Source organism: Barbus barbus (genome assembly GCF_936440315.1).
Source record: "Barbus barbus genome assembly, chromosome: 1".
NCBI lineage: Eukaryota > Metazoa > Chordata > Actinopteri > Cypriniformes > Cyprinidae > Barbus > Barbus barbus.
Window position 1 is genome coordinate 23644049 of NC_136729.1, and position 288358 is coordinate 23932406.

The 288358-nt window shown below is 38.6% G+C and overlaps 16 protein-coding genes across 39 annotated transcripts in view; 10 read left to right on the forward strand and 6 right to left on the reverse strand.

Annotated features, from left to right (window-relative positions):
* Positions 1 to 699: 699 nt before the first annotated feature.
* LOC306869239 (mitochondrial carrier homolog 2-like) lies at positions 700 to 9016 on the forward strand. 2 transcript variants are annotated; one of them, XM_079415919.1, is made up of 13 exons: positions 700 to 1115; positions 1933 to 2017; positions 2153 to 2259; positions 2611 to 2634; positions 2807 to 2863; positions 3077 to 3134; positions 3266 to 3317; positions 3389 to 3448; positions 3710 to 3803; positions 4020 to 4067; positions 7291 to 7358; positions 7619 to 7694; positions 8161 to 9016. In XM_079415919.1, exons 1-13 carry the CDS (start codon positions 1029 to 1031, stop codon positions 8245 to 8247), a joined length of 903 nt encoding a protein of 300 aa, XP_079272045.1. In that variant the 5' UTR covers positions 700 to 1028; the 3' UTR covers positions 8248 to 9016. The 2 variants fall into 2 exon arrangements, with proteins under 2 accessions (XP_079272045.1, XP_079272044.1); XM_079415918.1 differs by having other exon boundaries at positions 986 to 1115; positions 2611 to 2658; positions 8161 to 9014.
* A 1172-nt stretch (positions 9017 to 10188) lies between these two features.
* Positions 10189 to 14461, forward strand: psmc3 (proteasome 26S subunit, ATPase 3). The gene is made up of 11 exons (XM_079420055.1): positions 10189 to 10338; positions 10843 to 10923; positions 11017 to 11142; positions 11273 to 11377; positions 11505 to 11567; positions 11690 to 11827; positions 11911 to 12054; positions 12824 to 13069; positions 13155 to 13300; positions 13662 to 13743; positions 14117 to 14461. Exons 1-11 carry the CDS (start codon positions 10297 to 10299, stop codon positions 14225 to 14227), a joined length of 1284 nt encoding a protein of 427 aa, XP_079276181.1. The 5' UTR covers positions 10189 to 10296; the 3' UTR covers positions 14228 to 14461.
* A 669-nt stretch (positions 14462 to 15130) lies between these two features.
* Positions 15131 to 18141, reverse strand: LOC306871860 (apelin receptor B-like). Of its 2 annotated transcripts, XM_079420067.1 has the most exons (3): positions 17995 to 18141; positions 17803 to 17893; positions 15131 to 17028 (listed from the first exon to the last, which is right to left on the reverse strand). In XM_079420067.1, the coding sequence occupies exon 3, from the start codon at positions 16807 to 16809 to the stop codon at positions 15583 to 15585; it is 1227 nt and encodes a 408-aa protein (XP_079276193.1). In that variant the 5' UTR covers positions 16810 to 17028; positions 17803 to 17893; positions 17995 to 18141; the 3' UTR covers positions 15131 to 15582. The 2 variants fall into 2 exon arrangements, 1 of the variants encoding a protein (XP_079276193.1); XR_013784380.1 differs by lacking the exon at positions 17995 to 18141 and having other exon boundaries at positions 16887 to 17019; positions 17803 to 17903.
* Positions 18142 to 20148: 2007 nt separating this feature from the next.
* Positions 20149 to 23781, reverse strand: LOC306846835 (CD59 glycoprotein-like). Its single transcript, XM_079380467.1, has 4 exons — positions 23735 to 23781; positions 22414 to 22494; positions 22198 to 22299; positions 20149 to 22088 (listed from the first exon to the last, which is right to left on the reverse strand). Exons 2-4 carry the CDS (start codon positions 22466 to 22468, stop codon positions 21889 to 21891), a joined length of 357 nt encoding a protein of 118 aa, XP_079236593.1. The 5' UTR covers positions 22469 to 22494; positions 23735 to 23781; the 3' UTR covers positions 20149 to 21888.
* A 1338-nt stretch (positions 23782 to 25119) lies between these two features.
* On the reverse strand, positions 25120 to 35081 carry LOC306868951 (F-box only protein 3-like). 2 transcript variants are annotated; one of them, XM_079415438.1, is made up of 11 exons: positions 34954 to 35081; positions 32720 to 32809; positions 32420 to 32583; positions 32197 to 32311; positions 31327 to 31531; positions 30367 to 30412; positions 30187 to 30271; positions 29003 to 29125; positions 27325 to 27440; positions 26961 to 27151; positions 25120 to 26864 (listed from the first exon to the last, which is right to left on the reverse strand). In XM_079415438.1, the coding sequence occupies exons 1-11, from the start codon at positions 35043 to 35045 to the stop codon at positions 26736 to 26738; spliced, it is 1356 nt and encodes a 451-aa protein (XP_079271564.1). In that variant the 5' UTR covers positions 35046 to 35081; the 3' UTR covers positions 25120 to 26735. The 2 variants fall into 2 exon arrangements, with proteins under 2 accessions (XP_079271564.1, XP_079271565.1); XM_079415439.1 differs by having other exon boundaries at positions 32720 to 32803; positions 34954 to 35060.
* A 2913-nt stretch (positions 35082 to 37994) lies between these two features.
* On the forward strand, positions 37995 to 50361 carry LOC306846364 (synaptotagmin-13-like). Its single transcript, XM_079379689.1, has 6 exons — positions 37995 to 38410; positions 41121 to 41325; positions 42098 to 42235; positions 45452 to 45768; positions 48625 to 48748; positions 49375 to 50361. Exons 1-6 carry the CDS (start codon positions 38237 to 38239, stop codon positions 49677 to 49679), a joined length of 1263 nt encoding a protein of 420 aa, XP_079235815.1. The 5' UTR covers positions 37995 to 38236; the 3' UTR covers positions 49680 to 50361.
* Positions 50362 to 69366: 19005 nt separating this feature from the next.
* znf408 (zinc finger protein 408) lies at positions 69367 to 73493 on the forward strand. Of its 2 annotated transcripts, none has more exons than XM_079426778.1 (5): positions 69367 to 69493; positions 70235 to 70446; positions 70674 to 70738; positions 70839 to 71092; positions 71183 to 73493. In XM_079426778.1, exons 1-5 carry the CDS (start codon positions 69469 to 69471, stop codon positions 72988 to 72990), a joined length of 2364 nt encoding a protein of 787 aa, XP_079282904.1. In that variant the 5' UTR covers positions 69367 to 69468; the 3' UTR covers positions 72991 to 73493. The 2 variants fall into 2 exon arrangements, with proteins under 2 accessions (XP_079282904.1, XP_079282905.1); XM_079426779.1 differs by having other exon boundaries at positions 69432 to 70100.
* A 306-nt stretch (positions 73494 to 73799) lies between these two features.
* Positions 73800 to 78703, forward strand: LOC306875963 (prothrombin-like). Of its 2 annotated transcripts, none has more exons than XM_079426797.1 (14): positions 73800 to 73960; positions 74086 to 74243; positions 74412 to 74436; positions 74831 to 74902; positions 75023 to 75128; positions 75312 to 75442; positions 75775 to 76089; positions 76579 to 76689; positions 76797 to 76923; positions 77039 to 77206; positions 77331 to 77504; positions 77998 to 78176; positions 78296 to 78366; positions 78491 to 78703. In XM_079426797.1, exons 1-14 carry the CDS (start codon positions 73840 to 73842, stop codon positions 78644 to 78646), a joined length of 1914 nt encoding a protein of 637 aa, XP_079282923.1. In that variant the 5' UTR covers positions 73800 to 73839; the 3' UTR covers positions 78647 to 78703. The 2 variants fall into 2 exon arrangements, with proteins under 2 accessions (XP_079282923.1, XP_079282924.1); XM_079426798.1 differs by having other exon boundaries at positions 74415 to 74436.
* Positions 78704 to 79518: 815 nt separating this feature from the next.
* On the forward strand, positions 79519 to 93761 carry LOC306853716 (rho GTPase-activating protein 1-like). Of its 3 annotated transcripts, none has more exons than XM_079391338.1 (14): positions 79519 to 79623; positions 83635 to 83779; positions 85167 to 85259; positions 85344 to 85431; positions 87798 to 87929; positions 88036 to 88122; positions 88264 to 88362; positions 88470 to 88580; positions 88794 to 88870; positions 89487 to 89564; positions 89667 to 89795; positions 90027 to 90130; positions 91989 to 92155; positions 92792 to 93761. In XM_079391338.1, the coding sequence occupies exons 2-14, from the start codon at positions 83644 to 83646 to the stop codon at positions 92916 to 92918; spliced, it is 1428 nt and encodes a 475-aa protein (XP_079247464.1). In that variant the 5' UTR covers positions 79519 to 79623; positions 83635 to 83643; the 3' UTR covers positions 92919 to 93761. The 3 variants fall into 3 exon arrangements, with proteins under 3 accessions (XP_079247464.1, XP_079247466.1, XP_079247465.1); XM_079391340.1 differs by having other exon boundaries at positions 91989 to 92144; XM_079391339.1 differs by lacking the exon at positions 92792 to 93761 and having other exon boundaries at positions 91989 to 92279.
* Positions 93762 to 93842: 81 nt separating this feature from the next.
* On the reverse strand, positions 93843 to 102973 carry LOC306853907 (SPRY domain-containing SOCS box protein 3-like). Of its 4 annotated transcripts, none has more exons than XR_013782784.1 (6): positions 102772 to 102959; positions 102318 to 102484; positions 101903 to 102034; positions 101167 to 101299; positions 94492 to 94682; positions 93851 to 94399 (listed from the first exon to the last, which is right to left on the reverse strand). XR_013782784.1 is itself a non-coding variant. In XM_079391597.1 (5 exons), exons 2-5 carry the CDS (start codon positions 102475 to 102477, stop codon positions 94169 to 94171), a joined length of 723 nt encoding a protein of 240 aa, XP_079247723.1. In that variant the 5' UTR covers positions 102478 to 102484; positions 102772 to 102973; the 3' UTR covers positions 93843 to 94168. The 4 variants fall into 4 exon arrangements, 2 of the variants coding, with proteins under 2 accessions (XP_079247723.1, XP_079247724.1); XR_013782785.1 differs by having other exon boundaries at positions 93860 to 94399; positions 102309 to 102484; XM_079391597.1 differs by lacking the exon at positions 101167 to 101299 and having other exon boundaries at positions 93843 to 94399; positions 102309 to 102484; positions 102772 to 102973.
* Positions 102974 to 103161: 188 nt separating this feature from the next.
* Positions 103162 to 116226, reverse strand: LOC306854084 (autophagy-related protein 13-like). 6 transcript variants are annotated; one of them, XM_079391888.1, is made up of 19 exons: positions 116004 to 116226; positions 114912 to 114992; positions 114725 to 114805; positions 114503 to 114622; positions 114342 to 114388; positions 114065 to 114205; positions 113911 to 113951; positions 113728 to 113824; positions 111093 to 111191; positions 109850 to 109943; positions 109098 to 109196; positions 108607 to 108702; positions 108286 to 108425; positions 108100 to 108187; positions 105750 to 105806; positions 105342 to 105419; positions 105104 to 105217; positions 104373 to 104501; positions 103162 to 103989 (listed from the first exon to the last, which is right to left on the reverse strand). In XM_079391888.1, the coding sequence occupies exons 2-19, from the start codon at positions 114978 to 114980 to the stop codon at positions 103912 to 103914; spliced, it is 1668 nt and encodes a 555-aa protein (XP_079248014.1). In that variant the 5' UTR covers positions 114981 to 114992; positions 116004 to 116226; the 3' UTR covers positions 103162 to 103911. The 6 variants fall into 6 exon arrangements, with proteins under 6 accessions (XP_079248014.1, XP_079248017.1, XP_079248015.1 ...); XM_079391891.1 differs by lacking the exon at positions 109098 to 109196; XM_079391889.1 differs by lacking the exon at positions 105750 to 105806.
* Positions 116227 to 116403: 177 nt separating this feature from the next.
* LOC306876551 (putative nuclease HARBI1) lies at positions 116404 to 121859 on the forward strand. Its single transcript, XM_079427834.1, has 3 exons — positions 116404 to 116495; positions 117920 to 118609; positions 118706 to 121859. The coding sequence occupies exons 1-3, from the start codon at positions 116426 to 116428 to the stop codon at positions 119080 to 119082; spliced, it is 1137 nt and encodes a 378-aa protein (XP_079283960.1). The 5' UTR covers positions 116404 to 116425; the 3' UTR covers positions 119083 to 121859.
* Positions 121860 to 122496: 637 nt separating this feature from the next.
* LOC306869708 (ras-related and estrogen-regulated growth inhibitor-like) lies at positions 122497 to 127044 on the forward strand. Of its 2 annotated transcripts, none has more exons than XM_079416586.1 (7): positions 122497 to 122640; positions 122889 to 122966; positions 123060 to 123116; positions 123246 to 123319; positions 123959 to 124106; positions 124425 to 124518; positions 125860 to 127044. In XM_079416586.1, coding segments are annotated over exons 1-7 (642 nt in total). In that variant the 5' UTR covers positions 122497 to 122639; the 3' UTR covers positions 126050 to 127044. The 2 variants fall into 2 exon arrangements, with proteins under 2 accessions (XP_079272712.1, XP_079272711.1); XM_079416585.1 differs by having other exon boundaries at positions 122509 to 122640; positions 122871 to 122966; positions 125860 to 126982.
* On the reverse strand, positions 126807 to 169352 carry LOC306869696 (PHD finger protein 21A-like). Of its 2 annotated transcripts, XM_079416566.1 has the most exons (16): positions 169078 to 169352; positions 157412 to 157466; positions 156777 to 156866; positions 156595 to 156627; positions 156422 to 156487; positions 149373 to 149522; positions 147810 to 148055; positions 138657 to 138914; positions 138314 to 138472; positions 138162 to 138213; positions 138000 to 138079; positions 137841 to 137898; positions 133019 to 133041; positions 131893 to 131968; positions 130357 to 130460; positions 126808 to 130169 (listed from the first exon to the last, which is right to left on the reverse strand). In XM_079416566.1, the coding sequence occupies exons 2-16, from the start codon at positions 157439 to 157441 to the stop codon at positions 129591 to 129593; spliced, it is 2004 nt and encodes a 667-aa protein (XP_079272692.1). In that variant the 5' UTR covers positions 157442 to 157466; positions 169078 to 169352; the 3' UTR covers positions 126808 to 129590. The 2 variants fall into 2 exon arrangements, with proteins under 2 accessions (XP_079272693.1, XP_079272692.1); XM_079416567.1 differs by lacking the exon at positions 156422 to 156487 and having other exon boundaries at positions 126807 to 130169.
* Positions 169353 to 192097: 22745 nt separating this feature from the next.
* Positions 192098 to 225321, forward strand: LOC306861778 (cyclic AMP-responsive element-binding protein 3-like protein 1; the record flags this gene model as incomplete). 2 transcript variants are annotated; one of them, XM_079404251.1, is made up of 12 exons in its annotated part: positions 192098 to 192477; positions 205693 to 205897; positions 209152 to 209327; positions 212747 to 212831; positions 214463 to 214662; positions 214788 to 214937; positions 215070 to 215128; positions 215627 to 215695; positions 219392 to 219491; positions 220789 to 220939; positions 221795 to 222038; positions 223094 to 225321. In XM_079404251.1, the coding sequence occupies exons 1-12, from the start codon at positions 192376 to 192378 to the stop codon at positions 223128 to 223130; spliced, it is 1578 nt and encodes a 525-aa protein (XP_079260377.1). In that variant the 5' UTR covers positions 192098 to 192375. The 2 variants fall into 2 exon arrangements, with proteins under 2 accessions (XP_079260377.1, XP_079260378.1); XM_079404252.1 differs by lacking the exon at positions 223094 to 225321 and having other exon boundaries at positions 221795 to 222042.
* Positions 225322 to 229028: 3707 nt separating this feature from the next.
* Positions 229029 to 288358, forward strand: part of LOC306846292 (diacylglycerol kinase zeta-like) — a 131699-nt gene continuing 72369 nt past the window's right edge. Inside the window, exon 1 of one of the 6 annotated variants that reach the window (XM_079379558.1) lies at positions 229029 to 229532. In XM_079379558.1, the coding sequence (XP_079235684.1) occupies positions 229252 to 229532 (281 nt within the window). In that variant the 5' untranslated portion in view covers positions 229029 to 229251. Of the gene's footprint in view, positions 229533 to 259239; positions 259428 to 286833; positions 287550 to 288358 lie in introns of those variants that run through there. The other 5 variants (XM_079379557.1, XM_079379561.1, XM_079379559.1 and 2 more) reach the window with 5 other exon arrangements.

A 288358-nucleotide genomic window follows, 5' to 3' on the forward strand; every position in this document is an offset into this window, starting at 1 on the left:
TTGGACACAGCCGAGGTACCTCATCAATCACGTGACCTGTGTAGACGAGATACCTCATCAATCACGTGACCTGTGTAGACGAGATACCTCATCAATCAGGTGACCTGTGTAGACGAGGTACCTCATCAATCACGTGACCTGTGTAGGCGAGGTACCTCATCAATCACGTGACCTGTGTAGACGAGGTACCTCATCAATCACGTGACCTGTGTAGACGAGGTACCTCATCAAATGATGAGCCCATGTTGCCATGTCCGCTTTTCTGTAATCAAGTCAAGTCAAGTCACCTTTACTTATATAGCGCTTTTTACAATGCAAATTGTGTCAAAGCACTGCATATATCAAAAAAAAAAAAAAAAAAAAAAAAAAAAAAAAAAATATATATATATATATATATATATATATATATATATATATATATATATATAAATAGTGTCTTTGCAATAAGGTCGGCGATATCGCTGGAAATGAAGCGATATCGCCTTCATATCATAATCAACATTGTTCTTGGTTTTTATCAATTAGCTTATAAAGACAGTCATGGGTGGCAATTTTTATCCATTGTTTTTATTATTCTTTCTAGAATAAAGTCACTTATTATTAGGGCTTAGTTTGCCCATGTAATACAAGAAAGCATAATAACATTTGTTAATTATCCCCACCTGCGGTTCGAGTTCATTTCTGTTTCTATCTATCTTTACCCATTAGGTGTGTGTGATTTAGATGGTTGTATCTAGTAATGTTAAGCGAGTTGTAGGCTGTTTGTGAAACATTTGAATTTGTTTGTAAAATGAAATGCTCTAATTCTGGAATCAGACAAACGAAATCAAGCAAATATCGGCAGCACTAAACTAATATCCTATTGTTCGTGAGGGTAATGGGTTATTTTAGGCTTAGATTAGTTAGGCTAATTTTATTATGGAGTTTTTAGCGGGATCTGGCAACACTGTTTTGCGTGTTTTACCGACGGACCTTCTCTGTCAAGGAGGGGGACGTTTCGTTTCGTTTCGTATCGTATCGTCTTGGTAATGGCGGACACATGTGGCCAAGTCCTCCTTGGGTCTGGATTAACAATCCTTTCCCACCCTCTTATGTACATCAAGGTTTTAGTTCAGGTAGGATTTACACAATACACGCAAATATTAGAGCAGTAGCTAGTCGACGCCTGCACACGAGCTGCTGTCGAGTACTTTTGATAGCATGTTGATAAACGTTAGCCAGTTCGTTTATGAACAGTAACTGAGTTAATACATATTGCAGTGTGTCCTTTTGAGACATGAGCATCGTTGTGTGGAGTACATTTGTTTACAGGGATAAAGGCGTCTATGCTCATCATCATGGGGTAGTTAGCTGTACTAGCAGGGTTGTTGACCGCTGTCTATCTGGTCTGTGTGTGTTAATGGTCTATAAGGTCAGCCTGATAGGTCTGTCAGGTGTAGTTTTTATGGCAGTTTTTGTCAATATACTTACAAGTCGTACTATGTTAATGCATTATAAGCCCACTGAAAACAGTACAAACTGCATTTTTACACCAGCGTCTTTCGGGCTATTGATTAAGATTACTGCAGGTTATTGTGATGTGTACACACACACACACACCCATACATGCATACATCTATATGCATAAAACATTGATTTGTGTAGAAAGTAAATTGAATCAGCTTTACTTCTGTAAGCTAAATGAGGTTTATACTCAGGATTTTCACAGTGTTTACCTCTGATATATTACCACACAGGTTTTCACTGTATAGTAATATAAAATGTATTATTTTGTTATTTTCTTCCAAGTCAGATATTGTATATAACAGATATTAATATAACGTGTTTTTTTTGTTTTTGTTTATAGGCACAATAAAATATATTGTGTATCAATTTGTCACGTTCACCTGTTTTTATTGGTGAACTAACATATTTGTATCTTTGCAAATACAGGTTGGACATGAACCTCTTCCTCCTACGCTAGGAAGAAATATGTTTGGTCGACAGGTGTACCAGCTTCCAGGGCTTTTTGCATACGGTAAGATCAAGGAACCGATTGCTTCATTTTTTGTGTCAATAGCCATTAATTTAAGTCTTCATTTGATATTTAATTTGATTTTTAAGAATTCTGGAAAATGCATGCAGTTCTTAGACTTACATTTGTTTCATTTAGCCAAACACATCGTCAAGATCGATGGGAAATCAGGCCTGTTTAAAGGTCTCACCCCTAGGCTATTTGCTGGGACCATTGGCACCATTGTTCACAGTAGAGTCTTGCAGGTACAGTATGCACGCCAGGTTCTTCAGAGATTTATTTGTTTTGATAAGAAATGTGTATGTTTCTGAGTGAGTTTGTCTTGTTCTGAAAGTCTGGTAGTGTGTAATCCTTAGTTGTTTGGTGTATGACGCCCAGTTTTTAGTCTATGTCCATTTGCAGTCAGTAAAGTACATGTTTTCCAGCCTTTAGATAGGCCTCTGTAACTGTGATTTGTGCAGGGTGTTGCTTGGCTGCATGTGGCAGTGTTCAGACTGTTGCAATGTGACTTTTGTGTTTATCTGGCTGGGCACAGCTAAGCAGAGGTTATTTATACTCCGTTTTAAATGGCTCTAATGTTTTCTTATAACCCACAGAAATGCCAGGAGGAAAAAATTGAGGTAGGAACACGTGTGTTTTCAGAGGTATTATTTTAGTGCTTGAATCCATTTAATTTTGCCTTTTTTTTTTTTTTTTTTTTTTTTTTTTTTTTTTTACTTTGAGTGGAATTGCTGCAGTTAGTTACACGTGAGATGATATAATAGCACGTATCTCATCTCTTCACCTTCTCAGGTGGTGGGAAGCAGTCAGAAAGCAGAGGATGGTTCTCTGCAACATGTAGTAAATGAGGTGAGACACTTAAAGCAGAATTTTGGACTAGTTTCCATACCTTGTATGTCAGTCAAAGCCTGTTTGTTTACATAGTCATGATTCTGATGTGACTGAATGACACGAGTAGAAAATATGTGCAAACAGACTTTCATGTTTGCACCAGTTATTGTTTACTGAAATGTTTTGCGTCTTGTTTTTTTTTTCCCCCTCTTTTTTGTATTGTCCTCTCAGACCACTAAAGAGATGATTGCACGCTCATGTGCTACAATTGTCACACACCCTTTTCATGGTAAATGTACAAGCAAATATACAAATATACAAATGTATAAGTTAGTACAATAAAAGAACAGGTTTTATGATTTGAATCTCACTTTTCTCTCAGTCTGTGAATGTCATCTGTTTTTTTCCCCCCCATCCCAGTGATCACACTCCGATGCATGGTCCAGTTTATTGGTAGAGAAGCCAAATACAGGTCAGTTGTTTTCTTTTCAGTTGTTTTTCCTTTTCCGTTTTGCACATTTAATAATTGTTTGTTCTTTCCAGTGGTGTCTTTGACTCCATAGTTACCATCTACAGAGAAGATGGAATCCTGGGTTTTTTTGCGTAAGTGCAAAATTACATATTTTCAAATGAGGTAATCTATAGTTTGCCTCATGATGCATTTTTAAAAGTTGTACTGTTTTTAATGTATGGCACCTTGTTAAAAGTGCATATATATGTGTGAAAAAAAAATCTGTCAACCTTACTAGTCTACCAGTCATTTTAAGTGCTAAATAAATAATAAATACTTTCATGAATGCTGTCAGGCCATTATACAACTCTGTGTCTTTACCTTCAGCATTTATGTTTTTTGTCAACCCACAGTGGCCTCATTCCTCGTCTACTGGGTGATGTTCTTTCCCTGTGGATCTGCAACATGCTTGCTCACTTCATAAACGCATATGCTATAGACGACTCGGTATGTAAACACACACAAACTTGTGTACAAACAACAAAACATTTTGACCCTAAATTTGTACAAAATTTCATTCATTGTATGTGAGATACTTTTAATCTTTCAGTATTTACAGATTCATCATTGTATACTGTTTTGCTAGAACAACAATTCTACATTTGTGTCAGTTGTAGTTGCATGTTATGTACTGATTGATTTTTCCTGTTGTACCTGACTCAGACGAGTCATACAGGAGAGATCAAAAACTGCTCTCACGCTGTGACTGGGGTAAGTCACTTTTTACAAAAACATTAAATGACGAATAGCATCTAAAGTAGGGCTGTGAGATTTGGGGAAAATATCTAATTGCGATTTTTTTTTTTTTTTTTTTTTTTTAATTTTTTTTAAATTTGCAAAGTCAAGCTTCAGCTCAATATTGTCAATAATGTGCAGCACAGTATGAGTATCATTAACATGCTGAAAAAAAACAAAACAAGAGAAACCATCACAGAAATTTTTATAGTTTCCATAAAAACCATTACAAAATTCCTTTTTGTTTTGGGCATTATTCCAATAGGAATTACTGTTGTTCTATTGGTTGCCATCTGCTAGATTACATCCCACCAATAGAATGCATCAAATACCAGTAGACACCATTATAGTTTACATTAAAACCAATACAATTCCCATCATAACCCTTAAATCCATTACATTTTCCATTGTGTTTTGGGAGGGGTTCTACCGTTTTTCTTTTTCTGCGGGGAAGATTATAATGGTATTACTACTTTTACAGAATTACAGAATTTCACAGGAAAGATTTGTTTATTTTTTATAAATCTAGAACTGTATTTCTGTAGTCAATTATTAAAGTATTACATGTTACATGGGCTGATTTATTCATTTTTGTGAATCCCAAGTATTTGGGATTTTAAGAACAAGTGGGAAATGTACTGAATGTTTCATTTCATCCAAGTGAAATTGGCAAGCAGTTAGACTTAATTTACATTCGTTTTAAACGCGGAGCCAGGCGCGAGTTGACACAGGTTGCTCGCGTGCGTCAGGCCTCGTCCATATTGCCAGACTTGCGGAGCAGAACCTGGCGCGAGACCGTGAGTATAAAAGAGCGTTACGAGACAGGCTGCGTCTAAACAGCTCGTCTGTGAGATGCGGTAGACGCGCAGCGTGGGGCAGAGCGTGGCGAGTATGAGAAGCATTCAGAGACACAAGCCGTGTTTGCGGTCTTCTGAATTAGCGAACATGCATTATAACCTTATTTCAAATTAATCTTTTGGGGAGATAAAATATGTAAGATAACATTTATGTAGCCTACAAATAAAAACACCCTATAGGTTAGTAAGACTGCCACTCAAGGGTGGCAGTCATGCATATGCTCTGGAACAGAGTAATATCGCGTCCACATCGCAAGCTTTGCGATTCGATTTCGATTAATCGCACAGCCTTAGTCTCAAGCACTCACCACCAGCCTGTAATTTCTGTTTAAATATACTTTATAAAGTGTTATTAAAACATTGTTGCCACGTTTCAGTTCTAATTATTAATGTTCTATAATAATAATAAAAAACTTTACTGGCTCATGCTTTCAGATGATATTACAAATGTATGTATATTCTTATATACATAAGAGATCAGGATTTTTCAGATAGTTTCTACATAATAAAAATAGTAATAATTGTAACACAAAATAACATGTCTAAGTTAAAAAATATATACTGTATCTCACAGAAGTGAGTACACCCTTCACATTTTTGTAAATATTTGATTATATCTTTTCATGTGACAACACTGAAGAAATGACACTTTGCTACAATGTAGTGTGTGTACAGCTTGTATAACAGTGTAAATTTGCTGTCCCCTCAAAACAACTCAACATCCAGCCATTGTCTAAACCGCTGGCCACAAAAGTGAGTACACCCCTGAGTGAAATTGCCCAAAGTGTCTATTTTGTGTGGCCACCATTATTTTCCAGCACTGCCTTAAACCTCTTGGGCATGGAGTTCACCAGAGCTTCACAGGTTGCCACTGGAGTCCTCTTCCACTCCTCCATGACGACATCACGGAGCTGGTGTATGCTAGAGACCTTGCGCTCCTCCACCTTCCGTTTGAGGATGCCCCACAGATGCTCAATAGGGTTTAGGTCTGGAGACATGCTTGGCCAGTCCATCACCTTTACCCTCAGCTTCTTTAGCAAGGCAGTGGTCATTTTGGAGGTGTGTTTGGGATCGTTATCATGTTGGAATGCAGCCCAGTCCCTGCTTCAGTAGGTCAAAGTACATGTTGGCATTCATGGTTCCCTCAATGAACTGTAGCTCCCCAGTGCCGGCAGCACTCATGCAGCCCCAGACCACAATGCTTGACTGTAGACAAGACACACTTGTCTTTGTACTCCTCACCTGGGTGCCGCCACACACGCTTGACGCCATCTGAACCAAATAAATTTATCTTGGTCTCATCAGACCACAGGACATGGTTCCAGTAATCCATGTCCTTAGTCTGCTTGTCTTCAGCAAACTGTTTGCGGGCTTTCTTGTGCATCATCTTTAGGAGAGGCTTCCTTCTGGGACGACAGCCAGGCAGACCAATTTGATGCAGTGTGCGGCGTATGGTCTGAGCACTGACAGGCTGACCCCCCACCCCTTCGACCTCTGCAGCAATGCTGGCAGCACTCATACGTCTATTTCCTCTGGATATGACACTGAGAAGGTGCACTCAGCTTCTTTGGTTGACCATGGCGAGGCCTGTTCTGAGTGGAACCTGTCCTGTTAAACCGCTGTATGGTCTTGGCCACGGTGCTGCAGCTCAGTTTCAGGGTCTTGGCAATCTTCTTATAGCCTACACCATCTTTATGTAGAGCAACATTCTTTTTTTCAGATCCTCAGAGAGTTCTTTGCCATGAGGTGCCATGTTGAACTTCCAGTGACCAGTATCAGTGAGTGAGAGCGATAACACCAAATTTAACACACCTGCTCCCCATTCACACCTGAGACCTTGTAACACTAACGAGTCACATGACACCGGGGAGAGAAAATGGCTAATTGGGCCCAATTTGAACATTTTCACTTAGGGGTGTACTCACTTTTGTGGCCAGCGGTTTAGACATTAATGGCTGTGTGTTGAGTTATTTTGAGGGGACAGCAAATTTACACTGTTATACAAGCTGTACACTCACTACTTTACATTGTAGCAAAGTGTCATTTCTTCAGTGTTGTCACATGAAAAGATATAATAAAATATTTACAAAAATGTGAGGGGTGTACTCACTTCTGTGAGATACTGTACATAGAAGGAAAAAATCAAGACAGATCTTGGTTTAGAAAAAAGCCAGAGAGATATGTTTTGATTTATGTGTATTTGAGTGTGTGTCTGACAAGTACAATAAAAAAATGTATCAGTTAGTGGCAATTCTATTGTAAATATGTCTGTAAGTTGTGCTATTGTTCTCTTTCTAATGTATTTACCTTTTTGTTTTTGTATCTTTTTCATCTTTGCTCAGTTTTTTGCAAGTATGCTGACGTATCCATTTGTATTGGTGTCCAATCTGATGGCAGTAAATAACTGTGGGTAAGGGATGTTGTGTGACTCTAGTGGAAGCATTTGTGAATGGCATTACATGAAAGCTGGTTTCTTAACTTCATAAGAAGCTTGTAATCTTAAACTTGTTCATCCCTTTCAAATGATCAAGTTCTATGACTGTAGTTCATTTATTCACCTTGTTCCCCTTTCCCAAAAATGACCTGGCTTGTAGGATACCTGTATGTCCTAAAATATTTAAAACTAATGGAGGTATTGTTGTAAGTAATGTTTCTCCTGATCTGACCCAGGCTGGCTGGAGGTCTGCCACCTTATGCTGCCGTTTATCCCAACTGGCTCCACTGCTGGAGTCACCTGAGCCGAGAGGTGAGCAATTTTTCTTGATATAAGTTACTGGGATTGGGGATTTGAATTTTGTTAACGTTTCTTGAATGTCTTAGTTCTTCCGCTGATGATCTTCTAATGTTAATTGGAATTTGAATAGACTAATTGAATTAAAGGGCTAATAGAATTAAAGCAGCACACTACTGTAATAATGAGTTTACATACGTGACTGCATAAAACAACGGGAAAGTATTTTATTCTAGTCATCTGGATATGTTTTATTTTCTTTTGTTGAGTATCAAGGTGTTTCTCTAGATGTATCCAAACAAGTTAATGTGTTAAACTGGATAATTGACAGAACATCTTGAGCAACAGAAAAAAACTAATTTGTCAGTGACTTACTAAGACATTTCATTATTAGGGATGACTTCTTTAGCAATGGGTAACATTTGAAGAAACTGTCAGAAAATATCATTCTGATTCCCTCTTCTCTTCTTGTGTCTCTCAGGGCAACATGAGCAGAGGCAACAGTCTGTTCTTCAGAAAGTTGCCTGCAGGGAAGACGTATGCCATTGAGCAGAAGAGATTTTTTTGAATGGGAAGCAATCAGCATAGTCTAAAATTATAATAATGTAACTGAGCTGGCCCACAAAGTTGGACTCCTAATTCTTCGTATGCACTTGTTTAAGATGACAAACGTTTTTTGATAATCAGTCTGCATCAGCCTCCAGGATTATTACTGTTCATTTTATCAGTACATTGTTTTCACTACATTATGATTTTTGATTTGAAATTATGAAACATAAAGAGCTTTATTTTAATACCCAGGGATTTGTATACGTAACCAAGTTAAACAAACCGCAGTATAATTTCAATGGAGCACTCGGGGTGCCCTAGACCATCTGTGCCTGAGTCCAGTACAGGCCCCTTACATCTGTTTTTCGTGCTTGACCATAATGATTGTCAGTAAAACAGTAATAATACACCTGCTGTTGTCTCTACTGGTTCATGCACTGACTGACTGACAAACATGAATTTCTCTACCCTGTTAAAAGTAGACTGCGTTGTGTGTGTTCATGTGAGAGGAAGGTTATGCAGCACTTTATACCACTGCATTGTCTGCCTATCTGATGTCTACCAGATGTGTTTTGCATAACTTTAAGCTTTACCTCCACCCTGGTGATTTTGACAGATAAAGGCCTCTGTGGCTTCTTATCAGTGTAGGGGTTAGAATAGTTTTGTTGTGGAGGGCAATTTCCAGCTGCATCTCCATCAGAACTCCGGTCCAGTCACAATCAGTTGAGATTTTTTATTTTTAATGATGTTCTAATTGACCCAAATAAATGTGAGAATGCTTTTTTTGGTCTTTGTGTCTTAGTCGTCCATCATCTACACAACAGACGGATGCTATACATCAAGAATAATTTCAGGAACTAGCTGTAACATTGTATTTGTCATTGTCTGGAGAACAAAGTATACGAAATACAGTTTAACAAGAACTGTGAATAGTGTTTATATTATTGACATATGGTGCAAGCAAGAAAGTATGAAAATTGATTTATTGAATAGGGTTGTATGAACCACTATGGATTTATAAACCAGGGGTCTGTCAGTTTTGTTTGATGATATAAAATGTTTCCGAAAAGATGCAGATATGCATTACAATTATTAGTATCAATCAAAGCTAAGCTAAATATTTAAGTGGCCTAGCTGTCTAAAGACACACTTAGTATTTTTATTAATTTTTTTACATCTCAGTAGAGTAACTTCAGATTTTATACAGTACTATTTGTACTAAATACTATTAGAGTATGGAGAGTACGGAAAGGTGATTTTCATCCTCTCCTGCAGCATTTCTAGCATATAATTTAATAATGAACATAATGCAATGTTGGTCAGGTCATACAGCTTCATCAATATGTATCCCAAAATTCAAAGTCAGCTTAAAGAAGAGGACATATAATTAGTTTTTACAAGTTTTTATAACAAGCTATAACAGAATTAGGTATCTTTAGCCCTTGAATGGTCAGAGGAAGGTCAGTCATTGAATGTAGACATATACTCAGATTAAAAAGTGAGTAGTCTACATCACAACCAAATATAGTTTATGAAATCATTCTACATTTGCTTAAATTACAGGATATGGAAACACTGCATATGTGGGAGTCCAAAGCTGATGATCCAGCAAAACAAGCAACTCAACCTCCTGAAGTTGATACTCATGTCATGTGGGCTAGGCCTACTAAGCAAGACAGGGGTTAAAGGGAAAAACAACACAATAATAACTGGTTTAAATTGTTCTTTATCCAGAATAGGAAAGCATGAAACAGTATAACAACTATTGAACGTGCTTCTATGTGAAGAAGAAAACCACCTCACATTACAAAATGTCCTTCGTAGTGTCCAGGGATTAACAAAAATGCACAATACTTTTTTTATATCTCAAAACCACAGATTTAGATTACATAATTGTAATATAAACACACACTGTTAAGTAACTGGAGGATTTGATTGTTGTTGTTTTTTACTTTAATTTGGCACTCAACACTCCTGTCCGATTGGTGGCGGTAATGCACAATGAGCAGGTTTGCCAATCGACAAAAGCCTACAAGAAAAAGAGAAAGAAGAAAAACAGCGTTTCAAGATGTCGTCGCTGAATGATAGATCAGTTTGGGATGAAGTGGAGGTCTGTTATATGTTTTTCTATACTGTTTTCCAAAACTAGTAAATATTGTACACGTGCAGAAATATGTATCAGGAGTGGTGTGTTTAAATGATGTTTGAGCGCTGGGTTTGGGTCTGATGGCTTTCTGAGGGAAGAGCATAGCATGACACAGTGAATTTCACTGTGTTTCATTCATTCTTTATAAGTGTGAGCATTCACCCATACATCATTCATCGTGGTAGATAATGACAGAACAACTCCACATTTTAATTCGGTCTAAAATTACAAAAAGATCGCAATACATCTTTAGTAAACGTGTGATTGTGGCTTGCTAGGATAACGTTAGCAGGGTGAGCTAATGGTGAACATGGTAACTGAGGTTTCCTGCTGCTCACATTAAGTTTAATCAGATGTTGTTTGAGTATAGGAAGTATATACAGGAAACCTGATGTTTATGAGGTTTGTGGCTGAAAGACTTGAAAACAGACAACTTGTATTCAAACATGACTCCGTCATATTTTATAGGATGGCATCGGCGAAGAAGTCCTCAAGATGTCCACTGAAGAGATTGTTCAGAGGACTCGTCTTTTGGACAGTGAGATTAAGGTAGCTGTTGTATAATTCACATTGAGTGTGCAGATGATTGTTTTCAGTGTCTTCATGCAGTTCTGTGCCTCATTATGGTGTTTATGATTGCAGATCATGAAGAGTGAGGTTCTGCGTGTCACTCATGAGCTGCAAGCCATGAAAGACAAGATCAAGGAAAACACAGAGAAAATAAAAGTGAACAAGACTCTGCCCTACCTCGTCTCCAACGTCATAGAGGTAAAATGTCTCCTTTCCTCTAGACATCTCATTTAAAGTGTCAGAATGGGACATAAGGAGCTTTTTTTTGACTGCATCTAGTTTGTGTATGGGATTTAAAGTTTGTATGTGTTGTGTGTTTGTATGGAAGCTGCTAGATGTAGATCCTAATGACCAAGAGGAGGATGGAGCCAATATTGATCTGGACTCGCAGAGGAAGGGCAAGTGTGCCGTCATCAAAACCTCCACCCGGCAGGTGAGTCAATTATGCAGCATTGTTTTTGTGTGACCATGAATTTCCATGATGCTTTTCGTTCAGATACTGATTCATGGAACTTTATCTTAATGGTTTTATAGTGTATGACATAGTGCTATAATTGCAGACCTATTTCCTGCCTGTGATTGGTTTGGTGGATGCTGAGAAACTGAAACCTGGTGATCTTGTGGTTAGTGAGAATTAATTTCCCTTGACAAACTAGTTCAATATATTCACAACCTTAAATAATGTTGTTTGAAATGTGTCTTTTGCTTTGAAATGTGTTAAATTTGCATCTGCTACTGTTCACAGGGTGTGAATAAAGACTCTTACCTGATTTTGGAGACTCTACCCACTGAGTATGACTCTAGAGTTAAGGCCATGGAAGTGGATGAGAGGCCTACAGAGCAGTACAGTGACATTGGTGGTCTTGACAAACAGATTCAAGAGGTATTGAAGTTTCTCACAATGACAGTATTGTAGACAGAATGTTAGTTGACTTATTTCTGAGCTCACTGCTTTGCTCTTTGCAGCTGGTGGAGGCAATTGTTCTGCCCATGAACCACAAAGAGAAGTTTGAGAATCTGGGGATCCAACCACCAAAGGGAGTTCTGATGTACGGACCACCAGGCACAGGAAAGACCCTGCTGGCCAGAGCCTGTGCAGCCCAAACCAAGGTGCAGTGTGGGGGGGAGGGGGGTCACATTCTGATGTTTTATTATTATTATTATTACTTTTTTCTGTTATAACTGTGATTTGTTATTGCATACTGTTGTAATATTTCACTGAAAAACACACAACATTTTTTTTGTTAGTTATTAGAAACAAAAATAACAGTATAATTATCAGTTCAAAATTGACTAATTTTTCGTTTTCAAACATTAAACCATCAAACTTTTATTTTGATGCAAAACTGCAGGGACCCTTAAAGCTTTTCATTTATTTACAATAGCCGATTTATAACTATTTCTCATTACAAGTATGGGTTGCATATTAATTCCCAAATGCAAGTTACAAGAGACCCAAAGTCAGAGCAGATGCTGCTCCACACAAAATCCATCTCTGCATTTACGAGATACGAGCCGCCCCGAGATACTGTAAACATCTAAGAACACAGTGCTTCACTCTGAAACACGCAACACATATTTTGATTTATTTTAATTGCATCCTTTGCAATTTGCAGTTATTAACCCTTTGACATATACAATCAGTGAATCTGGTGCTGTTTTTGAAAAAAAGAAGGAAAAAAAAGTTAGAAGTAGCTTTCAAACTCTAAAAGCTACCCCTTATTATGAGGATTTAAATTTTTATTATATTTTATTATATTATATTTAAATAATTTCTACTCGGGCAAAATGTACATTGAGTTTGACACTCCTGCACAACATTTTTTGTGTTGATGCATTAAACTTTATCTTGAATTATTCTTTTACTGTCCTTTCTCAGGCAACATTTTTGAAGTTGGCTGGCCCTCAGCTGGTACAGATGTTTATTGGTGATGGTGCCAAACTGGTACGTGATGCATTTGCTCTTGCCAAGGAGAAAGCTCCCTCCATCATCTTCATTGATGAGCTGGACGCTATCGGCACCAAACGCTTTGACAGTGAGAAGGCTGGAGACAGAGAGGTGCAGAGGACCATGCTGGAGCTACTCAATCAGTTAGACGGCTTCCAGCCCAACATGCAAGTGAAGGTACACACTTGAGCCCATATGCTTGTGTCATAATTGTGGACCTGTCAGCCCTGTCAAGGTATTTTTTCTTCTTTTTCCCCCCAAGGTGATTGCTGCCACTAACAGGGTGGACATCCTTGACCCGGCTCTGCTTCGTTCAGGTCGTCTGGATCGTAAGATTGAGTTCCCCATGCCCAACGAGGAAGCTCGTGCTCGCATTATGCAGATCCACTCACGCAAAATGAATGTCTGGTATGTAACATTTGTTCGTTTGTGTCTCAACTGGTCCTGGGTGTTGTTCGGAGTTGATGTTTTACTATTAGGTTGGGCATTTGCTTTTAAATGGTCATTTTGTATTTTTGCACATCAACTGATGAGACATTTGCAGTAGTAGAGCACAGTTTTTGTGGGCAAGACGTGAAGTTAAAGCAGCAAAACAACAGCTTTCATAGCTTATTTAATGTTTTATTGGATTGCATGAGTCATTTGTCTATTGTATCTGTAAAACTGAAGTTCAACTGCTATACAAATTTGAATAATTCTCTAACACACAAATTAGCATTGTTCTCTCCCACCATTTATTTCATTCATCTTTGACTTTTGTGTGTTATAGTCCTGATGTGAACTATGAAGAATTGGCACGCTGTACTGATGACTTCAATGGAGCTCAATGTAAAGCAGTTTGTGTTGAAGCTGTAAGTATGATCTTTGCAACCTTAAATTAATTTACCTTTACTGCTAGTATCTCTTTTTTTGAGGTGGTATTAACATTGTGGTTAAGGCCCTTGAATGTCATTTGTGACAAGTTTGATTCCAAAAAGGGGCACATGTGTACTAAAAAAAAAAAAGTACTTCAGTCATTCACATGCTTTAATGCAAGATGCAACCTGTCTGACGATATTTGACAAAGAGATTTTTTTTTTATTTGCAAAACAGAATCTGAATCAAAATTACACACTTTAATGGTCCACTTGAATACTTGGGTTTTTTTCTTATGGGAATATCATTGCTCCTGATTGTTGTTATTGCATGTTACCTAAATGTGTATTGTTCGCTTTTGTGTGTTAGGGCATGATTGCTCTGCGCCGTGGGGCCACTGAACTTAACCATGAGGACTATATGGAGGGCATTCTGGAGGTGCAGGCAAAGAAGAAAGCCAATCTGCAGTACTATGCTTAACCCAGTAGAGGTGTGTGTAAGTGTGTGTGTGGGAGCGTGAAAGTGTTCCAACTGCAGGATCAGGTACACCTGTAAACCTGTGCTACTGGGATCCATTACTGTTCTGAGTAATTACCTGATTGTGTTGGAGACAGATAAACCGAAAGCAGATTGGACTGTCTCGCAGTGATGACTTGCAGAATATTTTTAATTTAACCTTATGTTTGTCTTTCAGTTCATTAAAACACAAACCTATTTACCATTGTTTGTGTTTTTTTTCTATGAAGGTGTCAAGTGTTGTTTCTGCATGTTCCTGTTTTATTAATAGTGATGGGAAAACTAGTAGAATAATCATAGTTTTGTAATCAAGCTCTTCCATTTGTGTAATTTTGCACCACAAGGGTCAAATGTAACTGCAAAAGTGACAACCTCTTCAAGTTTACAAACCACTTAAAGTTACCACTTGTAGTACACTTGAACCCATCTTTCATACACTAGTACACTCAAGTGTACAAGTGGTGACTCAATACATTTTTGTTTTTTAATACACCGAGTATGTTAAAAGCACATTTCAATGAAGTTCCAAACATTGGTTCGGGAGGAGCCTAATCATTCAGTCCTGTCAATCATCATTACGAGCCTATATAAGCAGATCTCATTGCACCGTCCCAACGTCAATTCTCCCCATCTCCTCCTATTTCTGTTTTTCTCCCTCTAGGTAATATTGTAATGGGGGGTTGAACTCAGCACTCAATTTGAGCCTCGGTTTCAAGCCTCCATTAAGGACAGCTAGCCAAGTTTGTTTACCATTAACCGTCAGGGCTGGATGGGCAAAGGCTAGGCTAGTAGAAATCCTCAGACAAACATTTTGATGTGTTTAAACTTTTTGAAGGAATCAATCTACGTTGTTGGGTTTGAATAAAGTTTTTCTAATTTTATTTTATAAATGTACATTCATAAATCCAAAAATACATGCCTGCTTATCCTGAAATCACTGTAGGGCTAAACAGACTCAAAGTTTGGTTACAAAAAATTATTGCACATGATGTCTAATATCATACTTAAGCGGTTCATAATTCAACAACATGCCCACACTGCGCAAACTGTCTGAATCACATCATAATATTGGGAGATGCAGCTCTATTTCATCTAGAACTTGTAAACTACTCTTCAGGCATAACATCATGGGAAAACCTTCACTGGATCCTGTCCGTTTATCAGTTCCCACACTATGTTGGCATCTTTTTTTCTTGAGAGTGTGAAGTTCATGCTAAATCTCACAGATGAGTGGAAAGAATAATCTGATTCTCACAGTCCTCTAAGATTTTCCACAGAAACAGTTCAGCAGTCACAGAGTCTGCCAAATGAATCTCTCTTCATTGCTCTTCTTTACTAACTGTCATTTCATGTGTCCCAGATGGTATTGGTGAACTTTTGTGGTGTTCATTCTCCTCTCCTCCCTTCTGACCTCTGCATTTGACCCATACGCACCCAAGCAGACCACTGCAGTGCTTCCGGAAAGCCGGATCACAGCAAGCATACAGCAGAGGGTTTAAACAGCTGTTTACGTAGCCCAGACAGATGGAGTACGGATGGGCCGCCACCAACCACTGGTCGAAACTGCAGGAAAAGGGAAGAATGCCCAATTCCACCATAGCGGAGAGTGTCTTGTTGGTGTGGAAGGGAAGCCAGCAGAGGAAGAAGGCCAACACAAGGGTGATGATGATACGGAGGAGCCTGCGTTGGCGCGTATGATCAGGACGCGGGCCAAGGCTGAAGTGTCGGGAAAGAAGCCGCCCTAGCCAGCCATAGCAGAGCAGCAGCACTACAAGAGGTAACAGGAAGCCAAGCAGAGTTGATTTTAACCCCAAAGCTGCTGACCACATCAGCTCTGCCTGCTCCGAAGCTGCTGGGTCCAGCTCACTTGAGATCAAGTTGGAGTAGTCCATGTCACACAAGCAGGATGACACATGTCCGTCCTCCCCATCACCATAATCTCCAGCTTCCAAATCCACCTCCCTTACAGTCCGCAGAAGCAGAGCAGGAAGTGCCAGCATTCCAGCCGCCAGCCACACGCTACCCACAATCCACTTGGCGCGGGTGGTTGACCGTCCCTGCTTTGAGCCATTGCCATGCTTTCGTGTGATGACGCAGTAACGCTCCACGCTGAGCCCAGTCAGAGAAAACACGCTCGCATACATGTTCAGTGCCACAATGTAACTGCTCACCTGACACAGAACATGCCCAAAGGGCCAGTGGTAGCCCAGCGCTGTGTATGCCGCCCACAACGGCAGGGTCATGACAAAGGCCAGGTCAGCCAATGCTAGACTGGCTATTAAAGACTCTGTTACTGTCCGAGAAGATGTAGGGGAGGGACAAGGGGGTGGATTGGTGGTCTGGGAAGATTTGGAACCGCTTCCAACCCTCCTGCGGCCTCTCGCTCGGCGGTCCAGGTACACCCATAGCACCAAGCCGTTACCCAGGGAGCCCACGACAAACACCAGGAGGTACACGCTTGGAATCAGCACCCAGGTTGCAGACCATTCTCTGTAGTCACACGAGGGAAAGGGTGAGGGTGAAGGGAAGGGCAGAGACCCAGACATCTGAGAGACACTCACTTGCACCTAGTGCAGAGAGAAAGTGGATGACATGAACAGGAAAGAGAACTGAGTTTCTTTTTAAGGGCTTGAGAGGGGAAGAATGGTTTGGAAAAAGAACGATGATGGAGCACTTGTCTTTCCCCTGGATTCTATATTTGTGAATTTCCCATGATAGTTGGAAGAGTCAGTGACACTTCCTTCCTCCTCTGTCCTCTAAACTTTCTGGGAAATCACAGACAAAAGAAAAAAAGGTTATTGGAAGCTGTGCATTAAAAACAGATGAGAAAGAACTTCTCATATAATTTCTGGTTGCATCATATACATTCTCAACCCCTAAATAACCAGCTTATACACTGCCTGGCCAAAAACACGTGCTAATATTTTGCTGGATCGCCTTCAGCTTTGATTACGCTCTGCATTAGTTGTGGGATTGTTTCAACAATTGTTTCCATCAAAGGCTTCATTAATTTTTGCCTGAGATCTTGTATCGACAGTGGGAGAATCAAACCAGTCTGTGAAGTCTATTTCAGCATATCTCAGAGACTTTCAGTAGGGTTAAAGTCTCTTCTCAAGTCTCTTCACAATTTGAGCCTGATGGATCTTGGCATTGTTGTCTTGAAATATGGCTATGGGATATTTCTGATGTGTTTGTTTAACAAATAAGCTACACACTGCATCAAAAGAACTTTTGTCAAACATATAACGTGCCAGAATTAGAAGTATTTGCTTATTTAAATACAAACAGTGATTTTTGTTTGTTTTGCCAGGCAGAGTATGTTATACTTGGACATAACTAATCCATATCAGTAAATACATGCACTTCCAGTAATAATTCTGCAATAAAAAAATAAAATAAAATAATTACATTTCATTCTCTTTTTTGTGTATTAATCTAGTGATGTACATACTACATATATAAGAAAACCTAATCAAATCTATCCCACAAAAGCAATGCTTCTCTATCACACATCCACCATGAACCAAATAATCTCATACCTGTTTTTCCTTAAGAGCTTCCCTCTGCTTCTGTTAATGATTGTGCCCAGTGTTCTCTTCTCTGTGGTAGGTCTCACTGTTTTTTGATGATCTTTTTAAAAGAAGGACACAAATTACTATGTATCGATGGGTTTCTCTTGATGTCCCTCTCAGCTCACCTCTCCCAGAAACGAATGCTTCTTTCTGTCTCACCTCCTGGGAAGTGTCTGCTCTTTTAAAGACCATCTCCTCTTTGAGTCCATTCCCTTTTCTGTTCTGTCCTCCTCTCTGGACCACCCCGTAGCAGTTTTGTGAGATCTCCAAACAGTCCCTCTTCTCTTAAACAGACTGAGTAAACTCAAAACACCTCAGGCTTGAAAGAAGCTTTATATACATGACAATGTCTTTCACTGAAGCAAACAGCGTACCTCTGGCCAACACTACCACTAGGTTGTATTAGCAAATATAGTATGCATTCTTACAAATAACGGGTTACTTAAAGCATTGGGAGATCAGGAAACCAGAGACAGTATGTGTGGCCCATTGTTGTACAGACTGTTCATTGAATCACACTAGAGGGTGATTTTGTGTACCAGGAAAAGTAAGAGTTTGACCTGTACATTTGCATACATTTCTATAACACATGCCTGAAGAGTTTGAAACACTTTTACCTAAAAAAAGTGGCCCGCCAGCAATCATATCTGGGCTGCACCCATGGGCCATAGCCAGATTATTTTAATAGCGGCTGGTTCTGAAATAGATCTTTCATGACAGCAGCAGTTACTCACAATCAGAGTATGTTACTCACAATCAGAGTGATTTTGAATGGAGGAGCGGATTTTTTTAAAAGGAGGAGCGTTGTGGTGTTCACTCGCTCCATCACTGCTCCATCAATTACATGCCAACGACCCGTAATATAACTGCATATTTAGCAAGAATTCACATGTTAAATAGCCTATATTTAGCTAGCTAGATAGAAAAGGATCACTCAAATCAGAAAGAATGTGAAGGCTATGATGACTGCAGTGGACATGAGCGGGAAGTTATATTTCTCAAGGAATTTATTTGTTCCTTCTGAATGTTTTCAGCTGACAGCTGACTTTTTTTCAGAATTGCGTGATTTAAATTCTGAGATATAAACTCGCAATTCTGAGAACATATCAGTCTTTCCCCTCCTCAAAACTGGACTTTAACAATTCTGACTTTATAACTCGCAATTACAAGTTTATATCTCAAAATTCTGTGGGGAAAAAAAGTCAGAATTGTGAGATAAAAAGTGGCAATAAGCTTTTTTATTACTATTAGTCAGTGGCAGAAACGGGCTTCCATAGAAGTGTGATATTTCAAACATACTGAAATACTTTAGACGCGGAGCGGTGTTTCTGACATCAGTGAGCGCGGAGCGGAGCGATTATTAATAAATGCTCGGAGCGCGGAGGGAAATGGTTGACGCTCCACTCCGCTCACATACTCTGATTGAGATCAAATGTGGCTTTTTGTTAATGACTGTAGCAGGATTTACAGAGTAACAGCTCACTACCAGTTACAAAATACACTGTAACAGTCAGTCACAGGCAATTCTGGTTGCACTTTTCATCCATTAATATCTTAAATTATCCTTTGTCTATGTTCTGGTCCACCATCTAGTGGTGAATTTTTTTTTTTTTTTGGCCCGATGCCAAACTTACTTGCAGACCCCTGCTCTAAAGTAACAATTTCTCATCAGTGTTATGCTGCTAAATTCAATACAATCACAGAGGAACTTCCTATAGGAGCTAACCAGACGTTTATAATTTTCTAAGTCTTATTTTTCTTGAAAAATTGGTCTGGACAAGAGACTATGGTATCGTGGGTTGCAGAAAATAAACAATAAACTTGCCATATCAAACATGGCAAAATTCATGTGAAATGTGATGTTCATATGTTTGGAAACATTTCTTAGATTATAATCGATTATCTTATAAATAGTCAGTCTCACATTAGCTAATGTACAATTATGTGACCCGTTCACCTGCCTCTGTTCAACTAATAAATTCATTGTGTTGGTTCTATTTGAGCTCAGCTGCATGTCTGAGGTCCTGTTTGAACTATTTGAGCAGTCTGAGTCTTGTGTTGTTTGAACACTTCTAAAACTCAAGGATTCCCTATTATGGGCTTTGTGTGTTTTTGCATGTTGACACTCTCAATAAGAATGAAAAAGGGAAAGTCTTTTGTCTTGAAGAAAATCTTGACAGAGTCTACAGGACAGCTATTTATGATGCAACACAATGACACACAGCAAATATTTAAACATGCAACTGAGTACCTTGTTTCTCAAGCTAATAGTAATGAATATGTGCAGAGTACAATAGTCAGAGATGAGATGTTGCTCACAGAGACTTTTATTAGAAGTGGTAGAAGCAGATGAAATTTCCTGTTTGCATCTCTATTTGAACTAGTCTAGACCACTTATTCAATAAAACAAAAAAACACTGACCCAGTGGGAGCGCACCCTAAAGATTTTGCCCTGTGATGGTCCTGGTTACTGCATAGCATATATATGTAGAATATACACTTCACACTAGATTTTTCTCTCCTGTTCCCAATTGATCTCAGCTGTACAAATAGTGAGGGTCTATAAAAGGGTTGTAAGGTCATATGCATGCATGAGTTAAACACACTCTGTTTGCATAGCACTGGGTCAAACTATAAATTACAGTAACCTACCTTATATTTGCATGCCTTTAATTCTATATGTATGAGAAAATATTCAGCTTTCCCCAAAATGAATTTGATATTTGAAATGCCCTCAGCATGAATTCAGATCTTTTATGTTTAATCATTTTTTCACCATCAAGATGCAACAACCCATGGTAAAATGAAACATGCCCATAAAAAGTGTTATTAGAAAATGGAAATATTTGAAATTGCAGTATATTCTGTGAGTTGACTCTAGAGTTTGATGAAATGTTTTAAGAAATTTGCTTAAATCTCAATGTAACAAAAGTTGCCAATAATGATACCCAAGACACACGTGCAATACCCAACAGACTATTCCTATTTAACATACAGTATCCCTTTTCTTATTGACATTCATTTGCATTACTGCATCTGTAGCTGAATAAATATACATATTTATTCACTTATTTTACTTTGTATTACCTTTTATTATCAGTCTGGGTAGACATTCCACAAATAAGGAATAGTTTATGTCACTTTTAAAGCAATAAAGGGAATGGCCAAAAAACATTTATTGACGTTATTTTGAACACAGAACTAATAATTATATTAATTAACGTCTAGAAAAAAAAAAGAAAAAAAAATCCTGAAATGAATCGCATAAATAATGGTTATAAATAATGGGGTGCTGCAGTGATACTTGTTAGTCATGGCTGTTAAAGACCCTATATCTGAATCTTTTTTCCTATGGGTTTTTTCTAATGGTTAGTTAATGTGGTTAACATTAGCTGAAGAGACATCACATTTTGTTTTACAACATAAGTTGCTAATATACAGCTATAGGCCTATATGAGGAATCGTTTAACAGAATTCTCAAACTCTCAATTTGCATAAAACTGCATGTTCCTTTTATTGGTCACATAAAGGTTCAGTATGTTTCGCTGGCTATAGTGGTAACAAGAAGCTAATCAGCACACTGAAAATACTACATGTCTACATATTGCATGCAATGTTTTTCAAGAGATTTTAAGTTTTAAAAGAGACATTCGTAAACAAGGCAGAGGTAAAGCAGGCGTAAAGGGTTTTTATGAAAATGACGATGATATGATACATTAACCCTTAAAATGTCAGCATCCCTCATAACCCACTCAGTCGTACCACTTTTCTGGGTAACAAGATTAGCCGCGAAAGAGTACACATACATAAAGCAGCACTGAATGCAATAAATTATAATCAGATGGTTTCCCTTTCACTATTAAGTGCAAAACTAAAACTAAAATACAAGCTTTAGCTTACAAGCTTTAGCAATGAGCACACACAGTTTTAACATACAGCTGAGATTTAAGCTGTGAATGCTTCTTTGACCACTTTACACAAGATATAGAAGATCTCTGCATTCTCACTGCATGATACCACTACCAGCTTTACAAGGAACAATGCAGAAGCGTTTTAGAGAACACCCCACCAGAAGAGTGCTAGTGAGAGCAGTATTCCCACAACAGAGCGGCTGGACACGGACACGGGTGCTGTGTTACATAGGTCAGTGGTACAGCAGGAGAACTTGAAGCTGGAAAGTTTGGGAAATTTCTCGCCGATTGCGTTGTAGTTACAATCAGAGTACTGTATACACTGCCTGCGTGTATCACCACCTAGAAGAAAAGGGGGTGAGCAGATATGTCATGCAAAGTCAAAGGGTCATGGAAATGGTTTGTTAGAATACAGAAAGACACTATTTTCTAAGAATGAGTGAGCTGGCACCTCTCTCGTAGACGGTCACGCAGGCATCATCATAGTAGCAGTTTCGAATTTTAGAGCATGTGCCAGTGTAGTCCTTACAACTGTAACACTGAATGGCAGAGCCTTGAAAGACAAAGAGACAGACACTTTTTTTTTTTTGTTGCAGAAATAGTAATGCAAAATATGACAAAAACACATCTTATGCATGGTGTAAACAGGCTTAATGACAATACATACCAAGCCCCACCAGAGCCAGAACGAACACCACACACACTCCAACAGAAGCTTTCATAATGCCTTCGGTTTACCAGTCTAATCCTGATAAAGAGAGAGAGAGGAATCTGAGTAAAGTACAATTTGAATTTGTCTGAATGTGACTGCATGATATGTTAATTCCAAATTTAGATTTTAAAATCAAATTCATTCTAAATTTCATTCATGAATTTGTAGACTGATCTCAAACCCTCACATTCAGAATGTTTAGACTTATAACAGGTTAATGCATGAACACCAAGCCTGTAGTTGCTTCTTACTAACATTTTGTTCCAAAACTGTGTGACTTTCTTTCTTCTGTGGAGTCAACATCACCAAAACTGTTTGGTTACCATTATTCTTCAAAAATTGTGTATATATGTATTTATTTATGTTTGTTCTGCAGAAGTAACAGAATCATACCGGTTTGGAACCACATGATGATGAGCATATGATGACAATTTAGATTTTTAAAAGATTTACTAACATAATTATTAGAGAAAGAATTGTCGGTCATCTAAGGAGTACATAGTTTTGTTGAGATGCGTCCCGTTTTGACCGATTATCTGGCCTGTATTATAGCTATACTATTATTACTGCAACTACGACCACAACTATTATTGTTATTGGCTTGTTATTTTGCATTGTAATCATTAAGCTTTAGACATTATCGAATCTATTCTGTTGTATAATTTGTCTTTTGAACTTGATTCTGAACATGTCAGCCTTTTATCAACATCCTGGATCTTGAACAATATATATTATACATAACATATGTTTAATGTATGGCATAACACTTGCCACAATATGACATTTATAAAAAAAATAATAATTAAATAACAATAAAAAAAAGAATAAATATGCTTGTTCTGAGAACACAATTCAACCTTTAAGTTCAAATGTACCTTTATAATATACTTGATATACTACACCAGTGTATATAATAAATAATAATAATAAAAAAATAAAAATGTTTGGCGAGATCATTTATTTGACTCTCTGACACCGTGACAGCTCATCTCCCTTTCATGAAATTATGGATTGATTGATTTTCTTTTCAGAATTTATAGTATTTGTAAAACTGAAACCAATGACTACCTTAAATCAAATGTCACATTTTATCATAATTTTCTAACATAACCTCAGAAGAAAAAAAACATAGTGTCCCTGGAAAAGTCAACATATTTAATGCTTTATAGTTTTTAAAAGTTGTAAAAATGCAATCTAAATCAGCCTGGTTCACAAGTACAGAATAGAATATACTAAGCAGTATGCCATAATGCCAGTTACTCTTCTGTAGTCTTACCCCAGTGTGAAGAAGGTATCCAACCACAGACGCATCCAAACCAGTCTGAAAACTGGAGAGCTTGAGCCACTTACGCGTTCCTAAACACGCCCACAATGCTCTTCAAGGAATCTTTTGTGCTTTTTATTGTTTACCATTCTACTGTCCTAAAATATTTAAATAAAATATATTATAGGGTATGTTGATTTTACTTTGAGATAAAAAGAAATAATATTGCTAAAACAATTCATCATTAAAAGAAATAATCACAGGGAATGTACTGTACATTAGAGTCAGGGACGGTCACCCTAACGGAGCTATTCTGTAGTACAATATTGATAGTGTAGCATTGTGATTTCTGTAACCGTTGAATTCCATTGCTATTCTGTTCGTGAATGAACCTGCAACCTTCTCTACAATACTTATTCAATATCCTGTGGTTGAAAGCTGAATATTAAAGTTTTCTATTCTCAGTTTAATCAAAATGCTAAGAACGAAAATCCCACCATTAAACATGTACAATGTGTATATTCTTACTTGCATAAACAAGACATTAATTTCATGTTATTCGTCTCTTTACAATTCTTGTTTTTAACGTTTTCTGACTGTTGTCCCATTTCTGTTGTTCAGCACTCCTGACTTATGCTATATGCACATACGCTCAGTTCCTCTAATGCTGAAGCAGTATAAGATTTACATTTTTATCTATATGCAATTTTTAAAAAACACAATTAATTTGACCATATGTCTTGGTCAGGCTTCAGCAGACAGTGGCTTAGTGAATGGCCCATTATTGGACACGGGGTCACATAAGGATTCATTCTGCTGTAGCACAACAACAGCTGAAATATGTGAGGCTGTAAGCAATGAACATGATCAAAATCACTCACATGTAGGCATAAAGGACCATTAAACATACACTGGTGTGCAACGAAAGGTGATTTGAAGTGATCTGGCATGAAAAGCCTACATGTCAGATGTATTGGCCCTAGTGTGGGCACTTCAAAATTAATTGTTTGTCAAAATACTTGGGATAGGTTACAGAAATTTAGCATTTTCTCTCTTTCAGAATAGTTGAAATTAATGAGTAAAGAGATGGGAGATGATGTGTGCCAAAAAACAAAACGGCTCAACAAAGAAACATCAGTCTGACTACAACAAGGCCTCTTCAACATGTTGCCATGACAACTGATACTATTGGGGAGGGTTAGGGATTGGGTCGGAGTGACAGAAATGACAAAGATTTGTGTTGTGAGAACAATAAGTGTTTTCAGAGATATTCCAGAGCATGAGACAATAGCACTGAGACTGGCTGGTGAAAAATAGATCAACGGCCTCTTTGTGCTGAGAGAAAGCATCCTGATCACAAGAATGTAAAAAAAAAAAAAAAGTAGTCAAACAGGGGATTGATACACCATTACCTTTTTATTTACTCCAAATGAAAAAACAAAACAAAAAAAAAAACAAAAAAAAACCACACACATACAAAATAAGAGACGGGAGTTATTAACTAATCTGAGGGGTTCAAAAGGGCTTAACAGAACATAATAGCAAACAGTTGAAAAATCTCACCGCACAGCATTATTTTACAAAGATGATAACATAATTGCAGTCATAAACATGAAAATCTAAATCGTACATATCTCTAGGCAAGATTAGCTCACATTCCCATTAGGAAGGGAAAGGGAAGAAAACAGAGAAATTCCTAAAGTCTGCCTAGATTTCATTCTGGAAAAAGAAGAATTGTACACCAAAGACATTTTTCTGATCATTTACCTCTTGCACAGGATTTAAAGAAGAAAAAATATGGAAAGTCACAATAATGCCATAAACGTCTCATAAAATTATCTTAATTTGTTATTCACACCAGTCTGTGTAACCTCCAGCCCTTAAAATAATCAGAGCTAAAAAGATCCTTTACACTACATCAATGTATTCTGGCTGACCTTCAGTTTACATCCATCCAGCATTCCTGAGAACAGGCCAAAAGCACCTCTGAACAAGTAGAGAACTAGAGCAAGTAACTAAAAAAGTTAAATGATTGCTTGCACCGGTTAGCTGATGTTTGCGTGAACTGGATGGTTTGGGTCTATGTGCTTTTTGCTCCTCTTTAAATAAATCAGTTTCACTTCACAAGATCTGGACCTCAACCTGTCCCCAAAACCCTTAGTACAGATGACAAGAACAAACATATATACACAAGCACATACCTGAGGCCTTGTGGAGGAAATTAATGGGATCGATTTATTTTCACGCATTCAATCTATATATCATAGATATGATATGATATATGATATATAAATAAACACACACAGTGATACAGTGCGTGTGTACTTTTCTACTAATAGTAGTGTCATAATTTCTCCTCGTGCTCTGTAATTGTGAGGATTTAAAGGGATATTTCAAGCAAAAATAACAATTTGTCACCATGTCGTCCCAAACCTGTATGATTGTCTTACTTCTGTTGAATATGTCTTTTGTCTGTTTTTGAACAATATTTTTTGTAGCCCATAAAATTAAAGTCAGTGGGTCCAAAACAACACTGGACTCCACTTTCACTGCATGGACAAACTATATTAAAATATTATTTTGTGTTACACAGGAGACAGAAAGACATACAGGTTTGGAACGACATAAAGGTGAGTACATTTCAATTTTTGGCTGAACTATTCCTTAAGTGGCAGGTCATTGTGAAACCCAGGCAAGAAGAGCCAATCTCACAGAATCTCACACGCATTCAATAAACTCCCTCACTCTCAATCGCAAAACACACTTGCAGACTCAAACACACGTACAATGATCTCACACGTCCACAGACGTGCACAGACACAGATATGCCACAACCAGACACATGCCCTCAGAAACGGGATAAAACGTTCAAGAGGTGACAGGCACAAGAGCGCTGCACAATAAACAATGGATGCCTAAAAGCTCCGTTTGTCCTCCTGCTCTCCTGTTTGTGCGAGTGTGTCTGTGCGTCAGTATCTGTGGGCGGGTGTTGGCCGGGGGAAGTAAAAGTGCATCAGACATGCCGTGGGCAGCGTCCTCCTGGGTCAGCCATGTTCATGCCACGCATTTCTCCTCCATTGTAGTCGTCTGTGTCCGATGAGTTCTCATCATCATAAGGAGCAGACACCTCACTGACTGAGCTCTAAATGAGAGAGACAAACACAGAAATGTGCACACATTAGCATCCTGGATATTCGTTTTTCTTGGACATAACAGAAAGACATAAATAGCGACTTACCGACCGCACCATTGACTCACGGAATGGTGGGCACACCATGTGGAAGCGTGGGATTGAAACGTCAAACACTTCCTCTTTGTTCTTGAGCCGGTGGAATGTGTAGTGGCCTTCCATGTACTCGGAGATGGTGGAAAACGTGGTGCAGCTGGCGTACTCGTGAACTTTACCAGGTGTCATCACTGGAAACTCACCTGCATGTACATCATACGCAAAAACAGATGCAGGACATTCTTTAGACCGTAGGGTAACTGTCACTGTGAATTATATGGACAGGCAGACACTGTCAGAATGTCCTATCTTGATCATTCTGTTACCAGTGCTAACTGTTCTGATTTACTCTTAACTTACAGGGATGTGCTCTTACCCACAACACCAGGGCCACGGACCTCCTCCACATTTCCGTTTGCATTTGTGATCTTCCAGTACCGACTGTCTAGCTGGCATGCATTCTCTGGCAGGGCCGACTTTGCCATCTCAATCCTGATGCATAAGATGGTACAGCTCATTGTATCATCCCATCTTAAGACTTAGTACAGCTGTGTTGCATTATAGCAAGTTACAGCAGAAAGCATCTCGATCATTTTATTAAGAACTACTGTATGTGTACAAATGAAGCACCGAGATCACTACTTTTTGGTAAGACACTGGGAGAATAAACAGAGGAAGAGTGCCACATGTGTGATATGTATAGTCTATGATAATAACGAAATTATTGATTTAGCAACGTCACTTGTTTTGGAAAAAAATCAAACAAAATCTTGCCTTTCACAATGTGATATTTAACGCCAGTAGAATGCCTGAGTTTTTGTCTTATATTTAAACCAAAAGATATAGTTAAACAATCTAACATGAACAAAAGTGCTGTTCTCTACCAAATAAAAGCACAATTGCAAAAGTCAATTTATAAAACAGTTAAATAAACATTGTAATAAACAGAGCTGTTTTGCTTTTCAGAGTAACACATATTCTTTACTGGATGAATCCACATAGAGAATGATCAGTTTAATGAATAATTCACCGACCAAATGAATCGGCTATTTGAACAAATCAGTTTAATGAATGATTCAATGACTGAACTAATTAGCCATTTAAACAAATCATTGAAATGACTTAATGAAACAACTCATTAAAGGAACACTCCACTTTTTTTGTAAATAGGCTCATTTTACAACTCCCCTAGAGTTAAACAGTTGAGTTTTACCGTTTTTGAATCCATTCAGCCGATCTCCGGGTCTGGCGGTAGCACTTTTAGCTTAGCTTAGCATAGATCATTAAATAGGATTAGACCATTAGAATCTCGCTCAAAACTGACCAGAGTTTTGATAATTTTCCTATTTAAAGCTCGATTCTTCTGTAGTTACATTGTATACTAAGACCGATGTAAAATGAAAGTTGCGATTTTCTATGCTGATATGGCTAGGAACTATACTCTCATTCCGGCGTAATAATCAAGGAACTTTGCTGCCATACCATGGGTGCAGCAGGCGCAGTGATATTACGCAGCACCTGAAAGTAGTCCCCAGCTAGGTAACTAGTTATGATATAGCGGATTTGCTGGTAACTGGCGGTTTCATTTAATTTCATGGTTAATTATAAAATTAAAGCTACCTATGAGCTGCATTAAACAGTCTGTGTAAATGCATGTGAATGCCATTTCAGATGCATCTTCTATGCCACTTCTGCAGTGCAAAAATGTATGTTGTTGATGTGGATTTCATTTGAATTTATTGGTTAAATGTAACAGTTTGATAAAAAAACATGCATACATTTACTAAGATTAGAAATTCCCATATAAAAGGTAAAAATTGCTCTGAAATAAGATTAAGGGGACAAATATTGCCTTAGTGGAAAACTTAATTCTGTCATGGCTGTGATCATTAAAATCTCAGAAAATAATCGCATGCTACACAGCCAAAAAAAAACACCTTTCATCACCATCGGCAAAGGCCACTATTATCAGGCCTAGGAAAGCATTCATGCATAGCTCAGCTCTTAAATATTCAAATTACAAAGTCAAATTAGCGTGTGGATTTATGTAGTACCTGATTCTATAGGTGAAGAAAAAGTGTGGCGGATGGACTGAACTGAGCTCTGGCAGGAAGGAGGTAGAGACTGATACTGTGATGTCACCAGTGGTTGCCACACAGCGCTTGTCATGAACATAACTGAACAAACAAAGGGGATAAAATATAATGGGGCACTTGCAATTTGCTTTGTAGTTTTAGATGCTGATATTAGTTACTAAAGCCTTGTTCAGACCGTCAGTCCAAATCAGATTTTTTGCATATCTGACTGTAATCTGATTTGACTGTTTGACTGTCCACACTGTGTATCGCATATATTCAAATACGCTTTGTGTCCCCGTGGCGCTTTTTCATTTTACTGACTATCTGCATTGGTTTCTATGGCAATGACGTTGCATTTGGTATGCATAAGCTAATTCAACCATAACAGCAATACATTTACATTTATTCATTTAGCTGACGCTTTTATCCAAAGCGACTTACAATTGCTATATATGTCAGAGGTCGCACGCCTCTGGAGCAACTAGGGGTTAAGTGTCTTGCTCAGGGACACATTGGTGTCTCACAGTGGATTCGAACCCGGGTCTCTCACACCAAAGGCATGTGTCTTATCCACTGCGCCATCACCACCCTATACAATACAGATGTTGTCTTACATCATGACAGCATACTGCTGTCATGCTGGATCATATGTATCTTATGAGGCAGCGGGAGAAACATAGGAAGCTGGAATGTGCAGATTTATTCCATGCTGCCGTCTTCGCTGGTCTCAAAACTCAAAGAGGTGGGTAGACCAGCAGTACATTGTCATTTTCCACTTGACTTGCACTTCGCAACAACACAGCCTTGTTTCCGCAAAGTCATTAAGCATGTTTTTTTTTTGTTTTGTTTTTTTTACAAACAACGCCTGACATATTTACTTTTTACGTGGTGTGAGAAAGTGGCATAAGCAAAAAAGCTTCACTAAATCTGAGCTGAGCGGTCAGACTAAAATGGATTTCCAGAAAAGCGATTTGAATAGGATTTCAAATGACATATGGAGGGAGCTTGAAACAGATTTACAGAAATTGTATTTCACATGATTTTTTTTTTGTCTTTCAGACTTGCTAAATATGATCAGAGTCCAATTGGATATGTACAAAAATCGGATTTGGACTGACAGTCTGAAAAAGGCTTAAATGTAAGAAAGAAAGATGTACCACCTGAAGATCTGGTCCCGAATGATGGGGTATTCTCCTGTTACAACATTGTCAACATAGTAAGTAAACCACTCAGTAAAGTTAGGACCTGATAAAAAGAAAAGAGGACAGAGATGTGTTCATATAATCTGAGAGGGTATATAAAACTGCAATGCAGTAATGCAGGCTTGTGCACTTTGTTACCCGTAATGAACATGTCAATCGCAGAGGGATCTTGTGCCAGTTGATCCTGTGAAGAAAAGACAAGAGCTAGCAAGAAGGGTTATAATACACAAGAAGACAAGAGCACCTCTTACTGGTCAAAGTGCAATATGCAAGAAAAATACCCCTCTTTTATCTAGTGCTGAAGTCCCCCTCATGCACAAGCAGAGTTATACTTGATGTGGTGAACTGAGTCACCACCTGTCAGCTACAATGCAGGAGGAGTAATTCAGCCAAAAAATTAAAATATGCTGAAATTTACTCTTACCTCCAGGCCATCCAAGTAGATGAATTTTAAGGAATTTATCATTACTCTTTAGCATCACTTCTTCACCAAACCTCTGCAGTGCATGGGTGCCATCAGAATGACACAATAATCAAAGAACTGTTTTAGACTGTTTTCACTTTTAAGTGGTGCTTGGTCTGTACTTATTTCTCTCCTGATTCAGACAAAGGTAACTTTTTTGCTGGAGAACCCAATATTACAAATAAGACTCATACTTTACTGGAGCAATGGTTTAAAGTAAAAACATCTAAATTATGGGTTTGTTTATTACAAACACGCAGCTTTTCAATTCACATGAAATTAATTGATGGATCTCTGTGATTATTGTGATGTTTTTTAATCAGATGTTATTTATTCTGACAGCACCCATTAACTGCAGAGCACTTACTGATCAGCAAGTGATACAATGTTAAATTTCTCTGAATCTGTTCTGATAAGGAAACAAACTCATCTACATCATAGATGACCTGAGAGGGTGAGTAAATGTGGTGCAAAATTTAAATTTTTGGGTAAACCATTCCTGTAACCGGTACCATTTAGTCTCCAGCAACTATATGGTTTGTATCAGAGTTTTATTTTTCATAACTGTTCGCCAGCCCTACATAAATGCATGTTTATGCATGGTAGATTGTTGTGGTCTAGGGTGGTGATCTAACCGGGCACTGATAGAAGATCTCACTGCGTGTTCGTCCCTCTGTGCTCTCCAAGGCCATGTACTGGCTGAGGCCGGTGTGGAAGCAAAATGTGAGTGGAAGACACTGCCGCATTCCCTTCCTCTGCTGAAATCCTCCCGCTGCTGTCTCAATATCCAACAGGTCCTCGGAGCGATAGTGATTGGACAAAGCCATGCTGCCCATCAGCCTGTGGAGGGGAGGTAGTGCAAAGATCAGCTATGATAACGTTAAAGGTTTATTGACATTTTAACACCATGCCAGCTTCCTTGGTTATTTTCAAGGCGAGAAACAAGTTTAAATACTATAAGATTGCAATTTAAAAACTTTAAATGACGTTTTTAAGCTTACTTTAGATTTTAAATAAAGTCAGATTCAGGGTTGGATCTGTTAAGAATTTCTTAAAAAGTGTTTGTTAGTTTCCAAAGAGAACTACCAACACAGTTTAATCAAATATATTTAAGAGATATTGGACTCTGCCTATCGGTGGATCTTCATTTAAACCAACTTGTGTGATTCCGGAATGTCCTATTGAATATTGTGTATATATATGATCTGATCACAGTGATTATTGATCATTTCTTATAGTTAGTTGTTCGTACACTGATCCCATTCATTCTGCCATTTGTTGATAACATAAGATACTATGGCAGTTTTTAAGATCAGAGGCTGATGATGGTAAATGAAGTTCGTCAGCTTGCTTGTGTACAATCAATGTTATTCAAATCAGTTATGATCATTTAAATAATTACTTTACATTTTCTAATCATGTTTTAATGATTGACAAGTAAATTACAAGGGAAAAAAATAAATAGGATTTTGAAATGATCAACATCATATTGTCAGAAGTCTTACCCAGGGACCACCAGTTTCTGTCCATTGTGTATCCTATAGGAGCAACGGTAGTCATTAGGGAGTTTGCAGCCAATCTGGGCCTCAATGGTGTCTAGCTCTTCCTCCCTCACTCCCTCTTCAAGGAAAAGGAAACAAAACATTCAGTGGACAACACTTCTGTTATGAAAAAAAAACACCCACAGGTTTTCAAAATGTGAGTGGATGAGTAATACTGTGGACAGACCTTTAAGTGAAGCTATCATTCGGGGACATTTCTGATTCAGATAATTTTTCAGGTCATCCCAGGCTTTCTTGAGAGAGCTGTAATAGTCAATGTAACGGCCCAGATCAGCATAATATTCCCGAAACAGCTCCTTCCATGCCAGGCCTCTGTGGGTTTTGTCTACCCTGAAAACAAAACAAAAACATCATGTCATCAACACTGCATTTTGATTACAACAAATTTTAAATGCAACAAAAAGACAGAAAAATGCATATGCCATAAATGAATCAAAAGTTCTGAGGACACGAGGAGTGAGCTTACTCTGTAAGGAGCCAGTGATTCTGACAAAGTCTCTTCCATAGGGGGTTATGGCCTGTCAGCTCATTGAGTCGACGACTGACAAAACTGCAGCTGAGAAAGGAACAGTCCAGATCAACAAAAACACTTTCAACTACTTGAACTACTTGAGATGCTGAAAACATAGGCTATTCAGGCAATGCTTCATATATTAAAACATAAATATCTGATCATGGCCTTGATCAACCTTCAAGTGGATTTTTGTATAATGTGGTAAAAGCGTAATTGTGATGGACTTACTATTGTCAAACTATTAAGTTAAAAACCTTAATCTTCGTTAAAGGGATATTTTACCCCAAAATTAAATATCGGTCATTGTTTAAGGTTCCCACTATACTTTAAATTAACGGAAAAAAACGAAAAAGTTAAGGTTTTCAAAGGGGGGGGGGGGGGGGGGGGGGGGGTGCAGATCAAAGTTAAGGTAACGTTAGATTTTTTTTGGACTTAAGTACTTTAAAGGGGTCCTATTATGCTCTTTTACAAAGTCTTGATTTTGTTTTGGGGGTGTACTAGAACATGCTCTCATGCTTGGTGGTTCGAAAAAAAAAAAAAAAACGCATTAATTTTCACATAATTTGCATCCTTTACAATACCTTTCTCCCCAGCCTGACACAAACGGCTCGATTAGTTCCGGGTTTGATGAAGGCCCGCCTTCCAAAAAACAAAGTGTGTTGTGATTGGATAGCCGTCCCAGTGTGTTGTGATTGGCGAACAGCTTAGACGGTGTTTCAGTATTGCCCCGCCCCTTGTCAAAACAGCAAGTTCGTCTATATTGCTATATCGATATTGAGGATCGCGCAAAATCTTTTCACGCACGGATATTGCAAGACATATTAAAGTGGTAACGTTATTGTTGTTTTGTTTTTTTTTGGTCAAATCACGTTTTAGATTGATCATGTTTAGACAGCTTGAAAATAACTGTATTTACTATGTACAGATAAGTGCAACGGTAATATGTATTATGTTTATTGTTCTTTAATTCTAACATTATGACATGAATTGCACTGAAACTGTTATACAGTTTAATTTATTTATACCATAGTCCCACAGGGGCGCATATGCAAATTAATTCTCTGCCAGCGGGAGAGAGCGAGGTTTCGCCGGTAACGCTGAACACAAAGCAGAGCTCCGCTCACAAACACTGCTTTATCAGACATTATATTCAAGATTAAATGAAAATGGCATCCATAATTTTATGAAGACAGTCGATTTCCTTCAGAAATACAGTGATATAAAAACACCAGCCCCGGGTTTCGATTTTGAAACGTGTAGAGCTCAAGCAAGTGTTCTCCCCTTCCCCCAACCATTCAAATTTCCGTAGTCGGGATTTATTCGAATTATATTCTACTTGTCCACTTTGTGACGTCACAAACACCGGAAAACAACTTTGTAGTCCAAACGAGCCGTTCGTTGTAGTTCTTGAAAGGGGATTTTTTAAAAACTAAATATCGCCCTTTGGAGTGGACTTTGAGATTTGTAACTTTGTAGATAATTTTATGCCCAAACATACCCACTACACACTGACTAAAATTCAAAAAGTGAAAAAGCATAATAGGACCCTTTAATATATTTACTATGGGTAGGAGACATCGAGTGCAACGGAAGTCACTTTGGATAAAAGTATCAATCAAATACATAAATGTAAACGTAATAATGTATCCTTTAAAATGATGACAAGATTTAAAGTCTTTAAGGTAGATGTTTTAAACAGCGAGTGAAAACTTAGTGGCAGGGTCACACAAAATACCAGCTGACCAGCGTCACGTGATCACTGCCCATTTCCGAGACCAAAATATTCATCATCGAAGCATAACTGAGTTTATGATCCCCAAAGCGCAAACAGTGCCTTCACCGAACGGCTGCAGCAGAAATAAAGTGTTTGTGTTGCCGCTTATCGCATTACACTGTCAACTCATATGAAGTCATGCACTTCTATCTTCAAACACAAGATGCATGAGATGATCAAGTGTAAGAGCTAACACAGAAGCGTGTCTATTCATAGTGACTGAAAATGAACATTATCGCAGTATTATCGTATTTGTTTATCAACAGGAGCTACCTGACTAATATCATAAGCTATGATGTTAGCATTGCCAGCTAACTGTGAAGCGAATATTATTTTTCAAGCTCATTTAAGAAACAGATAAGCGTGCTTATTATTGCACAGACTGACAGAATGGCTCAAGTTGAATGTGTACCTTATCAGATCTCGGAAGTCCAGAAATGACAGCACCAGCAGTAAGGGATCAGACGGTAAGTTATCCAGGCTGAGCGCTATGGACGTCGCCATCTTTGTAGCGAATGCAGAAGCGGAGCCCCGCCCCTTCAGTGCGATGAGAAGAGGGCGTGTCCGCACGCTGCTCTGTTATCAAATATAGCACATGTCGCCACACAACCATCAGCCAAGGGAAAATGTACGAGGTGAGCAGTAAGGTGTTTAAAGATTTCACTTAACGATCCTGACTTCTTCCTTTTTTCATTTTTGTATGTACACACACACACACACACACACACACACACATATATATATATATATATATATATATATATATAAATTAAATGTACTACAAAATTTGGCCTTACTAAAAATAAGACTAATATTCAATTTATTAATAAGTCTTGTTAATATAGGTCTAAACCAAAGTAATAATCTGTAGCCTATATTTAATTGTCGTATGAAAAACTGTCATCAATTTAATTTAGAGCCAAACATAATGAAAGTAATAAACTTCGGAATATTCCTCAACAGCTCCGACTAATTCATACGTAATACGTGTTATGAATGTAAAATATATATGAAAGTTTCACTTTTTGAGATAAGTTACAAAAAAATTCATTTTTTCACGATATTGTAATTTTTTGAGATGTACCTGTAGTGTAAACGACATCCGCAGAGTACCCAAAAACTGTACTCAAGTAAAAGTACTTCTAGAAATATTTACTCAAGTAAAAGTAAAAGTAATAGTCTGAATAGTTACTTGAGTAAGAGTAAAAAAGTATCGGATAAAAAAACTACTCAAGTAGTTAGTTATAGTTACTTTGGATCATATACTCTATATCTATTCTATTTTTATTTAGATTTTAAATAAATACATAATTATATAATTATAAATTTATGTAATGTGTGTCTGTCTGTCTATACACACACACACACACACACACACAGACAGTCGTTCAAAAGATTTGTAATGTTTTTGTTTAATTTATTTCAGTGATGCAAATCAGAATTTTCATCAGCCTTTAGGCCAGTCTTCAGTGTCACATAATCCTTCAGAAATCGTTCCAATATGTTACTTTCTATTCATCAAAGAATTCCGAACAAAATGTCACAGGTTCCAAAATATATTAAACAGCAAAACTGTTTCAAACACTGGTAATAAATCAATATATTATAATGATTTCTGAAGGATCATATGACTCTGAAAACTGGAGTAACAGCCGATAAAATTTCTGATTTGTATCACTGAATTAAATTATATTTCAAAGTATATTATGTATAATAGCATAATTCAGCGCGTGCGGCAGGGAACTGAACGAATCATTCAAACTGATTTGTGAACCGATTCACTGGTTTGCCAACTGATTTGATAAAGCCTTTAAACAGAATCGACTCAAAAGAATGAATCATTCGCGAACGGGCCTCGCTCATTGCCCAGAGAAAAGTAGACGGCGCGTTTGGAATAAATTAAAGCATTTTTAACTTGTATTGCATTACAATAGAGTAACTAAGTAAAATACCGTTTTTTCACTAAAAATGTACTTGAGTAAGAGTAAAAGTACACATTTTTAAATATACTGTAAAAGTATTAGTTGCCCAAAACATTTCCTCAAGTAAATATAACTCGTTACCCACCTCTGCGTATCCGTAGCAAAATTTATGCGTTTTAAAACGAAAACGCAGTAGTGTAAACGGGGCCTCAGTATTATGTTTCTTACATCTGAAACATTGCCAGAGTGGTTTCAAGCGTTAACAGCACAGTCTATGGTTAACAGAGCCGAACGTAAATCATTCAGTTCTTGTATTTTTAATGGATCCGCTTCTTAATAAGAACCCACAGAATACAGCCGTAGAATACGGCGGCCTTTAATGGGTTGGAACTATTTTATGAAGACAACTTTGGCATTTATTCAGGTAATTTATGAGGCTGAAATAAGGTGTTTACCTTTTATATCACCTGAAGATGGCGTCACAGGTCCATTCTCTCTCTGGCGTTCTCAAGGTCAAAGCGATCAAACACTTCTTGAATCGCAGACAGCTCCATGTTTTCAAAGGAACGAGTTCCAAACCTTAAAAATATTACCAAACCAGTAAAAAAAAAAAAAAAAAAGGTAAAGACCTGACCAAATATTATTGTCTAATTCTTCAGTCATACCATAGTCATTATCAGTAGCCTACATGATGAATGCCGTACTAGCCTGTGGTGCTGTTCCTCTATATAAGAAAACATCTATCCTCTAATCTCACTTTCTTCACTTATGCTTTCATAAATGCCTAGACATCTGTCCAAATATGTTCTTGTAATAAAATCAGTGAAAAGCCATTTTGCGTTATTATTGTAAGTCACAAAATGTGTAGAAGTGTAAAACAAATTAATGTGTCAGTAAGATTGTGGGATTCTTTTATTTATTTATTTATTTTTACCATATGCACTATTGGCACACAAGAAAGTGAGTGAAGTGTGTGACCAAACAGCACAAGCTTGGTGGCACCAAGCAAAATCACAAAAATATAGGCCTAGATATCAGAAATGTAAATGTAATAATCACCATATTTATAAAATCTATTTGTTTTTACCATATTTATCAAAACTTTTAATGTTGTTTAACTTTTTAGCTCAAACAGCAGCGCATATAGTGCTAGCAATGCCAAGGTCATGGATTCCCAGCAAATGCATGAATTGATAAATTGCAATGTAAGTTGCACTGGATAAAAGCATCTGCCAAATGCGTAAATAAAACAGCCTCTCTTCATAATGACACTCCTACACTTCATACCTCATTATTTTAAGAATCTCTCTATACTGTGAATGTATATATGAAGATCTGCTACTGTACAGCACACCCAGTGTGTGAAGGTGAGTTCATGCAGCTCTGACGTAAAGGCTGATGTACAGCCACTTTGCTGATGAAGGGAGTGGGCTGCAGTGACAGACTTCTTCTTATTGAGGAGGGGTTGCCAGCCATCTAAGCCACTCCCCTTTGATTATCTATGTCTGTCTCTCGTTCCTTCTCTCTCTCCCTTTTGCTCTGTCTACCAGGCTGAGTTGGTTTCAGACAGTGCACCACAAACACACACACACACACACACACATACACGTGCCACTCTATGTCTCTCGTAGCTCTCCACTCATCTGCTCTCTCCTCCTCATCCTCTCTCAGCATGGAGTCACATCACTGAAGAGTGGATTGTTCCTCCTGTTTTCTCCTATTCTCTCCTCTGCACTTCATTCGGTGTGTTTGGGTGTCTGTTTCAAGGTGGGAATGCTGGTGTCCGCGACAGCGCTGTTGGGGGCTACGCTGGGTACTGTGTCTGGAGTGTTGACGCTGTGTGGTCTCTCCCTGCTTTGCAAGAGCTGTAAGAAGGGGAAACTTGAAAGAGGGGACGAGACTGACCCAGAGAAAGCCAAACCCAGCATCCTGCATTCTCTGACACAGGTAAGACCGATACTCATGGACCGGCAACCAGATTTGGTTTTAAATACTGACACAGACAAGAGCTTGTGAAAGAACAAACAGAGATGAGAACACAGGCTGGGATATGCAACGAGCGAAATGTTCTGACTCACCTGAGTGGAAGGATGAAAGTGGCACTTACATAACACAGGTTAGCTCACTGAGGCAGAAACAATGATACTGTACTAAAAAGGATTTCTTTGCATGCGTCTGAAAACTCTTTACTGGATGACTGCGTCATCATGCCTGCTCATAATATAACATTATGGTGTAAATGCACTGAAAAATATTTTCTACTCTATGATTAGTACATACATTGTAAATAAAATTTAATGGCTGATGTAGTATATATATATATATGCATATATATCACAAATAATTTTTTTCAAGACATCTTTATTGTAAATATTGTAATATTTTAATCATAATGAGCAAAAGATGTTTAATGGATACAGAGAAAAAGAGCTAGAGAAACCTGACAGGGACATTACAAAAGGAGCCAAAGTGTCTCTTGTTACTGCCCATTTTCATAATTGATCACAATTCTGAATCTTATAATTTCTGTCTCTGTGAGGTATAAATATTGATATCAGTCCTGCAAATCAAAAGAGAATGATCAAAATCAGCCACCTGTGTTCTCAAATCAGATCAGCTCTCTCACAGACCTTAGATTGTTTCAAAGAATATTGAGTTCATCCAGTAACAGGCAAGTTAAGAATGGTGAGGGACAAGTGTGTTATTATTAGAATCTTCTCCAGAGTGCTTTTATAAGAGGCACTCGTGCACACACATACTCACACGCTGGTGTTGTTCAGCATCTGCTGAGCTTTCCCTGAAACAGTCTAGAGTCACGACTCACGTAGCTGCACGCATGCATACACACACACACACACACAATTGTTCTTTTCTCATGACTTTTCTATTGACTTTTATTGTTTATCTTGAGCTAATGATATTTCCCATCCTCTGCCTGTAAATGTAAACCTTACTAAAACATTTACATTTTAACATTTTATGTATTTTTTAATGTTTATTAATCTGTTTTTCTCATAGGAACCATTGGCTGGTGCTCACAATGTACATGATTCAGATTTTACTGTCCTTTTGGGGACACTTTGATTATCATGCTGTTGGCAAAAACTGACCCCTCCGCACACACATTTCCTTTCATAGTCTTTGTATATTTATATATCTGTATATTTATGCAGTCAAGAATAATTACTAACAGACCATAACATGTGTTTGCTGAAGGAAGAGCAATAGGAATATAAAAAAAGAGACGTCACACAAACTACACATCAAAATTTATCAACAGCAGAATGTCTTTTTTAAAAGTGACATGAGATCTACGAGAACATTTGTGAAAACAACTTTTTTCCCAATCATTTATTATCAGAAACTGTAGTAATCAAATGAATGCATAACACATTAATAGTTTATTTAAAATGTAATTCAGATGTATTTGTATAGTGCTTTTAATATACATATAGTTTTAATGCTAAAAACACCGCAAGGGTCACGTGTGCTTGAGTATGTGGGGTAGATGAAACTGTGCTATTCATTCACACAGAGACATGCAGAACATACAGACATATTTAAATATCAGTCTTTTTGTGGTTTATTATTCACAGACACTTGTCCATATCACAATGTGATTAAGTGCACAGCCCTACCATTTGATTTATTCATCCAAATTTTGCCAAATTCTGTGAATTTCCGTGTTACAAAGTACATTTTTATGACTGGAATCTGTGAAATCAACAATCCCACAGTCATTCTCTCCATTTATGAAAGAGATGGCAGTGATTGTGAGAGCATAGATTTCCCTCTAAAATCTTTCAGCCTCTTTTGATATGCCCAATTAAAATGTAATCTGAGGCAGACATGAGCAAAAACTGATTATAGTTCATTTGCTGATTTTGTCTAAAAACACCACAATGAAGACAGAGCAGTGTCTATATCTAGAGAATTATGTGATTGTGTGTGCATGTGAATCAGTATACAGCTTATATTTAGCGTTAAGGTCAATCTCATATTGGATTTTAAAGTAGGTAAGCACTGCCTCACTTCACCAGTATTTATTATTAATAAAGAGGGGGTGGAGGAAGATGAGAGATGTATAAGAATATCCTCTTTCGCTCCTTTCTCTGTGCACTCTATTTCAGCATGATAACTGCCCACCTGAGAGAAATGGAGTGTTCTGGTATTGATTTTTTCATTCATGCTTTCCTGTTTTTTTTTCAGACTTGACTAATCAAAACCTCAACGAAACATACAGCCGTAAGAAAGCCCCTAAGTGAAATGCCCCTGTCTCATGTCAAGATGGTTAAAATGAATGCAGAGTACAGAATATGCATGTGTAATATAAGGTTTGAATATGAAAGAATGAATGGAATTGATTACGTTTTAAGCTTTAGTTCCTCTGTGAAGGGGAATGATTCATTCATGCTGAGCCAATATTACTTTTTTGTTTGTTTGTTTGATTGGACTTAGTCTAATTTTATTTAATATATTCTTTGCTGGATTGGTACTGGAATTATATTACCTGGCATGTTTTCTAAATATTCCATCATAATTTCAAGAAATTTCTGAGCAGGTTGAGCGGTTCGAGGAAATTAACCTGTTTTTTTTTTTTTTTACCTAAGCAGTCATCATGTTTATTTTCTCTTTCTTCCTTATCTACATGTTTTAGTTCAGTGTACAGAAATGCACAGAACCCATCCAGCCTCAAGCATCTTTGAAGTTTCCTAGAATCTACAGCCCCAAACCCTCTGTTACTTCTCAAGAGGTAGTAAACTACAAAGAACACGGAGCTGCCAATGACACGTATGCTGCTGAGCTCGACACCTGTAACCAGGCAACCGAACGTGAGGAGGTCTTCTCCCTCCCGCGGCAAGGTAAGGAAATGACAGCTAAAATCTAATGGAACTTAATGGGGGAGGCTGTGTGTATGCATGTGTGTTTGTGGGACCGGTTGTCCTATGCATTTCAGACTTATTATGCATATAATCTACTATAATCATGACTGTTGGTTGACATACATTGATCTGACTTACAGTTTCTATCATGTCACGTAGAGGTTACATACAATATAATAATTCAAGATCAAGGCCTTTCTTTCTGAGCAAGACTTGACGTTTATCCACCCACTAGCGGATGCAGAAACATAAGAAGTACTACCTTTTTTTGAAAAATTTAACAGCATGTGTAGTTTACTCAATTTTGTGCTGCATTGGCAGACCAACAGCATGATGTCACGTATGATAGCTTACGTAGGAACATTTTAGATGCATTATTGTTGCTTACATTGTCTATGTGTCTTCAAGCAGTGTGTCTTCAAGCAGCACTCACGAATGAATGAATCCTAAATGAATCAATGTTATTGATTGATACGGTTATGTCAATGATTCCATGACTCACTTTAAAAAGATAATCACTTGTCGCCACCTACTGGCTTATCGATGTAAGCTGCAGAAAAAGTCACTGAACAATCCCCACCACTAATGCATACAAACAGTGAAAAGACCCAGGAGGACCAGAACAAACTATAGTCTGTCACGCTTTTCTGGACTAAAGAATCCAAAGGATTTTAATGAGAAAGTATGCCTCTAAAATAGTCTTTATTTACTCAGAGTTGAATCTCACTTATATTCATTTTCTTCATTTTAGCTTCCACAGATGAAACGCCCTGTACATCTGAGCAAACCGGTGCCATGACGACAAGTAGCTCCATCCTATATCCCAAACTGCACTTCTTCATCAGCCTGCACAAAGAAAATGGAGAGCTACACATCAGCATTGTAGAAGGTAATAAACATGAATCTACTCTGATGTGTCTAGAAAGATAGTGAGGCACCTGTGAATTGCAGGTGAAACTTAGACTACACTCTCAAAAATGATTAAAATATGGACAAATCCAGTGACTGGGTTGTTTTGACCCAGCAGTTACTGCCCAGAAGATTGGGCTAAACATTTAACCTAACTGTTGGTTGAAAACAACTCAATCGCTGGGTTTGTCCATATTTAACCCATATATTTAACCCGTATATTGTGTAGCATCCTTTTGGTGATAATTTACCAACAGGTGTTTCAAAGGATACATATAATAAGTGTCAGTATCCTGGATTCCTGTGGAAATGCTGTCATGTTGAATGACTAATTAGCAACACTTCACTCAGACACTGCAATCACAAATTCACAGTTTCATCTTTTCAACTTCAGAAAGGTGATTACAAAAACACAAGAATATGCAACATAACTTTAAAATTCTGAAGAAACATTCACCATTCACTGTGTTACAAGTCAGAAAACATTTCCACAGGAATCAGTGTACCATCAGAATGATTAAAAAAGCAATCGTAAAAATACAGTTAAAATACAAATCTTTGAGTTAAACTTAAAACTAAAGTTTTGTTACCTAAAATTAAGCTGAAGTACTAAAATGACCAGAACCAAAACTGAAATAAAATAAATTATATAATTAAAAATATAAATATATATATATATATATATATATATATATATATATATATATATATAAACCTTTAAATTACTAAAACATAAACTGAGATTAAAACAAAAATCAAACCTAACCCAAAATATGAATACATACATACATACATACAGTCATGGCCAAAAATATCGGCACCCTTGGTAAATATGGTCAAAGAAGGCTGTGAAAATTAATCTGCATTATTAATCCTTTTGATGATTATGAACATGAAATTATCCAGCCATGGATTCCTGTTTCACAGAAATATAAATAGGAGGGAAAACAAACTCCAAATTCCCTTAATCATCCATCACACTGAGAAAAACCAAAGAATATATTTCTGATGTGCAGCAAAAGATAATTGAGCTTCACAAATTAGTGAAGTGGCTTTAAGAAAAGAGCTAGAGCAGTGAAAAGTCCCATTTCCACCATCAGGGCAATAATTAAGAATTTCCAATCAACATAAAATGTTACAAAACTGCCTGGAAGAGGACGTGTCTCTATATCGTCCTAATGCACGGTGAGAAGGAGAGTTTCAGTGGCTAAAGACTCTCCATGGACCACAGCTGGAGAATTGCAGAAAATAGTTGAGTCTCGGGGTCAGAAAACCTTAAAAAAAAATGTCAAACAGCACCTATATCACCACATGTTGTTTGGGAAGGAAAATTCTCCTAGCTCATCCAAAAACAATCTCCAGCATATTCAGTTATCAGACACGACTGGAACGTCAAATGGGACTGGCTTCTATGGTCAGATGAAACTAAAAAATTAGCTTTTTAGCAGCAAACACTCAAGATGGGTGTATAATGAAATATACTGCTGTATATTTGATGTTGTGGGCCTATATTTCTGCTGGAGGTCCTGGACATCTTGTTTAGACACATGACATCATGGATTCTATCAAATACCAACAGATAAAAAATCAACAAGTAACTGACTCTGTTAGAAATATTATAATGGGCCATGTTTGGATCTTCCAACTGTACAATAATCCAAACACAAACCTCAAAAACAACACAAAAATGGGTCACTGAGCACAAAACCAAGCTTCTGCTATGGCCATTCCAGTCCTCTGACCTGAACTCTATAGAAAATGAGTGAGGTGAACTGAAAAGAAGAAGCACCGTCATGGAGCTGGGAATCTGAAGGATCTGGAGAGATTCTGTATGAAGGAATGGTCTCTGATCTCTTGTCAGATGTTCTCTAACCTCATCAGGCATTATAGGAGAAAATTTAGAGCTGTTAAACTGGCAAATGGAGGTTTCAAAAAGTATTGAATAAAAGGGTGCCATTAATTGTGGCCAATGTGTATTAGAGAAAGACATTTATTTCATAATATTTCCCCCCATTTTAAATTCTTATTATCCAATGAAAGGTTAGATTTTTGTGATTTTTTTTTATAAAAGATCAAAAGGATTAACAATGCAGATTAATTTTCACAGCCTTCTTTGATCAAATTTACCAAGGGTGCCGATATTTTTGGCGATGACTGTATATAATAATAAAAATAAGACTAATTTAAGTTGTTATTTACAGATAATTTGGCTGCTGCAGCCAAATGATTGATTCAGTGACAACTGAGTGAAACCTGGCAACTGAATCAGATGGTGTCATAAATGAATCATTCAGACTGGTTTGTGAACTAGAGCAACAGATTTATTAAAATTAACACGCTCGCACAAAAACATGTCTCAAGACATTTGTGGCAATTAAAAACAATATGTGTTTTAAATTCAGCTCCAAAATCCTTTGGATACTGAATGGAATCAAAACTTGGAGTAAAAATGGAGTCTGCGCTCATCATACACTTTACTCTGCAAATCTGTCAACTCTGACTGCCCAAAAACTGCAAACTGGTTCTGACTTTAAGCAACTATACCGCAAATCTGGGCAAAATATCAGTGCAAATGCCTTAACAAATACATCAGATGACAGACACAAGCAATTCTCAACCCCTAGCAATGCTAGGAGTATTTTTCAGTATGTGCATAGGTCATCAGAACTTAAGAAGGTCACACAACATGAGCAGATATCTGTAAAAAGCTGGCTTTGGTGTTGTACATGTAAACCTTTTATGGCTCAGCCAGGTGTGTTGTGTTTGTGGGACAGAGGTGTCATCGTACAGTGGTTTTCTCTGCTTTCAAGGCTGGAACAGAGGGAGGTTTTGATATTCAAACTCTCTGTGATTAAACCAATGTTTGAGAGAAATAAAAGCCTCTTTCAGGCAGCTTAAAGCCTCTTAATCACAGAATTACCATTTCAATAGTAGCAGCCATGATTTATACGCATCATTATCGGTAATGAGCGTAAATCTGATTTAAATTCAAAACCTCTATTCTGCTCACCCAAACAGGAAAAGGGGAGAGGATCAGTCATGCCGGCTGAGATGTAGAAAGGAATGAAAAGTGAGGAGTCTCAAAAAAGAGAATAATTGACGCTTGGTGCCTTGGTGGCTTGGAGCAGCTTCATGTGGCCCAATTTGTCATCCTGCTCCTTGTTATAATATGACTCATATTCTCTTTTTTCCACAGCGGAGAATATATCAGTGGAGGCCGGATGTGAGGGATATATATCAGGGTGTGTGAGCATCTCTGAAGAGCAGAAGCATGCTCACACCGCCGTCCACAAGTTGGCAGTGCATGTGCAGTGGGGAGAGGAGCTGGTGTTTGCTCTCCCCATGGAGAGCACAGATGACACAGTTAGTCTAGATGGAGAGGTGGCCCTCTCACTTCACTGCTGTGATCGATTCTCCCATAATTCCACTCTGGGCACAATGCGCTTTAAGCTGGCTGATATAAGCATGATGTTGGATGCTGATTGCTGGGTTGACTTGCAGCCACCCAAACAGGTGAGGTTGCTTTATACATCCACGATTGCAACATTCAGCACTATTCATTTCAGCTGATAAAACTATTTTCTATTTTATTGTTATTTAAAGTTTTAAAAAACGTTGCAAAACAGAGAGCCACCGCTTGCCACCACAAATGAACAATGACCCAAATATGCACCCACTGAATGCCATTTGACCAATCAGAATAGAGTGTTCCAGTAAGCCATGTATTAAATAGGAATTTAACTTAGTGCATAATAAAACCACGTTGGTGTGGACAATGCCTATGAATGTACTGGTAGATGTAGCGGAATATATCAATGGACTGTTCAAGGGAAATTCATACAGTTTGAACTATATATTTATTGGACTTTAAACAGTGTTCAGCCTGACTGATACCCCGTGTGCATGAGTATGACCTTTAAACATGTATTCCTAGGTTAGAGAGGTGGAAAAGTCAGCTAGTGAATCATACTGGTGTTTTGTCTTGGATTATTACTGATGCAGCCATGCACACACATACATTTTTATGTTTTATGGGGGCTCTCCATATAGGTGTAATGGTTTCTATACTGTACAAAACTGTGTAATTTGTACATTTTATTAAAAAGATTATCATAATGTGTGTTGTAATGCATTATATCTTTTCATAAATAATTATAACCAAAGTTAAAATGCATTATAATATTTTAAGGTTTGTTTGTCATGTGTTTTAATGCATTTTACAGGTGTAGCAGTGCTACAATCTATTATAACTATGATTACAATTATTCATGAGATCATCTAATTGTCACGGTGCACACACGAGGAGGAACAAGAAACACGGAGACGAGGATGTAACTTCAAATAATAGTCTTTACTGAACACATCAAGGCAGGGCAAGGCAGGGCAGGGCAAGACAAGGCTTACAGACAGGAAACACCGGGGGTAACGAGTAGACCAGACCAAATCTAACTGAACAGATAGGACTAATATACAAGGGATAATCATAGACAATTAGACAAATACAGCTGGACAAGAATTAACTAATGATTACATATAACAAGGACAGGAAACAAACCAAATTTGGACACAAGAGGCGGGAACACATGACGCATACGACAGAGGACTGACACTAATGCATTATAACGGGCATTACAAGGCATTATTCATGCATTGAAACTACTTTTATAATGCGTTAAAGTTTTACCAAACATTTTCAGTATATTTTAAAAACTATTTTAATTATGATGACTCAGGAAATGTCCTCATAAAACATGTTTATGTTGTTATACCAGTGTAATACCCATGTGATTATACAAATGTGTGTCCTCATAAATCACATAAGCACACATATACACACACACACACACACACACACACACACACACACACACACATACACACACTAAACATATATTTACTCTCTACCACCTTTGAGGGTTTTGAGTTCTGACATGGTGTTATTATTACTAGTAGAAATGTGAATTACCAAAACAGTAATGAAAACTGCTGTTAATAAATTTAAAAATAAACGAAAGCCAAAAATTAACAATATTACAATATTAGCACTGAAGTAGAGGTAATATTCTTCTGAATTACTTTATCATGACTTTATTATGGGATGCTGACTGTGTGTTTATGTGCTTCTCAGTCTCCACAAGTGCAAAGTGCACATATTCACAGTTTAGAAATAGCTCAGACATTTCTTTTGGACATCCACATATGTGCAAGTCATTACTCATAAGAGGTGGTAGGAGAATGGATCTGAGACTTTATTTTAAGATATTGTACTCCCTCTACACCTTGTTTGCTTCAAATCAATCTCTTGGGTCCCAAACCATACATGTACACACACACACGCACACACAAACACACACACACACACACATACATGCAGTCTACCCCCACTGCTGTGTGATCTGTTGATGATGTCATAGACCTCCAGAGCAGGAGATCTTTATCTGCGTCATCACACCTCCCAGAGGAGATCCGGTTCTAACAGACACACACACAGACATGCCAGGAATTACTAACTACCACTGGACTGCAGAGAGGGAGAGAGAAAGAGAGAAAGAAAGAGAGAGGGAGGGAGGGAGAGAGGGAGGGAGGGAGGGAGGGAGGGAGAGAGGGAGGGAAGGAAGAGAATGAGACAGAAACTTATGTACTAGTATATGGGCAGATATATCTGCATGCATTGAATGTGATTCCAATTTATATCCAGACTTTATCCGTTTGAATATTGCTAATTTGACTCAATGACAAGAATGGCAATCAAAATAATGATTGCATTACTAAAGCTTTCAATATTGTTCATTTGAATTATATTTATCAGTAATGTTTGATACCGTGCTCATCGTCACTGCATTGGATTATCAAACACAACTGTCTGACAAATCCAGTCTAGTCAGAGCTAATTCAAAAGCACCAGATTATATTTCAGTAAATCTGTAAAAGAAAACGTCATGCTCTGCTCATGCAGCTGATTATGGGGCAGACTGAAGGCAGGGGCAGATTAGTATACGGTCATGATGCTAATGAAATCCCATCATTCAATGTGTTTTAACGTGAGGACTGTGCTGACAAAATGACAGTTTTAAATCAGCAACTTTTACCCTGAGGGAGGAGCTGGCCACATTCAGTCTGCCTCACAAATTACCAGAACAATTGCATGAAATGATTCTTTATGCAGTCAAAAGCCAGGTTCATTAACCCTGCAAAAAGATCTTTATGAATATTCAAATTCTAAAAGCCATATTTATGTGAACACACAGTTAAAATGTAAAATATCATGACTCAAAAATATTTTTTTAGGTCAATGCTTTTATTAAAAAACTTTAACTTTAACTATAACTTTAACCCAAAGTTTCTCTGTTGTTGTTTTTTTTCCTGCAGGAAGTGGCATCATCAGCTGGAGAGCTACTGTTGTCACTCAGTTATCTGCCAGCAGCCAACAGACTTGGCGTGGTGGTAATGAAGGCTAGAGGACTTCAGTCAGACAAACTGAAAGACAACATAGGTATTTACCACCAACATATGACAATATCAACACTTAAATTAATGTGTGAACATTAAAAATAAACCAAAGTCAACTATTACATTATCATCTGTCTTATCTGTATTCTAAGATGGAAGCGAACTAGAGATTCAGCAGCTCAATGCAATGCATTTAGCAATTAAATTAAATTAAATTAAATACACAACCAGTCAAAAGTTTGGAATAAAGTTTTTTGTTTTTTAAAGAAGTCTCTTATGCTCACCCAGGCTGCATTTATTTGAAACAATAAATGCAATAAAAACTTTAACATTGTGAAATACAATTACAATTTAAAAGAATGGTTTTCTATTTGAATATATTTTAAAATGTAACTTGTGCCATTGAAAACTGGAAGATCACAGGAATAAATTATATATTCAAATAGAAAGCAGTTCTTTTAAAACTGAAATAATATTTCACAATATTACTATAAATACAGCCTGGGTAAGCATAAAGGATAACTTTCAAAAACATTCAAATGTCTTAAATGTTTTTATCCACCCACTTTCCAAACCACTGGTCCTAAATAAATAAAAACAATATACATACAATATTAATGTCGATAGGTGTAATAAATAGAACACTGTATCCTTTATGTTTTCTGATAGATTTATCAGTGAAGCTGACCTTGAAACACCAAAATGACAAGCTGAAAAAGAAGCAGACACGGCGAGTGAAGCACAAGATGAATCCGGTATGGAACGAGATGATGATGTTGGAGCTGCCCAGTGAGCTATTGGCTAAATCCAGCGTGGAGTTGGAGGTACTGAACCTGGCCAGTCCCGGGACCCTGCTCCCTCTGGGCCGCAGCATGCTGGGGCTCCAAACCTCCGGCACCGGCCTGCAGCACTGGAAACAGATGCTAGATAATCCACGCAAGCAAATTGCAATGTGGCATCCACTTTACACCTAAGAATACAGATTCAAATTCTACAAACCACAACCTACACGCAATGATTGGTTAAACATGTGGTTGGAGTTTTATGATAGTACTCTATACCTGTGTAAACATATATAGTACTCCAATATAATAAATATTTACCTAGATATAATGAGTGATCCCAGTTGTTATCGTTATGTATTATGAAACTATTTTTCTCTGAAGGTTAAAGCTGCAGGAGACAGTCACATACAGTACTAATATTGTTGCACAGTAGTGTAGAGTATTTTAATGTAAGCAGTGCTGAATTAACCTTTGATGTTGTTGTTAATGTGTCTTCAAATTACTCAATGCTATTTTACACTGATCCGACTTGGAGCCATCCTCATCTCCTAACACTTGTCCGATATAAAATATGACTGAACAGCCCACTCAGTCAATATCATAGTGACTGATGGGAGAGAATATCTGATACACCGTAGAGTGTACAGCCGGGCTGGATCAAATCGGGAGAAAGGTTAAACTACTGTATCTAACCAGGTTTGGCAGAACAGATGTCCCTCATAACTCAAATTAACAATCACAACAAATATTAGGGTAAAAAAATCTTTGTCAGATGAAGCCCTTGTATGATCAGTTGTTTCTGTCAGTCTATTGTGGTTGGAAACACTTACAGAGTTAGAAAAACTAATTAATAAATTATTTTTTTAAGTTTAATAGCAAGCAGTTTTGGTTTTCCTGCTATGAAGGCTTATGGATCCTCTTAGTCACACTGTCACAGCTGGAGAGATGGAAGCCTATCTGCAGATTGTGGCTACTACCTTTAAAGAAGTAACACACTAAATAAGGAATAATGGGAAGTTGTGGCCTAATGGTTAGAGCGTCGGACTTGTAGTCCAAAGGTTGCGGGTTCGAGTCTCCGGCCGGCAGGAATTGTAGGTGGGGGGAGTGAATGTCCAGCGCTCTCTCCACCCTCAATACCACGACTGAGGTGCCCTTGAGCAAGGCACCGAACCCCCAACTGCTCCCCGGGCGCCGCAGCATAAATGGCTGCCCACTGCTCCGGGTGTGTGTTCACGGTGTGTGTGTGTGTGTGTGTGTTCACTGCTGTGTGTGTGCACGTTGGATGGGTTAAATGCAGAGCACGAATTTCGAGTATGGGTCACCATACTTGGCTGAATGTCACTTCACTTCACTTATAAATATACAAGGTCTCAATAGGGCAGCTTTACTCTTCACAAGATGCGTGTATACAGAAAAAAATGTAAATCTACCATTGTCTTCTAATTTAAAAAATGCATATATATATATATATATATATATATATTGTGACGAGTCGGCTGCCTCCCCCCTGTCTATCATCACCACCCCGTCCCGTATTCGCCGCCCTTCACCAGGCTCCCGACGGGAGTGGGTGTGTGAGAGAGGAGGGGCGCTGAAACAGCCAGGGCTGGCGGCGTGTGATGAGGCGCACCTGACGTGAATAGAGCCTCATCACCGCCGCCGTTTAAACGCCGAGCGCGCCTCTCCTCGGGAGACCGGTCTCTCCCCCGTGCATGCACGCTGGTGTCCTCGTGGGTCCAGGAAGGGAGCGTCGAGGAGGACTGCCGCACCCGTTAGGCGGCTGACGGGCCAGGATGCCGGGCCGCCGAATCCCCCAGAAGCGCCGGGATTTCCGAAGATGGACGAAGCCGCGCAAGAGACGCCGCCGCCACTCGCTCCCGGCCCCGAGAGGGGAGCGCGTGCGGCCACCGGACTCCGCCCCTTCCCTGGACCCTTCCTTCCTGAACACTGCCCTCCTACACAGCCCTGCAGCACGACGAGGACACCAGATCCCTGTTTATTTTGGACACTTTTCCCCCTTTGGACACTTTATTTTAATATATTGTTTAATAAAAACCTCTCCGAGGCTTCACGCCACGCCCACTGTGTCTGTCGTTGGCTCCTCCCGCCACAATATATATATATATATATATATATATATATATATATATATTCACAGTTCAGACTTTGTTACTTGCAATTCTGATTTTTTTTCCTCATAACTTTGATAAATCAAAATCTGAATTGTGAATAAAACGTATATACACATATACATAATTGTGAGATATAAACTCACAATTATGAGAAAACAATTGCGAGACATTAACTTTGAATTCTGAAATTGTTTCTTTGATTTCCAAATTTTCTTCTCACAATTCTTTATATCTCACAATTCCGAGGTTTTAGTAGATCTCTCTGATAAAAACGTGCAATTCTGAGAACTTGCAATTATAAGTTAACATTTTGCTCTTCTGATTTGTTTTCTTGCTATTCTGTTATAAACTCAGAATTGTGAGAAAAGAAGTCAGAATTGTGAGACCTTTTTTATTTGTTTATTCTGTGGCAAAAATGAGCTTCCATATATCACTTATCAAACTAAAGATCTATAGCTCAATGCTGTAAAATTTTGAAATTTAGTCTCATTAAAGATGTTGGTCCCATGTAAAAAATATGGACTTTTTAACCTAAAAGTATGGACCTCAACCTAAGTTATTATATTCTTCTTTCCATTTCTAAGTCAAATTGTAACCAAACACAACCAGCAATAATTTATTCCAAAAATGTATTAGAATTTCACCAGGAGCCCACGTTCTGAATGTGACATGCCAAGTGCCACTAAAATCAAATATGATGCATCTATCTGGGAAGGAATGCATATTTTGTGCTATAACCAACACAGGTAGTCATTCAACCAAATGGCAAATTAAATCAATCAGCTGTAGGCAAATATTCAGCTAAATCACACAAGATATTTGCTGAAGTATTATGTGTATTTTAGTGTTAATCTGTTTTGTGTGACCTGATTACAATAAAATCTCCAACTAGATCATAAATTATTCTTCAGACTTTTTCATTATTTAGACTTTTTTAATATCATTAAATTAAAAGCAAAGTTTTAATTACGAATAATCCAGTTAATTATTAGATCATAAAAATATATGTTTACGTCACATACAGGTGCATCTCAAAAAATTAGAATATTGTGAAAAAGTTAATTTTTTAATTGTAACATTTCAAAAAGTGAAACTTTCATATATTCTAGATTCATTACATGTAAAGTAAAACATTTCAGAAGTTTTTTTTTGTTGTTTTAATTTTGATGATTAGAGCTTACAGCTCGTGAAAGTCAAAAATCCAATATCTCAAAATATTAGAATATTTCCTAAGATCAATCAAAAAAAGGATTTGCCAAACAGAAAAGTTCAAGTTCTTTAAGGTATGTTTAAAGAACTTGAGGAATGAGGAATGGCATGGAAGCGATCAGCCTGTGGCTCTGCTGAGGCACTGTTGAGCCTTCAGCTCGTCTGTACTGTATTGTTGGATTGACTGTTTCTCATCTTTCTCTTGGAAATATCCCCTAAATTCCATATGGGTTCAGGTCAGGCATGTTGGCTGGCCAATCAAGCACAATAATATAAATATTGTTGATAAAACACAATGGACCAACACCAGCAGATGTCACGGCACCCCAAATCATCACTGACTTCAGAAACTTCACACTGGACTTCAAGCAGCTTTGATTCTGTGCCTCTCCAGTCTTCCTCCAGACTCCAGACTTTGATTTGCAAATTAAATGTAAAATGTACTTTAATCTGAAAAGAGGACTTTGGACCACTGAGCAACAGTCCAGTTCTTTTTCTCCTTAGCCAAGGTTAGATGCTTCTGACGTTGTTTCTGTTTCAGAAGTGGCTTGGTAGCCCTTTTCCTGAAGACGTCTGAGCGTGGTGACTCTTGATGCACTGACTCCAGCTTCAGTCCACTCCTTGTGAAGCTCTCACAAGTGTTTGAATCAGCTTTGCTTGACAGTATTCTCAAGCTTGCGGGCATCCCTGTTGCTTGTGCACCTTTTCCTACCCAATTTATTCATTCCGGTCAACTTTGCATTTAATATGCTTTGATACAGCACTCTGTAAACAGCCACACCTTTCAGTAATGACCCTCTGTGACTTACCCTCTTTGTGGAGGGCGTCAACGATTGTCTTCTGGATCACTGTCAAGTCAGCAGTCTTCCCCATTATTGTGGTTTCAAAGAACAAGAGATACCCGGAATTTATACTGTAGGGATGGTCATTAATTGAAACTCAAATGTAAATATTCTAATATTTTGAGATACTGGATTTTTGACTTTCATCAGCTGTAAGCTCTAATCATCAAAATTAAAACAAAAAAACTTTTGAAATGAAATGAATCTAGAATATATGAAAGTTTCACTTTTTGAAATAAGTTACAATAAAAAAAACATGCACCTTTATGTGTAACTATTTTGATAAATTTAGCTTTAAATATATTTGTAGAGGTTCCTTGGGTTGCAGTTAAATGCAGTGAAATCCCCAGTCTTGTGGGTAAATACATTAGATAACAATCTCAGTTTGTCCTTCAGTCACGTTTGAATATTTACGGTGCAGTGGTTTTGAATTAACATCATTTCTGTGCCTGATACTTTTCCAGAGAGGGATGACCAGTGGAATGTTAATCACTGCAATCTGATCCATCTATAGCCTATATGGCTTACTGCATAACACTCTTGATTTCATACTGACAGAAATGTATTTTTAACCCACAGATATGCTTGAAACAAATAGCCGTGTGTTGGTGTGAAATAAATATTCCTTTCTCAAATGTGCTATTTCTCACTTGTGTTTGTTTGATGTCAGAGATTTTACCACTCTATTTATAGAATTGGTCAGACTTGATTGATGACATGCACATGAGCAGTATCAGGAAGAGACAGATATCTAGACCAACAGCACCTCCCACAATCAGCAGCAAATGAACACACACTGAGAAATATATCAGAGAATGAGAGAGAGCAAGAATGGAGAACAAAATGGATTACCGCATATTAAAGTCATCTTTCTTTTACCTTGTATTTCTCCCTCTCATCTTCAAAATAAATAGTGTCTTGTTGCATAACAAGTGACATTAATGTGTTCTGTGTGGTTTTTGGTGCAGGGCATAACAGGGCACAGTGTGTCTTATTATAGTTTGTATAATCAGAATGAACGAGTCCACTGTCTGTCTGCTTGGTAGCCTTGAAAATGGCACAGGATACCAGTGTTAACTGCAATGCATCACTGATGAGTTTCTTACATAATCCCGCTGATAAAAAAAAAAAAAAAACCTCCCACCTGCCAGAGCTAAAAATTATTTTGCTGGCTCGCTCTTCCCGGAGGAGCTGTGTTTGTGTGTTTGTGTAAATGATTTAGAGAATACACTACACGTCACATGACAAATGTATTTTGTCTGTTTCTGTCCTTATTTCAGGAGGACTGAGTGAAAAATTATAGCTGATCACTGATAACAGGCTTATTGATCAAGGTTAAAGAAGTGGAAAGAATGGATATTCATCACTCTTCGTACACACATTTAAATCTACCGAGAGAGAACTCGTTAAAGCTCTCATTATGGGTTTCTGTGTGAAAACCACAAAATTACACCTCATTACTTTCTTTGCCCAGCATGGACATCATTAAAAACACGGTCCTCATTCACACTGAACAAAACACTGCTTTGAAGAAACCCGTCTGAAATCCCCCGTCACACTGGGAGGAGTTCTTCCCAAAGAAACAACACATGAAATATAGAGGCAAAAGCTGCCCTAGAAAAATGTTTCTTTCTGATGCTGAGCGAAACTGAGCTGAGTGAAATTTTCTTCTCAGACAAAACGAGGGAAAAAGCTCCCGCATGGATCAACCTGTACTGCTTTGTATGATCTCGTCTGTCTCTCTCTCCTCTGCGTGGTCTGTTTAATATTGCTGAATTACTGAGGTATCTGCTGGTATACAAACAGAAACAGAGGAAGAGGAGCATCTTCCCCGGTAGGAGGGGACGTTCTCGCGACCTTGCGTAACGTTCCCTTAAAGTCCTGTAAAGGTGACGAAAGTCCCAAACCTTTACAGAACATTAGGGACGTTCCTAAAACGTCCTCTTTTGGTTTTGAAAGTGCTGCTGTTCAACGTTCCCAATATGACTTAAAGGGGAACGTCCCGTATTGGTTATTCTATGGTCACATTAACAACGTTACAAAGAGAACATTTGGGACTTTAACAGAACGTTCCCACATGGTCCTCTGTTGGTCATATAATAACGTTCCCGATATGACTTTCGGGGGACGTTCTGTATTGGTTATTCTATGGTCATCTAGCAACGTTACAAAGAGAACATTAACGTTAACAGATTGTTCCCATACAGTTCCCCTTTACTTAGATGGGCATTTCATTCGGAACTGCGCTGGATGCAAAATACACCTTGCATAATCTGCAGAATGTTATTTATTTGACCAAAATCAGACGGATCATACAAAATTCATGTTATGTTTTATTTAGTACTGACCTTAATAAGATATTTCACATAAAAGACATTATAGTCCACAACATAAAATAATAGTTGAATTTATAAAAATGACCCGGTTCAAAAGTTTACATATTTGATTCTTAATACTTTGTTACCAGAATGATCCACAGCTGTGCTTTTTTCGTTTTGTTTTTGTTTGTTTAGTGATATTTACTCATGAGTCCCTCCTTGGTCCTGAACAGTTAAACAGCCTGCTGTTCCTCAGAAAAACCCTTCAGGTCCCACAAATTCTTTGGTTTTTCAAAATTTTGTCTTCTGGAAAACTTTTGACAATTTTGTCCAAATTTTGTTTTGTCTTCTGGAAAACATGTAAGTATCTTCTGTAGCTTCTAAAGGGCAGTATGCCTAAATAAAAAAAGATATTAAGGCAAAATAAATTAAAAAACGGACACATCTTCATTTTTTTTACACACCTGGCTCTTAATGTTTTTTCTTCTGGAGCATCAGTGAGAGTTTGAATCTTCTGTAATAGTTTTATATGAGTCCCTCAGTTGTCCTCAGTGTAGAAAGATGGATCTCAAAATCACAGTCATTGTTGGAAAGGGTTCAAATACACAAAAATGCTGGAAAACCAAATAATTTGTGGGACCAGATAGATTTTTTCTGAAGAAAAGCAGGCAGTTTAGTTGTTCAGGACAAATTTGGGATCCATGAACAACTATCACTAAACAAAAAAACAAACAGCTGTGGATCATAACAACATAGTAGGGTATGTAAATGTTTGAACAGGGTCATTTTTATAAATTCAACTATTATTTTCTCTTTTGAACTATATAAACGTCTTTTATGTGAAATATCTTATTCAGGTCAGTACAAAATAAATGCTTTTTGTATGATCCCTCTTATTTTGGAAAAAATAATCAACAGATTGCAGATTCTGAAAGGTGTATAAAGTTTTGACCTCAACTGCATCTTCCTAACCCATTTATAAACATGCAGTTATTTCAGGCAAGTTCTCATGAAAATAAATATTTAAATAATTATCACATTTGCGTGTTCACGGTTTCTTTGATGTTGATTAATGATCACATGGCATGCAGGTAAATAAAAATATTTAATCTTTTTAGTAAGTGTTTTATTTAAAAGAAAGACTATAGAAACACAAAGACTGTTCACTCCTATTTTTATGAATGGGAGAAACTGCAACACGCAATATGGAGGAATAGTCCCACCTTCGAAATGAAAGAGCCAAATTTCCCATAGAAACCTGACTAGACTAACCAATCCAAATGCACAGTATAAGCAGGTTATGATTCAGCATGCACATTGCCTGGTCTAGCCTGAAAAATAAGCTTTTTAAACGTTATTTGAGCATAAGAAACAACATTCATGGGGTAATTAATTTCAGATTTTTGTTGCTGATTTGACATAATGTGAGTTCAGCGAGCAGTTTTTGAGATTTCAGGATTCCCCTGTTCATTAAGATTGTATTGTTTGAGCTGACTGGAGGCCTTGCAAATATGGCCGCCAAGTGAAGAGACTTTCCTCAAAAGGGAGTAAAAAAAAAAAAAAAAAAAAAAAAAGAGGAGTTTGTTTTAAAATGATTTATTTTAATTTTATTTTTTATGATTTAAATAATTTTCAGCTTTTCATTAAACTCACAACCCCCCTGCAGTTACTTTACGAACCCTAGTTTGGGAAACTGTAATATAATGTTTAATGCACTTCATGTTGTAAATTACAATTAATGGAACAAGTTTTTTTACTCTTTGCATTTTTTACATCATTATGGTACAAAATAATGCTATTTAAATCAATGTGATAAACGAGTTAATCTAAAAGTAATCTAAAAGTAATCTGATTATATTACCTAAAATGTGTAATTTAACAGATTACGTTACTGACTACAATTTTTGTCATGTAATCTGGAATCAGTAACAGATTACAATTTGTAAATAATCTACCCAGATCTGGAGACAGATAACAAAACAGATCAGCAAGGCAGGCAGAGTCAGATTAGGCAGGCAGAGTTCTATCATAAACAGGTAAAAAAGTCCAGAAAATCAAACACGAGATAAACGCTCAGAAATGTCTGCATGGCAAGAACAAGACTTCGCAATGAGAGCAAGGGTCGAGCAGATTAAATAGACCAGTCAATGGGGAACACCTGTGCAGGTAATCAGTCTCAGGTACGGGGTGTGATGGGTTAATACTCAGGTGAGGGTTCCCTCTGGTGGTGATTGGAGGCAGCCACAGAGGCTGAGTTCGTGACAGAAATCTTATGTTGTACAATTAACAAAAATATTTAGGATTTTACAACAGTTAGTTGTTAGTGCTGGGAGTTCTCACTGTTTACATCACTCCGCTTGTCTGTATCTGTGTGTTCCTGACAGACTGTCCGTCTGTGGTGGGGATTTTTTCAATGACTCAGTAACATTACATTCTGGCGAAATGTTTTATGAGTGTAGTATGTTGAGTAGGAGTTATTAATAATCAATATCTAACCTGAGGAAAAATGTTTCATTTTATTTATTTGTGACCCTGGACCACAAAACCAGTCATAAGGGTAATTTTTTTAAAAATTGAGATTTATACACCACCTGAAAGCTGAATAAATAAGTTTTCCATTTATGTATGGTTTGTTATGATAGGACAACATTTGGCTGAGATACAACTATTTGAAAATCTGGATACTGAGGGTGCAAGAAAATCAAAATTGTTTTAAGTTTATACAACAAAAGGTTGAGAATCCTACAAAAATAAATTGAGAGAACTCTGAGTAAGCTGGTTGCCTTAAAATTTTAAATTGGCTCAACTTTTTTTTTTTACAGTGTACTGCACAAAGGGGAAGTCGTGGCCTAATGGTTAGAAAGTCGGACTTGTAATCCAAAGGTTGCGGGTTCGAGTCTCGGTCAGGCAGAGATTGTAGGTGGGAGGAGTGAATGTACAGCGCTCTCTCCAGCCTCAATACCATGACTGAGGTGCCCTTGAGTACAGCGCTCTCTCCAGCCTCAATACCATGATTGAGGTGCCCTTGAGCAAGGCACTGAACCCTCAACTGCTCCCCGGGTGCCGCAGCATAAATGGCTGCCCACTGCTCCGTGTGTGTGGGTACACTGCTGTGTGTGTTCACCGTGTGTGTGTGTTCACTGCTGTGTGTGTGCACGTTGGATGGGTTAAATGCAGAGCACGAATTCCGAGTATGGGTCACCATACTTGGCAGTATGTCACTTCACTTCACTTCAAATGAAACTTGGATATTTTTTTGAGTAGTCAATGTGCAGCTTGTATAGAAGTACAAATTTACTGTCCTCTAAATATAACTCAACATATAACCATTATTGTACACCCTAAGTGAACATGTCAAAACTGTGTCCAAAGTGTCAATGTTTTGTAGGAGCACCATTGTTATCTAGCACTGTCTTAACCCTCTTGGGCATGGAGTTCACCAGAGCCGCACAAGTTGTTGCTGGCATCCTCTTCCACTACTCCACAATGACATCACGGAGCTGCTGGATGTTAGACACATGGTGCTTCTCCACCTTTCGCTTGAGGATGCCCCACATGTGCTCAATAGGGTTCAGGTCTGGAGACATACTTGGCCACTCCATCACCTTCAGCAGCTAGGCAGTTGTCATCTTGGCGGTGTGTTTGTGGTGGTTATGTTGGAAAACAGTTTCTGAAGGGCATCATCTTCTGCTTCAGTATGTCACAGTACATGTTGGAATCCATGTTTCCCTCAATGAACCGCAGCACCCCAGTACCAGCAGCACTCATGCAGCCCCAGACTGTACGCAAGGCACAATTTTCTTGGTACTCCTCACCAGGGCGTCGCCACACATGCTGGACACAATATGAGATATGAGATAAAAAAAATGTATATATTAATTTGATTGCCGAAATGTGAGGGGTGTATTCACTTTTGTGAGATATTGTATATATATATATATATACATACATACATACACACACACACACACACTGTTACGACCTGAGTTTCTTGTATTTGCTGTATTGTGTGTGTGTGTGTGTTTTTGTTTCCTCCCCCTCTCTTGTTCTGTCTGATCTCACAGGATGTCCACTGATTGGGGTGTACGATCGCCATTGGTGGTTTAGACGAGGCGTGGTCTTTATAAGGACGCCGCCGGCATTCAACGGGGAGCTCATTGTTGGTTCGGTCACGTTTGGGTTGAGAGCTCCTGGATCCCTCCTCCGGCCGATGGTCAAACTTGTTTCTTTCAAGTGTAAGATCTGTAGATCACGTTAATTCATTCTTAAATGTTGTATTCTAAGAACGTGGAGCAAAGGGGTGTCCTGCCGTTTTATTTTGTCTATTTGGTTTGGGTTCTGTTTATTGTATTTAAATGTATTTTTACTTTTGATGTTCGACTAGGTTATTTATATATCTTCTTTCTTTTCTAGATTTGTTTTGTTTGTTATTTTGGCCTTTGGGACACCTTGAAGAGATGCTCCTGATTCCACTTGTTTGTATCAAATAAATCTAATAATTTTCCAACATTGTGTATTTGTTTGATTATGGACCGGAGCGTATCGTGCTTAGGGATTCCATAACCACAACCCAGCTTTGTTATGCCCTGTTTAGAGGCGATCTTTACTACCACTAGAGTCAGGGCGTAACACACACACACACAAGTTATATACACAGTGGAGATCAAAATTAGAGAACAATCTATAAATACTTGATTTTTCTGAAATATTGTTAATCTTCATAAAGTATAATAATTTATAATATCAGATTCATAAAAGCATATTGCATGCAGTTCAGGGTATATGAAATAGGTGTAATACAATAGTTTGTATGCATGTGTGTGTGTGTGTGTGTGTGCACCTGGTATTCATCACGTCCTGGGGACCAAATGTCCCCACAAGGATAGTAATACCAGTAAATCTTAATCTTGTGGGGACATTTTTTGGTCCCCATGAGGAAACAAGCTTATAAATCATACAGCATAAAGTTTTTTGAAAATCTAAAAATGCAGCATGTTCCCTGTGAGGGCTAAGTTTAGGTGTAGGGTTGGTGTAGGGCAATAGCACATACAGATTGTACAGTATAAAAACCATTACGCCTATGGGATGTCCCCATAAAACATGGAAACCCAACATGTGTGTGTGTGTGTGTGTGTGTGTGTGTGTGTGTGTGTGTGTGTGTGTGTGATAGAGTGAGTATACATACATCCACACATGCACTGGTCCAAGGCCTTTATGTTTGCGAGCACAACATGCTCCTGAACACTACTTGTTTCTCTTAGTTTCATTCTTCCCCATTCACATTCAATGGCCAGCCATTTTTGACAAGTGTGACTTTATGCAATTTTGTACAAAATAAAAGCATTTAAAAGCAAAGTTCCTGAATAAACATTAAAGCACTCCAGTGTGAGAAACAGTGCAAATTTTCATGATTTTCTCATTTCATATTGTGAAAATTATTCATAAAAAATGCTTTTTTCACACAAAAAATGAGGTGCCTACTTTTAGATAAATGAGGCCTACAATTAATCAGATGCAAATAGAAACACAAAACCAGTCCAAAATGAAAGAAAACAAGTTGCCAAAAAGATTGAATCCAATATTTGGATTAATATAGCAAAATGAGAGATTTAAAAGCAATTGTTTGGAGTCCGGTCATTTTTGACCGGGAGCACCAATAAGTGTGACAGGAGTCTGAACACAACCAGAGCGCTAATTTAACTAGGGTCTTTAAAATTTCATCAGCAACAATGTTTTATAAATAAATAAATACCACAGTAGTAAAACAGATACATACATTTGTCCTTTTAACTATTAAATGAATCATTATGCAAAAAAAAAAAAAAAAAAAAAGAGAAGAGAAGAGAAGAGAAGAGATTTTCTGTATGATAGACTCACAACTCCAGTCCATCAATTAACAAATCCACCATTAAGGCATTTTAACATTGATTCATTGCTTCTGGCCAAAATATCCATTGGTGAGCAACTGATGTATTGTTAAATATCTTCAAATTTTGATGAAGAAACACCTGCATCTTAGATGACCTGATGGTGAGAAATTTTTCATTTTGGGCTAAACTATTCCTTTAATAACATGTATGGACATAATCTTGATTCATAACATGATTGCAGCTCCATTCAGACGATAATGAACTTTGATTAAAAAACAAAACAAAAAAACTAATAATAAAAAAAAAATCAGTTGTACACCCTTTTTCTACTTCTCATATGTACAGAAAGAGGTGGTGCTGATTTAAGAGAATGTGTTCTCCATTCATCCAAGCCACCATAAAACCTGTGAATGAAGGTTGCTACATGTTAATCACAGCTTGAAGTGACCGGGTCATGTGTGCGTGTGTGTGTGCATGTGATGCATCCAATCTGCCCTCTGAGCCTCTCCTGGCTTAGACTGATCCATGTTGCCACGGTGATGTGAGAAGGCTGAGTGATCGAGATCCTTTCTGCATTCATCACGAGGGCTGGTTGGTAATTTAGAGAGGAATGACTGCTGAACAACATCATGGTTTAGAAACATCAGTTCAGACCATCTCTTCAACAATCGACTCAGAACTAACATACACAAAATGTGCAAGTCCTTAACAGTAACAATTCAACAATCAGTTTTACCAGAGCAGAGAGATCAATAACTGGGACAAGAAGACAGAGATAAGAGGATAACAGGATATTGGGAAAGTAACAGAACTAATGAGGGGGGTTGAGTGCAGAAACAGATTGATCTTCAAGAAAACAAACTGATAGAATTTCAATGCAGAGACAATCACATAGGAAGCAAGCAGAGAATTAACTGCTTAATACATTCACTGTGACTGGATTTGTTTTCTGACACTATAAGCTGATGGCTTTATAACTTGCACCTCTTTTCAAATGAAAAGAAGTGCTCTTCTTGCTCCTCTTTTTGACTGATGAAAACATGGAATGTAACATCCACTTTTTACAGTTCCACTCATAAATAATTGTTGTGCGATGACATTTCATGTTAACTTTTCCCTAAGAGCAGGTTCCCCAATACGTTTAGAAACTACAAATAGCTTTAGGCATTGGACAGAACTACACTTTTATCAAGAGATCTAATATAGGTCAAATTTTTCTTTATGCCAAAAATGTTTATTTGCACATCAGGCCAATAATCAAGTCTCAAATCCATTTCCATTGTAAGTGCCATATAATTGCCGCTGCTAGCTGCTGTGATTAGAGTCAGCGATTACAGCTAACCTTTATGAATCACACTGCAACATCTGTTTCAGGTAGTATCACAAAATGAAATCTTGCCCTTGGCACAAACTTGCTCAGGGATATTAGACTACTGTAACAAATGAAGATTTCAGATGCAAAAGCCTCCAAGTGCCATCTGAAATTTTCTTCTAAAATTAGCATTTTTAATCACTCTCCTATATTTGTTCAGTTATTTCACTTTAACTGCATAGAAAATGACCCATACATTGCCATTAGAGTATAATTACTGAACCTAAACATAGGAGCCTGATAAAAATGCTCATTTTAGATGAAAATCTCAGATGGCACTTAAAGGCTTTTGCATCTGAACTCTTCAAATATTTCTGCAATATGTGTTTCTTGCATTAGCCTATTTAAAGACTATTACTTTCAGTTCACTTTCTTGAAATCTTTAAAATGCATATGTTCAATACACCCTTTGGAACTTTTGATACAAAAGTAGCAAATAGCAAAATAATCTGAAATTGCCTCTTTGATGTAGCAATATTCTAAACCTACACTATAATCTCAGATGGACTGAAGTACTGGGAAGTAGATGAAGGCTTTTTAGTACGCTTTTTATTAAAATGAAAAAGACTTTACGTACGTACCTATGTATGTATGCACACTACCAGTCAAAAGATCAAAAGAACAGTTCGATTTTTTATGTTTTTTAAAGAATTGTCTTCTGCTCACCAAGCCTGCATTTATTTGATCTAAAATACAGCAAAAGCAGTAATACTGTGAAATATTTTTACTATTTAAAATAACTGCTTTATATTCACATTCACAGTCACATGATCCTTCAAAAATTATTCTAATATTCAGATTTGCTGATAATTATTATGGTGAAAACAGCAGAATTAGAACTTGTAGATTTTTAAAGGTTTTTTTTGATAAATAGAAAGTTCAGAAGAACAACATTTATCTGAAATAGAAATCTGTTGTAACATTATAAATGTCTTTATCATCACTTTTGATCAATTTAATGCATCCTTGCTGAATGAATGTATTCATTTCTATAACCCCCCCCCCAAAAAAAATTAAATAAAACAAATTATAATGACAAGTATATAGGGTATAATGTTACAAAAGCTTTTTATTTCAGATAAATGCTGATCTTTGGATCTTTCTATTCATCAAATAATCCTGAAAAAAAATGGACTCAACTGTTTTACATACTATTGATTATAATAATAACATTAAAGATGTTTCTTGAACAGCAAATTAGCATATTAGAATGATTTCTGAAGAATCATGACACTGAAGAATGGCCTAGTAAAAATATTTCACAATATTAGCTACTGCTTTTGCTGTATTTTGGATCAAATAAATGTAAGCTTGGAGAGCACCAGAGAATAAAAAAAAAAACATAAAAATTTTACCATTCAGAAACTTTTGACTGGCAGTGTATGGATGTGTTTATTATTTCTAAAGGCTATCGACTCTGATGGCATTGAAAAAAGATAGGCCATAGTTCAGTTTCTGATGGCATTGAAAAGTTATTGTGCTGTTATATTGTGCATTTCTAAGGAAATGAATGTTATGCCATTTAGAACTTGTAGAAAGCTGTGAATCGAAGTGATATGATATGTTTTGCATTTGTACTGACAATGTGGGTAATAGTGATGTTACGTTCGTGAACGAATCGTTCTTTTTGAACGAATCTTTTAGGTGAACGAATCATTCTCGTTCACGTAATCCATTGACTCATATTTCTCGTTCACTGAAATTCCTCCCTCCACCGCAGCGCGCCGCTATTGCGCGCATGCGTAGCTCTGGACCGTTTCATCTGTCAAAGAATGACTAAACCTCGAGCCAATAGCCTTCGAGTATGATACGAGGACGGAGCATGTGATTTGTTGAATCTAGTGAACGAATACGCCCTTCATTGAGTTGCTTTGAGTTTGAAAGAGTCAAATGAACTGTTACATACATACATCTCGTCTCATTATTACGTTCGTCGTTCGAACAATGGTTCTTTGTTTTATTTTTTTATATTATTGTTTTATTTTTTTTTATTTATCATTTTGTTTTATTTATTTATATTATTGTTGTTTTATGTTTGAACAGTTACATACTTTTAAATAAAAAAAATATTTCATTATGTTAGTCATGTCATGCACTTTTGTTTGTTTAAAAACTGTGAAACATAAAAAAATATGGCCGTATTGATTATTTGCGTCACGTCATCCCATCTCATTTGCGTCACGTGACTCCCGGTCAACGAACTGGGTATAGCTACCAGTTCGTTCAATTCGTTCACGAACGGGAGATCTCTCTCTCGTTCAGACTAAGAGCCAGAACGAGAGAGAGATCTCCCGTTCATGAACGAATTGAACGAACTGGTAGCTATACCCAGTTCGTTGACCGGGTAGGTCGGCCATTCTGTCAATCTAGTTCATCAATCGGCAGAAAGCGGATGCAAAGCACAGGTATCCGTACTGTGCACGCTTGTTTATATTCATATTTTACATACAGAATAACTCCTCGTTTAACATAATCTCAGATTTGAACGTGTAAATCTCTGCCTAAACAATTAAATGTTAACTAGCCTAGTATGCAAACAAATAAAAAAACACTTGTGCATTGGTCATCCGAAAAGAGTGTAATTTAAAAGATAAAAAGAGTAATGACTTTGATCACTTATTTAGACTTATTTTATTCATTTAATGAGAAGGGCACACTTTTTAATGAAGCCAAATCGGTTTTTATTTTGTAACAAGTAAATACGTTAGTTGAACAACACATTTTGCCGCACATGCTGACGTATTTGTGTAATATGGAAAAATGGTCACTGAACGAGTTAGTGAACGAATCTGAACGAATCATTTTGGTGAACGAACGAAAAATGAACGAGTCTCTGGAAAGAATCAAAATTTCCACCACTAGTGGGTAAATTGTGAATAGTCAGCACGAACACTAAATCAGAATGTGGTGGTGTCTTATACTTTAAAGTATACTTTTACTCATTGTTTTTGTCAAAACGTCCACAAAAACTTTTGTCTACGTATGGCGCTACTGGGCATGCGCACATCAATACAGCATAATTTTTGTCACACTGTACAAGTTACTATTTTTTCATTCCTGTAAGGGGTAGGTTTAGGGTTGGGGTAGGTGTAGACCTTAATAAAACACAATCTAATAGGTATACAATTAAATTCATTGTTAATTTCCGGTCGGAGCTGTATCCCTTCTAGCCACAACCCTCGCTGTGCTCCTCTACCGACTGTAGGCGTGTTAGATTAGACAGGGGTGCCCTATTTCCCCATTTTTATTTTTATTAGTAGCAGAAACGTTCAATCTTTATACTGTACATTGTTCCCAAATTAAAGGTATCGAGATGGAAGACTTCACTTTAACTATTAGTCAACTTGCCGATGACACTTGTTTATTATAAAGATAAAGATCAAGTAAGGAATAATTGACTCCGGACCGTTGAATTATTAGAAAAATAATGCACACCCGAGGTGGTGATTCGCGTCGTGGCCGTTACACCTCGGGTGTGCATTATTTTTCTAATAATTCAACGGTCCGGAGTCAATTATTCCGCTTATACTACGGTTGCCACACCTCAAGACATCGATCAGATTATATATTTCAAGGGATTCGTCCGGTTTTTCTACTTCGCTATTGTGAGTAGGATTATTTCTTCCGCATCTCATCCAACGACTCTTTTGCTAGTTCCAAAACGTCATTTTAAAGCTGGCAATGGAGGCTTGAGCCGTTGATAGCAGACTAATGCAGTTAATAATGAAGTTATTAGAAAGAGAGCGAGAGAGACAGAGACACAGAGAAAGAGAAACAGAGAGAGAGAGAGAGAGAGAGAGAGAGAGAGCTTGTATGAATTAGGCTACCTCTGTGTGTCCCTCAACAGTGTTCTGAAGCACCGTCTCTAAACTGTAAGTCTGCTTTAAGATGCAGCGCTGTTATTACCTCGCTAGTGAGAAATGTCATGTGTAGCCTTTAAGTTGCTACACTAGGCTAACTGATAAAATCGTCAGGGCAGCGCTGACAACGATGCGAAGTGATATGGAACTGTAATGCGGTCAAGAAAGCTGCCTGGAACTACGTTCGCCTTGCGTTTCCCTGAAAATAATTGCACACCTCAGAACGTTCGTCAGCCAATCAGATTCAAGCATTCAACGGCCCCGTAGTATAAGTCCCTGTTATTTTCGAGGCTCTTAAGCTGTTCTCTGATGCCTCAGGTTTATCAGTCAATCACCCTAAAATGGAAGTTATGGCAGTACACCGCTTAGATGACTCGTATATCTGGGATACAGGTTAAATAGGTAGTTAGATACTTGGGTATTGTAATTAGTAAATCAGCCTCAGAGAGAATTACAAAAAAAAAAAAATCACAAAGAGTACAAAAGACAAGTAATATTTTTAATTGTTGGCTTCAGAGAAATGTATCTATTCAAGGTCGAGTGTTGATCTCCAAGGCTGAGATTTCTAGACTTGTATGTAGACTCTATTATGTGTTCCACAATTGACAAGATGTTATTTCATTTCATCTGGAGGGGCAAGAAAAACAATAATTAGAAATGTATCATGCTTTAGATTTTAACACTGTTAACAATGTCTTTAAAATGAACTGGATCAAGCATTGTCTTTGCGAGAATAATTTTCCATGGTTCTCTATCCCCAATGTTATTTTTAAAAAATGTGGTGGCCTTCATTTTCTACTTCCCTGTGACTTTAAATATAATAAGCTCCCCGTTAAGTTGTCTACCTTTTACAAGCAAGCTTTGGATGCATGGAAATAAAGTCTATAAACATAATTTCTGTCCCCATTCATGTGTCATTTGGAACAATCAATATATATGATTCAAATCATTTTTTGGAGTGACTGGTTTAACAAAGGTTTAATTTTTGTCACAGATTTATTAAACCAGTCAGGTGATCTATATAATCACACTGAATTAATTAGTAATAGCAGATTAAATGTATCTTCCAGTGAATATAAAAACTAATTAATTGTATTTCCCCAAAATTACTTCACCTTCTTAAAAATGAAAAAAATGTATACGTCTGTAACTGGTTCTCTTCCAGATCTTACAGTTGGGGGGCCTTTCTATCAGGGATAAAAAATTCAATAAACTTTATATTAGGAAAATTTTAACCAAAGAAAACAGTATTCTTCCTGAGGCAATGAGGAAGTGGAAACAGGTTTATCCCTCGCTTTTACTTCAGAATCCGTGGTCAGATATGAATAAATATGTAATTCCTAATAAAGTCAAAGAAACCCATTTCAAAATAATTGATAGATATTACCCATGCAATGATTTTATCAGTAAGTTCAAAGAAGGGTTCTCGTCCTTATGCTGTTTTTGTAAAGAGGAGTCGGAAACTATTTTTCAGTTGCTATTATACTAAACTATTTTGGTCCCAAATTTCTTTCTTTATTTTTGAATTGTTTTACAAATTTGTTGATATAAATGATATAATGATCTTATTTATTGATTGTGATACTGGTCTAGTAGAAATGGACAATATAAATAAAATTCTTGTTTTATTTGGGAAGTCATATACATAAAGTAAAATGTATGTTAAATAGACTATTTTCCATTGATTTAAAGATGTTTTATGAATCTTTAACTTCAATACAGAACAATCATAAAGCTGTTCAGACATCTCAGCTACTATACTTGATGTAATAGCTTGATCTTTGATGAAAAACGTGTTTTTCTTCTCTTCTTCTTTTTGAAATTGTACTGATTTACAGACTCGTGTATTGTTATGCTGTATTTTATGCTGTATTGTACTGTAGGCGTGTAAAGCAGAGCTGTGCTTCTAGCTCCACCTTCTGCTAGAAAGTTTGTCTGCATTAAGATTGTTTTGAAAGTCTGTTTACATTTTAAAAGATTAAAACGTTAAATTTAATTTAAAATTAAAGATTAAAACGTAGCTCAGGAAAAGACTCTTAAATATCTGAAATAAGGGCTGGCTCTCCTAGTTCAGTAACGTTAGTTAAAAAACATAAACGACAAGCCAAGGAACATCTTTATAACTGCATATATAGACACTTGCTAAAAACATCTGCCAAAAGCCTTTATAATACATCCATTATTTAACATACATTCCAAACAACTGAATGACTTTCAGCTTTATTTGGTGAGGATGAGTGCAGCGGAAGCTGTTTCTAGAGGGAACGGTTTCTGTGTAACAGTGAGCTACCTGACTTCCGGTCGATGCACCGTTGGCTGGAGAACGATAGTTTTCCCGGAGTTTTGGATGGATAAACAAGACCGTCGTGTGGCCAATGCGCAGAGGAAATATAGCCCTGAGTTGGTTGAAAGTGTTTATGCTCATGCTTATGTTTTCAGATTCAACCAGTTACCTATTAGATGACCGCTGGTTTTTAGCACAATCTGTATTTATGAATAAGCTTTAAAGACAACAATATTTGCTAGGGATCTATAGGACATTGTGATTTACTCCATAATGTTTATTTCACTTACGAAAGATGTGGAATGCATTGGACAATGATATTCATCTTCGATTATAATTTGTCTTCATCTGCAGCATAGTGCTGTATAGTATACTAACTGCACATTGCTTTATAAACTTACAAACAGAATTATATACCAAAGTCTTAAATCTACCATATTGTTCTAAAAATTGTGCATTTAAAAATTAAGAACTGCATTAACCCGTATTGCATCTAACCGTGACATTCACAATACAAAAATGACTAGTAGTTATAACCATTGTTGTTATTACTGTAAAACCATAATAAATTAATGCTGACTTTCCTTCAAACAGTAAGAAATGAGAACCCATATAGAAATTAATCTTTCTGACGTGTCTGAGGGGAAAAAAATAAGTTAATTTAAATAAAAATGAGCACAGCCCAATAACAATCATTCATCAAGAATGAGTAGAGTTTGTTTAGTAAGTGCTGTCCATCTGAATTTGCATTTAATTTAATAGTGTCCCATTTTTACTGCTAAATTGTCTGAGCTACAGTTTTCAAGATGAAAGTGTGTGAGTACCACCTTGTCTAATTGTGGTGTGTTTTTATCTAGTGGCTACAGGCGTTGAGAGGGACAAAGGCTCTGGGAACATGAGAGACTCCATCCACTGCGTTCTGAGATCAGTACCACGAGGGCTAACCCTGGGTCCTTCTCTGGCCGAAGATGGAGAGCTGGGTCTGTGGTGTGTTGGGCGAGTGCTAGAGAAAGGCACTCTGCTAGGTCTGGAGGAACCTGACAAAATAAACACGAGGGAAAAGGCTGAGGTATGCATACTAGTGTGTTTCAAATTTCAGTTTGCATCATACAGCTGAGACAAAGCTTGGTTTGTTTAGTACCACTACAGCAAATATGTTTCAAGACAATAACGGCCTTTACATTTACTTCTCACCTAATACTACAAGTACTTTATATGTTCAGAAGCAGTGTTATAGTTTTTTCTAACTGAATAATAGCCCCAAGTAAGAAGTAAAAACATGTTCTTATTATCCAGGGGATTCAACATACATGCCAAAATGTCCTCAAAAATGAAATCTCAGATGAAATTTACTGGATGAGGTAAATTTACCCAGAATTCATTAATTATTATATTTAGTAGAACTATTAAGTTACATATCAAGACATCGCAGAATCAGACTTGTTTTTATTGCCTTCACAGGTTTGCCTGCAGTGCTCAAAGTGAGGAAGAGTGCAATGTCAGTGTGCTCGAGGTGGATGGGAAATTAGGCCTCAGCGTCTGTCGGGACATTCAACCAGGAACAGAACTGCTCCTCTGGAAAGAACAAGAACAAGAAGCCCCTCTTGAAAAAGAAGTAATGCAACTAAAAGTCTGTGAAAATAGTAGTACTCCAAACAGACAAGAAGAAGATGCTTTAGAGGCCATCACTTTAGATCACCTCTCAGGCTGTGCAGGTGAGTTTATACATAACATTTGCACTGTGTAAGAGGTCCATGAGATGATGTTGTTCTTCTGAAAATGTGGAATTGTTTGTATTCTAACAGTTCCTGTTCAAAGTGCCACCCAAGAGGATACAAAATCTCCAGTCAAGGAGAAAAATCGTGTGCAGGAGTCTAGAGCATGTAATTCCAGTGTCCTGGAGCAGAATGGGGTAGATGAGGCATATGGGGAAGGAGAAGCTCAGGAAAGTGATGAACATCCTGCTAGAGATAAGATTCAGAGCATCAGTGATAGTACATCACAAACCCAGAGTTCATCAGAACATCTGAAGCCAGAGAGAAGCCTGAGAGCCAGCTCTCGTCTTGCTGCTAAACCTCGAAAAGTGCACTCGTCAACCATCCGTATCTACAAACAACAAGATCCAAAAAACAGGTCAGACCTCAGCAGGAAGCTCTCAGATAACAAAGATAACACAATACAGACATTGTATACTAATGAGGATTCCAGTGCAGAGCAAAATGAGCAGGATTTTCCTCATTTTGTTATCCGCGAGAGGAAGTACAAATGCGACGAGTGTGACAAGAGCTTCTTTCAGCTGTGCCATCTGAAGAAACACAAATTCACACATCAAAATCAGAAGCCTTACATGTGCACAGAGTGTGGTAAAACATACAGTTCGCAGGAGAGCTTTCAAGCCCACCTGCTGATGCATCGCGGTCAGAGGCCCTTTCAATGCCAGCACTGTGACAAAAGCTACGGCTTGAAGCGGGACCTCAAGGAGCACCAGGTTCTTCACTCAGGCGAGAAACCGTTCGTCTGTGACATCTGTGGAAAAGCTTTCGCTCGCCGGCCCTCACTACGCGTCCACAGGGAAGTCCATCGGACGAAAGAACCAGACTACCAGGCTCCCACAGTCAAGTGTCCAGAGTGCAATAAAGAACTGGCAAATTCTAGTTCTTTGAGGAATCACATGCGTCTGCACACCGGAGAACGGCCGTACGTTTGCCAGCACTGCAACAAGAGCTTTCGCCAACGTGGCAATCTGCTGGGACACATGCGCATCCACACGGGAGAGAAACCCTACAAGTGTGACCATTGCGAACTGCGCTTTTCCCAAGTTCCTGAACTGCGCCGGCATCTGATTTCTCACACAGGTGAGGTGTATTTGTGTCCTGTGTGTGGTAAGGCTCTACGGGACCCTCACACATTGCGGGCCCACGAACGACTGCATACAGGAGACAGGCCCTATAAATGCGAACAATGTGGGAAAGGGTACACGATGGCAACCAAGCTACGGCGCCACATGAAGTCTCACCTAGAGGAGAAGCCACATGTTTGCCAGGTGTGCGGAGCCAAATACACAATGATGCAGAGTCTACAGCGGCATCTGCAGTCTCACAAACATCAGTCAGACTCTGGTCATGCATTGCCGACACGAGGTCGACCCAAAAGGTCAGGCAAGAAGGCAGAGGATGAGCAGGGTAGGACTGAATGCAGTAGTTTGGAGGAGGGACAGGCTGTGGCGTACGTTCAAGCCTCAGAAGATTTCACTATGGTGTCTCACCCAGAAGGTGTCATTTTGGACTCTGCAGTGTACCATCGTGGCACATTTGTTTTGGAAAAAGGAGTGGAGAAGGGGTTCGAATGCATTGAGCTCAGTGAGGATATGATTGAAATTATTGTCTCAGATGAAAATACCAAGTGTATAGTAGTGCAAGAACAGCCTTCTAAGTGTATAGAGCTTCAGGAACAGGAAGCAAATGCTAAATGCCTAGTTGTGCAGGAAAATGATGTCAGCAGTGGCTGTTTTGTAGTTCCAGAACAAGATGCTAATAGTTGTTTGGTAATTTTACAAGGTCCGGATGGTTTAAGTTCAGTGGCACAGACTGTAGAAATAGAGACAGGGCTGTGACACTTAAGTGTTTCCATTTCACATATAGTCTCCTCATATTATGTCTCACACCAAAGGAAAAACAACCTTTGTGAAATAAATGTATAAGCTCTGTTGAATTTAAGTCTCGCTGTTCTTTGATTTTTAGGAGGGTTTGTGGCACATATCAGTAAATATTGACTCCTGTGCGCAGTGGACCTTGTTTCATCACTGTTTATACAGACATTGTACAAGTACATCAGCAAAATACAGCTGTGTTGTAAATGAGCTGATACAAGAGGACATTTTATGATATATCTGTTGCGTTGAAGTTAAAATGATCACATCATTTATGCGTCAACGTTAAAATTGAAATGCCATGTTTGTACTTTTACATAAAGTACATGCTGATTACTGATACGTGAAAGGATAAGTAGAGCGCTAGCAGAGCTCTTCAGCCCCATAGATAAAAGATCATCATTTCTTGATGAAAGCTATTTCTGATAACATGTAACAAATGCATCTACAATTAAATAAATATATTTAAAGAAAAAGCAATGTGGAATATTTAAAAAGTTGTATTAGGATATATTGTAGAGTACTTTTGTTGTAAATATTAGAATTTTTATATGTCCTCACACATGAATTCACATAACTTGGAGATATGAAGCTTATCATCTTGTTTTCATTCAATCTGTGATTCATGTTCCTCAGAAAGCAACGAATGTTAAACATTGATATATGGGTGATCTGATACAGAAGTGGCTTTTTTTTTTGAGTGAAAAGAGTTCAGACACTTTGTTCTCTTTGAACTCTGGTAGTTCAATATTAACTTGATGACTCTAGTAACTCCAGCTGTGGGCTTTCTGTCTGAGTGGGCGATTCGATGAGATGCTCCAAGTTCTTTCAGGATTACAGGCTCAGTCATCCTTAAGAATGGGAGCAAAAGCAGCACCTCTTCTACTATCCCTACTTCTTGGACAAGTTCTCCACCTCACATTGTGTAATGACGGTAAGCATTAACAGAGATTTCTCTGCCTTTTTGGCTAATTAGGTGAAGAACAAAATTATAATGCGATGATTCTACATATGTGAGTCTAGATGTTTTGAGAAGAAATATTGACTTTTGTGCCTCAGTGTTTATCGACAACAAGGAAGCCTCTCAGATCATTCGAGCAAAGAGGGCTAACAGTGTTTTTGATGAGTTAAAACCAGGGAATCTGGAGAGAGAGTGTGTGGAAGAGATTTGTGACCACGAGGAAGCTCGAGAAGTGTTCGAGAGAGTTGATAAAACGGTGAGCAATTGCCTTGTGTACAGATTAGCTGCAGTTGGAAATAAATGGAAATGTTTACATTAATATCATTTTTTTTTTTTTGTTGTATATCTCTATATAAATACAAACATTTGAAGTGCGGTATAATTCATTTTATGTAAATGATTTTTTTCTTCCATTGCTTCACAGAAGATTTTTTGGGCGAAATATTTGGGTAAGAACATATATATATCACGTTACGGAAAGTTTCAGTGTAAACGCCGGTGACAACGTTTTGTGTAAACAGTTTCTATTGAACCGGGGACAAAGTGCATTTTCACTGACCTTTCCCTGCTCAATTTACAAATTAGAAAGATTAGTATCAGGTTAAAACAGTAGCAATTATGAACAAACCTTAAGATTGATATCTTGTGAATAAATATAACTGGTGGGAGTGGTAATCCTTTATTTTTTTATTTTAATTATTCTATTTTATTAGAATTATTTTAATTCTATTTCTAAATATTAACTGTCTGTAACTTTAAGAAATTGTTTGACCTGGCACCTTTGCTCTGTTAGTTTTGTTACAAGTTTTTTTTTTTTTTTTTTTAAATCTTTTGTTTTTACAGGATGTGGGGGAAGAACATTATCCAGGACACCAGCAAATATCAAAAATTTGAGAGTATGTGTGAATACAGAGGGTAAGGGTGATGCATACTTAATACAGAATATGTCTATAAAACTAAAATGAGACATTTTTGGTAAAAGCTTTAGTTTCAATGTTGTAAAATAACCCTATAAGTTGGACGTGTGATTGACAGGAGACTGTTACGTTAATAATGGTGAAAGCTATGCTGGTAGTGTGTCTGTCACCAAGTCTGGAAAGTCGTGTCAGTACTGGAAAAGCAACTTCCCCCACAGGATTCAGTATGTATTTCTGCTCTTTTTGTTCTTGTGTTGAACCACCTTTAATCGGATTATATTGATTGATTATTAAACACAAATGCTTTTAGTAAAGAAAAGGTTTTGTTTTCATGTATTTAGCTTTACAAACCTTCAGTGATGTTGAAGCAGCTCTTCTGTCTTATGACCAACTTGTTTCCCCCCTAGCGAATTTAATGTGACACAGCTGAAGCTACCGGAGAACTTTTGCAGAAACCCAGATGAGAGCAATGAAGGCCCTTGGTGCTTTACAAGAGACCCGACAGTCAGGAGGGAGTCCTGCAGCGTGCCAAAATGCGGTAGAGAAAATACTAAAACATTACAGTAAAACATCCTGTGGTGCAATAACTAAAGCTCTGTGCTGGCAACCAGAAAGTTGAGCCATCATTGTTGTGGCATTGTACTAGGTTGCTGAGAAGAAATTGTCACTGTAATAAGTATACTGGATATTGTTTTGGATCTGCTAAATGACTGCTGACTTACCAAAACATGCATATTACCATATTTGATAGCAACTGACACATGTGCCCTGGGTTTATGGCACATTTTATGCTTCTGTGTAAGTACATGTTTCATTCCAACTATTTATGCTGGCTCACCAGCACTGATCATCTCACACTTTCCTCCTCAGGTGAGGCTGTTGTTCCCCCTCCTCGACCACCTACTGTGAAACCTGAGGAGCGTTACCTGAAGACTAGAGACTGTCTGGATGGAAATGGGGAGACCTACACAGGGGATATGTCTGTGACTCTGGGAGGTCGCTCATGTCTGCAGTGGAGCGCAGCAGAAGTGCAGGCCTTAATAAAGGGGAAAGAGTTGCTGCCTCAAGTTCATCTGGTGAAGAACCACTGCAGAAACCCAGATGGAGATATGGAGGGTCCCTGGTGCTATGTAAAGGCAGCAGGCGGAAACATTACCATTGATTACTGTGACTTGGAGTTATGCGGTGAGTGAACAGTACTGCCTTCTACAAAAACACACATACATTAAAGGGAAAGTTTACCCAAAATTAAAATCTTGTCGTCATTTATTCACTCTCATTTTGTTACAAACTTGTATGAATTTCTTTCTTCTTTTGAACACAAAAGAAGTAACCGGCCCGTTGCTGGTAGCTATTGACTTACAAAGTATGAAAAAAAAAAAAAAAAACTATGGAAGTCAAAATACCTTCTTCTTTGGAACTACGTGACAGAATTACTTTTTTTTTTTTTTTTTTTTTTTTTTTTTTTGTGAACTCTCCCTTTAACAACAAAATATAAATTTCTTCCCCTGAACCTTGGAGCTCCATTAAAAGTGACATCTGGACCAAAGTCTTTAAATTAGGATTAAATGTCACTTTCAAATGTTAAGAAAGCCAAGGTGCATTAGACATAAATCATAAACGCACCACTGAGCCCACACTGTACATCATTCTGTCTTTGTCATTCACTCTCAGATGCCCCTTTGGACAAGTTTGTCGATGAATCAGGTGGTCGAGAGAGAACAACTCTCGAAGACAAAAGGACAGCTTTCTTTAATGCCCATAGCTTTGGGAATGGAGAGCAAGGTAAAAGTCTGATACCTTCACCATCTCTTTTGCGGATGTTATTATTAGAAGTTTGAGTTCTTGTATAATCAACTGATAATTAAGATGATTAAACTGTCTTTCATCAGAGTGTGGAGTGCGCCCCATGTTTGAGAAGGTCAACAAAGATGATAAGAACGAGAAGGACCTACTGATGTCATACTCTGGAAGCAGAATAGTGGGAGGAGATGAGGCTGAAGTGGGCAGTGCTCCATGGTAAATACAGCACAGGCTGTTTTTAAACATCTGATTTCAAATATATTGGCATGATTGATCATGTTGAATGCTGCTAATGCTTTGCTTTTAATGTTGTGTTTGACGTCATTTGCAGGCAGGTGATGCTGTATAAGCGTAGTCCTCAGGAGCTGCTGTGTGGAGCCAGTCTGATCAGTGATGAATGGATTCTCACTGCCGCCCACTGCATTCTCTACCCACCGTGGAACAAAAACTTCACAATCAATGATATCATCGTCCGCATTGGAAAACACTCTCGTACCAAGTGTGCCCTTTAAAAAATTATTGAAAACGGCATAGTTCTTTTCACTAATACGTTCTTTATTTATGCTAAGTAATTTGGAAATATCAGTTTACAGCTGTTTTAAACCCTTTCCTGTTTCTCTCAGGTATGAGAGGGGCACTGAGAAGATTGTGGCCATTGATGAAATCATTGTCCACCCGAAATATAACTGGAAGGAAAACCTGAACCGAGACATTGCTCTTTTGCACATGAAGAAGCCTGTTGTCTTTACGAATGAGATCCACCCTGTTTGTCTGCCCACCAAGAACATCGCAAAGAAGTAAGAAAATACAGTAGATGAATATAGGCATATTTAATCGCAATGAGATGGATGTAGAGTCAGATATTTTCTTCCATATTTTATATCCGAGTGAACCGATTATTGGAAAAGAAAATCATGTAGGGCAGGGACTTGGTTCTATTCATCAGTTGTTAATTGAATGGAGGTATAGGCCTATCTGAATGTGAGTTTGCAATCAGCTGTAAGAAACCGGTGGAGTTTCAGCAGACTAAATGATTCAAGAAGTCTGATGAATCATGGATGAATCATTCACAATACGATTAATTACATGCATTTAGAAAATAGACTTTCCTTTCATGCCGATTTTGAAACGTACCTAACCTCTTGAATTGTTTACCTTTAGTTATGGGGAAACTTACTAAGAACACATTTTCTTGGGGAACAATGATGTATGGAAAATGCATTTTAGCATAACTTTAGAACAAACTGACGGTATACATTTACTTGTAATTGACAGACTTTCTCTCTGAAGTTTGATGTTTGCAGGTTACAAGGGCCGTGTAACTGGCTGGGGGAACCTCAGGGAATCGTGGACCTCAAACCCAACCAATCTTCCATCAGTGCTGCAACAGATTCACTTGCCTATTGTGGATCAGAGCATCTGTCGCAATTCCACCTCAGTCATCATCACCGATAACATGTTCTGTGCCGGTAATATACTTCATATTTTTCATGGTCTTTAGACCCTAGGCCTAGACTATTCAGTTGCTGAGAGTTTGTGTGGTGCTTTGCACTCAGGTGTCACAACAAGGTCATCGTTTGTTTTGTAGGTTACCAGCCAGATGATGCAAAAAGAGGTGATGCTTGTGAAGGAGACAGTGGCGGACCTTTTGTGATGAAGGTATAATAATGTTCATGCCTTTCTCTCCTCAAAGAAGTTAGACTTATCAGTGACCTATAAAGCTCTGATTGTTGTACTCCACTTATAAACATCTTGTTCTTTTAAAACCCATTACTGCCCACAGAGTCCTACAGATAAACGCTGGTATCAGATTGGCATTGTGTCGTGGGGTGAGGGCTGTGACCGCGATGGCAAATATGGATTCTACACACACTTATTCCGTATGCGCCGCTGGATGAAAAAAGTCATTGAAAAAACAGGCTCAGCAGATGAGGAGTGATTTTCCAAGCTGCCACACAATAAATGAACACTGATCAAATGTGATCAAACCTGCAAATGGATAAATCTGAATTCTTTGTATGTTGATACCAGTGTGTGAGCATGGAGTTTCTTTCTGTGTACTGAGAGTGAGAATGGGCATGCTTCTTGTTTATAATGAAACGGATGTAATTCTGGTTGAATTCTAACGTTAAATAGCAGGTTTTTGCCATACAGAGCTATAGAAAGAACAGTGACGTGACTGATATACAAATTGCAAGGGTGATTACAACAAATACCAAAGATGTGCTTTTTTTTTCATAGTTGTCAAAAACTACTGCATTTTTTGTTGAGATGCTTTGCAAGAAGAAAAATTTTCAGGACATTTTAAAGGTCATAAAGTTTCCTATTAATAAATTTACATAAATGGGAAGACAGATAAAATAAACGATTATTTGAGTAAGTTTATTTTCATCTTCCAAGAGAATTTGTGAAGCTGTGCAATGATCACTAAATGCTGTCATCAATGCATTTCTGTAGGCTATTTCACATCAAAATGTCTTACAATAAGATTAATGTAAAGTAGTTTCAGTGCAGCCGCCTCATTTGAACAGACTTAATATAATACCCACAACTCAAACTCGTGTAAACTAAAGGTTATAATGTAATTGTAATTCAATAGTGGTGTTGCTCAGATTTAATGGTACCTAATGAATAGGTGTTGAAACAGCGGGAGACTCGTGACATTTATGGCTCTTGACTGAACACACAAAGAGCAGAACACACAAATGTGTAAGTTAGTTTTATATCATTTATTTTTATGTGGTGCATTTTATGCAATCGTTATGACAACAGCACATTCTCGGGGGCGTGGTCATACGTTCTCCTGCATCCGGGCTGTTTACACCGAACCAAACGGATCGCAAACCGGAAGTGCTGCGTGAAATTTGCAAGATTGGCAGAGTTGTGAAGACTTCAATAAGGAGTGCTGAAAATTAGGTAAATTAATTTCTCCGTATTTGATTCACAACATCTGTAGTTTATTTTATTTTTGCTGAGCATTTTGCTCTCTGATCCGTAAGCCTCTATTCATACGGCAGGGCAACTCTTGTTAGAATTCAAGATGAAACAGATTTGCAGCTAGTTAGCTTAACGTTAGCTGACTATCGACTGATCATAACGAGCAAATATGTACGGTATCTGGCTGTTTGCATTAACACTATTGCGTCTTATTTAAATCACATCCAGATGTCATCGTCTCCAGATGTTGCGTTTCCCTAGAAACGCTGGGGAATCCGTCACTGTCTGTCCTGAGCTGGAGACTAGACGTGTAAATACATACGACAATGAAAAAGGCGTTTGCCATTTTACTAAAATACTCTAAAAGTTGGAAGAACATGAGCGATATTGCTGCCTCGCAGATGATTACTGCCCTGCCACAGATAAACTACCACATGTATGGGCAGAAATCAAACTCTGAACACTGATCCTAATGTCGATAGTTTTTTCCTGTAGTTTTGTTAATGAAATAAGTATAACAAAATCTTGGCTGTACCATGTTTTTTTTTAAAGTAGATGGGAGTTTTACAGTTTAACAAAAATGGGGGTTTGTGTTGTTGACATGTACTGCACGGTATACTTCATCTAAAACCATTCGTTTTTTATTATTATTAATATTGTGCATGCAGTTTTTATGACCTCGTAATTGAGAGACTTACATAGGATATTTATATTAAAACAACACCAACATGTGTTTCACCACAGGGCCATGTAGAATGATCCCTCATATCCATCCTACCCTCACAGTTTAAGTACCTTAATACATTTCTGCAAATGACCTTATCACAGTTAACCTACCCATTTGCGAATGTGCTCATCTGAGGCTTGCAGAGATCATTTGTTAGTTTTTCTCTCCCTTGGATCCATGTGGATGGCACCACTGCAAAGCGATTAGCAGAATCACATGACACCATTGAGCTCTAGAGACCACCGCACACTCAGTTTTACTTTCATCTGCTTCATTCTGCAGATGATTCTATGGCATCTCGCTGTGTTTGTCAGCTGAACCATCTGGCTCTACTTGAAACAGAACTGATAATTATCATATTCACATTTTTTTTAGCAGACGTTTAGTAACTTTTGAATGAGGAATGTTACAGCTGATATGAGCGATGTCTGGCACTCAGAATTACTGACCAGCCACAGATAAACTACCATGTGCATGGACACAAATCAAGCTATGAGCACAGATCCCAATATTTGTTTGCTGTAGTATTGTAAATGATAGTGAAATCTTAATTGTACCTTTTTTGTTAATAATTATAAGCCCTTTAGTACATGAGAAAAGCACTAGTTATTGATTTTATTCCGGCGATTATATCTTTTTATTGTGGTCTTTATATTTTAGAAAGCGTATAGTTGATTTTGTAGGTGTTATGGTTTCTTTAGGGTCTTTGTTTCTGTCTGAAGTGCTGGTTGATTCACTGAGTGCAGCCTTGAAACACAACTGTGAATGAGGTGCATTGTTTTTGCTGATGATCTTTTGAACTGGTTAATGAATTAAACAGCACTGTAGAGTGGAAGAGGACTGATTTTAGATGGGTACTGTTTGGTTAGAAGAACCAAAAGATGTATTATCAAGTATTGACATTAATTATAGTCCAACTAGCTACCTACAATTATGAAAGCTTCTTTATATGATTTCTTAGAGTGTAAGCAATCTATAGCAAGATTGCTGTCAGCAACAAGGCTAGATAACTGAGATGTTTTTAATCAGAGCGACAGAATAATGACCCGGATTACATCACCTGAAGCCTATTATCACATTATTTAGAGAGCGATATGGGTGTGGATGTCATAGCAGAATAAAGGCTGTCACAGATTAGTAAATGTGAAACTGGGGATCTTCTAGGGTTGAGGATATAAATAAGAGCAAAGGGTAAAACCAAGAATTCTTGTCAGGGTACGGCTGGATGGCCACATTGCTGTGCGGCACCAAAGCGAGGGACTGTCACTGCAGATCACTGTCTGAGCCCTACTGACGCCTGCACTAGTGACCCTGTGGCTACACACACACACACACACACAGATTAAAAAATATGGCACATTCACGATGCCACAATAGTTTAATACTAAAAGGTTAATTACTGAGTAACATAAAAATTAATATTATTAAGAATTTAGTTCCACAAAGCTTGACCCTTCTGACACAACATCTAAAAGTTTTTGCTGAGAGAATTGATATTGTGATCATTTTGGTTATGCAGATTTAATTTAGACTTTATGTACATATACCAAATGATTGACACACATACACAAAGCTCATCACATGACCACGGAAGCTCAAACATTCTGGGTGAACTATGCCTTTAATGCAGCGAGGCTGTGTTTTAGTCCACTACATGATTTTCTCAATGAATTCTACTGACAAGCTTTCAAATGAATGCATTATGTACTGTTTTAGAAAGAATAAATGGTCATTAACTGTTGGTGGTAGTTTGTTTACAATGGAGTGCACATGGAAGAGCAGCTAGAGATTATGTGATCTGGAAATTAATCATTTTTAATCGTTTTTTTTTTTTTTTAATGGACCCAATTTACTAATTTAAAACAAATTTCATGCAACAATTAACCTGATCTTTTGAATGTGAAATTGTTGCAATGAAGAAATGAATAATGTTTTTGAGTCAGCACAAAAGCAAAAAGTTTTTTCCCCTTAATTCTGCAGTTGGTTTCTAGTCTATTAGCTGTGTCATTTATGAATACAAATTTATCCTGAAAAATACAAATATTATTCATTTATATAATGCTGGTTTCCCTATAACAAAAGAATTAAATAATTTTGTGCACATATATTTGCATTATTGTAAATTATATATTTATATCTCATTAAGTGGTATCTAAGCCAGAAAATAAAGCTAATATTTGCCAGTTTCTAGTGATGAGTTATGTCAGTACTGTGCTGTAAACTTGTGTTAAACAGTTCTCATGGGGGTCAGATTCATCCGTCTCATCCGTCTTTCGGATGAGACGTTAAACCGAGGTCCTGACTCTCTGTGGTCATTAAAAATCCCATGGCACTTCTCGTAAAGAGTAGGGGTGTCGTCGTCGTCGTGACGTATTGTCAAGTATGGTGACCCATACTCGAAATTGGTGCTCTGCCTTTAACCCATCCAAGTGCACACACACAGCAGTGAGTAGTGAACAAATCCACACACACACACACACACACCGTGAACACACACCCGGAGCAGTGGGCAGCCATGCTGCGGCGCCCGGGGAGCAGTTGGGGGTTCGGTGCCTTGCTCAAGGGCACCTCAGTCGTGGTATTGAGGGTGGAGAGAGCGCTGGACGTTCCCTCCCCCCACCTACAATTCCTGCCGGCCGGGGGCTCGAACTCGCAACCTTTCGATTACGAGTCCGACTCTCTAACCATTAGGCCACGACTTCCCCCCAGTGTAACCCCGGTGTCATGGCCAAATTCCCTCTACTGGCCCTTGTCTATCATGGCCTCCTAATAATCCCCATACACTTGATTGGCTCAATGACTCTCTCTCCTCTCCACCTGTGTGTGGTGAGCGCACTGGCGCCGTTGTACTGTGGCTGCCGTCGCATCATCCAAGTGGATGCTGCACACTGGTGGTGGTTGAGGAGAGACCCCCCCCCCCCCCCCCCCCCACATGATTGTAAAGCGCTTTGGGTGTACAGCAATACACAATAAAGCGCTATATAAATGCATCATTCATTCATTCATTCATTCATTCATAGTTAGCAAGATTGAGTTAGGAAACAAACTGAAATGACCTGTTCAGCATTTGCCATTGTGGTCACTCATGTGAGTCAGTCATTCACTGAACATGCAAATGTGAAAATGCTGCATTTACCCAGACTTATGCTGGACAGACCCAATGCGAAGGCAGCTGAGCTTTCACAGATCTCAGCATAAAATTGTGTGGTATTGTAATGTGCAGTTCTGTGTCTAACCGTTATGTGTGAATTGTGTTGTCTTAGAGGACCATCATGTCCTCTGACCTGCTGGTGGACCTTCACGATGATCTGGGAGGAGACGACTCTCCTAGCGCTGCCCTAGACCAGCTCAAACTGGTACAGGACAAACAGTGGCCACCAGATGACCCTGTTAGCTTGAGCAAATCCGGTGAGTGCATGGTGGTGGGAATTGTGCGTGTTTGTCATACAGGATAATAAGAATTTTAAAATCTAGTTTCATTTTGCAGAATTATACTGATCTTTTCAAAGAAAAAAAGCAGTGTAAGAAAAAGGAAGTAATTGCCAAGAACTCTACCATTTTATCATGAATACCAATCATATGCTTGCTGTATTTTTAGAGGCAAGTGAAACCGAAAACTTCCAGTTGACATAATTGTCATGGCCTATTAAGAGGCCGCAGAGAACTCAAGGAGCCATACAGCATTACTCATACAGTACACACACACACACACACACACACACACTTACCACTCTTACAGAGGATGACTATGACTGGGTGGGTGTGGGTGATGTACAGTGTAATTGATTCATCATCTGCAGAGTTTGAAATTCACTTTTTTTTTTTTTATACTTACTGGACAGTTTGGCTACTAAATGAAGTTACTGGTCATTCAGAATTTCTGCTAGTTGAAACAAAAATATCAGAAATAAACCTGATGATCAAAATCACTGCTTAGATTTGAAAACAATCAAAACATTTAATAATTAAGCCTGATTCTGATACATTGAATAGCTTTCATGACAGTCACTTTTTGAATGGTATTTTTACGACAGTCAGTCATTGTTTGCAAATACCATGAATATGTATTTGTTAAAAAAAAAAAAGAATTAAAAAAATATAAATTAGGAATAAAAACCGTATTCTCTGTGACTTCTCTTATAAAACGGCATTTATTTATTCACTCCAAAATGAATGTTTAGAGGTAAATTTGCCAGTTTATATCACAAAAAGTCAGCTTAATGAATTTATTGAGATCTATAAAAAAAGAAAAGTGAGAATCGTTCAGAAAAAGTGCCTTGGTCTCCTGGGGGTTCAGTCGCACACTGGACGAGAAGCAGGTATCCCACAATGGATACGTCATTCTGTACTCTTGCTCTCAGGTCTATCGCAGCAGTCCAAACAGTGAACACAATCACTAGTATACAGGCAAAAGTTCACTTTAAGAATAACAAAGTGGCATCAATGACTTTGAATTCAGGTGAAAGAGAAAGGATAAATCCATACTATTATATTTCATATGTGCTCCCAGTGTATGTACATGGTTCTTTTCCAGTGTGCAGCCCTTTTTATTCTTTGTTTTGTTTTGATGTTGAAGGCTTCTGGTTGGAGGGCATGATATGTGTTACCTGCATTTGTTGGGTTGGTGGGTATTCATTTCAAAACCTGATCATCTGGTTGAGCTAGTGCTGAGAGGGATCTGAGAGGATGACTTCGTCTATCTATAGCCATATACTCTATAGCTTGTGTTTGGGATGTTTACATGTTTTTTTTATTTTTGTTTGAAATGTAGCATTCATTATAGTCTTTCCTGCAGCTTCAGACATTAAAAGCCTTGGTGGCACTTCACATCTGCCCTGGGACGACCCCTTCTATGACATTGCCAGACATCAGATTGTGGAGGTGGCAGGTGAGGTGTTGTGAAATGCATAAGCATCACCAGCTAGTGTTAATTTTAGTTCTAAAGTCTTCTGATTTTTCTCTTTCTTTGTAGGTGATGATAACTTTGGTCGGAAGGTCATTGTTTTTAATGCTTGCCGCATGCCTCCCCAACATCAGCTGGACCATCATAAACTTCTCATGTAGGCATCTGCTCTTACTTCATTTATGTTGTTCATTAATAGATACATTAAGCTGGGCTCAATACACTGTATCAGCTATGTTTTTAATAATTCTGCATTCTTTTTCCTGAATATGGGTGGTTTACTTGATGTGGGTTATTATTTGTTGAGACTAACATACGTAGATGAGCACAAGACACTTAAAGAACAAGGTCAAGTGCAGCGAAAAAAAAACATTGATAACGATATAAGGAGAGAAGTTGTCCCTAGAGACACAAAAAGAAGATCTAAGCAGCTGATGCTGATGAAAATTTATGTTTTCTGTATTTGTGCAGTTTATTTGGTTTAGATTTGAACTGATATGTTGTAAATATATTAATTACATTCTTACATCCTGTTTTTTTTTCAGTTTAATGTTAAAATATACAAGCTTATGTCGATTTTAAAATACTATGTTTTTTTAATACATATATATATATATACACACTCTGCTGCTCAAAAGTTTGGGATCAGTAAGATTTTTAATGTTTTTTAAGGGAGTCTCTTCTGCTCATCAAGGCTGTATTTATTCGATCAAAAATATACAAGAAAAAACAGTAATATTGTGAAATATAATTGCTATTTCTAATATTGGTTTCCTATTTAAATATACTTTAATATATAATTTATTTCTGTGACACAGCTCTGAATTTTCTGCATCATTACTCCGGACTTCAGTGTCACATGATCCTTCAGAAATCATTCTATGCTGATTTATTATCAGTGTTGAAACTCTTGTGCTGCTTCATATTGTTTTTTGGAACATGTGATACTTTTTTCTTCGATTATTTGATGAATACAAAGTTAAAAAGAGCAGCATTTGTTCAAAATAGAAATAATTTCTAACAATATAAGTCTTTACTGTGACTTTTTATTCATTTAACACATGAATTCTTGAATAAAAGTATTAATTTCTTTAAAAAAAAAGAAATAATTTACTGACCCCAAACTTTTGAATAGCATTGTATATTGTAATACAAAATTTATTTTTTAAATAAATGCTGTTCTTTTTAACTTTTTATTAATCAGTGAATCCCAAAAAAATATCACAGGTCCCAAAAAAATTATGAAGCAGCACAATGGTTTCCAACATTGATTATAAATCAGCATATTAGAATGAGCTCTGAAGGATCATGTGACACTGAAGACTGGAGTAATGATGCAGAAAATTCAGCTTTGATCACAGAAAAAAAGTATATTTTAAAGTATATTAAAATAGAAAATTGTTATTTTAAATTGCAATAATATTTCACAAAATAAGTTTTTTCTGTATTTCTGATGGGCAGAAGAAACTTCTTTAAAAAAAACATAAAAAATCTTACTGATCCCAAACTTTTGAGCGGCAGTGTGTGTGTATATATATATATATATATATATATTCATATATATATGAAGAGTTAATTTGCAAAACAGATAACTCCGTTTTTAACAATTTTCAAAATTCAAGTTTTTTTCATTGTGCTTTCCATTTAATCTCAGTCAAACTGCAGCTGGGTTATTTTGACTAGGTTAAAAAATAACAGAAAAATACAGCTAACACACACAATAAAACACAATAAAAACATAACATAATAAAAAACACGATTTTAACAGATAACGAGAGTTATCTGGTTTTGCAAATAAACTCTTCATATATTTATCCTATAGGGTGACAGAGGAATTTGGTGTGACATTCAAAATAATAATAAAATGTTTAGAGTTTGATTGCTGGAAATGGTGTCAGTAAAAAAGTTTATTAAATTATTATAACTTGATTTTTTTTCAGCACATTTATCAGAAACTTTATTTCAGTAGAGTAATTATTGAAAAAAAATGATTTTACCTTTTTATATAAATGTATAATATTTCACATTATTTGACACGTTTAGGGATCTAGACTTAGTTTAAAATTCCAAAAAAGCATATCCTGTGAGAAATATATTTAGGACAACTGTATTAATTTCTTTTCATTTTCTCGAGGTTTTCCTTCCTCAGATGTTTTGCTTGAATGTCAACCACTGATATGCTGAGTTCTAAATGAATCTTGTGTTCAGTGAGTCAAAGCACCATAAGACAATGAAGTTTTTAATGAAGTGAAATCAAGACTTAGTTTAGTTCCCTATTGTGAACTTCAGGAGGTTTCTGAGAAGAGTATGGCTTGTGTTATGAAATCTTGAACAATGTCTAGACTGAATGGCTAAATGAATCTGAAGTGAATAAATAAAACCTGAAGTTTCAGTAATTGACAGCTGATTAAATGAAGATGTTCATTCTGTTTGTTTTAGTGTCTAATGTGAACTCAAACTGTTGTTAAAAAAGAAAAAAAGAAAAGTTTTGATTTGGTGTGCATTTATTGAATTTGTGTGCAGGTATTTGAAGCAGACTCTTGATAAGTATGTGGAGAGTGATTATACCCTCATCTACTTCCATCATGGTCTGACCAGCGAGAACAAGCCCTCTCTAAGTTGGCTTCGAGACGCCTATCGAGAGTTTGACAGGAAGTGAGTGATGCTGTTGTTAGTGAGAGGCTCATGAGTGCTTTAACAGCAGTACACAAGAGCAAACCTCATTGGTTCTGTCAAGCGTCAGTATCGCTGTCTGTTGCAGGTATAAGAAAAATATCAAGGCGCTGTACATTGTCCATCCCACCATGTTTATCAGAACCATCCTTATTCTCTTCAAACCCATCATCAGGTCAGTGCCACACTATACTCAATATTATTGTATTCTCACACTGATTGTATTGTGTGATCTGTACTGTAATCTGAATCTTACAGCCTGTATTCTATACTTCATAATACAGTACAGACCGATGTGCTTATGTTCTGTTTTCAGCTTTAAGTTCGGCCGCAAGATAAACTACATAAATTATTTGAGTGAGCTGGAGGAGATTTTGAAATGTGATCAGCTGGTGATCCCCAACAGAGTCCGAGAGTAAGAAATTCTATATATGCAGTTATACATGTGCTCAGATCACACTGTTATTTCTTAGCCCAGATAAACAGTTCTTTTGAGGCGCATTCAAGAGTTTCTTTGTGTAGGTATGATGATAAGATCCGTCTGTCCCTGAAGCCGTCTGTCGTCCCTGGACCGATCTCTCCCCCTCGTAGTCCTCCTCTTCCTTTCCAGCAGTTTGGGGTCCCACTGCCAGCGTAAGTTTCGCTAACAATTCCTCTCATATCTCAAACAGCTACAGTCTGTTACTGACTGAAGCATGAAATTAATATTTGGACTTGATGTAGTTGAAGATGAAGACGGTCTCATTTATACTTTATAGCTTATAGAAAAACTTGTACATTTTGATTGTGCACTATGAGAAAGTCATATTTAGATATGAGTTGTTTTGTATTGTTGTTTGTAATCAGATTGAGACACAGGGCAGCAGACTCCGAGGGAATACCACTAGTCATGCGTGATACTATTGGATACCTGCAAGAGAGTGGTAGGTTTGTTTTTGTCAAGTCAGATTTATGGCTCAATCAAACTTTTACACACCTCTTAACGTGAATGTATTGTATGTATCCACGTAAGGTTGGATATACTAATAGTAGTCTTTTTGTTGAGCCTCAGGGCAGGGGTGGGTTGTAGAGTAATGGGCCAATTTTATTATAGAATAGTGTAAACTTGTGAATTTTTTAGTGCTGTCAAATGATTAATCGCGATTAATCGCATCCAAAATAAACGTTTTTGTGTATAATATATATGTGTGTACTGTGTATATTTATTATGTATATATAAATGCACACACATGCATGTATATATTTCAGGAAAATATATTATGTTTCATATTAAATATATATATATATATATATATATATATATATACACACATGAATATAATGTAAACACGTGTACATATCTTCAAAATATATACTGTATGTGTGTATATTTATAGATACATAATAAATATACAAAGTACACACACACTATATGTATGTATATGTAAACAAAAACTTTTATTTTGGATGCGATTAATCGCAATTAATCGTTTGACAGCACTAGTATTTATTTACTTTTTTAAATTGGGAATGTGAATTTTATTTCCTTCTTTATTTTAGGTCTTAAGACAGAGGGAATATTCCGGCGTTCTGCTAATGTTTCTTTGGTTAAGGAAGTTAAGCAGAAATATAACTCAGGTAAAGTCATGTGATGCTCTGTATGCAGAAGAATTCTCACACATTTCCTGTTCACAAGAATGATTGGCATCAGTCCTTAGCATGTTGCGCGTGTATGTGTAGGAGAGGCAGTGAGTTTCTCTCAGCTGGACGATGTCCACTTGGCAGCTGTGATCTTAAAGATGTTCCTCAGAGAACTGCCAGAGCCGCTGCTCACCTATCAGCTCTACAACGACATTGTCAACTTCCACAGTGAGAACACAAAACACAACGCTCTCGCATAGCAATACCAGCAGCTTCCAGAAAGCTCACATAAGCGCACACACACACACGTCTGTCCGCCTACTATACTGGCATTTGTTAATCGATTGTTAAAACCACATTTTTTGCATGTAGACTGTTTACAATGAGCCTTGAAAGTAACATGACCCCACAGACATTTACACAAACTTAGTTTGCATTCCTTGTGTGTTGTGTTATCAGATGTTGACACAGAGTCTCAGGCAGAAAGGATTCGGAACATGCTGACGTCACTTCCTGAGGAGAACTATGCATCACTGCGCTTCCTCGTACAGTTTCTTGCTCAGGTAATACTTTCTTTAATACTTTCTATTTTTTCTTTAAAATAAATTTGAACTTTTTTTATATACACATATGTATTATATATTTATACTCCCATTCAAAAGTTTGGGATCAGTATGATTTTTTATGTTTTTAATGGAGTCTATTATGCTCAAGTATTTATTTGATCAAAAATACTTAAAAAACTGTAATATTGTGAAATATAATTGCAATTTCTAATATTGGTTTCCTATTTAAATATACTTTAAAATATCATTTATTTCTTTGACGCAGCGCTGAATTTTCTGCATCATTACTCCGGACTTCAGTGTCACATGATCCTTCAGAAATCATTCTAATATGCTGATTTATTATCAGTGTTGAAACTCTTGTGCTGCTTCATATTTTTTTGGAAACTGTGATACCTTTTTCTTTGATAAATAAAAAGTTAAAAAGAATAGCATTTATTCAAAATAGAAATAATTACTAACAATATGTCTTTACTGTCACTTCTTATCATTGAACACACCCTTGCTGAATAAAAGTATTAATTTCTTTAAATTACCCTAACCCAAACTTTTGATTAGTAGTGTATATTTTAACACAAAAATTATATTTTAAATAAATACTGTTCTTTTGAACTTTTTATTTATCAAAGAATCCAGAAAAAGGTATCACAGTTCTCAAAAAATATTAAGCAAAACAACTGTTTCCAACACTGATAATAAATCTGCATATTAGAATGATTTCTGCAGGATCATGTGACACTGAAGACTGGAGTAATGGCTGATGAAAATTCAGCTTTGCTTCACAGGAATAAATTATATTTTCAAGTATATTAAAATAGAAAACTGTTATTTTAAATTGCAATAATATTTCACAAAATAATTTTTTTTCTGCATTTTTGATCAAATAAATGCAGCCTTGATGAGCAGAAGAACCTTCTTTAAAAAACATTTAAAATCTTACTGATCCCAAACTTTTGAGTGGCATTGTATCTACATTTACATATATTTATGTATCTATGTTTACATTTTAATTTTGAATGTAACTTATTGTTTAACATACATTTTTATAGTTTATGCAAAAAGAAAAGAAACACATTTCTCACACATATTTTATTTCATAAATTTGTTCTTTAAAAAGAAAGCAAGAATAGCTGATAATTATTCAGGAAACCCAAAGGCTGCCATAAATAGCCCTTCTAATGGCTGAGTTGCTGCTGTTCCTAAATGCTTCCACTTTCCAGTAATACCATTTACAGTTAACTGTGGAATATTTAGCAGGGATGACATTTCCTGAACTGACTTGCTGCAAAGGAAGCATCCTATAACAGTATATTTGAGTTCACTGAGCTCTTCAGAACATCCCATTTTTTCCCCACAAATGTTTGTAAATGCAGACTGCATGGCTAGGTACTTGATTTTATCCACACGTGGCAATGGGTTTGATTGAAACACCTGAATTTAATAATCAAGAGGTGTGTCCAAATAATTTTGTCCATAAACACGCGCAGGCACACATATTGTCACGGTTGGTGGTTGTAGAAATCGGCGCCCACAACGAGGAATAACAAAAGATATATTTATTTGCATCAACTCACACTTAACCAATATTAACTTAAGATCCGACAAAGATGGAGACAAAACTGAATGCTTATAAAGAAACAGGAAACAAAGGAGCAAACTAGATAATTAATCAAACACAGGTGACAGGACTAAATTATGATTACTAATTAACTAAATCAGAACAGGAACTACCAAATAAGGTCAAAACAGAACTGAAAGGAAAACCGACATGTGACAGATATCGCTGAGTATTGCTTTCCTACTTTCTCGTTCAGGCCCTAAAGTATTTCTGATCTTTATTGTTATTGATGTGCAGGTGTCTGCTGAGAGTGAAGTCAATAAGATGACCAATGCCAACCTAGCTGTGGTGTTTGGGCCCAACTTGCTGTGGGGGCAGGATGCTTCCATGACACTCAGTGCGATTGGACCAATCAACAACTTCACCCGCATCCTGCTTGACCTACACCAGGAGGTCTTTATCCAGTGAGGAGCAGGAGAACTTTTCACGTTGACTCCTCTCCGGTTATTGTTCCATAGCTTTGCTCCTCTGTTGCTGTGTCCTGTCCTTCGTGTCTCCCTCAGTATTGCCAAATGCATTAGTATTTTAACTGGGTGAAGCTATGAAAAAAAGGGTACTGGAGGGCACAGAGCGGTCAAGCTGTCAAAAACGTTTAGGCTGTGATCAAATTCTGACAATCGTCTCCTTTTCTCTCCTGCAGAAGTCATGTAGCAGTCAGACATAATGGTACTGCACAGGCACAAGAGTTTTTATATGGTCTGTTAGCAGAGGTGAACAGTTAGCTGCTTTTGTTTGTATGTTTTAGTAGCTTATCAGCTATAGTTCGGATATTGTTTGTTCGACTTGACCGAATTCATTTACTATTTCTTCCAAGAGGTAAAATTAGACTAAATGCACAGTCCTCATTTTTATAAGCCTCATTTTAAAAGTATAAAGCACTACTACTCAAACTTGAAACACTTATTTTACACATGCTTATTTCTTATTACTTAAAATATATATTATGTATTGTCTCAAAGAGCTTTCATTAAGTCTTCATTTATATTATCATATTATATTATTTTTCTCTATAATCTTTTCGTCTTTTTTTGGTGTCTCAGTGATTCCAGGAACAGGGCAGATGCTTATGGCCAGCACAAATATCCTGATGCTGAAACGGAAAAGAAAAGTTATTTTTCTGATCAAAACCTCCGCTTCTTCTATTTGTATGTGTGTAGTTGTGTGTAATTTGTGTGTGTGGTCTGTTCAGTAATTCCGTTGTATTATTCTACCCCAGACATATTTATTTTGGCCAAAGATTATATGGTTAAAATGTGTATGTGATCAATTTTATTTGTGCCATTACACGTGAACGCATTTGAAACAAATCAAGATAGAAATAGCAAAGAACAATTTGATGTCATTTTGTCCTCTAAGTAAAATTGTGGTTTTATCTATGAGGAAACATATCATAGTGCAATGAGTTATTAGTGGAGTGCATAAAGTCCAAGTACAGCAACATTTTAGTTGTATCACAGAGCTCTGTACGTGTTCGCTTTAATTTTATGATTAATGGATTTGAATCGTACGGATTTCACACAATTGAGTCTGGTTTCATGGGTCTGAATTCCAAAAGAACCATAAAGCAGGTACTTGGCCACTAATTATTTAGCACTAATGAGTTAAGTGTCATATGCCTTGATATTGAATTGTAACCGTTTAATGTGTCATGTTAACGTCCTATTCATGTCAATCCATCTGAGCATTGACATGTGGACCAGTGGCTTAAATAGTTTTAGACAAGCGCCCTCAAACCCAAGTGTCTGTGTGCCTTAATGGAGTGAACTGGCGATGATATTAGCTGTTAATTTCCCTTTCTCTGGACAGATCTGTGAACTTTGTGCCATTTTGTTGTACCTGTATCCAAACATCTACCTGTTTACCTGTACTGTAGACAATGTATTGCATTACTACTTTTGTGAAGGTTCTTTTCTTCCATTTTGGCTGTTAAAATGTATTCTGTGCTTTTGAAATCTTTACTTTTGTATATCATGTTGTGATTTCAGAGTAATAAATTGTTAGAGATGGTGTAATATTTTGTCCCTCTGTGGGTTTGTTTTATAAGCTTTAGAACATCCCCTGGTTGTGGTGAGCAAATAAAAACACTTTTAACCCAGTTTCCTTATATTAGCAGGAAGATATATTTAATTAGCTTTTACATATTAGTCCCAAAAATAACTACCCCGTGAGTATAAAAAAATTATTAAAAATACAGGTAGTTATATCTTATCTTGGAACATAATCATTGCCAACAACATCATCTAGAAAGTGCAGAAATTACATAAGAATACAAATGGCAACGTGATTACATAGTTAAAGGTCACACATACTGTTTTTGTTCAATTTAAGTAATAAAAATATGAATTTTTGAGGTAGGCTTCATATAAAATGGATCTGTTGCACTGGACAGAATTGTGTTATTTTGAAGTTGGAGTGTTCTAAAACTCAGAAGCAGGTCGTGCCCCGCTTATAAATGCGCATGTGTGTATTTGACAGAGCAGAGGTGTGGGTAATGGTAATTTGTGTGCGTGTCTATAATGTGAGAGGGACTTTGTGATGATGTGTATGCACTGTTCCTGAAGGGAGGAGATTCTCTGGCTTCTCACACCCAGCTGAAGCTCAGTTTCAGGGGCCGTAGAGCTCACCAGAGGATACAGAGCTTTGCTGACCTGCAGGGAACACAAAAGTTCCAGGAGCATTTTAAATTCCCACATTTAACTTATGTCCAATACTTCGACACACTCAATGCAGTGATATTTACCTGCTCCAGGCCAGTGAAGGCCACCCCAAGGTTCACTCCATTTCGGAAGAACGTCAGTGTTCCAGCACTCAAGTCCAGCAAAACCCCGATGACTGTATTTATTTCATAAAAAGGCTCTGTGTATTTTCTACTTCTCCCATTATGCCAGATGAAGCCTTTGTATGATAGACCCCAACTCTCACTGTCGATGCCTTAGAAGAAAGATTTAGGACTATTAGAACAATAATAAAAACAGTTTCTATGATTCAAAGAAAAACATCAGAGTCAGAATGAGCTTTATTGCCAGGTATGTTTACACAAACAAGGAATTTGTTGTAGTGACAGAAGCTCCACAGTGCAACAGAAAGACAGCAACAGGACAGGACACCGATAATAAAGAATAATATACAAATATAAAAATAGGCAATGTACAAAATAGAAAAAACACAATATATAAATAGACAATTATGTGTGTACAGGACTGATATGTGCAAATTTGAAATGAATAAGTATGTGTGGTGAATAGGGATGCATGATATTGGATTCTTGCCAATATCCGATATGTTTCATCTAATTTTGCCCGATACCAATATATTTCCTTTTGTTTGGAAACAACACCAAGTCTCTCCTGTGCAGAACTTATATATATGTTTAACTTAAAATATTTTTCAATTTTGGTTAGTTTTTAACAAGAACTTATTTACTAGAATTAAATAAAAGATAATGAAGGTTTTTTGACAGTACATTGAAGCTTTGAAAATAACTATAAATAAACTATATCAATCGCTGCATTTTCTCCCCCAGAAAGATGCAGTGTTAAGGTCACTGCACACTGAATCTGAAATTTTTGCACGTTAAAAAATAAATACGACCTCACGTTGTGTCAATCACGTTTGCACACTACCTCCGAAACTTTCGTCCGTCAAAAACAAAATCGGATCAGGTTCGATTTTCTGTGTTTTCGCATCTGCAGCATGCATTTTGATAGGAAAGGCTGGGGAATATGAAAAAACGGAAAAACGAACGCGAACATTTCAGACTCAGTGTGCAATGACCTTTTATGTGCTTTTACAGATTAAGTGCAGCGATCTAAATTAGTGAATCTAATCGTCATTCAGACAAAACTTTGCTTGAAGAATGAGCCACACTGCTGACATGATCTAATCACTAGTACACCCTGAGCATATGTGAGTTAACTCATTCCTGTTTTCGGCAAGACATATCGGCATAATTTTTCATATAAGGCAGATGCCGATATTTACATTTACAGCCATTGTCGGCTGATTCCGATATCAGTCCGATAATATCGTGCATCCCTAGTGGTGAATAAATAATGTATAATAGTGTTGTGTGTTCCACATTTAATGTCAAGTGTTCATGAGATGGATTGCTTGAGGGAAGAAACTGTTCCTGTGTCTGGTCGTTCTGGTGCTCAGAGCTCTGTAGCATCGACCAGCGTTGACAATTCAAAGAGGGAGTGTGCTGGATGTGAGGGGTCCAGAGTGATTTTGCCAGCCCTTTCACTCAGCAGTCCGGACTACCTTCTGTAGTCTTCTGAGATCAGACTTGGTAGCTGAGCTGAACCAGACAGTTATTGAAGTGCAGAGGATGGATTCAATGATGGCGGAGTAGAATTGATTCAGCAGCTCCTGTGGCAGGTGGAACTTCCTCCGCTGGCGAAGAAAGTACAACCTCTGCTGGGCCTTTTTCACAATAGAGTCAATGTGATTGTCCCACTTCAGGTCCTGAGAAATTGTGGTGCCCAGGAATCTGAATGACTCCACTGCAGTCACAGTGCTGTTCATGATGGTGAGTGGGGGGAGAGCAGGGGGGTTTCTCCTGAAGTCCACGATCATCGCCACAGTTTTGAGCGTGTTGAGCTCCAGGTTGTTAAGAGTGCACCAGACAGCCAGCTCCTTAACCTCCTGTCTGTAAGCAGACTCGTCACCGTCCTGGATGAGGCCGATCAGTGTGGTGTCGTCTGCAAACTTCAGGAGCTTGACAGAGGGGTCTTTAGAGGTGCAGTCGTTGGTGTAGAGGGAGAAGAGCAGTGGGGAGAGAACGCAGTCCTGAGGAGCTCCAGTGCTGATGGTGCGGGTGCTGGATGAGAATTTTCCAAGCCTCACTAGCTGCTGCCTGTCTGTCAGGAAGCTTGTGATCCACTGGCAGACGGAGGTGGGGACGGAGAGCTGTGTCAGTTTATTCTGCAGGGTGTCTGGGATGATGGTGTTAAAAGCGGTGCTGAAGTCTACAAACAGGATCCTCACATAAGTCCCGGATCTGTCCAGATGCTGCAGGATGAAGTGTTGTCCCATGTTGACTGCATCATCCACAGACCTGTTTGCTCTGTAGGCAAACTGCAGGGGGTCCAGTGATGTCCTTCAGATAAGCCAAAACCAGTCTTACAAATGATTTCATGGCTACAGACGTTAGGGCCACAGGTTTGTAGTCATTAAGTCCAGTAATTTGGGGTTTCTTTGGGAGGGGGATGATGGTGGAGCGTTTGAAGCATGAGTGGACTTCGCACAGCTCCAGTGATCTGTTGAAGATCTGTGTGAAGATGGGGGCCAGCTGGTCAGCACAGGTTTTTAGGCTGGCTGGTGACACAACGTCTAGGGATCAGTGATCGGGTACTCAGTCGTGACAGCGATGATCGATCATGAAAACAATGATCGTAAGAAAAAAAAAGTGCTAAAACAGCACTTTGGGCGGCTGTTTAACTTGCAACAGCATGCGGTTCAAAGTACAGTATAGACGTGAGAAGAGAGAGAAGCTTGGCTTTGAATCACGTAGTGATGCCTGGGTTGGCTACATATCTGATTAATCTAATATAGGATGCGTTGGGATATTAACATTTATTACATGCTGAATGCGCTGCATATTACCAGTGTTTAGTTTCATGCTCAAATGCAATGCCCGATATTGACTGAGTATGATTGAATTTGAGACGTTGATATTGCTTTTAGATGTTTCTTTTTCAAAAATACTGATCCTATAATAATGCAGCAGTGATTTTTCTCGTCATATTCGTCAGTAGGCATACTTCAATTAAAATTGTTTTCATACTTCGTATACAGGTCCTTCTCAAAAAATTAGCATATTGTGATAAAGTTCATTATTTTCTGTAATGTACTGATAAACATTAGACTTTCATATATTGTAGATTCATTACAACACAACTGAAGTAGTTCAAGCCTTGTATTGTTTTAATATTGATGATTTTGGCATACAGCTCATGAAAACCCAAAATTCCTATCTCAAAAAATTAGCATATCATGAAAAGGTTCTCTAAACGAGCTATTAACCTAATCATCTGAATCAACTAATTAACTCTAAACACCTGCAAAAGATTCCTGAAGCTTTTAAAAACTCCCAGCCTGGTTCATAACTCAAAACCGCAATCATGGGTAAGACTGCCGACCTGACTGCTGTCCAGAAGGCCATCATTGACACCCTCAAGCAAGAGGGTAAGACACAGAAAGAAATTTCTGAACGAATAGGCTGTTCCCAGAGTGCTGTATCAAGGCACCTCAGTGGGAAGTCTGTGGGAAGGAAAAAGTGTGGCAGAAAACGCAGCACAACGAGAAGAGGTGACCGGACCCTGAGGAAGATTGTGGAGAAGGACCGATTCCAGACCTTGGGGGACCTGCGGAAGCAGTGGACTGAGTCTGGAGTAGAAACATCCAGAGCCACCGTGTACAGGCGTGTGCAGGAAATGGGCTACACGTGCCGCATTCCCCAGGTCAAGCCACTTTTGAACCAGAAACAGCGGCAGAAGCGCCTGACCTGGGCTACAGAGAAGCAGCACTGGACTGTTGCTCAGTGGTCCAAAGTACTTTTTTCGGATGAAAGCAAATTTTGCATGTCATTCGGAAATCAAGGTGCCAGAGTCTGGAGGAAGACTGGGGAGAGGGAAATGCCAAAATGCCTGAAGTCCAGTGTCAAGTACCCACAGTCAGTGATGCTGGTGTTGGTCCACTGTGTTTTATCAAGGGCAGGGTCAGTGCAGCTAGCTATCAGGAGATTTTGGAGCACTTCATGCTTCCATCTGCTGAAAAGCTTTATGGAGATGAAGATTTCATTTTTCAGCACGACCTGGCACCTGCTCACAGTGCCAAAACCACTGGTAAATGGTTTACTGACCATGGTATTACTGTGCTCAATTGGCCTGCCAACTCTCCTGACCTGAACCCCATAGAGAATCTGTGGGATATTGTGAAGAGAAAGTTGAGAGACGCAAGACCCAACACTCTGGATGAGCTTAAGGCCGCTATCGAAGCATCCTGGGCCTCCATAACACCTCAGCAGTGCCACAGGCTGATTGCCTCCATGCCACGCCGCATTGAAACAGTCATTTCTGCAAAAGGATTCCCGACCAAGTATTGAGTGCATAACTGAACATAATTATTTGAAGGTTGACTTTTTTTTGTATTAAAAACACTTTTCTTTTATTGGTCGGATGAAATATGATAATTTTTTGAGATAGGAATTTTGGGTTTTCATGAGCTGTATGCCAAAATCATCAATATTAAAACAATAAAAGGCTTGAACTACTTCAGTTGTGTTGTAATGAATCTAAAATATATGAAAGTCTAATGTTTATCAGTACATTACAGAAAATAATGAACTTTATCACAATATGCTAATTTTTTGAGAAGGACCTGTATCTTCAAAAACACGCAGGCGGTTTTAGGAATCACTTTATTCCTAATAAAGTATATGGGAATCTCCCATAAACATTAATGACATAAGCATTATAATGAGAACTATAGAATGTGAACTCTATAGTGAATTATGTCCTTGCCCGTGTTTCAGCGCATCACGGCGGGAGCTCTCTCTCTCTCTCTGACTATAGTGCGTAACAAAGTTCACTGGCATATTTTGTGCAGATACAAGTTGTAATGTTACGTTTATGTTATGTATCTAAGTTATCTGATTAATATCGTAGGAAGTGTCATAGAACGGGTTTCAGTTTATTGGCATAAAGTCAGCTTCACCTCAGGCAGCTATTCTTTGTTAGATGCTTCTTTTTTTAATAACATTGCTGAATCTTAATCTAACATCTAATCATGTGTTCATGTCATCCCAGCAGGCACACAACGTCATAAGACGGTGATATTTGGTTAAATTTTGGTTGTGACGTCGGGTGACCAAAATTCAATGTAAATTCAACTCTGATGTCAATGTTATATTGATGTCCGATACCGACGTCAGCTTGGTTGTGTAACCAAAATCCAACGTTAAGTCAACGTCAAATTGACGTCACCCCGATTTTCATTTTCAAGCAAAATGCAATGTCTGTCCTACTTGACGTTATATAGACGTCTGGTGCCTGCTGGGATATTTTTATTTTTAACATTCATTTTCATAACAGTCTTCAGATATTTTCATTATCTCCATTAAGGCCATGCCCCGCATGTTCAGTACATTCTGCATCGATGACATTAAATGGTTGCACTCGGTGAGCTACTGGCGCTTATTTCTATAGTCTTTGGCTTTTCACCGCAACACAACTCAGAAAACAAAATACTGATACGATACCACATTGTGTGGCTTTTGGTTGTAATCAGTCGAAGGGCAACAAGAGAAGCAATGTAAGACTTAACTGCTTTCCTAGCGATAAGAGGAGAAAAGCATGGGAAGATGCCTGTGGACGAATAAAACTTCCTCAAGACCCGCTTCTTTTCTTTCTCCACTTTAGCCCTGATGCCTTTGAGTCTTTTTGTACACCACAGCTACTGAAAGAGCTTACAAACGGCTGAGACAAGAAACGCTAGTTGCCATCCATTAGGATGTAAACATGCCGACGCTAATCATGATGCGCAGCCTCTAGAGGAGTTTCTCAGCGCGAATTTCCCTCGATATCTGGGCGTTTAGTCTCCTTGTGGGGAGAAATCCATGGTACAGCATTTGATTTAAGCATATGCTTATATCCATCGCCACCTGTAAGCTCTTTCAGTAGCTGTGGTCCTCATATCAGTATTTTATTTTCCGAGTTGTGTTGTGGTAAAAATAGCAACAGGTATGGCTAGCTCACCGAGTGCAACCATTTTACGTCATCAGAATAATGGCGCCCCCCATAGTCCAAAATATGTATAAAATGATGTGATTTTTAAAAAATAATATAAATCTTTAATGGGTTTTCTACTACATATTTCAGTAAAGGAAAGGAAAGGACGTGACATGTGGCCAAGTATGGTGACCCATACTCGGAATTTGTGCTCTGCATTTAACCCATCCAAGTGCACACACACAGCAGTGAGAAGTGAACACACACCCGGAGCAGTGGGCAGCCAATGCTGCGACGCCCAGGGAGCAGTTGGGGGTTCGGTACCTTGCTCAAGGGTCTCACCTCAGTCGTGGTATTGAGGGTGGAGAGAGTGTTGGTTATTCACTCCCCCCACCTAATCCCTGCTGGACCCACGACCTTTGGGTTACAAGTCTGAGACATCATTTACGTTATATTAAGCCATACAAGTCTTAATTCCCAGGGATCCCTTTAAAACAGAGTCCAGGTGTTGTTGTTCTGTGTCTGTGATCAGAGAGTTTTTGTAAAGCTCTCGCGGTGGAATGTAGACACTCACGAGAATGAACGAACAAATCTCTCGCGGCGAGTAGAACGGCTTGCAGTTAATGAAGAGCATATCTAGATCAGAACAGCATTTCTTCTTTAACACAGTTACATCTGTACACCACCTCTCATTGATGTAAAAGCACGTCCTGCCACCGCATGATTTCCCCGTTGATTCCGTGTCGCGATCTGCTCTGTTCAGCTGGAAGTTAGGCAGATGTAGCATGCTGTCCGGTATGGCGTCATTCAGCCAGGTTTCTGTGAAACACAGAGCAGCAGAGTTTGAAAAATCCTTGTTTGTCCGGGAGAGCAGAAGGAGTTCATCTGTTTTGTTGGGTAGAGAGCGGAGATTCGCCAGATGGATGCTAGGCATCCGCGCTGTAGAAGCTTCACAAGCGCGCCGGCTCGCTTCCCCCCGTCTGCACCTCCTGAAGCGTTTGACCAGAGCTATGGCTCCACCAACTACAATGTCCAGCAAAACGCCTGAATAATCAAAATCCGGTAAAAGATTATGAGGTGTGTTCTGCCGAATGTTCAGCAGGTTATCCCTGGTAAAACTGATCGTGTTTGAGAAACAAAATACAGTACAAACACTGAAGAGCAAAGCACTGTAGCTGCCATCTGTGGCGCCATCTTACGTTAAAGATATTGTGTGCTTCTGCTTGTTCTGTTCTTTTCCTCCCTTGTTTATCTATGCAACGGTGATGGGACATAATTCATGTTTGATAATTAGATGATGTCATTCGTTTTTAGGCTGTCAAGTATCATCAACCTGAGGGAGTTTATGTCTGTGCTGAGTGGAGCTGGGCTGGGCTGGGCTGATTTGGTTTGGGCTTGATTCCTAAAAAGAACATGACTCACCTATGAGGTTAACAAACTTTTGATCCCCTGTGTGTAGAAGTGCATTTTGGGTACCGACCCCCACCATCACAGAGCTTCCATATAGAGGCTCAAGGAACTCAATCTCCCAGTAGTGCTCACCATGAGTGAAACCTTGCACAGAAATAGGTGTTATTTTGTGGTAATCTATTATTATCAGAAAATTCTGCCACAATACATGATAGTTATCCTCTACTAGAGCATAATAAAAGCCTTAATAACATTACACTTGCTAGTTAAAAATGAACTTGAACCAGGCTTGATGCAAAGGAAACTAGCACTTAATGTTCAACTACTTATCACTGAACGTCCATACTCCTAAAACAGTATCAGAAATGTAACATTGTACTTTAATAATAATAAAACTAGCTGACTTGTGGACACTCACTAGTCTCACCTTTGGTGCCTCTGACCCCAGCAGTTCCTTGACTGTCCAGCAGAGGACTGACATGAAAATATACGGCTTGTCGGCACAGAGACAGATTAGCATCAGGAGATTTACTGTCTGGATCCCATTCCCAACTCTCCCAGGTGTGACCTCTGAAAGAGCGCAACATTTGCTCTCTACGACACACAGCATATCATACATATCAATGACTGTAGAGTTAAAAAAATAAAAATACTTTTAGCTACCCAATATCCCCATTACCAAAAGCAAAAATAGTTTGCTATCATTCGAATATTTCTAAGTTAATATACATAAGTTATTACATACAGACAACGAGTGTACTATGCTGAGATATATAACGTTAGCTATTTCTTGATATTTCAAAGCGTGGAGACCACACCGACGAGTGAGCACGACGTAACGTTACACATCATCTACTAAAGACAAAACATACGTGACTTACCAAGTGTACACTAAATTATGTAATCCGAATTATAATGAAGAAGAAACTAAAACTTTCTTTTAGGCACTTGAAATCCGCTTTTAAAAAGGAATAAAGGGTACACAGTCAAGTTTGCCTATGGGTGTTCGGACAGCTGAACGATAGAAAAACATTTCACAACTGCTGTCAAACATTGGATTTTTCTAAATATGGAAGTAGACGTGTGTTTGTGCTCATTTGCTTGGTAGCCATCCAGTAACGCACCCTAATTAATATTCATAAGCCAAGACGTCGCGTTCCATTGGGCGAACGTAGAGCTAGTGAATATTCTATTAGCTGGTGAACTCCAAGGTTTGCCTAAAGGAGACACAATTTTTGACCAGTTAAGCATACAGGGGAAACAAAAACAGGCATGTCTGAAATAAATCAGTTTATTACACAACATTTACATGCCATATTAACAAAGTGAGGAGAGACAGAAGACATTTAAAATAAAATAAAAAAGAAGGTCCAGCTCCTAATGACTTGCGAACATAAATTAAAAAAAAAACATTCCTCACCGTTTAAAGACCTGATAAACTGTCCCTAATTTAAAAAAAAAAAAAAAAAAAAAAATTAAAGTTGATGGTTAAATGCATTTACAGGAAGCAGGTAAGCAGACATGGACTCACAATTCACTGTTGTCAGTGTTCACTGTAGTGTCGTTTATGTTTAAGTCTAAAAAGCAAATCTGGACATATTCTCAGATTATTCATGTTTTCCCTTAAATTAACATTGTAAGAGAATTCAGATGGTGCCAGCGGTACAATGACAGAAATCTGCTTCAGTGACTAGTCAGTGAACTGCGTGTGGTGTTATGATGAGCAAAACAAAAGGCTGGTACAGGTTTATACATTCATTACAGTGAGCTTTACTTACACAGTTCTGCTATTTTAATAAATACAAGGGTTGGAAATTTAATGTTGCTCTGTTCCTGTAACAGATGCTGCTCTCCTTGTACCTCAGTTCACTTTTTTCTTGAATGATGATTCTCTTCATAGCTCATTGCACAAGGAAAAACTGACACAAAACATGGTTAATGTAGACATCCAATGAGAGATGCTTCAGTGAAGGAAGCAAAAAGAGTAAAGAAGTTGTGAAGGATGCAATCTCTGTTCTGTTTTATTGTAGTGTGTCCACAAATGCATCAAACTCGTCAATGTTCTTCTCATAAATGGCCAGTTTCTCTGGAAGAGAGTCCTGTAAAAATACATGTTCACTGTACCAAATATCTAATTATGAACACATCACAATGTTACTATGGCATGAATGTGAATAAGTCACCCTATGTATAATTTGTATACAGATTCTGTTTTTAAGTGAACTACATATAAAAAAATACTTGCAATTATTTCAATGGTTCTTAATTTTATTATCCACACAATAAAACATTTTCCTTAAGACTTTAACACCAACCCTGGTTTGGTGCTAAAAAAACTATCTGTAATGTAATTATACCTACTGTATATGAATACTTTCTCTGTCTCTAATCTATGCCTTTCTTGCTTTAAAGGTCAACCTGTCCCATATAGATTGCAAAAATGTTCAGTATGTGCTCTGACAAGAATTTGTTTGTTTCTCACCAAATCCTCAGCCATAGACTGAGCGCTGACATCGATGGACAGGCTTGCAAGTTGAGGAGGGTTTTGAAACTCCCTATAGAAAGTTCCCAGATCTATTGGTAGAAGGTCATCCTTAGAGAATGCTGGTTTCTGTTTGGCACACAATCACAGAACTGGTCTTTAAACACAATATGGATCATACTCTCTTATGCAACATCAACTCACTAGCTTCAAAGACTTCTAATTGGTGTGGGATACTGCATCATTTCAGAGTGTATTTATGAAATAAAAATAAAGGAGAATAAGGTCTTCTTCAGATTTATTAAACATCAAGCATATGTAGCTTTCTCTCAGGTCACAGTCTAAGTTTCATTTTTTGATGAATAATTGACTTGTCTGGATCACTAGATACTCTGCAGTGCAGTTGCTGACGCTCGCTAAAGCATGCAATCGCTTTCTTATGTGCGCTGTTTTATCGGTACTTTCGCTTTTGAAATTGATCGTGTTCAGGAAGGTGGGGAGAGGATGGAAAGTGGGGGGGCACAGTAACTCGTTTGGGGGGGGCACGGCCCGCGAATGCCCCCCCTTGGCGCTGGCCCTGAGTACCCATTTCTCTGGTGCTCAACAGTTCCCATTCGCTCAATGAACTGATGCAGTGCCTTTCAATGTGCTCAATATTGCATAGTTCTCAATATCTGGAGAGGAAAGCAGATCTTGATAAGTGTATTTTTATTATGTGTTGGTGCACTTACAAAGTCAACCATGACAAAGTCGTCTTGCGGCTGTCCCCCGCTGTGGGTCGAGCTGTTTGGGTGCAGGCTGCCTTGCAAGGGAGACGAAGGAGCCGGGGATAGAGGAGGGTGCACCTGCAAACACAGAAAAACACCTCTTAATCACAGACACAAAAAAAATGATTAGGAGACAGTGGACGCATTGGGTCTTCTTAATTTGAAATGCATAGTAAGTATGGGTGTTTTTTTCTTTCAATACCATTGGGTCGTTCTCCTCCAGGTCATAGGCTCTTGGAGCGAATGCAGCAAAAGGAAGATCCAAACTGGTTGTTGTCACCTGAGTTACACATACACAACACATTACAATGCATTTTCACCTGCCACTTAACATGACAGTGACTTTTTGCACTTATCAGTAATACTTCTTCAAAGTTTTGGGGTCTGTATGATTTGTAAAAAAGAAATGAAAAATTTTAGCTATAAAGAATGCATTAAACTGATCAAAAGTCACAGTTACAACATTTAAAATGTTACAAAAAGATGTCTATTTCAAATAAATTTCGGTACATTAAAAAATGTTCACAATATTAAGGTGTGCTATGTTGCTCAACATTGACAATAATAAAAATAAGAAGAAGAAGAAGAGGAAAGATTTCTTGCATATTACATTGTTGTCTGAAGCATCATGTGACACTGAAGACTGGAGTAATGGTTGCTGAAAATTCTGTTTATCCATCACAAGAATAAATACAATTTTACAACATATTAAAACATAAAACTGTTATTTTTAATTGTAACAATATTAACAAATACAAGCTTAATATATACACACTACCCTTCAAAGGTTTGGGGTCTGTACGATTTAAAAAATAAATAAATAAATGAACAATTTTAGTTTTAAAGAATGAATTAAACTGTTAATTAAAATTAAACTGATCAAAAGTCAGTTACTTTCAGGATTGTGGACTTGTTTTTCCATGCTTTACCCCTGTCCTTGTTCCTGAGTTTCCTTATATGGTTATGTTCCTGTTCTTGTTAAGTTAATTCATTATTCCATGCACCCAAGTTCCTTAATCATCTCGTTAGTTCCTTTTGTTTTCTCCTTTACAAATACCCTCAGTTTTCTCTTAGCGTTTGTCCGTTCTGCTTTGTTGCTAGTCTGTGTGTACACTACGTTTTGTTTATATTAAAAGTCAAATTCTACCTTAAGTTACAACTCCTGCTTTCTCCCTTCCTCCACGAGACGTGACAGACGAATGAACCAACAAAAAGGATGATTTCAGCTGAGGACGAGCTGTGGGGTTTGTGGCAGGGCGGTCTGAGGTTGGAGCGATATGTGGAGGGTTTCCTCGAGCTCGCCAGCCAGGCGAGCTGGCACGACACCGCTCTAGTGGGTATATCACATCCTGATATTCTGTGAGGAACTGCTGTGGGGCATGGACACTTTTTGGTTCTTTTAGTTCTGCTGCTCTCTCTCGCCCTGTCTGTGTCCTCATCTGATGTCATGTTTTTATTATCTTTTTATTAGCTGCAAGGCATGAACACACTTTTCTGTCACCGAGCACATAACTTTACACTACTTTGCCAACTTAAATGCCTGGTGAATAGGCAAACTAGCTTGAAAATTACGTAGTGTCAGGATAACGTTATTCATGTTAGATATTTACCAAAGGTCTGCAGCTGCACGATTCTGGATAAATTGAGAATCTTTTTTTTTTTTTTTTTTTTTGTCTCAAACCGAGATCACGATTCTCCCACGAAACAAAATAATGTGTGACAAAATATCATTGCTGCAGTCTATTTAAAAGTGTTTAATTTGAATTATTAAACGTTTAAATGTATTTATAATATATTTAGTTCATATTAAAATAATGAAAAAGTGGTTTGAATGATTTAATACTTCACTTGTTTCTTTACTGGATGAATCCGCGTTTTTAAACGAATCTCATGATTCAATCACAAACACATTGCAGTCACTTTGTGACCTAGTGGCGAAACAATGCAATTGACACAAACGTTATTTGAAGCGCCAGTTAACTTTCAAAAGGTCTATTTTGATCGCTACCATAAACATCAGTGTTTATATCTGAACTATTAACTTATGAATGACTGTAATACAGAAATAATACTGTGTAGTTGAAAAGGCTGTTTGTGAAGCTGTTACCCAAACATGGTAACTCAGCAGATGTGAATGTTCCAGAAATACTTTCTTAAAGGTTTATTAGACACGGGCGACGCTCTAGTGCAAATATCAGTATCCAAGTACGTGCACTGTTTTTTGGACTAAAAGCCCTAAAATTAGGACGCTGTTCAGTGAGTGCAGCTATATGAACACAAATAAACCGCAGCAGATCTGACTGAATATGAATGTGTGCTTTTATTCTGTTCACAGTTCGTCTAGATAGAATATCAATGCGATCACGTTGACTACAGAGGACTAAGTTAACTCAATATTTTAACTTTCCACATCCAACCCATTTACCTTAGTTGTACTGTCCTCTTTTAAGAAATCAGACGGCGGGAGTAAAAGAGGGTACGAGACAGAGCGTGATTTTTGTTTTGCGGTCTCTTTTTAATGATGGGTCAACGCATTTGTCAATCATCCCACTTGCTACTAGATGGGGAATGAACCCCGTGCTCTGATTGGTCGAAGTGCTATTTCATTGCTGTTGCTTGATTGCTTTGTGCTGCACAAAGGCGTCACCAGGTTTTTGCGTAGTTTAAAGTGACAAATGAACTCTTCATATTCAATTTTACAACTAATTAAAACACAAAACTGTTATTTTTAATAGTAACAACAGTTTTTACTATTTTTGATTTATATTTAACCTAGGTGAGCCTAAGAGACTCAAAAACATTAAGAAAAACCTCACCGACCACTAACTTTTGAATGCTAACTGTATGCTTAACGGCTCAGTAGTTCATGTAGATGTTTATGAGAATGTATGAACTATTTTAATGTACATGAAGGTAATTTTTGTTTTCCAAGTTATTATATACTATTAATGTATTCTAACCTGAGTGGTGGCTTTGTTGACAAAAGCCCCAACTTTCCTGGTGAAGGTGGTCTCTAAAGCATCAGAGGGGGACACAGTCTTCACTTCGCTACCACACACACACACAAACAAACATGGAATCAAATTTTGCTGAACTGACAAATGAAAAATCAGCGTTGACCAGTCTGAATCTCCTCACACTCTTACCTACTACAGGATGTGGGTGGTGCTGGCTGAGGGGATTGTCCAGTGGGGCATGAAGGGATACGACCATGCTCAGCTGCAGTGCCATGAGTAGGCTGAGCTGGCACCTGTGGGACTCCACCTTCTTTACCGGGCACAACCATCTGATTAGGAAGAGACACATACATGGACACCGCATTCCGGTCAACTCAAAACAACACACACTTCTGTAAACCGGTGCAAGTAATTCCAAGCAGCTGTTCTACATCAGAAGGAATGAGGGGCATGAAGTTATGATCGGGAAAGTGGTGTAATGCGTATGCACTGGTGTGTTGTGTGCTGTACCTGGTGAGGATGTGCAGCAGCAGTACAAGCCATAGGATGGCACAAATCCACAGTTCCCAGGGCAGGAGTCTGATATGACAGACGAGAGCTGTACAGCTGAGAGACAGAGAGAGATTTATATCACAATAATAGTCAAATGTCAGATCAAGAGGCTTTTTAAGGTCTGGTCCTGTATAAACCTCACTGCAGAGCAGAGAGCAAGAAGGATCAGAGTAGTTATCAGAGCAAACACACAAACGCTTCAAGTAAAACAGCAGGCAGGTCAGCCCAAGGAGAAGGTAGCAGTGATTGTGCGCGTTTGCCTGAGCAGTGCTCAAACAATCTCTTGTGTGAGTGATACTGTATAACCCTCTAAATTAAAAGATTATACAAGGTTATGAAGGGTAAGCAGTGGAGTATAGGTTACTGGGGCAGGCCACACACACTTTTTACTTTAATCTATCAGCTGCATGCGTGTACACCCACTTCTCTCTCACACACACTGGACTCACTTGCTGTGAGATGCCAAGCCCCATGAGGGGAACCTTCAGTGTGGCCATCAGAGTCGGCTTAGGTGTCTTAAAATGTGCCTGACTTACTGTACACACACACTACATGCACACAGAAAGAAAGAAAGAAAAACAAGGGCAGCAACAGAAATGAAAGCGCTACCACAGAAAGAGATAATGGGGAGAGAGAGAAACTGATTCCATAGTCACATAAATGACTTTAACACTAGTCTTCTGCACCCTCCAATACTACACAAGAGCATTTTGTGGAACTGAAGATTTTTGAACACTTTTGTACTGAAGCAAGTACACTAAGACCAGTATTAATGATATACTATTTAAAATATATATTTATTTTGCCTTTATTTCAGCTTTGTCAAATAGTGAATTTAGTTAACAAAAACAACACTAATCAAGACGGCAGACTAACCAAACAGCAAAAAAAAAAAAAGAAGAAAAGAAAGCAACTAAGTATAGGGAGGATATGTACTGTACTTAGCAGCAATCTCACATCATATTCATGGCTGAAGGAATATAAAAAACTATAATCACATTTAAAGAATGAGACCTGTTCATCAGGGAACTGCTGAAAGAGACTCCTGAATGAAAACGGCTTATCCATTGTGAGAGGTTAACAGCTAATCTCTTAATGACAGGCTGCACTGCACCTGTAACTGAAGCCTGGCTTGTACAAGGAAGGTGGTGAAGGGTTATTTTTAATGGGATAGATGAAAAGGTGATCGAGACGGCATTACCTGTGATGGTGGGGAGGTGGAAAAGGAAGTGGTGCACACTTCCTGAGAGTCTTCTATTCCTTCATATGTCCCTCCCTCATCTTCTCCAGGTGCTCTAAGAGAGAAAAGAAAACAGCTGGTTAGAGGCCAGAGGACAAGAAAGCAGAGTCATCAGCTTGAATCCCTGTACAATCAATATGTAAGTGATTTTTTTTATTTTATTTTTTTATTATTAATTGTTTAATTCCAACTTATTCTGAATGCTGAAAAACATTTAAAAATTGTATGTCTTTCTAGTGTACTACAAATAAATGAAATATTAATTTTGATTTAAATAACAATACAGGTGATATTCTACACAGATCTACACAGCAGTTTGGGGTTGGTAAGATTTTTTTAAAAACGTTTTGGAAATTAGTCTTGCATTTAGTTAGTCCCACATTTATTTGACCAGAAGTACAGTTAAAACAGGAATAATGTGAAATATTATTACAATTTAAAATAACTTTTTCTGGACCACAAGACCAGTCATAATTTTTTTTTTGAAATTTGAGATTTTATATATAATCTGAAAAATGAATAAATAAGCTTTCCATCGATGGATGTTTTGGATGTATGGATTTGGCCGAGATACAACTATGAAAATCTGGAATCTGAGGGTGCAAAAAAATCTAAATATTGAGAAAATAACCTTTAAAGCTGTCCAAATGAAATTCTTAGCAATGCATATTACAAATCAAAAATGAAGTTTTGATATATTTACAGTAGGAAATTTACAAAATATCTTCATGGAACATTCTTTACTTAATATCGTAATGATTTTTGGCATAAAAGATAAATCTATAATTTTCACCCATACAATGTACAGTATTTTTGGCTATTGACTGCTTTTGTGGTCCAGGATTACATTTATTCCTGCGACGATAAAGCTGAATTTTCAGTTGCCATTCCTTCAGAAATCACTCTAACATTCCCATTTGGTGCCTAAGAAACATTTCATATCAATATATTCTGTATCATATATCAATGTTGAAAACCGTTTAGTCCTTTTTGTATATTAGGTATATTGTGTTTTTTTTACAGAATTCTTTGAATAGAACAGCATTTCTTTGAAATAGAACTGTTTTGTAACAATGTAAAAGTATTCATTGTCACTTTTGATCAATTTGTGTCTTTGATGAATAAAAAGTATCTAAAAAAAAAAACTCTCACCCCAAACCTCTGAACAGTAGCCTGTCTATACTGTGATTATTTATTTACGCACCTGTAACTGCAGGGATGCATGTGTGCCATATTAGTGAAGGGACGCTCCACAAAATGATCAATGATGATACCCATGATAGGGCCTGTCCTCTCAAATTGCCTGTGAGACACACAAGGACAACATCTTGCACTACAAAACTACCCAGAATATCTGAATACTTGAATGTGTTGCATTAGTGCTGGGCGGTTTGACCAAAGAAATCTGTATCACTTTTTCTTTTCTTTTTTTTAGGATTGTGGCGGTTTCATGTTTATCACCTTTTTTTTTTCCTTGAATGTGTCTTTGTGTGAATCAGAATTTTAATCACCAGCGTTTTAATCAAAACAAAGTGGCCGCAAATTTTTTATTTAAATTAGACTGTATTTCACCTTTTAAAGCAAAAACAGAAAGGTCTGATTTTAGCTTTGTGAAAGTGTATTACATAAAAACGAAACAAAAAGAGCAAATGGGATGAACAGCAGGTGAATAGCAGCAGTATAGCGTTTCCCTGGTTAGCGCTGTAAACAAAGCAGCGCTGCGCTTATGTAACTAATTTAACATGCATTAAATGGAGGGAAATACCATCTAAACTTTTCTGAAGACAGTCAGTTCACCTCAGAAACACATTCATATAAACCCCCACTCCCAATTAAGTATTTAGGATTTTCTTCCAATATTTTGTGCATCGTGAACAGTGAGCTTGCTCTGCCTGCTACAGTATTTTCTCTATGTATTGCGACCTCTGCCAGGTATGAGAAGTAATCATCATTATTCTTTTGTTTTTATTCAGCCATTATTCTGGCATTACATGGATTAGCCACATCTCTTTGATCCCAGTATACATTTAAGCTATATTTAACCACCTAGTGGAAGTTTGGCATTAGAGACCAGGCTTGTTATGAACGCGTAACATGATCAAAGTCCCTTTGATATGATTGACACTATGAGCAGCGAATGAGCTTCCTCTGAGTCAGAACAGAAAACACAGACAGACAGTGCTGGAAGCAGGGTCAAGGCTAGAAGGGATACAGCTGCGGCTACTAGGAACACACTGTACAACAATAATTACTGTACTTGCATTATTGTAAGGGGTAGGTTTAGGGTTGGTGTAGATGTTAATACAAATCTAATAAATATAAAATTTTATTTAGTGTAAATCAATGGAAAATTTATAAAAATGATCATGCATATAGAAATATGAAGTAGACGTGTAAATAGATCAATACTTCTCCAAGGATGCGCACTTTTGGACTATAAACCCTAACAGATAGATATAAGCTGTTCAGTGAAGCTATGTGAACACAAATAAGCAGATGTGACTGAATGAATGTAAAACAACAATCTGAGGCTGCAGCGATATTTGCATGTTGAGTTAACAGTCAACTCTCAATTCATGATGCTGTCAACATTGCTAAGGCACTTGTATGCCGTTTTAAAAAAAAGTCATACTGGGGGCTGTTCCATAAACCAAGATTAGAGTATAAGACTTATTTCGGTTAGTCAGGCTTATTTTTGGTAGATTCGGTTTCATAAATCAAACTTAAAAAAGTTCAAACTCAGTTACCCCAGCAACTTATGCTGGCAAACTAACCTGGTCCGGAGCAGGCTAACTGTCAGGCTAAGCTGAGCTCCTCTAACTCTGACCAATAGGAACGCATATTACCACTGACTCTCTCACATACAGTCAGTTTAATTTATTATCGGTCCAAAAATAAAAGTACACAGAAAATACACCTTAAATAATCAAATAAATAAAAAATAGGCTACAACCAACTGTATTTAATGTATTGTGCCCAAAATGTAGGCGAATGACATTTTACCATAGTTAAATCAGAAGTTGATCAGAAGTTTCTAGCCATGCAGCCTTTCTCTCTGAATTTATGACAGCTGTACCTTTTATGGTTATTAGAACATTAAAACATTACAATCTAAAATGGCTCTTTAAAGCATTAACGCATAAAAACACAATCAAAAGTTAAAATCACTGAATTAAAAATTTAAATTTATAATAGAAATCAGAGTACATTTTAACTGATAAGAGGAACACACATTTAACTCATTTGAGCTAGTGATTAACAGTTGCTGCTATCATAAAAATACACTTATATGTAGTAAAATTCTATGTGTCACATTTAATGTCCAACAACAAATATTTTAGCAGAATGTATATTTTATTCAGAATTCTTGCGCTAGTATTCTATTCTATTCTGCTCTGTGTGTGTAGCGCGCATGCGCGCCGCAGCGCTCGTTCTCTCGCATAAGCCTCGCCCACTCCTGACAGCTAAATGGATATATTTGCATGGCTTTCTGACATTTACAGATGTAAAAAATATACCTGTGACGTATCAGTTATGCACTGAGGAAAACACAATGTTTCAATGTTTCCATGATCGACATTAAGGGCTGCTTCAGAATAAGCGTGTACGTCACATTATCCTGACTCACTGAACCTGGATAGCATTAGTCAGATTGCGTGAACTTGAATTGTCGTTTATGGAACCGCTTTAGTCCCGATTGATTTGTTAGGTTATTTCAAGTCAGGTTTTGGACTTTAATCCCCGCTTTTCTTAGCGTCTTTTATGGAACAGCCCCCAGGTTGTGTAATTCAAAAGAGTTTATGGCCCAGCACATGCATTCAGGAAGATGTAATGCATACCTTGAAGACATGAGGGCCAAGTTAGTGCGATATGCACAGGACAAAGTGATGGTGCCTACGGGAGTGCCTACAATACCCACTCGCACTGTCTGGAACCCTGCAGAGAGAAGTGAAGAAGAGACTACAGAACAGAGTCTACTCAGCCTTTATTAGTACTATGAAGAGAGCCCTTCAAACTATTACCTTCCCCGAGACCTGTCAGCTGGACGTCTCCAAAATAGATCCTATCAAAGAGATATTAATAAAATCTGACTGTACATGACATCCTGTTTACCCTCTATGAACTCATCAGGCAATATAAGGCTTTGTGGAGTGTAGAAGAAAGCGTGTTGAGTACCTGTAGAGTATGACATAATCATGCCCTTGTTTACGTGAAAGCTTGTAAGCAGGTGTCACCCTTGTGATGGCCAGCAAAGACTTGAGCAGCAGAGACAGCCGATTATAAACTGTATAGGACACTTTAATGTCCTTATCACACCTGGAAGAAAATGCAAACCTGAGTTATGCCCCAGTACAGTAAATATTGACTTGCTGATAATGTATCAATCTCAACACAGAGCAGTTCTCAGCTGACTGCTTTGTCCTGTCTGTATAGGGGAATTGTGTGTGCTTACTTTTCATTCATTTCCAAACACCATGTCTCCAGCTCCATGGAGTCACCCTGCATGGGTAAACACAACTTCTTAATACTCAAGTAAACATCTTTTTTATTAAGTTGGGCATTTTTTCATGATTGTGTTATTATATTGATGGTGAACTAAAAGAAAGACTAGACCTCTGAGGTTTTGAGGGAGATCTCCACACACATGGATCGGCCGATGCCAGGCAGCTGTCCAGCAAGAGCTTTTTTTGCTTCATGAGTCACCTCTGGGATGTCTTTTATTGCTAGATTAAACTGAATAAAAACATGAAAACGACCAATCAAGCAGATCTCATGTTAGTTATTTTATAAACAAAACAGGACCGTTGTATGTGAAGTGTCCTGGATGTCTCTTACCCAGTCTGAACCTGTCGGTGATGAAGATGAGCAAGTGCTGATCTTCTCTCCAAGCCGGGCTTGAACTATAACTTGCACTGTCTGAAAGACACACATAAAGCAAAGAATATCATCACCCTGTCACCTGGGATACCAGATTTCATACATCCAATAATACCCTTAGTACTGTAGTGTTTAATGTAATCACCTTCAAGGCAAAGAATTTGATGAATTTATCCAAGTCTTTCTTGTCCTGTGGGCTCAGATCACTATCCATTGTCGCACGCACCTAAGACATACAAATTAAAGACAGTTTCCTCAGTGAACAGAGAAAAAGCCGATATAAATAATACAATAATTGAAAAAGTACATAATACACATAACTGACAGTCAGGTGAATTGGTAGGGGTAGGATGGAGGAAAAAGCCCCCTTAATAATAATGTACATTTACACTTAACATATTTAGATACAACATTTACAAGATGAGTGTTATAATGTAAAATACTGCATCATCTATTCTACTTAAAATTGTACTTTGACAATTTTGTTGAATATTTGAATGACCAATGACAGACAAAGCAGGTTTTAATGAATAGATGTCTGAAATGTACAGCTAACTCATAGAATTACTGAATAATAACCCTTATTATAATATAATAACAATAACATGCCACTAAGGCTTTCTGTGCCAATTCTAGGGGCAAAACTTCTACAGAACTTCAAAATATATATATTTTTTCTCCATAGATGTAAAAACTTTAATTGGTGCACAAATTCCTAATTAACAAACAGACACAAAATCTTTGATATTTAACATAATGCAGTGTCACAGATCAGTATTTTCCAAAGATACAAAATTAGATAAATTAACCTCAAAACCGTTTTGACGAAATCTTAAATGTTGATAATCAGAGTATTCTATAGTCTTTGTGAGATTGTGTGCCTTCTATAGTCAAGAGAAACAAATAAGGTGGAGGTCATCTTACACCATCCTACTCTAATAATAGTAATAATGAACGAATTTACTGATGTCTTAGTGTCATTATGACTGTCACAGCTTTACGGCAGCTCGCCTCTAAGATTTATACGCACTGAAAAGAAAACAACAACACAGCACTAAGTTACACAACACTAAACACTCAATGTCAAATGACAGCTGCCAGTTCATCTGACTCGAGATCTGAAAACTACAGACCTGCTATTTGTTTCTCACAGCCAAACATCTCAAATTGTTCACAATTAGCTGTATGTCTGTGCAGCCAATGCTAACCCCTTAGCAAAACATGCGCATGTACTTACAGCTCATCACAGAGCGGAGGTTCAACTGTTAACACCTCCTAGAGTATGACGTTCAGTGTGCAATACACCGTGGCTGGTTGCGTGAAATGATCAAATACAGCCTAAACGATACAGTATTTTCAATTAATCACATCGTAGCACCACAACGTCACACACTTAACAGGCGCCCCATTTTTTGTTTATTTTGCTTGTTTGGCTAGGTCAGGAATGACGTGTTGCCTGTACCGATTCAACCACGCCACTTTCGTTATTTAAAAAAAATTGAATAAAGGAGTGTATGCGATTATTATTTAATACAATTCTATGCACATATGTGTTACATTTTGATATACACTTAATATGGCATTATCTTAATTTATTCTTAAAAACAACCAATACAAATATCGAAAGTGCAGCCGCTATACAGGAAATTTGTTACGTGAATGACGTCAAATTTCAATGTCGGCGTACACAAACAATCGCCAGCGCAGGTAACGATTAAATACTTTTCAGGTAATCTGACTATTTCCCACTACCGTTGTGTTTATCGACTACATAAATAATTTGTTCACTGAGATAATTTAATTCAAGAGTTGGTTAGGTTCGGTTTTGTGTGAAATACTGAACTGAGCTCGTTAGCAGCTACCAGTCGACAAAAAACTCGATCGTATACCCAGCTCAGTTTAATTGATATAAAATATGCGATTAGGTCAAAATAAGGTTTAAACTTGTGTTATATATATATGTGTGTGTGTGTACACAGAGACAATGTACATACAGTTAGGTCCATATATATTTGTACACTAACAATGTTTTCAGAATTTTAGCTCTTTATGCCACCAGAACAGAATTAAAATGAAACAATCAAGATGAAATTGAAGTGCAGACTTTAAGCTTTAATTCAAGGGGTTGAACAAAATATTCAATTGAATGCTTAGGAATTACAACCATTTTATCAGGAGATTGGCTTGGCCATTGCAGAATATTCCACGAGGTGCTTTTGCTGGATGTTTCGGGTCATCGTACATTTGTACTATGAAGTTTTAGATTTTTTTGGCAAAGTCTAATCTGGCCTTGTTTCCACCTTGTGGTGAACCCTCTGTATTTGCTCTCGTGAAGTCTTCTCTTGATCGTAGACCTTGACAGTGACACATCTACCTCTGGAGAGTGTTCTTCACTTGGCTGGATATTGTGAAAGGGTTTTTTTTTTTTTTACCATGGAGAGGATTCTCCAGTCATCCACCACTGTTGTCCTCCATGAATGTTAAGGCCTTTTTATGCTGCTGAGCTCACCAGTGCATTATTGTTTTTCTCAGACTGTGCCAAACTGTTGATTTGGCCACTCCTAATGTTCCTGCTATCTCTCTGATGGATTTGTTTTGTTTTTGAAGCCTAACAATTGTCTGTTTCTCTTATATGGAGAGCTCCTTTGACTGCATGAGGTGGATTCACAGCAACAGCTTTCAAATGCAAATGGAACACTTAGAATCAACTCCAGAACTTTTACCTGCTTAATTAATTTAGAAATAATGAACGAATGTCAACTGTCCAATTACTAAGGGTCCCTTGAAAAAGGGGGAGGTACATATTAAAGAATGTAATTCTTGTAATTCCTTAACCTTTCCTCCAATTGTGATGAGAAATTCCCTCAAATTAAAGCTCAACGTGTGCACTTTAAACCCATATTCATTATATAATTGTAACTTGAATATGTTTTGGTCCACAGCTAAAATAATAAAAATGTGCCTGTGTCCAAATATATATGGACCTAATTGTATAACAAAATGTAAAAATAATATTTGTTGTAGTTTTCATCCACCACTATATAAGTTTACCCAACTATGATGAAATGTGAAAATTTGGATATATCATGCTTTAGTTACTGACATGGCATTACATGGCACTAGTTGACATTCACATGTATCATTTGCCCACAGGTTCTCCTGAGTATGTTGCAATGGCAATCTCTATTGCAGTCCTAGACTGTGACCTGCTGCTGCATGGCCGTGGGCACAAAACACTTGATCGATTTGATATCGAGACAGTCTCAGATGAATTTCTGCTGACAACATTTGGCTTCCCACGTGAGTTCATTTATTACCTGGTGGAACTGCTAAAGGACAGCTTGTTGAGACGGACACAGAGATCACGAGCCATCAGCCCAGATGTTCAGATACTCGCAGCCCTGGGATTCTACTCAACCGGGTCCTTCCAGAGCAAGATGGGAGATGCGATCGGCATAAGCCAGGCCTCCATGAGCCGTTGTGTTTCTAATGTCACTAAAGCTCTGATTGAGAAAGCACCAGAGTTTATCGCCTTCACTAGGGATGAGGCCACTAGGCAGCAGTCTAAAGAGGAGTTTTACCGAATAGCAGTAATTCCTAATGTCTTGGGAGTAGTGGACTGTGCGCATATAGCCATTAAAGCTCCCAATGCAGATGACTCTTCCTATGTAAATAAAAAAGGATTTCACTCAATCAATTGCCAATTAGTATGTGATGCCAGAGGACTGCTGCTGAGCGCTGAGACACATTGGCCAGGTAGTCTGACAGATAGAGCTGTCTTTAAGCAATCTAGAGTGGCAAAGCTGTTTGAAGAGCAAGACAATAACGAAGGTTGGCTTTTAGGTGAGACACATTAGTTTGGTTGCTGTAGTGACTTTTCTTAACAATGCCAAAGAATCCTTTGAAAATTTCAGTGTGCTTTCTGTGTCTCGCCTCCAGGTGATAACCGTTACCCTCTAAAAAAGTGGCTGATGACTCCAGTGCAGAGTCCGGAGTCCCCTACTGACTACCGCTATAACCTGGCTCACACAACGACGCACGAGATTGTAGACCGCACATTCAGAGCCATTCAGACACGTTTCCGGTGCCTGGATGGGGCAAAAGGTTACCTGCAGTATTCCCCAGAGAAATGCTCACATATCATCCAGGCCTGCTGTGTGCTACATAACATTTCTCTGCAGTCTGGCCTTGATGCCTGGACTTTTGAGAGGACTGAGGCCACAGACCAATCAGGAGAGGATATTGATCCCACTGACCCTGTCGACCCAGAGGCTCTCAGAGTTCGACAGGAACTCATCCAAAATCATTTCAGCTAGGATGGAATATGGAATTCAACATTTAATTTTTATTAAAAGATACCCAAGCTATTATCGTCCTGGATACTAACATTTTGTTAAGGAATATTCCACCAAAAAAATTATAAATTCTGTCATTTAATCATAATTTAATAATTTACTCCACCTCAGGTTGTTCCAAACTCATAAGACTATATTTCTTCTGTGGAAAATAAAAATCAAATTTTGAAGAATACATTTTGGTCACCACTAATTTCATCGTCAAGTAAGTAAATAAATAAATGAATAAATAAAAACAATGAGATGTTTCTCAAAATATCTTCATAATGTTCCACAGAAAAAAGAAAGTCAAAGTGAATGATGATGGAATTTTTTGGGTGAATTATCCCTTTATGAATGTGATGTCCTGTGAACACAAAACCTGCAAAGCTGGATTTTTTTTATTTATTAGTATTTACAAATACATTAGGTACGAGATATGAAAATGGACAGGGTCTTTTATTACAAGTTACTGTCATTTTAATTTAGTTGTTTTTTATACAGTATTTTACTGCAGTGTTGGGAAGATTAATTTGGAAATGTAATAGGTTACAGATATACTTGAAATATAATAAGTAGTGTAACTTTTCAATTAATTTATTAAAGTAATGTAACCGATTACTCTTTGATTACTTTTCTAAATTTCTAATGTTTTCAACTGTTTATCATTTTCAAACATGTAAACCAGGCAGGGTTAACCTTACAGTTGTACTCAACACTGATTACTGTCACACTTTTGAAATCCTTCACTTGAATTAAGATTGTTTAAATTTTAAAGGAGACATTGGATGCAAAATTCACTTTTACATGATGTTTGCATATAAATGTATCTTAGCAGTGTGTGGACACAACCACCCTACAATGATAAAAATCCATTCACTCCTTTTTTTAATCCCCCAAAATCCTAAAAGTCTCAATTATCAAGCCGTTTTGATTTTCTGAGCAGTATGATTTCATATTGCTCAGGCCCCGCCCACAACCGCTGACGTACTGTCCAACATTAGCATATTTTTACCCTCAGCCAGTTGTAGGAAGTCCATCATTTTCTCCACGCTCCAGCAGCTGTAGCGACAAAGTCTTGTAATCAATGCAGGTATTTTGTAGTTTTGTGATGTAGAAGAACATAAGAATTTTTTTCCCGACATCAGAGCCACTGAGGACACAGTGCATTAGTTTTGATTTTAATGGTAATGCGCCACTGAATACACCTAAATTTGTTTATGTCTGCGCAAACAATTTTACTCCAGACTGCTTTCTTTACGAGGGACAATTCAAGGCAGGTTTTGTTAAAAAGTTAAAACTCATAGAAGGATAGATCAGTACCCATTGTTCGTGATCCAGCTGCACCTCCAGAAGAAGGAAGTCTGACATTTTGTGGGTCCTATCGTACACCCGGCGCAAGTGGTTTTGCTAGTTTCAGCCCGACGCAGTTCTCATTTTCCCATCCTGCCCCACGTTGTTTAAATAGCAAATGCATTTGCGCCCATTTGTACGCTGGTCTAAAAAAGGTGTGTTCAGGCGCATTGTTGGCGCGTTGCTATTTTGAGGAACTGAAAATAGACTGCGCCATAGACCAACTCAAATCTAGTATAAAGTCAATGGCGCAATAATTTTTGTGTTATTTAAAGAACGCGTTAGTAGAAAATGCACCTCTGGGCGGGTCCACAACGCGTGTTAACTTTGCTTATTACACAGAGGGATGCGCAGCAGCACACAGACGTGCCAAATATTAAAAATTAAAGGATTACAGTGTAAAATGATATTATTGTGTAGGTTACATGGGAGATGAGACTCTGATTTGCTTATTGCGCGTTATCCCCCAAAACACACCCATTACTCGTTAAGAGAATTGGGACAACCCTTTTAGACCACGAGCCGGGAGCACAGAACGTTTTTCCTGTCTTTATACTAGCAAAAGTGGATTCGGAAATGCCCTAAGTGCACCTGCGCTGTGCGCATTAAACCATGCACGTATATCGTCAAAATAGGACCCTTAATTTTTTATGATTATTTGCAAAACGCCTTTGCTCTTCCACGGAAGAAAGGGGCGGGTGATGAGCAGAGCTCATTAGCATTTAAAGGGACATGCCCCAAAATGAGTTAATGTGAACAGAGCAAAATGAGTTAATGTAAAAAGGGTGTTGTTTTACACGACCACTGAGGAATTTTAACCAAACTGCAGACCGTTCATGAAGACCCTAAAGAATCATACCAACTTGTGGATCATTGACCCCTTTGAAGCACAGCCAACACAAAATCAGACTTACTTTGAGATTACTCTGAGGTTAAATATTTAAAATCATCAGAAATATTTTATTAGCAATGACACTGTTTTTGAAATCAAATCTTTGCATAGCTATGACAGGAAACACTGGAATCTAACAATGCCTTGGAAAAAACAGTTAATCTTTATGCTATGAAGCATAGCTATACATAAACCCATATAGGAAATAAAAGAGTTATCAAATAAGCATGTTCTAATCTCCTGAAACATTGGTGTTTCATATTTTAGAGCAGTCACTGCAATTTATGAAATCAATTAAATCTGTATGTGGGAGTGTGTGTGAAAATTTTTTTTTTTAATCCTTAACATTTTCATAAGTAACTAATTTAATTACACATTTTTCCCAGTAACTGTAACTGATTACAGTTACTTTTATTTTGTAATTAAATTACGTAATTCCGTTACATGTAACGAGTTACTCCCCAACACTGTAGATCTGTAAAACTATTTAATTAATAAATATCACCTCAACAGTAGTTGTGTCTGTTTATATCTCTGCCAAGTGCATTATTTGTTTCAAGACAGGAACAACTGACTTTACAAACCTCTTGGTAGTTATTTCTTAACTTCTTTAACGTTGTTAATTTACATTTACATTTATCTGACGCTTTTATCCAAAGCGACTTACAATTGCTATATATGTCAGAGGTCGCATGCCTCTGGAGCAACTAGGGGTTAAGTGTCTTGCTCAGGGACACATTGGTGTCTCACAGTGGATTCGAACCCGGGTCTCTCACACCAAAGGCATGCGTCTTATCCACTGCGCCATCACCACCCAAAATTTAGTTTTGTTCATATCACCAGTAACACTTACCAACTAGGAGTTTCTTCCTCACAGGTCTCCACTGATGCTCTGTAATCGGTATATCAGGGCAAAAATATAAAGCTTTAATTTTAGCCCGGGTTAATTAATGGTTTTGTTGGCGGAAAGAGCGAGTGGTCTGTCTGTGCTGCTCCGGAGGCTCGACTGTCAAAGGCGATAAATCAGCTGGTTGTTTAATGAGTCTCGCAGTCGAGCCCGGTGATGAATGAATGTGTGGATTAAGAAGAGAGACCACGCTGAACAATGACGTGCTGTCCGCAGTGTGTGCGTGCGTGCATGCGCGCGCGCTATTTCTAATGTCATTACAAGCAGACAGACGGAGAGCACAGAAGCAGCAGAGTCTGCAGCATATGAACTCCACAAGACTCTCCACTGGAACACAATGATACAGAGTCAAGCACTGTTCGCACTTTTAACAACTTTGGGGAGCAAAGTAAGTATTTCTGGGGAACTTTGTTTCAGTTTTTAACTCTGTGCCTTATATTTGAACTTTGTATTATGCTCAGAGTTGCATCTCTGCTCTGCCGCATTTATCCACGTATACATCTTTAACGTGTATAGCGGAAGTGCAGTCAAGCTTAACCCGAGAAAAAGCACCTGTTACAAACAGTAGCTGCGGTCACTTATTTGGCCTACCTCTAAGAGTGTTGTTATTATATTCAGACATACTATTATCCACAGTGATCATGTCAGAATCTGTACGGAAGATGTTGAGGGCCAAGCTGGTGGTGCTGGGAAGAGAGAACTGTGGGAAGACAGGTAACACTGTTTTGTTTTTTTGGGGGGGTGGTTAATGACTATTGGTTGGTCTGGATGACTCTAACTGATCTGTTTTTCTCTTTTGCACTCCAGCTCTGTGTGTCAGATTTATCACCAGACGTTTCATTGGAGAGTATGAACATAAAAGGGGTAACACAAAAGAAATACAAACACCTTGATGCTTTAAAGCTGTTTTCACGCTCTAAACGTTTGTGAAAATGCATTGTAGTCAAGTAATCTGCATCATATGCCATGCCATATACTTTTTGTGTCTCTTAGAGGTCACCTACAGGTGTCAGAAAATTGTGGACAAGGAGACGATTGACCTGGAGATTTTAGACACTGTTAATAAGGTACAGAGTGATCTAAACTGTGTTGTATTTTGGCTCTCATCTCTTTGTCGCTGTGCTTCTGGCGCTGTTCTGTTTTACAGTCATATTTATCCACCGACTCAAAGAAAGACAGCAGGATGATCTTGCCTTGTCAAACGGCTGATGAGACACAGGGCTCATTCCATTCCTTTCATGTCTGCATTGCTGAATCTCAGGCTGGTGAAGTGGCTTTAATAGCCCGCCTGCCATTGATCATGTTACATAGTAGAGCAGCACTTGTTAATTCATAGAATTAGACTGAAGCTTTAGCATCTGTTTGAATGCAGTAGAGAAGCAGGTCTGATGTTTTGGATGACTTTGATACACCCAGTGTAGGTCTTGGAGCCTGTAATGCACTGATGATATAAAGCAGGTGTGTTAAAAGCATAGCTCACCCAAAAATGAAAATTCTGTCATCACGCCATTCCAAACCTGTATGGCTTTCGGTCCTCTGCAGAGCACGATTTTTTTTGTCAACACATTGAAGCATTTGAGAAGCAGGAGGTTTTGGCTCTGTGGATTTAATTTACATCCTTTGTGCTCCAGAATTTCCTTAAGAATCGCATCTTTGAATGTCCAGATGTGCATCACCTCTGTCCTCACAGATCTGTTTGTTTTTAGGAATGTGTAGGTCCTGCGGCGTCCTCTCTGGAGAGTTCCATTAAATGGGGTGATGGGTTTCTCATTATGTACTCTGTGACAGATCGCAGCGGTTTTGAGGCTGTGTCGTGCCTGAAGAGACTGATTGACCACGTTAAACAAACACTCGGTAAGGCTAAGACTCGCTACTGCGAGTAGTCATGTTTATGGACCCTCCAAATAGCGAATAGCGCTGTTATCTCTCAGTGTGACTCAGCCTGCCTTAATTGGTCTCAGTTCAGAGATTTTACCTCCGGCATGAACTCTTAATATAGTACACCGCAGCCTGTGAATGTAAGTTTGTAAATGACAGATATGTGGAAAGAGATAAAGAGAGAGAGAAAGCATCACAACACTGCAGTCTTTTATTATGCCATCCATCTCCAGGTGCTGTCATTTTAATGGCAGTCTATTTTTCTTCAGAGCCACTTGCGTGTGTGTCTTCCAGGTATTCCAACAGTCATCGTTGCCAACAAATGCGACATGGAGAACGGCCGTGTGGTGAGGACAAATGAGGGACAGGCTTTAGCCTCAGACCTGAGGTCAGTACGCTTTGCTCTTATTACTGATAACTGCACAGTTATAAGTGATGGTATGAAATATATACAAATAAAAGGTAATTTAATAGTGTTTAGCCCTAGAATCCCTCACAATCTTCAAGAAACAACTTAAAAACTCTTTTTCGTGAGTATTTAACTACCTCCTCATAAAGCAACAACAACAACAAATGCCTTCACTTTTCATTTCCCTTATTATCCTTATCCCTTCCTGTCCCATCTTTTACTATTTTGAACGATGACTGAAACCTTGTGTAATGGGCACTTCTCGTGTTTATTGCCATCTTATGGAAAACTGCTTGTATTCCTCAATTGTAATTTGTTTTGTATAAAAGCGTCTGCCAACTAAAATATAAATGTAGAATGCATAAAGGGGGGCAAATTCACACAGTACACTGTTAAAAAAAAAAAAAAGTTCTGCCAACTTAAAAATTTTAAGGCAACCAGCTTCAGCAGATTTTTGAGTTCTCTCAACTTCTTTTTGTAGGAGATTCTCAACTTTTTGTTGTATAAACTTAAAACAACAAGTTGAGAAAACAAAAATCTGCTGAAGCTGGTTGCCTTAATTTTAAGTTGGCTCAACTTTTTCCAATAAAATGATTTAATTATTTGGCTTACAGGGCCATTTTGCCATACCTTCCTTTACTGGCCGTGAAACTGTATGTATTTAATTTCATTAATACACAGGCAGAACAAATTGGGGGAAAATATTTAATTGCAATGTTCATATTTTTAATTACAAATATCTAATTGCAATTTATTATTATTATTATTAAATTGTAAAAACAATTAAAAGCAAACTAATAAATATCCCTATAATACTGTTGAACTGTAAAGTATTTAATAAAAATGATAACAGGTTCTTAAAAATAATAATAAATTAGTATCGCTACTGCAAGTCAAAAAGGGGGGCAGAATGACCCATATGCATTTCGAATGGAATTTTGACTAACAGTGTTTTTTGTTTTTATTATATATTCTGTCAATAAGAATATTTATTTATAATATACTCATATATTTAATTATAATTAACTTCTTTACATGCCATGGACTGTTTAAAATTTCCTAAATTAAAAGGGGCTATTTTGTCCTAATTTTATTATTATTATTATCATCATCATCTTCATTATCCATCTTAATCAAAAATTGTGATTTATTCACTTCACTATACCTAAATTTGGAAGCACTGAGATGATTTTCAATTTGAGCACCTCTTTTCAGTAAAAAAACCAATTTGATTTTAATGCCTGAATTACATCATTATTTAATATTTTGAATTTGAAGGTGTTGCTGTGTGTTAAAGTCAGGGTTTCACTGGTGGTGTAGGTGCAGTTTCTTTGAGCTGTCTGTGGCAGAGGACGCTTCAGCAGTGGAGGCCGCGTTTGGGCAGCTGGTGCGTGAAGTGCGGCAGGAGTTTCAGCATCACCTGCTGGCTATGGACAAGCGCTCACGGATGCTGCAGATGAGACATGCACTCAAAAACAAGCTCACACGGAGTAAAACCATGCAGTGGTGACCAGAAAGACTAAACGTAGTTCAGACATGACTACCGTAGTGCTGTATCCTGGCGTGACAACCTTTCAGAGAACAACAAGTGCCTTATGGATTTCCAAATAGTGTCATGGACATTGGTGTGTGTGTGTGTGTTTGTGACAGACAGCAAAAAGCAGTGTGATTTTAAAGGTGCAGTGGTACTGGCTCCTTTAAAACACTCCCTTCCATTGTTTGGACAAACACACTATAAAGTATTTCAACATTTAAAATGGATCCATTTGACCACTTGAGATCAGTATATCTCTTCTTTTGCATCAATATTACTGTAAATTAAGTCTTTCCAGTGCAACATTCATTCTGTATTTAAACTGAATTTTATCTGTGAGAAGTCATAAATGCTTATTTATAGGCACCAAATTTATTCTGATGGACTGAGCTTGTCCAGTATGATTAGGTCATGCTTAAAATGGCAGATAATCTGTCTTCTGACTTGGCATTTTGATCCAATTTCATTCTCACGTGCCTCTATGAGACTGAAATGTTACGAGGGACCCGGACCAATTACTATATGATGTTTTTAGTCTTACTACATCCTGGCATTGTGCACAATCCATTCTGTGGAGTAAAATGTTTCCAAAATGGGTTACAGGACAATGTATCTTAATGCTAAACTTTGTATTATTAATTGTGCTTGTATTGTTTGAATGTTCGTTGGTAAGACAGTTAATATCCATTTGCTGCTTCAATGTAAAACAGATCTAGAGAGGAAAAAAACAGACTACGTAATTTACAATTTTATTTAGCAAAAATGGTAAAAATAAATAAATACAAATTGACCAAATGCTCCAGTAATATCCAGCCTCCTCAACAGAAAGAATTCATGAAGTTATATATTCAAATAACTTACACATGGACTTCTATGAGAAAAGATATAAACAGACATCAGGCAACACACAAGATTAAGAAACAAAACATACAAAATGTAGAAAAGTAAAATGACAAAAGAGCAATACACATCCCTTTTAAAAACTATAATGAAATAATCTAGACACTTTTTATACAACGAACCGATGTAAATTGTTCTTAATTTATAGTTAAGGACATTAGATTAAGCACTGATATTTTCACATTGCAATAATCTCTCCTTGATTTTATTTGAGGGTTTCATCAACCTGAATGAGGTAACAGCATGAGGTGTAAGAATGTGAATTTTCATAAGCATTACTATGCGTATCTTGAAAACATGAACAAAAGCCTGAGCTCTCGGTAAACACTATTAATATCTGAGGTGATCAGATTTCACACTTCAGGACACAATACCCAATTCTCATGTGTAAGGAACATGAATGAGGAGACAGTAGATTTCCATCTATCTCATCAGAGAACATCTGTCACAGACGCACTGTCAGTCCTACTAACCACATCTGGCCTTAGGATTCTTGGCCCTAAAGGATGACAGATGACATTTGCAAATGTCACATCTAATGAGCATTTATGTAAGGGCTCCCTTCCCTTTTCTTTCTTTTTTCAATACACTAGAAAACCTGACAAACCATTAAATCACCAAACAGAACGCAGCTTCTCTACATGTCACTTTGTAATTTTCGCAAATGTGATGAAATGTTATAGTATTAGTTTCTATCAGACAAGATGTGTGAATACTTCTGTGATTGTTGAAAACTTTTGAAAACGCAGATGCGATATTAGGGGGCGGATACCCAGATCATCAGACTGAGATAGAATCCTTTAAACGTTTTTTCATAAAAAAAGGTGAACGAACATACCAGCAATTTATTTCATGTTTTGATATAAGACGTAAGCACTTTAGAGTTCTTATGTGTAGTGGTCCGATTCACTATAGGCAGCCCAGGCACTGTCCTCGCTAACACAACCTGAATGATCACACACTAGATGATAAAGTAGGTTGTTTCCGAAAAGGGAAAAATATGCACTAGTTTTGCTGACAACTGACTCTAGGACACAGACAAGTCATAACACTACAATGAAACAGCCTAACATAGTCTATAGAACTTAAGGCAACCAATACACAGAGGCTACAGCAGGCCAGAGCTGCATGTTTAGCATTGAAAACACTCACGAACCTGAAATGAAGATATAAACACTGTAGATATTTCTGTCTTTAATCAAAAGCGTGTTTGACACCACCGTGTTTCTGGATTATTTCTTGTGCTTTTATTTTTTTTAAAACACTATGGAAGTGTCTTGGCACATGATACAGTGTTAAAACTACCGCAGCTGTATCTCAGGTGTTAGAACTGGTCTGGTGTTTGTCTGTGCTTGTTCGTGTGCAGTCACATGCTGTGAAATACACAGCGGTGAGAGAGCTCTGATATGGTAAATAAAGCGATAACAGAAGAGTTCCTAGGAGACACTGGTTGAAGTAGTTACTCTAGGCACGTATAACGTCTGCCGTGTTGTGCTTTTGGACAGGTTTACAGTGAACAGTTTAGTAAAGTGTGTTCAAACGATACAGAACAGAAGCCCTTAAATTGGCCCATAAGCATAACGTTACTGGCATAGCAGTTTCATGGGATATTTCCGACTGCGTGATCCCTCCCAAGTCATTGGACAAGGCATGAGACCCCTGCTACAGTCTGGGTAAATAAAAAATCCTCTGGATGTGGAAATGGAGCGAGAGCGATGTGAGAGACATCTCAGATCATTCCCTTCTGTGACGGCGCCTGAACCGCGCTCTCAGTAAGTCACTGAATCTGTTCAGTAGATAAGGCATGGTCAGAATTTACCTCACAGACACTTCAGGACTGACACTACAAATACTACTCTACTACTCTTAAATATCTATTTAATGTTCAGAGTAACGTAAAAGAGTTCCCTGTGGCATCGATTATTTGGCAGAACAGAACTACGGAATTTTTTTTGTAAGAAAGAAGAAAATTAGAAATAAGGTCATGTGTAAAAAATAGCAAAACATATTTACAGAAATGCTTAGGTTTTTAAAAACACCACAAAATAGACAAATGCAAATGATACAAGTTAAACCTCCAGAAGAACGCCTGGAAGACCTGTATTTCTGTCAGTGTGTGATAAAGAACCTGTGTTTGCGCTCCAAGTTCTGTCCTGGAGACACAACAACTGAAAACTAGACGAAACAACTGCACCTCGGTTGCGTTTCACAGACAAAACGGACGCTGAACTCCTCAACACGCCATATCGTAGATCAGAGCTACAGGACCTGATAGGAAGCTGCACTACTCTTCTAGCAGGACGAGACCTTCACCCGATCCAGCCTTCAGAAGCTTTCCCACTCAGAGGTGCTATGGCAACTGTATCAGGCACACAATGGTGTGATATCTTTAAATTTTATTACTCTTTTCTATATCATTATTCTTTGTAGAAATCTTTTCGGTGTGCATACGTGAGCATACACATTGCTGGTACTTTAGGAACCTCCTTCCTGCATGTAGTAAATGGCACTATGGATTTTCTTTCCCTCATAGATACAAGAGATGAAACAACAACACGAAACAACAACACTGTTAACTGGCACGCTTTGGGCCCCAACTGCTGCAGGGTAGTCAATGCTATTTCACCCCCTCTGTCACTTCTGTAAGGGGTACAATTGAGCCAAGGAGGGCCTGTGGGATGGCGCTGAGGTCGCTGTTGTTTTTGTGTTTTTTTATAGTCTCCTCCGCTGCGGACACGGTGCAGTTGGTACTGAGAGCCGCCTGGGTGCTGCTGTTATTGCTGAAGGCTGCGGCGTTTGCATTTGTGGGTTCGCTCTTGATTCTGGACGTGCTGTTGATCTCTGCGCTCTCCTCACTGCCCTCATCGCTCTTCGCACCTGCAGCCTCTGGGTTGTTATTCGTGGCAATCTGCTTTAAGGTATCGCTCGTGTTTGTGAGGGTGCTAATTATCACCGTAGCTTCTGAAGAGCTTGTTGGAGCATTTGTGTTGTTGTTAGTGTCTGTGGTGACTGCACTGGAGCTGCTGGGTTTGGAAGTTCCGTTGTGGGAGGTTTCTCCGTTAGCCATGGCCCCAGGGCAGAGGAAGGGAGACAACTGGATCCCTCTGATCAGACGCACCAGCCCTCTCATTTTCTCAAGCGAAGCCTCCATCTCTCTCTGCTGGGCCAGTACGCTGTTCTTGCTGTCTATACATCTCTGTGTGGGGAGAGAGGACACAGTGCTGCTGACTCATGCAACCAAAATCTCATAATTATATAGTTATGGAATAGTGGCCTTCTGGAGGTATGGGATAATAAACGAATGCATCAGTTAGATTTGTAATTTCAGTGGTATGACTCATGGCGCAGAGTAAAAGTGGATATGAACTTAAAAATTCTCTCACTGTTATAGAGTTGCTGAGTTGTCCTATTCTGTGCTCCAGTGTCTCTCTCTCCTGCCGTAGCTCTGTGCTCCATCTCTTCAAACGATCTTTCTCTTCCTCTTTAGCTGTAGGGAAATTAGTGCATGTTTAAATCTCAACTCAACACACAAGTCGGGTTCTGGAAGTAAAAATCCCATTCATTTTCCTCACAGAGAAATTGATGTTTAATATTTCTGTTCAACCCTTTTTGAAACAGATCTACATGAGAGCAGAGGTTATGAAGCAACTGTGGAGGCTTCTGTTGGAGCCAACATTCGGCACAGTCAGGGGGATCAGAGAATGGGTTGGGGATCTTTTTCACACATTTGTCCATCTTGGTTGATGTTAATTTATAAATATGCTCGTTCATTGTCAGATAATGTTCATTCTTTATGATACTACATAATATTAATGTAGTATCATTAAGAATTAATATTTAATTTAAAAAATGAAAATAAAAAAATTACAAACTGTTGCTAGAGTTTACAGTTAAAGAGGGTTAACTTTTTCCTTTAACTGAACTGTGCATGTGCATTTGAGACACTGTTCTTTCTCATTCCATGCATGATCTTGAAAAAGCTGGGTTTTCTAGCATAATTACTCAACTGTAAATGGTACGATCAATTTCAGGGGTGGCGAATATTACAGTTCAAAATCACAGCTATCGAAAAGTTTCTTCATATTTTCAAGTAAAGCTTTATATTACATGTAGGCTACTTTCTACGATGCCTGTGTTTCTTGTTTTATTGCAACATTTTGAACATAATTAAAGGGAGGTATGATAGTAAAAGCAAATCAAATACTGAGAAAAAAAATCAAATCTTGATACGCAGACAGCATATTATACTTCTGTCCTTGTTTCTCGCTGTATTTCAGCTTTTGCTTAAGTGCTAGCTACTGTCAGAGAGTGAAATCTGCCTCTCTTTTTTTTTTTGCATTGGTCTGAACATACAAATTGCGTATGGCAATTGTTTTCATGCCAAACATTCAAATAGGTGTTGACTGTAGACAGGCCTTTCAAATTTTGGACTAACAAATGGTCATTTAGTCTAACTGCCAAATTCCAGGTGGTGAAGTTCACTGCCATCTAAAGTGGTATATTGTACCATCTTTATTATTTGTGACCCTGGACAACAAAACCAGTCATAAGGGTCAATTTTTCTAAATTGAGATTTATACATCATCTGAAAGCTGAATAAAAAATCTTTCCATTGATGTATGTGGTCGAGATACAACGATTTGAAAATCTGGAATCGGTTTTTCTCCTGATTGTCATATACTATTTCTCCTTTTCTCAAAGTCTGCAATATCATGGTTCATCTCAGAGCTGGTTTTTTGTAGAATAAGGCATTAATATGTGCTTAATTAGCACTGATACATGGTTAATATTCTAGTAATATGCATGCTAATAAGCAACTAATAGATGTAACCTTAAAATAAAGTGTTACCAATCTTACATCACCATTCTGTCATTGCATGTTCACTGTTCTAGCATTAGTTGTATGTGAAACTCATCACCTGCTTTATAGGAGATGTAGGAATGGACAATAGCAAGAGTCCCTGGCCACTCAATGGCATCTTCCTTCTGCAGAATCTGAAGAAAACATGTAACTGAACGATACTGAAATACACAAATTCTTCATAGTCTGCATTCAAAGCAATACACACAAAAACATAAACACTCAAAATGAACATGAAAATGAATTCATAGTAGTGAAAAAAATGAAGTGGAAAGAAATGAGGCTACCTAAACATACAAAGTTTTGAGCAGTCTTGATGTAAATTCTGGTTTTCTGTATTTGGAATAAATATTAGGCCCTGCATCAATTTCGTCCTACTTCAGAGGCCTTAAGCTGTAGAATTGTGGACTCATGCCTCTGGTTTTAGCATTTTAGCCAGAGCTGCATGACGCCCAAATGATTAGCAAGTATTGCATTTGAGATTCTGCCTGCTGCAGCCACCATACAGTCTCTATTCCAATCTAAACTGCACTAGATTTTAAATAGAGCATTTCTGGTTGATCTGAGTAAAGTAGCAGCCTCTTTGTCCTCTATTTTTGTCCAATTTTGCTCTGAAATTACAATGCCATTAATATTAAAAGTCTACTTTGAAAGAATGTAACCTGAAAGAGTTAAGATAACTCTATAAAGACTGTCTACTTTGTAAGACCAGTGACAAAAGTGAAACATGACATGGTTCAAAAATGAAATGAGTTACGAGTGTGAGAGTGAACAGCAATGAATCTCTCAGTTACCTGAGACGCCTAATTCACCTCCGCTATCACTAGGTGTCGCTGGTGAGCACGGTGAACATTGGGATAGGGAAGTCTGAATTGTGTCTCAGTAACTGTAGTGGACTATCACAGCTACTTACATCCCCTGCTGAGCTGGGGCTGGGTGAGGGTGAATGTGATGGAAGGGTGAGTGAAAGGGCAGGGGAGAATGGGCTGCCCGCGGTGGGCCGCTGTAGGTCTGGGGAGGTAGAATGATGGCTGCTGGTGGTTGGGGGGAGGGGCCCCCGCTCCACAATACTGCAGTTTTTAGAAAGGCGACCTGGGTGAGATGAAACAAAGGACAAACAAAACACAAAAGAAATGAAAAAGAAAAGAAATGGAAAAGGAAGACATAACATTGGTGTAGCATACCTCTGACAAGCTGTCCTCATTGGCTAGGGTAGCAGGAAGGAGCGGGTGGGGGTGGTGTAATGGAGTTTGGGAGGGAGAGAGCAACGTTAGATCACAAAAGGAAGCATTGCATGCTGGGTAACAACACATTCCGCAAAAGCTGGCCTCAAATCAGCCTGATAAAGGCAGAAGGCATTACATTTAGGCAGATGGGGATAAGAAATGCCAATAACAAAGAAGGATCAGAGGACAATGATTCAAAGAAGCTTATCAGGCATCAAGAAGCTTATTTTCATCTACAGCTAACACAGATGCTGTCAAATGTTAAGACGAGCCTTTAAGTGAATATGCAGAATCATATCAACAAATATTGCACATAGGTTAGCAAAGTTTCAACATCATATAAATATATATATATATATATATATATATATACACTTTTTTTTCTTTTCTTTTTTTTAATGAGCTCTAATCATTTTACACGTAGACCCAAGTCAACCGCTAAATTCAACTAAACAATATAGCTGATAATATAACTTGGCAGAAGACTTGGCCCTGTTAAAAATCTATAAAAGAAGTCCAAAACAGAAATATTTCCTTTATCTTCTGACAAAAAAAAAAAAACACTGGACGGTTACTGGAGAGGTAGGCTTTTAACCAGCCGTAAATACAAATAAATTAACAGATCAAGAAGAAAAAAATCAAGAAGCATAAATTTGGCAATTATTCTGATTCTGTCTTTGATCTCATTAATACTCACATACTTCACTTTCTGACAGATATTTGTCTCAAGCCACTTACAGCTTCGGTTCTTTCAGGATATAACTTACAGGGACAGTTTACCATAAGATGAAAACTCTGTCATCATTTACTCACCTTCGTGTTAAAATAAGAAATTCTGAAGAATGTCTCAGTTTTTTCTGTCCATACATTGAAAGTCAGGAGGTCCAATGTTAAGACATCTCTAACTTTCCATTATATGGACAAAAACAACAGAAACATTCTTCAAAATATCTTTGTCTTCCACAGAAGAAAGTAAGTCATACATCTTTGGAAGTACATAAGGGATATTTTCATTTCTGGGTGGACATTTCAGAATGGCCATATCAAAAGTATCAAAAGATAACTTTGGTCAACTGTAATGTTGCGTTTTGAGGTTTTGCACTCAAGTCTGTCCAATACAAGTACTAATGGTGCACTAATGATGCAGGATTGTCACACCTTTAGGAGGTGCACAACTTGCCTAAGTGTAAATCTATAAAGTAGGCTGTGAACATTGTCTGAGTCTTTTACTAATGTATACACTTTTACAGCAGCCTGAAGACAGTCATTATCCCACTTAACACACTGCAGGGTCATTTCTTTCTGCCTCACACATACACTCCAGGGCCACTCCATAGCAGAGAGCCTGTAAGCACATTACATAATCAAACAGTCATTACTGCTCAATGTGTGCTTGTGTGAGACCGAGAGAGACTGACTGATGGGAGTAAAGCAGAGTGGATCAGTTCAGGATGAGAAGTGTAGAAAAGGAGCTTAAAGCACTGAATAATAACTGGCTAGTGATTTTTTGAGCAATAAAACTAGACAATTCATTGTGGATGTTTAGTCACATTTCACAGATATGGATAATATCTGTGTTGTGATAAGCTCATTTGCATTTAGTTTTCAACTTGAAACATTCAAAATTAGATTTTTTAATTTTCTGACTAAATGTTTCTCTCTTTTTTTTTTTTTACCTTGTAACATTCAAACCGAATGCTGTAATTTGTTCTTCCAGTGAAACAACAGACCTCTTTTGCTTAAACTCTGCCTCTTTCTTATAATCTACTGCAAACCCCCAATCAGATCTACCTCCAAATCCAATCAACAACCTATGCATAGGAACCAAGTCCATTATACTTGGATGTGTTACAATAGAAAAGATTTGTTGCTTCATCAGTTGAATCATGAATTTAAAGGGGTCATATGATGCTTTTTTAAAGATCATTATTTTGTGTATTTGGTGTAGCAGAATATATTGACATGCTTTAATGTTCAAAAAACACATTATTTTTCAAATACTGTACATTATTGTAGGTCCTTTATGCCCTGCCTCTCTCAATCGCTTCGTTTTCTACAAAGTCCCTCCTTCCGACAAGCACAATCTGCTCTGATTGGCCAGCTGACCCAGTACACTGTGATTGAATGAACACCACAAGCTCTCATCGGAAATGTAACGCCCCTTTCCATAATCGCGAGCTTCAGCTTTCAAAATAAATGTAAAGACAGTTAATAATGTTCTTAGTTTTACCATCAGTTCAAGCCCGAAAGGGGAACAGATAGGGCTGGGTATCGTTCAAAAATGTTCGATATCGATACTGATACCTTGAGTTCGATACCGGTTCCTGAACGATACTTTTTTCGATACCAATTTTATGAAAACAAGATTACATTATCTCAAAAAACTATGGTTTTATTTTTTTCAGTTTGTTGACATGTATACAGACTCGAAGACTCATCTCCTGAGCCACTGCACAAAGGAACAAAATATAGCCAACACAATAAATCAGTACAAATAATTTTAATAAAGCTCGACTAGTTTTCAGTTTACACTAGTGCGTGCTCGTTTTAAAATGCATAGCTCAGACAGAATCATCATTTCTATTAATTTATTCTAGGTTGTTAAAGACTTCAAGAAATTTAAAATCTTTATCCACTTTCATAAGTGGATGTTTTATTTTCTTTCACCACATGTTTTATTATTATTAAATTCTGGTGTAGTATGTCTAATTATTTGAATGCATAAAAACTACTTAGTTTATTCAAATTTATTCTTAAAAAAGCCTTATGAAATGTTTTCTTTTTCCTCAGAAATTCTGTGTTCTGTATCTGGTTTTCAAATGACGGCATAAAACATTAATTTAATTTTTCTTTTAAATTATTGAAAATAAAACTTTATTTATTTTGGCAAACAAAATGTTACTATTAAAATTAAAACATGGAAGAAATGTTGTGTGATCATTAATAAAAAAAAATAAGAGTTTTAATAATTTTAATAGTAGCCTAGTAGTAGCAGTATGTACTGTCTGCTGAACAATATTCATTTATTTCTGCCGCAGTGTCTTCCAAGTTAAACCGAACCTTTATTTTGACGGGTTTCCGGGAATACCTTTAGTTCTGTGTGTATGTGATATGACGCTAGTTTTACTCAAATCCAACGGTAAAATGCTCATGAAGTGACTCTCAGAGCAGTTCTGGAGCTGTTGTTCATGTGTTTATGTCCTCATTTAGTGAGACGGCAGACGCTGAAATGTCACGCGAGCTTCAGTCTGTGTCAAGTAAGCGAAACTGCGCGATATAGAGAGCAGACTGCTCCGTACGCTTTCGAAACGCTCTCGCGGAGGTCAAACACTGATCAATCAGCACCACAATTTGGTACCGAATGACAATACTCGGTGGTATCGAGGCAATTCGGTCGGTGCCTAAAAAGTATCGAACTCGATACCCAGCCCTAGGAACAGAGTCACGTGACAGACACCGTGATTAAGCTCGTATGTATTTGCAAACAAGCCACGGTTGTGATGTGACCGTGTCTCCCTCTCTCAAACACGCGAGCACACGCGCACATACACAACGCGCAAAACTCAGCATTTGAACAGTCAATAGCAAATACTTGAACTAATAACAAAACATACTTACAGTCACTGATTCAGAAGCACCAGATTATCATAGCAAAGTCAAAATTAAGTCCTCTCCTAGGTTCACGAAACGGTCGGCCATAAAATGCATTGTGATAACATCTGGGTTGTGCTGTTCTGTTGTAAATAATCTTAATGATTCCTAAATGCATCTACTTTCGGAAGGCCAAATAAAGTGCTTTTGCTGTCATCTAGAAACACACAGCGTTTCCCTGACATGGCTGCATCAACACTACTGCGGTTACTGAAACCACGCCTTCTTTCTTTGCGTGAACATTTGGGCTGCATTATGCAAATATTTCCACATCGTGAGGTAGACGTGGGGGTGTGTTTGAATGAGCCATTTTAGGGGGGCGTGGCAGAGTCTTAACTTTGATAAAGAATATCTCTTTGGTTTTGAGACTTTAGTCTTTGCAACTTAAAGGATCTTATATATGCACAATCAGCTTGTAACACTCCAGAGAGTAAGGAACACTTGAAATCGCATCATATGACCCCTTTAAAGGGATAGTTCACCCAAAAATGAAAATTCTGTTATTAATAAGTCATGGTACTGTCATGAACATGCATCTAAGTTTGACATGGAAGAGAAAAAATTGTTGAATAAAGACTTTTTGTTTTCTTTCCACACAAAGTATTATTGTAGCTTCATAAAATTACAGTTGAACCACTGATGTCAAGTTAACGACTACTTTAACGATGTCCTTACTACCTTTCTGGGCCTTGAACGTGGTAATTACTAGGGCTGGGTAAAAAATATAGATTCTCCGATTTTAATCGATCTTCAGTTTAACGCAACGATATCGATTCGGGAAATCGAATCGCAGAATTGGTCACAATACCCAGCCCTAGTAATTACATTGCTGTCTATGGAGGGTCAGAAAGCTCTTGGATTTTTTCAAAAATATCTTAATTTGTGTTCCGAAGATGAACAAAGGTCTTACAGGTTTGGAACGCCAATAAGTAATTAATGGCAGAATTTTCATTTTTCGGTGACTATCCCTTTAATATCAGTATCACAAATGGTGGAGGAGAAGTTAAATCCCTAAAGTATGAGCAAAAGCAACTGAGATGCTTGCCTTAGCAAACACCTCTAATAACCTGTGATGTCTGCGCTTGGATTTTTGCAAGCAGAGTATCTAATATAGGCACAGAAAGCTCACCTCTCTTCCTGCTGGACTGGTTTATGGAACTCAGATACGACACTGAGCTCTTCTTCCGCTGAAACACACAGAAGCATGGATATGTAAATGTAATTATCATTCCATTGGATATTTCTAATCAGTTTGCACAGAACTGCTCTTGTTTAATGTGCGTGTTACCTCTGGTTCAAACATGGCTCCGCTATATATTGGATTTGCTGTTGTTCGTCTTTTGCGTTCCTGACGCCTGCTTTGAATCTCTACACAAACAAAGCGTGAAAGGTCAGTTCACTTGTATGCACACAAACAAACCCACATGCAGACTCATTTCTTTCTCCTGACCTTCTAAATAGTCACGCGTGACCAGTCCCAGAGACAACATGAAGGCCAGTTTCTGTGGAAAGAATGAGTGCCATTATCATCATCATAATATACATCACCATACTTTTCATTATTGTCATTATAAACTGTGATGTAAACATAAGTGTATTTACCAGAGGGCTCTCCTGATGTTTGGAGGAAGGAGTGTGTGTGTTGGTGGGGGCAGGTGAAGATGGCGCATCTAAAGACAGTGGAGGTGAAGTGTGTGTAGGCTTGTCTGGAGAGATGAGCAATGAAGTCTTTGGCTCTGTGCCATATTCCACTGCGGGTATCTGAAGCAGAAACAAAGAGGTATTAATACATACACTACAGTTTATTTAACAATTTGTAGTCAGTAAAGTTGTTTTAAAATGTTTCTAAAAGAAGTTTCCTATGCTCACCATGACTGTAAAAATACAATAAACGTTTGATGTACTAATCAATGTTTTAGAGTAAATCTAAATACATTTCTCTCACCGTGTTGTCAGAGCTTGGGCTGTTGTGAGGTAACTGCTGTGTGTGTGTCTGCGCAGACGGCAGCGTGTATGTAGATGGGGAGATCAGGATGCTTGTGTTGTTAGAGCTGTTGGGGCAGGGCAGGCCATTGAGGATTCGCATTTGCTGGACGTGACCAGAGGAAGGAAGGGCAGTGCTCAGTAACACCGGTGACTGTAAGGTGTGAACAGAAACCTGACCAGCAGCTGGAGACAAAGATGCTGGAGGTTTTGGCCTGACCTGCTCACACACACAGGAAAAAGAGAAGAATTATTTGTGTAATGACTGGAGAAATTAAAAGGTGGACCTAAACAGTGAAAAATGACTGAGGTATCAGAAAAGCGATGCTTAACTCAGCAATTTAACACAGCAGGTCTTTCACATCTATTTCAGTTTACAGAAAGATACTATTCCATAATACCACTAACACCAGCTCCACTCCAACATAATTAAAAGTTGTCTACTTAGTCTATTATTTAATAATATTATAATTAATTATAATAATGTTTAATTATTTGTTATATTCCTCATCTTTTAGTTTGCATCCATCAAGTTTAATAAAACGAGATGAAGTACCATTTATTTATGAAGTATGTAATTTACTGAATTATAAAAAAACTTTTTATTATTTAATATAATATGAACCATTTTTCAATACATTTCCATGTGACTGTATTTCTATGTGAGAAGTGAGAAGTGAGAAGTGAAAGTGACATACGGCCAAGTATGGTGACCCATACTCGGAATTCGTGCTCTGCATTTTAACCCATCACGCGTGCACACACACAGCAGTGAACACACACACACCGTGAACACACACCTGGAGCAGTGGCAGTGTGAAATACACTACCTGAAGTTTGAGGTCAGTAAGATTTTTTTATTTTTATTAATACTTTTAAATATGTGACCCTGTACCACAAAACCAGTCATAAGGGTAATTTTTTAGGAATTGAGATTTGTGTGTGAATAAATAAGCTTTCCATTGATGTATGGTTTGTTATGATCAGACAATATTTGGCCGAGATACAACTAATTGAAAATCTGGAATCTTAGGGTGCCAAAAAGTCTAAATCTTGAGAAAATCGACTTTCAAGTTGTCCAAATGAAGTTCTTAGCAATGCATATTACTAATCAAAAATTACGTTTTGATATATCTACAGTAGGAAATTTACAAAATATCTTCATGGAACATGATCTTTATTTAATGTCCTAATGATTTTTGGCATAAAAGAAAAATTTATCATTTTGACCCATACAATGTATTTTTGGCTATTACTACAAATATACCCAGCGACTTAAGACTGGTTTTGTGCTCCAGGGTCACATATATTTATAATGTTAAAATTATTATTATTTATATAAATGCTGTTCTTTTGAACTATTTATAAAATAAATAAAATGGGATCATGTGGCAGTGAAGACTGGAGTAATGACTGTTAAAAATTCAGCTTTGCCATTAAAGGAATAAATTGCATTTCAATATATAGAAATAAGCTATTTTAATGATTTTTTAACCAGTTTTTGATCAAATAAATGTATCCTTGGCATACGAAATTTATTTCAAGAACATTTAAAAAGAAAATCTTACGGACCTCAAACTTGTATACCGATATGCAATATAAAGTTACTATGTGATGCATGATTTATACCAGTGGTTCTCAAACTTTTTTGGTCGCGCCCCCCTTTAAGCTACACAAAAATCTGGCTTCCAACTAGATGATGCGTGTCACACCAGGGGCAGAGTTAATTCCGGTGAAACAGAGAATGTGAAATGGCGACGGCTTTGGCGCTTTCACATATAGATTACAATATAGATTCACATATAGTTGAAATTGTTTAATTTCAATGAAATTGTTTAATTTCAATGAAATTGTGTTATGATGCAACGGACGTACCGGTGCTCAATAAGCAGGTGATCACGTCCTAAAAGATGTGATGAACTATATCATAACAATGTGATAAACTGATAGGGACAGCATTGAATTGGTGGTGTGTCAATACAGGGTGTATACGACCTAGTCAAAACCACTGAGGCACGCATCTCAGATCATAACTGAGGCTGAGTAGGTGCATGCACTGCTCGCACTGACAGCACATGCGAGGCAAGCAACGACACATCTAGATTATATAAAACTAGGGCTGCCACTAACGACTATTTTTATTTCGATTAATCTATCGACTAATTTATCAATTAATCGATTAATCTAAACGATTAATTTCCCACACAAAAAAATCTACAATTTTACTTGTAATTATATTTTATTAAACCAAATGAAATCCAAATTTCTATGAAATCCTTTTTAAAGTAAAAGTGAAGTGCAACAGAGTCCAAGAAGCAAGTGTCCATCTCATAGCCCAATGACAACATATCCATGCGTTCTAGTAAAATTATAATCAAAACACACTTTTTAAAGGAGTATTTACCAGAAATATTATTTACCAGAATTTATTTAGGTGAAAAATGTAAATGTGCAGTATTTCTGAAAAAAAAAAAAAAAAAAACTATAAAATCAATTAATTGGAGATGCTTTTGATTATTAAAATTTAATGGAACCAGAAAATAATGGAAAACAGAATTTGGTACAGATAAAACTGTAAAACTCAATTAATTAGAAATAAAATTACATTTTACCATTAAAACAGAGTATAGAAAAATTAAAATGGAAAAAAATTAATTTGGAAATAAAATGGATTTCATAGGGCCCTATAATTATAATTTTTGTTGTGGTAATTAAAAATAGATGTAAGTGAACAATGGCTTTTAAAATGACTTAAAATACATATTTAATAGCAATGATGCAATAATAATTAGTTCAAATAAAGTATAAAAAACCAAGAAATCATATGGTTTTATTGATCAGAACTGTTAAAATACATACTGTATTATAAACATAGCTAATGTAGATTACGCATCACAACAAAGGACCGCAGGGGGCGCCGACGGCCTGACGATTATTTTTACACATTACTGCACGATCTAATCCTTGTTTAATATTGACCAAGCACCATTTAATTAAAATGTCCACTTAATCTTTAATATTTGGCCATTTCTTTAGGACAGAAATGCTACAGCCGCTGTAATTAAATGAATATGTGGACATCAAACCGTGTAAACTCAGAGTGAGGGTTTGAGCTTTTATTTTGAAACCGCGATGTATTCTCCTGTGTTTGTGTAGATTTATAAATGATTTACCTCACAAATCTGATGAAATGGCACACGTTGCGTTCCCAGATGAACCTTATAATAAACCCAAACTCACAACAACATGCAGAGATAGAGTTTGAGACGCTCCACACATGTAAATGATAACAATTTCTGTGGAACTACTGTGAGACGCACGCACTTAACCTACATGCATGTAAATAAAGCGCATATACTGTGCTAGAACTGTATCGCAATTAAATCATAGCGTTTGTGAATTCACAATTATGCTTAATTATTTTAAAATGTGTTTAATATATCATGCAGCCTTAGAAAATAGTCTAATAATGTTTTTTATGGATTTTTTTTTTTGGATTTTATGGATGGTTTTATTTTCGTCCGTGAAATGCACCACTTCCGGTATTTTGCCGGTTAGTCGATGCAAGCAAAATGAAGTCGACGATTTTTAAAAATCGACTAGTCGACTAAAATCGACAAATCGCGACAGCCCTATATAATGAGATGACCAGCCTGCCACCATAAAAATTTCCTGAATAAATGTGCCATTTGCCCAGGCCCAAGAGGACGAGAGTCCGCGGGTTGAGTGGGCCCAAACCTTATAGGACACTCCATGCCCTTAGAACTATAAGCCAAAGCAATTGTGTCGACAATCCAGTGTGGCAGCCGTTGCTTAGACACAGTGAGTCCTCCAAAACATACAAATAGTTGCTCCGAGAGTCTGAATTGTCTAGAGCGCTCGATATAAGTGCGCACCGCATGTACAGGGTACTAAGCGGCTCTGCCCCGGCAGGTGTTTCGGGGCAGAAAGCAGATAGTGTTATGACCTGCGCTTTAAAGGGGACCTATTATGCAAAAAATCACTTTTATAAGGTGTTTGAACACAGTTGTATGGCTGCAGTTTGTGAAAACAACCAGCCTATAATGTTAAAAATCCACCCACTCATTTTTTTATAAAACCAATAAATCATGAACAGTCTCTCCAAAAAAGCTGTTTCAGATTCTTCCTCTGTTCATGTCACTGAGGGGAAAATGTCCCGCCCATTTGTGACGATCTCTGCCCTATTAACATATACACAGCCCTGAGTGAAAAGCTGCGATCCGCCATTACTGGAGATATATACAATGTCAGCGCCAAAGAGGCTTTAAAAGTTTTGTGTTCTGGGATGAACTAATGAATATAGGAGTCGCCATAATCTCCCCTCATCTGAGCCGCTGAGGACACTGTGGTTAGATTTAATTTTCAAAGGAAATATCCCGGAAAAAATAAGTAACGTCCCCTAAATGTGTAGGAATCAATACCAACGCTTCATGCGCGAACATCAGCTCCAGACAAAGTAAATATCACGTGTTTGTTTTCCAAATTGCCTTTCTGAAAGAGCTTCTTGGCACCAAAGTCTCTTTATGACAAGTCCTGTCACTCGGCGGCCATCTTTGAAACGCCTCTCGGGCATCCAAGTGCAGCTCCCATCTCTTTGTATGGGGAAACATCAAATTCTCCAAAACTGTTCACTAAGCTTACGATTAAATTTCATATTTCAAATCACCAATGAAATCGGACAACAACTGTGTCATAAATGTTGTTTCTTTTGCTCAAATAGCGTTATAAAAAGCTTATTTCTCAGGCTAGATCAGCCAGTGCGCATGCGCAGTCCTGAGCGCGCGTCTCAGAGCGCTGACTATAGCAACCGGGACTTCTTACGTGCTGACTTTACCGATTAGCGATTGGCTCTTTCATTCAGAAGGCGAGGCTTCCTGCGATTGAGCGGCCATATTTAAAGTTGCATTTTTCCCCATTCAAAACTATACGAGTGACATGTCTTGGGTATTCTATTGTCTTTGTTGGCACTTTGTAAGGCTAATTGCTAAAGCTATCTTTGTCTCTGCCTGTTTTCACTGATGCTGCCTTCAAGTGCTACAAGAATGATCTTAAATAGGAATGTGATAGTTAAAAGTTGCATATGAAAGCAATGTGAGATGATCGCTTGAAGTTGAAGTTGTCGAGCTCGTAATCAGAAGTGGGACTTGTAAAATATGTGATAGCATGAGACTAAATTTGTGACAGATATGTTGTTATTTTATCCCGCCGTGCTCCTCGTCTGTGTGAATTTATTATGCACAGCATAATCAGATGGCTGACTTGGAAACAGAGTATGTTTTCTGTAAAGATAACAGGCTTGTTTACTAATAGTGGAATGTTTATTTCCAAAGGCTAGCACCGCTAATGCCGGAGCTTGAGCTCTTGAAGCTCGCCCTCTTCTCCGGGAGCAACAGCTCAATCAGTGTGTTTGGGCTCATACCCTAAAAGTGGCAATTTTAACAAGCTATAAAAAATTATCTGTTGGGTATTCTGAGCTAAAATTTCAAATATATGCTCTAGGGACATCAGAGACTTATTTTACATCTTGTAAAAATGGGCATAATAAGTCCCCTTTAAATGGAGTCAAAAGCACTTTAGGCACATAACCTTTTCTAGGCTTCAAGGTGAGTCTGAAATCACCTGGCCCGAATTCAATACATAAGTCATCAATTGAAAGTGCCTGCAGGTCACCAACTCGCTTAACAGAGGCCAGCGCAAACAGGAGCGCTGTCTTGAGAGAGGGCGCTCGCAAGCTCGCTGATTGTATGGGCTCGAACGGGGGTCCCGTGAGAGCGTCGAGCACAAGCGCCAAGTCCCAAGAGGATAGAGTGGAAGGGCGAGGAGGGTTCAGCCTTCTTGCTGTTTCGAGACAGAAGTTTCACTGGAGAAAAGGCATACTTGCGTACTTTTGGCCAGCTGTGAGCTAGTGCATCCACTCCCAGGGAAGAGTGTGTCAGTGAATAAAACAGCGGGCAGTGAGTGTTCTCCGCTGATGCGAAGAGATCCACCTCCGCCCTGCCGAATACACTCCAAATCATAGTGACTGTCAAAGGGCGTAATTTCCACTCCCTGTGGATTACCCTGCCCCTCGACAGTAAGTCCGTGCCATAATTCAGGCGTCCAGGGACATGTACTGCCCGGATGGAGAGGAGGTGTCGATCTGCCCACAGAAGGAGGTCTCTCGCCAGCCGCAGCAGTGGTCACGAGCTCACACCGCCTTGGTGATTTATAAACACTACCACTGTCATGCTGTCCGTCGTGATGAGAACGTGACGGTGGAGAATGTCCGGGAGAAAGCATTCGAGCGCCAGGTGTACAGCACGGAGCTCCAGACAGTTTATGTGCCATGACTTCTCCGTTTCTGACCACGTCCCGAAGGCTGGTCTGCCATCGCATACGGCTCCCCAGCCCGTACTCGATGCATCTGTCATAACATTCTTTCTCCTGATCACTTGGCCAATAAGAACAATACACAGTCATATTGTGCCAAGGAGTCAGCGTATGCAAGCAGTCGCATGTCAGTTTGATGCGCAAGGTGCCCGTGCGCCATGCGCTCTGTGACACACGGCTCTTTAGTCAGAGCTGAAGCAGTCGGATATGTAGGAGCCTTAGTTTGCACACTGTCAAGGCAGCAGCCATCTGGCCGAGCATCCTCTGAAAGCATTTCAGCGGGGGAGAGCGACCTAACTTGAAGACTGCGAGAGAGCTGATCAGTTTTTGTGAGCACTCCTCTGATAGACGCGCTTGCATCTTGATTGAATTCAGCTGCCGTAACATGGGTGCAGTAGGCGCAATGATATTACGCAGCGTCTGAAAGTAGTCCCCAGCTAGGTAACTAGTTATGATATAGCTGGGGACTACTTTCAGGCGCTGCGTAATATCACTGCGCCTGCTGCACCCATGGTACGGCAGCAAAGTTCCTTGATTATTACGCCGGAATGAGAGTATAGTTCCTAGCCATATCAGCATAGAAAATCGCAACTTTCATTTTCCGTCGGTCTTAGTACACGATGTAACTACAGAAGAGTCAAGCTTTAAATAGGAAAATTATCTAAACTCTTTGGTCATTTTTGAGCGAGATGCTAATGGTCTAATCAATGATCTATGCTAATCTAAGCTAAAAGTGCTACCGCCAGACCCAGAGATCGGCTGAATGGATTCAAAAACGGTAAAACTCAACTGTTTAACTCTAGGGGAGTTGTAAAATGAGCCTATTTCCAAAAAAAGTGGAGTGTTCCTTTAAGGCTTGTTTAATGAGCAGTAGCTTTGCTGGTGCAGTATTACCAGTATTTCTCAAATATTTTCCTACTTGAGCTGTTTGGCTGTATGCAGTCTTTAAAATGTATAAAATAACTCAAAGTCAAATACAAACAGGCCTCACTCAAAATCACAGACTTTTGAGAATCAACTTTGGACGAGCAACTTTGGTGAGCACACTTCACTAATTATATTAAATTCATTGTGTTATAGATTAATTAATTTAGGAGATTTTACATGATTTATTCAGGTAGATTTCATAAAAAAAAAAATCAAGCCTTAAAAATTACTCAAAAATATTATGTGTAATATTGTTACCATAATTTCTTTAAGTAGATAGCTCGTTCCATTTTTTACAGTGCTGGTGGGCGTGCCCTATACTTTGAGAACCACTGATTTATACCAGCCAACCCATTATATGCACGGGCACACAAACAACAAATACAACAGAAAATACAAAAGCACAAAATACTGCTGGAGAGAGATCAGGGTTAAGGATCAATTTACTGTAGGGTCAAAAGCCAAAGCAGGGATTGCAAATGTCACCACTATACAAGCACAAATAAATTAAATCCAGAGCAGGATAACAAGGTGGATATCACACATAAAAGTAACATCTGCAGTTGAAAAAAAAATAAAATACATATAGATGCACACTAACACTCAGCATTGAGGGGTTTTCATTAGTCCAGCCAGGCAGTAGGGTGTGAAGGGTTTCTATGGAAACAAACCTGCGGTAGAGTGGCAGGCCGAGTTGTCTGTCTGATTGGTGGGACAAACTGAGGAACTTTGATTGGTTGGGAGGCAGCTTGCACCTGTGACAAGACCGCCCATTTAGAAACCCTTACGTTACTAACCTGTCCAACATACATCCTACAACAAATAACTAACTATTTAAGCCATAAATAGAGGCATTGGAATAATTATGTCAAAAATCTAAAAGTACCAGCCCTGAGCTCTTGGGCTCTATATTAAATTGCCTCCCAACTTCACTATTAATTTTCATAAGAAACATTTCCATTTAAAAACTGCCTTTTGTTTTGTTCAAGCATCTTTTTTTCAGTGTAGACAATCATCAGTACAGTACCAGACATGCAACTAATGGCAACTTTACCTTACCCATAGCAAGAACAAATGCCGTAAAGAACACTGTTATGTTTAGAGGTATGAAGGAATGGAATAAACTGCCAAAGCATATCATACTTACTAATAATGTCAATAAATTTAAATTATATGTAAAACAGCATTTATCAAAATAACACATTTGACTGTTTATATTTATATATGTGTGTGAATATGTGTGTACATGCACATGTGTGGGTATATTTATATGCGTGTGTATGAATACGTTTTCGTATGTGTATTTTCATGCCCGTATGAGGGTACATATGTACGTTGATATGTGTATATACACATGTGTGTACGTAGGTGTATGCATATGTGTGTATGTATTGTTTATATGTATGGATGTGTATATGTGTGTGTGTGTGGATATATGTATGTGTGTGTGTGTTAGTATATTTATGTTTCAAGTATGCATGTTAATATTACATAATGACAGGGTTACATCCCCTTGGTTTGTTTTTATTTGCTTTACTTATTATTGCATTTATTTTTATCTTTTTCATTTATTATTATTTTTATTTTTTTTAAATGTATTTTTAATGATTTTTTTTGTTTATGTATATATTTTTCTAGGACCCCAGGAAGAATAGCTGCAGCACGGCTGTAGCTAATGGGGATCCTTTCAATAAAACAATAAAAAAACTCACATGCAATTTGCATAATAAGCGGGACTAAGAAAACAAAACTCTTCTTGTTCTTAAACGAGAGTCAAAACAACTGAAGAAATACTTACAACAATGGTACTACTGGGTATGACTCGCACTGGCTCTGCTCCCTGATTGGTCGTTTGGATGACCGGTTGGAAGTTTACTGGGGACTTTTGAGGATCTGAGCTAGGAGGGCTTGCCAGGAGTGTGCTGCCAAGGGTTGTAACCACGGTGATAGTAGGTGCTGGTGTCATGATGATAGGTGAGGTGGGTGTGGCAGCTCTCAGCACCAGAGGTAGTGTCCTTGAAGCAATGACAGGGGCCACAGAGCTCTACAGGGTCACAAACACATACGCTGTTGTAAACGTGTTCACTTCTTCCTTTTATAGGTCAGGTATGGAAGCTAGTTTCGGCCACTGAATAAAACATAAAAAAAAAAAAAAAAAAAAAAAGGTAATTGCAATTTTTTCTCTCACAATTCTGTCTTTTTTTTCTCAAAATTTGAGCGATATAATCTTGCAATTACCTGTAATAAAGTCAGAATTGCGAGATATAAACTTGCGATTGCGAGAAATAAAGTCAGAATTACAAGATAAAAATTTGCAATCGCGAGAAATAAAGTCTGAATTGCGAGAACTCACAAGTTTATACCTCGCAATTCTGACTTTATAACTTGCAATTCTAAGAAAAAAAGTCAGAATAGTGAGATAAAAAGTCGCAATTACCTTGTGGCAGAATGGGCTTCCATAAGGCTTCTTACTGAACATAATGCTCTGCAGAATATTCTGGTCACTCTTCTTATAATGAAAAAAAAGCCACTAAGAACGTTACCAAAGCTACGGTGAGTGTAACTGCCATATCTAAAAAGCTTTTAGTTTTTTTAGCAAATACTTAAATACGTAAACATTCAGTCTCCACTTGTGACCTGTTCATAAGATGTAAATAAGCATACACACATTCCTAAGATATAAACTGTGCATGTGCACAAAGTATTTTTGAAAAAACTGTTTGATTATTTGAGGTGTTTACATGAAGGTTTTTTAGTCCAACTGAGCCATTAATACAATTACTTGGATGTGTGTAAACGTAGCTATTAAGTCTCAAAAACAAGATCAGTTTGATTCATGAATAAATAATTCAGGCCGCTGACTCAAAACAACCAATTCTTCTCTCATTGACTTTCATGAATATGCCAAAGAGAATTAGGGCAGATATCAAGTGGATAACAAAATTAAACTTTAAGCCCATTCTTGACACAAAGCTATAATATGGCTTCAGGAGTCACACGGACCACTTTTAGGTACCCCTGCTTAGCCCAAATGCATGGAAAAGCATAAACAACACAATATTCAAACATTTCTTAGAATAATAGTTCTATATGGACCTTTTTTATAATATTTCTATGGTGCGTCTTTATCATTTTGGAGCTTTCTAGCAAAGGTCTTCATTCCTTTTTTGTTCACAGATACAAAGTCAGACATTTGGGTTTGGAACGACATGAAAGCAAGTAACTAATGCCAGAATTTTTAGTTTTGTGTGAACTAATCCTTTAAATGTTCAGCAAAGACAAGGCATTGTCTTTAGAGGGGTCCTGTATGGAGTCCTACTGCATCTGACAGAGTATTGCTTCTTGTGTTTAGTGTGGGTACCTGTGGAGTAGTGAGGTTGGCAGCAGGCAGAGGCGTCTGTGACTGTGTGATGAGCAAGGTAGACGTTTGCCCATCAGCTTGTAGTGTCTGCAGCTTCATATCTTCTTGTTTCACCAGTAGATCCCTCCTTAACTGCTCCACCACCTTTTTCTGAGGGAGAAAGAGAACAAGCGCCTGTTCATTTTTTGTGTGTTCTGTCACTCGTACCTGCAATGAAGTCTCTCTCACTCACACCCTCTCTTTCTGCCTGCTGTTGATAAGAGAGTTTGTGATGTTGGATTTGGGCCCATTTGCACTGACAGCAAGAGGGAACATGGAGTCCCTACAGCTGAACATCACTCTCTTTGTCTCTTTCTCTCTCAGGCAGGGGGCCAACAGTATTCTGCCTTCAAAAACATCTTAAAAGTGATTAAAAACAAAAACAAACGGATTACGGCACAACAGGAACATTTGGCAGTAATATATTACCATTCGCATCAGTTGTGACTATGAATTATCTCCGGTACACAGCTGAAAGGAGTGCTTCTTCAAATCAAGCGTAACCTCAGTAATTACGGAAATATTTATTGAATTAATGTGAACTGTGTCTAAAACCCTGCCACTCTGGACCATTATTAAGGTACCCTTATATATTTGAAATGGATAATTCACTTCAAAATGAAAATTGTGTCATCATTCACTCACCCTCCTGCCATATTAAACCTGTATGACTTTTCTCTGTGGAACACAAAAGATGATATTTTGAAGATTGTTTCAGTGTGATATTTTTTTCTCTTTTTCTGTAAATTGAAAGTCAATGAGTTCAGTTGGATTGGACCTTATTTACTTTAATTGTATGAACGAAAACAGTTGAAACATTCTTCAAAATATCTTTGTTTTCCACACAAGAAAGTATTTTTTTTTATAAATGTTTAGATTTTATTTTTTTGAGTGGACTTTCCCCCTTTAAGAGTCTAAACAATGACAAATTCAAGAGATTCAAGATTTTTATTCGTCACATACACAATTATACAGAGTATAACCAGCAGTGAAATGTAAGTCAGGTCCGCTCCAAGGACAGTGCAATTGTATATAATACAAATATTAAGAAAAAGTAGAAAAAATAAAAAAGAATAAAATAAAAGATAAAAAAATATAAATATAAATGTGCAGGTCAGTATGTTGTTGACATAAATAGTAATATAACAGGAATGTGCAAAAAAGTTGTACAGGGTATTTAAATAGCAGCAATATGAGGTAGAAAAAAATTATGAATAGCTATTGATATAGTGATATTTACATGGAGTCAAGTGATGTTATGACACAGAGTTAGAGTTTAGGAGCCTGATGGCCTGGGGGAAGAAGCTCCACCTAAGTCTCTCAGTTTTTGACATCAGGCTACGGAAGCGCTTACCAGATGGAAGCAAAGTGAATAGACGGTTACCAGGGTGATTAGAGTCCTTGATGATTTTAACCGCTCTATTTTTGCAGCGTTTGAGGTAGATGTCCTGCAGAGACGGGAGAGCAGACCCTGAGATGCGCTCAGCTAAGCGCACAACTCTCTGTAGTGCTTTGCAGTCCTGATTGGAGCTGTTTCCATACCACACTGAGATGCACTGAGTCAATACACTTTCTATGGTCCCTGAATAGAAAGTTTTCAGGATTGCTGGTGAGACCCTGAATTTCCTCAGCTGTCGCAGATGGTACAGTCTTTGCCTGGCTTTCTTAACCTGTGTTTGGATGTGTGTAGTCCAAGTCAGGTTCTCGGAGATGTTTACACCGAGGTACTTGAAGCTGCTCACCCTCTCCACAGGGGTCCCACTGATCATAAGAGGAGTGTAGGGCTGCTGCTGTCTCTTCCTAAAGTCCATGATCAGCTCTTTAGTTTTGCTCACATTCAGAAAGAGACAGTTTTCCTGGCACCATTGATGTGAGTCTCTCTACCTCATCCAAGTATGCGGTCTCATCATTGTTGGAAATGAGGCCCAGAACCACAGTATCATCAGCGAATTTGATAATTGATGTGGAGCTGTGAGAGGACACGCAGTCATGCGTGTAGAGAGAGTAGAGCAGGGGACTCAGGACACAGCCCTGTGGGGCTCCTACGTTCAGGGTGATGGAGTTTGAGGTGAACTGGCCAACTTTCACCACTTGAGGTCTGCCAGTGTGGAAGTCTTGAATCCAGTCACAGAGTGAGGAGTTTAGGCCGAGGTCTATGAGTTTAGATGCCAGCTTGATGGGGACTATAGTGTTGAAAGCTGAGCTATAGTCAATGAATAGCAGCCTTACATAATTCCCATTGTTGCTATCCAAGTGTGCGAGGGAAGAGTGGAGGACGTGAGAGATGGCATCGTCCGTAGATCTGTTTGGACGATAGGCAAACTGAAGAGGGTCCAAAGTATCAGGTATGGAGGAGCAAATGTGGCTCTTTACAAGTCTCTCAAAAACCTTCATGACTATAGATGTGAGGGCAACTGGGCGATAGTCATTCAGGCAAGAGGGTTTATTGTTCTTTGGCACAGGGATAATGATGGATTTTTTTGAATGAGGTGGGAACCACGGAGGTAGCAAGGGACTCATTAAAGATAGAAGTGAACAAACCAGCGAGCTGATCAGCGCAGGACCTCAGAACACGGCCGGTTATCCCATCAGGTCCGGCTGCTTTCCTGACGTTCACTTTCTTTAGCGCCCTCCGAACCTCATCCTACGACACGGTGTTTCAGGATCATAGCACGATGCTTTGTACTCGCTCATATTCCCCGTCAGAAGAGCCTCATTGTAAGCGGCAGTGCGTGTGTTAACCCCAGCACGGATAGTTCTGTCCACTAGTGTTGTCACGATACTGGAATTTCTAACTTCGATACGATACCTTGAAAAATATCGATACTCGATACCATTTTCGATACCACGGCGAAAAAAACTGCCACAATATTAAGGGGGTAATTTTTTTAATTTAAAGATAAATGTAACAAGTCGAGAACATGCGGTATATTTTACATGAACAAAAAAATGTCTTGAGGTACTGCATTTGTTGATTTATTTATTAATCTTTTATTAATCTTAGTTAAATGTTAATTGAAACTAACGTTTACTAATACATGTACTAATTAAAATCCAAAGTTCTATTTGTTGATATTCTCATTTGCTTCATAACCAAAATATTTCCAGATATAGGGCCCTATGAAATCCATTTTATTTTTCCCCAAATTCCGTTAAAAAATTTTCTACATTAAATTTTTTCCATTTTAATTTTTCTGGACTCCGTTTTTTTCCGTTTGAATTTTTCTGGACTCTTTTTTTTAATGGTCAAATTAAATGCTATTAATCTAAAAGCATGTCTAATTCATTAAAATCATGAAAATTATACAATTTAACATTTAATTTATTAAAAGTGTAACAAAAATGACACGTTTAGGGCCGTATGAAATGTTTTATTTTTTTCTCACCTTATGTTTTATTGTTACCAAATTCTGTGTTTTAGCATGTCTATTAGGCTATTTGAATGCATACAAACAATTCTTACAGTAGCCTTATGAAATGTGTTTTCCCCCTCAGAAATTCTGTGTTGTGTATTTAAATTTTACTGGATATCAGATGAAGGCATAAAACAATTTTAATTCATTTATATTTGAATTAATGAAAATTAAACATTTAAATTTTTGGCAAATGAAGGGGATTTACTATTAAAATTAAAATATTTTGTGATTATTTCTTTAAAAAAAAATTAACAGTAGTAGTAAGTAGTAGTATTATGTACATTCTACTAAATAATAGTAATATAGCCTATTTCTGGCACACGGTCTTTAATAGGCTAAGTTACTTTTACTTTACTTACTTACTTTTGTCATTTAGCAGACGCTTTTGTCCAAAGCGACTTACAAATAAGAAAAAGTAACTAAAACTAAAAAGTTACAACTCTATAAATACTATCTACTAAGTTAAACCGAACTTTTATTTTGATGGGTTGCCGTGAATACTTCTAATTCTGTGTGTGTATGATATGATGCTAGTTTTACTCAAATTAAATGGTAAAATGCTCGTAAAGTGCCTTTCAGATCAGTTCTGGAGATATTGTTGATGTATTTATGTCCTCATTGAGACGGCAGACGCTGAAATCACCGGAGCGCCACATTAGTAAACACAACCGCACGTGCAGCACATTCACACAGAGACGCGCAGAACATGCAGGATTCATATTTAAATCCACTTTTGCAGCTTAATATTTACAGATACTAGTCCATATCACGATTTGATTTAAGTGTAATGACCTACTTTTGATTAATTCATCCAAACTTTGACAAATTCCGTGACATTCCGCGTTAAACTGTAAATTCCGTGTTTATGACTGGATTCGGAGATTCCATGCGCGTTCTCTGCATCGTGGAGATCATAGATCCCTACAGATAGCGCTCCTGCTGTGTTCTTTAACAACCAGAGCAGTCATCTTTCTATTCACTTCACTTTTGCTATTTAACCAGAGCGAAGGAGACGAGTGCGGTCACGTGTGGTGCTTGTCCACGCGCCTTTGGAGAGAAGTGAAAGTGACAGCTTGGCTAGTATCGGTGTATCGATACTTCGGGAAATGAATATTGGTACCGTTCTGATATTTCAGTATCGATATTTATCGAAATATCGATATTTTTGACAACACTACTGTCCACCCACAGTTTCTGGTTGGAGAATGTCCTTATCGTTATTTTTTCTGTAGCTTGCTCGGTTAGCGTGTTTACAAAGCTTAATGCTACATCCGTGAACTCGCTGACATCAGAAGAACTCGCCCGGAACATGTCCCAGTCGACGTCATCAAGAGCCGCCTGCAGCATAGCCTCTGAGTGGGAGGACCAGCACATCACTACTCTCTGCACCGGAGGATCCTGAACGAGCCTTTGTTTGTATTCCAGTGTGAGGAAAATGGCGGCATGGTCCGATTTGCCAAAAGCTGGAAGCGAGCGGGCTTTGTAAGCATTCGTGAGTGTAGCAATGATCCAGTGTGTTTGGTCCTCTAGTTGGACAGGATACATGTTGGTGAAAGTTCGGCATGACCCGTCTGAGGTTAGCTTTGTTAAAGTCCCCCGCGATGATAAAGGCAGCGTCAGGATGTTTGTTAATGTAGCTGCTGAGCACATCGTGAAGTTTAGACAAAGCCAAGCCGGTGTCCGCCTGTGGTGGAATGTAAACAGCCATAACTATGATCGATGAAAACTCCCGGGGCAGATAAAATGGGCGGCAAATAATGGAAAGATGTTCCAGAAGAGGCGAGCAGGAACGCGACAGAATGGAGATATTCCTGGGATCACACCATTTCTTGTTAATCATGAAACACACTCCTCCACCCCTGGATTTACCGGCCTCTGCTGTTCTGTCCGTCCGAAAAACAGAGAAGTTATCACTTGGCATTACAGCAGTGTCCGGGACCATGCACGAAAGCCACGTTTCTGACAAACAAATGATGTTACAGTCCCTAATGTCCCATTGGAAACTAATCCTGGCTCTAAGATCGTCCATCTTATTCTCCAAGGATTGGACATTTGCGAGCATAATGCTCGGAAGAGGAGGACTGTGTTTGGTTAACTTGTTAGAAAACACCATTAATTACATTTATATTTGGTTCTAATAGTAGAACATAAATTCACCTTTAAAGGTTAAAATGTACATCTGTTCATATTTATAATGCCATCAAATCTTTTTCTATTTTAGAAAGATTCCCACATAAGAACTAGACCATTAGCATTTCCAAGGACACACTAAACCCTACATTTGCATAATAAGCTTAAAACACTTATGAAAAACATTTTCAAAATAGAGATGCTTTTGTGACATCTGTGGTAGGTTCTTTAGAGATTACCAATCATCTTAAAATGAACGAGACAGAAATGGAAGTCATATGTAGAAGAATGAAAAATAAAACAATCTGCATACTTACACACTTATTGAGCTCAGTTATAACTGTGCAAATTAACTCTACTGAGAAAAAAAAAAGAATGTGATTCTAAATGGTGAACACACTCATTCCTCACATACTCCAAATGTAATTTATTTGAAGCCATTTACTGTCTATGTTACAGTTTGGCATCAAAAAACTTGCACATACACACATACACATGAGCATGTGTACACAAAGCAACATTAAAAGAGTATGGATGCATAACAATCATAAAGTGAGGACAGAAGCGGGGAGAAATCAAGACTTTCAGATGGCTGTAAGAGTGCCTGGCTTTACTATGCAGGCTACAAATGTGCAATACAGCTTGTTTGTGTTCAGCTGAGTATGTGTTGATTCTGTAACCAGTGAAGACAGAGTGACAGATACATTAATGAATATGAACACAACCCCCCAGCACAGCCTTCTCACTGATTACAGCTTTAACAGGCTCCCTCCACCATCTGTTAGACTCACACACTCCTAGATCTGGGAGAATTCCACCGGACACCGAATGTGTGCGAGCAAGGAAGACAGTGCACTTTATTAAACAGCGCTGCAGGCTGGTACATTTCTGAATGCCGAAGCTTTAAGACAGTCACAGTGATTATAGGGCTGACCTTGTGTTTCTCTTCTTCCTTTTTCTCTGCAGAATTATTTCAGGTGTGTGTTTTCCGCTCTATTCTGTTACTTTAAAAAGCTTTGAGACACTAATTAAAATTCCTCTGCTGCCTGCAGTCTACAACGCATCTTTTCTCCATCTCCTCCACAGAACTTTGGGTTCTGTACAGCAAGCTCAAGCGAAGGACAGTATGCCACGTAATCACCCCCAGACATTAATCATCAGTTATTGAAATGTCAAATAAAAGGGGGGAGAATAGATTTGTGCGTGTGTGTGTGTGTTGGCAAATTGTTCATTTGGCAACACAAAACCTCAGCGCACAAATCACACCACAAATGTTCAGCACAATACGACACAAAACAATGCCATGATGCAACACAGGTTTCATAACCTAACAAGATCGCCTCGTTTTCTTGGGACACCACGAGGACTTTCAGACCCCAAGTAATTGAACTGATCAAGACACACGTGTAGCTCATAGAGAACACTGATACGGCAGCAGGTGTTCTCTCAGAGAGCAGCTCTCACCTGCCGCTCACTCAGCGCTGTGATCTTGGCCTGCAGGTCACGGAGCTGCAGCTTCAGATCTGCATTCTGTACAAAGAACACACACACTCCTCCCTGATACACTAGTCCAGCGGCCGGTATATGAGAGCATATCGATCAAACAGTAACGGAAATGTTCAGTGAGGGAGACGCACCTGTGGATCTTGCTTCATCTGGCTCACGAGTGTCTGCAAGGAAGAGAGAGAGAAAGTTTTAGCATTCTCATGCGTGGGAAACACATGCCGATGCAGTGACCTCTAGAAGACAGTGAGGGTACTGCAGTTGCAACAATTACACACTCCATCCATATGGTATGAGGGGAGGGCTGTGGGGATACCTGATGGATCTGGATTTCCACTTTGAGTGCTTCCTGTAAATTTTGCAGTTCCATCATCGATCTCTTCTTCCCAAAACCCAACACGGCTGCCTGGCGAATAAGAGGAAGAGAGCAGATATTCTTTCATTAATTGAGATGTATTGAATGACTACGAATAAAAAATTAGTAAGAGCTTTTTAGGTCTGACAGTGTGCATGAATATGCCATGACAGATCTTTTAGTGTGCTAGTGTGAGTGTGCGTAAATCTGCTCAGTGTGAGTAGGATATATCTCTGTGTACTGATTCAATCAGAACTACACTCATCAAATCCTGCCTGAACACCACGGATCAAACTGAACAGCGCTCTTTTGCACATACACAATCCTGTTCTCTCCCTCTGTCATTCTTCTTTGGGGGGAAATGATGCTGATGCATGCACTAACTGTTTCCGTCTCTCCCAGCCTCTGAGAGTCTGCTGTAAAGTAAGTTCTTCAGAACTGTGTTGCTATGCTGTTGTTTTGAGTAATAATTACATTGTGTAGTTCAGGAAAACATTTCAGTTAATTAGATAGCCAATGAAACAACATAAAACTGACCATCACACAGTTGTGTCAGAATGTGTGCAGCCCCCTTAGGACAATGGTTTATTCTATACCTTCCCAACGTCTGCCGTCTTGAACACCATCCAACTGGCAGAGTGGGGGGTGGAGCTGGAATAGACAAGAGAGGATGGTAAGCAGCACACACACACACACACACACACACATTTACACACAGCAGTGCTCTGGTGAGTGACAAATATACATCAGAACAATATTGAAGAAGAGATATCTGCAGGAACACATAAAGTGGAAAAAGATTTAGGCTGCATGCAAAGATTCAATCCTATCTTGAGAGGACACAAAAATTGCAGGCTTATTAAAAATAAAACTATGCTTCTTTATTTGCTGAAGTTACTTAAAGGGATAGTTCAGCCCAAAAATAAAAATTCTGTCATCATTACCCTCATGTCGTTCCAAACCTGTGAGCCTTTTTCAGACAGAGAGGGGTTTTTTGACAATGCTTTCATTTTTGAGTGAGCTATTCCTGGAAAATGGAAGAACTACAAATTGCTTCTATGAAAAACTCTCCCCTAAAAAGCATGTATCTAAAGGCTGGAATACACTACTTTTAAAATCGGAACAGATTTTAAAACACTGGGACTTACCGACTTTGTAATAGTCACAGAGGAAAAACTGTCCATCATACACTAAACGACTAAGGATCATACACTACCAGACTTTGAAGTCTTTCCCATCACAACAAATTCACGCAGAAACATGCGCACTGTTGCTCGGAGAAGCTATCAAATGAAAACAATGTGTTCCAAAATCAGCTCAAAATATCAAACATGTCTGATATCCTCCGTCTGGATGGAATTAAAGACTGAAGCTAAAAAAATAAATAAATCCTAGTTTGTAACAATCATATACAACGTGATTTTCTATGGAATTAGTCAACTCAAATCTGCAGACTGGCTATGACTTTCGGTAACTAGCGTCGACTTCTCCAGACTGTACATCAGGGCAAAAATTAAGTAGCTAGTACAATGTCAGCACATTGTCCCAGCATAGTCCCTTAAAGACAAGTATTCACTTGGCGGCCATATTGGTAACACCACTTGGAAGCTATTTACAGCTTTATTATCTTGTATTGGGAAAAAGACAGAAATCTTAATTTCAAAAACATAATTCAAATCAGGAATATATAATAATAAATTGTGCTTTTTAAGGCCAACTCACTCAAAAGGGTACTTTTCAGCCAATAACAAGCACGTTACTAAACGAGCAGGCAATAGGCTTATTTATCAGCTGCCACGTTGAGAGTTGCAATGTCTCCATCAAAAATTGTAATGCAGGACTATAGCCAGACACTATATTTTGAACATTGTAATTTCTCCTCACCGACTACGTTTACATGGACATCCTAGTATTTTTATTTTAGTTGCATTATCGAGGTGCAGTACAGACATGTACACACCTTAATCAAACTTTTACCGTCGTGTAGGACTTTCCACTGCATTTTGCGACAGGACACACACATGGCAGTGGTCAACCATTTGACGGCAAACAAAAGAGCTTCAACACCGCCGTCGTCTGTATGCACGTACAAAAAATTAACTGCACTTGAAGCTTTCATAAAATAAAAAAATGAAACACCCAAAACTGTATATGGCATCATCACGAAGACGAACTATGTTTATACGTGAAATTCTGGAGGGGAGGTCGGATGGCGTTACGTGGGGACGTAATGACGTGTGCAATTAATCGATCTATGTACTATAACATGTAAAACGGGAACATGAAAGGATTATTCTAAAACCAACTCATGTAAACACCTTAATCATAATATTGTCTTATTCAGAATAAGGTAAATAATTTGATTATTGATGTCCATGTAAATGTAGTCAGTCATAGATGTACAGGTGGACTGTCTCTATCTTATACGTCTTTGGAGTTGAATTAAATGATGCCAGTGCAAATTCACTCACTTCCTGCTTTCTCTGGTTTGTTTGAGCTGTTATTTTTTGTTCTCGGTACTTGTGTGTAACAGAATCAGTCTCTGTCTCTGCCACAGATCATCACTCTCTTCTCATCGGAATGAAAGCAGAGACTACCAGATGGGCACTCCACACTCTAAGAGCTTCTCACTCATCTACAGAGTGGCACCCTCTATCTGTAGTTGCACCAGTCACTGATGTATCTGCCTCAGGACAGTATTTAAGCAAAGGAATATAAAAATGTATATATAACGAACCTTACAAACCTACAGAAAGTATTACATTTTACCTATGAAGAACATCAGATCCTAAATTTTAAGTGTCCACAGCAGAACAGCAGAGCAAAAGAGGGCAATTTTCTGGGACTTCTGTATTCAGTAGGGCAAACAGCCAAAGTGATCATAACACACACACACACACACACACACACACACTACACCTGCCTGGTCAGACTGGCACATCAAACCCTCACCTGTTGGCTCAGTAAACAGGCTGAAGCACAAGTAATTCAGAACTAGGGTAAACATACCTAAGCTCACCAAAATCTACATTGAGACATTTTTAGTGCACAAGATATTGGCTTCAGTACAAAACGTTATGTTAAAATAAAATATTAATCTCTCACACAAAAACATTTAATTTTATTTTAAATAAAAAAAGGATTTCAATTAATATATAATTTATGAGTCAATTTATATAAATCATTAAATTCAAATAGTCTTGCTGTGCTTAATGGGTACATTTTTGTACCCTTTAAGCACACCCCTGTTCCCATTAAGCTCACATCATGTTTTATTAAAAATTCTTGTTTAAGGAAAATTTGTAAAGAATAATTGTAAAAAATATATATTTTTTTTGAAGGTACAAAGTCAATCACAAAAAAAACAGAACACTAGAATCAAGCAACAAGGCATTCAAGTCGATTAGTTATATATTCATAATGAAGTGTCATCTAAGCACATCAACATCTAGACTAGTCCACGTTCAGCTAAGTAACACATTCAAAAATCAAATAAAACAAACCAATAAAACATTTCATTCATGGGGATGAACACAGAAACCAGCCTCATTATGAAGCCTCTTATTAAATGGATGTCAACTTATCTTGTCTCTTAAGGCTGGAATACACTACACCAGTGGTTCTCTTCTCAACCTTTTTTAATCCAAGGCCCCCCCTCTTCTCCGAGTCAATACTTCAAGCACCCCCACCCCAACCCCCAACCTTTTCTATTAAAAAAAAAAAATTATTCTAGTGTTAGTTCCTTTTAATTCCATGTAATTACTTTTAAACTAAACAATTTCAAGATAGACTTAAACATAGTGTTCTATATTTGCAAAAATACTTAGCAAGAATGTCACTGCAGATTTTCTTTAAAAGTACTTGTCACATGACACGCTCATGAACCTAGTCGCACTCGAGTAGAGCTCCGTATGTTTGTCCTCTTTTTGCTGATTTTTTTCGTTTTAAGTTTTATTCATTGGTGGTGCTTTACCCGATGGCATGCAGTCGTAAACAGCAGGAGTTGTCTCCATCGGCTTCTCCGATTAAGAAGAAATCCAAATTACCGACCGCGAGCGATATGATGGACAAGATGGCGAACACTGTTACTCACTTTGAGGACATTCTAAGAACCGAGTTGACGGCGATGCGGAACTAGTTCGGTTCTCACGTCAGTTGTTCAGTCGCTATGCTCTAAACTGGATCTTCTTACAGGGGAGATGAGAGAACAAAAGAAAGTTGTTGCAGATCACGATAGGCGAGTAGCCGCACTAGAGCACCAGGTTGTGGACTTGCAGGATCACAAAAGGCGCAGCAATCTGCATCTGGTTGGATTGCCTGAAGGTTCCGAAAAGGACGACCCTATGGGCTTTTTGAAAAGATCGCTACCGCCGTGGCTTCCATCTCTGGCGGGAAAAGAGATTGAAGTGGAGCGAGCGCATCGCGTGTACACAAGTCTCTCCTCAGATAGTGCTAAACCACGGGTTTTCATCTTTAAACTGCTGCAGTACATGGACAGGGAGCTCATTCTGCGGGCCGCCAGACTTCATGGCCTGGTGAAAACGTCCGACGGAGCAGCACTGTCTTTCTTTCCAGATTTTTCTCCAGTCACTGCAAAAAGAAGTGCATTGTGCAAGTTGCGCCAATTAGGCGGTTAGGTCCGAACTCAATTCATAACTGAGATCCGGGGCAGAATTCCTGATTCAAAGATCCAGGCAGAATTACTATTTTCAAGGGAGTAGACCAAGCCACCTTTTAGCCCTAAGATTACGCAACAATGAAAAGTTTGCTAATATTTCAGCTGTGAAATCCCAATCTGGGCTTTCACTCTTTTTGCTCTAACCTCTATACTTCTTCCGCTGATGGTGACCTTGACTCTTTTGCATCTTTTTTGTCCAACCTTGATTTACCTAGGCTGTCAGATTCGGATTCGGAATACCTGACTGAACCGATCTCTCTTCAGGAGCTGGAGTCAGCAATTCGATCTATGAACAAGGGGAAATCCCCAGGCATAGATGGCATTCCAATCGAATTGTATACTACTTTTTGGTTGAATTTAGGCCCTCTCATGTTAGATATGACACATTTTTCAGTTACTCAAGGCTCATTTCACCCACCCATTAATATAGCTGTTATTTCTCTCTTGTTAAAAAAAGATAAAGATCCGACTTCCTGTTCTAGTTACCGGCCACTTTCTTTGATAGGGACTGATGTTAAATTATATGCTAAAGTACTATCTCGTCGTCTAGAAATTTATGAATAGGCTAGTTCATCATGACCAAACAGGATTCATTAAATCTCGCTCAGCTTTGGATAATTTACGCAGGTTATTTCATATTATTAATTCAAATAATAGTTTGTCCTCCCCTTGCACAGTATTATCTCTAAATGCGATGAAAGTTTTTGACTAGCTAGAATGGAACTATTTATGGGCGGTTCTACAGCATCTGGGTCTAGGATCAAGTTTCATAAATATGATAACAGTTCTGTATGCCAATCCAGCAGCCACTGTTCTCACAGGTGCTGTTCACTCTAACCCATTCTTTATACATCGAGGTACTCGTCAGGGTTTCCCGCTGTCTCCTCTGTTATTTGCCCTATCCTTGAAACCCTTAGCTTAAGCGGTCCGACAATCTGAAACTATTTCTCCCATAAATATACAGAATACTCATCATCATATTTCTTTGTTTCTTTGTTTCTCTGTTTTTAGAGATGCCGTCACATTCTATTCCTCATGTGCTGAATTTGACCATTTTAGATCTCTCTCAGGGTTTAAAATTAATTGTAGTAGTTCAAAAGTCATGTTTAGTTCCCCTCAATTCTAAAATTGATTCCATGTCCCTTTCTATATCTATTCCATTGGTTCAAAACTTTAAGTACTTGGGGATAGATGTTTTTACTTCCCTGCAGGAAATCGTCTCAAAAAACTATAATGGTATTCTAGCCAAAGTATCCTCAGATTTGGAAAATTGGTCTCGTCTTCCTACTTCTTTTCAGGCCCGTATATCGGTGATTAAAATGAATGTTCTCCCATGTATCAATTTCTTTTCTTTCATGATTCCTCTCGCTCCACCGGTTGGCTACTGGAACAAACTAGATGCATGTGTTTCATGATATATATGGGATGGGAAACGTCCTCGTATTAAACTGACTACCTTACAACGATGTAGATTATATGGAGGTCTTTCTTTCCCTAATTTTAGACTGTATGCTCAAGCCTTTTCCCTCCGCCCTTTAGCAGTTTGGTTTGATCCTGACGCTTCTGTCTTGGAGAGCAATTGAGGAATCTTATTGTTTATCCGTATAAATTGATGCATCTTGTTTTTTCGGGAGTTCCGCTTAGGCAGTGTAAATCTCAGTTTGGTCCCATTGTAACCCACCTCCTCTCCACATGGAGTGATGTTGAAAGACGTTCACAACTAGTTTCAAAATGGCATAGGCATTTGCCTATTTTCCACAATAATAACCTTTTGACAGGCAGTACTCCATTTCATTGTCCGCAATGGACTCATAATAAAGTAAACACTCTGGGAGATATCTATGATGATAGTGGTTTAAAATCCTTCCAGAATCTTAAAACTCAATATAATCTGCCAGGCCAGTATTTACGTATTAGATCGTCCCTACGGGCCTTCAGGGTGCCTTGGAACTCTCAACTGCCTGTTCACCCTTTGCGCAAACTAATCCTTCCTTCTGAGGAATCTCCATCCTCTGCTTCAGTCATCTATCTCTTTCTTCTTGAGCATTCACACAAACCTTTACCTATTACTACTGTTTGGACTAAGGATCTTAATGAGGATGTGCATGTTTTATTTTCCGATCAGGTATGGGGTATGTTTAAATTGTCTTCTAAAAACCCTAATCACCAAATGATTCATTGGAAATTGCTGCATAGGGTTTACTTGACTCCAATGAAACGTTTTTATATGAATCTGTCATCTTCTCCTAAGTGTAATCTCTGTTCCCAAGGAGTTTTAGGCACGTTTTTGCATTTTTTTTGGGAGTGCCCTCTCTTTCACCTTTTTGGACTCAGCTCTCACTAGACCTATCATATTTGTTGGGTACTGAGATATGTTTGACTCCGCACCATTTTTTCATGAATGACTTTTGGGACTTCACCTTGTCCGTCCAACAAAGATCTTTACTGTTAGCTGCTCTCACAGCAGCAAAAAAATTGCTGGTCAACTGTTGGAATCCTCCTCACACAATGGACGGACGAACCTGGACTGTGTGTTTGTTGGACATTATCTCGATGGAACTCTCTACTTCTAACGTGAAAACTGTTAATTCATGGCATTCAGCTTTTAATGTTGTCTTCTTTTCTAAAATCTTTGTAAAAATTATTTTATTGTTATTTGTTTATCTATTAATATTAATTAATATATCATTATTATTATTTATTTTATTTTTAAGTCTACCAGGGGGTGAGATGGGTTGGGGTGGGTTCTAAATTTGTACAGCTGCTTTTTGTTTTGTACTACTGTTCCACAGAATAAAATTCAATAAACAGTTGTTAACAACAACAAAAAAAGTATATGAAGCTAGATTATACAGTAACTTTAACAAATAAGCACAAGTCAACCTGCCATACCAAAAAGGACCACAGGGAGATGCCAAAGGACTGCATATAGCCAATGCACGGATCTATTCAGAATCACTAAACACACCAAAACACAAATGAAAAATGAAACCATTATAAATGTGGAAACTCATCGATCTGAAGGCAGCTCGATATCATCAGTCAACAGTCAGGTCCTCTGTCAGAACAAGTGATCGTGTCTGTGTTTGGAGCGTCCGATACCCATATGTAAATAAACACAACTGATCCTCACAAACTTCTCCAAAACACTTTTCTTCGATGAGCATCCGTTATAAAACACTCGCTGTACATTCATTTTGACAGCAATGTGAATTTACTGAACTGTGTTCAAACAGAAATACGATGTTTTAGATGTGCTAAGAGCGCACATACACGTTGCGCATCAATAATAACAGACACACGCGCGCCTTATGGACGACTCCTGTATGCCACTATAATCGTCTTTACCTTGATTACAATCGTCATTCATCAAAACCTTGCTAGTGCAGCACTGGCTTCTTTTATCCAACTGAGAGCTGTAGTTTACGTATCATATGCTCATGTCTGTATTTCACAGTGACAGCGCGATGAGAAATGGCTTGAGCTGCTCCGAAACACAGAATAGCATCACAGAATAGCCTACAAGAGAGGTGGTGCTGTTATTTTTTTCATTTTAATTATAGTTTATATATATATACCACTGCACCACTGAACCACTGCACAACATGATTTTATTCCCCGATTTTCCACAGATTTACAGTCTGGAGAAGTTGATGCTAGTTGCCAAAGATCAGAGCCAGTCTGCAGATTTGAGTTGACAGAATCCATAGAAAATCGATTAAGTTAACTTAACGTGACGACCATCAGTTAATATTTAAAGTCTGTTTATGAAGTATTTACATAGACGTTCAATGTGGAAGAGCTTAGAGCACACTGAGCTTAATGGGAGCAGCAACAATGTTTAATAAATTTCATGTAATATTTATTAAAGTGACAGGATTTTGCTAAATAAATAGTCTAGGTCATGTATGTATTAAGTTCATATTTTATTATGAACAACTATTATTAACAATATCTATGAAATTATACTTTTTCTTATTGATGTCACACTGAAGCTGTGTTTTTCAGTCGTGTACCCTTTAAGCTCACCTTGCAATAATATGAAATCTTTAAAAATAACAGAAGTGTAAAACCACAGACCAGCAATAAACTGCTAATTTGTAATATTATGGATTTTAAAATACAAACCAGTAATGCCTTTAATGTAATATACTAGCGTAGCACACAATCTTAAACCGCTAGTCAGCTAACTGTGTTCTGTAGCATCTGTGCTATGCTGCTAAAACTATCTTTTGGATCTAACTGTAATTATTTCCCACATCCAAGTTCCAGGTTATAATATGCAAAAGTCTGAACATTAATCTCTTAATTTTACAATAAGTAGTGAAACATACCCAAAATAAAGGCTTAAACATCTAAAAAAAAAACGCACATATTAGGGGCTCTTATTTTGGTGAAAGTTTTTAGACCGTTTTCAAAATGGCCGCCAGACAGTGTGAACACATGGAGACCCATATCTCAGTGTGCGATGATCTGATTGACTTCAAATTACAGGGGGTATATAGTAACAAACACATCAATTGGTTAAGACATCAACTAGGATAATAAATTATTTTTTTCTTTTTATAATCTGATCTCAAATATGGAAGTGTGCTTAATAGGTACATTTACATTTATTAATTTAGCTGACGCTTTTATCCAAAGCGACTTACAATTGCTATATATGTCAGAGGTCGCACGCCTCTGGAGCAACTAGGGGTTAAGTGTCTTGCTCAGGGACACATTGGTGTCTCACAGTGGATTCGAACCCGGGTCTCTCACACCAAAGGCATGTGTCTTATCCACTGCGCCATCACCACCCCCCCGCATTTACGTGAGTTTACCCTACTCCTTAGAGAAAAGGAACATGATACACCCTTTCTCATTCTCTGTCCTATGCTTGCATGCGAACCCAATCAAATTTAACCAAACTTTCAAGGCCTGCACTCAAAGCAGTGTTCTTTCACATATGAAATTGCTTAACACTTAATTCACTCATATATGCACAGCAGGCTATATGTTTCATTTCTTAAGTTCACATATTGATATAATCCTTCATGATGATGAAGGTGAATGGATTGCTTTAATATTTTCTGGAATACTTAATATAATATTATATATGTTAATGGAGTAGTGCAGGGATTATATATTTTTGTAGCCCACAACCTTGAAATAAATCAGCATTTTTGCACTTCCGGTTCAATCCGATTCAAGTAAATGTTTTTGTTTTGTTTTGAAATGGATTTTTGATTAAATGCCTGAAGTAAGTTCTGTGGTTGAGACTCAATACATTTTCTCATTTTATTCTACAACAAAATACATCAGTAATATCCCCTAAATTATTTTTTTAAAGCTTTTAGGTATGTTGAAAAAGTTGATTGCTAAATGGGATTACAGAGGTTTTCAGGGACATTAAATGTCATCACACTGAACTTTTTTTGTTTTTTTAAGACCGAAGGATTCAAAGCTTATTGCCTATGTTTAGCTTTTTACTACTGCCAATTGTATTTAGGCTTCAAAATTTGTAAAAGTTGTGTTTATTTATGGGTAACTTTTGTTGTTAACAGAGCTTATTTTCTGTATTAACCAGGGTGATGCTAACCTCCGGGTTGGCCTACAAAAATACATTATCACTGCAGGACTTTATTAATGGTAATATAAGGGCAAAAATATTCAAAACAAAATGGAGATGAGGTGAAAGAGAGATGTAGGATTCGCCAAATTGTCGGAACTGACAGGTTTGGAATTTAATGAAGTCTTTGTAACCTTTGCATCTCTCCATCAATTAGTCTAGAAGCCAACTCTTCAGAACATCCATTCTCCATGGATGCTGGAGCCGATCCCAATAACTTGAGAGTTGAGACACTGCAATAATGTTCGAGGACTAACATCCAATTATTTATAACAAATTTTAGGGTGTCATTTTAGTGGTGAACATTCACTCTGAGAGAAAATGTATTCATGTTTATATTATATTGGAGATTGTCACTGTACTGCTGAGAGCATGAACATATATTTTATTCAACTGAATACATTTTGTGAGTATCTATGACATGTTTAATCCTTAAATGGGTTCTGTTTCCTGGGGGAAACAGACATTTGAGAGGTTGGGGGGAGGGCAGTGAATGTGTGGGCCTTATGTCTGAGAAAAAAAATACTGAAAAGGGGGCCCTGAAAGCACTCAGGTCAAGTGACTTGGTATAAAAAACTCTGGCATCCACTCACCATCTTTATGTTAAAGTAACATGATGGCAACATGCAGTTTGAAGAGCACTAACATTGAGGTAAACACTGATATTTTACATGTTATTGACAACATATAAAACTGTGTATATACAACTGTAAAACTAAAAATAAAAGCAATATTTCAAATAAAGCATGAAATTGGATTATTTGATAATGCATACATAAATATTGAGTTCATTGCACATTAAGGGTGAAACGTCAAGGTAATGCAAGTATTTTACAGGATGAATTCATCGCAGAAAAAAGCAGGTGGAGAGAAGAAAAAAATGTCTGTACAGTCAACATAGTTGATCATGTAAGAGCACAGCTACACATGCATAAAACATGGCAAAATTGAAGAGAAGAGAATCCTGTATTCTTTAATAACTTGTTACATGTAGCCATTTCGAGCTAAAAAAGAAAGGAAGATCTAAAACAGGGTGTGATTTTGATGAGGAATAAACCATAGTGTTTGACGGCCATTCAGTACCAGCTGAGCTAATCACTAAAACGGCACTAACACAAAAAAGACACACAATCTTGTGAAACACACTGAGAAAGCAGCTCTTGGCGGCCCGGTCGTTAAAGCGGACCGAGCGCCATCTGAAAGCTTGAGAAGGTCATCATCATCCTCCTCATCAGCATCATTAGCGTTCCAGCGCATCCACACCGGAAACAGCACCATCACTTTATACGCTCACACAATCACACATCAAACTCACTACACAGGGCCTACAACTTTCCTCACAGATTTAAGAGAGCAGATTTAAGGAGACTTCGTTACAGCGAGCTCGGGTTTGTGCTGATATGTCAAGGCGTGGTGCCGAGAACACGAACTGGGAAAAATCTTTCATGATCACACGTCTTGTCGCCCTAGCGGCTCTTAACAATAATAGTAGCTCAACACCGCGAGAGCTCAACACATCAAGAGTACACATACACACACACTTTATCAGGTTTATGGCTCGAGATCTCGTCCCTTGCTCTTGTGAATGTGAATGTACGCGCAAAGTGCATTTATAATGGCATCCCATGACTGTTTGACTGCATGGTGTGAAAACTACGGCACGCGCTGGAATCACATTTCCATCCATTTTAACGCAATTCTGCGACCCAAGTGTCGTTTAAAGGGTGTTTCGATGCCATTCGAGGCGTTATTGTGTAACGGCTGTAAGTTATAACGTTTCGTTGACTGCAGCTGCACTCTCTCTCTCCTGCAACTCCTACAATAAAGAGAAATGAACAAAACCCCCAGCGCTGGCTCTGCGCTTTCACATCCACTCAAATCACTACCGACATTGGCACATAAAGAACGAGAAAAGAGTTTCACCGCTCACAAAACTTCACAAAATTAAGATGAAAAAACCGAGGTGCACTTACCCTTGTACACACTCCTCCAGCAGTCAAACCCCGATCTTCATACACTTACACACACTCACCAATTATTTAAATATATATCTACAAACAGCCGAGCATTTCACCACTAAAACCCTATCCCGCGGATGAATTTACTCCCTTTTGCGCCCTAAAGTTTTGTACAGTGTAACAGAAGGAATCTTCGCTTGATTTTGAACCAAAAATACATAAAAAGACAGAAACTGATATACAAAACAAGAACTCTTCTTCCATCCCATTCACCCCCAGCTTGTGCGCTCGGCGTATCAATGCGCGCCGGAGAGAGATAATGGGACAGCAAAACCATGCCGTATAACGCACAAAATAACTCGTCCAACAGAACACATTATTCGTCACGTTGGAAATTAATTTAATATTGTCGCAAACCAGGTCGAGATGATTATTGCCGAGCGCGAAAGAACACTTAGAAGAAGAGAACTAGTTTATGTAACGGTGCGGCGAATTTATTTCACTTTGCCTAAGGAACGGTTGTAGTGCGCCCCCCATTGCCTAGGGAAAAACCCCGGATGTAAACTCGGTGAAACTCATGTTGAGTGAAGTTACAAATAATGTGCATCCAGCGTGGGCCAGAGATATTGTTAGGACAACAGGAAAGAGATTTGCTCGCGTATTCAATAAATGACGGTATTTTATTAATGTTTTATCCGTGATAATTTAAGTCATCCTATTATATCGTCGCGTCAAGCCGCCAGACGCATTCAGACACAACGTTCACATTGCGATAAACACAAAAGTGTTTTAATAATTCATTTCAAAAGCATTTTATTTCTGGTAATATTGCATTACATCATGTATTTTGGATATATGGTGATTTAGCTAAGTAACTGTCTTGTACAAATGCTACGCAATACACAACATATGTCCAATATAATGCATTTCCACTGCCTGCTTCCTCTCAGTTAATGTGGATTATGTACTGTTTATGCATACTGTCAAATTGTTCTGTATGGTGTCATTTTACATCAAGAGTGATTAGTGAATACAAACTAATTTTCCCACAAAATTACTTTTCTTTCTTTATTTGTTTGTCGATACTGCCAGAAACGTTGTGGCTAGTTTTCTATCATGTGCAGTGAACGGTAGGGGGAGACAGAGGGCTGTGTTTGTGCGCGAGCGATCCAGCTCTCAGCACCGTTTTCTTTTCTAGGCCCTTGCCTCCTAAACTGGTCCACACTCTCTGTCATCAGCACCACTAAGTCATCGCAGTTCGCTTTGAATTATCACTCCGCATAAAAAGAACAAGAAGTACAAGCCTCAACATTTTTACATCCATTTAATAATGAAATACAGAAGAGTGACATCATTGTCAAGACAGTGCTAACACAACATGCTGAAGCAGTAGAAATTAATATATCAGATGAGAGAACTTTTTTCCAAAGAAAAAAAAAGTGATTGAAAATAAAAATGAGCCGAAAATAATGATAATAATAAAATAATAATACACAAGCTATTGATATGTAAATGAATGTAACCACATCATCGCTTTTCGGGTGTGTTTAATTACAGAGCTCTGATGTTTCTCTGTTTTTTTCGTAGCACTTTTGGTTTGGAGGCACGAAGAGTTGAGGATGCCTGTGTAACATCGATCTTACAATAAAACACAAAATTTCCAGGAGGTCAGTGAAAGTAGTTGTTTACTATTTTGGGATATGTATACATACTGATTGATTGCATTTACTTTACTTAGACATACCTAGCAGACTTTCTTAGCAAAGTAAGCACAAGAAGTTAGGAATACACAATGCTTGCTAAGGTCCTTGACCCTACTATCCATTGCATAGCAGTGCATGATGGCAGCCATCAGAATCTTCAGTAGCTTCTGCTATTTATCTTTTCTTTTTTTTTCATCTAACACAATGAAAGATCAGCTGGTAGTCAGTGACTCATCCTCTTCAGCTCTTGTGTCATTGGAACTCATTGAGCTGTTTCCTCTCTGGCTGATTGTGATTGGCTGTTGCATCTGTGATCTTTGTGAAAGACATTGATAAAGTATAAAAATGGATTTCTGCACTGCACTTCCAGACTAATCCGAGGTGACTGAACTAATCAAGGCTCCATTTATCCGGAAGTCCCACGCTGCCAGAGACTGAGTCAGACATTCTTTTTGTCAACATGTGTTTACATAAAGTAAAGAGCAAAGGAGACTCTCAGAGTTAATGAAAGGGCGCATGATAAGGTGCTTAGCATCTCATTCCCAAACAGTGTATTTTACACAGTCATTATGCAGTTGACGCATGACACCCTAACAAACAAAATACTGAAACACATGATCAATAAAGGTCAGTCACAACCAAGACATTACAATTAAACAAGTTCTTCTTTCTAACAGCTATCATCTAAACTCTGATTGCTGTTATATACTTTATAGCATTAGTATAGTGTATTTTAGTCTATTATACATAATATGCACTACCATTGAAAAGTTTGAGGTCAGAGAGATTTAATTGCTTCTTTTCTTCAGCTAAGATGCATTAAATTGACCAAGTCACAGTAAAGACATTTATAATGTTACAAAAGATTTCTATTTCAAATAAATGCAAATAAAATAGTCAAAGAATACTAAAATATGTATGACCGTTTCAACAAAACTTCATTTCAACATTGATAAGAAATGTTTCTTGAGCTCCAAACTGGCAAATTAGATCATGTGACGCTGAAGACTGAAACATTATTTTAAAATTATAATTATGTTTCGCAATATTATTGTTTTTACAGTAACTGTATTTTTTGTCAAATGCAGCCTTGGTAAGCGTGACAGATTAAAATAAATAAATAAATAAATCTTGAAATAAATAAAAAATCTCACTCGGTTTTGAATGGTAGTGCAATTTTTTGTCACTGTTTCTGTGGCATATATTCCACTTTTTCTATTCTATTTTATTCTGTTCAATTCTTTTTTATTTTATCCGATAGTTAAGTCTTATATGACGTTACAGTTTCCAGATCCCAAACACAAACAGTGCTCATATACACTCACGTTGTGCTGTAATACTACCAAAAATATCTCCATTGCAAAATCTCAGTTGGTCAGCAGAGATTCATCTTTCCAAAATCGTTAAAATATTGGTGTCCAGGACACTGCGATCCTGAAGATTGTGTGTACATCATACATTTTTTTTAAAAAGCAGGGATCTTCAACCCTGCTCCTGGAGAGCTATACCTTCCTGCAGACTTGAGTTCCAACCCTGCTTCAACACACCTGCCTATAATTATCAAGTAACAATGAACAGCTTGATTAGCTGCTTCAGATGTGCTTGATTGTGCTACAGGATGGTAGCACTCAAGGAGCAGGGTTGGAGACCCCTGGTTTAAAGGTTTGCTATAAATGAATAGCGCTCATAAACAACTGTTGAGATAGTATTCTCACTTGAAACAGAGTAGCAGTATTTGACTTAAGCAGATACGCATTTTCCTCTGACAGCTAGACTGCAATAGTGAGAGATATAATGTGTGGTGTTAGTTTGAGTGGCACAGAGTAAGCAAAGCTGTGTTAAGCTGCAGAGAGTGCTGTGATCTGACATCTATTCTGAATCTACTATACTATATAGCTGAACCACTACTGTCTTAAACCTCTCATCAGGATGACCACATCCTTCACTCTGAACTCCATTCACTGACCCAAACCCTCTGACCTTACTACACACAGAGAGATAGAATTAGGAAAAGAGATGGTTTCCTTCCATCTTTCTTACCACAGGGCCCTTTTTGCATACTGTATGTTTCTGTCTCTTATATACCCAGTAATCACTGTCTGCCTGCTTGCTGGCTTTGTTTCTCTTTTTTATATGCTCATTCTCTTTTTAAATGAAGTATGGTTTGTAGTGTATTTTCTCATGATTACTGGACAAGAAATAAAACTGTAGGAAAGTAAAAAAATGAATGAATGGTGATGAGGTGCATAAGGAAACAGCTTACATAGCTTTATTGAGTTGAATTTATCTACTTAATTATTACATTTATTCCTTAAACATAAAATGTTATGCAAGTCTAAAAAACTAAATATTTTCAGGAATTCTATTTGTCAAGAACACAAGCGATTTCTCACAAGCGAGGTAACAACAGCGCTGTTTATGAGGAAAATTAACTTAAAGTTTCACTGTTAGTAGAGACACTGCTGCTGAACACTGTTGAGAGACGGACAGACTTAGAGAGGTCATTCATACGTTTTCTCTCTCTCCCTCTCTTTCTAAGTTATTAACTGCATTAGTCTGCTATCAACAGCTCAAGCCTCCCTTACTAGGTCTAAAATGACATGGAATTAGCAACAGAGGCATTGGATGAGATGCAGAAGAAATGAATCTGACCGATGTGGTAACCGTAGTATAAGCAGAATAATTGACTCCAGACCGTTGAATTATTATAAAAAATAATCCACATCACAGGTGTGTGCATTACTTTTCTAATAATTCAACAGCCCGTCGTCAATTATTCCACACATATTATGCGCTTTGTACTAAAATGATTTCTCACTGTTTAATGAGACATGAGGTAATCTGACAGTGTTGCATTCAACCCTCAACCAACATTGTGCCACTGGTTAGTCTCTGCTCTGTCTGCATTCATGTGTTTTGGAGGAGGTGTGGCTTTGGAGAGTGATTTGCTAGGAGAGTGGGATCTTATGCTTTCAAAGCTATTGTTAGCCTCTCCGAAATCACCTACCCTACATTTAGTGAATAAAAACTACTTCTGAATAGAAAAACTATAATAATTATGTAAATCTTTATTTTCTTTCTTTATTTATTTTTTTTACAAGATTTCACCCCAAAAATATTTATTTAATCTAAGAACTAATATATATATATATATATATATATATATATATATATATATATATATATATAATATTTTACAGTAGTCTAGACTGTGGATAATTACACTAAATCAGTGGTCTCAAACTCAATTCCTGGAGGTCCATAGCTCTGCAGAGTTTAGCTCCAACCAGCTCCAACTCGCACCTGCTTGGAAGTTTCTAGTGATCCTGAAGACCTTAATTAGCTGGATCAGGTGTGTTTGATTAGGGTTGGAGCAAAACTGTGCAGAGCTGTGGCCCTCCAGGAACTGAGTTTGAGACCAGTGCACTAAATGGTTGAAAAATGGAAACAGTTCTACATAAACTGTACTATGCCAACGTATGAATTAGCCTCCCACAGAACATTTTTAAAGCTGTAGCCAACAGGATTCTTACCAGCGCAAGTGCCAGTAATTCCCCAGAGATTTTCCAGTGTGAATTGTGTGAATTTTAGAGCACAGTTAAATTGCTCATATTTCATCCTTAATGTTTGTAACAGACTTAATGAATAGAAATCTCAATAGCAGAACTCTTTACAAGCTGTATGTTTGAAAACTCAAATAGGAAAGGCTGCTGTGAAGTGGTTTTTGAATAACACACACGAAAACCCCAGAATATGAAATCATTTAAATTATTCACATGGAAACAGACACATAACTTCTGCATGTTTCTGCTAAAACAAATTGTATCCCCTCTCCAGATTCAGTTATTTGGTCCATTCTTTTTGTCTGTGTCTTTTTCCATTAGTGCTTGCATGTGCATGTCTAGGTGTCTGTGTGTGTTTGCAGTATGCTTAGTACAGATGTTTGGGCACTAGTCTCGGCCTAAATAGTGCTTGTATAGTTGATCCTACTTAACTTCTCTGCATGCATTCTGCATTAGAAAATGAAACAACTTATTACATGGCAGTGTTTCTAGAAATATTTAATTTCTCCAGTCATTTTGATGTCTGAATCAAATTACCATAATAAGAGCAGTGAGGCAGTCCTGATGACTTGGACAGAGCTCTAGGCATCCCTGAGGAATATACAGTGAGACTTCCTTAGTAGGGCCAGCCAGGGATGTCTTATGTGGGAGTAATTTCTGACTCATTTTACAGTGGTGACACACTGAATCATGTCAGTGTGTGCTAACATACAGCAGGGGCTTCTGGTATAGACTGTGTGTATAGGTGTATCTGCATGTGTTTTGTTGTACAGCATTTAACAGGCACACTTTGTGAGTTATGTTCATCTGTCTATCCTGGGAGTAATCATACACAGCCTCACACAAATGGCACTGTAGCATACCGTCCTGAAAAGAAGAGGGAAAGTCTGAATCATAACATTGCAGAATAGTCAGGTACATCTGTGCAGTTTGTTCGTGTGTGTGTGTGTGTTTAAAGAGAGCTGATAGCTTTATTACTAGTCATCTCTCCATCTGTTCTTAAATGTTGCCCAGACTCGTGCTGAGTTCATCTAAATTTGTTTGCAGCGCAATGATGAAGAAACCAGATCAGACAAGACCAGACTTCAAATAAAAATCTCCAGACCCCACACACCATACGCAGAGGAGTTTATTTGTCATAATAGATGAAATGGAGTGTTTCCTCACAGCACATACAATGTTATGCATGTTATCGGAAGCTTCTGGGAGGCTAAATAGCATTAGCTGCTGGTCATTATGTGGTCCGATTGGTGTGCAGGGAAAAGAGGTATAAACCAAGCTGTTGCGTTTTTTTTTTTTCTTCATTTTAAGAATTGGAAAACAGCCTTGACTAAAAGTCAAAAATCTTTTGAGGTTGAAACTAATTTATTTCTTATGTTGTTTGAATATTTAATGCATCGTAATGAGAGATTTGAAGTTTGAATAATGGTGGTATGTTGGCTTTGTCATGGAAACAAATTTATTTGTAACTCTTGTAACTCAAAACACTTGTAATTATTATAATCGCATCAATTATAATCTCTTTGAAATTGTAATTATAGTTTTCATGTGCAAACAATTTCCACAATTTTATGTTACTGAGGGATTTTGTGCAGGCATTTTTCAAAGGGATTAAAACATTTGACAACAGCTAAATTCTGTCATATTATGCTGTACTGTAACTAGTGTTGTCCAAGTAAAACTAGACAGAAACCTAATTTAGGTTACCAGAATCCAGACACCACTTTCCTCACGCTGAGAAATGAAGGGAAAAAACTATCACTGAACTAAAAGAGGAATGGAACACAATGCCTTGATTAAAAGGGGAGCTGTAGCTTTATTATTTTAAGGATTATTCTCATGGTTTGGTGGACAGTATGGTTCATGAATCACTTAGGAAAATGACAGAGCTCAGAGTGAAGTGGACTGCTTCTCAGTCAGTGCGCAGTGCTGCTTCAGTGGGGGTTTCAGTCTCCTCCTGGCATCCACCTCATGCAGACCAGCCCCCCAGTCTTCTGCTATTATCCCCCCCCAAACACACATACACCACCACATCAGAACCGTGTGGCCGTGTGCTCTGTTCTCCAACCTCAGAAGAGTGTGCGGTAGCACTGCTGCTGAACAGGACTGTGGGAGCAGAGAGTAGACACACCCTTCTCTCTTTCTTTCAGACAGGCAGACACACTGACCCCATGGATTGATATAAATATCCCTCTTATTGCTGGCTGCTTCTGGGGTTGCTGCCTAAAGCGTCTCATTTTGGCTTTTGACCGAAATAACCAGTAAACCTCAGAGAATAAAAGACACAGAGAGTGAGTGAGAGAAGGAGAGGGTATGTAAGGTGTGCATCTGAGACTAAAGAATTTGGACAGAAGAGGGAATTCACTTTAGCTTAACGCACACAATATAATCTATCTATCTATCTATCTATCTATCTATCTATCTATCTATCTATCTATCTATCTATCTGTCTATCTGTCTATCTGTCTATCTGTCTGTCTGTCTGTCTGTCTGTCTGTCTGTCTGTCTGTCTGTCTGCCTATATATATATATATATGTGTGTGTGTGTGTGTGTGTGTGTGTCTATATGTAAATAAATGTGTGTGTGGGGGGGGGGGGGCACACTGCCATTCAAAAGTATGGGATCAGTAGGATATTTTATGTTTTTTAAAGAAGTCCCTTCTGCTCATCAAGGCTGTATTTATTTGATCAAAAATACAGAAAAAAACAGTAATATTGTAAAATATTATTGAAATTTAAAATAATGGTTTCTATTTTAATATACTTTAAAATATAATTCATTCCTGTGATGCAAAGCTGAATTTTCAGCATCATTACTGGTTACTCCAGTCTTCAGTGTCACATGATCCTGCAGAAATCCTTCTAATATGCTGATTTTATTATCGATGTTGGAAACAGTTGTGCTGCTTCAAAATGTTTAGAACCTTTTTCAGGATTTTTAATGAATAAGAAGTTAAAAAGAACAGCATTTATTTAAAATAGAAATATTTTCTAACAATATAAACCTTAATTATCACTTGCTGAATAAAAGCAAGTAGAAACACAACTGTTTCCAACATTTATAATAAATCAGCATAGAATTTCTGAAGGATCATTTGACACTGAAGACTGGAGTAATGGTGCTGAAAATTCAACTTTGCATCACAGAAATAAATCATATTTTAAAGTATATTCAAATAGAAACACATTATTTTAAATTCCAATAATATTTCAGTTTTAATTTTTTTTGGGATCAACAAAATGCAGCCTTGATGACAAACAAACCTGACTGATTCCAAACTTTTGAACGGCAGTGTACATGGTCACATTTGAAGGTCCAATTGTAGCAAATTAGCTCAAAAGGGAAATGTATATAAATAATTACAATTAATTATGATTAATTACAGTTATTTATATCGGCTGACAGTAATAACTGTAGAAATAAATTGCCATCAGCTGATCTGTTTGTCCAGCGAACTTTCAGTGCAAGTTCATATCAATTCTAAGAAAAGGATATTTTCTTGGCCACAGAAAATACTTTCCTAAGTATTACAGTTCTTCATCCTTAATATTTGCAAAGAAGCAAATTGTGCATTTCTCAAAACAATTCGTACAAACAGCACCCCACAATAGATTACCTGCAAAAGCCTGTAACTTACTCAGAATCTTTAGTTCATCTCTCAAAAGTAAGTATTTATGTCAATGAACATATCAGTGTCATCAGAATGAAAAGTCCTTGCGTCATTGTTCACAAACAAGATGTTGTCAATATAACAGTGCTCTCTGTTAGTATTTTCTGATGTAAACTATGGCAACAGTTTGGATGACAGTTACTGTAATGAAATGCAGAAGGCTGCATTTCTTATGTATGTCATATATCCTTTCAAAAGTACAAGTTTCGAAATGTTTGAATTATTGAGGATATGGTCATTCTCCCAATATTTAGCTGCACCCTTCAGCCATTGTAAGCCCATGATTGACAACATGGTCCACAACAGTGGCCCTTATTTCATCTGATATGCACCTCTGCCCTTGGCCTCTTCTGCCTCTTCCTCTGTTTTGCCTTTGTACACTTCCATGCATCCTTACTCCTCTTCTTCCTCTCGTCTGTTCACCCTGATCGTTTTCTGGATATTCATCCATCGTCAGAATTTGTAACTTTTGTGTTGTCCTCTGTCTGTATATATACGCTTTCAATTGAATCTTGACACATGAATTGTGTCAAGATTCGCTTGCACAATTCATGGCAAATTGACAAAAAGTCTAATAGAGATGTGTAGAAAATATGCTTGGCAGTTTATGACAAGTAGATCAACCATTTTGCATCTAATGACTTACATGATGAACTAATGACTTGATGTTTTGAGGGGAAAGACTATTCCACAGAGAACTATACATTTTGAGCAACATGACAATAGTAACTGATAATGTAGGAAACAGAAGACAAATGTACATAATCAGTTGCATGAATATACCAAAGCAATCGCAACTTGTTCAAAAGAATGAGAAACTGCTTTTATGATGTGCACAAGTGACTAGATGATGTGGAGGTTGAACAAGTAATTTAGAAAATTTCATTTCTGATCTGAGAAATGCACCAAAGCGACTGAGAAAAACTGTAATACATTAGAGCATGTAGTAAGGATCAAAAATCATAAAGGGACATTAATTTGCAAGGCAGAATCAGAAACTCATGTAATTTGTGCACAATAATTTTATTAACTAAACACTAACTCAAACTAGTCTAACAAACAAACAAACAAACATACAATCACTCATACATGGGGAAAGGGCAAATGAGAGTTGATGGATGAAACCATCAGGAAACCAGAGAATGAAGCTATGAAAAGAGTCAGTTAACCACCTGAATAAAACCATCAGCACCATTTATAACGGGGTCTATAGCTTATACTAAACCTCTGTTTCGTTTAGTGAAATGTGTGATACTTGCAATGCCTTTGGTCGTTGAACGAGTGTCCGGATGCAGTCTCGGATGAAAGTTCTGATGGTTTGAAGGTTTGGTGGTGTTGGAGTTCTTCAAGTTCTTCTGGGTTTGAAGGGTGATGAACTCCAAAAGATGTTAAGGCTCGGTGGTAATTGGTAGTTTTTTCCCAGGTAGAAAAGGGAAAAAGAGCTAAGAAAGAGATCTGCTGAGATCCGAGGATCCTTTGTTGAATAGAGAGTCAAGGCCACAAGGCCTGGCACAAAAACTTAAGGGTCCAGGAGAGTTCTAGCTCGCATCCTCCTCATCCTCACTGTGATCTAACAGAACACAGACTGCAGGGGCATCACTGATGTGAGAGCTTTATCTGCTATAGAGGTCACACCTCTGGGGTGTCAAAGAGCCAATGGAGTCCTGAACTTTTGGAGGGAAAGTTTTACGACTTTTTGTTTCTGTGCATTAACCCAGGCGAATTACCTATGCAAATTACCATGTTCAAACTACTAAAGATTCTTAGGACACTAATATGTTGCATAGGTATCAACGTGTAATGTTCACTCTCAATTAGATCATCCGAAGACGAATTGATAGAGACTAAACATGGTACAGTTAATGTGATATTAACTAGTGATCTATCGTAAGCATGCATAAAACAGTATACAATACACAAAAACATATACAAGAACAGTAATAATATACACAATGACCTGAAGATATGTGTGTTCATTCAGAGAAAGGTTTTTCTATGAATTAATTAGAGAAGAATCCATTTTTATGGCATAATGTCTTTTTCCTGAGGGGAAATGAAGTGAGTTGCTCTGCCCGCATTCCTTTGAGCAATAAACTAGTGTTATCAGATGGGTTTCCATGGAACCAGAGGACTGTTCTGCCTTTCTTAGGTGTTAGATGCATTTCGGGGGAAGGGTCCACAGACCCTCATAGTTGGCCTTTTGGTTAGGTGAGGGGGCATACAAGATTATTTGTTAAATATAACAAATAGTTGTGTGTCTGATTGGTCCAAATGCTACAAATTCTCACTATTAATTAACTATTGTCTATGACTTTTGTCTCAATAAACTCCTGATTACTGCTTAGTAAGGTAGTTGTTAAATTTAGGTATTGGGTAGGATTAGGGATGTAGAATATGGTCAATATTATATAATATTCATGTGTATTTATGAAATAATGAAAGATCTAATTAAAAAGTGTAAAACAATTCAATTGAATTTTAATATAAATACCTTTTTTTTCACTTATAATATGACAATTTATGTATACACACACATACACACACACACACACACACGCACACACACACACATACACACACATAAATATATATATATATATATATATATACACATACTTTGTTATTGTGATCAGGCGATTGGACAAGTGTTTTTAACGTATGATGTTTCAGTCCCGGAGGTCTGTAAGATGAGTCACCTCTTCCTTTGGTTCTGGGATATATCCCACCCACTCCAATAACAAAGTCACATTAGAATATTCCATGTTGTTTATGTGAGAATCATTCAGATCTGCCTCAGTTGGGGTTTGTGTTTATCAAACTGCACTGTTCTCACAGGCGTCATAGGAAAATGTCAGGATCACAGACATCTACACACGCATGAAAAGGTCACCCCCTCACTGCGCATTCTGTGACCTCTGAGTCTGATCTGGCTCTGTCCTGCTGATGATTACATTTAAATTATCATACTGAACACAAATACACCTAACTAAACTCAGAAACACATCATAGTGATATATGTATGTACCGGACACACAAAACCATTTTCTGTCAAATGCATTTTTCTGTCACTTTATTGAAAGCAAAACAATTCCAATATTTTGCTGAACTATTCATACACAAGCACACGTTCGTTTGTGTTCTGTCGCTTTTCTTCTGGCTGTGCCTCAGTCTGCTCTAGATGAATCAAACCCGATAGGTGTTCCCACACAGTCACAGTAGGCACTGTAGGTGGCAAACAGCTCAGTGTTACTCTAATGCACACTAAATATGGCTACACTAATTCTGCCGCCCTTAATTTAGTGCTTACATTTTTCTCAATACACAATATACACAATTACGCTAATGTACACAGCAGTCATACAACCCTTACAACATACAGTTTAAGTTGCAAGTTCATGCATTTGCAAGCATTTAATTTAATATGGCAATTCTTATATATTGTGATCAATTAACATACCATAACATTTTATCTCAGTTTCTTGACTGAATTTCATTGAATTTTCCTCTGCTTCATTTCCACATAGCAAAACCTTTCAACCCAGATAACAAGCACTGTGCAAAGAAGACACAACAAATGTTCACTTTTCAAGATATATAAATGTTTTAAATTTATAAAGCTGCACTTTGTGAAAAGAGAGAAATCAGCAGGATATTGCTGGTCTGAACTGAATCAGGAGGCAAACAGAAGATGGTTGAAAATGATGTTTGCAGTTTTCTATGGCATCTCTGTATGAATGTGATTATGTGCAAATATCTCCAGAATCCTAACAGGAATGCAGGAAATCTCAGGTCACTGTGCATTACCCTGTGGCAATACATGTTTAGATGCACTGAAATTAAACTGAATTAAACTGTGTCTAGGCCGCAGCACAATGTTGTTTAAATGTTACAATATTCCAAGTCTCTGGCTTAGGGCATGTACAATGCTGTCATCTCCATTACGCTTTCTCTCTCTCTCTCTCTCTCTCTCTTTTTTTTTACACATACAACATCATTTTCTTTTCTCACTCATTTTTTCACAACACCCCCCACCCCCTGCGTGCGCGTACAAATACACAAACATCCATCCCTTTATGAAACTACATTTTGCAATGTTATATTGTTCTCAGTTTTTCTGTGATAAGAGTGCTTGTCTGAAACAAGAACCTTCCAGAACAATGTTTTACCCCCCCAAAAAACCTCCCCGGTGATGACTAACACACAGACTCACTGTTGTGCACACATTGCAACCCAGCTAAAAGATGCATAAATCAGAGGCAGCAGAACAGAGGAGTATGTTCTTTCCCCTTCGCAGATTGATAGTCTATTTTTAAACAAGTGATGCAATGTTTAGCCCTATCACTTGAAGATAACAATATAATCAATTTATTCCATTAGAAAAGATTTTATATGAAGTCACCCAGTACAGTACCAGTAATGTTTATTATACAGAAGTCAGCAAAATGTCCTTAAAACCCAAACATTGAAATGTATTGAAATGGTCATGGACTGTATGGGAGCATAGCATAAAATCTGTCAAGAAATGTATAAAATATTTTTCAGAAGAAAAATCTTTTTTTTCTTTTTTTAAATCAATTTTTGTGTGTGTGATGAGATTATTTAGGGCTATTTAGCACATTTTATACTTTATGATATCTGCTGTTGTCTTATTTTTAATAATGATTCTCACTACTGTAATATATTATTTTTATTCATATATGTGTCACGGTGCACACAACGGGGAGGAACGAGGAACACGAGACGTGGAATAAACTCAAAATAACAGTCTTTAATAAAGCCAAACAGGGAAAGACAAGGCAGGGCTGACACACAGAAACACCAGGAGTAACGAGTAGGCTAGACAAAAACTAACTGAACAGGCAGGAACTAAATACACAGGCTAATTACAGATAATAACTAAAACACAGCTGAACAGAATTAACTAATAATCACACTTAACAAGGACAGGAAACAAACCAAATATGGACACAAGAGGCCGGAACGCATGACACACATGACACAGGACTGCCAATATGCATTATTTATGTTCTCCAAATCTGCATTTATGTGCTCAAAATACAGTAAAATAGTACATGTTGTAATTTTATTAGAATTGTAAAATAACTGTTTTGTATTAGGCTATATTTATGTAATTTATTCATGTGATGGTAAAGGTGAATTTTCAAAAGCCATTATTCCAATCTTCAGTGGTACATGATTCTATTATCAATGTTGAAAACAATTGTGATGCTTAATATTTTTGTAATATTTGAGTTGATATTTGCTTATAATCACATGATCAGGGAGTGGGTTGGATTCAGCCATGACTCTTAGAACATATAACAATTCAAAGAACTTAGAACAATTCAAATGTTTGAGGTTGGTAAGGTATGTATGTATGTATTTATGTATGCATGCATGTACGAATGTATGTATTTATTTATTTTATTTTATTTTATTTTAAAATTTTTGGAAGAAGTCTCATGCAAGGCTGCATTTATTTAATCAATATAAATACAGCAAAAACAATAATTGTAAAAAAATGTTACAAAATTGTAATAATAATTGTAATAAATTGTAATAATAATTATAACATTATTAGAATTATTATTACGATTTATTATTACAATAATAATTGTATTCTATTTTAATATATAGTCAAATGTAATTTAATCTTGTGATGGAAAAGCTGAATTTTCAGCAGCCATGCAGTTGTCAGTGCCTATGATGCTTCAGACATCATTCTAATATGCTAATTTTGTGCTTAAAATTTTTTATTATTATTATTATTATCATCAATGTTGAAACTAAAATTGTTGTGCTGCTTAATATAATGTACCATGATACGTTTTTCTCGATTCATTGGTGAATAGAAAGTTCAAAAGAATAGCATATATTTGAAATATAAATGTTTTGTAACATAAATGTCTTTAATGTCACTTTTGATCAATTATATGCATACTTCAATCTGAATGTATGAATGAAAAATGAAAACTATTACTGACTCAAAACTTTTGAACAACAGTACAGTAAATATACGCCTACCATTTTGAATATTTTAAATAAACATTATTTATATGAGACTCTATATGTAACATTTCAAAAAATTTTGGAGTAAAATGTGCCCTAAAAACCTGTGCGATTAACTCTATAGTGTTCTATATTGAGGGAAATTTTTATCGAATATTCAGCAGTGACATAAATAGTAAAAGGTATTGAGTTTATTTTGTTATCCTACCTGTAATGATATGATTGGTTATTTGTATTCAGCATTGTTATTCCCTGCTATCGATGGCCCTATGAGAACAGACCTGTCATACATTTTTTGGTCATGGCCCACCACCTCAGAGCCATTACATTACAGTTCTGTACAGTGTGTTTTGTGAAGTTTGTGAAGATCTCCTGAGCACTTATTGATTAAGATCTTTTGTGAGTCTGAATATTCTCATTCAGATCCTTTAACCCATCATTTATGTTGTTCTGTCTTCGTCTTTATTTGATCCTCTCTTTCCTTCTCTCTCTCTCTGTGCGTTTTTCTTCTCATTTCATGGTCGAATGTTCATTCATCAGTCCTGCTCTAGCTGTTGTCATAGTACCACTGGCTCTTCTTACACTGGACTGCTTCGTAAACTACTAGCATACGGTCACGACATCATGACTCAGGTATATGGTCAGTGTGTCACCTGCTTCCAGACGTCATGGAAACACTGATGATCACTGCAGCGCACGTTAAACGTATGTTTGACATGAACAAAATATTCAAAATATTTTGTTTTCATTTCCTCTGTCAGTCTTTTACTCGGCTGCTCTTGTTTCTGTGCAGTTGACTGCTCCCTCTCGTTACAAACAGATCCCGTGTTCTTTAATGCGAGCGTGGTTGTCATGGATACAGTAGCTAGTTAGAATGTCATGGATTTTGAACACGGCTCAGAATCTCACAACGGCACCTCAGAGGCAAGATCATAGTGCAGCTATTAACAGCGCGCCTGTTAGGTCTCATTAACTTTGACTGAGTCCTGTATAGCAACTGTATACAGCCAAAGGATTCAGTCCCTGTCCTCGACAGACTTTCACTTAATCTAAGCCAGAAAATGTAAAATAAAAGTCAAGTTACCTTCTTATGAAATGTAGGGGTGAGATGTTAGAACATCAACACAAAACTACTGAGGCACTTTGCTTTTCCCAAACTAAAATTCAGTGTTATCCTCATTGGATTTAATCTGAAAGCCTGTGAAACTGAAATATTTGTAGATTGTTTTGATCTCAGCCACACCTGCCCTGTGTTGTAGGACATTTCTTTCTTTTTCTCTCAATGAGCCACTCACACCCGACTCACTGAAATATTGAACTACATTGATGGCTATCGGCCCTGCTTGTTTCAGCAAGAAAGGCTGGGTTTCACAGGCCTGCTTTGTCAGAGGGCCTGGAGCTGTGATAGGCAGTATAGAAGGATTGTTCTCGGAGGCTGCTCGCTGATTGTGTGTCCTGACCTTCCTGTCTTCAGTACCCAGGCTCAGTTATCCAGTTTCATTGGGTATATAGAAACTCCTTCACCTGTGGCTATGATGTTACCTCACATACAGTAAAGAATGGAGAGACTGAAAGAGGATTTTACTCAGTGTTTATCTGAACATGTGACACTGGGGCATTCAGATTGCATAAGTGTTTTTGCTTTGAGTGTGTGAAAGATTTGCACTTCTGTTATTTTAGGGTGCAGACTTGACATTTAGCGTGTGAGAGATCATACGCATCTGAAGTGAACTTTGATCAGTAAGTACCCACCCGAGCAGGCCAATCAGGGGCTTTCAAACTTTCTGAAGTTTAAGGCAGCAACAGTGACAGAAATTGCTTTTTCTTTTAAGGGATGATATATGCCCTCTTGAATTGAATTTTAGGGACATTTTTAATTGTATCAAGACTTATTGAATGTATTTGTAATATAGTTTATGTCAAATTCAAGAGAAATAATAAGATACTGTAGGCAACAATGCTAAGACAATGCTGAGATTTTAAATATAACATTTTGTATAGCGAAATATGGACCTAATCCCGACAAATCACTGCCTTAATGAGAATTGTTCAACAGAATTGTTGAAAATGCTGGTTTATTCAGAAATGAAGCATGTGACTGTCTCTGTAAATGGCTCTTTGAATCATTCGCTTGACCAGTTCATTCAAAAGTGCAGATTACTTCATCATCAAAACACCACTGTGTGTTGTTCAAAGATGTGTGATGGTTCTGCTGTAGTTTTGTGTGCCATTATTTTCGTGGCCATTATAAAGTGACTACAGGCAATATTGGCACCTTATTAAGTCCCTTATTATTATAAAATGGTTAGTTCAATCAAAGATTTTTATGAAGTTGAATAGATTGTAAAGCCATTATCATATTTGCAGTCATGCTTTGGAAAAACAACACTCTTATCTTGAATTTTTAGGGCATTATATTCATTTTGGTGGTATTTCTGCTCCAAGCCCCTGTTATTTCCAACCCTGGGCAATTATATATCTTTGTCTAAAGACCAATTTGTACATGTGAGAGAAATATAGGTGTTAAATTAAATTTAAAGTGAAATATTAGTTAATATGGGTGTAATAGACAACATGCTTTTTGTTCTAAATTGAATAGATTTTATATTGTTGTTGTACTAAAATATATTATTATATTACCTGATTGTTATTAAATATGATATTTACTTTGTATTAAATTGACAGTGTATCTATTAATGTTCGACATGGTGGCCAAAATGATTAGAACACTAGAATTTTCACCAGCTAAAAAATGGTTTTAAGTCAGTTATTTCTATCTTTTGCTGTAGTGTGTCAGTAGGAAATATCAGTTTCCTTTTCCAAACATTAATTCTGTTATTAATTGTTCCATTAACACTCCACAAGGAGTGACATGAAGAAGCAGAACAAACTGAGACAGACTAAATCCAGAAGAACTGTGGCAACTTCTCCAAGACGCTTCAAGAAGCCTACCTGCAAAGCTACCTAAAAAACTATGCGCAAGTGCACCTAGGGCAAAAACTGCTTTAAATGCGAAGGATGTTGATTTAATAGTTAATAGAAGTTAATTAATAAAGAAAGTCTATTTACAACATAATTTTTGACAGGATCCTCATTTTACAGCATTTTTACACAAGTGCCTTAAACTTTTAACAGTACTGTAGCTTTGCAGGGAGGTCCCTTGAAGCATATCCTGGAGACGTTGCCACAGTTCTTCTGGATTTAGCCTGTCTCAGTTTGTCATTCCAGACAGACTGGATGATGATCAGATCGGATCTCTGTGTGGAGCACTGGCTGTTGTCAGACACCTTGTGCAAACAAAAATTCACTGGATTATTACAATTAATGACAAAATGAATGTTTGGAAACGTAAACTGATATTTCACTGACACACTACAGCAAAAGATAGAAAAAACTGACTTAAATCCATTTTTAGCTGGTGAAAATGCTAGTGTTCTAATCATTTTGGCCCCCACTGTCAACCTGAAGGTAAACTTATTTTTGATATTCCCTTACATTTTTACAATACATATTCAATTAATATAACTAACACATTAACTTTCATAGCCCTAAGAAATTACTAATTTAGCATGTGTAAATTAGCATGTGTATTTGCCTGCTTCAATTTGATTTAGTCTGGGGTAAGAGTCCAAGATGAGCTTGATGTGGTGTTCCTACAATACTTGTGCATGGTGTCCACCCTAGGAGGATTTGGAAAACCTCTTTTGAGTCCTGTGGGGGTTAACCTCTCACCTGACAGGAGATCTTGATTATTTTGGTGTTCATCTACATAACTGAATGACTATGCCGTGTTTAGTGTGACACAGGTGCAAAGAGTTCTGGCCCATACACACACACAGAGAGACAGAGAGTAATGCTATAATCACATCCCACTCAGAGTGTGCACTGTAGTCTGTAATTATGGAGCGAAGGCTCAACGGTGCTTTTTGAAAAAGGGATGATCATTTCTGCTTCCTTCACTTTGCGGTGTGCGTTGCAGTGTCACCCGTGCCCTCTGGATAGCAATGCGTGTGAGTGTAAATGGCTGTGTGTGATTAGTGAAGAATAGAAAGAACGGAGGAAGTGAAGATAATGAATGAATAAGATGAAGCTGTGTGAACCGAGAGCAGAGATGTCAGCTGTATTGTAATCTCATCAACACACCCCTCACAGACCTTCAAACAGCGCACAACCATAACCTTAGACCTCGGCTACATTAGCATTAGCGGAGCAGTAAGCATATTAGTCAGATATCTTATTGGTTAATTAAGAGAAAAGAACGCCTGAGTGGATTATGCATAGACTGTTCACCTTTATTTCCTGTTCCCACATTCACCAGTGTCCCCAAGTAGCACTGCAAACATCACAAACACCTCAAATTTACCTAATTAGCTAAACCAGTACAGTGATGCTTTAATCTGTTTTTAGTGTGTGTGTTATAAGCGAGTAAAGTGCTCATAAAAACAATCTGTTGTGGACTATTATACCCTAAAGCATAGATATTGCTTTCTGAGAAGTGAAAATTAAGCTTTTTCAACAACCCGTTCTGAATTTCTCTTCCTCATTCTTTTTCTTATTCACAGGTATTTCCGTCACACAATTGTAATGCCATTATCACCCTTATGAAAACAGGATAGCGAAACGCCATCAAACCTTCGAAAAGGTGAAGTGTGTATATATTTGGCACCATTTTTGACACCAAACAGATTGTCAAAAATTATGACTTTTCAAACAGGTTTTCCAAGAAGATTTTTCAAACAATTCCCCTGTCTGCCACTAGTTGAGTGAAAATATCATCTCTACCCAACCACAAGCCTTTGGGGAGTTATAGTTCTTTTAAAGAATGTTTCAACTCTTTTTCCATACAATGATAGATAAATGAGTCCAAAATAACACTGGACACCAATGACTTTCATTGCATTGATATTTTTTTTAAATCTCTGGTTTTGTATTCCAAAGAAGAAAATCTTACAGTTTTGGAACAATATTTGGGTATTTGGGTGACCTTTATATATTTTAGACCTTTAGATATTTTTGATGAAATCCGAGGGCTTTCTGACCCTGCATAGACAGCAGCACAACTACGATGTTCATGGCCCAAAAAGGTAGTAAGAACATCATTAAAATAGTACACGTGACATCAGTGGTTCAACCATAATTTTAACACGCATTCACAAGAGTATCACGAGCCATACGTGTGCATTCCTCTGCTTGTAAACAAGGTGCAGCGCATCTGGGTTCTACATCAGAACGCCGACTCAAGCGTCAGCAGCACCACACACGTGTTGTGGTACTGTCATGAACATATGTTAAAGACTGACACGGAAGAGAAGAATTGTTGAATAAAGTCATTATTTTTGTTTTCTTTGCACACAGAGAGAGTTCTTTCATAAAATTACGGTTGAACCACTGATATCACATGGACTATTTTAACAATGTCATTACTAGCTTGTTGCATTGCTGTCTATGCAGGGTCAGAAAGCTCTTGGATTTCATCAAAAATATCTTAATTTGTGTTCCAAAAATGAACAAAGGTCTTAAATTATACACTTTGAAACCAGTGAAAATGGAAAACAAGTAAAACTTTTTCTCATGAGACTTAAAAAGTGAGATAATCTATTCAAATTATCAATTTAGTCAAACACAAAGGGATTTCATCATTGTCATCGTATTTAACCATATACTTAACCCAAAGGGTCATTTTACTCTCTGATACCATGATGCCATTTTAGTGGTTTCCCTAGAATTGTAATTCGAGCTGTTTGTATGACACTTTTGAGATCGTAATAGAATATTTAACAGTATTGTATACAGCGAACATCACAGCGTGACTGAAAAGCTGCTGATCGGAGAGGCGTGTGTGGGGATGTGGATGGGGGGGGTTGGAATTTGCAGACCATGTGGAGACACAAGGCAGTAAATAAAGTGAAACCTCATGGTTTCTTTGCTTTATGGTGTTTTTCCAGCATGTCACCTTCCACATACTGTTTATGGGATGAATATGTGTGTGTGTGTGTGTGTGTGTGCGTGTGTGTGTGTGTTTATTGCACAGGGGGAGGACGGAAGCTTCACATGACCATAAAAACCATACGGACAGGAGAGCTGACCAGGTGTGAGGGTTACCACGACAACTACAAAGAGAGAGAGAGCTCTCCAGTGTTTACAGGCTGTTTGACGTCAGAGAGATTCTTAATCTGTGGAAATAAGGAGGATGCAGTTTAGCTCAAAATATCACAGCTTCACCTGCATCACATGCACGTTTTAGAGGACTACATTGTGGTAGGATATTGGTCATCGATCACACACTATGGGACTCTTTCACTGATATTTCTGTGTGAATCATTTAAAGTAAATTTCTCCTGAAGATGAATGAAAAACGAGTAAAATAGCATTGATGTGTGTTCAATATCAGTCAGGAAATTAGGCACACATGGACCAAGATTCTGGCCGATCATCAGTGTCAGTAACATTAATGTCTGTCTCATCACATCATTTGATGACTCTTTAGTGTTTACTTTCTAAATTAAATGACCTTTTAAACAATTCATTAATTAGCTGACTCTGTCACACATCCTGATTTCTAAAGTATAAATATATGTGTTTTGATAATACAACCCATAATATAATGGTTAAGCCCTTGGACTGCAATGAAAATGACACAGGTACAATCAGGGGAAACCTGTAAACTAGAGACTTGCTGAGAGAACCCTATCACCATCATATCCTTGAGCTAACATCAACTTGGTCCATTAACATCAACCATAACAGCCTTGAGTAATTCATAATAGGTATAGATATTTTCACTTTCACTGGACTGGACAACTGGAATCTGCTTGGAGTTAAATAACACAAAATCATTTTGTAATCATATGTAATATGTAAAGGTAGGATGTGAATTGAAAAATGACACCTTTCACTATAAATAGAAATTCCATTATTGAAGAGCAGGTTTCTGTAAAACTAGGGCACCTTGAATGAAAGAGAAAGACAGAGAAAAAGCAGGAAAGAGAGCTGTAACCTGAGGTAAAGTTACTGGTGAGAAAACTCTGCCAAATGAGGAAAGAATTTCTGAGTATTAAGTTTCATTCGTATAAACTCTTGTGTGAACCCCGCACACTTGATCTGAAATAGTTTTTCATCACTTGAACTGACTCTTAGCACTCCACAGACAAGAGCAAATAATCTAAAAGAGGAGAGCGAGGAGCCAAATGAATGAAATGATTCAGTGGAATCAATCTATGTAATCAGACACTGAATCATCTTCCACTCATGTGTGTGTCTTATCCCCCTATGGTGAATTGATTTACTCCAATTACATAACTGGAAAGTTATCCAATCAGACAGAGATCGTTTGTCATTCAAAATGATGAAAAATAGGTTGCGTGAAGAATGCACGTTTTAAAGGTTAAATCGATGTCTGGTCTACTGTCTTTTAATGGCTCAAATTTCATAAACAACCCCTCTGTACTTTATAATCCAGAAGACATCACACTGTCTATGTGGGATCTTAGCACTCCTCCAAAACATCATTATCACATATTTATATTTATCTGTTATTATACGATTTGGTTTTAATGTCAACACCTAAATGTCATCTTTGGTTATGTATGACATAAAGATGAGATCATTTAGGCAGTTCACGTTTGAGACTGTTATTGCCACTCTATCTTTACAGCAAAGTAAAGAAATACTTGAACACCTATATGACGTTATTTGATATATTTACATGTGTCCTCTTGCATTGAAAATTCAAATTCACATTTTTGCCCTTTTGCCATTTGAATCTCCTCCATTAAAGCATCTTGCATGAATTCAACATGACTAAATCAGTTTCTGTTTCATCAGGAAGGATTTCTTGGTATTATGTGGTCATGAAAACATTGTACTATTACTTTTAAAAGTTGAATTCAGGTTTGCGTAATAGGCAGCCAAGGCTGTCATTGTAATGTATTCAGTCTTTCATGTGCGTCAATGACTGAAGCGCTCGGAAATCAGTGCGCTGTCGCTTTAAATGAAGTGAAAGGTGGGTGTTACCATTTGGCAAAGAGCGAGAGTAGGGCGGAGACAATATTAAATATGTATCAGTCTAGTTACCCCTTAGAGACTCAACGCAGATGAATGAGACAGATTTGGAAGAAACACGCACGGCCACTTCGCTTTAATCACGTCCAATTTCCCGACACTTCCAGAGAAGTGTAGATGGGCAGACTATAGACGCTCAGTGGATGAAGGCGACTTGACCGTGCAGACGAGCGCATGTCGCTTAAGACACACATATTACTGGTTGCGGTTTTTGAATTGGATTTCAACAGTTTCGCAACCTATCTCACCTTTGAGATATTGTAATTGTTTTCCAAGCCTTTTTTTTAATTATTATTCACAGCCGATATGGACACCATATTGGACAACTTCGCTTCGGACAAACTTTTTCCCAATTCCAACCTGTTGGACCTAGAGGATCTGAATGAGAGCGATTTCTTATCCAATGTGGTATGTCAAACCTTTATGAACAGTGGCAGAGAGGGAAAATGTGCAGAATCTGTCTTAAGAATTTTGTAATACTTTTTCCTGTGCTCATATTATGACATTATAATATTCTCTTATAAAGTTAGAAATATTTATGATCGTTCTGTTATTATGACTGGATAAGATAAATATATGCTTCTGCTTTTATTACATGTATACATACATACATGCATATATGTATACCCTATGTATGTATATATGAAGGTGTTTGTTCAGTTTATTTGTGTGTTTATTTGTCACACATGTTTGGGATGCTGTGCTGCAAATGAAGCATAAACAAGGTCAGGAGTTCTCAAGCTGTGAAGTTTGCCCAGCTGCACACAGATAGGGGCACTTTCCAACTTGAACCGGGGGGAGGTCTTCATTAATGTTATTTATTCAAACCACGCCCTCACGCCGTATCATCCTGTTTAACCAAACCACGCCCATACAATTCCAAACCACGCCCACGGATCGCTTCATCCTGATTCTCGTGTCCTGCCACAGTCGGCGAAGCAAGATGCTCAAGTTATTGTATATTTGCTTTCTGTTTGGAGGCCAGAAACACAAATAATGAGTTTACCTGGCACAGAAAGTAGGAGAGTAAGAAAACTAATTTAGTGGGGAACCAGTTCCGTATAGGCTACCATCACGTTGTGTTTTTGTTGTTTATTCTGAAAGTATCTGAATGATCAAATCATGCCTACGAAAAACAAAAACACTACCTCATCTTAGGTGATATTGACAGTTAATGTAATATACAGTATTACTGTGGGATAACAGGTATATGAGTTTATTTGGGGCAAACAAATTGCACAAAAAAACTGACATGCAAAAAAAAAAAAAAAAAAAAAATATATATATATATATATAGAAAAAATTAGCCTACCCCATCATGTTGTTCCAAACCAAAATGTTATTTTTCCTTGAAACTGAAGGTGAATTGCTTTGAGAACATCCCAGCTTAATATGTTGAAAGTAAATGACTAGCCTACTACTTCTAAAATCAAAATGTGTGGAAAAAAAGTTATACTATTATTAAAAGAGGTCTTAAAAACGAATACAGACTTCATTCAGTCCATGGAAAAGAGCAACCAGTGCATTAATCCTAAAGTGTTCCACGGAAGAAAGTAAGTCATACAGACTTGGAGCGATGCAAGTGGGTAAATGAAGACTTTTTAAAAAACATTTGCATAACACATTCCTTTAATTAGGTCAGTAGGAAAGTAATGTTATGGTTTTTAATGCATTTCACTAGAAGCTAGCATAGTGTAGTGCATAGCACATATGATCCATTAGGAGCCCAGGACACTTCTGCAGCTTCCACAGCGATTCAGACACTCCTGTGGCTAATGCTTCTACTGACACACATTCATGATGAAGTTCTTTTAATCCCATCGCAAAGAGACAGAAAGAGACGGAAAGAGTCATCACAAATGTCACTATTATGAGGCTCAGACGAGATGGAACAGTTTGACCTTTATTTTAACAGGGAAGCAAGCAGCAGCATCATCTGGATCTTGTGTGGATGGACAGACAGGAGACGTATTCCGTAGCCTCTTATGAGCTGCCTAAGCCTAAATGCTATTTTCTACAATACAAAGTGGTTGATAATAGGGGTGTGCGATTTTGAAAAAAAATGATATCTCGATATTTTTGGGGATTTTTTCGATAACGATAATTAGACGATAATTTGCAGAGTGTGTTATTGTGCTGATATCTGACTACTGTGGACAGCTGCAGTTTTTGATATTCTTCATATTCTGTGTGGTCAGTTCACATCAGTGAACAGAAATTAATCTTTTCATTAGTTTAAATTGATTTTCAACTTTTATGCGCATTTTTATCGTTAATAAATCTTTTTTTTTTTTCTAAAAGTGTGCATCTTTTGAGTCAAATTGTTACATTTAATTAGTCAATTAGAATAAGACATTTAGGCTGTTACTAAACAAATGAAACCAGTATCAACAAAATGAATCTTTGCAGAAGTTACATCTGAAGTGGTATTTAGATGCTTTTACACACTGTTTAATGCAGCTCAGAGGGACATGGAGTGCTTTAACCTGCAGTTACAAATGCATAATGTTTTGATATTTTAAACACAAAACACTGACTACTGATATTTAAAATTATTTTAAAAATGAAAATAGACTTTAAATGTGAAATTAGATCGCAAGCAGGTGACAGCACGTCACTGTTAACAAATTGCGACTGAACCAAATCATTAAACGACTGATTCATTCAGGAAAGAAACACCAACACCGTCATGTTCCTCAGAGAGGCAAAACAGTACTGTAGCTGTTTGGAATGATTTTTTGTTGGCGAAATAGAGCAAAAACAGGCAATATGGTGTCTAAAACGTGAGTCTCTTAATATTAACTTACTGTTTATTGAACTGTTGTATAAAATCAAAATCACATTTGTCATCATGCTGATTTTTGAAGAAAAAAATGGCACTCTTCGTGTGATTTTTAACTATATGAAATGATGTAAATATATACATTTTCTGCCCCAATATCTTGAATTTTGTTATCTTTCTTAATGCATTTTAGAAATCATGCAGTGAAAGAACACTCTCTAATTGCGCATGTGCACCAGTCTAGACTTCATCAGTAATGTAAGCGTGCACTCCGTGTTGTTTGGTTTTTGCAAAATACTCTATAATGTCAACTCGCACATCGTTAAAACAACAATTACGATATTATCGCAGACGATATATATCGCACACCCCTAGTTGATAGACTATAAATGATCAACTTTATAACTCTCTCTCTCTCTCTCTCTCTCTCTCTCTATATATATATATATATATATATATATATATATATATCATACCTCATTAATGAAGAAGCAGTTGTGAGATAGATAAACAAAAGAAGATAAATATAGATGAAACCGTACCAGTGTCCTGCGGTTTGACATGCTATAATTCATCTAAAACTATTTTTAAAGGAAAGTTCACCTCAAAAATTGGTTCATAATTTACTCTCCCTCACGTCATTCCAAACCTTTATGGCTGACATTCTTGAGCAGAACACAAAAGAGGACAAAATGGACCAAAAAAAAAGCCTTTTTTTTTAATGAAATATCCACTTTAAATAATATTTTTGCCTTCTTATTTGATATACATTTTTTGATTGTATATGCATTTTGTGTCCTCATATTAATTGAGTAAAAATACATTTTTCACACTGCAGGACCTTTTAAAATTAACTTGTTAATTAAATTTGGTGAAAAACTTTCAAGAAATGGTGGCCAGTTACAGGACCCAAATATACATATATGTAAATTGAACTTACAATCTTGATGCTGAAATAATAATAAAAAAAAGCTAATAGAAATGATTATAGATATTAGATCAACTAGATAGATAGATAATTTTTGTCACTGTCTGGCTTTGTATCTCTAATGAAATCCTTTCTTTTCTTATAAGGATTAGTGTTAGGGTTTCTTATGAAGATTTTACTTTAGTGCCTCTCTGTCTATTTTTTTTTTTCTGCTGGTTTGTTGGTTGCTGAGGGTATTTAACGGGTAGTATTCAATCCAGATGTCCCTCGTTGAGTAACAGCTGTGCTCCAGTTTTCTCTGTGAGGACCTGACTAAGGGGAGAGTGATGATAGAGAAAAGAGAGATAGACTTGTAAGTGAAGGAGGCTCATTCACGTCTCCTGATAGCTGTCTGTGTATGTATGCATGAGCGTATGCATGCCACTGTGCTCCTGTGTGGGTGTGTGAATGGACGTCTGTAAAAGACCACTCCAGACCCTCCATGGTCCCCCACTCTACCCCTTGGCATATGTGTGTGTGTGTGTGTGTGTGTGTTTGTATGTGTGTGTGAGAGACACTGGCCCTTGAAGGCTCAGTGAATGACTGCCTTGTGCCCTCAGAGAGGAAGCTGCTCCTGGGTTACACACACCGGTTTCTGACCTCCTGTGTGTTTTGTTCATTCATTCTGCCATTATATTTATAAATGCTTGTAGGTCAATCCAGCACTGTTGCATTGAGATATATTTATAACCTGTAATTCCTCCTCAGTGTGAATTTGTATTTGTGTGTGGGGGACCATATATCCCCATAAGGATAGTAACACCTGAAATCATGTACAAAAGGAAAACAAATGTAGACAGTTTATCTAAAATTTACTTACCTAGCTTTGTCACTGCAAATCAGAATGACTTTAATAGGATCTGAAGACAATTGAGTATCATAAAACTGGTTCATATTGGCCTATACTCATGCACTATATAACAAGTCTTCTTGTGCAATGACAGACAGACATTTAAGTCATTATTCATTGTTCCCTCCAGTGATGATTCATTCAATGACGGTTCGTTCAGACCACTTATGTGAACTGGATTAACCATTTAATTGAAAAGGTTTGACTCAAAAGAATTGTCAAAGTTTTCAGTGAATTGAAGGTTTGGTGTATTTTGCTTTGTAATGGGGCCACATTTAAGCTACTTTTGTTGTGTTTTTGCATCGTTTTGTCTGAAATAATGGAAATCATATGGGGTTAGAATGACACAAAGATTAGAGGAGTAAATTATGACAGAATTTAAATTGTGCAAACTGTTCCTCTACTATGCATGCTAAATAATGCTTTAATTAAAATGTAAAAAAGCAAATAGATTTGAGGGGCCTTTAGGAATAGGGTACAAAAAATATTATCTCAGAATAAGAACTATAGAAGGCAATGGAAAGTCCCTACAGTGATAGAAGAACATATGTGTGTGTGCACGTCTGGCCGTTTAAATCACGGCTTTAGCATAATTGCATGGCTTGCGCTAAAGGGTGGAAATCAGTGTGTCTCACTCTACTGTGTTAAAGCTAAGATCACAGAGAGGATCTGTGAACCACAACAGTGCAGAAAAACATCAGGCTAATTTAAATGACTTTATATTATATATCTGCTGTATTTCTTTGGTGCATCCTTTATACAAAGGGAGCTGTTGTTGTGATTCTGTCTCTTTCTTTGGATTTATATTGTTGTTATTATACTGCTGTTTTCTGCCCAATATCATAAACTGAGAATGGCTTTGGTGACAGAGAGAATGATTCACTGTGTTAATCTCATAAACAGGATACTGTGATCTTTCGCACTAAAATAGAGAAGACATTTATTAATATGGAAATCAGATTCTAACAAAACACGATTAACGTGCATCTGCTCATAATTCAAAGTCATCTATACCAGTCTGACATCTTTTACCTGTTCAGTCACTTCCCACATGTGAGGAAGAAACAGAAACCTGAATAGCAAGGGTGGTCTGATGCTTCCCTCCATGATGAATCAGATTCAAGACCATTCTTTAGAAGCACATAGCATGTCTGAACACTAGAAGAAGACTGGAGATGATATCTACAGGTTTGGCAAGTCCCACCTGTCCTAAAAGTTGTTTCTGTTTTGCTGGTACATCTAGAACACTCTGAGCCTTAAGGGTTAGACACCATGGGGAAGTCGTGGCCTAATGGTTAGAGAGTCGGACTCGTAATCGAAAGGTTGCGGGTTCGAGTCCCCGGCCGGCAGGGATTGTAGGTGGGGGGAGTGAATGTACAGCGCTCTCTCCACCCTCAATACCACGACTGAGGTGCCCTTGAGCAAGGCACCCAATTGCTCCCCGGGCGCCGCAGCATGGCTGCCCACTGCTCCGGGTGTGTGTTCACGGTGTGTGTGTGTGTTTGTGTGCATTTGTTCACTACTCACTGCTGTGTGTGTGCACTTGGATGGGTTAAACGCAGAGCACCAATTTCGAGTATGGGTCACCATACTTGACAATACGTCACGACTTTACTTTACTTTACATATGTAATATCTGAAGCAAAACACAATGCATTTCATGTGGATCCTAGAAGGCAGGGAGTTCTAGTTGACAACCATGTTCATTTTACTGTGAATGAAATAATAAATGATGGTCTTTGATTAGACAGACAACTTCTACCAAGAGTCTGGGGGAATGTTGAGGGTTTGGAGTAGGGGGAGGTGAGGAGCATCTGGAGGGGAGGAGTGGAGGAAAGGCAGCACATTCCTCCAGAATTTTCTCTCAGATGTAATGGATGCTTCTGATGGAAGCTGTCCACATATAAAAAGAGAAATAGAGAAAAAGAAAGAGAAGGAAAGTAAGAAGAGAGGTTGCATAATCTTCAGAAAGACTGGGCCAACGATAAAGATAGTAGTGATACGGCTCTAACTATACTCTCATCTTAACTCTCAACATCTGTGAGCTACAATTAAGATGACTGTAAAGAATGAAGAAATTATGACACTCTCTGTGTGTGATACAGAAATAGAAGTTTAACTCTATGATCATGGAGTTTGATTCATCATAGCAGCCACATGATTTAACCCAGTCTGCCACCAAAATAAAGGTTAAAGCTTTTAATCAGCCAGCCTGTGTGAATCTAGAAGACTAATCCATCACCTGATCTAAATTCAGCCACTTTGTAATAGAGAGTTCATTGAGGTATGTTCTTATGTGAGAACACATTCACTTAAGCACAAAATAATTAAATCAGCAGTTAGTGTGTTGAGGGTGTGTTACCTTTGATCCTGTCAAACCAGATCCTTTCATTTTTTTCAAATTGTTAGATGCTTTTAATAGTTTTGAAGCATTTGTAAAATACATTATAGACAAGCAATTGTTCACCGATAATAGTGGGTACTGACTCTTTTCACCCCGGCGCCTACCCTATTATTGCGAAAGACATCAAAATATATGTATTTGTTTTATCTAAATATAGCCCTAATTAGTATCTCAGTCACCACTTATTATTATTTGATCTCTTGTGCCAGTATTAATTATGCAGTATTAAGTATACTTCTAAGCTATAAGGTAAAGTTTCTCATGAATATTTCATTGTAACTCATAGAATAAAATTTATTAAGTAAACTGAAATACAATATGTAATGGGGGTTCCAGCTCTGTCCTTGCATTAAGGGTCCTTGGCCTAAAAAGGGCTGAAAATCCACAAATTAGACATATTTTAGTGCTTAGTGATATAAGTCAGTTGCCATTTAACTTGACATTATGAACTGGTTTGAAGTGCTAAAATAAATATATAGATGATTTTTTTCTGAATTCCTCTCCTCAGCTGATGTTTTAGCAGGAGTTCCCTGACATGCCAGAACTCCTCCTGCTCTCCAGGCACTCTCTCTATCTTTCACTCTCTCTGTCTTTCTCCCGAGGGGCTGCAGTTAACAGACCTGTGGATGTTAGAGATGTCAGCCAACTGACCCCCTGAAGTGTACTACATTAACTACCAAAGAAAGTCCTATCTCAGTTGAATTATAGAAAAAAACTGCAAACTGACGTCATGATGGAAGGAACATTGCTATATATCCAGTTTAGTGTGTCTCTATATTTTGCTTCATTGAGAAAATGACCAGCAGTGGAAGGAAGCAAGTCAGGTTAATGTCTGCTTTACATCTGCTGCACTCGTCTAGCTTTGGTCAAAACCTATCAGAGTGTTATTTGCGACTCAGATGTTGGTCTGAATTACTGCCAACTTCTTGATCAAACAAGAAAGTCTGAGCTGGAACACATTACGTTACAAAGGTACAAAGTCTTTGGGGTAAGACAGGCAAGAGATTTCAGAACTTTTTAAAGTGTATCTGCACTCCTGGGTTGTGTTTTGACTCCTAACCTTTGCGCTAGAGCATATATAACTTATTCTTCACATGTGGAAGACATATTCTTAGCCCCATTCTAAGGCAGTGAGCCCTGCAGAGACAGATATGTACCCACTCTTAGCTCTGTCTCACCCCTCAGGCTCTGAATATACATGTCAGGTGGGTGTCAGTGTTTGCAGGAACTTGTCGTCAGCTTATCTTGAGGTCCCCAACTCAGATATTCAGCATTGTTTTCCCAGGCTCCCTCTCTACTGAGGATCAAAGACCCATCTGATTATGTTAATTACATAATGACTTTTAATTCCAGGGAACAGTTCTGAATATGCAGTATAACAGAGATGCTAATGAGAGTTAATGTATTTTATTATAACTGCAATGGATAATATATTTAATTTGTAGCAAAGCTACAATGAAGCATGTTTCTGCCTCAGAATAAAAAGTAAAATGTAATTGAGATTTTATTTTTCATAATTGCAACTTAATATATCACCATTGTGACTTTCTCATAATTGTGACATATTTCTTGTCTCACAATGTGACTCACATTATTGTGACTTTATATTTCACAATGTGATTGTCTCACATATTTTACTACTACTTGTAGAATTTTTATCTCATCGTTGTGACAATGATCACAATATGACTTACAGATTAGATTTTCGTATAGTTGTGACTTCTCACAATTATGACTTTCTAATTCTTCTGATTTTATTTTCACAATCTCAATCTTTCTTACAAATTGTACTTCATTTCTCGTTTTTCATATTTGTGAACTGCAAGTTAACACAGTTGTGACTTGGGCATCTTTATTATGACTTCATATCTCATTGTGACTGTCTCACAAATTTGACTATTTCTTGTGACTATATCTAACAATTCTGACTTTTCTTATTTTGTTCATTTATTTTATACAGTGTGAATGACAAATTTGACTATTTCTTGTAGTTGTGACTTAATCTCACACTTATGAATATTTGTCTTACATTGTGATTTAATATTTCACAATGTGACTGTCTCACAAATGTAGCTTTATTTTTAATCATTGCTTCATATCTGCAATTTTACTTATCATACTTGTAAATTTATATCTCACAACTGCAAATTTATTTCTCATAATTGCATCTTTATTTTTCACAATGTGACCATCTCACTAATTTTACTTTACATGCCGCAGTTGTGACTTATTTACTCTCAGTAGTCATTTTAATACTATATTAAAAGAGAACATGAAAAAATCAAAGCCTCATCTTTTCCTCGCTGTGGTCAGACAGGAACAGACTAGACTAACAGCTATTTGGTCTGTATACAGGATATTCTTCAGCCCAGGGCTGTGTTGCCACAGGCTCTTTTGAGAGAGCCAATTTAGCCTGGCAAAATTACAGAGTACAGGGAGTCCTCTTAAGGGGGGATGGGGAACACATCTGGAGACCCCCTCCCCTTCTGAAATGCAACAGTAGCAGAAAATAGAGGGTGGTTATGGGGATTCCTTGCCCCTTAGGATATCCCTCTAGTTCAGTTGTGTCCTCGGTTCCTTTGCCCTCTTCCTCTAAAAGTTGCAGTGTCTGTAACTCACTGTCTTTCAGTTTCTTTTTCACTCTGTCACGAAAAATCTAGTTCAGATTTGTCTATATTTCTCCCGTACTCAACCTCTCTACCACCCACTGTTTCACCTCCAGAAGAGCTTGTCTGGTTTGTGGCCCTCAGTGGCTCCCGTCTGGAGGTGGGGCTGAAGCCCAATTTGCCTTCTGTGGTCACGGGTTGCTTGCTCTGTGGCTGACAGCAAAACGTAAGAAAAATCTGGAACTGGAATTAAGAAACCAGAGGAAAGCGAGAGGGGGAAGGGACCAGAATTGTATTTGGAAAGTTAGAATGGGAGGAAGAAGAAATGACAAAGAAAGAAAGGAAAAAAGAGGGAGAAGGGAGTGAGGGAGCAGGAGGAGAGCAGGGACTAGAATATAACCTCTCATGCAGACTTTAGATCTACCACCTCAATCTCCATCTTATCAGCACTGCATTCAAAAAGGTCTCGTGAGTTCTAAACACAAAAACCGGCTTCTTTGAAATCCTTTTTGGTGAGAAACCCGCGTGACCTGATCTCCAGAGAGGTGGGTCGGACGGTGGTGTCTGTTTCTGGTGGCAAACTTACAAAAATCACAGACTGCAGCTGTGAACTTGACTCCATGCCTGTAATCTAAATCAGCCCTGACCTGTGAACACCTGCAGAGGCCTGGCTCCCTCACCTGCAAACGCTGCGCCCATCCTCCCCCCTCTCTCACGCGTCTGGCTCGTCATGCATGCTGAGCGGATCATAATGAGCGTTAGTTCATGACTATCCTCCCTGACCCATCTCTGATCTTTCACAGCTGCCAGCTGGAATCTGAAACTGAGAATATGAACAGGCTTTAAAGTGCAGATGTGCTGGTTTGGAGACAATATGACTGCTAAAATGCATCCTCACCCTACATTCACATGTGAATATCCCTAATATTAAGGTTAAAAATGTTAGATCCAGCGCAGATGAGTTAGAATAGTTCATGCATGCTTCTTGGAAGAGAAAGCTCTAAATATTTAGATCTGTAAATAAATAAAACTGATCAGATCATGCTGTGGCTGAAGCTGATGTTCATGCCTCACATGAGCGAACCATATTTTTAATTGCATCACACGCTGACTAGTGTAAACACTAAACATCTGCAAACTCCATCTTCAGTTCAAGAACTTCTCTCCTTCTCTCTCTTTTTTGCCACTCTAAGAATGAATCTTTTCGTAGTGACTCATTGTTTTTAGAAATAACTCCTTTAGTCAATGAGAGGCACATATATTCCCAAACATTGTGGGTTTGGCTGTATTCCTAATTCCACTGCTGCTTGATGATTTTTATCAGCTTATTTATTTTTCCAAAGACTAATGCGTTATGTTCTTGTGCACCGAGCTGCTCCATGCGCACCCTGCACTCCAGCTCCAAAATGACAAGCTCCCCTCTCCTCATTTGCATACTGAGCTCCGATTGGCTGGAGTGCAGCTGGAGGTCTGGAATAAGGGAATGGAATGCGATGAGTCGAGCAGCCGTGCAGTTTACCAGCCCGCTTAGACCCGGACATGACCCAAACGTTACTTTAAGAAAATGGATCAGATGGAAAAATAGGGCATTGCTCAGCCTGCGCACACATGCTTTGCACTGCTGCAGCTGTGGTCCATTTAGTAACATTTTAGGAAGAGCGCCCATGTGACAAACCAGAAATATTTTAAACGACAGTATTGGCTAAGCTGAAAAAGTACATTAAGAATTTATAAATACAGTGTGTGTATATGTATACATTCTGATTACATGCACTTGTCTTTTCTCTTTGATATGTGAGACCATAGAAAGAAATGAGATTCATGTTGGTAGTTGCTTCTTTTTTCAATGCCTTTTGAAGCTATTGTACTGTTGGAGGACTTCTAATTATAAAATGCAGAAATTCGACTCTCTTTTGTCATCATTTACTTCATCAGGGTACATCATTTTACCCTCTGTTTGTTCCAAACCTGTATTGGAGTTTCTTTCTTCTGCTGAACACAAAATAAGATATAAGTCTATAAGTAACCAATAAGTTGACAGTAGTATTATTTTCCAACAGCTGAAAGAAATTCATACAGACAGGTTTGGAACAACTTGAAGGTGAACAAATGATGACAGAATTTTCATTTTGGGAGAACTATCCTGTTAATGTCATTATTCTACTTTTTATAAAGGTTTACCTGTAAGCCTGAGACATGACTTGTTTTCATTTCTCCTAAAAATTTGACCCTAATGACAGAGACACACTCTTCCAGTTCTTCCAAGCATTCTGGAATTCTTCCTCTGAGGAGTCTTCCAGATGTGGAATTTCAGGACTCTTGCATCAGCACCCCAGCATTGCATCATTACCGTTGGCCCCTGTAAGGTCAACGGAAAACCAGACAGACACCACATAAGAAACTCTTAACTGACACTTGTCAAAACAGGAAAGAACTCTACAGAGAGATACAACCGATTAGAGAAACATTCTGACTGTCTGCTCTGATAACAAATGTACAAATGTACACAAATGCAACTTCCCTGCAATCCCATATGCAGGGAAGTTGCATATGGGATTGCAGGTTTCCATCGAAGCTCATTCGTAATAGCGATCACTTGTTTCAAGTTGTGATCAACATGTTTGCAATTTACATTAGGCTAATGGATTACTTGACAAAAATGTCAAAGCACTACTATGCAAATTAAAACAAACACGCAGCCTGCAAGCATATGCAGCTCAGAGTTATGAAATAGCACCTTCAGTCTGTAAATATATCCGCCCCACACATCCAGGAGCAGGAACATTTAACAAACCTCAAAGTTTTAGGGTGGTGGAACTGTTTATACATGCATGCTCAACCGTGGTGATTAGCCCAGCACTGACGGCAGGAGACCTGCGTCATTTCACAAACTCGATCATCAGGGTGTTCCCACAATGTCATTCATCAAACAATAAAGATAACTGCCATTGAAGGGTTTGTTTCCTGCTCCTCTGCTTATGCATCCATATGGTGAGCAACAAGTTTGACCAGATACTGCGAACTTCAGTACTCCATTCTCCTCTAATTCTCAACTCAGGTTTGTTGTTTTGGAATCTCTGCTGGGTCGAGTAGAGACAGCCAGAGTAAACATTCATAACAGCACTGCTTTCCCAGTCCCCTCTTCAGAGAGGTCTTGCAGTGGTTAGGGGTTTGTGTGGGAACTCATACAGGTGCTGGGAATCTGGATGTGTGCACGTGTGATATGTGCATAGCGGCTGGTTTATATGCTCACTGCGCTACAGGTGTGTCATTCACACACCTGTCCCCATTCACCAGGATGTAAACACGATCAGGTCCTCTCACACCTTTGTCACACCCTGGCTCAGCAAACACACATTCGCATACCCCCACAGCAGAGACACACATACACGTCCTTCCATTCGCAAAATGACGACATGCATTCTAAACGCACTCATGCATAGAAGAATGCGTTTCTCTTTTTTAATCTACTTTTCAGACACATGCACCTTAGGCTAAATAACAGAAGGGTTTTATCAGTGTTCCTCTGAATTTCAACTGTGACTATTTAAATTATCATTTGAAAAGAGGCTGTATATCAAATTAGCATCTCCAGATGTTATTTGAGTTGATCTTTGCTTATAATAACATGATCAGGGAGTGGGATGAATTCAGCCAAATTATTATTTGTTCACGCATTATGGTTAGATACGCTTCAAAAGTTTATGGTTGGAAAGGTGTTTCTGAATGTCTCTTATGCTCACCAAGGCTTCATTTGTTTGATCAAAAATACAGTAAAACAGTAATTTTGTAAATATATTATTACAATGTAAAATAACTGTTTTCTATTTTAATATACTGGCAAAAGTAATTTATTCCTGTGATGGCTGAATTTTCTTCAGTGCCACATGAGCTTTCAGAAATCATACTATTATTGATAATATCTTTGCTGTTGATTTTGATCAACTGATTTAAAAAATGTCAAATTCAATTAAAAAAAAAAAATTAAATATTGTCTTTGTGCTATTTTCCCAGCATTTCTCCGAGCAGATGGAGGATTTCTCCAATGACCTTTTCAACAGTTTCTTTGATGATCATCTGTTGGCGGAGAGGAACCCGTTGTTGGATATGGATCTGGACCCTCCAAACCCTGACATCCAGGCAGAACACAGCTACTCTCTCAGCGGGGATTCTGCCCCACAGAGCCCCTCCATGCCCATCAAATCAGATGATGATGCAGGTTAGCAAGCAGCTCTAGTCATTCCTCTTCTTACATCAGCTTTCTGTGTTAGATTATCTGACGATTTTACACTCCTCATAAACGCCATAGTTCAAAGCATCATCTATCAGCAGCTGTCCCTTTCTTTTCTCTCTGTCTCTCCTCCTTATCTCCTGGAGCACCCGTGCAGCACAGGGTTCCTTGACAAAGCTCTAGCCAAGAGTTCAGTCTACCATTGGAAGCTGGGAATTCCAGGAAGACAGCCAACACTCACACTCGCTCACTCATTCTGTCAGTTCGTCCGTCTGTTTCTCTCTCTCACTCTCCCTCTTTTTCTCACACGCCACGATCAGTCCAGGGAACTGTAGACATCCATAAAATAAAAAGGGATTTGGTTTCCAGCTTCAGATGGAGAATTTGGTGGGGGTGACTCAGAGAGTTGCATCATCCTGAACTTCGGTTGACTATGCAAGGAGTGTGTGCGCAGACTGCAGCTTCTTTCCAGTCAGGCTTTAAATCAACAAATCCTTAAAGAAGCATGAAGGTACTGCAGGATTTCTTGATGCATTTAGCCAGACTGTAATGCCATGAGCATCCAAAATCAAGGTCTTTCAGAACACATTCATGGCATTGTTTCTTTCTCTCTGTGCTTTCTCAGAGAACTGAATTTACAGAACAATTTGAACATTTAGGGTTACAGCTGCAGTTGGGCTTTAGGGGTACAACCTAAAAGGTGCATATTAGAAAGGTGTTAAAAAATGAACATAAAATGAATAGTAAAATGCAGGAAATAAATTGAATTAACAATTAACTTACTGACCGTAAATTTAATGGACAAGTCCTGGCCTAATGGTTAGAGAGTCGGACTCGTAATCAAAAGGTTGCGAGTTCGAGCCCCCGGCCGGCAGGAATTGTAGGTGGGGGGAGGGAATGTCCAGAGCTCTCTCCACCCTCAATACCACGACTGAGGCACCGAACCCCCAATTGCTCCCCGGGCGCTGCAGCATGGCTGCCCACTGCTCCGGGTGTGTGTTCACGGTGTGTGTGTGTGTGTGTGTGTGCATTTGTTCACTACTCACTGCTGTGTGTGTGCACTTGGATGGGTTAAACGCAGAGCACCAATTTCGAGTATGGGTCACCATACTTGACAATACGTCACGACTTTTTTTTTTTTTTTTTTAATTATAATTTTCAGGCCTCATGAGATATTGAGCTGTCAAACATTTTAAATAAATTTCAGCCATCTATACCCTGCCATCTGTACCATTAACATGCTACTATGTACATTTTAGAGGTAAATAGGTTACAAAGATCCATTTAAAGGCACTGCCCCAGTGACAAGCTGTTGTACCCCTAAAAGTTTACAGTTTTTGCTATGGAGTTTAGATGACCACAGTGAGTTCAGGTGTTTCAGTTATGTGTGATATCCCTTCTAATCCATAAACCTTCCCCTATAAAGACTGTGAGTGGCTTTAGGGGGCAGTTAAAGTAAGCTCTGGCTGGTTCACTACTTTGTCTCCTGTTGCTCTGCAGTAACTTTAAACCTGCTAATGAGCATCGCCTTTCCGTCTCCGCCGGCCTGGAGTCACCCTGCTATGATACCTGCTGTCCTGAGAGACATCAAAGCCTCACAGTGCCCTGTGAGCAGGACACCGTAGCTTCTGTAGAGTACAAGGAGGGACTTTTGCATGTAAAATTAAAACAAATTTTGCCCATTATTAAGTAACATCAGCTCTAAGCCACATTTAAGCTACCACGTGGAGAAACAGGAAGAAGTAAGTTTAAATGTGCAATTATAATCAAGGTTAAGTTAATTTGGTTTATACTGGTTAGTGCTGGTTTGGTTCAGCAGGGATGTCCATAAACTCATTTTTATTTAACAAATAGAGAGATAGGCAGTGAGAATGAGAGGTTCCATACAGCTCCAAGAAACACAGATGACCCCTCTGATCTACCAGATCCTTTAGAAAGTCTTTTTTGGTCTAATCATGTTTGAAAAAGCTGTAAAGATGACTAATCCTTTATTCACAATAGAGGCTGTACATGAGAGTGTGTTTGCTTTAGTGCACCCTGGTGAAGGACAGACTGTTATGGTCTAATCTGGTGTACTAAACTGAAGGGTTAGGCACTTTTACAGAGGTTCCCCACAGACTGAGAGCTATGAAGTATAAAATCCAGCGCTCTCCAACGAACAGCAGAACTCCTAAAGAGCTTTGCTCTCCTGTTGTAATCAAACTCCTGCTGATGTCCTTCCCTAACAGAGGACTAACATGAAAAACCTGCCATCCTTCTTTTACAAGGCCGCATAATGTTTTATCGATTCTGCAGTGGAGCCTGCACACGAATGCTACCAAGGGCGATGTGATAACGAGGGCTTCCACTATATGCTGTGCTTTTCTCCCCTTTGAAGCGTCCAGACATGTCGAGCTGTTCTCTAGCCACCCTACATGCCCCCAATCTCCCACCTACCCCTCCCACACCATAGGCTTGTGTGTTAACAGTATAAAGAGAAGCTGGTTTGCTTTACCCTTCCGTTCATTAACTGAGTCTGTCTTCCTCACCTGCATCTGTATGAAACCCCCTCCATGGGGTCTGGAGTGTGAAATTTGTCACTTTCCTGGAAATATCACTCATTGATTGCAATATCCTCCATGATGTTAACATCCTGCATGATATTTGCCCATAAGGCCCTTTAAAAAAACAAAAAACACACAGATGTCGTTACATTACTAAATATTGTCTGAGACACGGTAATTTATTAATATAGGCCTCTATATATTTTTGCTGTCAATGGATTAAAATGTATTTTTTAATTAGTATTCTGATTAAATAGATTAAAAAAAGGATATGAAGAACTCAAATGAAGAAAATTCAGAGACACTGTGGATAATCTGAAGCACTGAATAGACAGTAAAAAGTATATTGATTTTGTGGTTTCATTTCATTTTACATAAACTTATCTGTGGCCCACTGTCCACAGGACTTGTGGTTATTTTTTCCAATGTTAATTTATTTTTTAATTTGTTAATCTATGTAAACATGCATGTCAACTGTCGAGTTCAACTGTTTAAACTGTGCTTTGAGAAACCTGCATTCTGTTTATTCAGTAGCTCTCTCTGTTTTTAACGTCTGATTGATTGAGTCTTTTGAGAGACTTAATTATCAACATTCCATGTGTCACTCCCCAAAGCATTTTTAACAAAACTTTTAAAATGTAACAGTTAGTCCTTTTTCTCTATTTTCTGTTTGCTTGAGCCTGTTATTTCTTTCCTCAGACTCAGAAGGGATGTGGTCATTCAGTCAAGATCTCACAGCCATTCTAGTGAAGCAGGAGCCCAGCCTGATGTCAGAAAACTGCCCTGATACATCGCCCCCTCTGGCCAACACCAGCACCTGCTCAAACCCCCTCACTCTTGCCCCTCCGCCGCAGAGAAACCACACTGGGGAGAAGGTAAAAATGGCAATCATACATCTTGCAAACCGACGTTTAGAATGAAATACTTGTTTTCTCAGTCAGGTAGATGTTATTTTAATGTGGATATCAACAGATGTAATCGAGCTAATGATGGTGAACCTTACACACACTGCACACCAAAGGGACCATTGTATTAGTATGACAATGAAAAACATGCACACACACGTGCTTCATGCGCTCTTTTGCTCAGCTGGCAGCTTTCTCCACTTCTCTGCCCAGTGAACATGTTCACAATATGAGTGCGAGTGTGAGGAGTTGAACTTACTGAAGCATGGGAATCGGCTCCAGCAGCATCAGTGTTGAGCTGAGAGTAGATTAGTTCTTTGTGGCTGCTGAGGCCTCTCGAATCTGGCACCGGACTCTCTTTGAGCATCAGAGCCATGGAACTGTTCTCTTCTCCCTGACTTTACACTAACTTAGGCCAGACTTTCCGCCAGCTCCTGTAAAATCTGCCCTCTCCGGTGAGCCGGATTGTGCTGTGTGAACATTTTTGCTAGAAGTTAACAAGTTAGACGTGCTGTTAAGAATAACTTGGCTAGATTAAATAATATTCAGGATGGATGGGGTTCTATAAGCACATGTCCTTTATTTAAGAAGGGCAGCAAGACACGCACATGGTGTAAAGCTGCTCTGACATCCCACTGGGTTCTGCTGTATTGTCAGAATGCAGCTGTACTGGAGAGCGTCCTCATGGAGACACTGTGACCGTGTGCCACATGAAGAGCAGCTCTCACCAGATAAACACAAACCATAAATAACATGGCGTTAAGGCATGGAGCACCATAATAACTATAATTCATGATCTGCATAAATTACATAATCTTCAGGCAGTGCTTTGGAACCTTTTGAGGCCACCTTGGAATGTTGAATTAGTCCAAGTTATTGGTCCAGCTAAAACAGAATATGACCTGATTTTTCTGTAGTTTAATTTGAATGAAGCTTGACGAGAAGAGGAGGAAGGCTATTTGAAATATGTTTTTATAGACACTTTTGAGAGATTCTATTTTGTATATTTACAGTTTATTTGTATCTGTGTATTATTGGTCCCACTTTATATTAAGTGGCCTTAACTACTATGTACTTACATCAAAAAAATAAGAACAATTATTTATTATATTGTGTTCATATTGTGTTGCAAAACACTTCTGCTGCTATTTAGGTGGGATATGGTTGATGTTGAGGACAGGTTTGGTGGTATAGTTTGGTTTGAGGTGTAAGGGATGGGTCAACAGTGTAATTAGAAATGTAATTACAGAAATTAATTACAGGTGTAATTACATGCAGGTATTTAAATATAAGTAAAGTGTAAAAACATGTATGTACACAATAAGTACATTGTATCAAACAATTATTTTAAATGCAAGTACATAGTAATTAAGGCCACTTAATATAAAGTGGGACCGTATTATTTTATGAATCAGTTCCAGTCCTCGGATTTGAGGCTGACAGGCTGTATAGTTGTAGAGATTTTTCAGTGACTCTTTCCACATGTTAAATCATTACACCAGCTTGTAGAAACAAGTGCCCAGTGCACATACTGGTACTGGAGGTACTAAATTGGACTAATAAAAAAATTCTATGTTGTAAGAATGTGTGTAGTATGAATGCAGTCTGGACATACTACATCCCAAAATTTTCAGTGTCACGTGACTTACAGTTTAGTCGTGCTGCTTCACTGCCATCTCCTGTGACATCTTGTGATAGAAGCAGTAGACCAACTGGGTACTTAATACCTGCTTTTTTTATCAATACTATAAATTCATACATGCTACTCTTTTCCCATATTGCTCTTAGCCTACTATTTATTAAGCATATTTGGGCACTTTATGAGCAATTCATTGAATCATTGACAGAATCAAATTTTAAAACACCGATTCATTATGGAACTTATCATGCGATTGTTTTTATGAGTGAGTCATTGAATCATTGACTCAACTGATTCAATGAAGGTTAAGTTTTTTTAACCAGCTTTATCTTGTTATTATGTTGGTAGTGTATGTAAATGAACAGTGTGTATTCTTTCTCAGTGTTACCTGCACCCAGATATCCCATTAATTTGTCAGCAAAAGTAGCATTTTTCATAAACTGGCAAACATTTGCTGACAAATAAACAGGGATATCTGGGTGTGGGTAACACAGAAAAAAAGTATGTTTTTGTATAACATTTTCTATGTCAACTTGCAACTAGCAATATCGCAGTCACGCTGTTGTACTAAATATAAATAGCATATCAACAGCACTTATTTGATACTTTGTAAGGATTGTTCAGTCTCTAAATACATAAGAATGCTTTCTGTTAGGATTGTGTTGGTTTGGGTGTTTTGTTTTCTCTTTTCATTGGCAGGTTCTGTGATTGAGGCGTGACTGGAGCACACCTGATGCTCGTCTTGGCTGTTATTTAAACCTGGTGCGAGAGTTCGTTGGGGCGGCTGCTCCTTTGTTGCTCGAGCAGTTTGCCAGAGCCGTGCTCCAATTTTGTAGTATTATGTTTTGTTGTAATAAATATTATGTTTGAAATTGATTCCGCCGTGTCGTCTCCCTTTATGTTACATCTTTGAGCCAGGTGTAACATTTCATTATATAGAAACTCTGGATATGGCAATAAAGTGTCATGGCTTTGCAAGTTATTATATAGCTTGACAACTTTCCAGCTTATAGCACACCTCTGCGATTTTTACAGTTCAGTATTTTAGTCTCTTTGTACACAGCTCAAGTTGGTGGGGAATACCGTCTGCTGACCCAGAAAATAATAAGAGGGAGGCATGACGAAAAGTGAAGGGTACAACAGCCCCTCTGATCTGAGGCTCATGTCACCTCACTTTGTGCATGATGGTTGGTCGCTGGCCAGACTGTGTGTGGTTAGCAAGCGGGTAGCCTTTGCTCTGTCAGTGTAAACAGTTTGAGTCTGCCTTCAGCTGTGTTTACTGTCTCAGACATCCAGCATGGAGCACATTTAGTCCAGTGCCCTAACAGTTGAGTACCATCAGAAATCATCAAATACTACAGACCAACCACTGCAGCCTGATATCATCAAAGGCTCTCGGATAAAGCTGAATGATATCTCTGTACCACATATTGCTGTAACGTGAGAAAACACAGACAAGATACTTCTTTCACAAATACTTCAAATAAGCATCTGTTGCAATGAATGAGAATTTAATTTCACTTCCTCCTTGTGCCATATTTTTAAGTGAAACAGGATATTAACGAATTAAAAAATGTAGGGTGAGACCTGACTTTATCAGCAGAACAAGAAAGTAATTTTAGTAGTGAGAACATTTTGATTAAATATTAAAATATAGTACAGCACAAACATGCACCGATTCGCTGTGTAAGACCAGGAAACTTTGATGTCATCATGTTGATTGTTTTGCTCTTTGTTTTTGTTGTGTTAGATTTCCAAAGGCCTGAGCTCAAACTCCGTTCCTGCCATCAAAGCAGAGCCCAGAGAGGTGAACCAGTTCCTCAGTGTGCCCTCAGGTGGGTGTGAAATCTCTGCTCTTAAACAGTAAGGTCTTTGTGATGAAACAGTTTGACCAATTGAGTCTTGCTGGTTTAGCTATAGCTAAATAGTTATAGTTAACATGCCTAGTAGTGACAGTAGCATTCCAGCAACCTATGCTGGGGCCCAGCACTGAAGGCACAGCAATTCTAGTCTTTTAACCATGACTGTCCTTTAAATACAAGGTTCTAAAGTAGCCCGCTACTTTAGATACACAACAACAAGCTGATGTACTCAACATATAGCACTTGCAGTTCTTCCACACTAGTTTAAAGATGGGAAAACTAAGCAAATTAGTCCACTTTTATTCTGCTCCCTCGCTCTACGGTCAGTTCAGGGTTATAAATACTCTAATGGTGTGCTCCTTTTCCAGAGGAAATGAGGCTTAGTGTGAGTGTTTCTTTATTTAACTTTTGCATGTGTTTGACAATCTCTCAGATCTCAACTTTAGCCCTTTCTGAATGGCCCATTGATGAAAACCAGGTTCTTATGTAACCTCTGAGAATTGCATTTTAGCCCGTTGTGTAGAGTGAATTGTTTGCATATTGTGGTCAGTTATTTTAATTTATTAACTTATGCTCATCAAGGATTCATTTGATTTGATCAAAAATAGTAAAATGACAATATTTTGAAATATTAAAGATTACAAATTAAAATAAATGTTTTCTGTTTTAATGTATTTTAAAATGTACTTTTTTGTAAAAATCAGCAGGCATTACTTCAGTCTTCTGTGTCACATGATCATTCTATTATGCTGATTTGGTGCTCAACAAACATTTGTTGTTATAATGTTAAAAAATAATTTGTGGAAACAGCAACACGTTTTCAGGATTCTTTGATAAATAGGCAGTGCAAAAAAAGTTTTTTGCTGAACATAAGTATTCATTTCTTTTAAAAAAATGACTGACCAAACTTTTGAACAGTAAAGTAACTGGATGGTCATGATATTGATACGGTAGATCTCTGTGTATGTTCCGCAAACATATACAGTCCCTGCATTTAATAGACATTAGTGTTTGAAGTTGGTTCTAGACTATTTTTAGGTTTTAAGTTAAGTCACCAGCTCTCAATTCACCACCATTGTTTTATTGAGAAAAGGCAAATGACCCTACGTTTCTCCAGTGTGACTGTCCCCTCAGTACATCACATGTCATTTTGGATGAAAATCTGCTAATGGCAAGCAATTTATAGCACCTGCAAGTGTTGTGTGTGCGCTGTCTGTGTGACAATATGACGTCTTTTCATTCTGTTCATCCAGAAACAACAGCATTAAAGCAGTTCTGTGTATATAATGGAACATGTCCAGACAAAACACATGATGAGTCCAACACTCACCACACTTAGAAGCATTGTTCATGCATGTGCTGTGTGCGAAATGCCTAAAAGCTTCCAAAGGATTAGGCTTTATTGGCTTTTCCTGATGACAGGTGAATAGACTCAATTTCAGTTTCACACTTTGGCCTTGCTTTGCTCAAAACCCCATTTTAACTCTATTTTGATGGGTCGCCGTGTTTGTGTAGCATATGTACGAAATCAAACCTGATCATTAAGATGTGAATGTCACAAATGAAAGAGTCACGTGTGTCTCGTATTTTTGTTTTTCCAACAGATGAGCATCTGCGGTTGCCACCCACTCCTCCCAGCAGCCATGGCAGCGACAGCGACGGATCCCAGAGCCCACATTCACTGCCACCATTAAGCCCTGGCCACCTGCAGAGCCCACATTCACTGCCTCCATCCAGCCCTGCCCGGCTACAGGCCCGAACCTCCACAGCCATCTCCTCGTCCCCTCTCCTCACCGCCCCGCATGTGAGTCAAACGCATTTTCACCATGTGACATTACAGTATATACAGTCTAGATGGAAATTCTTATATCTATATTGAACACATATTTCAATACAGAGTGAAAAACGCTGACTTGTGTTGTAATGCAGAAGCTGCAGGGAACATCAGGCCCTTTGATGCTGACAGAGGAAGAGAAGAGGACTTTGATCGCTGAGGGATATCCTGTCCCCAACAAACTACCGCTCACCAAAACTGAGGAGAAAGCCCTCAAACGGGTGCGCAGGAAAATCAAAAACAAGGTATTACTTATGATCACATACTATTAATATTGAATACGTTCAGTTAGAATCCTCCTCTTATATGATATTGGTGCATTATACCTATATAGACATAATACTGTAATGCTTAAGTAGATACATTTTTTTTCTTAGATCTCTGCACAGGAAAGCCGCAGGAAGAAGAAGGAATACGTGGAGTGTTTGGAGAAAAAGTAATTGCCTCTTCTACTCTACTCCTTTGTTCTCTACCTCTTCTACTCCCTCGCTCCCTTTCTGACGGCTCTTCTTTTCTCTTCCCCTCCTCTTGCATTGTTTGTCTAGCATCCACTGTCCTCTATGTTTTCTTGGTGCCTTCATCCTTCTTTCTTTTCGATGACCTCCTCTCCTTTAATCCTCTCTTGTCTCTCACTCCCTGCAATATGCTCTATATCCTGCTTGCTATTTTATGGCTTTTGTTGTGTGAATGCAGCCAATGGCTACAGTCCATGCACTCATTGGGGTGTGTGTGCGTTTGCATGAGTCATTTTCCCTTTTATGCTGCTGTTAGGTTCTCAGGGTTTGGATAATGTGCTGGAGAGACTGGGCTCACACTGGACACACACATACTGTTTTTTCCACCATGCTTTAGTCCATCAAGCTGACAGGGTTATACGTATGGTCAATGGTCATTGTGACCGTGTGCAATAACACACTTTCTCTCTCCTCCTCAGAGTTGAGAACTATACTTCAGAGAACAATGAACTGTGGAAAAAAGTAGAGACTCTCGAGAATGCCAACAGGTGAGATACCATATGTGTATGTTTGTGTTTAATCACAGTGAATACTTTATAGGTGGATTTTAATAAATTTAATTGTAACCGTATTTGCGGTAAACGTACGCAGCAGCCTCTTCGCAGTCAGCAGGTGTTGCTAAGTTGGACCAGATGCACGCAGGTCTTAACCTCCCCTTCTGATCACATAGAGCAGCACCTTTTCATTCTCTCCTGGGTGGCCTAGTTAGAACATAGGCGCTGTCGACAGGGTGCTGTCTGTTCCTACTGTTTAGAGAGACCGAAAGAGAGAGCACCATGGGGGATTGTGTGTTATCAAAGTCAGCTCTTTTTCTGTGGATTAACTGTAAAACCTTATTGAAGAGAACAGCTCTTAAAGGGGTAGTTCACCTGAAATTAAAAATCTGTTGTTTAATTTTTATAATTTTAATTATCATCATGTCGTTTCAAACCTGTATGAGTTTCTCTCTTTTGCCAAACATAAAATAAGGGTACACTGTAAAAAATTACTATGATTTTAATGGTAAAAACTGTGAAAATGCTACAGTAAAAACCTGTTAAATGGTTAATGGTAAGTTCCTGTAAAATTTACAGGGGAAAACCGTAAACTGACGTTCCCAGAATTCCCTGCGTTGCATTTCAAATTTTGTTTGAATTTGATGTTTTTCTTTGAAATAACTATGTTTCTTAGTTTTTTCTTATCAGTTATGTTTCTTAGGATTGTATGTTACATCTAATGTTCCATGATGGTGTTTAGTGGTTGTGTGCACCTTCTATATATATATATATATAGAAGGTGCACACAACCACTAAACACCATCATAGAAAAAGCTGCTTGTGATGGGCTTTGGTTCATCATGTGACTTTGATAACCACCAAATCTAGGTGGTGATGAGAGTGTATATCAAAGGTACAAAACAGATTTCATTACTTCAATAGGTTGGTATATTAACATTATATCAGTTAATGAAATTACGGTATTTAACTGTAAATTTAAGTTAAAACTGTAAAACCTAAAATGTTGTTACCGTATTTTTTACGGTAGAATTCCGGCGACCACAGCTGCTGGTTTTTTTACCGTAAATTTTAAGGAATATATATTTATTTTTTTACAGTGTTTTTTTTTTTTTTTTTTTTTTTTTTTTTTTTTTTTTGGGGGGGGGGAGTAAGCCATATAGGTTTGGAAATGTTTAGAATTTTAATTTTTGGGGTTGTCTATCAAAGACATGTAAGAAAGTTTATTTTCATTTCAAAGTTTTTTTTAAGAAATTAAAAAAGAATTAAGAAATTAGTGTGCATTACTTTGACCAAAAGTGATAGTTAAATACATTTATAATATTACAAAATATTTATATTACAAATAACAGCTGTTGTTTTAAACTTCCTATTCATCAAGTATACAAAAAAATATGTATCCTGTTTTCCACAGAAAATATTAAGCAGTACAACTGTTTTCAACATTGAAACGATAATAAGAAATGTTTCTTGAGCAGCTTCAACATATTCAAATGATTTCTGAAGGATTATGTGACACTGAAGATTAGAGTAATGGTGGCTGAAAATTCAGCTTTGATGACAGGAATAAATTACATTTGCAAATATATTCAAATAGAAAACAGTAAGTAATATTTAGAACTATAGTAATATAAAATATAAACTATATATAAAATAAAATATAAAGCTATATATTATAATATATATAACTATATAAATATAAAGTATAACTATAGTAATATTTCACAATATTTCTGTTACTGTATTTATGATCAAATGAATGCAGCTTTGGTGAGCATAATAAAAAGCGGTTTTCAAAAACATAAAAAGAAATCTTACTGACCCTGAACTTTTGTACTGTTTATATTTCACCATTGTTTCAGGTTTTGAAGCTTTATTGTAGCACGTTACTGTCATCAGTGCTTTTAGTATGTAGGTAAGAGTGACATAAGTATGTGTGTAAGTATATAGTAATGCTTTTTATAGAGGACTGGCACAGGCCCCTTATTAACAACACACTTAAAGTAGCACGCAGCACGGTGCCGGCCTGCCCCTCATTACAGGATAAAGAGACTGTGTGTGTTGGCGCTCTGCCGATTCTTATTAGGATAGAGCCTTCTGAGTTATCTAAGAGAATTCAAAGAGACAGCGGGGGGGGGGGGGGGGGGGTGTTTGTGTGTTAGTGGGTGGGTTGTGTATTAATCTGAAGAAAACCGCTGTTTATACAATCAAATTGAGATTATTATTGCTAGGTTAGTAGGAGCCCCTCCTACTAACCTGAGCCCCTCTCAATGCTGAAAACATACTGTCTAGAGCTAGACTGGTCTACAGCACTCATTATGAGTGATTCTGTATGTGTATGTTTAGGTGAAAACTAATATACAGGTTTGTTTTGGGGTGATCTAGTCAAGTGGAAAAGCATTTAACTCCAGGGGTCCAGAGGGACTGTCTCTGTTATAAGTGTACTGTATGTTACTTTGGATAAAAGAGTCTGCTAAATGATGAAATAGCAAAGTAGTATTTTTTGTTTTGTTTTCCAACATGTTGCAATGGCTCTCTCTGGTGGTGGTGTTCCTCATTACTGCATGAGATGTTGCTTCTTTGTTACTCCACTAGAGGGAGCTCAACGTCGTTTTGTAACTGAATCATTTCTTCTGAGAAAGTTTGCTGCTGAGATTACATGCACAAACACAGGCTCACAGGTTACTGCTTATGTACTGTATACTGGGGGGATATACATGTTTATCAGTTCAGTTATAATCTCTGAAACATAGTTATTATACATTTCTTGTGTCATTTTGTGTACAATTGTAATCATATGTGACCCTGCCTGTGTAAACCCAGCTACAGTCAGTTTTTTATGATTTACTGTTTTCTACATAAAATCATCCCTCATAAGGCAAAGAACATTCTGTGAAAATGTAACCTTGATATCTTTAATACTGACTGAGTAAGGCCATGTCAAATATTATAATCATAGTGAAAATAATGGTTGAAATCAAACGTTGATGCTTGTAATCTCATAATTAGCTTTTGAGACTTTAGCCTGGATTTCACAAACAGGGTCACATATAATAAGTCAAGAAAGAGAAAAGTGTGGGGCTGATTTGAATTCCAGTTCATTCAAGACACTGAAAATGAAAGGCCAGGTTGAATGCGTTTTCTCACACAGTTTGCTCTACTGTTCTTGTGTAACACATATTTTTGTACTAGGTCGTCTAAGTATTCCATACATACTACATACAAACTGCAAAAGATAGTATGTGTAGAATGCCACTATATCATACTCACAGATCTTGTGGCTGTAAGTGTTGCAGTTGTGTTTGACTTTGTGTTGTTTTGGGTCACATCAATAAGTGTGTGTGAGAGCAAAAGAGGAAGCGCATGTTTGATTGGCTGCTGAAGAATGCCATAATTGAAGGGGAAATAAATTAACACCCACTGCACGCATACAGCAGCATTGAGGAGGAGGTGGAGAGCGAGAGACTGTGTGAGTGGTGTGAAGGGGAGTTCAGTTTATGTAACACTGTGGCGAGTAAGAACTGTATTATCCTCATATGCTCTCTGAGCTTAAGAATAAGAAGATCCTGCTTACAAAACGGCTCAGAGAAGAACACACATAGCCTGCAGACAAATATGCTGCCTACAGCCTGATCTAAAGAATTTACTAATCAGTCTTCTTTTTTGATGTGCTTTCTGTATCATCTTTAGGTCTCTACTACAACAGCTACAAAGACTTCAGGCTCTAGTGAGTGGAAAAGTGCCTCGGTCCTGCAAAATCGCCTCCACGCAGACCGGAACCTGTCTCATGGTATATACACACATATACTGTACAAACACGTGCATTTATTTCAACCTGCTCGTATTCACACACATTTTCTTAGTATTTCTTTCTAACAAACAAGACTCTTAAAGGAATAGTTCATCCAAAAATGAAAATTTGCTCAACATGTACTTCAGTCCATCCAAGATGTAGATGAGTTTGTTTCTTCATCAGAACAGACTTGGAGAAATTTAGCAAAACATCACTTGCTCAGCAATTGATCCCCTGTAGTGAATGGGTGCCATCAGAATGAAAGTCCAAACAGCTGATAAAAGCATTAAAATCCACAACATGACTCCAGTCCATCAATTAACATCTTGTGAAGAGAAGAGCTGCATTTTGTAAGAAACAAATCATTATTAAAACATTTTTTAACTTCAAATCCTGTTGGGGAAAAAAAGCATATGCTGGTTAGGTATGTTTTGGAGCATGGCTACTGGTTTGAGCTGATTTAAGCTGGTTATGAGCTGGTTTAAGGTGGTCATGTGCTGGTCCTAAGCTGGTCCTGAGCAGGAGCTAGGACCAGCATAGGACCAGCTGAAACCAGGTCAACCATCTCAAACCAGCAGCCACGTTTCAAAACATACCTAACCAGCATATGCTGGCTTTTTCAACAGGGAACTGTTGCTTCCTGCTACAATATGAGTCCTCTATCCATAATATTGCTTTCTCCAGTGAAAACGTTGTCTCATCTGAATCAGGGGAGAAATATGCACAGATCAAGTGACATTTAAAAGTCCAAAACTCTTCTAAACAAACATGTTAGTGGATTTTAATGTACGAGGACAACAGGGTAATGACTTTTTCATTGTAAGAAGCATTATTACGGATTTTGTCCAAAAGCAACATTTTCAGGTTACACCTTAATAATGGATTTGTTTCTTAGAAACATGTAGCTTTTCACTTCACAAAATGTTAATTGATGGAGTTGAATCGTGTGGATTACTTGTGGATTATTGTGATGTTTTTATCAGCTGTTTTGACTCTGATTATGACGGCACCCATTCACTGCAGAGGACCCATTGATGAGCAAGTGGTGTATTTCTAAATTTTTCCAAATCTGTTCCAATGAGGAAACAAACTCATCTACATCTTGAATGGCCCGAGGCTGAGTACATTTTTATTTTTGGTTGAACTATTCTAATGAAATATCTTGTCTATTTAGTTTAGTGCTTTGATCCTATGCCTTTAAAGGCAGGTCAGTGCTGCTCTGAGAGCTGTAGTGCAAAGTAGATTACAGTGGGGCGGTGTGCTCACCGTGTGTGTGGTTCCTCCTCCTGGCCAGGTGGTGGCGCTGTGTTTTGTGTTGGTGCTGGGCTCGCTGGCTCCCTGCCTGCCCGAGCTCTCCCTCTACTCTTCCTCCTTATCCTCATCATCCTCACACACGGTGAAGTCCGCACCGCTACCCTCAGGTGACCTCTACACCACCAGCCAGGGTATGTTTCATCCCTGCCCCTAATGTGTCAACAGAGATCAATTTTCATTCTGTACATTGGATGATTTGATTACATTTCTATACACATGCGCAAAGAAGCATTTATTTGTAGGTTATCAGACACACTGAATTATCCAGGCAACTAATAGCTGTGTATCTTCGACAGCACTTCCCCCCACGAGAGATTGAAAGAGTGCCATCTCTCTTCTAAAGGTTATTAACGGAGCTCCTGGGCTGACAGTGCCCATTCTCACCCTAAAATTACTGTCAGACATCCCAGAGAGTTTTAGATTGAAATCATTACTTCCCTTTTAGCCGATTTTATAATCCTCTTTCAATTTTACAACACACACCCAGCCTCATCTCTTTCGGTCAAGTAGGGCTCGCTGCAGTCCACAAGATCCAGTGGGCGTGGTTGGACCCACATCTAGGGGGTGGAGTTTGGTAGGTTTAGGGGTGGAGATGAGGTGGGTTTAGGGATCAGGGGGTGGAGATAGGTAGGTTTAGGTATATGTAAGGTGGGAGGAGTTGGATCTGGATCCAACCACGCCCCCTGGATCTTGTGGGCTGCAGCGAGATGCTCCTCCTTTCGGTTCTATCAAAGCTGCGCTTGAAAGGGGCTTCAAATGCCTCATCCATTTTCACAATGGCCCTACAGACTTGGCCCGTGTATGATGGCGATGGGGTTGCTGTAGTAACCGAAAATGCGTGTTGTTTCGCATAAGAGAGTAGCTCACTCCAAATCTTGCTCTTTCTTTCTCACACTCTCTCTGAGTCCAAAATAAGCATATACTGTATATCATGCAAGACAAATGACATAAGTAACACTGTTTTCTCTCTCTCTCTGTGTGTGTAGTCCGCTCCCGCAGCCTGCTCTTCTATGAAGAGGGTGCCCCACTGGAGGACAGCCACAGGGGCGTGCTGAGTGTGGAGAGGATGGAGGGGGTGCCGCGACATGTACAGGACGTGAAAGACAGCCATGAGCAGGAACATTCTGCTCTTGTGAGCAGGTACTTGAGCCAGGCCCAGCCAGAGCCTGCAAGCTACAGCAACACATCCGCGGCCCCACTCCGTCCCCCTGAACCACACTACCACTTGAGGTGAGACACACTTTGACAGTACTTTAATCCATTCAGGGTTAGTTTGTGGCATCTAAATTATAAAAGATGCACTGATATTAAAAATTTGGTGATATAGATAAGCTGATAGTTATTTTTGAGTTATGGCGGATAACTGATAGCTGATGTTCAAATTTTACACTATTTTGTCTGTATACATTACTTTACATTTACATTTAGTTATTTAGCAGATGCTTTCATGCAAAGCGACAATAGAAGCTATTAAAATCAACAAAAGAGCAATGCAAGTGCTATAACAAGTCTCAGTTAGTTTAGCGTAGTACACATAGCAAGGGTACATTAAAAATAGACAAAGTCAAATCAATGGTTTTAAATGCTAGAAAATAATTTAGGCATCATAACATTATAATGTACTGTACATTATGAAAAATGGATATTAATTTTGAGATTTGCCAAATATTATATTAAAGTGTTATTTCATTTTTAGTGTTTTAAAGATTAACCTAACATGTTTGATGATGGAGAACGTTTTTTTTTATTATTGTACAGGTATTGTTCGATTATGAATATGTAATATTGACTGATAACTGATATGGTACATATTTAACAAACTGTTTGAAAGTTTGGCGTGACTAATATTTTTTGTGAAAGCAAGGACGTTAAATTTTTCAAAACTGACAGTAAAGACTTGTACATAGTTTAAAAACGTATTAAAAACTAATGATGATCTTTGCAACTTTCAACACACTGTTTTCAACATTGATAATAAGAATTATATGCGAAGGATCATATGACACTGAAGACTGAAGTAAAGGCTGCTTAAATTTCAGCTTTGCCATCACAGGAACAAAATACATTTTTAAAATATATTGAAAATATTTCTTTTTTTTTTATTTCATTTAATTTAGAAATTGTAATAATTGTGAAATATTGTAATTTCACAATATTGTCGTATCACTCTATTTTTGATCAAATAAATGCAGCCTTGATGAGCATAAGAGACTTAAAAACATTAAAAAGCCTTTTTAACGCTAGTGTATATTGTGAATAAATATTAATAGCCCCTTTTCTCTCAGAAAGCGGGATCCTGAGGGAGGAGCTGAATATTTCTAACCCCTCTGGGTGGAGCTGCCTCATCACACAGGCCTCCACTGATGTCCGTTGATCCTGCACTACTCGGCCCTCGACCCTGACCGTTACCGACCCTGAGTCTCCTGACCCCACCCTAAAAAACCAACAAGCCTCATGACCACGATCCAACCCTCTTGACATGCATTCCAATGACATTCAACCCCAGAACTGTGAGAAGAGAAATGGGTCCATCCATACACTGAAACTCCCCTTTACCAGCAAGCACTGAGTTTAAGGACTAAGAGAGAGAAGAGAGGATGTGGGCGGTTGTAGATGCTGCTCTGTTTTAGATGGATGTGAGCCTACAGCTCTAAATTCACTAAACACTTCACACACAGGGTGTGGGAGGGAAAGTTCATGAGTGTTTGTTTTGATCTTCTTAAAATGCCATGAGACTGTCCATTTACTACATATCCCTACTTAAATCCCAAAGAACTTCTTTTTAAATCTCTGAATGTTTTCCAGCAGGTGTAATCACAGGTGCCTGACGTACGTTGTGGTTTTGCAAAACTTGCTTTGACAGGATTTTCTTCCTCTGCCATCTTGGCTTGTTTCTCCCTAATAAGTTTAAGCTGGATTGCACTTGTTTTGCACTAGGAAAACTAATTGATTTAAGTGCCTTCGCATTCTTTTTCTTGTAGTCATATTTAAAAAGCTCCTAACCACTTAGTTCCCTCTTAAACCTCTTTTACTCTGCTTACTTTTATTAATGCATTTTATTTTTGTTTTCTACTTTTAAAAGGCAGAGGCTTTTGTACTGAATTACAAATTTTATCCATAATATATTCTAGTATTTGCAGCATCCAAAAAAGAGCATATTTATTTTATGCACAAAAAAATTATGAAAGTTATTGTGGTTTTTTTTTAATTAAAGATGATGTAAAGTTTACATGATCTTGTTGTCATAACTGTTAAACAGTTTTTTTCTGTTATCTTTATTTCTGTGTAAAGAAAGTTTTGTATATATAGAGAAAAATGAACAGGGACGATCAAATCCTGTCTGCGTTTAACCATGTTCAATCTCTGAAGAATTCTGCACAATCCACATAAAAACATTGGCTATAATGGATACAAAGTGAAAACAAACCGATATTCCCATTAAGAAAAGTGAACCTCTTTAAAAATGAATGTTATTTAAACACATTTTTTTCTGATTATGGAATCCATCTTTTTAATGTTAGTCTAGACTGTCTATATACTGTTCATGAGCGAACTGTTTGACCACTGTAAAATTCACCACAAATACCGATAGTGCAGTTGTGTAAATATGTTTTACAAAAGTTTTTTTTTTTCTTAAAGGAGAGAAATTTTGTTATGAGATAAATGTCACTGTTTAGAAACTATTTGTTAATCATAAAATCTTTTGGGGTTTTTTTTCTTTCAGTTTTTTTTAAATAATTTTTCATGATGTCCTCTGATGCTACAGCCACAATATTATTTTTATTGTACAGCTAAAGATAGCCACTGATAGACGTATTTTAATGCATTTTTCCCGCTCTAATTAAATTATAGTAATGAAAGTGGTTGTCACAAAGGCATTCTGTCACTGTCAGTTTTTATAAATTAATCTGTGGTATATGTGCCAGAACACAATGAAAAACTGTAGATAACATCCTATTTTTAGTGTAAAACTGAATTCACCATAGTTTTAAAGAGCCATAAGTTTAGAGACATCACGGCCTCTGCTATAGTCGTCTCACCCATCGATATGTATTTCTTTAGTGTAATAATAATAATGAACTGGAAAAACATTGTGTTGATTTGTATATTTCAAAGACGATAAATGGAAACCTTATGACTTCATTGCACATAATGTTCACAGAAAATTTGTCTCAAACCTGGAACTCCAGAATGTCTGAACGTTCTGGAATTGAATCTAATGCCCAGTCTGATGATGGAGTTTATGCTTTAAAAATGTAATTGTTGCTGGTATTACGTGTATCTCTGCCCTGGTTGCCCTTTGTACATATGACTGATGATAAATGTTGGTTGTAAATATGGAGGACGTATTTTTTTATTTCCAATGCATTTTGGTAATCACCATGCGGCTTGAGTTGATTTGTATCTGTGTATGGATCTGACTCTGTATGTATCTATGCTCTGAACCTCTTGCTTTTTCTGTCTTATCTAAAGTAGAGTTAGAATGAAGCAAAATACAAAATTTGCAGATGCAACCCAATGTCTCCTGTCTTATTTTCAGTTTTATACCATCTTTATGCATAATTTGAATTATTATTTTTACCATTATTATTAGATTCAGATTCATTCTTTATTGTCCTCAGAAGAGGAAATTTGTTTTCACAGACTGTACCAGAAGCTGTAGTACACATAATACACACATATTTCCCACCAATACAAATATACACACATTTACAGCAACAAAAACATCAGTGCATATGATACACACATCCTTCATCAAATATAAATTTACAATATAAGGTTGGGTGTGCTGTGAAGTGATAGTGTCTGGGTCTGCCTGCAAAATCAACATGCATTGCCTGAAATGCTCATTATATTTTCAAATAATGACCACCAGGTGTCAGGCATTTATCTGTCCTGTACCATATACATTAGTGCAGTATATTGTTAGTTTTTTCTTGTTTCACTGGGCAGTGACAATATGACCAGACATATTTTATAATTCATATGTGTAATTTTGATATTTAAAAAAGCAATGTCTACCAAAATATCTGTGAAGATGTCTAGCATTGCTGCATTTCACAGTGGTCTAACCATTTAAAAGATTACATTAAATTTTAAAATATACAGCACAAGACATCTATGAATATTTTTACATTTTAATGCAGTTCCTGCAGACCTGTTATATGGAGAGAATTTGTTATGTGGTTTCTGGACATTTTGCTTATTTTCCATATTGTTTCATCTACTTGATGACTTCAGGCATCATGCAGTATACTCAAAAAAAAAGGTGCTATATAGCACTAAAAGTGGTTCTTTGGCTCGTAATCAGAAAAATTGGTGCTTCAGTTGTTCTTCAGCGGTTCTTTGGCATGACTGAGCACGCTACCATATACAGAACCTGTTAAGCTCCTGTATGGTTCTTCAGTGGTTCTTTGGGGGTGATTAAGGTGCTATATAGCACCACTGCCACACAAAGAACCTGTTAAGCCCCTTTAAAGATTCTTTACAAGCCAAAGAACCACTGTTGGTGCTGTTTAGCACCATTTTTGTTGAAGAAATACAATGCAATATGGCACCTCTTATGGTTCTACTTAGCACCATTTGACAAAGGTGCTGTATAGCACCTTTAAATATATGGTGCTATATAGCACCAAAAGTGGTTCCCCTATGATTACGATCTAAGAACCACTTTTAGATTAGATTAGATTAGATTCAACTTTATTGTCACTGTGCAGAGTACAAGTACAGAGCCAATGAAATGCAGTTAGCATCTAACCAGAAGTGCAAATAACAAAGTATATAAATAGATATAAAAATGTGTATATACATTCAGTTTTTATGACATATAGTGCAAGTTATGAGGTAGATGGGGAGAGACTAGCTCAGTGCAAATGACTGTACATACAACTTAGGTTGCAAGGAAATATAAACAGAAGGTGCATTATAAAGAGAGGTATGTAAGTAACATATGTTTGTATATGTCCAATGACCTTAACGGCCTCCGGAGGTAGAAATGTGCAAGGGAATGTGCAAAATGTCAGAATGTGCAAAACAGCAGGAATAAAAGAACATTGTGAGTGAGGAGTGCAGACAGGTTATTGAACACTGCAGTATTTTTTATTTATTTATAACCATTAGGTGGTCCAGTGTTCAGCGTCTGAGATTGGAGTTCAGTAGGCTGACAGCTGAAGGAAAGAAACTGTTCCTGAGTCGGTTGGTGCGACAGCGAAGACTCCTATAGCGTCTCCCAGATGGGAGAGGAGTGAACAGTTTGTGACTGGGGTGAGAGGAGTCTTTAATGATACTTTTCACTCTCCTTAGGCAGCGTTTTTAGTGCTATATAGCACCATTTTTATTTTAGAGTGTGATCTAAACCCACAAAACTCTCCAGCAGTCCTCAATCCTGCATACAGTATTCATTCTGACATAATATTATTAACAAAACAAAAGTGTAAGTCAGTTATTTTGTGTGGTTAATCATTATGTGTGGTTAAATTGGGCTCCATATTGTTAACAAGATTTTCTGATAGATGAAGGTTATGTCTTTTCTATGATCTTATAACATCAGCCATTTTGTGCTATAAAGGTACTTACTGTAAGAACACTTAAAACACTTCTCACAGAGTTTGTGCTTTAGACCCAAAGAGAAATAAAGCCCAAAGAGAGAGCGACTGAGCGAAAACGAGATGGAGGAAAAAGAAATGGAGCGAGGAGGAGGAGAAAAAGAACATAGACTGTGTTCTGCCCACACAAATATCCATATCTCCCCATACCAGTATACAGCCTGTGTGTGTGTGTGTGTGTGTGTGTATGCTTGTGTGCACCTGTTATTGAGACTGGTCCTCTATTTTTATTTCATGAAAGCTGTAATAATTTTAAACGGATTACTGCATATAATCTGACAATAAATACACTGTACTCTGTACACTTGAAATTTCGAGAGAAATCACGCGTGTATGTGTGTGTGGAGGTTTTAAAACCGGTTTTGTTATGGCAACAGTCTGGTTTTAATGTGAACTTTAAGTTGTTAATTGAGGAAACTGCATGTGTAAACTCATTTTCAAGAAGACAACATCTGTGACTGTAACCCCGCAGGCCTGCACTGTGAGTATCATTACATGATTGTATTTTTGTTCAAACAAGTAATTAATGATGTCCATCTTATAGGGAGAATGAGATCTTGTGTTATGAGCTTGTTTAGAGGCCCTCTGTTTTGTTTCAAAAGTGGTCCTATTAAATGAATTTATAATTTAAAATATTCTCACTGCACTGCTTTTCCCATGTTGCAACAAACTGAACTTTCCATAAAATATCACTTTCATGGTGAGAGAACAAATAAATAATCTCATTCAATTTTGTCCATGTTTGCACAAATTGCTTACTCACTGACTATATATTTTCAGATGGAACACAAAATTGCAGAAGTTACAGCAGGAGGTTGCAATGGCTGTTAGATCTTTAGTGGTTTGAACTTGATGCGAGCCACAGCTGGTGGCCAGTGAAGTGTGACAAAAAGAGTTGTGCTCTAACATTTACATACTCAGAAGTGTTGATGCATTAGAATTCTGTAGCCAGTGAAGAGTTCAGAGCTGAGAATATGTGTAAATATATTTCAAAATTTCATTCAGTGTGACAACATTCTGATTAATCATTTGATGGATTCAGATCCACACAAACTGTGTTATGTCATTGGTGGAACCAGTGATGTGTGAAGTGTGTTGCATGGTGGTGGCTGTAAAACTGACCTTACATGACTCGATAACACTGTAATATAATTGGCAGTGAAAACAAAACTATGTCTGTTTTTGGTTTATTGTACAGAATTGAGTTTTACATCATAAATTCATCATGCAGTTCACACGCATACACAATACTAAAATAGAAAACAATGCTCAATTCAAAAAGGCACTCTTCCTTCTTCCACAAACAGGGCTAAACATATTGTCAATTCATCAACAAACAAATAACGTTGACAAGTTTGTTTCTGACACAATATTGTTGTAATGGTCAAATTTGATGGTAAAAGGAATTTGCGTTTCCTGAGGTTTGTTTGGAGTGCTGTGGGTGTTCTGTACCAGTCTGAGCCTGTTGTTTAGGATTAGTGTATGTGTGACAAGGCGAGAGAGAGAGAGTTCTTTCTTGTGATTGGATGATTCTGCGGCTGTGGTTATGATGGGCGGGGTCTATTGGCATTCTCACACGTGATTGGCTAATCCTGAATCAGTAGTACATGTGGGCGGGGTCTCGTGACACAGTCAGTTGTGTGTTGGAGGTGGTCGTAGTCTTCTCCGCCGGTACAACTGATGATCAAAGGTGATCAAATTTATGACAAACTGCCCCGAAACAACAATTTCGTTGCTATTTTACTCGTGCGACCAAAACGCAAAGCGCACATATCCTATTATCTTGGGCTGTACCTCTCAGTGTGATACTTTGCACCGGTATTAAGTTAGTTTAATAAATGGCAGACGCGTCTGTCGCGAGCGCTGATGGTTCGTCTCGCGCAGCGCACGGCTCCGCGGACTCTCCGGTCACTGTCGTGATACCCCCAAGCTTGGAGGACGTGGTGGAAGAGGAAGACGTGTTCCTCTCTGAAAGCGGAGCAACTTTAAAACAGCATGCGTGTCCAGGGAACAGGACCGAGCGACTGGCGGCGGGGAGAGAAGCAGGACTGTCTCCTGCAAACCAGGCGGAGAGCAGCGAGTTCCTACACCTCACCATCCGGAAACAGGTGTCATACAGGTAATCTCACTCACAGAAACAACTAGAGCAGGGTAAATGAGGTAACGTCACAACATCCGAGCATTTAGCTAGATTTCAAACTAACTCCCACCTGTCTCAACTGGCCTTTGGCCAGCGGCAATTATGGTTTAATTGTTCTGTTACTATAGTTACAGTCAGAGCTATTTCACTTGTGTTAGGTTTCTGTGAGTTGTGGGGACTTTCCATAGACTTCCATTACTTTTATACTGACCAAACGATATTTTCTATCTCCACAATGTCAGAATTTTCAGGTTTTACTGTCCTTGTGGGGACATTTGGTCCCCGCAATGTAACATAAACAAGAGCGCGCACACACACACACACACACACACACACATTTACATGAACATTTCCATTTGTTGTGGTTCGTTTTGACAGGTAGTTTGGTAGTCTATTAGAAAATAGTGACTAATAGTTCATCAGGCCAAACAACATGGCTCTCCTGTCATCAGGGCCAGTTTGTCATGAATGTGAATTTAATTATTATGATGTCAGATGCCAGAATCTCTTTGCACATTATAAACGTCATCATCATTAGCACAGCTATCTGGTGGAAGGGTCTTACAGTGTAACCTTGGTGACATCAGCCATGTGCTTTTGTGCAAAATGCCACGTCTGACAATGGATGTGATGGTTTACACTCTTAGGATGCTTGAATGCATTTCTGTGTGCACTACACTCTAACTCTGTTATTTTAGTGTGTTGTGTTTACTTTACTGATCTATTTGCCGTGCCATGTTGGCCAATAAAAGTGTGTGTATTTATGTGATTGTTTTTAGCAGACACTTTGCTCTTCATGTTTCCCGTGTCATGTTAGTTGACCATATTATGTTAAATGGGCAAACCAATTGAACTTCTTGTTCCCCTCAATAGTGGTTGAAAATATTTATTGTAGTCACAGAATGTAGGACTAACTTATATTTGACAGAATGGAACTTTTTAATGGAGTCAAATAATGGTATATAAGAAAGTGTAATAAATTTGTAAGTTTTTCCTGTGCAACACATTATTTGTGTTGGATATTGATTGCAACATCTACAGATAAGGTTTATGACCTGTTACTTCTGTGTTCTGTCATTTATTAGTTGTCCCACAATGTGTTTTTCGTGTCTGTAGGACAAGGTAAAGTTGTGTTACTGAAAGTCTTGACCTTCAGTGGTCTAAAAAAGAGGAAGTACAGGTTCCTCAGTTTTTCTCTGCCATTGTAAATGGATCTTTGGGAAATAATACAGCAGATTTGCTCTCCTCTCTTGGTTTAATCTCAAATGAAACCAGCAACAGCTGTGCTGATTATGTAATAATGTTCAGGGTTTTTATACTACGCAGTGTAAAGTGATGGAACTGCAAATGTGTTTGTGGGTCTGATGGTGGATGGGTTCTTCTTTGCTCTGAGTGTGTTACATAAGAGGATGAAGGACACTGTGAAATCACAGGTGGTTTTGCATTGGTGAAATTAGTCAACCAGAGTCTATGCCTGTCTGACCCTGATGCGTGGAGGTCAGATGCTGATATAACCCTAGTGATAGGGCCCTATGAAATCTCTGTATTTTTTCCAAATTCTTTTTCTTTTATTTTTTTAACATATAACATTTTCTGGATTCAATTGTTTTCCATTTTCATTTTTCCTGAACTCTGTTTTAAAGGTTAAGTTAAATCAAAAGGCATGTCTTATAAATGGAAATAATTAAACTTATATAATTGAACAACAATTTATTAAAAGTATAACAAAAGTACATTTTTAGGGCCCCGTGAAATGCATTTATTTTTCACGAATTCTGTTTTAAAATTAACTGTCTAATCTAAAAAAAAAAAAAAAAAAGAATTCATAAAACTGTTAGCCTACAACTTTCAATAAAAAAAATAAAATAAAAAAAAAATAAAATATATATATATATATATATATATATATATATATATATATATTTAAATTAACCTAATATATACAGTGCACAGCATAAATGAGTACACCCCCTCTGAATAAATATAAAATATGTATTTTCTTTACGATCACTAATATTATTCATGGAAAGATGGTAAAATTGAAATGTATTAAAAATATGCTTAATAAAAACAACAAAATATATGCCAATATTTTCTGTAAGATAAGTAAATTAGCCAGTTTTGTTTAAATGAAGGATTGCAGAAATGAGTACACCCTAGATTTAATTCAGCAAATGTATAATATTCTAGTACTTAGTCTGTCCTCCAGAACTTTAAGTAGGCAGTTGGGGGTTCAGTATACTTAAAGGGTCTGACCCTTCTTGGCACCGAGTGAAGTGAAGTGAAGTGACATACGGCCAAGTATGGTGACCCATACTTGCAATTCATGCTCTGCATTTACCCATCCAAAGTGCACACACACAGCAGTGAACACACACACACACACCGTGAACACACACCCGGAGCAGTGGGCAGCCATTTTTTTTATGCTGTGGTGCCCAGGGAGCAGTTGGGGGTTCGGTGCCTTGCTCAGAGAGCACTGATATTCACTCCCCCCACCTACAATCCCCGCCGGCCCAACTCTCTAACCATTAGGCCACAACTTCCCCACAAATTTTGAGTGTACAAGTTCATGACAAATTTTCACATCTCATACACACACACACACACAGTGGGGAAAAAAAATTGATCCCCTGCTGATTTTGTACGTTTGCCCACTGACAAAGAAATGGTCAGTCTATAATTTTAATGGTAGGTTTATTTTAACAGTGAGAGACAGAATAACAACAAAAAATCCAGAAAAATGCATTTCAAAAAAGTTATAAATTGATTTGCATTTTAATGAGTCAAATAAGTATTTCACCCCTTCGCAAAACATGACTTAGTACTTGGTGGCAAAACCCTTGTTGGCAATCACAGAGGTCAGAGGTTTCTTGTTGTTGGCCACCAGGTTTGCACACATTTCAGGAGGAGATTGCACACATCTCATCTCAGGAAGGATTTTGTCCCACTCCTCTTTGCAGATCCTCTCATTAAGTAATTAAGGTTTCGAGGCTGACGTTTGGCAACTCGAACCCTCAGCTCCCTCCACAGATTTTCTATGGGATTAAGGTCTGGAGACTGGATAGGCCACTCCAGGACCTTAATGTGCTGCTTCTTGAGCCACTCCTTTGTTGCCTTGTCCATGTGTTTTGGGTCATTGTCATGCTGGAATACCCATCTACGACCCATTGTCCTGTCCCCTTAGCAGAAAAACACCCCCAAAGCATAATGTGTATATATACAAACCCTGAAGCAGATGGGCTACAGCAGCAGAAGACCACACCGGGTGCCGCTCCTGTCAGCTATGAACAGGAAACGGAGGCTACAATTCGCACAGGCTCACCAAAATTGGACAATAGAAGATTGGAAAAACGTCGCCTGGTCTGATGAGTCTCAATTTCTGCTGCGACATTCAGATGGTAGGGTCAGAATTTGGTGTAAAGAACATGAAAGCATGGATCCATCCTGCCTGTCTCAACGGTTCAGGCTGGTGGTGGTGGTGTAATGGTGTGGGGGATATTTTCTTGGCACACTTTGGGCCCCTTAGTACCAATTGAGCATTGTTTAAATGCCACAGACTACCTGAGTATTGTTGCTGACCATGTCCATCCCTTTATGACTACAGTGTACCCATCTTCTGATGACTACTTCCAGCAGGATAATGCACCATGTCACAAAGCTCAAATCATCTCAGACTGGTTTCTTGAACATGACAATGAGTTCACTTTACTCAAATGGCCTCCACAGTCACCAGATCTCAATCCAATAGAGCACCTTTGGGATGTGGTGGAACGGGAGATTGGCATCATGGATGTGCAGCCAACAAATCTGCAGCAACTGCGTGATGCTATCATGTCAATATGGACATGATATAAGGGGGTCCAACCCGGTACTAGCAAGGTGTACCTACTAAAGTGGCCAGTGAGTGTGTGTGTACGTATGTATGTACATTATTTATATATATATATATATATATATATATATATATATATATATATATATATATATATATATATATATATATATATATATATATATATATATATATATAAACCCATATCTGGAAAAGTTTATAATATTATATGAAATAATTATATTTCACATTATTTCAATTATATTTTCAAACGGTACGATTTCATAATTTTGCTCAATTCGGTATTTCATACGCTGCAGATGCGAAAATGCACCTGTAGGTGCTTCCCAAATTGCTGTGCAACCGGTAAATGTGACAACAGAGCAACGCGATGGATCGAACAGATGAAACTATCAACGCACCTGAAATTAATTTAGAGAACCGTAGAAGTGAAATATGGCATTACTTTGGATACAAAACAGATGACAAAGGTGAACGAACTGACCTTACTGCACCTGTAGTAGAGGTGTGCGATATGACGATTGTTGATCGTAATGTTAAACTGCTGTCTGTCAGACTCATCGGTGTTTACATAAATGTCCTGCAGGGGAATACCAACTCTAGGTAGAACAGACACTTAACAGCTTTTTAATGCACATATTAACCATTTGAAAGAAAACAAATCCTGACTGGAAATGGTTCAAATTCACATAAAATATTCTAATGTGAATAACTTTTATGTAGATTGACTAGATATTTTGTTGAACGGATGTATTCGCATAAATTCTCATTTGTTGCAATTCTATCAGGTGTTTTAAGTTGCCCCTTACGTTTTGATCCCACAGCTGTTCACAGCTCCTTTCCTGTCCATTTCTAATACGCATAACAGAGCTGATGGAAACGCTCTCCAATTATAGGTTTTTGTTTTTTTTTTTGCCAAATTTTTACAAATGCGCTTAAAAGATGCAAATAAATTGGATGGAAGTCTGTCTTTTGACATCAATGCATAGAGTATATCATAGAGCCTAACAATACTGAACAAAAAGAAAGTGATTCATGGGACGTTCCATATGAGAATGATGGATCTATTTTCTTTATTAGTGTGTAAACAGTTAAAACATACCTTTGGACAAATTCAAGAGTGCTTGAGGCCTCTTTAGGATACTGCAAGTTGAACACATAGTAAGCAGCGAAGGTCGCTGCCACTCCATTCAAAAGATTGTTGTGGGGCCCCATCACAATAGTTCCTTCCATGGACATCATCCACTTGTCTGCGCTTAATGTCTCTCCTGAAATGCATTAACACAATATGATAACTAAAAAGAGCACTAGAAAGCTGCACCACATAAAAACACACGCATGCACGAGTGGCGGTGTTGGCATGATGGGCGAAAGTACCAATTTTATCGGCTGGGAGACTTATGGTATATCGGCTGTGAGAAGTTATGGTATGGTTTTTGGTAAAATCATTATGTGTGATACCTTAAGCCCTGTAATAAACCTTAACCAAATAAGGGAAGAACATACCTTGCACAATTAAGCAAGGTGTGCTGGGTAGGGTCTCTTTCTGGATATCAGCAGCTGTGGCAGAGGGCTAGGAAATAAAAAAAAAAACTTAACATTACAAAATGTATTACCAATTACACAACAAATACCAATTACAAATCTATTATTATTTAATATTCCACACAGTCTGGCTTTGAGACAAAGAAAATGGTCCACTCAACACTGAATAAAAAAAAAAGGCTAATGTTTTTAATATACACTATATTGCCAAAAGTATTGGGTCACCCCCTTCTAATGAACATGTTTGACTACTTTATTAATTTCTATGAGTACAAATCTTAATGTTTAAGCATATAATGATATTCTAGGGAATTGTGTGTTTTTAATTTTATAGCAACAGTTTGGACAGGACCCTTTTCTATTCTAACATGACAGTGCCTCTGTGCATAAGGAACGGTTCATAAAGACATGATTGATTGAGTCAGTGTGGAAGAACTTGACTGGTCAGCAGAAAGTCCTGATCCCAGCTGAACTCCTCTGGTGTGACTTTATATGCAGTTTATTTCTTCCTCCCTGGTTCGTCAAGCACAAAGTAATGTTATAACATCTGCTCACATTTATGGCTAACTTACAGATCAATACTCTGATTTTAATACGATTAAGACAATACTCTGATTAAGAGTCTACCATGTAAACAGAGATTTTTGATTACCTTAATCCGGCTAAAGTCATTATCGAAGTAAACACAAATCAAATTAAGACGTGGAGTATTCCTATTTTAGTCACATTATTGAAGCGCAGTACAGACATGTGAACACCGTAATCACATTACCACCGTCGTGTAGGACTCTTCACCGCATTTTGTGACAGGATACACACACAGCAGAACAACCGTTTGACGGCAAATAAAAGCTTCAACACCACCGTCGTCTGTATGCACATACAAATAATTAACTTCACTTGAAGCTTTCATAAAATTAAAAACGAAACACCCAACGTTACCTTTTTCCGTTTCACCTCCGTCGAGGTTCCGCAAGTAGAGGCGAGCCGAGGAGATGGTTTAGATATAACAGTTCAAGAGAAATCTGAAAATATACCTCTGAAACAATCAACACTCACTCAGATCACCATATTAATATATCCACAGACTTATGAAATACGTTACATACCTGAGACGTGTTCCTTCTTCCAAAAATGATTAAATGCTTCTGGTTCCGTTGGCGCGTAATTTCAAAATTCAAACAGCAGTGATCCCACAATGCTATGCGGTGGCTGTAAAATTATGCTTTTACAGTGTAGTTTCAATAATATTACAGGACTGTCTGTAAATTTCCCGTCATGCATTTGCATTTACAGTAAAAACATGAATACAATGCGTTGTTGTAAAATTTATTGTAAAAATTAATCAATTGCTAACAGTGTACCTGAAAATAAAGCACTGTTTGTTTTATTTGTATATTATGTGTATTTGTAATGTGTATCTTTGTTCTTATTTTTTAATAAGAAAGATAAAATAATGACAATGATTTTGAAATAATGACAATGAAATAATGACATGATGATTTTTATCTTCGCTCCACTTTGGCCTAAATATCTGCCATGTCTTTTTTTTTTTTTTTTTTTACCTTGAAAGGCTTTGTCTTTCTAGTTTGGCTGTAATGCTCAGACAACTTGTAAAACCAAAATAGTAAAACCAACATGACAAAGAATCGTGATCAAATCGTGAATCGTGATATTTCTAAAAAAAAAACAAAAAAACGTGATATGATATTTTTTCCATATCGCCCACCCCTGACCTGTAGCAAGCGTTGCTATAATCATGTTGCCACAGGGACACATTAATCTTTTTAAGCATTTGTCGCTTGTGCATCCTGATCTTTTCAGAGAATTAAGAGATCGAAAGGTGAGTGCATCATTCATAAATTCAGATTTAATTTTAACTTTTATTTACAACTGATCAACGCACATACAGATGTGATGCAGTAAGATCAAACGTGCGTGTGTCACACGCTCGAACCAGGGAAGTTTTGGTCACGTAATATATGCACTTGCATTTCATACAATCGAATACTAATTTTATTTGAATTGAGCAAGAGTTTTGCTATATTAATTTTAGTATCAGTGATATGAAGGGAACTGATGCACTGCTGATCGCTAATATGAAGTTGCAGAGAGAGAGAGATTTATATTTAATGCTTTTTCTTTGGCTGAGTCTGAAAACAATCTGAGAGAAAGAAATAATAACGTGACTTTTAATATTACTTTGACTGATAGAATAACACTTTACAATAAAGCAACATTTGTTGCATTAATCGCGCAACTTCTATTGTATTTTTTTATTTTTTCGAACTCAGTCAAAATGTAACCTATGTTCCCGGTAGGTTTTTTGTTACATTTTGAGACATTTTGACTGATGGCTGAAGGTCTGGGAACTTTGGCCGCTTTGAATGGCCAAGGCCTGCCCAAGAGGCCATATGACTGACAGGTAAAGCAACCAATCACGTTTCGTTTTGTGCTTCGTCGCGTTTCGGTGAGTGGAAAACTGAAAATGTCGCCACAAAAACGGTGTGTAAAACTCTCATATTTTAAAGATTATATGCCGCAAACTTTAAAATTTTCACATACTTTTGAAAATTCAGTGTTTAGTTGATCCTGACAAGCACTCATTGTCAGTTGTAAACACGACGGCTTTCTTCTTTCGTGAGAGGGTTTGGCGCCACGGCATTTTTGTTTCCAGACGGAACGTCAAAAAACGCGACACACACTTCTCACGGAAATCCAGTATAATCAAACCACTCCGACGACAACTTCAAAACTCCTGAAGTGTTTCCAGATAAGTGATAAGATAATAAGTGATTAGTGATAATAAAGATAATATTTAGCAGCGTTCCGTGGGCGTGATGTCTTAGGCTGAGACTAATCACAACCCTACTTTTGATCCAAAATTCCAAATTACACAACATTCCGCTGGATTCTATGATTCCTCCGAATCATAAGACTCCACCCTAAAGGGCATGAACAACATCCTACACCAGCAATGGCAGGACAGACAGAGGGAATCAATGCCTGGCTTAGAGTGAAAAAGAAAGAGGATCTCCACCGAAAGAGTCGATAACAGGCGGAAACACAATAGCAACCAATCTGTCCCTGTAGCCTTCCACCTCAATGCTGTTGTTGTGACCTCAGTAATGTGTTTGGGGCAGTCAGCCGTGGATCATCATCATTCTAGCTCTGATTAGAGTGGGAGTCAATTAGCAGCTAAAAAAGAGTGAAATATGTGGACGGCTACCTGTGGGAATATTAACAAAACAAAAACAATGCAATACATGACCATCTAGTCAACCTGAGTTTGTTGCTCTTGCTGTGTTTTGATGTAAATATCTACTAGGATGTTATATTGTAGGACTAAAACGAGTTTCCTATGATAATATTGATCTGATCTCAATGTCTCTACAGTCACGACATGCTTCTTTCAGCTTTATGTCCTGGTTTTTGCATTTAAACGTTTTTTATAAATATGATGGTATGTACATTAATGACAGTCAAGAGGTCTTTGTGCAGCACAGATTTAGACTATAGACAGTTGCAAAGCAGGTGTCTGTCTCACCATTAACTTTAATTCAGGTTCAAGTATGAGATTGTGAAAAGTATAGCCCTAATTAGTTCTTGAATGTATGGGGGGGGGGGGGGGGGGGTGGGTTCCTAATAACGTGCTAGTTAGCCAGTTTCGCGGGTAAAGTAAACTGTACTGCTTGTCACCCCATAGAAGAGAGGGGTGGGGTCAGCAGAGCTCATTAGCTTTTAAAACAACATGGGCTAGAATGGCTTGCTAAAAACAGAGCTGCTTTTGACAGGGTAAAGAAGGTGTTTTTACACTACCATTGAGAAATTTTAACCAAAGGATGCTATAGACTTTTCATTAAGACCCTAAAGAATCATATCAACTTGTGGAAAATCGGCATCTGATGACCCCTTTAAAGGTGCACTGTGTAATATTTACAACGATCTGTTGACAGAAATGCAATATAATATACACAACTATGTTTTCAGAGGTATATAAAGACCTTATTTAATGAACCGTTATGTTTTTATTACCTTAGATTGAGCAATTTCTATATACATACACCGCCGGTCCCCTTACATGGATGTCGCCACCATGTTTCTACAGTAGCCCTAAACGGACAAATTGCTCTACAGAACGCGTTTCGCCACTTTGTTGTTCTTGCGAATAAAAGGCTGACACCGTGATGAACAAGTACAATAATATTCGCTAAATATATATATATATATAATAATATTCAATAAATATCGATTTATTGAAAATATAAGTAAATATAATTACTTAATTTACCACTGTAAAGAAATCTCATTGCTCTCTGCTGTATTTACCGACGACATCTTTACCTGTGTCGGCCACCGTAGCTTCTCAGAAGGGAGGGGTGAGCGGGTGACTGAGCCGTTGGTTGCAATTTGCAACCTCACCGCTAGATGCCACTAAACTTTACACACTGCACCTTTAAGGATTTATGTATGGGCTTTTAATTACTTTATTCAGACAGGACAGTATAGAGCGATAGGAAAGGATGTGGTGGAGAGAAAGGGGAACGGCATCAGTAAAGGACCACGAGACGGGATTTGAACTCGGGTCACCGTGAATACAGTTGCGCTGTATGTCGCTGCACTAACCACAAGGCTATTGCCAGGGGATTCTCATGCTAGACCAAAGTTTCAAAAAGCGAGTTGGATGTGTGACAGTAAGTTAAATACACTTCTTTTGGGTTCGTATAAGTTTCAAAGTTTTTATCGAGTATGGCCCTGTATGACATCATAAAGGGTGGAATTCCTTGTATGGGCACTTCTCCTGGAAGAGCGCACACACACACACATCAAGCAAGAGCATGCCCATCATCAATGTGCTTCATTCGGGTTACGGAAGTCATCAGCAGCACTGCACATGACTTGCTTGAGAAGAATTTGACATTTTGTTTTTAGACCATGAAATCAATAGTCACCAAAAAAGTGTGTTTTTGGTTTGAGGGAGAGAGAGTTGTTCAGCTTCCCGAAGAACCCAGCGTTAAGGGAACAGTGGATTCAGTTTGTTTCTCTGGGGCCGCAACAGAGTTGTGCAAGCGTGTTTATTTGTTCCTGGCATTTCAGTGATAAAGGTTTTTTAAACAAATGAAATAAAATTTAAGTCAATAAAGTTTTTGCTTCTGTTTTATATTGATGGCACTGCTTGCAGACGATTGCTATGCAAAAGCTCTGCATGCTTGTGACTCTTTAGCTCTGCCCACGGCACACCTCCAGGAGTTTGAATGTTTTCAGTGAGAAGTGGTAAAGCTATATCTGTCTTGTATAAATCTGATAAAACTAAAGACTCTTCATCAGAGATATGAAAGATGCAATACTACACTATAGGTGCTCATGATTAACATGAGATTGCCAGAAACTGTTATGTCCCCTTTAAATGAGGGCTATTGTGATGTTTGTTACTGGATGAAAATTCAGGACTACAGTCAAGGCGTTTAAGGGAATTCAGGAACATGTCTTACTGATATAAAGAATAACTCTTCTTTGGAGTGGACTTTGTAACTTTGCAGAGGTTTTTCATGAAGTTGAAAATATAAAAAAGCACAATAAGACCTCTTGTGGTAAAACCACTATAGCATAGCCTTTTGTGGATTATATCTTTTATTTAAAATGTTTCAACATTAGTTTTACCTGAATGCGTAGATTACATGATGAGCAGATCACTACAAAATATTTTTGTAGTAATCTTGGAGCAGTGTTTGGCACCAGGGATCGAAATTAAGAACAAAAGAACTGTAGGATACAAAGTGCATACAAAGTGTTATTGTTCTTTTTATTTTTTGAGATGGTCTATCTTGTTGATTTAAAGCTCAGTGGCATGGGACACAATCCAGTACGTCTGTCAGATGGCTCAGACCTTGTTTTCGTGATATATGCGGAAACTGAGCAGATCTGTCTTTATACAGATGACACACCACCAGCCGGTCTTTTATGAAACCACACATGGCCCATTGAAACAGCCTAATGACATTAAAACCACCAGACCTACATGAATTATGAATAATAGGCTTTGTAGTCTACCAGGCCTGATTAAGATGAAGGAGATGGTGATATGGTTCAAGAAGAGTTACTCATGTCTATATCAGATTTGTCTTTGCTGAAGTAGGGGGAGGGCTGCTGCTGGCCCTGCATGAACTCTGTTTGCTGTGTGTTGCATTGATTTTTCCAAAGCAGTTGTCTGCTTTACCAGGGCTGCGCTTTGTATCAAGGGATTGAATTCACCACATTATTCAATACGTAATAGTATTATCAGAAACCTCATGTCCATTCATATGGCACATGTCTGATTTTTGAACTTCCAGTCTGTATCTTCGCTAATTAAGTGTAAAAAAAAAGTCAAGTCAGGATAAAAAGATAATGCCTTGGCCCTGTGGTTCCTGGTTTGGGGATCTGCACACTAGACTTAACACGCAAGTCTTACATCATTATGGAGCTACTAATGTATTAAAGGTGAAGTGTGTAATATTCTAAAATCTTAAATCTGGAGACAACTATAAGTAGGCTATATATATTTGTAGGCTATAGTCACTGCGATGCTTAGATTTAACTCTTTAATAGTTTGCTCTGTACACACCACTATGTGTATTTAATGTAGTTTAATTTTTTGGAGTAAATTCGGTTATAAAAGGCTATTGTCCAAATAGAAGAGGAGTGACGACCGTGTTAAGCTGCAGAGTGTATGTGGCCTTTGAGACCGTGAATCTCCAAAATAAAGATGTTCTCAGAAATTCAGCCACAGTAGGGATTTTTGGTTTCCCAGAAACCAGAACACGCAAGACTGAGGCTCATTAAAGCCAGATAATGACCCAGGTTTCTCTGTACTGCTGGGCAGTAAGAGGATCAAAATGGGAAGAAAATCTGTTCTTCTGCAGCATAGGCTGCTGCTGCTGTAATGAGATACCTGAAAGGTCAGGTCATAAAGGGGAATGATGCGGTAATATAAGGATAATGACTAGCAGGAAAGCCTGTTGCTGTGAATACATTATGGTTCTGGTTAGAGACAAGTACATGTTTTCCATAGTGGAGTACATAATTCTGATCCTATTTGACAGACTTTTCATTTTAGGTAATAACCATGTTTCTGTCTCAGTAATATGTCCTGTTTCTCTTCCTTATAGTGAGTGTTCTTTTCCTCTCCTTCCTATCAGTGTGCTTCTATGGCCATGAACAGTGCAATTACTGACATTGAAATGTTCTTCTCAACTGTGACGGAAAATGAAAGTGCTGTTCAGGTCATGTTGAGCATGTAGATGGAGGAGGAAAAATCAGGCACACCTAGTCAAAACAATACTCAGCAAAGCTTCACTGTGAGCTTTGCTTCATCTGTTGTGGGTCTGTGTGTTAGAAATTACTATATACCATTAAAAAAAAGAGTTTGTTGTATGTAGACTGGTAAATGGAGACAATGTAACTAATAAGCCCAAACGCAGAGTCTTGGCTGATTAGGTGCAGCCACTTTAGATTGTAGCCAGACGTCTGATTGCTTATGCAACCAGACACAGTGAGAATGTAGCTCAATATAAGACATCCAGGCCAGACTGGAGTTTTCTCTTTGTGTATGTGTGTGTGTCCTTATTCAGCTGTAAATGCCAAGTCTCATGCAGGGGTAGTGCTGAGCAGTACATTAAATATAAGTGATATAATCACAATATCTTGGCTGAGAATATGAGAATATTTTAAATATCATGATAATGTTACATTTAGCTTTTAAAGACTCATGAGTATGACAGCTGCTTTCAAAGGCTCCTGTGAGTGTCTAAAGTTTCTGATTACAACATGTTTTTGCAGCGTTGTTCATTGTAGCCATTGTAGCCTGTTGAATTGAATGAGCACATAAACACAATGGCCAATCAGAGTTTTTGTTCCACATGTGCTCACTTAGGGACTGTTTACCCTTGATCACTTAATGTGTTTTTACTGATCAGATATCTATCTAATTTGTTAAAATGGTTCTACTGTCGATTCCAGCAATAGGCGTATATGCAAATTTAATTGAGGTTACGTCAGTGAAAGCAACAGAAATGATCAGCATTTTATTTATCGTCAACTAAACTCAAGATCAAAGACAGCAATAAGAGAGAGCGGCATCAGCACTGGTAAAATAATGTAGTCTCACTAGTTTTAATGAAAATGATTGTATGTATACCTGGTCTTTTCACTATCATATAGTTATCCGATCAGTAGAAATGCATGAAGTGACCAGGAGTAAACAGGCCCTTACACACTTGCCCACCAGTGTTTTTATTTTTAATTTTTTTTTTTTTTTATACCAGTTTTGTACCAAGTACTAAAGCACTGAGACAGTAATATTAAAAGGCCAAATTCAGTATGCACCTATTTTAGAATGTCCTGCTGTTTTTAGTGATTAAAATGCTGCAGCTGATGATGTATAAGATTGCAAATAACAAAAATGTGCAGCTTGTCCACATTTTAGTTTTTCCTCCTTTTGAGAGGTGATCTAAATATTAATGGCTTGAAACAGATGGAGAATTGACAGGCCTGTGCTGCAGTTCTGTGGATGTTTTGCCCTTTGACGTACAGCTGTAGACAGCCTTAAAGGGATACTCCACCCCAAAATGAACATTTTGTCAGTATTCACTTACCCCCATGTCATTCCAAATCCGTAAAAACTTTGTTTGCCCTCGGAACACAATGTAAGATATTTTGGATAAAAACTGGGAGGCTTGTGACTGTCCCATTGACTGCATAGTAAATTGCACTGTCAAGGTCCATAAAAGTATAAAAAACTTCTTCAAAATAGTCCATCTGCCATCAGTGGCTCAATCTGAATTTTATGAAGCGACGAGAATACTTTTTGTATGCAAAGAAAATACAAATAACAGCATTTATTCAACAATTCGTCTCCTCTCTGTCTCTCTGTGTCAGCATAGCACCATTTTGAAAAGCAGCCAATGGAGGCAAAGTGCGTACACTATTCTCTGTCATCAGTAACGCATGGATACCCTGTTTCCGTTCACATCAGCGTAAATAAACGTACAATACTCTTTTGCAGCGTGACATGACAATGCTTTCACCTGTTGCTGATGTAAGAGTCATACGTGCACATTTAGACAGTACAGACCAAATAACATGATACTTCAGAATCAGAATCAGAAAGAGCTTTATTGCCAAGTGTTTGCACACACAAGGAATTTGTCTTGGTGTTATGAGCTTCCAGTACAGAAAGTACAAACATAGTGCAGACAACATATAATTAAGGTGATAAAGAACACTAATGAAGAGAATATACAATAATTAAGAATAACAATAGTAATAAAAATAAAAATATACAGAAAAGAGACATGACCATAGACAGAACTGTGAATGTGCATGTGTCCTATGTACAGATGAAGGTTTGATGAGTTATTTACAGATGTACAGTACCGGGGTGTGTTATGTGGTGTTCAGGTGGGATACGGCCTGGGGGAAAAAACTGTTCTTGTGTCTGGCTGTTCTGGTGCTCAGTGATCTGTAGCGCCGGCCAGAGGGCAACAGTACAAAGAGAGAGTGAGCTGGGTGTGAGGGGTCCAGAGTGACTTTCTTAGCCCTTTTCCTCACTCTGGAGGTGTAAAGTTCTTGGAGGCTGGGCAGAGGGGCACCGATAATTCTCTCAGCAGTCCTAACTGTCCGTTGTAGTCTTCTGATGTCTGTTTTGGTAGCTGAACCAAACCAAACAGTTATAGAAGAACATAGGACAGACTCGATGATTGCAGAGTAGAACTGTTTCAGCAGCTCCTGAGGCAGGTTGAACTTCCTTAGCTGGCGGAGGAAATATAGCCTCTGCCTCACATTGCTGAGTCAATGTGATTGTCCCACTTCAGGTCCTGGGAGATGGTGGTGCCCAGGAATCTGAATGACTCTACTGAAGTCACAGTGCTGTTCATGATGGTGAGTGGGGGGAGAGCAGGGGGGTTTCTCCTGAAGTCCACTATCATCTCCACAGTTTTGAGCATGTTCAGCTCCAGGTTGTTAAGACTGCACCAGACAGCCAGCTGCTCAACTTCCTGTCTGTAAGCAGACTCGTCACCGTCCTTGATGAGGCCTATGACTGTAGTGTCGTCCGCAAACTTCAGGAGCTTGACAGAGGGGTCCTTTGATGTGCAGTCATTCGTGTAGAGGGAGAAGAGCAGTGGGGAGAGAACGCAACCCTGAGGGGCGCCAGTGCTGATGGTGAGAGTCCTGGATGTGAGTTTGCCCAGCCTCACTAGCTGCTGCCTGTCTGTCAGGAAGCTGGTGATCCACTGACAGATGGAGGAGGGCACAGAGAGCTGTCTCAGTTTGTCTGAGAGAAGGTCAGGTATGATGGTATTGAAGGCCGAGCTGAAGTCCACAAATAAGATCCTTGCATAATTCCCAGGTTTGTCGAGGTGTTGCAGGATGTAATGCAGTCCCATATTGACAGCGTCATCCACAGACCTGTTTGCTCTATAGGCAAACTGAAGAGGATCCAGCAAGGGTCTAGTGATGTCCTTCAGGTAGGCCAGGACCAGTCTCTCAAGTGACTTCATGACCACAGACGTGAGTGCGACAGGTCTGTAGTCATTAAGTCCAGTGATTTTGGGCTTTTTGGGGATGGGAATGATGGTGGAGCGTTTGAAGCAGCAGGGAACTTCACACAGCTCCAGAGATCTGTTGAAGATTTGTGTAAAGATGGGGGCCAATTGGTCAGCACAGACTTTTAGACAGGCAGGTGAAATACCGTCTGGTCCTGAAGCTTTCCTAGATTTCTGTTTTCTGAAGACCCGGTTCACATCCTCTACACAGACTTTAAACGCAGGTAGAATGGTGGGGGAGGGAGTAAGGGGGGTTGCAGGGGGGGGGGGGGAGGTGAATGTGTGAAGTGCAGATCAGAGCGTGTGTTGGGTGTCAGTCTGGCCTTTTCAAATCTGCAGTAAAACACATTGAGATCGTCAGCCAGTTGTTGATTCTCCACAGACTGTGGGGGTGGTGACTTGTACATGGTGATGTTCCTCAGACCGTCCATACCGACGCCGGATCGTTGGCTGAAAGTTCTTTTTTCAACTTCTCAGAGTAGTTCTTTTTAGCCACTCTGATCTCCTTTGTTAGTCTGTTCCTGGCCTGGTTATACAAGATTTTATCCCCACTTCTGTAAGCGTCCTCTTTGGCCTGACGAAGCTGTTTGAGTTTCCCAGTAAACCACGGTTTATCATTATTGAATGATAAGAATGTCCTGGTGGGGATGCATATATCCTCACAGAATCTGATATATGATGTTACAGTCTCTGTGAGTTCATCCAGATCGGTGGCAGCGGCTTCAAAAACACTCCAATCAGTGAGGTCAAAACAAGCTTTTAAATCTTGCTCTGCTTCATTAGTCCATCTTTTAACAGTTCTTAATACAGGCTTAGAAGATTTGAGTTTTTGCCTATAGGTCGGTATGAGATGAACCAAACAGTGATCAGAGAGCCCCAGAGCTGCCCGTGGGACAGAGTGATATGCATCTTTAATTATTGTGTAACAATGATCCAATATATTACTGTCTCTGGTATGACATGTAACGTGCTGTATGTATTTTGGCAGTTCGCGGGAGAGATTTGCTTTATTAAAATCTCCAAGAATGATTAAAAAAGAGTCCGGGTACCTTTGCTCTGTTTCAGATATTTGTTCAGCCAGCTGTTGCATCGCGGCGCTCACGCACGCGTCCGGAGGCACGTACACATTCACGAGAATGAAGGAGGAAAACTCTCGGGGTGAACAGAACGGCTTACAGTTTATGAAGAAGGCCTCCAAATTAGGAGAACACATCTTCTTCAGAGTTGTTACATCTGAACACCAACCTTCATTTATGTAGAAACATAGTCCACCACCTCTCGTTTTCCCCGTTAGCTCCGTGATGCGGTCTGATCTGAACAGCTGATATCCCAGCAAATGAAGCATGTTATCCGGGATGTTTTCACTCAGCCAGGTTTCAGTGAAGCACAATGCAGCAGAGTTTGAAAAGTCCTTATTTGTGTGGGTGAGGAGAAGTAGTTCATCCATTTTGTTAGGAAGGGATCGGAGATTCGCTAGATGAATGCTTGGGAGCGCAGTTCGGAAGCCGCGTTCGCGGAGTTTAACCAGCGCGCCGGCACGAGATACTTGCAGCTTTCCCTTAAATTATTATTCTCATTTTTGTGCTTCTCTTCAGACAGAAGCACATTAATTGGTTGACTGATATATATATATATAGGGATGCAACGAAACCATTTTTTCAGAACCGATCCGATCCTGAAAATTCTGAGTATCTGCCAATACCGATCCAATCCGAACCAGTTTTTTTTTTTTTTTTTTTTTTTTAAGTGATGTAGAATTTCCTGATCATCACTATTTTGTGTGTTAAACACAATCTACTTAATTTTAATGAAAAGTAACAAATGAAAACATATATAATCATAATCTATGACAAAAATACTATTATAAACTAGGTTAGTGGGTAATTCTGCAGCAAAAGATACTCTAGAAAAATCATGGGCGCACAATAATTTTATAAAACCTAGTGAAACATTTTTATTTACAAATAAAAGTGAATAAGTGTAGGACTAAATCTGGTAAAATGGTACACATTGCTCTTTGTATTGTTGTAAAATACATTCATGAAAAAACAAGCAAAAGACTATTAATAATCTTTCATTGCGCAAAAGTAAAGTCCCCTTTGAAATCCTTAACATTTTCATAAGTAACTGTAATTTAATTACACATCTTTTCTTAGTAACTGTAGCTAATTACAATTACTTTTATTTTGTAATTAAATTGCGTAATTCCGGAAATTTCCGTCTAAGTAAATCTATTTTACATATTTTTTTTACATAAGTTCGTGTTTTTTCACAATCCGGCCATTGTAACCCTAGAGACAGGCAAAAATAATATTCACACCATGTGCATATTCTGCTGAAAAGAACTGGAAACAGAAATTATTCAAAAGAGATGATTTAAATAAGGGGTCGCCATGACAGTGGTGTGGTGCTTGGGATGTGAGAAAACAGGTTTTAATAAAAAAAAAAAAAAAAATACAAAAAGAGAGAGAGCAAAATCTTTGTCATATCTGGTGACAGAAATTGCACCGATAACACTGTCTGATGGAAAGGACTTCTTTTGTGACCCAGTAAGAAAACAAGTAAGCAGAGATTTTCACAGATAATCTCAGTGGAGATTATTTTAGCCAATAGATTAGTGATCATGGCACTCAGTGAGCATTTGATCGTCTCTGACAGTCATCTGTGTGGGTTTGTGGGCTGCTCCAGAGGATAATGCTGCAGCCACAGACAGTAAGGAAGTGGGCGTTTGTTAATTGAGTCTCTCTCATTCTCTTTATTCCTCCCCCGTCTTTTTATTTTTCCTTCTTTCTCTGTATAACTCCCTGTCTGTCTTCATCTTTCTCAACGACCAACCATTTCTAATTAATGTCACTCTGTTTCTCTCAGAGGGAATCTGTGTGCTATCTGTTGATAGAGGTATAAATGCAACAGAAATTGTGATAATTCAGTTTATGCTATTTCTGTGTGTCAGATTTTTTTCTAGGCTAAACCCTCATATTGTCAGAAATATGCCATGCCAGTCACTAGACAACTACATTCAAGCTCTTTTTTAGTGATGATATGACACATCAATAAATTCCTGTTTCTTATAATAACAACCCTTGATGGTTGACTGAAAAACTGTTACAACTAACTTATAATGCGATATATATCAAAAGCATATTTGCTATTATTTATTATAATTTTTTTATAGATTTCAGTAGTCAAAAACATTCTGATCATTCCAATGTAACACAATAAGATAATGCTACCAGAATAAAACCATTTATTATTTTAAATTAAACTGTTATCTCATAACTTGAATATGCAGGAATGTGTTAGTTATCTATCTATCTATCTATCTATCTATCTATCTATCTATCTATCTATCTATCTATCTATCTATCTATCTATCTATCTATCTATCTATCTATCTATCTATCTGACACTGTGTCTACAGGTTGTAACGTAAAACGTAAACTAATCTAACACATGAACACAAGAATTCACACATTGCAGAAAGAGAGAAAGTAAGGAAAGTATGAGTTTAAGAGAATGAAAATGTGATATCCCAAGTTTACAGCAATATGTGCAATTGCATAGACCTGAACAGCCATCAATCACTTAATTGACTCTCGCATTGAGTTTCTCAATGAGGCTAAAATTTGTATTAAATGCACCAATTCAGTTCGAATCTGGAGGTTACTTGCTTGCCTTGCCTTTGTGAGGGATTCCCTTTTGTTGTCGTCATTGCAGGAAAGGGGATTTCCAGAAGTTGCTGATTGGCTGACAGTTCAGTGGTCGTTTGTAGTGAAGTCTTGGGAAGCCAATCGTTGGGCGTTGGCAGGAGATGGTTTCAGTTGCTAGTTGAAGTTTGAAGCGGGTGCAGTCGAACTGGACTTTGCGGCAAACTTAACTTTTGAACACGAAACTCAGCAGAAAGAAAATAAACTAAAATGAAAGAATAAAAGGATGTAACGAGACTAGGTGGTATTTCTTCTCATCGTGGTAGCAGCTGGCACGTAGGCCAGAGCACTACGATGTCAAAAACACAGTGGCAAAAGTTTAAGCAAAAAAAAAAGAAGAGATAAAAACAAGAGAGAGTCTGATGGTGTCGAGTTTTTAATTAGAAATTATCTTAGCTAGGGGTGTTGCTCTGTTCCACCACCCAATCAAGAAATCAACATGTTATCTGATCAGTCACATGTCCGAACTTTACAGGCTCTTGCAAAGTATACTTTTGAACATGATTTCTATAACAAGACTATGATACATTTGACAAATAATTTATTGGAAGAAACATTTAAAGCATGATTTTTCAAACTCATACATACCAAACATGAATAACCCTTAAAGTCATTCAATAGTTATTAAAAAGACATACATAATATGTGCTTAAAACATGATAGTCTAATGTGTGGGTTACATACATAATATGGGGTTGTGCATAGAAATGTCCTTTTAGGATGATTTTAGGTGCATATGAAAAAGAAAGTCTCTGTGTAGTTCTATGGAGAACATGAAGACATGTTCTTTGGGCAAAGGAATTTCAGTCTAAGTCTTTGTCTTGTATTGGGGGGAGACCCACCCAAGAAAGTCTGTAGCTCGTGATTTCTATCACAGATTTACATGTGACGGCCATCTCTTTGACCATCAGTCTTGATTACTTGCCGCCAAATTTGACGATCTCCTTCCTGAATTGGAATTATCAATAAGTGTTCTTTTGGCTTAATGTTGCAAGCTGTTTTATGAAAGAGGCTTGGTTAGGCTTTCTTCAGACGGCTGGAGCTAGGAATCTGATTTACGGCATCTTGTTGGGCCTCTCTGGAATTTCAGCTTCTCATGTTTCGATGTTCTGATCGAATCTTAACTTTGTCTGATTCGGTATCTGATATCCTGCAAGGTGTATCTAAAAAAATTAGAATATCGTGAAAAACTGAATTTTTTTGTAACTTATTTCAAAAAGTTAAACTTCTATATATATTTTAGATTTATTACATGTAAAGTAAGACATTTCAAAAGTTTTAAATTTTTTTAATTTTGATGATTAGAGCTTACAGCTCATGAAAGTCAAAATCCAGTATCTCAAAATATTAGAATATTTCCTAAGATCAATCAAAAAAAGGATTTGTAAAGCAGAAAAGTTCAAGTTCTTTAAAGTATGTTAATTTGTGCACTCAATACTTGGTCGGGGCTCCTTTAGCACAAATTCCAGCATCAGTGAGGAATGGCAAGGAAGCGATCAGCCTGTGGCTCTGCTGAGGCACTGTTGAGCCTTCAGCTCGTCTGTATTGTTGGATCGACTGTTTCTCATCTTTCTCTTGAAAATATACCATAGATTCCATATGGGGTTCAGGTCAGGTATGTTTGCTGGCCAATCAAGCACAGTAATATCATGGTCAGCAAACCACTTGGAAGTGGTTTTTGGCACTGTGGGCAGGTGCTAAAGTCGTGCTGGAAAAGCAAATCAGCGTCTCCATAAAGCTTGTCAGCAGATGAAAGCATAAAGTGCTCCAAAATCTTCTGGTAGACGGCTGCATTGACTTTGGACTTGATAAAACACAATGGACCAACACCAGCAGATGTCACGGCACCCCAAATCATCACTGACTTCAGAAACTTCACACTGGACTTCAAGCAGCTTTGATTCTGTGCCTCTCCAGTCTTCCTCCAGACTCCAGACTTGGATTTGCAAATTAAATGTAAAATGTACTTTAATCTGAAAAGAGGACTTTGGACCACTGAGCAACAGTCCAGTTCTTTTTCTCTGTAGCCCAGGTTAGATGCTTCTGATGTTGATGCACTGACTCCAGCTTCATTCCACTCCTTGTGAAGCTCTCCCAAGTGTTTGAATTGACAGTATTCTTCTGCTTTGCTTGACAGTATTCTCAAGCATGGGGTCATCCATGTTGCTTGTGCACCTTTTCCTACCCAATTTCTTCCTTCCAGTCAACTTTGCATGTAATATGCTTTGATACAGCACTCTGTAAACAGCCACACCTTTCAGTAATGACCCTCTGTGACTTACCCTCTTTGTGGAGGGTGTCAACGATTGTCTTCTGGACCATTGCCAAGTCAGCAGTCTTGCCCATTATTTTGGTTTCAAAGAACAAGAGATACTCTGAATTTATACTGTAGTGATGGTCGTTTAATGAAACTCAAATATAAATATTCTAATATTTTGAGATACTGGATTTTGACTTTCATGAGCTATAAGCTCTAATCATCAAAATTAAAACAAAAAACTTTTGAAGTGTCTTGCTTTACATGTTATGAATGTAAAATATATATGAAAGTTTCACTTTTTGAAATAAGTTACAAAAAAATTCAGTTTTTCACGATATTCAAATTTTTTGAGATGCACCTGTATACTGGATGCAACAAGACCAAGGACTATAAAACTGTAAAAATTATTCTGATGATTTCACGAAAAATCTCTGACAATAAACTGACATTTCATTCTTTTTGTTAAAGGATAAATTATTTTTGACACTGGTGAAGTGAAGTGACATACTGCCAAGTATGGTAACCCATACTCGGAATTCGTGCTCTGCATTTAACCCATCCAACGTGCACACACACAGCAGTGAACACACACACCGTGAACACACACCTGGAGCAATGGGCAGCCATTTATGCTGCGGCGCCCGGGGAGCAGTTGGGGGTTCGGTGCCTTGCTCAAGGGCACCTCAGTCGTGGTATTGAGGGTGGAGAGAGCGCTGGACATTCACTCCCCCCACCTACAATTCCTGCCGGCCCGAGACTCGAACCCGCAACCTTTTGAATTACGAGTCCGACTCTCTAACCATTAGGCCACGACTTCCCCACCTCTGGTCACCTCTGGTGTAGTGTAGACACAGTGTAAAAATCAGGGTTGGTGTTCTTTAAGAAAAAACTTAACTGATTTTTAAACTAAAGCAAATGTTCTGTCCATGTGGTGGTCTATATAGTGATCATTGGCTTTTTTGGTAAATAGTATCGCAGCATATGATAAAGTCCGATTTTATGAAAAGGTTAAAATATATCTAGACTAGTCTGATATCTATATCTAGTCTAATTGTCCAGTATACAGTATTACTGCACATTATACCATTTGTATAATTTTTTTTATATGTTCTGTATGTGAGAGTGTATGCCTTTCTGTGTCTGTTTGCTCTGTGTAAGAGTGAGTTAGAGGGACCCAGCTGTACTGAAGGGTGTGTGTAATGGCTGTAGATTGAGTGTATTTGGAGTGAGTCAGTGTGCCCTGCAGGTTCTGCTTCACCAGGAGCTGTCCTCCCACAGTCTGAGCCATCACAAAAACACTTTTCCTCTGCTTTGAGCACCGAGAGATTGCTTCCCTAAATTTTGACATTACATGTTTTTTAAAGGGAGCGAGAGAAACACTCCAGGTACAGATCCCACAGCAACATTTTGTGGCTTAGCACTCGAGTTAGGATGTGCCGGTTCATGAGTCCTGTTCATTAGTTTACTGAAGCCAGTGCCTGTAAGTGTTCTTAAGGCATCAAGTAGATGCTCTTGAGAGAAAGCAGCTGCTGAGATGTTGTCAGAAAACCTAATCCTAAACCAGTCCTATATTGTGTGCTTGAAAAAGAGCTAAAACAAATGTGATCACACACACTTAGAGAAAGGACATCACTTAGTGACTGACACAAGAGAGCCTGTGACTGAGTTCAAATTAATTATTCAAACCTTTTCTGTACAACACAGATTACAAATGCCGCCCTGTGTGTGAGAGATATTTGTGTAGATGTAAACTGTGTGCGCTCAGTGGAACTGTGTGTACTCTGTAATGTGTCCATAGACACGCACTGTATCGCTGGAGAAGACCGGTTGCTTGTAGTTTCTGCTATATTGTGCACCTAAACTCTGTACACGTTCAATAGGTCATGTTTTATTAGACCAACTCGCCCTGCTCCAATTAGTCTTGAGGTTACTGTATCACATCGTCATGACAAAGCTGCAAACAAGCTAATAAGAGCCAATAACAACCGGCCTTCACTGTTTCGTAGTTAATCGATGCCTGTAGCTGATAAGCATTCACTACAGTGACAGACGCCATGGTAACTTTGGCCTTGATCTCTCTGAAGCTAGAGTTCATAGGCTGGAACACAATGTCCAACACACTGGGCTGTGAGAGATGCAGCAAATGCTGCCTCTTCACAAACACACTAAAATAGCAGCAGAATCTGTCCACAAAACCAAGTTGTGCACATCCTTGGTTTTTTTGTTTAATAATATTTTTGCTGACTTTATTTATACTTATATGAATTGTAGATTGTAGTACCGTGAGCTCTGTGTGAAATATTTTACCATATTTAAATCCATCTGGGTTGCTGATAATTGACAGTTGTAAGTGTGCCGGTGGGCCGAGCTGCTCTTTGTGTGGAGATTCAAGATGAGTGAGCAAAATGTCACTGAACCCCAGAGGGCCATTCTATATGTTTTTTGTATAAATATGCAGGATCTTAAAAAAAAAAAAATAGTTCACAAAAACTGATCGTGTCAGTGATGCAGAAAACACTGGTGGAATCATGGAATACAGTTATAAAAATGACATTTACTGTATAATGCTGAATCTGACTATATGAATCAAATGCTATGGCTGTACACTTATGAAATTGCCATACAAACTAGTGTCTATAAATATTAAATTGCAAACAAAAAACCCGCAATTTAAATATGCCTGCGTGTTTCTGTGAATTAATGCCAAAGTTTTGTCTACTACACACATACTCAAGCATGCATGATGCTTGTTGTGTTTTTAGTGTCTGCTGTCTCACTGTATGAACTATGAAGATATGAAGGCATAAACTTAATCTCCAGAGCTGTTCTGAGAGTCACTTCACGAGCATTTCACCATGTCATTTGTTAAAACTATTGTCAGATACACACAGAAACTCAAAGGTCTTGAATACAACTTACAAAAAGAAAAGTTTGGTTTAACTGGAAAATTTGACACTTATAGCATAGTGTACAATAATAATACTTTTTAATGCCTTAGTGCTCATTCATTGTAAATGCATGGATAAGAGCAGCCAGCACAAACATTTTTTTCCTTTCTTTTTTTTTGTTTCAGTTGAAGAAAGAAAGTACTTTGTTTGGAATAAAAGAATGGAGAGATAGAAAGGGTATATAGCCAAACAGATTACAGAGCCATCAGTGAAGAAGAGTACATTCTCCCCCTAGTGGAGAGAGGACAGATGACAGCATCTTACATGTTCTTTCTGTACCTCTCTGTCCTGTCCTATTATATCTTAAATTAATTATTTGGAGTTAAATGATGTTCAGCAGTTTGGTCAGAACTAGATGCAAAAGTCTGCCTTCTTGCTTTCACTAAGGTAACAATCTGCAAACCCAGTGTTCTGCTGAGAGACAATGAGAGGATAGAGAGTGAAAATCAACGATGACTTATGAAAATGGGGGGGGGGGGGGGGGGGGTTAACGGTAATATTATGGATGATACTTTAGAGCAGTGGTTCTCAATTCACATCCTGGGGACCTCTTGCTCTGCACATTTTGTGTGTCTCTCTTATCTGACACATTCAGTTCAGTTCATGGATGGTGATCTGAATCAGGTGTGTTAAATAAAGGAGACAAGCAAAATGTGGGGTCCCCAGGACTGGAATTGAGAACCAGTGCTTTAGGCTGGCTGCACACTAGAGGATTTTAAGGGCGATTTTAAGGCCAATTTGCACCCCCGAACAATCAGAGGGTGTGGCCCGATTCGTGGGTTGTCGCAAGCAATTTGTTTTTGTCCAAAAATCCTCTATTGTGTGGTGTCATTTCGATTATTTATCTGCTCCCAATCAAGACGGAGCGTCGCCAAACTCAAATCGTAAATATCAAACATTTTGATATTTACGACTCTTGATCGGGCTGCCCTCTGATGTGATACCCACGATAGCCAATGAGAGCGAGCAAGCGTCACTCACCGGATGTTGCGTGCTTCTATAGCTGAAACCTGGCAGCCACGAACATGCCGTGAAAGCAGAGCACATCACCCATTTTCTTTTGTATACTTTGTTTTTCACTGTGAAACAGAACGTGCGCCAGGAGAGCCAGCTGACAATGTCGATTGTCCTGTTTGTTTTTCTTCTCTAGCCACGTTTGATCTCGTGACTCTCCGTGAGATCACGTGTCACTGTGAAATCGTTCCTACAATCTTCAAGTATGCGGTTTCGCGGTCTGCTTGAATCATCTTGTGTGCGCGTTCATGATTATATGGCTAAAAATCGGTTGAACTGTCTTCATGTCTGTGGTCTTCCATGGTTTTAAAATCGGTTAAGATTTGAAAATCCTCTAGTGTGCACCCAGCTTTAGAGCAGAGGTCCCCAACCACCGGGTCGCGCCCCAGTACCGGGCCGTGGAAGAATTCCTACCAGGTAGTGAGAACGTTCTGAGGAAAATGTGTATAGATATGACGATCTGTTATTTATTGTGCGTAAATGATTATTCTAATTATTTAGTATTTTCGTTGTATGCAATTTGACGATTTCATGTTGAATTAGTAAATAAAAGATTGCACTGATCTGTCATATAGGCTATAAGGGCTTAAACGGATCGCAGTTGATCCGTGATATATGGACCAGGTCCAGACCCCACCGTTCGGCATGTGATTCGCAGATTAATTTGCCAATTTACATGTTCAAGCTGTTTAAAACCACAAGAAGAAGAAACTAAACCGAACTCAATTCGTTACTTGCGCGCTGTACTCGCACACACCCGAGTACAGCGCACAAGCATAGAGATGTATTTCAGACAGTGCGGCATACCGATTTGATTCCTCTTTCATGTATCCCTGCAATTAAGATACATATGCAAGGGGGTTTGGGGTTATACTGGAAATATTTCTGTTTTAAACCATGAAGGCGAGCCAATGGATATCACACAAGCAACGTGCAATAGTTATGCCGGTGAACGTCTTAACTTCAGTCACTAAACAGAAAGTGAAAGTAAAAAAAAAAAAAAAAAAACTGACAGTTTTTTAAGGCTGCATTAACAGCGCATTCTCTCAGAGACGACAAGAGACAAATCTACTTCATGTGCTGATAACAGTATAAATCAGTGGTTCTCAACCCGCGGCCCGTCACAAATCCAAATGCGGCCCACCATGCTGAATGTTACGGTCTATGTGCTGAACACAATTAAAAAATAACTTTCAGTTTTACAATTACTTTTAGTTTTTACATTAATTTAAAAATGTACTAAACAAATATAAGCTATAATGTTTTTATGTAAAATTTAGTTTTTCATTTATTATTTTCAGACATGAGTAGACCTATGTACTCACGTAATTAATGTTACGCATTTAACGAACACAAGCACGCACTTTGGCAGAATTCAATTCAAATAGTCATCAGCAGCCATTAGTTCTGTAAAATTGAGCATCAGAATGGGGAAATTTGTTAAGGGAGAAAACAAAACGTGGGAAATGCCTGTGAAGGAACGCATTCAACCAGAATAGTCGTAGCATCAGCAGTGAAGAGAGTGCTGGACTTTCGGCATCAGCTTTCGGTTTGCCCTGTCACTCACTTGAAGATGTTCAGGTAAAAAGAAACAACCATAGGCTACTACGCAGCAATCATCCTTAATTACAGAAATGTGGCAAAACATCTCTGGAGAGAACCTCAGATTATTAAATTTGAAAATGCTTTCCATACTTGGATCAACATAGGCTACATGTGCCTCCGTGCGTGTCTTACAAACTGCAACTTACAATCGCAACTTCATTGTGCTGTTACTCCTTTTGAGCAGAATTTCACAAAATTGGTCAGTATCAGGTGTTTTATTAATGGTGAGTATAATTATTTATTTCAATAAATGTAATCGTTTAGATATTATTTATAGCCTAAATATTATGATATTATAAATCTGGTTGGTTTGTATTGATGACGTAATATGTAAATGACATGTGTGCGGCCCGTGAGACTTGCACTTGGACCATAGTGCGGCCCGGTGAAAAAAAAGGTTGAGAACCACTGGTATAAATGAATAGACCTGTTTTAAAGGGGTCATATGATTCGATTTCAAGTTTTCCTTTCTCTTTGGAGTGTTACAAGCTGATTGTGCATAGATAAGATCCCTGAAGTTGCAAAGATTAAAGTCTCAAAACCAAAGAGATATTCTTTATCAAATTTAAGACTCTGCCATGCCCCCCTTAAATGGCTCATTCAAACACACCCCCACATGTCTATGTCACGATGCGGAAATATTTGCGTAATGCCACCCAAATTTTTACGCAAAGAAAGAAGGCGTGGTTTCAGTAACCGCAGCAGTGTTGATGCAGCCATGACAGGGAAACGCTGTGTGTTTCTAGGCGAACGCAAAAGGAAAGTAGATGCATTTAGGAATCATTAAGATTACTTGCAACAGAACAGCAATGCATTTTATGGACGACCGTTTCGTGAACCTAGGAGAGGAGGTAATTCTGACTTTGCTATGACAATCTGGCGCTTCTGAATCAGCGACTGTAAGTATGATTTTTATTAGTTTAAGTATTTGCTATTGACTGTTCAAATGCAGAGTTTTTCGTGTTGTGTATGTGTGTGTGTGTGTGTGTGCGTGTGCGTGAGAGAGATAGAGAGAGAGAGGGTCACATCACAGTGGAGTCAGCTGTCTTAACTACGGCTTGTGTGCAAATACATACGAGATGCTTAACTGTGTCTGTCACGCGACTCTCTTCCCCTCTCGGGTTTGAACTGATGGTAAAACTAAGGACATAACTGTCTTTACATTTATTTTGAAAGCTGAAGCTCGTGATTATGGTAAGGGGAGTTACATTCGCATACAGTGCTTGTGGAGTTCGGCCAATCACAATGCACTGTGCCAGTTGGACAATCAGAGCAGACTGTGCTTGTCGGAAGGAGGGACTTTGTAGAAAACGAAGCATTTGAGAGAGGCAGGGCATAGAGGACCTGCAGAAATGTACAGTATTTGAAAAATAATGTTTTTTGAACATTAAAGCATGTCAACATATTCTGTTACACCAAATACACAAAATAATGATCTTTAAAAAAGCATCATATAACCCTTCTAAAGACCCCATCCACAACTCACTTTAGAGTTTTGTTTTAGTGTAACCAGATTCAGTACTGTACACTGAGATTTTTGAGATGATGATAAAACAAAATATTTTGATATTGGTTGATTCATCTTTTGAGTTGTCGGAATGAGCAAAATGCACGTCTCTAAAAGAAAGACAGATAGTGGAAATGGACATCAGCCTTTGCTTTATAAAATATCTTAAGATATGCATCTGTGGGTGAGTGTTTCCATGTGGTTAAAAGTGAGATGAGTGTGACAAAGGAAGTACAGTTGTACAATGTCTGTTCTTCATTTTTGTTTATTATAGCAGCTTGTGTTCTCAATGTCATGAACAAAGATATCAAGATAAGTTCAAGATCATCAGTCACTTTCCTCTGTATGAAGCAGGGAAAGCTGCCTGCCTCTGTGTGTGTGTGTGTGTGTGTGTGTGTGTGTGTGTGTTTGTTTGGGGCTCTCCTTTAAGTGTACTAAAAATAGTTTCCTACAGGAGCCTGTTCTCTGTGTGTGTGTGTGTGTGTGTGTGTGTGTGTGTGTGTGTGTATTCCTGTAGTCTGTAGCTCATATTCTATTTGAGGCGGTTTCTTTACAAGAATCAAGTTTTACCCCTGACCCATTTCTGTTTCTCTGTCTCTTTCACACATGCAATACAAACACAAACATACACTCACATAAGGAAGTGTCACAACAGGAAGTAGGGGGTGTTGGGGAAGAAAGATTTATCTCAGAGAGGCACAGACTGCGAGGGTCAGTTGCTGTTTACAGTAGCTGTGTGCAGGACAGTAACTAGAGTCAATCTGGCAGGCCTGAAAGAGACAGAGAAATGTGGGCACACAGGAGGAAATGGGTCTTGCCCCCCACCCCTCCACCTCAATCTTACCACAGGTAAGACTGAACTATACTTGCTTATGCCTCCATGTGCTTAACGTTTGAGAGCCCAAGCTACTTGTGCCAGTTCATTTAGCTGTAAGAGTGACGCTCTGATCTCTGGTCAGCACTATGAAGACACTGCAACATTTAAATCATTTAGTTGATGTAGTACGCTACCAATCAAAAGTTTTTGAACAGTAAGATTTTTAATGTTTTATTTTTTTGTTTTAGAGATTTCTCTTCTGCTTGCCAAGCCTGCATTTATTTGATCCAAAATACAGCAAAAGCAATAATATTGTGAAATACAAACCGGTCTGTGAACGGTTTAAAAAACGTATGAATATAAAACATATTTGAATTGAATGTCCAATTTTAAATAATACTAGGCAACATTTTTATAAAAAAAATATATTAATGGACATTTTCAAAAATAATTCTCCTGGGACGATTTAAATTAAAGTTTTGTGCATTAAGCTGAAACACTATATAATTGTTCTTATTACTTTTGTTCTTGTTGTTATTTGTTGTTTTTGTATATTTGTACTTATTAATTAATTTTTTTATTTATATATATAATTTTCAAACAAAGTTGTTATATAATTATTTTGAAATTATATACGACTGAATTGTGAAATTGAAATGTTTCCTCGTGCCATGAATATAGCCACTGTTGCTGACATGGCGTTAAATCATAAATAAATAAAATAAATATTGTGAAATTCTTTAAAATAATTGCTTTCTATTTGAATATATTTCGTCTATATATACTGTGTATATACACTGACTGGCCACTTTATTAGGTACACCTTGCTAGTACCGGGTTGGACCCCCTTTTACCTTCAGAACTGCCTTAATTCTTCGTGGCATAGATTCAACGAGATGTTGGAAATATTCCTCAGATTTTGGTCCATATTGACATGATAGCATCACGCTGTTGCAATTTTGGTGAGCCTGTGCGAATTGTAGCCTCCGTTTCCTGTTCATAGCTGACAGGAGCGGCACCCGGTGTGGTCTTCTGCTGCTGTAGCCCATCTGCTTCAGGGTTCGAAGTGTTGTGTGTTCAGAGATGGTATTCTGCATACCTTGGTTGTAACAAGTGGTTATTTGAGTTACTGTTGCCTTTCTATCATCTCTAACCAGTCTGCCCATTCTCCTCTGACCTCTGACATCAACAAGGCATTTTTATCCACGCAACTGCCGCTCACTGGATATTTTCTCTTTTTCGGACCATTCTCTGTAAACCCTAGAGATGGTTGTGCGTGAAAATCCCAGTAGATCAACAGTTTTTGAAATACTCAGACCAGCTCATCTGGCACCAACAACCATTCCACGTTCAAAGTCACTTAAATCCCCTTTCTTCCCCATTCGGTTTGAACTTCAGCAAGTCGTCTTCACCACATCTAGATGCCTAAAATGCATTGAGTTGCTGCCATGTGATTGGCTGATTAGTAATTTGTTACCAAGCAATTTAACAGGTGTACCTAATAAAGTGGCCGGTGAGTGTAGCCCGCCCACTTGTTGGTCTTTTCACGTTGGTCTGGATGAAAATGCAAATTCATTCTTTGCCACTAGATTAGATTAGATTAGATTAGATTCAACTTTATTGTCATTGCACATGTAAGGTACAGGGCAACGAAATGCAGTTAGCATCTAACCAGAAGTGCAATAAGCAGAGGTACAGGATATACAGTGGCTACAATATGTTACATATGTACAGAAATATACAGATAAGGCAGTAGTACTATGGACATAATTTACAAGTTTTTAAATACTATCAGTATGATATACAGATGGGTGATATGAACATACTATACAGATGGATTGTGCAGTAAATGTATGTACACTATGAGCAAAAACTATGAAAATAATTACAAATGGATATGAATAAGCTATAAATTAAGATATATAAACACTAGTGCAATGAACATTGAAAGTGCATAGAAATAAAAATTTACAGTACATAGTACTCAGTGTGTAGATTTGTTGTTGTTGTTGTTTTTTTTTTTTTTTTTTTTTTTTAATCGATTTAATGATGGGGAGGGGTGAAGAGTTTGTAGTGGTGTGTGAGGGGGGTATCATTGGGCAGAGTTTAGTAGGGAAACAGCTGTAGGGAAAAAGCTGTTCCTGAGTCTGCTTGTCCTTGTTCGGAGGCTCCTGAAGCGCCTCCCAGAGGGCAGTAGGTTAAACAGTCTATGGTCAGGGTGAGAGGAATCCTTAAGAATGCCGCGAGCTCTACGTAAACAGCGTTTTCTCTGGACGTCCTCAATGGCAGGGAGTGGTGTCCCTGTGATGCGTTGGGCGGTTTTCACCACCCTCTGTAGTGCCTTGCGGTCAGCAGCTGAGCAGTTCCCATACCAGATTGTGATGCAATTGGTCAGGATGCTTTCAATTGCACACCGGTAGAAGTTCAGCTGGATGGTTGGAGACAGGTGGTTCTTCTTCAGTGTCCTAAGGAAGAAGAGGCGTTGGTGAGCCTTCTTGACTAGGCTGGATGTGTTGGTGGTCCAGGTCAGGTCCTCCGAGGTGTGGGTTCCCAGGAACTTGAAGCTGGAGACACGTTCAACAACCATCCCGTTAATGTGGATGGGGTCATGCGTTCCACTTTTCTTCTTCCTGAAGTCCACAATAAGTTCCTTTGTCTTGCTGGTGTTGAGGAGCAGGCTATTGTCAGCGCACCATGCAGCCAGGTGCTGTACCTCCTCCCTGTAGGCAGTCTCATCATTGTCTCTGATGAGGCCAATCACTGTGGTGTCGTCAGCAAACTTGATGGAGTTGGATCCATGCACAGGCCTGCAGTCATGGGTGTAGAGGGAGTAGAGAAATGGGCTCAGCACACAGCCCTGTGGTACGCCGGTGTTGAGTGTGATGGTGGTGGAGCAGGTGAGGCCTGACCTAACATGCTGAGGTCTGTTGGTCAGAAAGTCCATAATCCAGCTGCAAAGGGAGGTGTTAACACCCAAGTCTCCAAGTTTAGTGGTCAGCTTGGAGGGAATGACGGTGTTGAATGCTGAGCTGAAATCAACAAACAATATCCGTGCATATGTGTTGTTGTTGTTTTCCAGGTGTGTGAGTACCGAGTGCAGTACTGTGCCTACTGCATCCTCAGTGCTTCTATTGGTTCTATAGGCAAATTGGTGTGGGTCCAGTGTGGGTGGGAGGCAGTTCTTGAGGTGTGCCAGGACCAGTCGCTCAAAGCACTTCATAACAATGGGTGTGAGTGCTACGGGGCGGTAGTCATTCAGGCACGTTGGGGAGGAGTGTTTCGGCACTGGCACAATGGATGTGGATTTAAAGCATGTTGGCACCGTTGCTTGGGTGAGTGACAGGTTGAAAATGTCTGTGAAGACCCCTGAGAGCTGCTCTGCACATGTCCTGAGCACACGTCCAGGAATGCCGTCGGGGCCAGCAGCCTTGTATGAGTTGATCCGGCTCAATGCTGTGCAGACATCTGTGGAGGTGAGTTTGAGGGTCTGATGGTCTCCTGAGAGTGTGATCTTGGTGGCTGTCTCCTTGTTGTTGTTGTTGTTGTCAAAGCGAGCATAAAAGTCATTTAGCTCATCAAGGAAGGAGACGTCTGTGACCGTTGGAGTGGAGTTGCATGGCTTGTAGTCACGACCTGGATGCCCTGCCACATGCGCCGGGGGTCAGAGTTGGAAAAATGCTCCTCTACCTTTAGCTTGTAGCAGTGCTTGGCCTTCTTGATGCCCCTCTTCAGGTTAGCCCTGGATATGCTGTAGGCCTGAGCGTCATCTGATCTGAAAGCAGTGTTGCGGGCTTTCAGCAAGAGCCGCACTTCCTTGTTCATCCATGGCTTCTGATTAGGGTACGTTGTGATCTGTTTCTCTGTTGTGACACTGTCAATGGAGGTATTGATGTAGTCCAGTACAGAGGTGGTATAGATGTCAATGTCCGTGTGAGAGCCACTGGCAGCCTGAGAAGCAAACATACTCCAGTCCGTGTGTTGAAACTTGTCCTGAAGTACAGACTCTGCTCCCATTGGCCACACTTTGATGGTCTTCACTGATGGCTTCACACGGTTGATGAGGGGTGAATACTTGGGGGTGAGAAACAAAGAAAGGTGATCAGACTGTCCGAGGTGGGGGAGGGGAGTCGCGATGTAAGCTCCAGCGATGTTTGTGTAAACATGATCCAAAGTTTTTTCTCCTCTAGTGTGGCAGGAGACATGCTGATGGAATTTGGGGAGCACTGTCTTTAAGTTGGAGTGATTAAAATCACCCGCAACAATAAATGCAGCTTCCGGGTGTACAGTCTGTTGTTTACTAATGGCCGCATGCAGTTCGTTCATAGCAAGCTTGGCATTAGCATCCGGGGGAATATAGGCTGCAGTTATGATAGTGGAAGTGAACTCCCGCGGCAGATAGAAAGGTCTACACTTAACCATGAGAAACTCTAGGTTAGGTGAGCAGTGTTTTCCAACAATGTCAGAGTTCGTACACCAAGCTTTGTTCACATAAATGCACAATCCTCCACCTCTGGTCACCACCACTAGATGCCACTTTTGGAGCGGTTTCCCCGGAAACGCTGTACACAAAGCAGCACTGCACTCACAAATGCTGCTTTATCATGAAATGAATCGTTGAGCGAATCGTTGGGAGTCGTTGAGCATGTAAGGTAAAAATAAATGCATATTATAAGACAACGAAAGTGTTTTTCGACCTTGCATGCATGTCAATTTGTTGTTGGGGATAGGGCTGCAATGATTAGTCGACGTTATCGACAACGTCGATTTAAAAATTTTCTACAAATATTTTTGTTGTCGAGCAGTCGTTTGATCTCATATGACCTAATGCTAGAGCCTGCAATACTGCAGTTTGACCAGTGTGGCGCTGTAGCGCAAGACTGTAATTCAGCCCTTCTGGATGCAATTCAAAAGAAGATGACACACAGCGCTTCAGAGCAAACGCAGCCGAACGAACCTGAAGCTGCTGAGTAGTGATGGGAAGTTCGGATCATTTTACTGACTCGGACCTTTGAGTCTCGTTCAGCAAAATGAACAAATCTTTTTTCGAGTCCTTTCGTTCATTTTAGCAAAATATAATTAAAATGTTACATGCTACTTCCCTAACACATCTACTACTTATGAAAAGGTTGATCACACTACAAACAATACAAAACTATAATGGTATAAGAAACAGAAAACAAAATAATGTGTTGTTTACCTGGTCTTTAGTCTATGATTAGCTCACCTCACCTCTTATCTGACAAGCTTATGAGGCTGTCACGTGATGAATGAACGACTCGGACCCGAAGACTCAAGAGATGAATTAATCGATTCTCATTCCATCAATTCTCTTTCCGGCTCTGACTGCATAGGTTACGCGTATGAGGCTGTCACGTGATGAACGGACGACTCGGAAAAACCCGAAGGCTCGAAACAGGTGAACGAATTCAGTGCAGAACCTATAGGATGTAGCGCATGCGCGACTGAACGAATCACTCCCCGAGACAACTCGTTCTTCCCGAGTCATATTAAAGATTTGTTCAAAATGAACAAATCGTTCAAGAACGACTCATCACTACTGCTGAGCAGTGTTTGGATGAATATGTAAATCTATGCTGCTCGCTTTCCTCTCAATAACGAAATAAACACAACAAAAACTGACAAGAGGCGTGAAAGCAGCAGTTAAAAACGCATCTGATTACAGCGATGTGCATGTTTGCACAAGCTCTGCAGTAAAGTCCAGTCACTCATATTTATTTATCAGAATCAGAATTAGCTTTATTGCCAGGTATGTTTGCACATACGAGGAATTTGTTTTAGTGACCAGTAGCTCCACATTGCGACAGAATGACAGCGACAGGACCAGACACAGATAATAAAAAAATGGACAATGTGCAAAATAGCACAAACACAATATACAGAATAGACAACTCGGTATGTACATGTTATATAGTACTTTATGCAATAGAAAATCTGAAATTAAGACTGTTATAAAGAAACTCTCCGGTTTGGAGCGAGCTAGTAATAAAATATTTTTATTAGTGGGAAAAAAATATTATTTCATTAAAGTGATAGTTTAGTTTAGTTTACAAAGATCAAAGTTTGATCTAGCTCAGGACCGTTTAGATTATCATAACCCTATAAGGTATTTTAGGAGAGATTATTTTGTGAATAAAATATTTTATCCAAAAATAAAACATCTTATCACTTAGCTTTATTTGGTTTCTTATCCATATGACTTTCAAAAGGAGATGCTAGGCAGAATGATGTCATTCAGTTACTTTTTCATATAACTAATTACATGGTGAATGAGAGTGTTTCTCTGTCGGTCATCTATTTTGTGTGCCAAATATATATATTTGCATAAATTAATTGTAATTACATATGACTTTCAAAAGCTGAAGTGAATACCTTTTATATATTTGTTAGAATATGCATAACTCAACATTGTAACTAATTGCAAAAGCTGAATAATCAGTCAATGTCTGCTGATTAATCAGTGAAATAATCGACAGACAGTTTGATTTGTGAAAAAAATCTACTCTGCTGTTTTCAACATAATAATAATAATAATAATAATAATAATAAATGTTTTTTTTTGTTGTTGCTGCAAATCATAATATTAGAATGATTTGAAGGATCATGTGACTGAGTAATGATGCTAAAAATTCAGCTTTGAAATCACAGGTGTAATGGAGATCTACTGGTTAAGGAAATTTGTCAACAATATGGAGTGTCTAGTCAGGACACGGAAGTCAGGGATAGTCGTTGAATGGTTTTAATAAATATACTTCTAAAATACAGATGCACAGGCACTATTTCTCATACACTTTACAGTGAAGGTGTGTTTGGTGGTCACTGACGCACACGAACACTATGCGAAGATTAGCTTAACTGAAACTGAAACTGACAGCCGTTCTCTACAAGCCAGGGCATGTCGCAACATGTCAGAAAAGGGGCGTGGTCTGAACGAACACTCGCTGTACATGCTCTGTCCATGTTCACATCACTTGAGCCTTTTGCACAGCCGCCCCATAATTCACGGTGTGATTTATCTCCTGGAAAGGCTCAACTATCCACAGGAGCTGTTGTCGAGGCATTCTCCGGGATGGCCGGCAGCTCAATGAGCTTGGCCACTGGTCTGGTGTAGGTCCTCTCGTCTACCTGCACCTCAGCAGTCCTCACTTTACTATCGACACTCCTAATGGTCTTCGTGACTCGTCCCACGGGCCACAATGCACGAGGTAACCTTTGGTCAATTACCATCACCACTGTACCCACAGTGAGGTTCTCTGTGTCCTTTACCCATTTCTGCCTTGATTGCAAGAAAGGCAAGTAGTTCCGTATGAAATGGGTCCAAAACTGGTCAGCTAACACCTGACTGTGCCGCCATCTTCTCCGACTGAGAATCTCAGACTCAGGGTACACCACTTGAGGAAGCGAAGAGTCGGGCCGCCCCATGAGGAGGTAGTTGGGGGTTACGGGATCCACATCAGCTACATCTGTCGACACATATCCCAATGGCTTGGAGTTAAGGATTCCCTCTACCTCAATCAGAACTGTCTGCAAGACTTCTTCGGTCACTGTCTGTGCTCCCAGAGTAACATAGAGTGCAGCCTTAATAGATCTGACTTCCCGCTCCCAGGCTCCACCAAAGTGAGGTGCATTTGGTGGGTTGAACTGGAAACGGATCTGGTGCTTAGCCAACTTGGTCTGCAGCTCTTCACACATGGCCTCAAAACTTGCCTTGAGCTCGTGCTCCCCTCCGCGGAAGTTGGTCCCACGGTCAGAGAGAAGCTCGAAGGGTGTTCCCCGTCTAGCCACGAACCTTCTGAGTGACATAAGGAACGAGTCGGTATCCATTTTGGGCAGCACATCTAAGTGAACGCACCTGGTGGTCATACACTTAAAAACTATTCCCCATCTCTTTTCCGTACTCCGACCACGCTTGACCTGGAACGGGCCAAAGCAATCTACTCCTGTTGAATAAAATGGAGGCTTCAGGAGGCGGAGACGACAAAGGGGCAGATCTGCCATCTTAGGAATAGCAGGCTTTGCTCTCCATTTCTGGCACTCCGGGCAGGATCTCTGATGACGACGTACAGCTTCTCGGCCTTGGAGGATCCAAAACTTGCGCCGGAGCTCTGCAAAGATCCTCTCCGATCCAGAATGGAGTAACTTGTTGTCATACTGTCGTATGATAAGTTTGGTAATATGGTGCTTAGGTTCTAGCACAATTGGGTGTACGACATATTCTTCCAGACCAGTAGAACGGCGTAACCTACCACCTATTCGGATAAGGCCCTTAGAGACATCGTACTCTGGAGCAAGTGACAAGAGCCGACTGCTGGATGGAAGTGCTTTCCCTGTTTGTAGGCACTTGACTTCGTCTGGTAAGCTATCATATTGTGCTCTCTGAAGGATTCTGAGTTCTGCTTCTGCGTAGTCATCTGCACTGAGGGCGCTTGACTGGGAGGCCGCCCCATGTAGTGACCTACTCGTTGCCTCAAGGAGATCTTCAAAGGTAGAGTGGTCTTCAGCGGCTGGGATCTCTGGAGCAGTAATGGCTGACATAATGCCACAGAACGTAAACCTCTTCATCTCTGACTCATCTGGGACCTCCACGAAAGAAGTTGTGGCTGACCAACTCTCACGTGGTAGCCGAAGGAAAGCAGGACCTTGACTGAATTGGTTTGGCTTGGCTAGGTTGGATAGTGTCATCCCTCTGGTGATAGCGTCCGCGGGGTCATTCTGTGTGTCCACATACCTCCATGACTGGTGATTCGTCAGCTCCTGAATCTCAGATACACGAGTCCCTACAAACACCTTGTATCTGCAGGACTCTGACTGTATCCAGGCAAGTACTGTGGTGGAGTCAGACCACAGCACTGTGTCCCTCAACTTAAGGGTGAGCTCTCGCTGGATCATCTGGGCAAGCAGGGTGGCCGCGGGTCCTTAAAAAGTCTTAAAATGTCTTAAATAAAATTTTCCATATAAAAGGCCTTAAAAAGTCTTAAAAAGCCTTAAATTCAGATCGATAGGTCTTAAATATTTTTGGTGACTTTACCACAAAAAAAAAAAAAACTTCAGTCGGAAGTTTTTTTTTTTTTCCCCGCGGTAGTTATTGCGTCATCAGAGAGAATTAAGGTAGCAGGTCGAACTGAAATAGCTGCAATGGGTAAATGTAAGTTCAATGAGAAATGGCTCGAGAATGACAAATTCTCATGGTGGTTGAAGCCAGTGGCTGATAATGTGTACTAGGCAAATTGCGCCGTATGTCGAAGGCGTTTTAAACTGGGTACAATGGGCATCAAAGCGGTGGAATCGCACACGCAGAGCGGGAAGCACCGGGAGTATGCGAGAGCCCGCGAGAAGAGTTCAATTAAAGGTTTCTGTTCCACTCTTCCCATTAGCGAAGATGTCACCACGGATGTTGAGAATCCCCAGCCTACAACGCCATCATCTGACCAACGTTTAGTTTTTGGCTCTACGCCAACAATAAGAGCTGAGGTAATTTGGGTGCTGAGGACGGTAACAAGCCATCACTCGTTCAGGTCAAATGACAGGATTGATCAAAATTGTTCATTCACATTGTTGTAAGTCAAATATATGTACAAAGTAGACTTAGAATAGAAATACAATCCAGAACAAAAATCTACCTGTTATTGTGAGCTGGTTAATAATAGTAATTAATGTTGTACAGTGGCTTCTTCGCAGTTAAACAGCTGCTGAAATTGTTGTATTTTTGATTTATTGGATATTGTCTGTGAAAAGCTCACTGTATATTGTAATAATAAATAGCATTTGTTACAGCAATTAATATTTTGTGATTTGTGTTGTGTGTGTGTGTGTGTGTGTGTGTGTGTGTGTGTGTATTTTCATCGCAGGTTTGGTGGTCTTAAATTTCATATAAGTTGGTATTAAAAAGGTCTTAAAAAGTCTTAAATTTGACTTGTTAAACTCTGTAGACACCCTGGGCAAGCTGAGCTCCTGTAAGGGCGGCACAGAGCTCAAGGCGTGGCATTGACTGTTGTTTCTTCGGTGCCACTCTTGAATGTGCCAGCACAAAGGCTACATGGACTTGGCCATGTGGATCCTCACCTCGTAGGTAAGCAACTGACCCGTAGGCGGACTCTGATGCATCACAGAATACGTGAAGCTCGAGGGTGATGGCACTTACATCCACGTCTAGTGGGAAGTAGCTCCGGGAGAGACTAACTGTTGGGAGCTGAGGGAGCTCTTCTTCCCATAAAGTCCAGGCTTGCAGGAGGTCGACCGGTAAGTTTGGGTCATCCCAGTCGCGGTCTTTGGCCCACAGTCTCTGGACCAAAACTTTGGCCCTTGTGGTGAAAGGCAGGATATGACCTAGGGGATCATATTGGCTTGCTAGTATCTTATAGCTATTTCGCATGGTAGTCTGGCTTGGGGAAACCGGGCGATGCCTGTAATGGAGTGTGTCCTCCATGAAGTGCCAACTGAGGCCTAGCGTCATTTCTTGAGCTTCACCATGTTAGTCGGGGAGCCAAAGTCTCAAAAGCTCAATAAAATGGGTTGAACCTGACATGGTCTGTCATACTTTTTATTTGTGTTTTTTCTGTTAACTTTGACCCTAAGAACCAATAATTGGAGGGTCTGCTCTGCCGGAAATATTGCGAAAAAAAATTGTGGCCATTTTAGTGTATGCACCCTTTATTTTTTATTAGAAAAATGTGAAAAATTATTTTTTTCCCTCAAATCCTCAGTGGGTTTGGTAGGCTGTCAATAAATGCATTCCAGGTACACCGAACACATGTTCTGACAATATCCACTGAAAAAATAACTCTTAAAACACATTTCTACATGATTTTGCATTAATTTAATGCCAAAAAATTAGCCGTTTTCTCACTTTTTTCCAATATTTTCATCTTTACTTCACTGGCAATCAACTATTCCCCCAAGTTATGACATCAGTCAATATGTCATTCTTTTCACCAAACAATATACTCATTCCACAGAAAAAATCATAAAAATCCAACCAAAATCAATGGATCTGTGATGATTTCACTAATAGTTGATCAGCAGGCTCAGAACCTCAATAGAATTTTAGGCTACTCTCAAAATTCCGAAAGACATGCTGGATATTTAACATGGTTTTTAATGTCTACATTATAGACCCTTTTTGAGTCGACGTCACGATTACGTCACAGCACAAGCTGGAGGCAAAACAGAGGGAGTGTGCTGGATGTGAGGGGTCCAGAGTGATTTTACCAGCCTTTTTGCTCACTCTGGATAAGTACAGTTCTTGGAGAGTGGGGAGGTTTGTACCAATGATTCGCTCAGCATTCCGGACTACTCTCCGTAGTCTTCTGAGGTCAGATTTGGTAGCTAAGCTGAACCAGACAGTTATTGAAGCGCAGAGGATGGATTCAATGATGGCAGAGTAGAACTGTTTCAGCAGCTCCTGTGGTAGGTTGAACTTCCTCAGCTGGCGAAGAAAGTATAACCTCTGCTGGGCCTTCCTGACAATGGAGTCAATGTGAATATCCCACTTCAGGCCCTGGGAGATGGTGGTGCCCAGGAATCTGAATGACTCCACTGCAGTCACAGTGCTGTTCATGATGGTGAGTGGGGGGAGAGCAGGGGGGTTTCTCCTGAAGTCCACAATCATCTCCACAGTTTTGAGCGTGATAAGCTCCTATTCTCTCCTATTCCATCCACTCCTCTCCACTCTTCTCTCTTGTTCAATCCACTCCTGTACTCTTCACTCTCTATTCTCCTCTCCAATCCTCTCCTCTCCTCTCCTCTCCACTCTTCTCCTCTTCTACTCCTCTCCACTATTCTCCTCTTCCCTCTTCTTCTCTCCGATTCAATCAACTCCTCTCCATACCTCTCCACTCCACTCCAGTCCACTCTTCTTTCCTGGTCAATTCACTCCTCTTTTTTCCTTCACTATTCTTCTCTCTTGTTCAGTCCACCACTGTCCTCTTCACTCTTTTCTACTCATTCCTCTCTTCTCTTCTGTTCAATCCTCCACTCTCCTCTTCACTCCACTCCTCTTTAAGCCCGGCTCATACTGTGCGATTTTGGCCACGATTTGGTCGTCTGAGACAAATTTTGAAAATCCTAAAATCCTAAAAGATTCCTATAATCCTAGGCTAAAATCGGTTGTCTAGATCGCTGGTTTGACATGTTCACCGACAGCCGATTAATGGCCGTTGCGATAAATTTTTTCCTCCGATTAAATTCTGGCAGTGTCAGAAGATTTCAGACACTTTCCTGCAGTGTGACATCTCCTACGACGACCGTCAAACCAAGAACCAATAGGAGCACTGAACTTGATGACACAATTAGCGCGACAACTTCAAACTTCAACTTCGTTATTTGTAAAAACAATATATGTACAAAGAAAAGTTTACTTAAAGTTTATTTATTAAGGGGCAGGATGTTTAAACTCGAATAACAAAATTACCTCAAGTTCGCACTGTAGAACTGGAAGTCCATAAAGTCCTCTTTTGCCCAGCCATGACTTGCTCCACACACATCGTCTTTTTCGTTTTTTTTTTTTTTTAACATCAAGGCATGTAATTAATAAAACTAAGCTACACGTTGCTGTTGTTTGCTAGCTACCATTATAGCGAGAGAACGCGGGTCACGTATTGATGACGTAAAACTCCGGACAAGTCTTCTTGAGTACGTCCGTTTTTGTCGCGTCTTGACTGTCGTACAGTCTGACATTAAGACAACTGAGATCCTACAGTCTGACATGGGGATCATGTTCGTACAGTGTGACAAGCAACAATCACAAAAGACTATTAAAAATCGCACAGTGTGAGCCCGGCTTTACTGTCCTTTCCAATCCTCTGCTGCCTTCTCTTCTCGCTAACTTTTCCTCCACAGCAAACCCAATAAGATCAGAACAAAATCTGCAAATGGGAAATATTGTGCATTCAGGTGAAAGAAATCTAGATGTTTGACACTACTAGCGAACTAGCTTTTGACAAATCACTCACTCTATATACTGTACAGTACTATATACAAAAAAAGGATGCATAATATATAGTGTTTACATCTTACAGAACATTTGTATTGTTCAGTATTAACGTTTAGTGCAGCCTTTAGTTATCCTTAGTGGCTTACTATCTGTCTGACATGAAAAACACTTCAAGGACAACACCAGCCTTCATATAAGTGTATTTCTAATGATTGCTCACTCCAAACGTATCCCTGAAGCAGCATTTATTCTCATATCTATTTCTTTACCTAGCAAGTCCATTTGAAATTTTCGCAATTTCTCAACTTCCGGTCGAAGCAAAATGGACATATAGGACACATACCCCTCGTAAAGCATACGATTCTGATCCAGTGTTAATTTTGACAAAACAAATTTTTATTTAGTTTTAGTCATAGTCTTTTGACTAAAATGCCATTTTAGTTTTAGTTATATTTTAGTCATCTGAATTGGCAGATGACTCCGGCAAGACTAGAGGTGGAGGATTGTGCATTTATGTAAACAAAGCTTGGTGTACGAACTCTGACATTGTTGGAAAACACTGCTCACCTAACTTAGAGTTTCTCATGGTTAAGTGTAGACCTTTCTATCTGCCGCGGGAGTTCACTTCCACCATCATAACTGCAGCCTATATTCCCCCGGATGCTAATGCCAAGCTTGCTATGAACGAACTGCATGCGGCCATTAGTAAACAACAGACTGTACACCCGGAAGCTGCATTTATTGTTGTGGGTGATTTTAATCACTCCAACTTAAAGACAGTGCTCCCCAAATTCCATCAGCATGTCTCCTGCCACACTAGAGGAGAAAAAACTTTGGATCATGTTTACACAAACATCGCTGGAGCTTACATCGCGACTCCCCTCCCCCACCTCGGACAGTCTGATCACCTTTCTTTGTTTCTCACCCCCAAGTATTCACCCCTCATCAACCGTGTGAAGCCATCAGTGAAGACCATCAAAGTGTGGCCAATGGGAGCAGAGTCTGTACTTCAGGACAAGTTTCAACACACGGACTGGAGTATGTTTGCTTCTCAGGCTGCCAGTGGCTCTCACACGGACATTGACATCTATACCACCTCTGTACTGGACTACATCAATACCTCCATTGACAGTGTTACAACAGAGAAACCGATCACAACGTACCCTAATCAGAAGCCATGGATGAACAAGGAAATGCGGCTCCTGCTGAAAGCCCACAACACTGCTTTCAGATCAGATGACGCTCAGGCCTACAGCATATCCAGGGCTAACCTGAAGAGGGGCATCAAGAAGGCCAAGCACTGCTACAAGCTAAAGGTAGAGGAGCATTTTTCCAACTCTGACCCCCGGCGCATGTGGCAGGGCATCCAGGTCATCAGTGACTACAAGCCATGCAACTCCACTCCAACGGTCACAGACGTCTCCTTCCTTGATGAGCTAAATGACTTTTATGCTCGCTTTGAGAATAACAACAAGGAGACAGCCACCAAGATCACACTCTCAGGAGACCATCAGACCCTCAAACTCACCTCCACAGATGTCTGCACAGCATTGAGCCGGATCAATGCATGCAAGGCCGCTGGCCCTGACGGCATTCCTGGACGTGTGCTCAGGATATGTGCAGAGCAGCTCGCAGGGGTCTTCACAGACATTTTCAACCTGTCCCTCACCCAAGCAACTGTGCTTTAAGTCCACATCCATTGTGCCAGTGCCGAAACACTCCTCCCCGACGTGCCTGAATGACTACCGCCCCGTAGCACTCACACCCATTGTAATGAAGTGCTTTGAGCGACTGGTCCTGGCACACCTCAAGAACTGCCTCCCACCCACACTGGACCCACACCAATTTGCCTACCGTAGCAATAGGAGCACTGAGGATGCAGTATGCACAATACTGCACTCGGTACTCACACACCTGGATAATAACAACACATATGCACGGATGTTGTTTGTTGATTTCAGCTCAGCATTCAACACCGTCATTCCCTCCAAGCTGATCACTAAACTTGGTGACTTGGGTGTTAACACCTCCCTCTGCAGCTGGATTATGGACTTTCTGACCAACAGACCTCAGCATGTTAGGTCAGGCCACACCTGCTCCACCACCATCACACTCAACACCGGCGTACCACAGGGCTGTGTGCTGAGCCCATTCCTCTACTCCCTCTACACCCATGACTGCAGGCCTGTGCATGGATCCAACTCCATCATCAAGTTTGCTGACGACACCACAGTGATTGGCCTCATCAGAGACAACGATGAGACTGCCTACAGGGAGGAGGTACAGCACCTGGCTGCATGGTGTGCTGACAATAGCCTGCTCCTCAACACCAGCAAGACAAAGGAACTTATTGTGGACTTCAGGAAGAAGAAAAGTGGAACGCATGACCCCATCCACATTAACGGGATGGTTGTTGAACGTGTCTCCAGCTTCAAGTTCCTGGGAACCCACATCTCGGAGGACCTGACCTGGACCACCAACACATCAAGCCTAATCAAGAAGGCTCACCAACGCCTCTTCTTCCTTAGGACACTGAAGAAAAACCACCTGTCTCCGGCCATCCTGGTTAACTTCTACCGGTGTGCGATTGAAAGCATCCTGACCAACTGCATCACAGTCTGGTATGGGAACTGCACAGTTGCTGACCGCAAGGCACTGCAGAGGGTGGTGAAAACCGCCCAACGCATCACAGGGACACCACTTCCTGCCATTGAGGACGTCCAGAGAAAACGCTGTTTACGTCGAGCTCGCGGCATTCTTAAGGACTCCTCTCACCCTGACCATAGACTGTTTAACTTACTGCCCTCTGGGAGGCGCTTCAGGAGCCTCCGAACAAGGACAAGCAGACTCAGGAACAGCTTTTTCCCTACAGCTGTTTCCCTACTAAACTCTGCCCAATGATACCCCCCTCACACACCACCACAAACTCTTCACCCCTCCCCATCATTAAATGACAAACAAAACAAAAAAACATCCACACCCTGAGTACTATGCACTGGAAATTTTTATTTCTATGCACTTTCAATGTTCATTGCACTAGTATTTATATATCTTAATGTATAGCTTATTCATATCCATTTGTAATTATATTCATAGTTTTTGCTCATAGTGTACATATATTTACTGTACAATCCATCTGTATAGTATGTTCATATCACCCATCTGTATATCATACTGATAGTATTTAAAAATTGTAAATTATGTCCATAATACTACTGCCTTATCTGTATATTCTGTACATATGTAACATATTGTAGCCACTGTATATCCTGTACCTCTGCTTATTGCACTTCTGGTTAGATGCTAACTGCATTTCGTTGCCCTGTACCTTACATGTGCAATGACAATAAAGTTGAATCTAAAATCTAAATCTAAATCTTTAGTTTTAGTCTAGTTTTAGTCAACGAAATACAATAAGATTTTAGTCGACTAAATGTAAAATTTAATGGGTTTGGATAAATTGTAATGCATTAATTTAGAATTTCTCAAAAATTTCCAAACCCATTATATACTCCCAGAGAAAACATGTATTAATTAACCTGTTATTATGAATCACTTTTAAAGCTTGAACATGCAATACAGATACAGATTTAACTGCAGTGAGATAAAAAGTTTTCACAGACGAAAACGGGACGATAACTAAATAAAAAACAGCTTTAAATGACGACAACTATGAGGACAATTTAGTGAGTTTCGTCAATGAGAAAAAAATGTCGTTGATGAAAATAATGACGAAAATTACAGTGTCAATGAAATTAACACTGTTCTGAGCATTAAAAAAAAAGTAATTCTCTACCCCATTCCTGTGAGGAGTTATGGCTGTTTAAAGGAACCACAGAAATGAGCTAAAACGGCTAAAGCTAGCTAAGTAGAGAATGAATGCTGCTACTACAGGGATACATTTGGGATGAGGAATCATCAGAAATATACTTGTTTGAAAACTGGCGTGGTCCTTTCAGTTAATTACTATTACAATATCCATATTACCATTCTTTTCCCAAAACGCTGGGGCAGACCTACCGGTATTCACTGAAGTCACTGTCACTTACCACAGACAATGATGAGCAGCTTCGAAGTCCGTTGGTAACCATTGGTTACCGTTGGTTAGTTGTTCCAGACAAACTCATTCAAATTACTAAGATCATGTGTGTGTGTGCGTAAGTGTGCCATGATGTTAAATATCCAGCATGTTTTACAGAATTTTGAGAGCAGCCTAAAATTCTATTGAGGTTCTGAGCCTGCTGATCAACTATTAGTGAAATCATCACAGATCCATTGATTTTGGTTGGATTTTTATGATTTTTTCTGTGGAATGAGTATATTGTTTGGTGAAAAGAATGACATATTGACTGATGTCATAACTTGGGGGAATAGTTGATTGCCAGTGAAGTAAATATGAAAATATTGGAAAAAAGTGAGAAAACGCCTAATTTTTTGGCATTAAATTAATGCAAAATCATGTAGAAATGTGTTTTAAGAGTTATTTTTTCAGTGGATGCTGTCAGAACATGTGTTCGGTGTACCTGGAATGCATTTATTAACAGCCTACCAAACCCACTGAGGATTTGAGGAAAAAAATATTTTTTCACATTTTTCTAATAAAAAATAAAGGGTGCATACACTAAAATGGCCACAATTTTTTTTCGCAATATTTCCGGCAGAGCAGACCCTCCAATTATTGGTTCATAGGGTCAAAGTTAACAGAAAAAACACAAATAAAAAGTATGACAGACCATGTCAGGTTCAACCCATTTTTGAGACTTTGGCTCCCCGACTATGTGTCTGAGAAACCCATCTTTCGCTGCTGTCAGACTTGGCCTCATTAGGCAAGTTGCGAATCACCTCTGGCTGGTTACTGGCCCACTGACGAATATCGAAACCACCTGCAGCTAGAAGGGTTCTAAGCTTCGTCACAAGGTTACTGGCTTCTACTATGGTGGGTAGACTCTGCAGGCAGTTGTCTACATAGAAGCACTGTTCTACATTGTGGCGGACATCTTCTCCTGGTTGACTTGACTCACTGATGTGTTTCTGAAGAGCAAAGATCGTGCAGCAGGGACTGCACGTCGTCCCGAACGGCAGAACCTCCCACTGGTACACTGATGTTTGTTTGTCCGTTTTTAGATCCCTCCAAAGGAACCTCAGCAAGGGCTTGTCTCTGTCCAGCAGGCGGACCTGGTGAAACATCCCTTTAATGTCTCCACTTACTGCAACTCGATGCTCCCTGAAGCGCAGGAGGACTCCAAGGAGTGAGGCTCCTAAGGCTGGACCAGGAAGGAGGTAGTTATTCAAACTTTGTCTGCCAAGCTGGAAGCTGCAGTTGAAAACAATCCGTTCCTTGCCATTGTGTCTGACCATGTGGTGGGGCAGGAACCACGACTCCTCGGATGAGTCCACCTCGCCGGAGTCAATCTTGGTGGCGTACCCAGCAATCTCCAGTTTCTTGATCTCCTCCTGGTAGGTAGATGTCCGCAGGGTTTTGTGCTAACCTCTTCTCTGTGTTTCGCAGGTTCTTCATCACAACTTCCTTTGAAACTTTCAGCTTGGGCATGTTTGGGACTCGTAGAAGGGGTGTAGCGTACCGATGCACTCCGTTTACTTCTACACGGATGGTCTCGGCCTCTAATAGGTCCACTGAGTACTTGTCCTGTCTGGATCTGGTCACCAACTTCTCACTTTTGAAAGGCAGTGTATCTAATTGCCACAACCGTTCAACTTGACTGAACAGCTCAACAGAAGGGGAGGAAACTGTGAACAAGCACTGTGTGGTGGGAAGCTGTTGCTGCAGGTATTTCGCTGGACCTTGGAGTGTCCAACAGAGCTTAGTCTTGACTGCTGCAGGACCACCAGGGGGACCAAGATGCACTGGCTCAATCGGAACGATCAGATCAGCATTATCTGATCCAATCAGGAGGGTTGGCTGAGCTCCATCGATGGGTGGGATTGCCAGACCTCGTAGATGACGATATCTTCTCTGGAGCTGGGTAATTGGGTAGCTGTACTGAGAGAGGCCTAGGTGTTCACCTGTGAATGCGCCTTGAATGGAGAACCTCTTTGTTGGTTGGGAAGCTGGAGTGATCGTAAAGGACACACGTGAGCCTGACAGTATCTTGATGTCTTGGCGGATAGTACGGAGTGTGAGGTCTTCTACTTGACCCTGTACTCCTAGGTGGCGTGCTGCAGACGAAAGCAGGATGGTTCTCTCAGAGCCATCATCCAGCACTGCATACGTGTCAAGCACTTTATCCTGGTATTGCAAATTGACTCTGACAATCTTTAACAGCACCTGGCTATATCTATTTGGCTGATCCAGGTAGTGAGTTTCTGCTGTCGATGTGATGGTGGGCTCGTTCCCACTCCTCTGGTTGACCTCGTGAAGGACAGAGAGGTGTTTCGACTTACAAAGGCGACACGGCTTCTTGAGGTCACAAGCAGAAGCTAGGTGAGACCGTCCGCATCTCCAGCACCTCCTCTTAACTTTAATCCAATCCACCATCTCTGCTTTGGTAAGTTTAGCGAAGCTCTCACATTGGCTGAGGTAGTGTTCTGCCTCACAGTAAGGGCAGTATATCTTACCCTTCTCTTGGGTTCGCATAGAATGAGCTGCTTGAGAGGGCGTGTCGGATGGATGGTTACTGGAACTGTCTGTCCCATGCATAACCGTAGTAATCTTAACCTTGGACTTCTGCTGCTTAAATTCTCTTTTATCCTTCTCACTGTGAGCTTGAAGTGAGGGCTCAATGTCCAGGCATCTGACTTCTGCCTTCAGCCACTCTGAAAAGTCAGTGAGCGTTAGCTTCAGTTTATCCGGGTCCTTCCTAAACTGTTGACGATGAAATCTCTCTTGCTGGTGCTTGGGGAGCCTGCTTAGAAGGCGCTTCACATTGGAGCCGCAGTGGAGTTCCTCATGGCCTTCACCTCGGAGAGCTTTCAGCATCCCGACAAGCGACTGCACTCTGATGGAGAACTCATCAAGAGCCCTATCATCTCGGATGGGGGGTAGGCGTTCCATGTCCTCTATCTCCTTCAGCACAAACTGATATGGACGTCCGTAGCGTTCATCCAGTGCTTTCAGAGCTTCAGAGTAGGGCATACTAGACTCTGCATGAGCTAGCACTAGGCGATGTGCATGTGGCACCTTGACATGCTTCAGCAAGATGGCATACTTGTAATGCTCGGACTGAGAAGGATGAAGGAGTGTGCTAAGGGAAAGACGTAGCTCCACATATTGAGCTCTATCCTCCTTGGTAAAATCAGGAAATGTTGGGCCTTCTATATTGGGGGGTGTATGCTGATACCCGGCGGATGGATAATGGGCCAGCATGGCTGGGTTCCCTTGGTAGAAAGGTTGGGGTACATAAGGAGGTTGATGTATTGACTGGTGCACGGGTAGAGGCATCATCTGATCGAAAGCTGGATTTACATGTAGCGATCTGGGAGGAGCCACATGTGAGAGATGTGCGGTATGAAGCTCAGGTGGCACCAGATGTGTATTTCCCAACTGAGGTTCCCTACCTTTCTCGTGTTGGCTGCCGAGTGCAGCTGCATTGGGCTTACAATTACCCGATATAGGGTAGGACGAGAGTGAGCTATATGATGTGGCATTTCTTAACAAGCCTACTGATGGCTGTAGACCCTGGGTTGACTCTCTGGGATGGCTGGGCTGAAGGTGAGCTGATGGATCATGATCAGATTCCTGCTTGATAGCTTGAACGTCATAGCATAGAACGAGCGTATTCTGAGGGGGTTGAGTGACTCGGCTGAGAGACGGAGGAAGTGTCATTTGTTCTAGCTGAGGGGTTAGATCTGCAGCTACGCTTGGGTTATCCTCAGTTCTGTGGTGGTGAGGAACAAGGGCTGGCGAAGGCTGTGGTTCACCTCCTCTGTCTGGGTAGAGTTGGCGTACTGGGGTCTGATGCCGTGATGACCTCCTTGACGACTGAGCTGAGGTCCGAGGGGAATGATGCTGCAGGAGAAACTCCAAAAGCTCTGTTTGTTTCTTAGCCGTTTCACTCTGTTGCCGCGCTGTCTCCAAAGCTTGATGAACAATGGCTTCATTTGCATTATGCATTGGTGACATTGTGGATATGCTTCTAGCAGGACTGCGTAGTGCCCTCTCCTCTTCGTGCCTGTGCATCTGCGCTAAGCTATGCTGATCTGGATATTCGACTAAAAAATCATCCAGATATCTTGGGCGTTGCACTGAGCGTTTGGGGCGCACCGGTGAAACAGGGAGGCTGAGTCCTTCTTTACTGGTTGCCATATCATTGACACTATCCGGCTCGAAGGACCATAAATTGTAATGGAGATCTACTGGTTAAGGAAATTTGTCAACAATATGGAGTGTCTAGTCAGGACACGGAAGTCAGGGATAGTCGTTGAATGGTTTTAATAAATATACTTCTAAAATACAGAAGCACAGGCACTATTTCTCATACACTTTACAGTGAAGGTGTGTTTGGTGGTCACTGACGCACACGAACACTATGCGAAGGTTAGCTAAACTGAAACTGACAGCCGTTCTCTACAAGCCAGGGCATGTCGCAACATGTCAGAAAAGGGGCGTGGTCTGAACGAACACTCGCTGTACATGCTCTGTCCATGTTCACATCACTTGAGCCTTTTGCACAACAGGAATAAATTACATTTTAAAATATATTCAAAGAAAAGGTTTAAAAAGTTACTGTTTTTACTGTATTTTGGATCAAATGAATGCAGGCTTGGTGAGCAGAAGAGACTTCTTTAAAAACATTAAAAATCTTGCTGTTCAAAGACACTTGACTGGTAGTGTATATCAAAATGTATTTTATGCTACTCATGTTCATACTATAGAACATAACTTTTTTTAAACAGATGTTAGGACCTACTTGAAGTAGCGATACGATTTCTGATTCAGCTTTTGTGTGGTCTTGTAGCGTTAGCGTGTGAACTTGTATATATGTTGTTCTAGCACTCATATAGTAACTATCAAACTAATCTGTCACTTTTATTTTGACGTATAAGAGAACAGCACTTGTATTTTATTAACTTGGTCAGTTAAGGGTGTGTAGCTTGCTTCTAATATTGTGTCTGCATGCATCCGCTGTGCTGTTCATCACAAGCAAATGTTTACAAAATATGAGCCATTTCAGTGAATGCATGCAGAAAGCAGCATTCTCTAACCCATTATGTAAATACAGGTTAAGAATAATTGCATTTCTGCTTTCATCCAAAGCAACTTACATTGCATTGAATTGCATTTTTATCAATTATGCATTCCTAGGGAGTCAAACTCCTGACCTTGCCAATGCTAATATCATGCTCTGCTGCTAATAAAGTGCAAGTAAATATGAATGCCACTTTTTGCATCTCAGTGTTCTCGAAATATATGACATTCTGGTGTGCATGTACTGTATATATTGTGTCTGGCTTGTGTTTATAGGCTTGTTGAATTTTAGTTTCACTGTTTGGCTGTTCTGTGTTCTTGAATGTATTTATGCCAGATGTAGTTAACAACCAAATCTGCATATGGAAACCATCTGTGACCACTAGCTCTTATCTTAGAATCTCATCACTTGTGTGTGTGTGTGTGTGTGTGGAGAGAGAGAGAGGGACACACAAAGAGAAAGATAGTAATGTGGGGTTGTGAAAGATTGCTATGTTTGTGAGTAAGGGGATTACAGAGTTTAATAATAGTTCAAGTTTGTATGTTTTGTGGGAACAGTATGTCTGAAATTTTAAGAAGCATCAATAATCTGTGCCTAGTTCATTGTCACTTTTACTTGGTTGTAAATATCATATTATATCATATATTAATGCAGAATCTGATACCACAAACTTTACTTGAGTAAATAAATGAGTGGTTTTTAAGGACTGTAACGACAGTGTGAAAATCCCTGCAGGCATGCAGTTACTCAATGTAACCACAAGGGGGAGATCCAGTCTTACAGTCTGGTCTACAGATGCACAAAATCATCATTTCTTTACAATCTGTTTTAGACTCAAGCCCATGAAAAGGGTTAATTTGATACTTGAATTAAGGTGCTTTACTAGAATGTGTCCTGCTGAGGTGCTACAGTGAAAATGAGTATGGATGGATTGAATTCTGGTGGACATTACTCCCTGCTGTTTCTGGTGGTATGTTAGATTAGGCTGAATCCAGGTTACAGTGGATCCTACTTGTCACTCCTACACAGTTATATTTCCTACCCATCATTTCAGCTGTCCTATTTTCGCCACCTCTCTCCCTCTCCCTTCTATATGTAGCTTGCTCTCTCTTACACAAGCACACGTATTGCTAAGAGAAGAATAGCAGGAAACAATATCTGGTTTGTGGTCCAACCGTAATTGTGTACGACTCCCATTTTTGTGACATCATTTCCTTCCTTCACAGGAAGTCTGTAGTGAGTGTGAACAGTAGGTAGTGGAGAGGAATCTTTCTGCTGGCTTTCTTATTCTGTTGACATGTTATAGTATACAGTCACACACACAATATGACCAAATGAGAATACTTCCCTTCTGGTTCTGTCCACAGTGTTATTTTAGTATCGCTAAGATACTAATATAGCTTTTATTCATATTTTGGAGTAGTTTTTAATTTAATTTGAACGTTTTAAAAGAGTTGTGTGTTTTTGTTCTTTTTTTTTATTTAAATATGTCTGTATAGTTTTTGGTATTAGTTGATTTAGTATATCAAGTTACACTAAATGTTGCCTTGGTGATCTGCTGAAGTAAAGTTTTTCTTTTACATTTTACGTACATTTTAAAATTTATTTTAAGTATCTTCTTTTTGAGTTTGTGGCACTAACTGCATTTGGGTTTGGTAGTAAATCTCAATGTAATAGTAAAATATGTAAAATAAAAACCTTCAACACATGTTAAGAGACATACACATATGCCTGCGAACACACGAAGTGACAGAAATCAATAACAGCAGAGAACCTGAGGCTATCTCTCTTTCCATCTTTTTCCCTCATGCCTTTTTCTTTCTTTCTTTTCTCAATGTCAAACTGCATTTATTGACTACTGTAAGATCTTCCTCCTACCTTCTCTCCTGTTAGAAGTGTGCTCGCTTTATGAAGTATTGTTCTGTGTGTGTGTTGTTTTACATTTTGTCATATATTTCTGTGACCTCAGTGACGCAGCATGAGGCAAGGGATTGTTGTGTGTTTGTTTTCACCGAAACATGGCTAAACGACAACATCCCGGACTCCGCCATTCAGCAGCACGGGCTAACCAGCTACCGAGCGGATAGAGATTCATCACTATCTGGTAAGACCCGCGGAGGTGGCTTGTGTGTGTATATCAACAAAGACTGGTGTAACAATGCTGCAGTATTATCAAAACACTGTTCATCGCTGGTGGAGTTTATGTTTGTGAAGTGTCGACCGTTCTATCTGCCGCGGGAGTTCACAGCCATAGTTATCGTCGCGGTTTACATCCCCCTGTGTGCAAACGCTAAGGATGCGCTTCGTGAACTGTATAGCGCCATCAGCGAACAACAAGCAAATAACCCCGACAGCTTTTTCATCATAGCCGGTGACTTCAACCACGCAAACTTAGACAGTTTTGCCAAAGTTCTACCAACATGTGAACTTTGCAACAAGGGAAAACAACACACTGGACTTTGTTTACACAACAGTAAAGAACGCTTACAAGGCTGTACCCCGCCCCCACCTCGGGTACTCGGACCACATCACTGTTATGCTAATCCCAGCATACAGACCACTTCTCAAACTCTCCAAACCGGTTCAAAAACAGATCACAGTATGGCCAGACAAAGCTACCTGAGCACTACAGGACTGCTTTCAGTGCACAGTCTGGAACATGTTTAAAGAGGCAGCCACCTACAACAACCACACAGACCTGCATGAGTACACTGAAACTGTGACTGCTTACATCGAAAAGTGCACTGATGATGTGACAGTCACCAAGACCATCACCACACGTGCAAATCAGAAGCCATGGATGACAGCAGAGGTTCGTGGGCTGCTAAAGACCAGAGATGAAGCATTCAGATCAGGAGATAAAGCAGCCCTCAAAACAGCAAGAGCCAATCTGTCCTGTGGCATCAAAAAATGCAAAACGGTCATATGCTCAAAAAATCAACAATCACTTCACAGACAGCAGACACACACGGAGCCTGTGGCAAGCCATTCAGACCATCACTGACTACAAGCCCCCACCACAGGCCTGTGATGAGGACACATCCCTCCCCGATGCACTCAACCACTTTTATTCACGGTTTGAAATGCAGAATGACACACCTGCACAAAAACTGCCCACACCTCCCAACGACCGGGCGCTCTGTCTGTCTCCAGCCGACGTAAGGAAGACCCTATCTAGGATTAACCCACGCAAGGCTGCGGGTCCTGACAACATACCTGGCTGTGTTCTGAGAGACTGTGCTGCACAGCTGACAGATGTCCTAACAGATATCTTCAACACCTCGCTGAGCCCGGCAGTCGTCCCCACATGTCTCAAATCCACAACAAGCATACCGGTACCAAATAAATCACCTCCACCTGGCTCTTACCCACCTAGAAAATAAAGACTCCTATGTTAGAATGCTGTTCATTGACTTCAGCTCGGCATTCAACACAATCCCACAACAGCTCATAAATAAACTAAACCTGCTGGGCCTTAACAATTCCCTGTGTAACTGGATCCTGGACTTTCTAACCGGAAGACCTCAGTCAGTCCGTGTCGGCCACAACACCTCGAGCACTACCACACTGAGCACAGGTGCCCCACAAGGCTGTGTGCTCAGCCCGCTGCTCTTCACACTGCTGACCCACGACTGCACTGCCAAGTTCAGCTCCAACCACATCATCAAGTTTGCTGATGACACAACAGTGGTAGGTCTCATCAGCAACAATGATGAAACGCAGTACAGAGAGGAAGTGGCACAGCTGGCTGAATGGTGTGGCACTAACAATCTGTCCCTCAATGTGGAGAAGACAAAGGAGGTTGTGATGGACTTCAGGAGAAACTCCGTTGACCATCGACAGCTCGACTGTGGAGAGAGACAGCAGCACTAAATTCCTGGGGGTGCACATCACAGAGGATCTCACCTGGACCACCAACACCATGTCAGTCTCCAAAAAGGCACAACAGCGCCTACACTTTCTCCGCCGGCTAAAAAGAGCAAGTCTCCCTCCACCCATCCTCACCACATTCTACAGAGGCACCATTGAGAGTGTGCTGACCAGCTGCATCACTGTCTGGTACGGGAACTGCAGTGCTGCTGACCGCAAGACCCTCCAGCGGACAGTGAACACAGCTGCAAAGATCATCGGTGCCCCTCTCCCCTCCATCCTGGACATTTTCCTTACACGATGCTCCAGCAAAACCAACAGCGTCGTGAAGGACTCCACCCATCCCTCCCACAGTCTCTTCCAGCTCCTACCATCAGGAAGACGGTACTGGAGCATCAGAGCCCGCTCCGCCAGACTGCTCAACAGCCTTTTCCCCCAGGCTGTGAGAGCCCTGAACTCAAATCACCCCGTCCCCCTCTGAAACCCCATGCAAACCCCTACCTCCTGAAACATGGACCCCCACCCCAAGCACCCCCCCCCCCCCAACCTTACCACATCAAAGAAAAAACTGTATGGAACTTTTTTTTGTGCAATTCGAAGTGTGCTACACACAGGTGAGTAGGCCTATACAAACCACCTGTAGTAACACACTCTCCTCTGTGCGCACTAGACACTTTACACACACTGATGCGTGTACACAATCCCGCAAAAGACTCAGCAATATATGTGTTTACATGCTCATGCACTACAAATCATCCTGCACTGTTCCCCAACCAGCTGCTTGACTCAAAATGTTTCTCTTTGCACATGTACTGTATTTGTGAAGCATTCGTGTAGTTTGTATTTTTTATCTTTTATTTTTTAGTTTGTATAGGGTAAATATTTATGTGAAGCATTCGTATAGTTTGTATCTTTTATCTTTTATTTTTTAGTTTGTATAGGGTAAATATTTATGTGAAGCATTCCTATAGTTTGTATCTTTTATCTTTTATTTTATTTTTTTTGTATAGGGTAAATACTTATACTTGTGTATATATAGTATACTTATAGTTAAAATCTGTCAGTAGGTTAGTTGTGTATAGGTTTATAGTGTTTTTTACTTGTTGTATGTCTGTATTTATGTAGCACCGTGGTCCTGCGAGGCACGACATTTCGTTCCACTGCATGTCGCCACATGTAGCGGAATGACAATAAAGCTCAATTTGAACTTGAACTTGAGTTATAGACCTTTTATCTTTGACCAGTTCTGTATAGAGATTTCCAAAGTAACCATTTGTCTGTATGTAATGTTTGTGAGCATAACTAGATGCACAACTGATCTGATCAGCAAACTGTGAGCTGCTTTGTTCCATTGTCAGAGTTATATCTCGTTTTCTTCTATCAGAGAGAGAAAGACAAATTGCTTGTGGCATAGATGCAAAGTAACATCAAAGACAATCAGGCACCTGGAGGGGCAGCTACATTTGAGGTCCTACAAATCAGTCTCTTCTGAGTTTGACACTTCCTGGTGTGGTGCAATGTCTATGAGTGCAACTGGCAGCATGTATGTGTATGTGCCTGCATAGACACGTGTGAGAGTGCAAGCGGCAGCCACTGTGGGAGGAAAACAAGATGAGCGCTTTAAGAGAGAGTAAGACATGAAGAGAGGACTGGAGGAACTCCCTTTGCTTTATGACTCTGCTTAGAGTGGGACTGTAAGAACTTCCTGAGAGAGAGAGAGAGAGAGAGAGCGAGAGAGAGAGAAAGAGAGGAGGGGGAGAGGAATGTGGGGGTTTGCTTATAGGATTAAGTGTCTTGAAGGCGGAATGGGAAGCGGATCACACGTGGAAGTCTGCAAGGATCTGGAGGACTGAGCACTGTTCGCGTTGTCCTCCCTCTCTTTCTGAGAGGCGGAGAGCAGGATGGTGCGACCCTTCTCTTCTAGTTTTTCTCAGCATGAGGACTCTCTGACTCCGTGAGTTTGGGATTAGTTACCATTGTTTGATTGACGGCCCAAGGCTCCTGATGGAGCAGGAGCTAGGAGCTGGTTCACAGGACAGGGAAGAGGTCACAACCTCTCTGGCCTCCACGTCCGCTTCTTCATCCAACTCTGACCTCCTATCCAACCCACAGCCTGAGGATGAAAGAGTCGCAGTGGGTCGCCGGCATAGCAGCAGGACTTTTACTGGGTTACGGCTGTTTGGAAGGAGGTGAGTCGAACACACACCTGATGAGTGTGTTATGAGCTCATCCTAGTGCACTTGTTTTTGTCTATGGGTAGATGTAGAGAAAGATTGCGTATTCATGAGAACTTGCGGAGAGTGCGTGTGCTCAAGTTTCCATTCAATGTTTCCATCTCAGACCTAAGCCTTGTGCTGTGTGTTTGCAGTAACAACACATTGTGTCTGTAACACTGTGCATGATACCTAGCCAGACTGTGACTGTGTGTTTGCTCACTGATTCTTTGTGTTGTGATAGGCTGGGCTGAATTTTGGTATCCTGGCTGTAGCAACTAATCAATAAAACTAAAATAATTGACAAAATCAACTTTGATTATTGATTATTTGTGCCTGCGAACACTGAATTGGACTGAAAACATCCGTCAGTCACCGCTGTTTTTTTCAGTCTATGGACAAAATGCCGCTTTGGGAAAATGCACGACTGAAATTGTCCTAAAAATGAGACTGCACCATATTTAGCTCTTTAAACAAAAACATAACTTAGCCTACCCTGTTATGTATTTCCTCAGCGCTATTATCTGTAAATATTAGAAAGTCCCGTGAATATTTCCATTTTACATAAAGGCTTGTTTTGTCAATAAACTCCACGTACCTCATGGAAAGAGTTCTGGCTTGGACATTCACGTCAAACAGACAGAACACAACAGAAAAAAGAGTGTAATAATTCTGAATAAATTGATCGTTTTTGTAACATACTGTTTGACTTTAAATGTAAGTTTAAATTTCTACATGTAACACAAGTAATTGTATTATTTAGAGCAGTAACAGTAAAGGACTAT

Bases quoted from the DNA above. Each gene is read 5' to 3' on its own strand.
- LOC306853907 (XM_079391597.1), bottom strand. From the start codon at position 102,477: ATGTTGCGCTCTTTCAGAGGTCACACCTGGGAGAGTTGGGAATGGGAT. The intron at 94,683-101,902 runs GTGAGTCATGTT...CTTTCTTCTAAG, and splicing joins AAAGTTTGTTAACCTCATAG to GCATCGACAGTGAGAGTTGG. The intron at 94,400-94,491 runs GTAAATATCACT...TGTTCCCTGCAG, and splicing joins CCTTCACTGGCCTGGAGCAG to GTCAGCAAAGCTCTGTATCC.
- LOC306875963 (XM_079426797.1), top strand. From the start codon at position 73,840: ATGCTCCAAGTTCTTTCAGGATTACAGGCTCAGTCATCCTTAAGAATG. The intron at 74,244-74,411 runs GTGAGCAATTGC...ATTGCTTCACAG, and splicing joins TCGAGAGAGTTGATAAAACG to AAGATTTTTTGGGCGAAATA. The intron at 76,090-76,578 runs GTGAGTGAACAG...ATTCACTCTCAG, and splicing joins CTGTGACTTGGAGTTATGCG to ATGCCCCTTTGGACAAGTTT.
- LOC306846835 (XM_079380467.1), bottom strand. From the start codon at position 22,468: ATGAAAGCTTCTGTTGGAGTGTGTGTGGTGTTCGTTCTGGCTCTGGTG. The intron at 22,300-22,413 runs GTATGTATTGTC...TTGTCTTTCAAG, and splicing joins TCTGGCTCTGGTGGGGCTTG to GCTCTGCCATTCAGTGTTAC. The intron at 22,089-22,197 runs GTGCCAGCTCAC...CTTTTCTTCTAG, and splicing joins CGTGACCGTCTACGAGAGAG to GTGGTGATACACGCAGGCAG.
- psmc3 (XM_079420055.1), top strand. From the start codon at position 10,297: ATGTCGTCGCTGAATGATAGATCAGTTTGGGATGAAGTGGAG. The intron at 12,055-12,823 runs GTGCAGTGTGGG...GTCCTTTCTCAG, and splicing joins CCTGTGCAGCCCAAACCAAG to GCAACATTTTTGAAGTTGGC. The intron at 13,070-13,154 runs GTACACACTTGA...TTTCCCCCCAAG, and splicing joins AGCCCAACATGCAAGTGAAG to GTGATTGCTGCCACTAACAG.
- LOC306869239 (XM_079415918.1), top strand. From the start codon at position 1,029: ATGGCGGACACATGTGGCCAAGTCCTCCTTGGGTCTGGATTAACAATC. The intron at 3,135-3,265 runs GTAAATGTACAA...CCCCCATCCCAG, and splicing joins TGTCACACACCCTTTTCATG to TGATCACACTCCGATGCATG. The intron at 7,695-8,160 runs GTGAGCAATTTT...TGTGTCTCTCAG, and splicing joins GGAGTCACCTGAGCCGAGAG to GGCAACATGAGCAGAGGCAA.
- LOC306876551 (XM_079427834.1), top strand. From the start codon at position 116,426: ATGACGTCAAATTTCAATGTCGGCGTACACAAACAATCGCCAGCGCAG. The intron at 116,496-117,919 runs GTAATCTGACTA...ATTTGCCCACAG, and splicing joins AACGATTAAATACTTTTCAG to GTTCTCCTGAGTATGTTGCA. The intron at 118,610-118,705 runs GTGAGACACATT...TCTCGCCTCCAG, and splicing joins TAACGAAGGTTGGCTTTTAG to GTGATAACCGTTACCCTCTA.
- LOC306869708 (XM_079416586.1), top strand. The intron at 123,117-123,245 runs GTAACACAAAAG...TGTGTCTCTTAG, and splicing joins AGAGTATGAACATAAAAGGG to AGGTCACCTACAGGTGTCAG. The intron at 124,519-125,859 runs GTCAGTACGCTT...CTGGTGGTGTAG, and splicing joins GCTTTAGCCTCAGACCTGAG to GTGCAGTTTCTTTGAGCTGT.
- znf408 (XM_079426778.1), top strand. From the start codon at position 69,469: ATGCGCAGAGGAAATATAGCCCTGA. The intron at 70,447-70,673 runs GTATGCATACTA...CTTATTATCCAG, and splicing joins ACACGAGGGAAAAGGCTGAG to GGGATTCAACATACATGCCA. The intron at 70,739-70,838 runs GTAAATTTACCC...TTGCCTTCACAG, and splicing joins GATGAAATTTACTGGATGAG to GTTTGCCTGCAGTGCTCAAA.
- LOC306853716 (XM_079391338.1), top strand. From the start codon at position 83,644: ATGTCCTCTGACCTGCTGGTGGACCTTCACGATGATCTGGGAGGAGAC. The intron at 85,432-87,797 runs GTAGGCATCTGC...ATTTGTGTGCAG, and splicing joins GACCATCATAAACTTCTCAT to GTATTTGAAGCAGACTCTTG. The intron at 87,930-88,035 runs GTGAGTGATGCT...TGTCTGTTGCAG, and splicing joins TATCGAGAGTTTGACAGGAA to GTATAAGAAAAATATCAAGG.
- LOC306871860 (XM_079420067.1), bottom strand. From the start codon at position 16,809: ATGTCTGGGTCTCTGCCCTTCCCTTCACCCTCACCCTTTCCCTCGTGT.
- LOC306854084 (XM_079391888.1), bottom strand. From the start codon at position 114,980: ATGGATAGTGATCTGAGCCCACAGGACAAGAAAGACTTGGATAAATTC. The intron at 113,952-114,064 runs GTACTCAACACG...TCTCTTTGATAG, and splicing joins GATTATGTCATACTCTACAG to GATCTATTTTGGAGACGTCC. The intron at 105,420-105,749 runs GTAATATGCAAG...TGTGTAACTCAG, and splicing joins ATGATGCTTCAGACAACAAT to GTGACAACAACCAGTTTGGA.
- LOC306846364 (XM_079379689.1), top strand. From the start codon at position 38,237: ATGCTGGTGTCCGCGACAGCGCTGTTGGGGGCTACGCTGGGTACTGTG. The intron at 42,236-45,451 runs GTAATAAACATG...TTTTTTCCACAG, and splicing joins ACACATCAGCATTGTAGAAG to CGGAGAATATATCAGTGGAG. The intron at 48,749-49,374 runs GTATTTACCACC...GTTTTCTGATAG, and splicing joins CAAACTGAAAGACAACATAG to ATTTATCAGTGAAGCTGACC.
- LOC306868951 (XM_079415438.1), bottom strand. From the start codon at position 35,045: ATGGCGACGTCCATAGCGCTCAGCCTGGATAACTTACCGTCTGATCCC. The intron at 32,810-34,953 runs GTACACATTCAA...TTCCTTTCTCAG, and splicing joins GACTTCCGAGATCTGATAAG to CTGCAGTTTTGTCAGTCGTC. The intron at 31,532-32,196 runs GTAAGACTTCTG...TCCCCTCCACAG, and splicing joins CAGAAACTGGTGGTCCCTGG to GCTGATGGGCAGCATGGCTT.
- LOC306869696 (XM_079416566.1), bottom strand. From the start codon at position 157,441: ATGGTGTTCAAGACGGCAGACGTTGGGAAG. The intron at 149,523-156,421 runs GTGAGAGCTGCT...TTTCTCCCTCAG, and splicing joins CAGCGCTGAGTGAGCGGCAG to AAAAAGGTGGTGGAGCAGTT. The intron at 138,214-138,313 runs GTAAATACACTT...TTCTTTCCACAG, and splicing joins AACATCAGGAGAGCCCTCTG to AAACTGGCCTTCATGTTGTC.